General features: G+C 37.5%; 1 protein-coding gene and 1 pseudogene across 3 annotated transcripts; one reads left to right on the top strand and one right to left on the bottom strand.

Moving 5' to 3' along the window:
• Positions 1-24592: 24592 nt before the first annotated feature.
• NTN4 (netrin 4) lies at positions 24593-203007 on the top strand. Of its 3 annotated transcripts, none has more exons than XM_031939628.1 (10): positions 24593-24665; positions 68930-69459; positions 124416-124694; positions 151452-151578; positions 156434-156622; positions 185954-186167; positions 187733-187848; positions 193117-193185; positions 197472-197642; positions 201981-203007. In XM_031939628.1, exons 2-10 carry the CDS (start codon positions 68986-68988, stop codon positions 202115-202117), a joined length of 1776 nt encoding a protein of 591 aa, XP_031795488.1. In that variant the 5' UTR covers positions 24593-24665; positions 68930-68985; the 3' UTR covers positions 202118-203007. The 3 variants fall into 3 exon arrangements, with proteins under 3 accessions (XP_031795488.1, XP_031795486.1, XP_031795487.1); XM_031939626.1 differs by lacking the exon at positions 24593-24665 and adding an exon at positions 65472-65863; XM_031939627.1 differs by lacking the exon at positions 24593-24665 and adding an exon at positions 65472-65863 and having other exon boundaries at positions 187736-187848.
• Positions 91562-92766, bottom strand: LOC111721046 (annotated as a pseudogene).
• Positions 203008-288358: the final 85351 nt, after the last annotated feature.

Raw genomic sequence — 288358 nt, forward strand, 5'->3', positions numbered from 1 at the left:
ACCAATTATGATTTTAGACAAAGCAATAATAAAAATAGACCTGAAAAGAGAGATAAGCAGGAGAACTGAATCATACTTAAATGCACAAGAGATAATGAACCAATATTTTTATTTGTTATGCATGAAATGGCATAGCATCTCCATACTTAGGGGAAAAGTTAATTGAATTCCAAGTAGAAATTGACAGGAAGACTAGAGTAATGATGGGCCTCAGTGCACTCCATTCAGATCTCAACATATATTACAAAAACAAAAAAAGGAAAAACAAATCCCCAGTATAGATCTTTAGAAAAATTAGAGATCATAAACTCCTGGCAATTACTAGAATGAAAACAGAAAGGAATTTATGTTTCTTATCTGTGCATTGCAAAAATTGATCATATATTGTGGGAGCATAAAAACTTCACAAACATCTGTACCCCCAATCTGCCACTAGACCTCAACTAACCCTAAATTTAGGTACCCCAAATTTAAACCTCAACATTTGGTTCCCTGATGAAATGAACACCGGAAGCTAGATAATTTGGCAACCAAACCGAACCCCAACCTTTTCAGGGCACTCAGAAGCAATCTGGGTTTTGAGCTGTTCAGGCAGTATTCTTTCTTCCAGGAAGAATCTGCGTTCCTTCTTTGTCTCACTCTATCTCTAAGGTAGTGGGGACCACTGTTTAATAAAAAATTATATTTAATAAAAGTCCTTTGAAGAAATAAATTAAATATTAATTGGATACTAAATAATTTAATCCTAAAGATTTAATGGTTAAAAGAAAAAATTAGAGAAAATGTATTCATGGCTCCCACATAAAAAAATCATACCAAAAAAATTAAAAACTAACAAGATCAGGTAACTTTCACAATCGTGTCTAAAAGGAGAATTCCAAACTTAACAAAATTTAGAGGATATCACAAAAGACCAAGAAGGCATTTGACTGCATGAAATTAAAATGCTACTCCATGAATAAAATAATTGATGAAAGAATTAGAAGATAAATTGTAAAACAGGGAAAGCATTCGCATCAAATGTCAACTTATATAAATATTCTCAATATGCCTGTGTATTTATATGTTATCTCCTCAGAATGTTAATTGCTTAAGTGTGCACATTTAAATTTGCAGACTTGTTTCTTTAATCTTTTTATCTCCGACACCTAATGAGTACCTGGCATATAGTACATACTAAGTACTGCTTGTTTTATTGTTTATCAAAAAAAGGGGGGGGGAAACAGTCAAAGATGGGCACAGTAATTCATTGTTGGCAGAACTGTGAAATGGGCTATTCACCTAGGATATTAATTTGATGTAATACAACAAAGTGACTAAATTAAGCATACCTTTTGAATCAGTAGTTTCTACTAGTAGGGACTAGTAGTCCTTATAGCTCCTTCTAAGTGTATGCTGTAAAGGCATCAAAGGAAAACAATGGTCCAGTAAATAGCACAATATTTATAGCAGTACTCTTTGTGGGAGCAAATAACTGCAAAGTAGGTGCCTATCATTTGATGAATGGCAAAAAAAAAAATTGTTATTTAAGTGTAAGGCAACATTATTGGATAAATATAGAACTCCTATGAAGTGACGAATTTGAGGAATTCAAAGAGACATGGGAAGATTTACATGAGTTGATACAAAGAGAAGCAATATGCACCAATATGCACCACAACAATTTGAATTAAAAAAGATCATTAAAACAAAATGAATCTTAACTGAAAAAAATGAAGATTTTAGAGAATTGGAAATGAAACAATTTCCCCTTTCTCTCAGAGAGGCAGTGAGTTGTTGGGGCATAATACTGTGTATATTGTCCAATAGCATATGACTTCGAATTGTTTGTTTTTTAACAAGAGAGGATTGGATTTGGAGGTGGAAAGAGGGCCTAGAATGTTTTATATAAAAATAAAAAGTATTAAATCATCAACATTTTGAAGAAAAAAAAAAGAAAAATTGCAAGATGCATGCATCTGAGAACAGATGATATTTGTGGGCCTACATATTTGAAAACTAAATTTTGAGAATTTCCTTCAAAGTGACTTCAATAAAAAGTGATTTCTGAATTAATTAAGCAGGTGATGTATGTAATCTTAATTGCATCTACATCATAGGATCATAGTGTCATAGAAAACTGGAGTCCAATCCCTTCCTCCCTCCCATTTTATATATGAGGAAACTGATCCCAGAGTGGTGAAGTAAAAATAATAATATATATTAAATGATATAATATAATAAAATAATAAATAATAATAAAGGGTAGAGTCAGGATTTGAATTCAGCTCCTTTGTAGTTAAGTAACTCACTAAGATTCACTTAACTATTTGCTCTGTCCAAAGACAGATTTAGAGCCTTGACTCTAAGCCCAGTATTATCCATTCCACCATATATTGTTCATTCCCTTTGGAACTTCAAAGTCATTTCATGACTACAGCTTCAAATTCAACTTGCTCTAACCTTTATGACAATAGAACCAGTAACACAAAGAGCTGAGGTTACTTTTTAGAATGTTTTTCATTTTACATAACTTGAGTCTGTGCCTGGAAACCAGGGGAAAATTTCCATATTGGACAGCTCATAATGTTGGCACCAACTTCTTACTTGCAGGCATATTGGCTTCATTTCTAACAGATTTAATTAGACCCTGTTATAGAAAAGGAATCCTGTACCCATGGCCATGGCATCAAGTGAAACCCACTTGCGGTACCTTAAATCTGCACACTCTTAGACAAGTGCCTCCTAATTTCACAGCATTGCATTTAAAGTCCCAGCACAGTGGAGGAATCACCAAGTCTGATTTATCTATTCCTTTTTTAGTAACGTTCAGATCTGCCCCTTTCTTTCTGATGTTGCTGCCAACATAATACCTCATGCCTTCATTATTATAATAGCCCATTTACTGGTCTCTGGCTATACTCTGTCCCTCCTAACATACATTCTTCACACTCCCTCCAAATTAATTTTCCTAAAAACTTTTCATCATGCAATTTCCCTGTCCAAAATCTTTAATTGGCTTCGTACTTCCTACAAAATAAAGTCGAAATTCCCCAACCAAATATTCAAGACCCTCACATGTTAGGCTCCAACTCTCTTTATAACATTTTTTATACTCTTCCCTTCTATGAGCTTTCCCCTTAAGCCAAATTGGCCTTATTATTCACCATCTCCCCCCAAGTTGTCCATTTTTGCTTCCATAGCTTTGTTCATTCACTCCACTCCCCTAGATCTAACTTTTGTTCACCACTTTCACTATTCAAATCCTACATTTAAAGCCCATTTCAAGTCCCACAATCTGCATGAAACCCTCTCTGATAACTCTTCCCTATAATGATTTCCTTTTCTGAATTCATGTACAGCCTATTTACCATTTCTTCTCTCAAAAGGCAGGTTGTAAGCTCCTTAACAAGGACTGGGTCTTCTATTTTTTTTTTAATGCTCTCATGCTATAATGCATGTAAAATGTGTCAGCTAGTCAGTCAAATCAGCAAATATCAATTTTGTACTTGCTATTACCATACATGTGCTAAGTGCTGAAGATACTAAATGAAAATACTAAAAATGCTTTTAAAAAAAAAGAAGAAATGATCACTTGTCAAGGCACCTCTATTCTGCTGGGTGGCAACAGCATGTATGTAGAAATATAGGAACTAGGTATGTCCATGACAGAGAACATTCTTTTGTGAGGAAACTCTTCCAATTGTAGGAGAATATCTTCTCTGCACCTTTTGGGCTTAGAAAGTTGCTGGAACTAGGAGAAGTTCAGTGACTTTCCCAGATTCACACCACCAGGATATGTCAAAGGTGGGATTTTAATCGAGGTCTAGGAGGCCAACTTTGTATTCATCTCACCATACTATCTCTCCTATGATCAGTCTGTATATATAAGTATATACTGAATAAATAAGATCCAAATAAACAAAATGGTACTTGATTAAATACAAGGTGGATGTAGAGGGATCATGGGCCATCAGAAAAGGCTTCCTATAGAAGATGGTATTTAAGACTACTTTCTGAAGGAAGAAAAGACTGGAGATAAGTAGGGAATGACTGAACATTGAGAATATATGATGTACCACAAAGGGGTAAAGACAGTAGGAAAAGGATTAGATTTTCTGGACTTATTTACAAGGCGAAAGTACAGTAATACTTGACTTAACTGGCATGAGAGGGGACTGAGGTGTTCACATAAATGAATTTTCTTGATAACTAAAATTTCCTTTTTAAACAATAAGCTATTTTTGATTTTGGCTATTTTGATGGAAATTTTCTTAAGTTGAATAAACTGGTTAAAGTTTAAGTTTTTCTTGAGGACTTAGAAAAAAAATTTTTTTTTTTTTTGCCGTGTGGTATTATGGTGATATCTGCAAAGCTTGTTAAGATCTTAGAGCTGTCTTTCTCTGTACTAACTGGACTATGTTTTTTTTTTTAATTCTTGTATCTTTTTAAAAATAGTTTTTTGGGTTTTTCTGTCTGCTTTGATAGGCAGATAGCTGTTACTTCTTGCTGCTTTCAATTTGATTCTAACATCCTTCTCTCCTCAAAGACTAAAGAGCATTCATCTCAATACATAGATTTTTTTTTAAAGTCTGTTTTGGCTACTGAGAGGCCTTTGTTGGTTTGGGGGAGCACTTATTTTTGTGATCTTTGTCCAAATATCCATTATTACTGGTTAAATGGCCCCTGTAATGATTATATTAGATGATATATAATATATTAGATATATTAGAATTTATGTAACTTTATTCTCTGTATTAGATATATTAGAATTTATGTAACTTTATTCTCTGTATCTGAGTTTGTAGTAAGAAGTACTGCTACTATTCTTTCAGATTGAGATAATGTGTTTAAGTGTTGTTTCTTTTGAAATTTTAAGGTAATGTAACATGTCTGGTTACTAGCACATATAGAACTTCTAATATGATTAGCCCACTAATTTATATTAATTATAGTTCTGCAAGTCTTTCCTACTTTACCTATATTTCCTGTTTCACTCTTGCAAAACAAGACGTTCTTAATTCTATTTAAGGTCAAGACTGACGTTTTCTTTCACAGGCAAAGAAGTTGTATTTGGAGAATTGCTATGGCTTGGCATGTAGAGAATTCTATTCAGAATTCTATGCCTTACCTCCCTCCCACTACAACTACTAAAACTCATTGTGAAATTGTTTTCTGGAATTTTTAAAGAAAACTTCACTGGACCTAGCTAGTTATTTTTGATTCCTAGTTTCTAAAGTCTTGTCCTGAAGTGATCAGCCTTCTTGAGAATGCCATTTTCCATGTGGATTTGAATCGGATTGATTTTTGTATTTAAGTGTTTACAGAGCTTAAATTAATATCTGAATGAATTTTCCTCTTCCATATTATCAGTGAGATATGGTTGGACAAGCATTGGACTAGTATTTTAAAAATCTGGCTTTTAATCTCACTTCTCTTTATAATGTAAACTTGCCACTTACCCTTCAACCCTCAACCTCCTCTTCTGCAAATTGATAACACCTGCCCAAAGTACCTTGTAGGGATATGTGGATTATATTAGATAATGTAAATCAAAGTATTTTGAAAGTGGTAAAGTCCTATAGAAATATTAGGCATTGTTACCAAATTAGTTTGTGAAGAATGAAGTAGTCAAATATGGATCCATTAGTTTGATGGTGAGATCATGCTACTAACAAGAACAAAGTTACAATTCTAATTTTTAGTATAAATTATTTATTATCATGCAAATGGAAAAGAGAAACAACAAACCCATGTTTAGTATAAGCATATCTCTAATTACAAAGGTGTAACAGATGCTTGTCCTTCAGCTCCTTTTGCCATTGGGAGACATTATTTTCGTGGGAAATTAGTCCCATTTAAAAAAATCACTCCTTTGTCATAGACTTTTTATTTTCTTTCCTAAAGATGGTTTTTTTCCTCCAATGGTCTAAATCTCTTTATACTAATAGGCCACTCAGCTCCATTCAGGCAGAAGATTAGCAAGTCTGCTGGAATTCAGTGTGTCAGATGAGGCTTATAGACCCAGTGAATCAATTTGGAATGTGCCAGGCTGCATATTAACTAAGATGAGCTATAAAAAATTAATTCAATAGGGATGCTTAGAATTTGGAAGACAGAAAATTATGTCTATTTGCCATCTAGGCCTCTGAAATATTTTTTATCCATTCATATGAAACTACACTTAGAAACTGTAACACATTCTTAGTAAAACAATGCTTACTACTAGAAAAGAAAAAGAAAAAAATATCATCCTTTATAATCTTAAACCTTTCAAAAATTCTTTATGAAAAAAAGAAAAGACAAGCAGTAGAGTTTATTTGTGGGGAAGCACTTTTAGAGAAGAGTTGTTGAAAGTTAAATTATTCAGAAAGTTTTTGCACTTTGTTCCAAAAAGATAAATACTCCCTATAGAATTTCTTTTATTGTAATTAGCTCAGCTTTTCATTGTTATTTTTTAATATAGCTTGAAAAGCTCAAGATACTTCAGTGTTCATTTTTCTGAAGCTAGAAATGAAAAATTACAACTTTAAAAATTTGTAGAATTTTCCTTTTATATCTCCTCTCCTAAATAAACAATCATAAACCTCTTAATATTTACTGTATTTTGAATTCTCCCTTTTCAGACTTTTTGACAATAATTTACTTGAGTAGAACAATTCAGATAGTTGATAAAATTACCTTTGTGATACCTACTAATTATTGAGGATTGCAAAAATTTAATTAAATTTTACTTTTTTATTTTGTTTACCTGATAAAAGATTTTCTTTGCTAATGCTCCAAAAAGATCAAAACAACAACAACAAAAACTCTTGTGATCCTGTATGAGCTTGGACAAATTGTTTAAGCTTTCTGGACTTTAAGTCTAATCTATAAAATCAAGTGTTGGATCAGACAATTTTTTAAGGTCCCTTCTAACTCTGAATCTTTAATCCAAAGGAGGAGAATGTTCTGGTGTCACCATAGTAAAATGAATGAGTGATTGAAAAGTATTTATTTAATACTTATTATGTGCTAAGTGTTATGCTGAGTGCTAAGAGTATACAAATCTCATACAGTTCCTAGTTAAGAAAATGAAATGTGTACACATAAAAAGAGAGATAATTCCAGACAGTATTTGAGAAGCTGAACAAATTGCACAGATCTGCAAATACTATCAGAGATCCAAGGAAGGAGAGGTCACCATGGGTTGGGATCTAAGATCAAGAGCAGTTTCCCTATGGAAATTTAGCTTAGGGTGAATTTTGAAGGAGAGACAGTGTTGAACTGATGGAGAACAAGAAAGGGGAGGGCATTTCAGGCAGAGAAATAAATAGTGTGAAAAAAGGAGAGAGAGACTGTTCAAGGAGAACAGGAGATTATCTTGGAAAAGAAGGTGAAAACCACTTTGAAGATTAAGGATTTTGAACTTCAATCCCATATTCAATGATAAGCCCTTAAAGGTTTTTGAATAAGGGGGTAACATAATGAAAAGTCATTTATAAGAAGATTCATTTTGCAGCTGGGTGCTGCAGTGGATAGAGTGCCAGGCCTGGAATCAGAAAGACTGATTTTCATGAATTCAAATCAGGCCTCAGACACCTACCAGCTATGTGACCCTGGGCAAGTTACTGTTTGCCTCAATTTTCTTGTCTATAAAATGAGTCGGGGAAGAAAATGGCAAACTTCTTCAGTATCTTCGCCAAGAAAACGTCAAATGAGGTCACAAAAGAATCGGACATAACCGAAACGACTGAATAACAAAAATTAAATTTTGTGGTGAAGCATGTAGATTGGAGAGAGAGAAGGCGGAAAACACAACGGACAGAATAATATGACTATATTACTCCCTTGTCCTCAAATCCTAGAGGTCCCCTATTGTTTACGTAACACTTTTAGCCTGGTACTTAAAATACTCCATATGAGCACAGATTGCTTTTCTGGATGCACATCACATCTTTCATGTTATCGCCAGATTGGACGGTGGAAGATTGGGCAACAATCTCATCCTGCTCTTTTCCTGCTTCTGTGAAGTCCAGTGCTTCTGGGGTGGACTCAATCTACCCTGTATTTTCTTCTTAAAGGATTAGCTCAATTGCCGCTCTTCCCTAGCATTTTTCCTGGTACTTTTAGTTAAGTCTTCTTCAGAATTTCTTAGAGATCCTTGTCTGGATTTGCTCATTGCTCTTAATACATCCATCTCACGTCCTATTTGTCTATATTTTGTATACAATTGTCAGCTCTTTGAGAACAGGGACTGTGCTGGTTCTTATCTTTTTATCCCTAGTACTCGATAGGTTGCAGTTTGTTCCAAAAAGTGACTTATTTCATAAATTTGAATTGAATTGAATGGTGGAGATTGTCTTGCCCTGGGTCTTGGAAGCTCACCAGCCAGGTGGGGATTGACCAACAGATGGCGCTGTAGGGCCGCTGCTTCCTTGCTGAGATGAGGGAAAGAAGCTAGATGGTGGCTGTGGAAGGGATGCTGAGCAACATCTGGATACATGACAGAGGTGGCCTTGGCCGTGAGTTCGAATTCCCGTGGCAGTGCCGAAGGAGACCAGTCAAAGAGCTTGCAGGCTGGAGGCCGTACCAGCTCCTTTCTCTGTGAGCGGCCTGCCTGGGAAGAAGAAAGGAGGTGTCCTCAAAGCTGAATTTCTAGGCAAGATGCTAGCTTGGTCTGAATCATCACCTAGCGTCCACTCTTTGAATGTGACTCTCAAAATAATAACTAGAGGAGCCCAGTGCAGCTGACGAAGCCCGGGAAGCAACTGAGCTCAATGCTTCCCCGTGTGCTCTCCTACACGCTCCCTCCCATGCTCCCTCCCTTACTCCCTCCCTCTCTTTCTCCATCTCTTTCCCTCTCTCCCTTCCTCCATCTCTCTCTCTCTCTCCCCTTCCTGTTGTCTCTCTCTCTCTTTCCCTGTCCCCCTCCCTCTCTCTTTTGCTCCCTCCCTCGTTCCCTCCCTCTCTCCCTCCCTGCTTTTGCTTCCTCCCTCGCTCTAGCTCTATCCTTTCCTATTTCCCTCGCTCTCTTCCTCACTCCCTTCCTCTCCCTCTCCCTCTCCCTCCCTTTTTCTTTCTCTCCCTCCCTCGCTCTCTCCCTTGCTTTATCTCTTGCTCTCTCTCTCTTGCTCTTACCCTTGCTCTCTCCCTCACTCTCTTCCTCACTCCCTCCTTCGCTCCCTCCCTTGCTTACTCCCTGAGAAGCAGCTGAGCCCAGTGCAACTGACGAAGCCTGGCTGAAGAGTGTGGCTCGGAAGCCGCTGCCAGCCTGGAGAACAAGGGGGAAACTACCTGGGGCTTTTTGCTACTAGCTGGCAGATGGTAGAACACTCGGGAAATCTGACATTGTCAATAGAGAGTTAGACATGTCTTCTTGCAAATAGGGATTGTTTCACTCATGTCTCTGGCACTCATACTGTGTCTGGCACATAGTAGGTCCTATTGTTGATTGATTGAGCATAGACCCTGGTTCTAGTGAGAGAACATTAGTTCGGATCTATCTGTGCGTGATGGAAAGGATCCTATGATTACAGTCAAAGAACTGGCCCTTGAGTCTCAATGTAAAGTCTGAATTTACAAATATATGGCCTCCATTGCATCTGGATTGTTCTGCTCTCACCAACTAAAGAATTCCACTTCTCTTCCCCCCCCCCCACACACACACTATGAGAATGTACTAAGTATAATCATAGTACATACCAAGGAGTTAAGCAGTGGGTGCACAGAACTCTGGCCTTGGGGTCAGGAAGACTCGAGTTCAAATATGGTCTCAGACACTTTCTAGGTAAGTCAATTCTTGTTTCCCAGCCTGGATTTCCTCATTTGTAAAATAGGAATACGACACTAGGGTTGTTTGTGATGATCAAGTAAGATAACGTGAAACACTTCAAAAGCCTTAAAGGGCTATACAAATACTGCTCAGGAGCGGAGCTGGTAGTAGTAGCTGATTTAGGAATGAGAGGGAGAGGAGACACAAAGATTTGACAGTTATTGAAGGTGAATGGGGAGAGAGTGAGCAGAGAGCGGTAATAAGGACTGCTTGGCCACTTAGTATTTGAATAACCTTAGGAAAAACACTTTGCATTCTTGGGTCTCAGTTTCTCCATCTCTAAAGTGAGTGGTTTGGATTAGATATTCTTTGTGATTTCTTCCAGCTAAAATACTTATGACTCCATAAATTCTAGCTCAGAATCACTCCTGAAAAGAGAAATGGAATAATGCTTCAGATTGGGAAAGGCCAGGTGGAAGAGGAAAAATAAGAGTCAATGACTAAAAGCAGATGGAAATTAAGGAAAAGCCTAAGGAGGAAAGGGTATATTTGGCATTGTTGTGAGGGGAAAAAGTTGAGATGTAGGGGATCCTAAACCAGGATGTAAAATAATTCAGAAAAGTCCCCTGGTGAAGCAGAGAGAGAACTGGGCTCAGGGGCAGCAAGACCTGGGGTCAAGTCCTATTTGTGATGCATATTGACTGTGTGACTTGGAGCAACTCACTTAACCTCTCATTTCCCTTTCTTCTCTCACAAGCATGCTAAAGATGTTCCTTCTTCTTTAGGCATTCCCCATAATTAATTTCCATCTGCTTTGAGTCACAGACTTTCATTTTCCTTCTTCTACACTGCTTCCTCCAATCCAAATCTATGGCACAGAGCACATGCTTATTTTATTATTAATACAGGTCAAAAGACAATTTAAAACTGTTATATCAGAATTTGAGCTATATAAGGGACTACAGAGGACAATGTTTTAAATAGTACAATTGCTTAAGGGTACTTTTGGATCTTTTGCATAAAACATCTTTTTAATACTTTTTTTTTTCAAGAACATAAATCTTGGTGTGGCCTTATTGGCTATTCCCAAATGCACCAAGTCAACAAAAGCCATTAATTTTATTTTCCAAAAACCAGAAAGTAAAAAATTCAAGTTTCTTCCCCAAGTCTTAATATATATATTATTTATATATAATTTTTATTTAATTTTATATAATTAAATAATTTTAGCTAATTTTTGTCACCTTCCTTCTAGCTTTTGATAATCTCTGGTTTAAGGACTATCCTATCCATGAAACTGAATTTGTAAATGATTTTTCTTCATTACCATTTGAATATTATTACTAAATGACTATGTTCAGAATGGAAGTACAATGTAAGTAGTTAACCTGATTAACTTTAGTCACCTTGTGTAATTAACTCTTATACTACTGTTACAGGGACATATACTATTATACTACTGTTATAGCAGCGTATACTATTATGTGACTTATTTTGATGCTCTGACCATTTTTCTTTCCCAGCTTAACTGCTGACCCTCATTTCACCTTCTGCTTCTATTGCTATAGGCCTTGATTCTTTGCTGTCTCCATTTTCCTCATTCCTCTCTCAGGAACTGTTTCCCAAGTGCATTTTTTTTTATAAAGCTTATTTTCAAAACACCTGCATAGATAGTTTTTAACATTCATCCTTACAAAAGTTTGTGTTCCAAATTTTTTTCTCCCTCTGTTTGCCTCACCTCCTCCCTTAGACACCAAGCAATCTGTGTTAAACATGCAATTTTCTGTACATATTTCCACAACTAATCATACTGCAAAAGAAAAATCAGATCAAAAAAGAAAAAAAATGAGAAAGAAAACAAAATATAAGCAAACAATAACAACAAAGTGAAAATTCTATGTTGTGATCCATATTTAGTCCCCACAGTTCTCTCTTTGGGTACAGATGACTCTCTCCATCCATGGAACTCGCCTGAATTACCTTACTGTTGAAAAGAGCCATGTCCATCAGTATTGATTATCATGTAATCTTGTTGCTGTGTACCATGTTCTCTTGGTTCTACTCACTTCACTTAGCATTAGTTTATGTAAATTTCTCTAGGACTCTCTGAAATCATCCTGTCATTTCTTATAGAACAATAATATTCTATAGCATTTATATACCATCCAATTCAGCCATTCTCCAATTGATGGGCATCTACCCTGAGTACATTTTTTTGTACAATTTGATCCCCAAACCTGAAACCATGAAGTCTTTCCATAGAAATACTTTCTCTTTGGCATGTTTAGAATTCATTTTAATTTTTCTCACATTAACTGTGATATAAAGCATATGTCATGCTCCCAGAATATGTGCAAACCCAAGTACTTGAAATAAATCAAACTATAAATCAGCAGTGCCCAAGAAACATGCAAACTTGCTGCTCCTGGATAATTTAATATTAAAACAAATTGAATTTACTAAACAGTTCCCTGTGCCCCCATAATATTTAATAAAATATAACATATTTATTAAAAATTGTTAACAGGAGAGAAAAAAAGCAACCAGAATATAAATATATTGTCTGAACTAAAACAAAACTAATATTTCATTCAGTTCATGTCTGTATTTGGTGTATTTATTTAATGTTAATATATTATTATGACATTTTAGATATCATATTATCTGTAAAGTTGGCTACTTTTTTTCATAGTGAAAAATAATTGACTCTTGACCAAAAGTAGACTGTTACATGACATAATTCGAAATCATAGATTAGAATACTGACACTGTTTGAAATTAGATCTCCTTTCTTCCATCCCACAAAACAATGGAATTAATTGAAATAACTTCTTAAAAGCATGAAGAATTTTCTCTAGTTGAAAGTTGAAAATATTGAAAAATTGAAAAAAATTGAAAATAAAAAGTTCCATTTGGTAATATAAGTCTGTTATTTTGTTGTATCTTTGCTTGTAATGTCAGAGGAATCTTCTTTTTTTAGCACCGAAGAAGAGAAGCAATATGGTGCCTTAGAAAGAATACTGTTGATGGGAGGGTTCCAATACAGGCATATTACCTATGTGACCTTAGAGAGAGTCATTTACCTTTTGTGGGCATAGATTTCCTCACTCATCTGTGAAATGAAGGAAATAAGCTAGATGTACTTTTCCAGTTTGAAATCTAGGATCCTCTTTTTTTTTTTTTTTTTTTTTTTTTCCAGTTCCAGCTGAATTTGAGCATTCTTTGGAAATCTCTAGAGGAAAATCTGAAGGCCATATCCCTAGTCATATCAAAAATCTTGCACATGCCTTCATGAATACTGAATTTAGATTTAGAGGACTTTAGTTTGAACCCATATTCTGAGACTTGTCTTATAATTCATTTAAGTAGCACTTATATGCTAAACACAGGAAAAACAAGCACAAAATAAAAAATTATTTTTGCCCTCAAAGAGCTTATATTCAGCTTGGAGGAATAGAACATTTAACCACATCAAAAATGCAATATAATTGGAAAAATGAGGAGACTTACTAAGTAACTGTTCCAGAAAAAAAAAATTGTGATACTCTCTACATGCTTGAACCTTTTTCCTTTTTTATTATAAACTTAACAATCCACAAGAAATTCTTCATTATGCAAAGAAAAGTCAAAAGAGAATTGCAAATAAAACTGTGAATATGTAATATACAGTTTTTACATAAGGATTTTTTATTTTTTATTTTTACTTATTAAAATTTAACATAGTTATGCTAATACTGCCTTGTCTGTTGTACGTCCCTTTTGGTACTTTCCCATGCATTCTTTTTTATTTTTGCACTCATTCCCTGAAATTCCTTTTTTTCTCTTCTTCCTTTTTCTGAGACCACTATCACTGCCCATTCCAAGTCTTTTCCCTCAAAAAAAAAAAAATATAAAAGCCTTCCTTTGTAAAAGATAAGTATAGTCACACAAAAGAAATTAACACATTGTATCTGAAAGTTCATGTCTTGTACTCTACCTTACATCTCTCACTGAGATCATGTCTTCCACAAATTAATCTATACAAACAATTTTAGCTTGTTTTTATTTACATTAAGTATTTATTATAGCTTTAATTGCACAAAGCAAATTCTAAGCATAAAATAATGACAGCAATTTTGATAAAAATCCTTTGCCATTTTCACATTTATACCTTATAAGAAAATAACCAAAATAAAATCTATGTAATAGTGATGATAATTAGTGGTTTTGGCTTTCTTTTTAGTCACTAATTGACTCTGATGTTTTGGCTTTATATCAGATAACACCAGAAAGCCTTGTTTCACACAAATAAGATTTTATAACTGGTAGCAAATTCACATTCCTAGGGAAAATTCTATTCAAACTGTGCCAAAAGGCAATAATATTTTCTGGTTCAAGCGCCTATTTCTGTGTACTATCCCAAGATCAGTCTGCTTTACATGGAGTAGGACCAAATGTTTTCTATTTGTCTATTAGAATAGGATTCTATTTTCTCTTTACATTTAGAAATATCTAGGACTTTAAAATAAAAGGGAGAACAGCTTTTAAAATTGTTTGGGGGATCAACAATCAAATAATACTTTTATTTCATTTGCAAGGCAGGTATTTTTTAAATGGAAGCATTAAAATATTATTTTATAAGATTATTACCCATCACTTTTTCATATAGATAAGAAAATGAATTTTAAAATACCCAGCAAAGTTGTATATTTTATTTTATTTTTAAGCTTCTTATTTTCAGAATATATGCATAGATACTTATCAACATTCACTTTTGCAAAACCTTATGCTCTAAATTTTTTTCTCCCTCCCTTCCCCCTACCAACTCCTTTAGACAGCAAGTAATCCAATATAGGATAAACATGTGCAGTTCTTCTATGCATATTTCCACAATTATCATGCTGCACAGAAAAATCAGATCAAAAAGGAAAGAAAATGAGAAAGAAAACAAAAGGCAAGCAAACAACAACAAAAAGAGTGAAAATACTATATTATGATCTACATTCAGTCCCCAGAAAGTTCTCTTTCTGGATGCAGATGGCTCTCTCCATCACAAGTCTATTGGAATCACCTCATTGTTGAAAAGAGTCATGTCCATCAGAGTTGATCGTCATATAATCTTGCTGTTGTTATGTACAATGTTCTCTTGGTTCTGCTCACTTCATTTAGCATCAATTCATATAAGTCTCTCCAGGCCTCTCTGAAATCATCCTGCTGATTGTTTCTTATAGAACAATAATATTCCATTACATTCATATACTGTAATTTATTCAGCCATTCTCCAGCTGATCCATCTGATCATCCAATTTAAAATTTATTTACTTCTTCTTCTTCTTCTTCTTCTTTTTTTTTTTGCTGAGACAATTGGAGTTAAGTGACTTTCTCAGGGTCACAGAGCTAGGAAGTGTTAAGTGTCTGAGACCAGATTTGAACTCAGGTCCTCCTAACTTAAGGGTTGGAAAATTTATTTTGATATGGCATTGCCATCAATAGATTTAAAAAATAGCAAATCTTTATCAGAATCAATAGCATACTTATACAGTCATCTAATCCAAACCTGTCATTTTGCAGATGAGGGAACTGAGTACCAACAAGGTTATATTCAAACAAGTAGTACCAAAGATGAGATCTGAACTCTGGTCCATGGACTCTAAAGTTAGTGCCCTTTCCGTTGTGACAGTGTATATATGTAATTGAATGATTGTATGTTTAATCCAAAATGAACCATCATGATCATCTTGACCTTCCTCCTCTTGCTTCCTTCAGTTTGCATAGCCTATCTGGCCTCCATGTCTTGAGCAAACTCACTCCATGGATCTTCTTGTTGAAACTTTTCAAAGAAGTCTTCTCTGATCCTTCCCAGGTGAAAGTGAGCTCTACTTCCTTCTTTTTCTTCTAGTACTTAGTCAACACTTTTCCTTTATTCTTACTACACTTTGTATTATATTGGTATCTTTCTTTCTCTCCATTAGATTGTAAGCTTCTTGAGACCAGTGTCTTACATTTAATCCTTTTCCATCCAGGTATAGTGCCTTGAATTTAATTGAAACAGGGCAAACCTGCCTAAAGTAACTCCTAGAGTTTTCCTTTCTCCCCTCCAACTTAATGGAATTGATTTACCCCAGTATTTAATAGAAGACCATACTGAAGCACAATCTTTATAGAGGCAGAATAGCCTAATGGATAGAAAATTGACTTTGTCCTGCCTCCTCCACACAATGGCTGTGAGACCCTGGACAACCTCTGAATTGCCCCATGTAACTTTACCAGCTACCTTAGAAGAAGGGGCTTCTTCCCTGAGAATTCTCAGCACCAGTAAAACCACAAATCTGGGACTATTCCTTTTTGCCCCCACCATCCCCTTACCCTTAAGAAAGAACATTTTTGGGAGTGGCAGTTTCCTCATGACATCCCACTCTATTTGGTTTGATAGTGCAGCCATCTTTTCAGTACTTAGCATTTGTGACAAATGGAACCTGACCACACATATTTTTAGAGTTCAGGCATCAGCATCCTGATTGTGAGCGTTCCTGAGTTATGCTTGGACCTGCCAGAGAAGATTGTAGGTGGTCTGACTCTGGTTTTTTGCCTAAACTTCTCATGGGTGGCCATCCTATGTACAGAGTTCATTCTTTTTTTTTTTTTTTTTTTTTTTTTTTTAGGACCTCCAGTCTATTTGATAAGTTGCAATTTATACCACTTTTTCCTAAAAATGAACTTCTGGCTGGGAATGTGAACTCTGTGAAGAAAAGAGGAATAAGAAAGACAGAAGACACTACCTTACCCAGACCTCCCACATTTCTTGCTACCTTATAAAAAATAATCTCCTTAGCCTGACATTTAAGGCCTTCAAAAATCTTACTCTCATCACACCTTTTTTTTTTTTCATGTAACATTTCTTAACATAGTCTACATTCCAGTCAGGACAGACAACTAACTGATTCCCAAACACAATATGCCATCTCCACCTCTGGGCATTTAGGTAGACCTTCCTCTTGTGAGCACTCCCTTCTGATCTCCCTTTCAGTGTCTCTTCTTTCTAGCATCAGCTCAGGTGCCGCTCCTCAATGAAGCCTTTTCCCGATTTCCTAACTGAAAGTCTTTTCTTCTTCAGATTTTCCTAGAGTTCTTTGTGTAGCTTTCCCCTTAGTTCCTGTTATTCCTTTATCTTGTGTTTTACTAACCTGTGTAATGTCATATTCCTCTTAGGAGAAATAAAGCTCCTCGAGGGCAGAGATGGGGACATTTCTAGCTCTGTAACTCCTATGTGTCTAGCATATAGTAGGCTCTTAAATGTTTATTGAGTTAAAATGAATTACAGTGGTTCATACTTCATCGGCATATTGATTAAAACTGGTATTGTACAAAGATTAAATGTTCCCTGTGCAAAGATAAAATGAATTATACTATAGGCTCCATAGTATGCACTTCCTAATCACAGAGCCAGGCCATAGTCATTGTCTTGACTCCTTATAGCAACCTCAATCCTCCCCAGGACTAAATAAATGATGTCCACTTTAAGAAAGTACTCTTCAGAGACAATACGCATTTCCACGTGCACGGACCTGGAATGCCTTCTTCTCATCTGCCCATCTAACCATCAGCATTAACTTCCTGTAATAGATCCCTCACTAGATAATAGCAGTACAGGTCAATAAATGTAATGTGCAAAGATGGCCTAACATACTAAAATGGGTAGATATGTAGGTGTTATTAGTTTCACTTCATTATTAAGCAATCCCTGTCCATGTTTTTTTTCAGTGTTTGTCTGTGAGACGATTCAAGCATATTGCTAAAATTGTAAGAAACACTGTTACCTCTGTGTCAACATGTTTTTCTTGTTCTCTTTACTAGAAAGTGATTTGTTTGACATTAACATATGGATTATACATCAGTAGTTTGACCACACGTCATACCATGCGAGTGAAATTATTCAACTGAGTACATGGATTTTATGGAGAAAAAATGCCCTTAGGAGCTGTCATTCACTACAAAAGTACGCGTGGTTTTCAGCTAATCTGCTCCTCTATTTCAGTCAGTCTTCTGACAGTATTATTTCAGGAGAAGCTTGAACCATTGCATGGCATCAGGATATATTTTTTAAGATACAGCCTCTCACATCTCTTACAGCAAAATGGTTGTTCTAATGAAAAGAGATAAAAGAACCTGGAAACATTTCTGCCTTTTTTTTTTTTTTAAAATCAAAAGACATTTATGTATTTATTTGTTCATTCATATGCATCAAACCTTTTCTAATCCTCTCATCTGGTGATAAGCGGCATAATGTAGTGCAAAGGGCAATGGACTTAGACTCATAAGATGTATGTTCAAGTTCTGACTGTAATTTACTAGCTATGTGACTTTGTTCAATTTAATTGATATTTTTGAGTATCATTTCCTCATATGTAAAATTAAAAAACTGATATTTGAGCTGCTTCTTCACATGATTGTAGTGAGGATCAAATGAGATAATGTGTATAAAGTGTTTTGTAAATGAAAAATACAAAACAAAATGAGGGCCAAGGAAGCATAGATTAAAAATTAATTCAAAATAATAAAAATAATCTTAAAAGATGAGTGGGTCATAGAACAGATCATAGAAATGATCGATAATTTCACTGAAGTGACAAAATAAGACAACATTTAAAGCAGTACTTAGAGGAAATAGCATACCTCTATGCACATACATCAGTAAAAGAGAGAAAGAGCAGATCAATGAATTGGGCATGCAACTAAAAAAACTAGAAAAAGAACAAATTAAAAAATCCTCCATTAAAGATCAAGATTGAAAATCAAAGGAGAGATTAATAAAATTGAAAGTAAAATTAATATATAAATAAATTGAGGAATTGGTTTTATGGGGGGGAAACCCAATAAAGTAGATTAATCATTGGTTAATTTGATTTTTTTTAAAAAAGAAAGACCAAATTAGAAGTATCAAAAGTAAAAGCATGAATTCATCACAAATAAAGAGGAATATAAAGCAATTATTAGAAGTTATTTTGCCCAATTATATCTCAGTAATGGATTCTAATCCAATGGAAATGGAAATATATTTGCAAAAATGTAAACTGCTCAGATTAATGGAAAAGAAAATAGAATATTGTAAATAACCCTATATTGAAAAAAGAAATTGAACAAGACATAAATAAGCTCCCTAAGAAAAAAATCCCTAGGACCATATAGATTTACAAATGAATTCTACCAAATATTTAAGAAAGAACATTTAATCCCAATACTGTATAAACAATTTGAAAAAAAAATAAAATCCTACTAAATTCCTTTAACAAATATAGTCTTGATGCCTAAACCACAGAGAGCAAAAACAGAGAAAGAAAGCATAGACCAATTTCTGTAATGAATGTCAAAAAAAATGTAAATAAAATATTAGTGAGGAGATTATAGCAATTTATCACAAAGATTATTATACACAGTGACAAAGTGGGATTTATGCCAAGAATGCAGAGCTTCTTCAATGTGAGGAAAACTATCAGTATAATTGACTACATTGATTTCTAAAAGTAATAAAAATCATGTTATTATAACAATAGATGCAGAAAAGGCCTTTGACAAAATAATCACCCATTCCTATTATAAATATTAGAAAATATTGAAATAAATAAAACCTTTTTAAAGTGATAAGTAGTCCCAATCTAAAACCATCAGCAAATATTATCTGTAATAGGGATAAACCTGAAGGCTTCCCAGTAAGATCAGATGTGAAACATGGCTACCCTTTATTACCACTGTTACTCAATAATATATTAGAAGTGTTAGCAGTAGCAATAAGACAAGAAAAAGAAATTGAAGGAATAAAAATAGGCAATAAGGAAACAAAACTATTACTCTTTGCAGATGATATGGGGATATTCTTAGAAAACTCCAGAGAATCATACAAAAAATTAGTGAAAATAATTGACAACTTCAGCTAAGTTCTAAGAAAAATTCATGAACACTATAAAAATGCTTTTCACAGAAATAAAGATAGATTTAAATAATTAGAGAAATATTATTTGCTCATTTGCTTCTTATTTTGGCTGAGCCAATATAATAAAAATATCAATACTACCTGTTAATTTACTCATTCAGTGTTGTACCAATCAAACTACCAAAGAATTCTTATACATTTAGAAAAATAGTAACAAAAGTCATCTAGAAGAACAAAGGTCAAGAATATCAAGGGAATCAATGAAAAAATATTGTGAAGGAAGGCAACCTAGCAGTTTGGGATTTGAAATTATGTTGCAAAGCAATAATCATTAAAAAACAATGTGGTACTAGTTAAGAAAGTGAGTGTTGGATCATTGGAATCAATTAAGTACACAATATACAGTGGTAAATGATCATACTAATATAATGTTTGATAACCCTAAAGATCTAAACTTTTGGGACAAGAACTCACTTTTTAACAAAAATTGCTGGGAATACTGGGAAGCAATTTGATTACACATTAGCCAACATATCATACCATATACTAAGGTATGGTCAAAGAGAATAAATGATTTAGACATAAAGGGTATACATAAGTAAATTAGGGGAAAATGGAAAAGTGTACCTGTCAAATCTGTGGATAAAGGAAAAGTTTATGACTAAATAGGAGATAGGGACGGTCACAGGAAGTAAAATGAAAAATGTTTATTTCATGAAATTATGCACAAACAAAACAAAAGGAGCCAAAATTAAAAGGAAAAAAAAAACTGGGTGCAATGAGGGGGACGCAGGGGGATTTTACAGCAAGCTTTTCTGATAAAGTCCTCATTTCTCAAATGTAGAGGGAATAGGCAGTTTTCAGAAGAAGAAATCAAAGCATTAGTCACAGGAAAAAATACTCCAAATCACTATGATTAGAGAAATGCAATTTAAAACAACTCTGAGATACCACCCCATATTTATCAGACTGGCTAACATGGAAGCAAAAGGAAAGGACAAATGCTGAAGGGGATGTGTAAAAATTGGAATTGTTGATAGAGTTATGAACTAGCCCAATAATTCTGGAGAACAATTTGAAACTCTGCCCAAAGAGCTCTAAAACCGTGCATACCCACTGACCCAGGGCAATAGCCCTACTAGTCTATATCTCAAAGAGATAAAAGAAAAGGAAAAAAGACCTACATATATAAAAATATTTATAGCAGTTCTTTTTGTGGTGACAAAGAATTGGAAATTGGGGAATGGTTGAATGAGTTGTGGGATATGATTGTTATAGAATACTACTGTGTCATAAGAAATGACAAGGGGGATTGCTTTAGAAAAATCTGGGAAGGCTTATATGAACTGCTGCAGAATAAAGTGAGCAGAACCAAAAGAACATTCTACACAGCAATAGTAATATTATAAGGATGGTTAACTGTGAAAGAATTTTCTACTCTGATGAAGACAATAATCCAGGACCCATGATGAAAAATGCTAGCCACCTCCAGAGAGAGAACTGATGAATTCTGAATGCAAATTGAAGCATATCTGTTTATACTTTATTTTTCTTGTTTTATTGTGTGTGCATGCTCTTTTTTGCAACATGGCTAATATGGAAATATTATTGTTGATTGAAATGATTATTGTTGAAATGATTGTTAAAATTGTTTTACATATAATTGGGAAATAAATAAATTTTGGAAAAAAATTTAAAAGATAGGGATTCAACAGATAAAGACTTAGGGAAAAGCATGAACAAATATTTGGAGATGAAAAAATAAAAGATAGGCAATATAGTGGAGATATAATTCGATTTGGCAGAGATGTGCTATAAAGAAGGAAGTAATATGAGATAAGCTTAGAAAGGTAAAGCTGTGGGGAACCTTGAATATGAGATTAGTGTCATCAACCCATGACCTGTTTTACTGGTGAAGTTAAGTGCAAGATATTACATTTATGCCTATTGAATTTCAACTTCTTAGATTCAGCTCAGTCAGTGCTCTAACCTTGATTAATATTTAGTCCTTCTGGATCTTGATTCTTCCCCTGTGTTAGCTATCCCTTCCCTCCTTTGCATCATTATCTGGCGCGTCTCAGGCGGGATTATCTACCTTAAAAGTCCAGTTTGAGCACTTCCATGTCTCAGCTGGTTGCTGCTGTTCTCAGTGACTTCCAAGAGCCACACAGTGGGTGGCTTTTCCTTGTGGGAAGCTTTCTGGGCCTTTGAGTTTCTGGTGCATTTCTGATCCTTCTGGGAAGTTTCCCTCTTCTTTGCCCGTCTTCCTTCTTTGCTATTGCCTATAGACTTCTGGCTTACTTTTCACGCATTTGTGGATTAGATGAAATGACTCTAATTTCTTATTGGATTTCTTTATTATATTATTTGTTTGGTATTTGGTATTTACACACAGTAGGTGTGTAGAAGGCCTTGCCTTGCCATTATTCAAGCAGCATTCTAGCCAGAACTTCCAATTATCTCTTCTTGATTGCTAAATCTAAGGAGTTTTTTCTCAGTTTTCATCCTTGACCTCTTTGTAGATGACTTTCTTTTTATGGACACTCTCAACTTTGATTTTTTGTGATGTTGCTCTTTCTTGGTTTTCTCTTGTGTCACACCATCAGATCTCCCCAAGTTGCTAGGGCCTTCTCTGAAAAATTGTTTTGCCTCTCTTCTGCATAAAAAAATTGACTGTTTCTTGGCCAGTGCACTAAACCTAGTGGGATCTATCTTTTTTTGTGTGTAGTCCTATATTTAGAGGAGTTTCCTGTCTTCAGAACACTATTGAATCTGATGTTCGTTTTAGATCTTTGCTGAAGTATACATGTTGCAGCTGGGCTTCTCTATGATCTTTCCTAATGCCATTTTGAGCAAAAGTAAAACTAAATGTTGTTTAATAGGAAATAACTATCCAATAATGGACACTATTTCCCTATTAAGTGTTAGAAAATATTAGAGAAAAAAGCAAGCATGCAAAAAGTTTCTTCTGAGACCTTCTTAAGATCATTCATCCCAAGAGCATTTATAGATAAAAGTAGAACAATAAAGAGATAGGAAACAAAACAGAAATGTTAGCATTTTTTTTAGTGACCTGTTCATATCATCTATGGCAATGAAACTGTCACATTTGGATTCTTCCACATCAGCCTCAGTTGGATAAATGAAAAACTGTAAAATGGTACTCAAGAAGATAATATGAAGAAGAATGGCTAGATGTGGTCAAATGTATATAGAACAAAGGATCTTAACCCTTTTTGTTTCATGGACTCATTTGGCAGTCTGATAAAGCCTATGGACCCTTCTCAGAAAAATGTTTTTTAAATACATAAAATAAAATATATAGAACTACAAAGTAAATCAATTATATTGAAATAGTTACATATGTATAAACATATGCATGTGTATGTGTGTGTATAAAACAAGTTCATAGAACCCAGTTTAACAAACTCTGATACAGAAGAAATTGATGGTAGTAACATACAATTTTTAAAGGCATTTAAGGATTGATATTCAAAATACCGGAAAGAGAAGAAGATTCTAGATGAATGAAAATAACAGACAGTATTATCAAACAAGGGAAAAGGGGAAGACATTAGCAACTACTAAACCATATGCCAGAAAATTTTTATGAAAGCCATCTTACATATATATATAGGGTATCCTTGATGAAATCATGAAAAGGTAACAAAAATATTTCTACAGATTATTTTCTATAGCAGACTACATCTTAACAGTCACATAGTTGATTAGAGTGAAAACAAGAACCCACTATATTTTATTTATTGACTGCAAAAAAAAGCATTCAACTGTAAAGTCTATTTTCCAATCAGATCTCTCCCACAAATATGTTAAAATTATGATTTCTTAAAAGATATGACCACAGATGTCATTGTTTTCAGTAATAATCTGATCATCAATATCAAGTGAGGCATAAAATAGGGAGGCAGATACTAGGAGTTTACTGAGGGAGGAGGCATACCAGCATGGTGAAGAGTATCTGTTTTGACATTTCTTACAGAGCAGAAATATACCATTACATTAATATAGCAAGAGCCAGTTTCAGAAAACTTAGTATACGTTGAATTAATACATTTTCTGATCATTCTCTACTCTATGTCCCAAAGGATAATTGCATCAGAAGCTTTATCTGTTGTCTAACCTTTAATTCTACTACTGTTATTTTCACTTTCACTAAACTTATAGTGCTATCAGTATAAGGAGTTTGTGAAGTGAAATTCCCTCCAGTGGTACAAATTTGCCATTTTTGTAACTTATACCCTTAAGTAGTGGCTAGGGCACTTAGAAAGCACAGGCAGACCTCAGAGATATGGTGGATTCCAAACCACTATAATAAAGAAAATGTTGTAATAAAGCAAGTCACATGAATTTTTGGTTTCCTAGTATATGTAAAAGTTATGTTTATACTATAGTGTAGTCTACAAGTCTACAATAGTGTTATATGTTAAAATTTTAATTAATTAAATACTAGTAAATTAATTAAATTAGTTAGATAAAAACTTTAGTTTCTTGCCAGAAATTGCTATCCGAGCCTTCAGTGAATCATAATCTTTTTGCTGGTCTTGATGGCTAATGACTGATCAGGAATGGAACAGCTAAGTGTTCCAGTGGATAGAGCATCTACCCCAAAGTCAGGAGGACCTGAATTCAAATCAAATACTTCCTAGCTGTGTGATGCAGAGCAAGTCACATAACCTCAGCTGTCTTACACATACAAAAACAAACAAACAAACAAAAAAACCAAATAACTGATCTAGGAGGCTGGTTGCCAAAAACGGGGCTAGCTATGAAAAATTTTTTAAAGTAGACAACAGTGAAATTTGCTTCATTGATTGACTTTTCTTTCCACTTAAATACTTAAAGGTCATCGTAGGCCTATTAATTGACCCAATTTCACTATTGTTTTGTCACAGGGAAACTGGAGAGGCAGAGAGATTAAGGAGTGAGTGGTCCATGAGAATTGGAGAATTAATGCTGATAGATTTGCTTGATGAAGAGCAATAAAGTCAAGTTCAATAAAACAAGGTATGTCTGTAACTTGGCTCTGATTACACACCTAGTATGTGTCATATGCAAGACTTGAATGCCAATCTATTAATTCCAAAGCCAGCTGTCTGTTTCCTGTCCTCTGCTGCCTCTTAATTTGATATTTGACATTTTGATAACCATTACATTCGGTTAATGTTAACGTTTAACCTTTGTCAGTATAGTGATAATCTGTATTTATTGTGTTAATGATGATAATCATGAGCATTACAGCATTCTGGATTGCCATTTGAATCTCCAAAGAAAAACCCCATTGTATTCTGTATATTTTTCATGTTGATTGTATTATTTTCTAATTTTCTATGTTGATTAGTTAACCAGAATATTTTTGTTCACCAGGACACTTCAGTCCCTGATAACTAGTTGTTTGTGTTACCTTTACAATTTAATTTACCTTTCACTTTCTTTTGTGTTTCTTTGAAAGTTTTCCCTTGTTGTTGCAGTGGTTTAAGCTTGTCTTCAAACTATATATATCATCAGCTTTTGAGAAGGATTGTTTTAATGTTTTATATCTACTGCCCTTCTTCCTAACTGTTTAATAGAATCAGTTCAGTAGTATAGATATTCCTTTTTAAATCTGTAATTACAAGTCCTTCATGTCTTATTGGATGAGAGAAATTCAGTCAGTTTGTTACAAGGAGAAAACTGTCACCCTGGTGACTAAACTTATGTTGATCAATATCTCTCCCTTTCATTAGTCTTTTCTTAAATGAGAAACACACAATCCATTACCAGGTCTGTACTTGGAGAATGGTAGGATATGCTGCAGTTTGTGCTTCACGGGTATGTTAGACTTTAAGAACCCAGAATCACCTTTCCCCACACCGTGTTGAAATACAGGAGTAGGAAATGTACCTTGATCCTGATTAATCTTTTCCAGGATGAACCTTTTCCCTTTCTTGTTTCAGTTCAAGTGATACTTAAAGTTAACAGTCTTTTCTATTCTATGTAGATTGCCTTTTTTTTTTTAAAGTCACATTATGACTTTGTTTATTTGCCAAACTAATGGATTATAAATTCAGAGAACAGAGATTGAATTTCTTCCATCTCTGTCTCTCTTATCACCTGGCATAGGGAGGGTTTTTTTCATAGTGTAGGTTATCTTCACAAGTAAGTGTCCATCAAATTAAAGAACTCATAGGTCAGCAAATAATAAGTAGTGGAACAGTTTTAAAGTGAGATTACAACTTTACCTAAAGTTCTACGTAGAATTACTTGCACTATCGTGGTAACAGTTCACAAAAGCAAATAAACAATACTGCTTTGTTCCAGTGATATCATGCCTTTTATTATGAGGAGAGTGACATTTCTCTCTCATTCTTTGCTTAATGTCTAATGTTATTAGTTTGGTCAGTGTGAGATTACTAATTTGAAAATAAACCAATATAGTTGGCAGACAAATTATCCAGTCACATTGTCACCTTCAAAAAGATGGGGATTGACTATATAACCCAAGCCCACTTAGACATTGTTCATTAGGTTAAGCAATGTTAAGTACATCTCATTTTCTTTATGTTAACACTAGATGTCACTTTTTCTCATGAATAAGCCTGAGTTTGCCTTCCTGATAGAATAATTTAGAACTCTACATTAGACTTCCAATTCCATAGGATTGTTTATTCAGTCTATGTCTATCCCAACCACATTCTCCAGCAGAACTACAAGGTAAAAAAAAATCTGTCCCCTGCAAATTTCTCGTTCTTTAAAGACCACAAAAAGACAAAATTCAGCAGACGTTTTGTTAACCACAAAATAAAAATCCTATATGTCTCTGAAATGTGGAAAATAGAATTGATAGCACATTTCTTTCAAATGTTAAAATAAAGATTTTTGGAGCAAAAGTTAAAAATTCTTGGAAAAAAAATCTTCTTAAGAAGTAGGTCTTGGGTAGCAATGGGAAGACAATGTGGGTTCATACAGTTCACCAAAGGATTGCTAGAATAGTTAAGGCCAAATAATTCAACTTTAAAAAAGCAATATCTTCTTCAGCATCTTCAACAAATCCCAAGTGGCCTTTGCATAAAGACTTCTGGTGAGGTAAAAGCACTACATTCTAAGACTACATTCTACTTTGGAATAGCTCTCCTTCAATACTTCCCCCTTGATTTTCAGGTCTCTTTTGTGCTTTTGTTTTCCCCTATTAGAATGTTTCTTGGAACACAATTGTCTTTATTTTTTGTTTGCCTAGCATATGGTAAGTGTTTAATAAATGTTGTTGCCTGCTTGCCCACTTATCCTTGGTTTATGATAGTCAGGATGCTCTTTCAGTTAGTGAAATCTTCAAGTCCCAGGGTATATTGGAAGATAGAATTCAGAAAGTCCATGCCAGACATGGATTCCTTGCAGCCTTTTGGATGCTGTATCATACTCTTGGCTTATAATAAGCATACAGTCCAATAAAATATCTAGACCTTTTTCAGACATACTCTATCCACCCTTGTCTCTCCCATCTTGAATCAGGGAAATAGATTTTTTTCAAAAACTCTAAATATAGAACTTTACATTTATCTTTGTTAATAAATTTTATCTTAATAAGGTTTGGCCCAACATTCAAAGTTATCTAGGTCTTTGGAGATTCTGATTCTCTTTTTCAATTCTAGATTTGTGTCATTTGCAAATTTGATAAACTGACCATCTATATAACATTTTATACTGTTAGTAATTTTCTCAGAGGATACCTAGGTGGCACCATAGTTAACAAAGTACAGGATCTAGAGTTAGGACATTTCTTCTTGAGTTCAAATGTGGCCTCAGGCACCTATTATGACTGTATGACCCTGAGCAAGTCACTTAACCCTATTTGCCTCTTCCTGATCTGCAAAATGAACCAGCAAAGGAAATGGCAAACTACTCTAGTGTCTTTGCCAACAAAATTCTAAATGGAATCATGAAGAGTTAGACACAACAAAATGGATGTCTTAGAGACGCTGTAAATTCAGTGTGTTAAAAATTGAACTCTAATCTTTCTTTTAAACCCTTTCTTCTTCCTGACTTCATTCTTTCTGTCAAAAATTCCCTTTTATCCTACCCTATCCCATCTTGTCCATCAGATTTATCCCTTTGTCATTTCCACTATCATTACTCTTCAGTTTCTCACTTCTCAGCTACCCACAAATATGTCTATGTCTTCCTCATCCTTAAAAAAACAACCATCTCTTGATCTGACCATCTCTGCCAGGTATTGTTTTATATCTCTCTTCTCTTCCATGGCTAAATTTAAAAAAAAATCAGTTCTTACTGCCTCCTTTTCCTTTCCTTTCACTTGATTCCAAACCCTTGAAATTCTGGCTTTTGACCTCACCATGCATCTGAAATTATTCTCTCCAAAGTTACCATTGAACTCCCTAATCACCAAGTCTAATGGCTTTTTCTCAGGCTTCCTTTTTGATGTCTCTGAAGCCTTTGATCTTCTCAATCCCCCTGCCTATTTCTTCTCCACAGTTGGATCTTCATCCATGTCATGTATACTAATGGTGAATATTGCACAAATATTGTCCTCTTATCTTCTCTATATATACTTTCTCTCTTGTTCTTATTAACTTTCATAGGTTCAATTATATATTCCTCAGGCAGATGATTTCCCTATCTCTATATCTTCCTGTATCTGTCTGTATCTGTCTCCCTCCTCTTCCTGAGCTTCAGTGTTCATCATCAGCTGTTTCTTGAACATGTAGAACTGGATATTCTATAGATATCCCAAACTCAAGACAGCTAAAACAGAACTCATTATTTTCCCTACTCACAACCTTTTGCTTTTCTGAATTTCTTCATTACTGTTAAAGGTACCATCATCCTTCCAGTTACCCAAGGTCTCAATTTCAGGGTCCTTCTGCATTCATCACTCTCACTCATCCTAATATCCAAACTATTGCCAAGATCTGTTTCCACCTTTACAAAATCTATTTCCTGTGTCCCCTTCTATCCATTCACACAGCCACCACCCTAGTACATGCCTGGACAATTGCAGGAGCCTTCTATTTGGTCTTTCTGCCTTGAGTCTTTCCCCACCAGATCTGTTGTGGATCGGCTCTCAGTGTTAGGAAGTCCACAGAATCATAGATTTGGAGCTGAAGAATACATTGAGGGTCTGGCCAGTCTAATTGCCTTCTCCACAGAGGAGAAAACTGAGACCCAGAGGGGTAAGGGACGTTGTCAGTGTCATTCTAGGGAGAACTGACAGAGCAGGAATTTCCAACCCCATATCCAGCCTCTAGAGAGGTAAGGTACCACAGGAGAAAGGGCACTCAATAGCTTTAGAGCAAGCACTAAGGGCTCCCTGGGAGACCTTGGGTTGGGCTACATCTGTGAAATGAGGCTGATCTGGGTTTAAATCAGGATATTGTGACATTCAATCTCTTTTTCTGCCTCTGTCTCTTCTTGTTCATTTTGTTTTTGTTTTTGTTCTTATTCTTCTATTTCTCCTCTCTCTTTCTCCATATATATCCATAATATACACATATATATGTCACATCATGTATTATTTATGTTATATATAATATATATTTAACACAACTACACAATATATTTTTAAAATCTTCATTAAGTGTAAAAACCTTAATACCTTAAAACAAGACTAAGAATTTTGAGATCCCTCCATCCCCTAAAAAAGATCCATGTTCCTGGAGAGGAGACTATTAATAAAACATACCTTCTTTCTCTGAGCTGAAATGACCAGGATTAAAGGAGTGGGAAAAACTATGGGATTTAAAATATGGTCTGTATGTGTGACTGTGTATGTTTCTATTTTAAAAGCTGGGTGGTAGAGCATATGGAGTCCTGTGCTTGGAGTTATAAAGACCTGAATTCAAGTCTTGCCACAGACACATGGCAGTTCTGCTATGACTTGTCAGTATTGCAGTTTCTTTATCTGAAAATAAGGAGGACGGACTCAATAGCCTCCAAAGTCCCTTCTGGTTGACAGTGGAGTACTGAAGGAGAAGAGATCTAAGGAACTGGGTTCTAATCCCACAACAGACATACCATGCATGAGTTGTGGTCCTACACTGGTTGTGGCTTAATTGTTTTGTTGTTTTGGGATTTTTTTATTTGTCCTTAGAGAGAATTCCATCTGGAAGGGGTAAGAGGCTGATGTGACTGAAATGTAAGGTAAAAGCCATTAATCAGACATACTCTTTTAAAAAATAAATTCATTAGAGAAGCCAAAGAAAGTCTTCTGCAGAAGGTTTTTGTCGACAGGGATATCACGGAAGACTTCCTGGAGGAGGTAGCATTTTAATTGGATGACTAGAAGTGGAAAGCAGTAAAAATGGAATTGATACTCAGGACCTCAGAGTCAGAATTCTCTTTCCATTAAAACTTCTCATACAGCACCTTATAAACTTAAAAAGAGCTATGGAAATGTGAGTTCTCATTCCCTGGGCACAATAGGTCCCTGCTTTCAGCCAAGCATCAGCCTTCCAGCTTCCTTGATTGGACTCAGCTCTGACACTTCAGGCACTGGGCTTCCCGTGCACCCGTATCCTACAAAGCTCCTCCGGGTTTGATTTTGCCACTCCCCAAACTCAGGCTGGGTGCCCCACTTGCAGCCCTTCCTGAGCAGTTGCTCCTGTCTTTTTGCACATTTTTTCCGTGATCCACTCAAGCTTACTTCTCCTACCACTTTGGAGCATTTTAGTGTCTCAGGGTAATGAGGGGGAAGCAAAAAGCAGAAAGCACAGAGAGAGGGGGAAATAAAAAGGTTACAATGAAGTTCAATCTCAGGAACATAATAAAAGTAAACTTAGCTTGTCCCTCTAGTAGACTAGAGCAAAGAAAATTCATGGTACTGGTTCTTAAAACCTGTAACCTAAGTCAAAGTTTCTCCTTTTGTTCCTAATAGAATTATTCAGCAATATAAAGAATTATAAGAATTTTCAAAATAATTTAGATCATCTCCCCCATATACACAAATATGAGATTTTATTATTTATTTGGTCATGTACATCAAGGCTTCTTAAACTTTTTCTACTCATAACCATTTTTTTGCCCAAGAAATTTTTACATGACCCCATCTATATAAGTATATAAAATAGGTACAACAAATCAAACATTTACTGACAGTAAAGCATAATTTTACAACTCCCACAGTTACAAGACTGCATATAAGGTTGTAAACCATAGTTTAAGAAGCTGGGATCTAGACCAACTTAAATAGAAATGAGAAACATTAATCTGTATCGAGGTCTCCCTGTAGGACGTATATTGACTTAGTTTTTAAAAGTAAAATTATCCATGCTTTATGGTATCTCAATACAGTATTAAGTTAAATGCCATACAGTACAAATAAAATTTTTCTTAATTATATCACAGTCTGATTTGAACTTCACCAATGTTGTGAGCCACATGGGGCATGTGAGCCATGTTTTTGACCCTTCTGAAAACACATAACTTTTTATTTAAAGCAAAAAGCTAAAGAGAAAAACATTTTCCTTAGTAGAAATAATCCAAAATAATTCATGATATAAACAGAGATTGAATTGGTGGTACAGTAGATAAAGTGCCAACCCTAAAGTCGAGGGACAAGTTCAAATCTAGTCAAATGCACTTACTAGTTTGTGGTCCTGAGCTAATAATTATTTAACCTCTGCCTCAGTTTTCTCATCTGCAAAATGACAATAATAATGGAATCTACCTCTCAGGGTTGCTTTGAAAATAAAATCAAATGAGATGATAATTGTAAAGTACTTAGTACAGTGCCCGGCACATAGTAAACACTATATAAATGTTAACAATTGTCATTATTATTACTATTTCTATTAATATTTATGGAATATAATCAGACATATTTATAATATTTCTAGTCAAAATATTTAATAATATTTGGTAATTTTGGCAATTTGTATTGCTGTGTTAATTTATTGTGTCATATTAATGCTACATGCCAAATTAAAGAAGTTTCACATAGTCATTCCTGACATGCTAGTTTTGTTCCAAGTGTAGTTAGTCTTTTTTACATTACTCACATTTTTTTAGATTAAGAATTTCTTAGCTTGAGGAAAGGTTCAGTAAATTATTGCCTGGTGGATAACATTAGACATGGGTATTACTGAAAGCTGATTTTATTTCTAAGCTGTACTTTGGGAAAGCAGGGATAGCTTTCTTGTCGAGCCAAGTTTTCTTTGACAGCTATAAGCATATTTCAAGGTTTTTGAAGTCTCTTCTTGGATAGCAGGCATCTTGAACTTTTTAGTATGACAAGATATAGCCAGGCACAAAATAACGATACAGAAATTGTTTTCCACTTTCCTCCTGATTAGATGTAATACATATCTAGTGTTTGGAAATAGCAGTCAAGCTTCAATATTACATTATACTAAATATTACAGATATTATATCACTCCCATAGATCATTATAATTTACCAAGATTAGGCTTCTGAGTTTGGAGTCAAAAATCTGGATTCAAATCTTAATTAGTATCTATGTGACCTTGGACAGATTCTGCCCTATTCTTGACTTTGTCTGGATTTCCAGACCTTACACACTTATCCCACTAGCTCATCCTGGAGATTCTCTTCATGCTTAGGGCTTTCTTACTGCTCTGAGCCCTAGCCATCTCAATATTTTTCTCCACAGAGCCTTTCCCCCTTCTTCCTTTGGTGAGTTTCTCTTGGAGCTTTGATTTTGTGGAGGCCCCAGAGCAGGCCTGCCTTCTTTCCCCTCCCAGCCCCATTTCTGACTTTGTATGGACTTCAAACCATTGCTCTAAAGCTTCCTATCTTAATTTTCTCTTTCACCACAATATATTTTTGGCTCCTTTGGATGGAAAGGTTGACTTTCCCATCAGAAAATAAGTTCTTCCAGGGCAAGAACTACTATTCTTTTGCTTATATTTCTATCCCCCGTAACCCAATGCATATCACAGTTGTTGTTCATCCTTAATTTTCAAAGAAAACCAATGACACTGAATTTAAGAGAGGCGGAGCTGCACAAAGTCATCAGTCTCACTCTCTATTTCAGTCATAAAAGTCCAGTGGCCAGATAGAAGTCAGGACGACTGGCCGTGGCCCCAGCTTCAGCTGTCTTTGTGATCATTGGATCAAATTGTTCTCACCGTGCCATTTCTCCCTCCCTGACTTCCCTGGAGGATTTGAGACCTCTTGGTGAGTACCTACTAAGTGCTCACTTTCTTTCCTTCCTCTGAAACTTAATATTCTTTGATATTGTGCAACTGTCTCTCTCTCCTCCTATAAATCTGTTTCCTCATCATTGAAATGAGGACGTTGGACTACCTGGCAGAGTTCCCTTCTAGTTCCCTTCTAGCACAAACTCTATGACTAAATTATTTGATTTCTTATGAAAGCTTTAAAGCTTACAAAACACTTTCCTCACAATGACTCTGTAACATCAGAAATGTAAGTATTATTGTGCCCCTTTTATAGAGCTCAGATTTGAGATGTGGAAAAGCTAATGACTTTCAAAAGTTCCCATAGGGAGTAGCATAATTGGGGCTTGAACCCAGGTCTTCTGATGCCAAAGCCAGTGCTTTTTTCAGTAAGACATGAATAGATCTTGTCTGAAGTCTAAGCCCTATTATCTGGCCACTCTCCATTCTAGTATCAACAATTTCCTTGTTTTTTTTGTTTGTTTGTTTGTTTGTTTGTTTGTTTTTTAACACTTTTCCCTATACCTGAAAATACTCTAGCCAACCATCTTTTTAAAAAAATCAAAATCCCTATACTTCAAAAACTGACTTCATCTTCAAATTGTTAATAATCTCCAAAGGCAGAAAAAACTCTCCCTCTTAGGAAATCTCATAACACTTTTTTTGTATCATGTTAGGCCCCTAGCAAATCTAAATCATATCATATTTTTGTATATCTTTTCTTGATCTTCTTATTAGATCTCTAAAATCAGAGAGTGTGCTTTATTTCTATTTCTATTTCTCCTGGTACCTTAATATAATACCTTACTCTTAAGAAATATTTGGTAAGCAGAAGAATGGCATGTCCTCCTGATTATTTAAATCTTGCTAATCCTTTAAAGCCAAGTTTAAGTTCCATGAAGTCTTTACAGATTACTACAGTTAACAGTTTTTTCTCTGTCCTTTGCATTCCTGTGTTGCTTACTGTCTTTCTCATTTGACATCTCATTATTTTTTTTTTTCATTATTTTCCATGTCCTAGTTCAGATTCTCCAACTAGACCGTGGTTGGCATGCTATTAGTTCTAGCATAAAATACAAACTTTTCAGCCTGGTCTTTCTTTCTGACTTTATTTCACATTATTCTCCTTTGCTGATACTATGTTTCTTAGTTTAATAAACAGTATATTCAGGAAAGGGATATACTGGCATTGTCCTAGCTTCTCCTGGCTCCAAGCCTTTGTAGGTGCCATCTCCCATGCTGAAACAGATCTCCTGCCCATCTCCATTTATTAATTTCCTGTCTTTCCTTTGCAGCCCACCTTATGTGCTGCCAGACCCACAACATTCTATTTCCCATCTCTATGCATTTGGCCAAGCCATCCTGTCTAAATGCATGATGTCCTCATCTCTTTCTTTCTGAATCCCTTTCTTTAAGGTCCAGCTTTGGTGCTACCTCTTCCAAAAACCTTCATCTCCACAGATATTAGTCCTATTGCATTCTTTCTCTTCAAATTGCCTTACATGTACTTCTCTGTATATATGTTGAAAGAGGCAAGGATTTTCATTTTTGTCATAGCAAGTACTTAATACATTTTTGGTGAATTACATTGAATTTCAAGCTCCTTACATGCATACACTGTACTAAGAAGATTTTCTAATTCTTCTTATTCCTGGGTGACACTGTGGTAATTATATCAAGGCATAGAATCAGTGAGTCATAATGACTCAAAAGAGAGCAATCTAGCTTTCCATAAAAAAAATAATAAAATGGACAAGAAAAGTATATTTTCTAGATCAGGACTTCTTAAACATTTTCTACTTGTGAATCCTTTTTGCTCGAGAAATTTGTATGTGACCCTAGCTATATAGGTATATAAAATAAGCATACAAATTAAGCATTCACCAATAATAAATCATAATTTTGTGACCCCCCCATTCAGTTACAAAGACTCCATATGGGGTCACAAATCACAATTTAAGAAGCTGGGATCTAGATTGTGACTTATAGTTTTATGATAGTCTGTCAAATTAGTCCTTTTTATATGATCCAAGCCAAATTTAATAGGAAAAGGCACAGTGTCTGTCACATAGTAAGCCCTTGATAAATGCTTGTTTCCTTCCTTCCCATCACTCACCACACTGTATTTGGAAAACTATAGCTTCACTGGCTACTCTCTGCCTTAATTGTCTATCTATATAACTTCAGTTTCATTTCATTTGTCATATGTAAGTTGAAAAACATGATTTCAGAAAAATTAAAATTGTAGATGACCCAAAGGATGAAGAAAAGATGAATTAGGGGTACTTACCAATAACAATTTCTATAGGGGAAATGATATAGCAAAACATGCAAAACATGCAAGAAAATGAGCTGATGGAAAGCTCATGGAATATTAAAAGAAAGTAAAACACCTCAAACACATTGGATAGATCATCTTTGGAGGATTTATGTAAAGACATAGACAACAATCATAGAAAATGAGAAGACATAGGCAGGCTGTGACATGCCCCAGAGGGAGAATATAACTACCTATCCTGACAAGCTTTTTGGCCCATTGATTTGCTGAAGTCTCACAGAGACTTCTCTGTGGGAAGTCTCACAGAGTCATGTCCAGTATTGTTTACAAGGAGAGTTGTGATGATGGGTACTCAATGAATATTTGTTGAATAAAAGAATAATATGAAAAGAGCAAGTAGGAATCATCCTATTTTTTTCTAACTGGATAAAGCAAGCAGAAGTGAATTAGCTATGCAATTATTAGACTATCTATAAACAATTTCTATTTCTAAGAAGCGCCCTCCATCTCATTTTTTTTTTTTTGTCTAATCGACAGTATATGAAACATTTGTAGATTAGCTGGTTCCCCCTCATTCCTTTTCCTCTGAAATGTGTGGTAAAGAGAAAAATGCCTTCAGCAATAGCATGTGGATCAGAAACAGCTGCATGTGAAAAAAATAATTGATGTGGTTTTTAAAATTACTGTTAGGTGAAAAATAAAATGCCTCATCAGCCTTTGTTCTAAAAAAAAAAAATGAGGCCTAAATTCTGATACATGTTGTCAAACAGAGTCAAAGAGAGAAACAGAACATATTTAAAATGACTGATGATCCCAAATAATTGTACTTAAAATTTTTTTTGTAAACAAGATTAGAAAGCCTTCAGGTCATTGAGGAGTGCAGAAAGGGAGCATAGTTGTGTTCTTAGCTTCACTCTCAGTAGTGAGTAAGCATCGCATTTTCCATATTTATAAGAGAAGGATGATCACCTTGCTGTTTTCATGTTAGCGTTCTCCTAAATGCTTTCTGACCTTTCTGCTTGATGCTTTTAGTTCTTTCCTCTGGATGCTTTTAGAAGTCGGTCAAACTTTGAAACATTCTCCATCTTTTTTCTAGTTCCCATGGCATTAGTGCTATGATTGTTAGAATGCTGCTGTGACCTGACTTTCAAAAACATTTGGGCTGGATCTATAGAACATAAAGAAGAATAAAAGCATATTTTATAAATTAAAAACTACCACCATTTGAATGAAATTAAACATCAAAATATTTTACCAAATTTTACCCATTTTTCCTTTTTTATCTGAATGTTAGATATTACAGACAGGAAAGTGTTTTTGGTTTTATTTTTTAAACCAGCGATACATTGTTCTGGCAAATGTAGCTCTAGAAGGTCATGTTTAGTAACAAGAAGATTCCAGTTCCCTAGTTTTCTTTATTTATAGAATGTCTGAGTAATATAAAAACTAATATTTTTATTTATGTAGCAGGAAATAGACAAAGTTTTAGTCAGTATTCTTTACATTGCAATATCTCTTAGCTAATTCACACAGGAAATTTGAAAATCAGGCGACATTAAAATGTAGTGAGTCATTGAAATAGTTCTCTTTTTGATTTGGGACTTTTTTTTTAATTTCAGTAGTTGTAAACAGTACTGCCCAAATGTCTCTAGTGATGCATAAAGATTAAAAATGCATATCCACATTTTCATTTAACTATTAAGCTCTATTTCTGTTTACAAACTCCTAATGTTAACAGTAGCTATAAAACAAGATGAAAAAAATATTTGAGGAATAAATATAACATGTTTTGAACACTTTGTTTTCCAAGTTGTTTCCAGGGAATTGGCCTTGAGATCTTTAAAATACTGTAGAGTAAGCCTATTGGTGGAGAATGAGACTATTTCATGAACAAATAAGATTCTGTAGCTGTGGGATGAAAATTAGAAATGAATTAAAACAATGAATAGAATGTAATAGGATCAGACAGGTATCTACAAAGACACATCAATCATACAAGAAAAATATTTTAGGCATTCCAAATAAAAGGAAAAATTGGATGAATTCATTTTTTCCAACATTTTAAAAGGCCTACTAGTGACAAAAAACTTCTACAATTTTCCAGGCACTATGTTGGGTTTTAGGAATAAAAACACAATAAAATAAGGAGTAGATAATTCTTCGTAATTAAACTCACAAGGGATTTACAGTCTATTGGGTGTTCTATGCAAGGAGGACAGACAAGGCACAGAAGTTAGTGATGATGTTGTGTTGCATGTGAAGAATGGAGAGGACAGACTGGCTGCATCATAGGTGCGAGCAGTAGAAATATACTGGACAGCAATCCTGGAAAGATAAGTTGGGATCAGGTTCTTTGGGGCTTTAAAAGCTAAACAGAGAGTTGTATATATATACATATATATATATATATATATATATATATATATATAAAATAATCCTAGAGAAAAGAGAAAGTCACATATACATATATATATATACACATATATATATATAAAATCTTAGAGAAAAGAAAAAGTTGTATACATATAATTCTAGAGAAAAGAGAAAATTAATTATATATAAATCCTAGAGAAAAGAGAAAGTCATATATATATATATATATATATATATATATATATGTATACATATATGTATAGTCCTAGAGAAAAGAGAAAGTCATATATATATATACACACACATATATATATGTGTATATATATATATATATATACATATATATATATATATATACACACACAATCCTGAAGAAAAGAGAAAGTCCTTGGAGTAAGTTGAATAGGATAGTGCCATGGTCAGATACTCACTTGAGGAAAATCATTCTACCAGCTGTGTGAAGGATAGATGGGTAAGTAAATAGATTTCAAGCACAGAGAACAATTAGGGACTATTAAGATGGTGATAAACTAAATGATGGCTATAAGAGTAAAGAAAAAAGATCAAATTTGAGAGATGTTGTAGAGTTAGAAATGGCAATATTTTACAAAAGATTTGGTGTATGGGGAGTCAAGAATGACACCAAGGTATAAATCTGAGAGACTGGAAATTTATAAATGAATGAGTGAATAAAACACTTATAATGTGTAAAATACTGCGCTAAGCTCTGGGAATACAAATATAAAAGTCAGACAGTCCCTGCTCCCAAAGAATTCATACTCTACTAGGGACACACCCCATATGAAAGATTGCAGCTACAAGTCAGCTAAAAAAGTCATGTGGTGATTAATTTTGACAGAAATGGGGAAGTTGGGAGGGGGAAAGATTAAGATAATAAGTTCTATTTTGGACATGGTCAATTTTAGATCTCTTTGGAACATCTAGTTTGAAAGGTCCTATAAGCAGCTGGTGAAATAGAACTGGAATTCCAAGGAAAAACTGGGGCTAGATCTATTGATCTGTGAGTCATCTTCCTGGAGATGATAATACTCATGGGAGGTAACAAAGAAAAAGATTATATAGAGAAAACAGAATGAGAGAACACTCATAGTTAGGGGTGTGATGTGAATGGTGAGCCAGCAGAGAAGACAGAAGGAACAGTTAGGTTGAACGGGAATCAGGAAAGAATAATGTCATGAAAAATCCAGAGAAGAGAAAGTCTTGAGGAGAGGCTCAGTAGTATCAATTGCAGCAGGAGGATGAGATTTGAGAAAAGACATCAGATTTAGTTAAGAGATCATTGGTAACTTTAGAAAGCTGTTTCAATTGAGTGATGAGGTCAGAAATCATATTGCAAAAGTTTGAGTGAGTGAGGTAATGAGTGAGGTAATTATTAAAAATAAATAGATAGCTTTTTCTAGGAATTTGGCTAAGAGAGAGAGAGTATGCTATGGTACCCGGTGAACACAATAGGAGTTAGTAAGTAAATTATTTTTAAAATAATGATAGGAGAAACTTCTGTATAGTTGAAGGCAGGCAAAAAATAGTACCTCGGGAGAGACAGAAGAAAAAAAGAGATGCTGCATGGAAGAAGTAAATGAGTCTTCTGGAAAATTTGGGAAGGGAGGAGATGAAGACTAAATAAAAAGGAATGACCTTGGGAAGGAAAAGAACTATTTCATTATCAGAAATGGAAAAAGGAAGGAGACAGTGGAAGTTGATATGAAGAAGGTTTGAGATGAAGTGAAAGAGAAAAGAGGAGGTCATGGCAAATGGTCTTAGTTATCTCAGTAAAGATGTATGGTCCTTAGCTGCGAGAGTGAGTAGAGGGGAAAATAGAGGCGCCTAGAAGAGAGGAAAGAGAAGGAGCCTGTAGCTTTTGATTGGAATGAGATAGTGAATTATTTAGGGAAGAATAGGACTTCTTGCTTATAGGGAAGGCCTCATTGAAGGTGAATAACAAGAATTTGTGGTGTGCCCAGTTAGCTTAGCTGTGTCACTTCCTCCGTTTAGTCACTTCCTCCAACTCCATTCAGCTGCATGAATAGGAGGGGAAGAGGCGCATAGTGGAATAATCCAGGTCTGGGGTTTGTCAAAGTAGGAGTATCATTAGGACAAAAGAAATAGTGATTCCAATGATAATGACATTCTTAAATGTTTAAATTGATATTTGATCTCATAAATTTGGGAGATCATTCCATTGATTTGGGTCATAAGCCATTCATGTCTGCTGATGCTAGCCCACTCTTAACTATATTCTCCTAAAAACTGGTCACAAAGAATTCCCCCTAGGTGCTGCAAACCTTCCTACGTTTCTCAAGTTAACACAAAGGTGACAATGGAACACTGGCACTGTCCACTCAATCTTATAATTCCTTGGTGATGTTATGCATTTCTTATTATGTGCCAAACACTATGCTGAAAACTACAGATACAAATAAAGCAAAAACATTGTTTTTGTTCCTAATGAGTTGATATTCTAATCAAGAGATAGTAAGTAAGGCAAAGAAAAGGAAAAAGCACCTATTTGGACATAAATATTTATAAACAGTTCTTTCTGTTGTGACAAAGAGGGGATGCCCAACACCTGGGGAAACAAGTTGTGATATAGGATAATGGTAGAATATTATTGTGCTATAAGAAATGGCAAGCAGGATGGTTTCAGAAAAAACATGAGAAAACATAATATCTATTTATGCAAAATGAAATAAGCAGAACTAAACATTGTACACACTAACAGCAATATTGTAACGATGATCAATTGTGAAAGACGTTAGCTACTCTGATTCAATGACCCAAAACAGTTCCAAAGAACCTATGGTAAAAAAAAAATGTTCTCTATTTCCAGAGAATGAACTGATGGATTCTGAGTGCAGATTGAACCACAACTTTCTGTAGCTATCTTGCCTATTTATTTTGCAGCATGATTAATATGGAAATGTTTTGCATGACTTCACATGTATAATTGATATCATATTATTTGCTTTCACAAATGGCAAAGGAAGGTACGAGAGAGAAGGAGAGAATTTGGAGCTCAAAAAAAATTTTAATGAGTGTTTAAAAATAAATAATTTTTGAGAGACATAGCAAGTAAATAAAATTGAGGAAGATATACAATAATCTCGGAATGTAAAAACAAAAAGCACCAATAAAAGCCTCCTACTGAATGTGTGATTTGAACTGAATCTTGAAAGATTTGGAGTTGGAGTTGGAGATGAAGAGAGTGAGCATTCTAGGTATGGGGACCATCTAGTGAAAATGCCTGGAATTGGGAGATGGAACATTGTAAAGAACAGAGAAAAAGCCAATTTGGTTTGATCATGTGGTATATGTAGGGAATCATATGTAGGGAATCAGTAAGACTAGAAGGACAAGTTAAGTCTAAGTTGTGTAGAATTTTAAAAGCTAAATGGAAGAGTTGAGCTTCATTTCTAAAATACATAAAGAACTGTTTCAAATTTTCATTTGATTCTCCAGTTGTTCTCCAAGTGATTCCATTCTTCAATTGATAAACGGACAAAGGATATGAAGAGACAATTTTCAGATGATGAAATAAAAGTCTTTTATAGTCATATGAAAAAATGCTCTAAATCACTATTGATTAGAGAAATGCACATTAAAACAACAGTGATAAATGTTGGAGGGGATGTGGGAAAATTGGGGCATTAATGCATTGTTGATGGAATTGTGAAATGATCAAACCATTCTGTAGAACAATTTGGAACCATGCCCAAATGGCTATAAAACTGGGTATATCCTTTGATCCAGCAATGTTACTACTGGGTCTGTATCACAAAGAAATCATCAAGGAGGGAAAAGATCCCACATATTCAAAAAACATTTGTAGCAGTTCTTTTTGTGGTGGCAAAGAATTAGAAAGTGAGTAGATGCCAATCAATTGGGAAATGGCTGAATAAGTTATAGTATTGTTCTACAAAAATGATGAACAAGCTGATTTTAGAAAGGCCTAAAAAGATTTATACAAGCTGATGCTGAGTGAAACAAGCAGAACCAACAATACATTGTACACAATAACAGCAAGAATATGTGGTGATCAACTATGAAAGACTTGGTTCTTCTCTGTGGTTCAGCGATCCAAGGCAATCCCAATACACATTGGATAGAAAACACCATCTGCATACAGAGAGAGAATTATGGAGAATGAATGTAAGTCAATACATGTTATGTTCACTTTTTTTCCTTTTCTTTTTTTTCTTCATATGGTTTTCCCCCTTTGTTTTTATTTTTCTCTCCCCACATGATTCATAATGTGTATTTTTTAAAAATTAATGTACATGTATAACCAGAAAAAAATAAAAAAAAGAAGAGGAAGATATTTTATTCTGCTACTAACAATACTACTACAAGGGCTATAGCTCAGAAAATTAAAGAAAGAAAAAAAGAATCATTTATAGCAACTTTTATAGTGGCAAAAAACTGGAAACTATAGGGGTACCAATCAAGGGAATATCTGAACAAATTATGTTATATAAATATAATGAAATCCTATTATGCTACAAGAAATTAAGAAACAGATCCAGAGAAAGCTGGAATTAATTGCATAGACTGATGCTAAGCAATGTGAGCATAATCAGGAGGATGTTTTAAACTATAACATCTGCATTAATATGAAGTTTAGAAAGACCTAATTCTAATTTGCACTAGCAAATGATCACCAACCATGATTCTAGAGGAGTAATGGTGAAGAATGCTATCCATATCCTCATGATAGCCTAGCCTGAAGAACGGGATATACGTTTTCAGAAATGGCCAATGTGGAGCCAGTGCTAATTTGTGTGTGGGGAAGGGAAAAGACAAGAGGAAGAAAAAAATGAATATTTGATATTTGGAAAAGACAGATCTCACCTAAAAAAGATTACTTTGGCCACAGTGTTTAGGATGGCCTAGATTCTGGTGAGAAACTTGAGAAAAGGAGACCAATTAAGAGGCTGTTGCAATTTTAGCAAAAGTGATATGGGCTTAATTAAGATGATAGTGGTATGAGTAGAAAAGAATCAGAAGAATTGAGAAAATAGAAAGAGTAGGGATAAAAAACTGATTGAATATATGGGATGAGAGTGGTAAATCAAAGATGATGTCAAGATTAGAAACTTGAAAACCTGCATGGAAGGCTGGTGATGACTTCAACAGAAATAGGGAAGTTTGGAAGAACTAAGAGTTTAAAAATCAAAATAAGTAGCTCAATTTTAGATATTCTGAGATTAAGATATCCTCAGGTATTGAGATCATTGTGTTGTACTGCTTACCAGAAATGATCTATACTCGTTTGATTCTGTTGAATTCTGGTCCCAGTTTATTTTCCATCTGCCATATCTGTTCTAGTTAGCACACTGACTAGGTACATCAGAAGTATTTAGCAAAGGTTTATTGAGTATTGATTAGATATGTTGACAAATTAACTCTATGATTTTGCCTATCTAACTGAACATTATAATCTTGGCAACATGCATTTGTTTTCATCCACTTTATTTTTCAGGATCACTAGTCATATCTGTTTTAAGCGACTCTCAATCCCATTGAAGAAAGCTATAAGTGTTCTAGGGTTTGATGTCATCTGAGTAAAGGATCCCCTAGAAAATCTCTGCATCAAATATGCCCTCTCCTACTCAATGAAAATCTCCTAAGATTTTTTTTATATCCATTATCAAATTTAAAGGAAAAAATGTAAGGGGGAAATTTTTTTATTGCTGCCATATTACAGTGATACCCTTGTTAAATTTGTTTTAGTTTGAGTTTTTTTTTTTTTAGTTTTTTTTTTTGCATAATGTTAGGAACAAAAAAGTAAAATGTTTATAGATTTTAGAAACACTTTGTACTATCTCCCTCAAACATTGGAGATTAGTTTTCTCTCAGAATAATCAATGCTCTGAAATTGTATGCTAACTATAGTCATAAAAAGGACATGAAATAACTTTCTGATTAATTGTTCCCTTGTGGGCTTTTACAAAGCCCACACTTTTCTGCTCTTTGCCAAAAACAAGAAGCTAAAGTTTACACTGGGAATATGTAGCTGAGGAAAAGCCCAGGCTGAGCCCACAGAGTTCCATCCTGGGTTCTGCTTCAAACTGAGAAAACAGGGTGAAATAATAACAAATATATCAGTAGACAAAGTGAAAAATAAGAATTGATTAATTGAGCAATGAAATAGTACACAAAAAAAGATGGGAAAGGACAATAAAAGTGAAAGAGCACAGAACAGAAATGGCAATTATGTCCATAAGGAATTGGGGAGGGGGGAGATGAGTAACATTATATGCAGAGGTTCCTACTTGTAAAGAATTTAAGGAGATTGTGTGGTCCTCAAATGTCAATCAGGTCAGCCTAGGGAAGTATGAGCTTCCTTATACCAAAGCACCCCAGTCCACAGTACATTTGATGGACTCCCCATGGTAAATTTATAGAAGAACAAGATTATGAGCAAGATTCTCAGAGGATGGGCAAGCTTAGATAGGTTGTAGTCCATACCATCAAAGGGAAATCCACATTGATGAAATCACATTCCGTTTGAGTATCTGACCTCAAGATATATAATTTTTAAAAATTTATCCTGACAAACACCAGGAAAAGAGAATACACACAGAACACTTACACACACGATTCCTCATGAATCTATGAATCTCCATTTTATCATAGTTTTTAAAAATTTATATACATATAAGCAAATTTTGCATATATACATGTATGCATAGGATGATGAAATATGTTTTGCTTGTGACTATTCCCTCTCTTTTATTATCCTCCCTTCAATAACTTCCACATCCCCACCTGTTTTCCTTTTTGTGTTTGATGTACACTGTTGCTGTATATTTACTCCATCATTACTTCCAATGATGACAAAAACCAAGTATGACTCCTACTTCTTTCAGTCTGTCATCTACATTGTGTATTGTCCCTTTTACTCTCCTTTCTCTTCCCCCTTTCAAGCTTGATATCACAAGGAATAGAGTGTTGGATTTGCTATTAAGACAAACTAAATTCAATTTCCTATCTCAGACACTTCCTATTTATACAACCCTGGACAAGTTACTTAAACTCTTTCAGCCACATTTCCTACTCTGTAAAATGGAGGCAAAGCTAGAACCTACCGTACGGGGTTGTTGTGAGGATTGAAGAAGCTAACATTGTCAACAGCTAATCACAGCTTCACAAAACTTAACTAAAAACTAGATTTATTAAGGAGAAATGAACATGTATTTTAGAACACAAAGAATTCACAAAAATTTGCACTTTTATAACAAAAAGACAAAAGAAGAAGGAAATAGCAGAATCCCTGTCTAAAGGAGTGCAGAATAGAAGGGGAAAGGCTCAGTAAAGGTGGGAAAAGGACAGAACTCCCAAAGGGGAGGAGACCAAAGCACCAGCAAAAGCCATATTCTTTTCCTTTGGGAACTGCTAGACCTTGAAGATATGATGGGTCTATCTATAAGGGTCCCAGCTGTACAAGCCTAATGCAAACTATCTGACACTTGGCTAGACTCTTGTGGACATAGAGGGAGCTCAGTCTGGGATGCAAACAACACATCTTGTCAGCTTGAGTGGGAGCAAGGTTCGTCCTTGACTCATTTTGGGTCTCCTGCATGCCCTGAATCCAGTGTTTATGAAAAATATGGCAACTCAAAAGAAAGTATATAAAGCACTTTACAAGCTTTGACATGCTTTATACATGCTAGCTATTATCGTTGTTGTTATTGTTTGCTTTTGTAGATTTCTCTTGACTTTTATGTTTGTTTCAGTTTCTTATCAACTGATCTTTTTATCAAAAATATTTGAAATGTCATTGAAATTTCATTAAGAATCAATTTTTTCCTTGTAGGATTACACTCCATTTTCAGAGTAAGTTATGTATGCTTGTAAACCTATATCTTATGCCTTTCTCATTTTTGGTAGAAACTTCCAGGTTTTGTCTGATCCTGACTGTAGTTTTTTGGTATTCAAATTGCTTCTTTCTTGATGCTTGCAGGATTTTTTCTTTGATGGTAGCTATGACATACTTAGGGCATTTTCTTTGGGGCTTTCTTTCAGCATGTAATTCAAGAATCCTTTCTGTACTTACGTTACCTTTTGATTCTATTAGATCTGGGAAGTTTACAAGTCTGACTGAGACCTGCAGTATTCTTTTAACTTAGATCACCCCAGGACTTCTAAGGTTTCTTACTCTGGAGTGTTCCCTGTAGAATTCTTCTCTCTAGCTCTCTCTGAATATAGAACTTTGGAATCTCCTCAAGCTGACGTTCCCCACACTCTGCCATGGGGGAGACCTATTAAGAAGAGGATGGAAGGGAAGATGGGGGTTCTTATTATCCCTAGGCTTCTGACTGACTTTTACATGCAGTTCTAGAGTGGAATGAGTTATGTAGTTTTTCACTGGAAAATGAAAATGCTTGCAGGATTTTCCTGAAGTAGGCATGTGAGAGCTGGGTGGTCTGCCTTCATGTAATTAGCCATCTTGGCAAGAAGTTCATAGACCCCAAGTTACATTAAAAATCTTTCCAACATTATATGTTGGGGGGCAAAGATGCAGGGAGGATTATTTTGTTAATAAAATGAAAGATTAGGAAGTCAGAAAACCAAATCCATAGTTTTATTTTTATTTCAGAATAAACTGGGAAGAAGGATTGATTGAAGTGAACAGAAAGACCTTGAAATAGTTCTCCTTCCTCGGGACAGAGAAGAATCTGACATCCGTATACATTTTACATAGCCACTGGACAAGTTTAAATTTTACTTATTACAAGGAATTAATTCAGATTTGCTCTACATTGTTTTGATCCCAGTGTGAATCCAGAATCCCTGGTGAATTTTAGAAAGCTGGAATAATTGTTATTAACTCTATAGCAAAAAAATTAATAAATCCATACTTTTGAATAGATACTCATCTATACCATGCTTTGGGGGTATTTGGAGGGAGTAGAGAAGTTGTTTTAAAATCTCCTACTCTTGGGGCAGCTAGATGGTGAAGTAGATAGAGCACTGACTCTGAAGTCAGAAGGACCTGAGTTCAAATGTGGCCTCAGATACTTAATACTTAACTAGTTCTGTGATCCTGGGCAAGTCACTTAAACCCAATTGCCTTGCCAAAACAAAACAAAAAGTCCCACTCCTATACTTAACTTCAAATCTGATACTTTTTTTGTATTTGCCTCTATGTTTTTTAATTCCTTCTCACACAAAATCATCATGAAATGAAATGGGATCTGTTAATGAGATGATTCTTAAGAGCCACTTGAATGGGTAAGTTGCTCTTACCCATTCATCTTTCCAGATGTGTCTTTGTTGATTATAGCGTAACAAAGACATTGAAACAACTTGGAAACATCTTTTCTACAATCACATGCATTCAGCAGACTAGTACACTTTGAATAGCCCATGAAATTGATGAAGTTGATGATTTTTATCATTCCAATCGCCCCACTTCAAATTCTGCATGCCTCTTATTCATGTTTTCTCATATATCATGAGTATATGATCTACTTGACATGTTTGAGATCTTCCTCTTGTTATTTCACTAATTCTATTCTGCTATTGATGGAAAGATAGGAAAGATTCGAGTCACAACAAAAAATTTTGGGGTCACTTAATCGAATGTATATGAAAATCATTGACCTTGAGAGACTGAAATTTCATTCTCTCTGTCAATAAACATTTATTAAATACCTATTATGTGCCATGCACTATACTGCACTCTAGAGGTACAAAAAAAAAAAAAAAAAAAAGACAAAAGGCAGTGGCTGCCCTCAAGAAATTTACAATTTAAAGGGGTTTTCACACATACACACATACATATGTATACCTATATGTATGTGTATATATATATATTTGTGTATTATATATATGCATATGTACTATATATAGAATAAATAAGGAGTAAATATCAGAGGGAAGGCATTTTACCATAATTAAGAAGGATTAGAAAAGTCTTGTGGTAGAATGTGGGATTTTAATTGGTATTTCAAGAAAATCAGGGAAGCCAACAGACAGAGGTGAGGAGAGAGATGATTTCAGCAATGAAGGACAGTCAGAGAAGTTGTCCATGAGAGCTAAGAAAGGAAGTATCTTCCTCTTGGGACATCCAGGAGACAGGTAGTGCTGGATTGAAGACTAAGTAGCATAAGTAAGGTATAAGAAGGAGGGGGATAGGTTCTAAAGGGCTTGGAATGCTAAACAGAAGCTTTTATATTTGATCCTGGAGACTTCTGGAGTTTATTGAGTTAACATATAAAATTGAAATCCCAGTCCATAGCTGCATAGCATACAGTCCAAATGGACTCGTGTCAATCAGTCTGATTCCTGTTCACCTGTCCAAACTTGCCCCACATTAGAGCTAGTATACATAGTAGAAAGAGGTCTGGATTTAAAATCTCACTTCCGCTTTTTATTCTCTATGTGAAAAGTCAGGCATCCTCATAGGACCTCACTTTTCTCATCTGTAAAAGAGAGAATTTGGACAGGATGATCTTTGATGACCCTGCCACCTCTAATTCTCAGAGTCTTTCATTGCAGCTAAAACAGACTGTTTATTGTCCACCAGACATAACTTTTACATGCTTTTCTTCAGGTCTTTGGTCACGCTGTTCCTTCTAGCTTATATGTTACCCACTTTCCTCTGCTACAAGACCTTGAATTCCCATCTCAAGACCTACCTCCACAAAGCCTTCTTTGATCTCCTCAGTCTGTAGTGTCTTTTATATCTGTTGTCTAGACCACTAGTTGGGCATTTGTCATACACTGCCTTGTATTGATGATTATTTGATTTGTTAAAAAATGTTTATATTCTTGTCTCTCCTGATTCTTGCACCCTCTATTCAGCTGTCAAACTTATATTCCTGACCAAGTGACTTCCTTATTCAATACAATCCAAGGTTGAATATAAAATACTTTATTTGACTTTACATCCTGGACACTGCCTATTTTTCTAGTTTTCTCACATGTTACTCTGTGATTCATGTACTCTGAAATCCTATTACACTCCATCTTCCAACTCTATATTTTTGCTATTTCTTGGGCTTTGAATTCTCTCCTCCATTGTTCTTGTTTCCTTTAGGTCCCAGATAAAATTTCACCTTTTGCAAGAAACTTTTCCCAATTTCTCTTAATGCTAGTGCTTTTTTCTAAAATTATCTATTTATCTTGTAAATATCTTGTTTGTATGTTGTCTCTCAATTAGAATGTGAGTTTGTTGAGAGTAAGGGAAACTTTTTTGCCGTTCTTTGTATTCTCAGTGCATGGTGCAGTGCCTAGCACAGAATACGTTTTTAATAAGTGATTGTTGACCTAATTGACTGAGTAAAGGATGTACTGGAATGGCAAGACTTAAGTCAGGGAGACCAACCAACAGTCTATTACATTATCCAGGCACAAGATAATGTGTGATATATGCAAGAGATATTATGAAAATATAATTGATAAAATCTGGCAACAGATTGGATGAAGGTGGAGAGACAGAGACAGAGACAGGCAGGCAGACAGAGAGATAAAGACAGTATGTTGGGGTCAAGGACAAAACCTCAGTTGTGTCCCTGGACGACTGAGAGGATTGTGGTGTCCTCAGTAATCAATGAGAAGTTCAGATTGGGGGTATTTTGGGGAGGAAAGATGGCATGTTCAATTTTGGACATGTTTAAGTTTAAGATGAATATAGATCATCCACAATGCAGGACTGGAAATCAGGAAAGAGATTAAGATTGAATAAATAGGTCTGAAAATCATCTACATAGACATGATAATTTAATCCATGGAGATTGATGACATTATTAAGTGAAATAGTATAGAAAGGAGAAGAGATTGCAGGACAGAACTTTGGGGGACACTCCAAAGGTTAGAAGGTGCAATCCAGCAAAGGTAACTCGGAAGAAGCTGTTAGGAGTAGGAGAAAGACCAAAAAGAAAGAAATCTCATAATATTCAGTGTCAAAGAACAAAGAGAAGAATGAGAAGAATCAAGAAGTGGGAAAAGACTATTAAGTTGGCATTTTCATTAGGAATTCAAAAATCATTATTATAAAATATTATGAGTCAGGATTGGCTCCAAATAGCTAAATAATTAGACACAATGTGCTAATAGAAAGAGTAACAGATTTGGAGCTAGAATAGACCTGTGTTCAAATCCTGCCCCTCATTTAATAGTTGTGCTCATAAGCCAGTCATTTAACTTTGGTGAGCCTTAGTTTTCTCATTAGTAAAATGAAGGTGTTCATGAATGTGAATATAATATAATATAAAAATGAAGATAATTCCACAGATTTGTTGTATGTCTAAACTTAGATAACTATCTAAAATGCATGTAAACCTTAAAGTTTTATATAAATGTTAGCTATTATGATCAACCTGATCAAGTGTCAGGCCTGGAGTAAGGAAGACCTGAATTCAGATGTGGCTTGCCTGAGTTTCTTCATCTGTAAAAATAAACTGGAGAAGAAAATGGCTTTGCCAAGAAAACCCCAAATGGGATCTCAAAGAGTAAACACAACTGAAAGGATTGAACACCAACAACATTACTAGTAGTGATAATGAAGCTTGTATAGCTTTTATGGTTACATAGTGCTTTACATAACATAATTTCATTTGATCTTTGCAAAAACCTTTGAGGTGTGTACTGCAAATATTGTTATCTAAACAAATAGTGCCTTATCTAACTGTCTTACAGACAATAAAATAGATGTTCCAAGAGGGTAAAACCAAGGTCACAAACTTATTGGTAAGTTGCATGACTAGAACTCAAACCCCACCTACTGATCTGAAATCTTTTATGATTCTGAGTAGCATAGGAGAATTATGAGAACTTTTCTTGTATACAGTTATTCAACAAGCATTTATCAAACACCTTGTATATATCAGGAACTGTACTAGTCACTGGTTTATGAAGATGAAAATAAAAAGTTCCTTCCCTCATTTGATTGATTCTAACCAGGAAAAGTCCTTAAAAAAAAAAAAAAAAAGCTTTATTTCCAATTAACAGGTTTAATTATCCTAAGAAATTTCCCAGGACCTCCCAGGTCATGATGACCAGGATGGTTGTTGAATTCATGCCATATCAATATTGTTAAGAAAGAATTGGGAATATAAGACACGCTAACTACCCACGAGTGTCTAAAGGACTGCCATATAGAAAGAGAATTTGATTTACCCCCAGAAGGCAGAACTAAGAGCGCTGGGTTGAAATCTAAAAGAAGCAGTTTTACACTCAGTGTCAGGAAAAGCTTTTCTGAGGTGGAGTGAGTGGTTTGGCAAGCGGCATCCTCCTCATTAGATTGTTTTTTTGCCAGGTGCATTTTGTAGCACGGATTCTTAGCCTGGGATCTGTGGATTTAAAAAAAAAATACTCTAGTAAGTGTATTTCAACATTTTTCCTTTTGTCATCCTATGTATTTTATCTTATTCATTTGGAAACATGAAAGGATCTGTAAGCTTCAAAAGACTGCCTAACCAAGAGATCCAGAACACAAAAAAGAGCAAGGGTATCTGCAGTAGAGGGAACTCTTTTTTCCATTTAAGGTTGGATTCGGTCAGTTCTTTCAAACTCTATTGTCAGGACTCTCCAACTCTATTATTTTTTATTTTGATCTAATTCTGCATTTAGTATTTAGCAGGAAAAAGTCACATTGAAATGAGAATGGGAACAAAATGGAAAGGGAACTCATTCAATACAACTCAATAAACATTTATTAACTACATTGTACTGGGCACTCTACCAGGTGCTAAGAATAAATACAAAGATGAAAGACAAAAACCTACCCTTAAGGAATCTAATCAAATGGATAAGACATGTACATAATAAATATGATAGAATGTGAATAGATCAAAGGAAAGGTCTAGACCATGTAATATGAGCAACAAACTTGAGAAAAGAAAGACCACTTTTACCTGGGGGAGATCAGGAGAAGATTTGGAATGGATGTTGTCCTTGAACTGTTCCTGGAAAGGAAAAGAACAATCTCCATAGGCAGAGATGTCAAAGGAGTAGATTGCAGGCCTAGAGTACAGTTTGTACAAATGCATGAAGACAATGGCACAGTAGGATTAAGGAACAGTGAGTCGTCCCAAATTTGACTGAAGCCTAAAGTTAAAATAGTAAAATAGGGTAAAAATCAGACTCTAAAGGTTAGTTGGAGCCAGATTGTTGTATCCGTTGAAGGCATTTGTATTTCAGCATCTAGGCAATAGGGAGCACTTAGTTTTGTAGCATTGCCAGACCTGGGCATGAAGAAGACTCTTTCCATTGGTGTAAAAGAGCCTATCTAGGATGTTGCTGCAGTAGTCCAGGCAGGAAATCATGAAGGTCTGAATTGGGAGTCTGGAAGAGATAAGATCAACAAGATTCGAATGCAAGGAGAGAAAAAAAAGGAAGAATTAGAGATGATCCTGAAGTTTGAATGTGGGTTCCTAGGTTTGGGTCATGAGCAAAAGTAGCAGATTCAGAGGTACTAGTCTTTGAGGGAACTGAAGAGCCCAGTGTGGGCTGTTTTGAGTTTGAGGTACCAATGGGAAATCTAGGCCTGTACCTCTGGTGATAGGTTACAGAATTTGGGAACCATATGTATGTAGATGATAATTGAAGGCGTAGAAAGGAAATGAACTCACCATAATTTCAACATAATTGAACTAGGCCCAGGCACGATTTACTGAGCTTAGATGTAATTTCTAGGCCTTTTTAATCAGAAGGCAGCAGTAATGCTGCACAGCCCTCTTACTTATTTAGTTTAGGGGAAAAAATTATAGTTGAGGCTGCTCATTGGGGACTGAACCAAATACTGGTATTCATGGTTATATGTCTTTATTGTTACTAATACTTTGCTATTATTATCTCTTAACTAATACTTTTGGTATTATTACCAATGAGAGAATGGTAAATGATTTACTATAGTACATTTTTTTTTAGGAAGTTCTTCTCTCACTACCTACTCCCATAAATGACCATTTATTTTTACCTTTTTTTTTTTTTTTTTTTTTTTACCACTACATTGTAAAAGCACAACAAACTGAGATGGTTTCATGAGGGAAATGAGAAAGAGAAAGATTGTTCCCATGAAATTCTGATACAGAAATGTGTTTTTTTAATGGTCATCTCCCAACCCTGATCTTTTTTTTTTCCTCATTAGAGAAGAAAAATCATAAGAGATATAGTCAAACATTTGGGAATATTTAGAAAGAGCCACCTTACTGGGAATGAAATGGTGCATGGGGAAATGTGCTTATGGGAAATAACAGAGAGAAGAGGAGACAAAAGATAAGGTCAATCAGGAAGAAATCATGAGGATACAGTTGCTTGTTATGAATTTCTGATTCTTTAGGAAAGTGAAAGGGAGCTGAATGCAATTTCTGATAAAAAGAAAAAAAAATCTGTTATAAAACAGGTTGTAACTGTTTCCATGACAAGGAAATGATCACGGCTATAGTAAAGTTCTTCTTTACATGAGAACCAAGGCATTTATTATAACAATAATGAACAAATGATCTGAATCTTTAACAAAGGAATTTCAGTATCTTAGTTGCAAGATGGCCTTTTTCTTCTTTGAACTGGTGAAGGTAAAACTTTGACTCTCTGCTTGATCTCTCATATGAACATGAATTCTCTGTTTCCAAATCTAAGAAGTAGAATGTTTTAGGGAGTTCACCTTGCTGCATGCACATAAGAGCATCCAAAGCATCTGGGTGACCATACCTCACCCTAAGGCAACATGTGAAAATAGATCTGGCATACCCCATGCATCTCTAGGGGCCAGTAAGTAATCTTGGAACAGGCTTGAAGTTGAAAAGTAAAACAGATCCTTCAGTTTTTGCCTTGTTATAACCAAAATATTCATAACAACCAACTTGATGAAAGAATGTAGTTGGTTTTTGCTTCCAAGATTGGCTCAGTGTTCACACTTTAAAGGAAGAACACGTTTGTGATGAACAAGTTTTTCCAAACATCCTCATTGTTTTAGAAATAGTTTTTGAAAATATAATACTGAGTGAGGCCGGGACAGATCTAGTTGCACTCTAGTTACCTTTGTGGCTTGTCTAATTGTGTATTTATCATTTTACTATGAAAAGGCAATCACTTCAAAGAAGAAAACTATCATTCTTTGGAGTTGTTCATTTAGTTCCATGTAATTTCAGGAATACAGAGATGGATAGAATACTTAGTCGGGGAGTTTACATTCAGTCAGGCAAGACCAGGAATAAAAGCATTAAGTTAGAAGGTGGAAAAGTCGTAGACATATGACGTGACTGGTGTTTCCTTTCAACCTTTACTTCTATTTTCCCGTCTCGCCTGCCTCTCCCAGTCACCCTACTTTCCTTCCCACACATCCTTTTCATTGTTATAGAGTGGTGGTACACCAAAGACAACAACCTTCATGGAAGGCATAGATTTTGAGCCACATTCCCATGGCACACATCCCAAAGGCAGTGATGTCTTTTCCTATATTTTTCCTTCAGTTTATTTCATTTTCTCTAATGACTATTAAGTAGAAGATATATGCAAATTTATACAATATGGATGTTTGCCCTCCCTGTCTTCTAGTTTTTACCTAAGTGATCAACATTATCTGGTACCAGGATTTTCATCTGTGGTCTAAGAACATACTATCATTATAACATAATGCAAATTCTCTGTGTAGCACCAGACCAGGACTATTATGCCAATACATTTGTTAGTCTGGAACATATTGTCTCACTAGATATTCTAGCCTTTATTACCGTAGAGAGAATGAGATAGGGTCTGTTAAATCTCTGGCTTTATTCACTTACTAACTTTATACACTTCCTGTATGACTATAGTTCCCAACTTTACAAACTATTTAGATTATATGAGGTTGTTTGCTTCCTTGAAATCAAACTTACATGATGTGATGGAGGAGACTAGGGCACCCCTACAGCATGAGATTCCAGTTGATCCACTAATAAAACAAATCCTTTGTTCTTTCATAGAGGATAAGGGTGTTTCCTTTCCAACATATGTGTGTTTGCGTCTGTCTCTCTATCTCTCTGGGTCTGTACACTCTTGTACTTTAATCCTTTAAGTAAAAGATCAATCATTTCAGTGCTGTGGGAACTGTCTCCACTAATGTGAATAGCAAGCCCTTCATGATGTATTATTAGACAGTATTAGAGTATTGATTGGTACAGCCCCTAAATCCATCAATCTGTGTCCTACTTGATGATAAACTTCCCCAAATTTAAGTCACTACTAAGTAAAGTCTTTCCAGCTTGGTAGAAGCTGCCAGACCTTGCACTTAGCTAGGGTCACCTTTAAGAAACCTCAGTCACTTCCATACTACTTATGTGTATGTGTCTTTGTGTGTTCACATAAATATATGTACATACATGTATGTACATATTGTATAAAAAAGAAAGATAAGCCTGATGAGCTTAAAGAGGAATGAGTCTTTGTTTATGATTTTTTAAATTGAGTCTCCCTATAGAAAGTGCATATGTCCTTTGTTACTGCTTAAGAGAAAAAAAAAAGACATCTCCTACTTAGATCTCAGTGACTAGGACTGCCTTCAGGATACTTTGGTTGGTTTGGAGCAGTGGTTCTCAAAGTATGATCTAGAGAATCCTGGGGATCTCTGAAACCCTTTTAGAGGGCCTACAAATTCAAAAATAATTTTTATTTCCAATATGGTAAATGTTTATAAATGTAATCCAGATAAAAACTCTTTGGAGAGATCCTCAATCATTTTTAATAGGATAAAGATACTGAAAACAAAAGTTTGAGAACCACTGGTTTGGAGTTTCTCTGTGATGCCTCCCAGAGGACTGATCTCATTGGTGGCCTCCTTCTACTTGGCTTAGACTCTAGGGAGAATAGATTTTTAGCAGAGATTTCTGATCACCTTTAATGGCTTGTAAAAATTACTCCTTGCATTGGATTGGGGGAATTCTTGACTTTTCTCCTCGACTTGCTTTCCAAAGAAATCCTAAGAGAGAAGCTGTGAATGATTGTTTTAGGGTAACACATGACAAAGAAACCTAAGCATATCCATGTATCATGAGGAGTTCCTAGGCAGTCGTATCCCCCTAGCCTCCTGTTTAGAGGAGAATAGGTTTCCAAGAGTCATTAACCTGTAATTTAGCTTTTGCCTCTGAGAAGGGAGAAGTCATAGCCAGCACTAATCTTGGCAGTTGACTCATAAGTTTACCCCAAGTTCAAGCATTTTGGTATCTGACCACTAGAATGGCAGCAATGATCAAAAGCCAAAATGGAAGAGTAATGAACCTAATCTTTGTTCTCTGCTATTACAAGTTATTTCGACAGCACTAACCTGATGGAAAAGTGGTCAGTTATCTAGTAATCCCAAAATGGGTTTCATTCCTTTTTGGGGGGGGGTGAGGGTAGGAAGGGAGTGGTACTGTTCAAACCACAGGGTGGCACTCTAAGCCTAGGGGTACTTGTTGGGGGGGAAAGTTGTTTATTCATGGTTTATTTTGCATTTTTTATGTGCTTTCTGTTTTTGTTTTTGGAGTCCTGTGTACCTTTTGCATTTTGTATATTTTCGGTCAGGTAAAATAATGGCTATTCATTATTCTAAAAATATGTTTGTATTATATATTTATATCTTGTATAGATATATCTTGTATATATTTATATCCTTGTATAGGAGCTGGGTACCATTTTTATGGAAATTTATCTATGGAAATTTAGATATGAGTTATGTTAAGTGATTTCCCAGTAAAACTCAAGGAGGAAGCAATATGAGCCAAAAAGAGAGAGAATTTGGGGGTCATGTCTCAGGTCATGTCTCAAACAAATTTACATATACACACAATTTTTTTATTCTAATGACATATACTGATCTTTTTAACCCATAGGAATCTAACATTGTAGCAATAAATAATTAATTTTTTTTACTGATTCTCTTATCCTTAGCTATCCAACATTTACAAAAAAAAAATTCTGACTCATTTAAATGATAAAGAAGGGATAGAGTTGATGGCCCACTATATCAGCCTTTCTAATAGTCTTTTGTGTTTAAGTAATTTTTCACAGTGGCATAAAAATATAACAACTATATGAAAAATGTTGATCATTAATAGAAAAATGTTAATAAAAGTAATACTATAAATAATATCATTAATAGAAAAATGTTCATAAAAGTAATACTATAATAAAAGTAAATATTGTAAATGAAAGCAATTCATTCACAAGATTTACAAAGTTTCCAAAAATCAAAAATGAAAAAATGTTGAAGGCTCTGCCAAAAAAAAGCTACATTACTGTATTGTTGGTAGAGTGACAAATTGGTCTAGCCTTTCTGTATCCAAAAAGTCACTAAATTATACATACCCATTGACCAAGGCCTCCCAAAGAGATCAAAGAAAAAAGAAAAGGGACCCATATGTAAAAACAAATAAACAAACAAAAAAAAACCATATACAAAAAGTGTTTTTATACTGGCAAAGAACAGGAAATTAAGGAGTTGTTCATTTTGTTGGGGCATGGCTAAACAAATTATGGCATATGGATATAATGAAATATTTTTGTTCTAAAGAGCCATAACTGGGGCATTTTCAGAGCAACCCGAGAAGACATATATGTTCTAACGCACAGTGAAGTGAGCAGAAGCAGAAAACAATTTATACAACAATAACAACATTATAAATACAAACAACTTTGAAAGACTTTAGAATTCAAAACAATACAATGACTACCCAAGAGTTCAATGATGAAACATGCTACTCATTTCCTGATAGAGACATAATGGATTCAGGGCAGTATGAAGTGTATATTTTTTGGATATGATCAATGAAGTAATTTGTTTTGCTTGACTAAATATTTCTTACCAGAGTTTTCTTTTTCTTTTTTTCACTGATAGTGAAGTAGGAAGGAGAGAAAACAGGTTTTTGTTGGGTTTATTTATTAACAATTTGTAAAAGTTAGAAAAATAAAAATTTCAAATAAAGTTTTAATAATTCCAAGGAATCGCTTTTGATGAAGTTTGTGATCTATTGAGTGTGCAACTAAATTCATGCTTCTGGGTTCCTCAAACATAGTCATGTGAAATATATTGAATAAAACTGGATTTCATATACAATTAAAAAGAATAATTATTTTGAATATTATATCCTAAGAGAATGGAATCCCTTATTTAATAATGAATGTTGCAGTAAATGGCAGGCTTCAACTAGATTCTCTGGGTCTTGAAATGACTTTCTTTTTCAAATCTTACTCCCATTGATTTTTCCCTTTAATTTCAAACTACATCTTTGCACTGATAAAATCAACTTAAAAATTCTTTAGGTGAGGACTCTTATTTTTCATTTCTTTATTTGCACACACACACACACACACACACACACATATATACACACATACACCCATAGGACCATTTGTCTACCAGTATGTGATTAATGTTTCATGAATGTTTGTTGCTATGTGTAATGGATTTTGTTCTTCTTTTCTTCTCAATGAGTTGGGGGGGTGGGGTAAAGGGAGGAGAAAGGAGGAAAAGAATTTAGAGCTGAAAATGAAAGAAAATTGAATTTTAAAATATGAATTCTTATTGAATGAATTGTGGTATAGTGGAGAGAGTAATGGATTGATAATTAGATGATCTACTTTTTAGAATCCACTTAGCCACTAGCTAGCTGGTTAACTTTGCATAATTCATATACTCTCTCTGGCTTTTTGTGTCCTCAGCAACAAAATGAATAGGTTAAATCAAGTAATCTTTAAAGGTTCCTTAATTTCTTATTCTAATTATAAAGTGTGTGTGTGTGTGGGGGGGGTGAATTGCCACATTATTGGTAAATAGCCTTAAATAGTAGACTCTGTTTGTGATTTCATTAGAGATTCCATTTACTTCAGTGGTTTCAAAATGAATTACAAATGATAGATTACAAATGTGAATGTTTCAGATTCAGTTCCACATCAATAACTGCCTGATAGACACTTCCATTGAGAAGGCATATTATCATTTAGCATAAAACATATCTGAAATATCAACACATCATCTTATTCACCAAAATGGTTCTGTACCCCCATCTAGGAACAGAATGTAAGAGATTAAACATTCTTATTGACTCAGGGGGCAGAATCGGATAAGTAGATACAAGTTTGGCAATAATTAGAAATGTCCCAAATTGGATGGGTCGCCTTCGAAAGCAGAGTTCCTCATTACTAGAAGTCATCAAGAACATGACAACTAAAAGGACAGTGTTGTTTTTGTCAGTCATTTTCAGTGACATGGGTTGATGTCTTAATCTTGCTTGTGATTGGATTCAGGTGAGGAAGAATTGTGCAAAGTGGTCAGTCAGCCTCCCTCTCTTCCTAAGTCATCAAAGTCCAGTGGTGAGACAAAAGCTAAGATTCTGTCAATGTCCCAAGATGCAGTGGATGACACTAAGATGAGGTCATGTGTTGAATTTGGAGGCAGAAAGACCTTGATATAAATTCTGTCACTAATACTTATTAACTGTGTGACCATGGACAAGTCACTTAAACTTTCTGAACTTCAGTTCCCTCAACTATAAAATGGAGATAGTAATATACATGGTACCTGTTTTACAGACTTAATATTAAAGTGTATAATCTATATGAAATCTTTTGCAAACTTAAGCACTATACATATATATTGATGTTGATATATAGGACATATTAAAAAGGGAAATGACAATTTAGGTAAGTGTTAACAGAGGTGAACTCAAGTTTCTCCATATTCTAAAATATTACTCCCTCCAGAAGTTCAGTTCTATATTTAAAAAGGAAGAGTTTAAAATGGGTTTCAGTAATTCTGTCAGAGTAACTTTGCCTGTAATAACAGCAGAACACCTTTTATATGTTTGAACTTTTCTATGCCCCATATAATTAATTTAAATAAGAGTGTGTATCACTTCTTCTTTTTTTTTTTTTTTTTTTAAATAAGAAAAGTATTGGTTACCATCCTAGAAAAATCACGTGTCTTTTCAAAGGCTCTCACTCCCTTCCTTGGAATGAGCAGCTGTAGCCAGGAAGCACTACTATGAATACGAAAAAGTGCCAGTGGCAAGATGCTTCAGCAGAAGTTCAAGGACATTCCCAAGATGGTATTCCCAAAGAACATGTAAAGGGCATGGGCCAGGCAGAAGGAAACCTATAGAATTATTAGGAGGAAAAAGTCTCTGCCTTGTACTCTCCATTTATTTCATGAAGATTATAGAATAGTGGTCAGGGGAAATTAACTCACAGAGTGTCTGGAAACCTGGGTCTGGATAATGGTATTTATTTTTTGAGTGATTATAAATTGGCACTTACATTTATTTCTCTAACTAAAATAAAAACTGTGCCTGTCATTTCCCATCAATGGATGTGATGAGGGTGAAACCATATATGTAAAGAAGGACACCATATATCCTTAAAACACCAGTACTCTTGGTGTTCTTATTTTCCTTGGAACAACCCATTCATTCATCATTGTTTTCCACATTAGTGACTTTTTCAAATAAGTTATGGTTATCTTATTGAAGTGCTAATAGTTTGAAATGTTAGTATTTTACCATTTGGGATAGTGATAGTCCTTAAATGTATTATATACTCTCTCTACTTTATGTACTTATTAAACAATATATGTTGAACATAATTTAGCAGTTTCCTGATGACTTAAAATCACATCATTTCTGATTCCCCTTAATGTTAGTGCCCTCTCTTAATTATCTCCACTATATCCTGTATGTATATCATTCACATGGAGTTATTTGCATATTATCTAGCCTCTTAGAGTGTGAGCTCCTTGAGAGTAAATACTGTCTTTTGTCTTTCGTAGTATCAGTCTTACAGACACTAGGTACTTAATAAATGCTTATAGACTTGTTAATATTAAAAAATATATATATTGATTTTATTGGGTCAATAAACAATGATTAAAAACTTTGTATTTGATTTAACATGTATTGGTCAACCTGCCATTTGGGGAAGGTGGTAGGGGAAGGAGGGGAAAAGTTGGAACAAAAGGTTTGGCAATTGTCAATGCTGTAAAATTACCCATGCATATAACTTGTAAATAAAAAGTACAATAAAAAAGAAAAGAAAAGAAAAAAATCTTTCTATTTGTCAGGCACAGGGATAAGCACTGGGGATTTAAAAAAAAAAAAAACAACCCACAGCTCTGAATCTCAAAGAGCTTAATTTAAGCTATTGATTGGCATAAAATGGCATAAAATATGACATTCTCTCCCTTCTTCCCTGCCTTCCCCCAACAATTCCCCCCCCCAAAAACTAATGTAATCCTAAACAGTCTTTGAAGACTGTGCCATGTGATAAAAAGTTCAGGAAGGTTAGAAGACTTTTCAAGGTCACAATTCAATTCAACAAGTATTTCTTAAGTGCCCACTATGTGAATAGTAAACATGTAATAAGCACTTAAATATTTATTGGTTGATCCATCCCATTTACTGATTGAAAGTTCTTCAATAACTCTCTTATATTATTTGAAGGGCTAACATATAGAAAAGGGACTAGATTTATTCTTTATCACTTCAGGAAACAAAAGTATTACCAACCAATTGAGATTTGGGGAGGCATTTTGCCCAGATATGTAAGGGACTGCACCAGTTGCCTTATTGTTGTAAGATTCAAATGAGATAATGTATGTAAAGCCCTTTGTAAAACATAGAGCGCAGCTGTAAATGTCCAACATTATTATGAGCTACTGCTCTCCCTCTAATTGGATTTGCTCAAGCAGAGACTGGGTGACTATCTCTTAGAGATATTGTGAAGTGTACTCAAGCATGGCTAGCGGGGAGGGGAGGAGATGGTATAGAATTCAGGGGTCTTCAAACTTTTTAAATGGGGGGTCAGTTCACTGTCCCTCAGACTGTTGGAGGACCAGACTATAGTAAAAAACAAAAACTTTGTTTTGTGGGCCTTTAAATAAAGAAACTTCATAGCCCTGGGTGAGGGGGATAAACATCATCAGCTGCCGCATTTGGCCCACCGGCAGTAGTTTGAGGACCCCTCAATAATGGCCAAGATGCTTTCCAGTTTTTTCCATGATGTATGTAATTGTGTGTGTGTGTGTGTGTGTGTGTGTTTGTATGACACAATAATACCTCAAGGAGCTATTGACATATGAATCTAGACGTATAATTCTTCAGGGTGTTATCTATGTTTTCTGAGTTCTTGTGTTGTTTTTAATAGTTTTTCCATCTTCTCCCTTGCTGTCACTTCTTAATGCTGAGTTTCAATGTGCTCACATTTGCAGGCTCCTAATTTATTCTAAATTTATTGCTTCTACTGTGAGCTGGGTAACAAGATAGGCAAGTTTGTAAGAATTGTGTCTAAAATAAGAATAAACAAGACAGTTGATGCTATAATTGGAGGCTCTTCTACAATCAAAGTGCATTATTTTAGTGCAGTGCCTGTGTCCTACCGATTTTGACTTGTTGGAAGCTACTTTTTCTTCCTTTTAGGTCTTAGCCATTTCCTGATTGAAGATAAGTGAACTCTGGTTAAGTGATGAGATATTACTATGCCTGAATGTTAAGTATATTTTTCAGGGCTCTCTCATTGATTCATAATTTACATTTTTAATGATTTTAATGGTCACAAAGTGCTATAGTAGACATTATCTCATTTTGTATTTACCCTACCTCTAGATAATATCCCCTGTTTTATAAGAAGAAAATAAAGACATTAGTGACGTCACAAGGAAGTAACAGAGACAAGAGTCTTTTCACCACATCAAAGAGAAACTTTCTCTGAGTCCATCATTGATAGGAGTCCATTACTTCAAAGGATCATAGGTGTTAAATACATATTTTGGTTTTGCCTAATGTTACCTAGCTAAACTGTTCCTGCGTGACTTCTGCATTGTGAAATGACCACAAAAACCAAATAAATTTGATAAGAATATTACTAATTCGATTCAATAGTTATTAATAGTCAAATAAGACACTGGGCATACCAGCACTTGAACAAATGACTTACCCTCCATGGGTCTCAATTTACTCATTTATTAAATGGAAAGTATGGATTAAATGGCCTCTATGGTTCCTTCCAGCTCTAAACATATGATTCCATGAAAAATAATATTGCCTCTACCTTCAATTTTGTAGGAAGATGACAACAGGTATGTAAATAATTGTTGGAAAATGAGCATGAAGAAATACATAGGTAAGGTCATAGAGATATTAGAAATTATGAATGGAAAGAAAGAAAAGGGCTTATCCAGAAAGTAGCTGGGCCTTGAATGAAGGGAAGAATTTCAAAAAGTAAAATTGAAAAGGGACTCCTGAATTGCTTATCCCTGAACCTACTTGCTATCCTGCCCCAGCCAAGCTATGATGGCCAGACCAGAATACAGTGCCCCTCAAGTGATCTATCGGAAAATGTAGTGGGGTTAGTATAGTGTCTTTCTGGTTTGCAACACATCAGAAAAGCCTACTTAAGGTTACATTAAGTGGGGAAGAGAGAGAATGGAGGAGAAGCCTTGATTTAAATCTTAACTGTAATGAAGCTTATATTAATGAACTCCTTGATAGCAGGGACTAGTTTTTTTTTTTATTATTATTATTGTAGCTTTTTATTTACAAGTTATATGCATGGGTAATTTTTAAGCATTGACAACTGCAAAACCTTTTGTTCCAACTTTTCCTCTCCTTACCCCCCACTCCTTCCCCCAAATGGCAGGTTGACCAATACACGTTAAATATGTTAAAGTATAAGTTAAATATAGTATATGTATACGTGTCCAAACAGTTATTTTGCTGTACAGAAAGAATTGGACTTTGAAATAGTGTACACTTAGCCTGGGAAATCAAAGATGCAGGCGGGCAAAAATAGAGGGATTGGGAATTCTATGTAGTGATTCATAGTCATCTCCCAGAGTTCTTTCGCTGGGTGTAACTGGTTCAGTTCATTACTGCTCTATTGGAACTGATTTGGTTCATCTCATTGTTGAAGATGGCCATGTCCATCAGAATTGACCATCATATAGTATTGTTATTGAAGTATATAATGACCTCCTGGTCCTGCTCATTTCACTCAGCATTAGTTCATGTAAGTCTCTCCAGGCCTTTCTGAAATCATTCTGCTGGTCATTTCTTACAGAACAATAATATTGCAGGGACTGTTTTTTATATCCTTAGTACTTAGCTCAGTACCTGGCATTTAGTAGGTGCTTAATAAATGTTTATTAACTGTCTAAAATTCCTAAGTCCTTTCAAATAGAATCAACAAGGTAGACAATGTAAAAGAATTCTCTGATCTTGAAACCTTGACTTTTCATTATCATCTTTGACTTCTCATTCTCATTTACAAATCCACTCTAGTGCCAAATCTTATTTCTACGCTTAAAGCATCTCACATTAGATTATGAGTTCCTTGAGGACAGAGACTGGTTTTGTCCCTTTTTGTATCCCTAATAGTTTAGCACAGTGCCTAGCATATAATAATTGGTGCTTAATAAATGTTCATTGATTCTGTAGTACTAATTGTAAATGTTATTGAAATTCACAGTGGAAAAATAGATGTTTAGACATAAATAGTAGAATGGATTCTAGAAGGGTAGAAGTGAATTCATTCTTTTTTTTTTGCCTCTTCTCTTTGGCCCTTATGTCCATTTGTAATTGTTTTATAAATCAAACATGCACGATAAATAATGTTAAGAGGGCATGGATGCTTCCTTGTCAAGGAAAGAGATAATCTCTTTAAAACATCCCTGAGATTTTGTGTGTCCCAATTTTGCTTTTGACTTAAATCCCAAATGGCTTTGTTTTAAAGTTTATGATATTGTATTGCTGCCCCACATTCCCTACCACTCCCTTGTCATTTCTGACCAATAGAATCAAATAAATGCTTCTTCCCAAATGAATTGCCCTGACCTCACCCTCAATTCCCTTGGGCGATATAAAATTCCTGATATGTCACCAGCTGAGTCATAGTAAATTACCCAAATGTGCCAAAAAACATTCAAATAGACACAACAACCAAATGGCATGTTTTTTTTTTCTTTTTAATGAATTGTTTAACTTTCAAGAACATATTCAGAGGCCCTAAATCCCCCTTAATGAAATCTTGAGTCTATTGCTACTTTTCCACATTTCTTGGCATTCTCCAGTAACTTGTTCATAGAAATAACGCCACAAATACAGCTGCTATCTCAGCTCCTTTCTGTGCTTTGGTCCTGAGCCATGTACTGAGTATCTATAATTTCTGATATGGTTTGGCAGTCTGTGGCTGTCCACGAGCTGTTTCCTAAAGCTATGGTGGCCCGGCTAGTTAGTGATGAATAGCTCCCAGGGCTAGAAGGGTCCCCGAGTGATCATCTTGAACCCTCCCTCAGACCACGTTGCACGCCTTGGGACTTTCACCCGGCTCTGCCGTTTGTTAGCCCATAGATAATTCAGGGAGCGGTGGTTGGGCTAAAGTGCCCTTGACCTATCCCGGCTTGGCAGACCAAGCGACCGTTTTAGTAAAACGGAACCCCCCTGGGTCAGGCTGGGCACTGGGAAGCTGGGCAATCCAGATCGTCTTCTCTGATACTCTTCTTGCGGGGGGGGGGGGACCTTGGACTTTTCCAAGAGGGGTCCCTGCCCGGAGGAGAGGCTGGGGGGAAGTGAGGAGATGCTAGCCCGTTTCTCGTTTCACTTTTTTTTTAAAGCCCCTTTGGCGTGCCCTGACCTGACGGAGAGAGAGTCAACTGATTCTCAGGAATGTGCCGGGAGAAGGTGGAAGGCAGGTAGCTTCCCGGGGGAGGCCCGAGGGTCCCGAAGGGCAACCGGGAGGGGGTCCCGGGGGAGGAGGGACTGTCGGAAGATGGGTGCAGGAAGCCGGAGAAGGAGGCGAAGCTGAGAAGGAGGTGTGGCGGGGCCAAGGGGCAGACGGGAAGGAGGCGAGGAGGATCGGGTGTGCAGCGCGGCTCCGGGCTCCCCGCAGCCCCCTCCCCGGCGGGCCGGCCACGGCCGGGCTTCCCTGGGCTGCAGTACTGAGCTCGGCCGCGCCGTCTGCACCGCCGGCTGTCAAGCCCGGGGGGCGGGCAGGAGGAAGGGGTGGGGGTACGGCGGGCGGGCGGGAGGGGGAGGAGGGCTGGCACCGGAGCGCCGCCGCCGTGTCGGTGCAATAAAAATGCATCCCGTGAAACTGCCCATGGAGAAAGACGAGACGGAGCCTGCGGAGCAGCAGCAGCAGCAGCAGCAGCAGCGAGCCGAGGCGCGGCGAGAAGAGCGGGACGCCCGGGAGGCGGCGGCGGCGGCGGCGGCCGGGAACTGAAAGGTCTCGGAGAGTTCAGCGGCCGCGGCGGGCGACCGAGCGGGCCAGCGGGCGGGAGGCGGCTCGGCTATGCCCGGGCCCCGCCAGCCGCTCCCGCGGCGTGCCCGAGGGACCCGCGGCATCCCGGCGCCCTAGACGGAGAGGAGCCCCAGCGCCCGAGCACGCCCGCCTGCGCCCGGCCATGGGCAGCTGCGCCCGCCTCCTGCTCTTCTGGGGCTGCTCGGCCGTGGCCGCAGGTTGGTGGCGACAGCGCCCGCTCCCTCGCTCCGGCTCCCCTCCGCCCCCGGCTCCCCTCCGCCCCCGGCTCCCCTCCGCCCCCGGCTCCCCCCCGCCCCCGGCTCCCCTCCGCCCCCGGCTCTCCCGGGGACGGCTCCCGGGCCGGGGGTGTGGAGGGGCGGCTGCCCAGGAGAAGACCAGTGGCCATCTTCCGCCCCGGGGCTCCTTTCTCCGCGGCTTAGAGTAGCGCCCGTTCTTCCCCGAGAGGCGGGCTCGTCCGCGGTGACCCGGTATTCCCGGGCCGGCCAGCCCGCTCGGCAGCCTCGCTCTTCCCCTCTGGCTTCGGGCTCTGCTAAATCGCCCAGCCGCTGTGGGAGGGAACAAAGGAGCCAAGGTCGCCATCCCCAGCGGGCTGGGCAGGAGAGGTAGCCATGGAGCTACCGTGGGCTGGGCTAGTCGGCGGATCGCTCCCTCCCAGACAGCTCACGCCCCGCGCGGGAGAGCCAGGTGCGGACCCTCCCTCTCCCGGGGGCTTCGTCCTCGGGGTGGGGGGGCCGGTGCTCCGTGAGCCCCAGGCGCGGGGGTCTGTCTGATGGAGCTCTCCCCGTACGTTGCGCCGAGCTTGGGGAAGCTGAGTTGGCTGGCTGTTCCCGGAGAATTGGTACCCCGGGAGGCTCTGCGGGAGGTCGGGGGCGGTGTCCGCTCCCTGCCCCGGAGACCCGACAGCAGGCCGAGTCAGCCCCCTCACCCCTGCCCAAACTGCTCCTGGGCCACCGGCGCCCAGCTTCCTCTTAGCCGTTCCCCCGGGGGGCCTCTTTGCACGCTCTCTCCTGGCCGGGGTCTTCCTGCGTCCCCGGTTTCCAAAAAGGTGTCGGTGCAGTTTGGAGAACTAAGGAGAAATGAAAGCGATGGACGTTTCAGCCCTTGGCACTTAATTGCCACACCTCTGTTTCTTGTATGCACAACTGCTTAGCAAGAGTAGGGAGAGAGATTTAAGCTAGAGGGACGGGCCATTTCCCTTACTGTCATTTCTCCAGATTAAAGGGATTTTTCACTTTTGTAATGCTTTATAGATAAGAATAGCTCTTGTACTGGGGGAAACTGGTGTTTTTTGGTTTTGTTGTTGGGTTTTTGTTTTCCAGCAAACCTCCCCCCTCAGTCTTGATCCAATCCATTTCGTAATTCAAATACTTAGGTTATCTCTTAATCAAGAATCTCTATGTATTGTCAGTATTTTTGTTGTTGTTTTGGGGTCGTTTCAGTCATATCTGACTCTTGACTTTATTTAGGATTATCTTGACAGATATGGAAATGGCTTGCCATTTCCTTTTCCAGCTCATTTTACAGATAAGGAAACTGAGGCAAACAAGGTGAAGTGATTTGCCTGGAGTTACATAGATAGTTGTCTGATATCACATTCCGAACTCAGGTCCCCTTGACTCCAGGCCTTAGCTCTATCCAGTATCCTGCCTCCTATTTGCCCCTCCTGTCAATTGACTACAGCAGTTTGGTGCCTCTTGTTCATATGGGCTACTTGTTAATTAAGGGGCATTACAATTCAGTATTTTTCCATGGTTTAAGATTTGTTCTTTTTTCTGCTTCCAAAACTAGTGTGCCTTTGTATATACATACACAATCACAAAATGAACTGCAATAAACTTCTCCTTTTTTCAGGCCATTTTGTGGCCAAGCAATCACAAGATTGCAAATAAATCCCAGGAGGCAAGGGTTTCAAGTCAGAAATACTTGTACAGGCAGTATATGGTTTTCCCCAAGTTGATGTACAGGTGAGTCATAGTACACTGTATATTTGTTCACTCCTGTCCATAAGTAACTGTAGCCACTGGGAATCAGAGTACTGGTAGAGTTCAGGGCTAGAACCAGATTTCACAAGACACTTAAAAATGGGTACAGGGGAGCTTCTTCTTTGGGGGCAGAGATGCCTGAAAAAGTTTGTGGTGGTCCTAGTGAGTCAGAAGTCTTGCAGCATTAGTGTATGGTGTCATTTGACTGCCTTGTGTGACATGATAATAATAGACTAGAGAGGCTATCTCTCAGAAGCACAAAAATTTAATTAGTTAGAATTTAGGCTTTGGGTTACTTTTTCTATTTCAAACTGTTTACAGTTTACAGTCAGCCTAATATTTCAAAAATAGATCTTTTTGTTTATAGTACTTCGATATAGTATTTGCTTAGAGTATAGTATATTCAAGATAACAAACTAAATAGTTAAAAGTGAATTGTGACATGAGTTTCATTTTAGTTTTGTCATTTTCAGACATTAAAGTGTATTGAACAATTAAGTGGAGTTGTATTTCTTTAAAAAAAGTGTTTAGATTTAGAGATAATATTTAAAGATGATAGTAGAAGCTGCCAAACTATAAACATTTTTCTGTAAAGCAAACAGACATCAAAGATGTTGAAGGACAAGATAAGATGTAAAATAAGATTTCCTACCATTTGGCATCTTTACCACCTTTTTCCTCAGAAATCTAAATTATATCTTTTTCTTTGCATCCATGAAAGAGGTCCCTTTGCCTGTTCTATTTTTTAAGCATCCAGATAGTGTTTCTGGTTAGAAATTTATCACTTTATTGGATAAAATTGTGGAAAAGGTTCCATAATTTCTTTGAGTTATTTACCTAGATTTGCTTGACAGTGTTTTGTTCTGATGTATGCATCACTATTTTTGAGTGATTAAATTACTTTTGTGAGATTTTGTGAAATGGTATAATTTTTCTCATAGCAACTAATTTACAAGAACTTTGAAGATGAATAATAATAGGTCAAATATAAAGGGGGAAGGGGTCAGAATAAGGCCAATAACTTATCCTTTTTCTTCCTTCTTTTTCCCATTCTCATCCCCTCATTCCCATCCCCACCCAGGAGCTGGTTTTAGATCTGAAGATCAAAACAAAACATATAGAGGAAATGTAGGGCACTCTGCCAGCTCCTGTTGGATGCTATTTTCCTTTGACTCACGTATCAGGCCAGCTGATATTGCTCCCTATAAGTTTACTGGGTTAGTAGAGCAGCTTTCCAGATGGGTTGGTTTCAAATAACACATGCCCTATTCCTCTTCTTAGGACTGAGTGGTGTAACTGGAGTAGGTTCCCACTGTGAAAAGGCATGTAACCCTCGGATGGGAAATTTGGCTCTTGGGAGGAGACTCTGGGCAGACACCACCTGTGGCCGGAACTCCACAGAGCTGTACTGTTCTTACAGCGAGAATACTGACCTGACTTGCAAGCCTCCCAAGTGTGACAAGTGCAATGCTGCACACCCTCACCTGGCTCACCTGCCCTCCTCCATGGCAGACTCATCCTTCCGGTTTCCCCGTACTTGGTGGCAGTCAGCTGAAGATGCTCACAGGGAGAAGATCCAACTGGACCTCGAGACTGCATTCTACTTCACTCACCTGATTATGGTGTTTAAGTCACCTAGACCAGCAGTCATGGTTCTAGAGCGATCACAAGATTTTGGGAAAACTTGGAAACCTTACAAGTATTTTGCCGCCAATTGCTCTGCTACCTTTGGCCTAGAGGATGATGTTTTTGAGAAAGGAGCCATTTGTACTTCCAGATACTCCAGTCCCTTTCCCTGTACTCGAGGAGAGGTAAGAACACTTGATTAATCCTACCTTGTAAAGAAAGTTTAAAATGTTATCACGTGCGTACATGTGTGCACATACACATACACACAGAAGTGTTACTACTTTTGAAATATGAATGTATTTATATCCAGGGATTGTAATAGCACAAATGAAACCAGTATTTATTTTTCCCACTTAGTTTCCATAAATTTTTCCCCTACATTTAGATGTGATCATTGCCAATGCACATGGCCCATTAGGTTAGATTCTTCAATCAGAGAAAGAGATTTAAAGTATTTTATTAAAAAAAAAACACAAGCTCTCTATCTAAATGATTTTAAGACAGTGGTTACTAATTATTACATCAACAGAATGACCTACTGTGTTTCTAAAAGGGGCATGAATTTACTGAGACAATCTGTTCCTGAACTTTTGCAAACATTTTCCTTATGCTGGTAACATAAATAGGAAGTAAATAAAAACAAAGCTAACCAGGGGAAGAAGGCTCATGTTTGTTAGAAGAATAACATTGTATGACAATAGACTCTTACTGTTACGATTGCAAGGCTCTTGCAAATAATAGAACCGAACAACAACAACAAAAAGCCCACTCTTTAGTTTTAAAATATTTTCATTTTCAGAAGCTTCTTTTAAAACACAAACTTCCTATTCTTGCATATAGCTTAATTTCAAGTCAATAACATTGACCTAGTTTTGGCCAAAAATTGCTTGGAAGAAAATTTAGTACAGTGGAAAGATTGTTAGATCTTGAGGTTCTGGGTTCAAATCTAAGCTCTGTACTCAATTAGCACCCATTCAGTTAGTTATCATCCTTAAATACAGACTAAATTTCTGTAGAGGTTGGGTTTTTTTTCCCCCTTTATACTTCAGTGCCTGGTCTGTGTTTTCTTGAAAAGTGGATGAGAATCAATCTGTTTCACTCAATGAGCTGTCCTAGGGAAATATTTCATATCCATCTGTGCAATATGTAAGAACCCTAAGGGAAAAAAGGCATTCTAAAAATAAGAACACCAAGAAAAGAAAATGGAAATGAATTATCAGAATGATCAGTGGCAACATACTTCATGTATGATATGTACTTAAAATTTGGTTCTATAAGAGAAAAGAAAGGGAAGGACAATCATTGTTCTAGCTGGGAAAGAAGTTAATTTTCATTAGTAATTCATTTTTTAGTGACCATTTACTAGATATTCATTCTCAGAAAAAAAAAAAATCTTCAAGGATCCATGATAGTTTTAGTGTGTAACTGGCACTGGTTAATAAATTATCTTCCAGCATTTCTGTGTTGAAAAAGGGTTTCATCATGTGGCCAAACTGGTGATGAGCTTTTAGAATTTTGCAAGCCTGATCCTCAGGCAGCGGACAGATAGTCCATCACCAAGTATGAATTGAAAGCCTCTTTAAATTAGTAGGACTTGCCTTAGCTTGTGTTCTACACAGCAGCAGGAGCAGCAATGCAAGGTCACTTCTGTGCCAGCAGGAGGCATTAGAGTAGTCAGCCTTTACTATTTTAAGCCAAACAATAATTATTCTAACCTGTGTTTTATGCTTAATTAATGTAATTTTGATTGAAATGGTAATTTCAACACACTGATACCTTATACCACAAGGTTTCTTAAACTTTTCCCACTTGTGACCTGTTATCACTGAGAAAATTTTAGGTTAGCATTGATATGTTAAATAGGCATATAAATCAAACTTAACTAATAATAAATCATAATTTCGCAACCCCACATTCAGTTACGAGACCCCTAAATGGGGTCACAATCCACAGTTTAAGACTCTGGGCTTTATAGGATACAATTAAATTTTTGAATTTAATTGTAAAAGGATAGGTTTTAAATTTGAGTTGCAAACATTAAGTATTCTAGGCCATTATTCCTAATCATATACAAGCCATTATAAAGTTTCTGTACCAAGGTGCAATCCAAAATAGCATAAACAAGGATCACTGGGATTATCTCTAGTATTCATTATTATTTGCATCCCCTCTCTGGTTTTGGAATATAAAGTTATATCATGTTAGCATATAGGTTTATAGTAGAGCCTTGTAGCATTGTTCTGTTGTTGTTGTTGTTTTGGGGGCGATGCTTACCTGAGTATATAAAGTGAACAGTATCTCAATAAATCTTATTATATAAAGGGAAATGCATATTTTAGTCATTGGTATTATAATTAAATCAGTAACCTGGAAGCAGACGTGAAAAACATACACTACAAATTTGCAGACACAAAAATGGAAGGGATAGTAGATATGGTGGGAGATAAAATCACAAATCTAAAAGATCTTAATAGAGTAGAACATTGGGTTCAAATTAAAATGACATGTTAAATTAAAAACCCTAAAACTTGTAGGCATGAAAGAATCCTTCTTTATTAAAAGGGGAAACATGTATCTAAACCCAATAGTTAGCATTATTTAGAGTAAATATAAAAACAAAGCAGTGATGTTCTCTTTCTCCATAGTCATTAGACATGATCCTAGAAGTGCTGGCTCAAGCTATATGAAAAGTAACAGGAATTATAGATATAGCCATTTTAAAATGGAGATAAAAGAATCCCTATTTGTCAAGTACATGATGATTTATTTTCAATAGCCTAGAGAAACAATAAAGAACTAATTGAGCCCTAAAGATAAAAAGATACAAAGTAAATCCACAAAAATAACAAAAATCAGGACAGATTGTTAGAGAGAGGCAGGCTCTGGAGGCAAAGGACTTGGAGATTCAAATCTGGAAATTCAGAATCAGAAAGGCTAGAGTTCAAAAGTGGCTTCAGATACTAGCTATCAAATCACTTAATTTCTGTTTGCCTCAGTTTCCTCAACTGTAAAATAGAGTAGGAATTGCATCCAATTCCCAGAGTCATCATGAGGATTAAATAAGATCATGTTTGTCAAGCTCTCAGCATAGTGCCTAAAATGCAATAAGCTTTACAAATGTTATGTTAATATAACATTTATATACATATTATATCATATATATTGTTAGCCATTTTATTATTATTAACATGTAGTTATATATAATATATAAATGTTACCTATTTTATTATTATTATTAAAATCCTGCTTCTGATACTTACCACCTGTATAACCTGACAGACCATATCACCCTTGGGTTTTTTTCTGTCATATGAGAGAGCTGGATTTGTTGTCCTCTGGTTATGGGAAGCCAGTGATGGTTTTTGATTAGAAGAGGGACATGATCAGAGCAGAGTATTAGAAGAGTTGTTTAAGTAGCAATGGGGAGAAATAAAGGAAAAGTTTAGAATCTGGAAGATATATAGGAGTGTGTGTGTGTGTGTGTGTGTTGTGTGTGTGTGTGTGTGTATGTATGTGTGTGTGTGTGTGTGTGATGTTTAAGTAGCCCAGATAAGAAGAGATGAGAGCCAGAGGGCTAAGATAAAAGAGACAGGCGATATTGTGGAATATTGGCAACTAGTTACATGGGATATGAGAGTGAGACAGATTGTGACATTCGTTTTTCTTGATTCTCCTATCAGGCTAAGTATTCCTAAGTCTCTTTTACTGACTTATCCTCCGTATCCCAGCCCCTAATTATTCTCCAAGGTTCCACTCTGAATCATCTTTTCTTTGTCCTCTACCATTTCTCTTGGTAACCTCATCAGTTTCCATGAATTCCAGGCAGTTGACTGAGAAACAGAGAGACAGACAGGCAGGCAGATAGATAGGTAGATGGATGGATGGATGGCAGGCAGATGGATGGATGGATAGGTAGATAGATAAACAGATATAGACAGACAGACAGATAGATATGATAGATAGATAGATAGACAGACAAGACATACAGAGAGACAGGTAGATAGGTAGAAAGATAGATAGATAGATAGATAGATAGATAGATAGATAGATAGATGTACCTAAGTAGATAATGGATAGGTAGATAAAGATATTGACAAATAGACAAAAAGGCAGACAGATATACATGGATGGCAGACAGATGGACAAACATACAGAGAGACAGATATAGATAGGTAGATAGATAGATGGATGGACAGACATACATACATACAGAGAGACAGACAGGCAGGCAGAGAGATAGCTAGATATACATAAATAGATGAATGGATAGGTAGATAAAGAGATAGAAAAACAAAAAATTAGACAGGCAGGCAGGAAGATAAATAGAAATACGTAGATAGATGAAGGGATAGGTAGATAAATAAAGAGATAGACAGACAGATAGATTGACAGACAGACATAGATTTCTAGCTTCTCTTTCCTAAGCTCCAATCCCTCAATTCCAATTGACTACTGGAGGTTTTGAACTTGAAGTTCCAAAGACATGTTTAACTCACTATGTTTGAAACTAAGCTTATTATATTTCCAATTAATCCCTACCAAGCTTACCTATTTCTTTTATTTTCTTTTTTGGTGAGTCAATCGGGGTTAAATGACTTGCTCAGAGTCACAGAGCAGTAAGTCCATGTCGCTGCCCCAATTGCTCATTTCTTTTAAAGACATCCTCAGCCTTCCCATCTCAAAGTTTAAAACTTTGTCATCTTCCTTAGCTCATCTTTCTTTCTCATCCCACAAATCCAATCCCTTGCAAAATCCTGCTTTTTCTACTTTTACAACATTTCTTACATCTGACCTCTTCTCTCTACCCACACTGATGCCACATTATTTCAAAACTTCATTGTCTCTTGCCTCAAGTCTCTCACTACTCTAGTACATCCTACAGAGTTCTATCAGTTTGCTTAAGCAGAGATCTGACTATTTGATTCCCCTACTCAATCATCTTAAGTGGCCTCCTATTGCTTCTAAAATGAAAACATAAACTCCTCTATTTATTTAGCCTTATAACAACCTATTCACAACCTGTCTGTCCAGTCTCATTGGACATTACTGCTCTTCCCACACTCTGTGGTCCAACCAAACTGTCTTCTCTCTGTTCCACATATAGGATCCTACCTTAGGATCCTACATTAGCTGTTCCCTATGCCTAATGCACTGCCTTCTTAGACATACCTAGATGTAGCTAACTCACCATCTTTTGCATGAAGCCTTTCCTAATACTCCTAAATTGATGTTTTTTCCCCTCCTAAATTATGTTGTATTTAAGTACTTTGTATATATTTGTGCTGTATTTATTGTGTATATATTTATGCTATAAATATTTTTGTATGTCCCTGTTTTTCTCCCATTAGAGTGCAAGTTTCTTCTGAATAATTGTTTCATTCTTTATATTGTAATCTGAGTTCCTAGCACATAGGTGGTACTGAGTAAATATCTATTGATTGGTTGATTATATATTTATTATTTGTTCTATTTGTGACTGGGAGGATCAAAAGAAATGTAGAAATTATGGGCAGTACCAGATTTTGAAGATAAAATAATGAACATAAAGCATAAAAAAGGAGAAAATAGGTTGTTAGGTTGGAGGAAAGAGATGTGACCTTCAGCCTCAAAAAACACAAACATTTGAATTGATGGTACATCTGTATGATGAGTAGTAGTAATCAGAAGTGATAATATACAACTAATGTCCAGGATGTGAATTTTGAACTGTGATTCCAATTCAATATGTTTTTCTCTTGTTAACAAGTATTATTAAGGAAAGCTAGATGGTACAGTGGATAGATCACTGGCCTTGGAGTTGGGAGGACTGTCTCAGACTCTTGACAGTAGCTGTGTGACCTTGGACATGTCATTTAACTCTGCCTCTCTCCTTCCCCCCCCCAAAAAAAAAAGTATCATTAAATACTCAAGCATCAAAGTGCATTGTTTTAAAGGAATTTTTCTAAACAGTAAATGTTATAATTCTATGGGTTAAAGATTTTTGTAGTCCAGCCCTCTATTATTAGAACATCTAAATTATGCACTGCCTTCTAAGTGCATAAGCTGCTAAGCAAACTATTAAATGTCTCCAAGGAAAGATATGTCTTAAAAACCTTAATAGATTTTTTTTATTGGCCATTATCATTAAGAGCACAATATCTGTCAGCAGTAGATCCAAAGAACTTTATTTTGGATAATTTAACTACTTTTCTAGAAAAATTATCTAAATTGAAAAGATAATGAATATTAAATCATACCAATCCTGTTCAGTACAGTGAATGATTTTTGTCATGTTGAAAATTAAATCCTATCATCTGCTGTAATTAACCAAAGACTACTTCTTAGTCATATGAAAGGTCATTTATTATTGCAATCTCTTACATAAGAGAAACCAGTATAATTTTCTTCAGTTGTTTTCACAAGATTTGAAAGCTTTTTTGATTTTTTTTTCCTTTAGGGAAGAAAAATGAGATCATCCAAAGATGATTCCCTTCCCTCTATTCATATATACAAGCATTTTAAGGGTCTGATTAGAGTTCTCATGGTTAAATTTTTTATTTTTTGCATTGGATTAGAAAGTAAGGCATCCAGAACATAATTTCAGTAATACCTGACTTTCTTTGTGTTAGTTTAGAGCGGGTAACATAACCACATTCATTGCCTTAGTTTTCTAACTTATAAAATGGTCATTTCATCTACTTACTCCATCAGATTAACTGTAAGTAATTGTGAAACATTACATACTTTTCTATAAATGCTAACAATGACATTGTACTTAATTTTAATAATCTGGCCAAAATCACACTTTCATTGGCATTTGGAAAACCACAAGTCTAATTCTATGATATAAGGCTAAGTCCTACAGTCAGATAAAACAATATTAATTCATCTATAGTTCCCCAGTTTGATAATTCAGTTTGGAATTAGAATGATAATTAGCATAGCCAGGGGTCTGCACTGGTATTCTGGTGGCTCTGTTGAAATGACCTTTGTCTTTCATATAGCAGTAAAACATTTTAAAAGGACTTATGGACACGTGAAAGTATTTTAGTTTTTAAACTTTTTACTGTCATTGTCACTCAGGGTTTACATTATTGATTCTATCACTTCTGAATGATACTTGATAAGAGACCCTGCCAAATGCTCTCTACGGTATTTGATGCTATTGATCACTTCCTTGGGCTTTCATGACTCTGCTTTTTGGGTTCCCCTTTTATCTGAATAATCAATCCTCCTTCATCTCCTTTGCTGGTTCTTTGTTCTTTTCTTGTCCACTCACCATCACAGTTACCAAAGGCTCGGGACCTGGACCCTCTTCTCTTTTTCCACAGTCTCATTTGATGATCTCATCAGCTCTCCTGATTCGCTGATTATCTCCATGCCCATTGCTGTTGGCAGGTCTGCACAGTTAGCTCTGGTTTCATCACACTTTCTAATGAGCATCAATTCTTCTATTCAAGTGGCCCTTGATAGGCGCCTCAAACTCAGCAAGTCCAGAATAGAGCTCATGACCCATCCCACCAAATCCTCCCCCCTTCCAGACCTCAGGATTGCTGTCAAGGGCACCAAGACCTTTCTGGTCTCCAGCTCCTCCCTCTTGCCACATCCCCTGTCCAGTCAGCTAACTTTACATCTCTCCGTTCCCACAACTGCCATCTCAGCATTGTCTCTCACCTGGAGAAGTGCAGCAGCCTCTGAATGGCCTCCATTCCACTGCCCCCTCCGATCCATCCCCTGCTAAGTCACCTCTTCCCTCAGCCCCTTCCCTCCAGCACCCAACAGAGACTCCTTGGCAGCCCTCCATAACCTCGCCTCTTTTTCCCTTGTTGGTCCGGTGCACGTCCCTTCCCCCACTCCAGGATCCACCTGCGGTGGCTGCTTGCCGTTCCTCACACACACGTGCATCTCCGGGCCTTTTCATGGCACTTCACCTTGGCCTCTTAGCTCCCTGGCTCTCTTCAGAAGCCAGCTCAAATCCTACCTCTCTCTCGGGGTCCTTTTCAAGTATATAGAGATTCTTGATTAACAACTCGCATTTATGTCCATATATACATTTCTGCACATATGTGTTTGGTTTTGTCTTCATGTCAATGAAAATAAGGCCTTTCATATTCTAGGCCTATCATTCAAATCTGTAAATGGGAGAACAAGATCTATGAAAATCATCATTATACATTTTAAGCAAATGAAATTGGAACAATGTATTGTTTGAAAAAAATATAAAGAACGTACATGTCATAAAATAGAAAAGCATATTTAGAAATTACAAGTCCAGTTCCAATATGTCAAAGAAATCCTTTTTGTTTTCTGATGGTTACTTACTCTGGGCTCTTGTACAAAATGAAAACAAAAAACTGAAAACCATTATTATTTTGTAACCTCTTCCACTTGTAAAAACCACAAAAGTCACATTTGCAAGATCCCGGAATACTCACTGTCATCAAGCTAGTGAAAGAAATATCACCATCTTATAAAAATCAGTTCTATTATGAAATGATTGTATATTGTAAGTTAAGTTTTAAGTTTCTCTTTTTAGGAATAGTGATGTGAATGGCTTTATTCCAGAAAAAGACAAAACTGTTAACTTTCACAAGTCCTGGCTTGCCAATATGACTTTTGATATTTCAGTAAATCCTGGTGAAGATTAAACAGAGGGATCTGCTGTCTTTAAACATGACATTAGAGGACATAGCAATGTATGGGATCTGCTAATGAGAATTCATAGGATAGAAGCAATGGATGTGTAAGGGAAAAGAGAGGCTCCTACAAAGGTATTGGGAATGAAAACCTGGTAGATTTCAGTTCACAAATTCCTGGTCATCTTCCATTATCTTTTTTTCTTTTTTCTTTAATTTGCCTTATTTTCTTCTTATTAAGATTGTCTCCTTTGATTCTCATTCTAGACTATTACAGTTATTTACTCATTCTTTTTGAAACATATCTAAGGTATTCCTCCCCCACTCCACTAAACTACTAGTATCAAGGCTGTATGGTGTACTATTTATATTTACTAAGGCAGATTTAAAAATCCATAATATTTAGTCCTTTCTTATGAATAGCAGAAACAGAAATAGTTCCCAATCTCTGATGACTCATGTTCTGATAAAGTTAACAAATATCCATGATGGAGTCCTGAGTAAATATGAAGGAAGCTAGCTATTAGAAAACAGAATAGAAAATGAAGAGTTTAAAAATACTTGCATAAGCAGGATTCTAGGGCCAGAAACCATAAAAATATTTTATTTATTATTATATCTTTTAGCCATTTGGAGTCTAACATGACTTCTATTGTACTTTCTAACTTTATGTCTCGATCAGGTTATGATTTTGTGGGGAAAATACTTTGTAAACTGAAGCACTATGAATGAGCTAGTGTTGTTATTAACAATTTAGGTTTCTTGGTCATAACTCACTAAATAAAATAATGTGTAATTGGTCATTTCTGTATGCTACTACTGAGCAACTAATTTCTAAATTTTGCTAATAATATTTATTCTGTTACTCAGAAGATCATGTAGGTTATAACCTCTTTTTATATCCCTTAGAAATGAAAGGAGATCTAAGATAAAGTCAGTTTTGCCAAGATTGCATAGAGCACATTATTGTTAAGTTATTACCTATATTTTATGATTTACCTGATTTCTATTGCATATTTTACACAGATTTTGTATAATGTTAGGACTCTACCTTCAGGTAAGAAAACTTATCAAAACTGAGAAGTTTTTTAATACCCTTTTCAAAATTACCAGGAATCATTTATTATAAAGAAACGAAGATCACATAAAGACCTATACTTTGTTCTTCATCATTCTTCAATACATTGGAGCCTTTTCCTTGAATGCTTACCTTGGGGGGAAAAAGATATTTTTTTAAAAAATCTTTTTTAGATGAGAAAGAAGTAGCATATTTTAGCCCTCCATTTCATTGAGTAAGTCATTGTTTCCTGGGCTTATTTTTAAGGGCAATTTCAGCTATTTTGCTGAATTTAATTGTGAAGGATATAACTTCTATATATTTTAAAGGACTCAAATATATTTACTGTCCACATTCTTTCTTTAAAGCAATGGTCTACAAGCTTTTTTATCATATCTTACAATAGTAAAAAAAAAAATGTTTGAGACAAATATTTACATTTTTTATAAAGTATGTTATATAGACACCAAAACTAGAAATTTTTAAAAGATAATCTTAATAATTAAATAATATTTGATCCTACAGTCAATTGGGAGGTACTGGTATTTATTAAGGGAAGAATATGGTTAGGCCTGTGCTTTAAGAAAATTACTTGGCTATCTTTGTAGAAGATAGGATGACTAGGGGATAAGCTTGAATCAGGGAGACCAATTAGGATGTTTTTGCAATAATTCATCTGAGAGGTGATGAAGACAGAACTGGGATACTGGCCATATGAGAGGAGACAGATTTGGAAGAGATACAGAGGTTGAAACAACAAGATTTAGCAAATCTTTTGGATGTGTGGAATAAGAAAGTAAGGAGATCAAAATAATATATTGATATTGTGAACATGGGTGACTGAAAGGATGGTAGAGAAGTTCAGAAAAAGAGTAGGTTCTGAGGCAAAAGATGATGAAATAAGATCTGCACTGCAGATCCCTTTCCATCCTGCTCATACTCTTAGACAAGGGAGAGTTCTTACTCACTTAATCACTGCCCCACATCACAGAACTTCCCTCCAGTAGCCTGCCTCTACCATGAAATGGTCTGGGGGATGCAGGAACTAGGTATTCTGGTGGTGGTAGTATTTGTATTTTCCCAATAGCAACTGGGCAGCTGCTATTCTGGGTACCCAGCTAATAGTTAGGTTCTAACTATCTATGGATTATTTATGGTTTATACCCAACTCAGAGTGAGGAAAACTGGAAGCTTGAACATTGGACAGAGGGAGCAGATTGAAAGATTCTTGGGGAAGATAAGAATTTTGAGCAGTTGTGTTGAAGATAAACCCATAACTGGTTAGCCTGGGAAAGGTGAGATATAACCCATCTTTCTAACTTTCGATTGATTCTGATTGATGACACTCATTCCTAGCGATAAGGCCTTGGATACTACTGCTTTATAAGAAAAATGACATCTGACTACAGCAGGTCATTTTTAAAAGTCCTTTAGGTAAAAAATGGCCTATTGGCATTTGTCAATGAAAATCATCCAGAGAAACTACATGTCCCAGAGAGCAAACACTGATTAAATAAACCTGAGAATAGGATTTCTTTCCTCAATTAAAAATCTCTTTTCTGAATGTAAAGAAATTAGTTTTGTTTGTCTAACCTATATTGGTAGTGTTTGGTTATTTAACTTATTTAATCTATGTTTGGTTTTGTTGCAATAGGATTATTTATGGTCCTTTTCCGAAGTTGATTTGCCCAATGCTGAGTCAAGATTGCTTATTCACAAGGAAAGACTTAGAGATAATTGGTAATAGCTTAGCTTGAGATCAGTCACTAAGTAAAGAGAATTCTATCCTTGTAACTCTGCTTACTTCCCTTATGGGGATCCTGTGCCCCAAATTTCTGGGAGAACTCTGCCAAGGAAGTGTCTGGAGGGTTGTGTGTCTGAAGTATCTTGGATTCTCATGTTAATACCACTGGGCCTTTTATTCGGGCCTCAGGGGATATGCATTTTTAAAACATTCCCAGACTGCAGATCTTGAAAGGAGTGAGCCATAGTTCTGGCCTTTTTGATTTTTGTCCAAGCCAACACCTCTCTGATTGAGTAATTTGCTCTTAAAGGCTTTTCCCTGGTCTGAATGAATCCTAGCTTGGAAACAATACACAGAGAAATATTTCTCCTTCAGCATATTAATAATGGTAGAAGGCTTGTTCTGGTGATCCTAAACCCTATATGCTAAAGAGCTAACCTTCTGGGGCTCCCCATCCTCAGCTCTCTGTCTCCTAGTTATGATCTTCTTTAACCTTGCTCCCTACCATGCCCCTCCCAGATCTGTCCACTGTGCCCTCTGGAAGTCCACTCCATGATCAGGGAACTCATTTTCTTCTAAACCCTCTCCCTTTAGCACTCCTTCCATCTCTTGGTATGCACTAAGACCTGTCTGCCTTCTGATGACAAAACTTGTGATGATCGTGTTAGCACCCTGGATATCTTAGAATCAGCCGGAGTCAGGTTAAGCAAAAGTCCTTAGTCTTTATTCTCAGTCTTTAGAGGTAGGATTGAATTGGATGGAAGCAGAATCTCCGAGACCTCATTCTTCCTCGTCTAACTGCCAAAGTGACCCTTGCTAGTCTTACTCCACCCCTAGTTCCTCTTACAATTCTCTGCATACCAATTATCGAGCCTGCACAGGATAGTGGGAAGGCCCATTCCCCAAGCACATGCCCATAGAGTATTGTCCAATCAGTAATTAGCCTTAAGTGCTGGAACTGACCTCAGTGCATTGACTCAAGAGTTTCAGCCCTCTACATCTCCAGCTTTCTTTTGTTTTAGAACACAGGTGTTCACATTATCCCTGACTTCTCAGGGAGGTGAGAGCCCCCAAAAGGAGGTGATCACACCCTCCCTGATTTCTCAGGAAAGGAGGTAAAAACACTGAAAAGGAAGTGATCACGCCCCGCCCCCCCCCCCAACTTCTCAGGAAGGGAGATGAAAAGCACCAAAGGGAAGTGGGGATTGCTAGTGGGTTTCTGGGCTGAAGGGTCTTATTATGCACAAACCCATTATGCATGGGAGGCATTACATAAGCACATAGCAATAACGCACAGGCTATTAGTGATGACTCTCCCCACACCCAGTATAGGCGCACTGTGGTGCAACAAACATGAATTATACATGCAAGTAGTGATATAACAAAGAATATGAATCAACATGGTGTTGTAAAAGATTTCCAGAAGTCATAGAAGGAGGGTATGTAAGCAACAGTCACACATATGCCTTCTTCAGCAGCCAAGAGATAGTCCAAAACCGATCTATCGTCCATTGCCTCATGTGTCAGGGAATGCAATGATCCCCACAAGTTTTTGAAGTCCTGCAACACTCTTTTTATGTGTTAGGGAATCCAGTGATTCCAGCAGATTTTGAAGTCCAACAATTTTTGATGTCCATGAATCAAATGCCATAACTGCCATGCTCATTCAGTGGTGGGCAGTCAGTAAGGGAACCACCCAATGTTTCTTGAGTCTTCTCCTTTGTTTCAAGGGTCTGCTCCGTCTCTCTCCGATGGACCAGGCAAATACGTTTCGTTGACACCCATCTGATTCCTTCTCCATCTGTAGAGATACAAGCAAACCCTCTTCCCCAAGCAGTTAGCCTATCTGGTCCCTTCCATTCACCACTTTCTGGGTCTCTCCACATCACGTGGCAATTATCTAAAGACAGTGGAGCTGCTCGCACTGAATACTGCCCTTCTAGTGGGTTATAAAACCTGTCTGCCAGAGCCAGTGCATCTTTGTCAAAAATCAAGAAGTCAATAGTATAAAGAGCTAGATTTAGAAGTTCTCTAGGGTTACCTGTGGCTCCCCCTTTCTTTTGTTTTTGGAGGAGCATCTTAATGTCACTTTTTCTCCTCTCTACTATTGCCTGTCCTTGAGGATTAAAGGGTATGCCAGTGATGTGTGAAATCTTATATTATGCACAAAAGTGTGCAAAATGTGTAGAAGGATATGCAGGTCCATTGTCTGTTTTTATTGCTTGTGGCACACCCATAATTGCAAATGCTTGTATAAGGAATTCAGTGAAAACTTGGGCTGTCTCTTTTGCTGCTGGTATTGCAAAAGTGAATCTTGAAAAGATTCTACTACCACATGGATAAAAGACAGATGACCAAAAGATTTATAATGGGTCACATCCACTTGCCAAATTTCATTGGGTCTCAAACCATGAGAGTTCTTCCCTGGAGGCAGTGTAGGAGCATGGAAAGGAAGGCAAGCTGTACAGGCTTTTACTATGCTCCCAGCTTCCTCTCTTGTTATTCTAAATTGTAAATGTAAAGCTCGAACAGCCTGATGATATTTAAAATGAGATTCTTGGGCTTCTTGAAATAAAGGAGTATTGGCCAGCATAGTTAGAAGGCTATCTGCCTTTGAATTACCATCAAAAATAGGACCTGGAAGTCCACTATGAGAGTGGACATGTAAGATATAAATCTTACCTGGATGCTTTCTCACTTGCTCTTGAAGTTTCTTAAAGAGCTGATATACATTAGAGGTTATAAATTTTATTTGGGCTGTGGCAGTTCTTTGTACCACATCTACTGAATAGGCTGAATCAGATATTATATTTATATCTCCTGGATAATAAGTAAGAGCTAGAATGATTGCATACAATCCATTCTGTTGAGTGGACTGAAAAGGAGTTCTGACTATTCTCTTTATAGTTAAGTCACGAGAGTATACAGCACAAATATTATGTTTGGATGCATCTGTAAAGATAGTTGGTCCTTTAAGAGGAACTTTAGAAACCTTTTCCTCAAGAATCCATCGCCAATTATATAATAGTCTAGTTATCTTTAATGGAGACCCATGTGTAAAATTGGGAGCCATGGCTAATAAAATTTGCCACTCTGGGATGGTTTCACAGCATACATTAATTTGTGTATTAGTATAAAAGGTGTATATCTTGTCAGGTCTTATACCAGATAATTGTACTGCTTGCTTAATGGTCTTTAATAAAATTCTAGCCACAAGCACTGGGTAAGGAGTAAGGCTTTGTTCTGGTTGTACTGGGAGATTCACCCTCTCTATCACACTGTCTCCTTGATGTCCTTGAAGTCCTTGAAGGACTGCTGTGGGTGCCTCTTGTGTAGCAAAAACTGATATTTCCAAGGGTTTTTGAGTGACTCTTTCAACCACATTGGATAAAGCCAGTTCAACTTTTCTCAAAGCCTCTTGAGCTTCTTTTGTAAGCTGGTGTGGTGAGTTTAAAACACTTGTCTCCTCTTAAAATATCATATAATGGTTGTAATTGATAAGTAGTCAAGCCTAACACTGGACGCATCCATTAGATATCTCCTATCAATTTCTGAAAGTCATTTAAGGTGTTTAGCTTCTCTGTTCTTAAGGAAAGTTTTTGTACTGTAAGTACCTTAAGGTATACTTCATATCCTAAATATTGAAAAGGAGCATATCTTTGAATTTTTTTCTGGAGCTATATGCAATTTGTAGTTCCTTAGTGTTTCTATGGTCTTTTGTAGACATGCTTCTAACATTTGCTCCTCAGGTGCACATCCCAATATATCATCCATATAATGTAGTAACATAACTTTTGGAAATGCTTTTCTTACTGGAGCAAGAGTAGCAGCAACATACATTTGACACACAGTAGGGCTGTTTTTCATTCCCTGTGGCAAAACTGTCCATTCATATCTTTTATAAGGCTCAGCTAAGTTAACTCTGGGCACTAAAAAGGCAAACATTTTCATATCCTCCTTATCTAGAGGGATAGAATAGAAACAATCCTTATTGTCTATAACCCAAAGAGGCCATTCTCTAGGCAATTGAGTAGGAGATGGAAGCCCAGGCTGAAGAGTTCCCATAGTTTCCATCTATTCATTTACCTTTCTTAAATCAGTCAACATCCTCCATTTTCCAGATTTCTTTCTTACAACAAATACTGGGGAATTTCAAGGACTTAGAGAAGGTTGTAAGTGTCTTTGGTCAAGTTGCTCCTGTACTATATCTAATAAGGCCTGAATTTTATTGCTACCTAAGGGCCACTGTTCTGTCCACACTGATGTATTGCTTTTCCATTGGATAGGAACAGTTGAAAGTGTTGGCAGGCCTTCAACAGCAGCCCTGCCTAAAAAACCAAGGTACTCATTTTTAATCCTAATTGTTGTAAAATGTCTCTTCCCCACAGAGTGATGGGGATTTTTCAACTATAAAAGGAGTAAAAACTCCTATTTCACCTTCAAAAATCCATCTCAAAGGGATAGCACTAACTTCAGCTGCTATTGATCCTCCTCTGCCAGACATGTAGGTGTCTGCCTTAATCTTTGGTCAGTGACTAGGCCAATTGGCACCTCTAATGACTGTATGATCTGCACCTGTGTCTACCCATCCTTCTAATTGTATGCCATTAATATAAATAGTGAGCATAGGTCGGTCAACTGTCACAGCTGCTGTCCAGTATATTCCAGGATTTTGTTGCTTGGAGTCAGAATCTGAGCAACTGTCACCAGATTGCTTATTAGGAGTCTGTATCAGTAAACCTGGTGCTTCTACTTCTCCTGGGTGATAAGTCACACATTGTCTCAAGAGTTTCAGCCCTTTACAAAAACTTCCCTCATATCTCATTCTAGTACTGTTTATACTTTCACTCATACCTCATTGACTTTGGGGTTTTGACCATAAAATCAGAACTCTCCACTGCTACGAAAGTAGCATTTTTTACCTTTTGCTGTTATCACTTAACGACTTTTCCTTCTTTGAGACAAATACAAATTTTTCACTCAATCTAGATTCTGATCGCTGTTCCCTACCAAATCTCAGACATTCTTCTTCCTTTCTTAGTAGATTTTGTGTTTGGCTTAGTCTTCCTTTTCACCTCCTTTCTATGCAACTCCTTCCCTCACTCTAGAAGATTTTATATATATGTTAATATTTGCTCAAATGCCCTAAATTCTTAGTTCCCTCGTCTACTTAACTCCAATAACCTGCAAATCTGCTCTACTTGAATTACCTACTGGGATATCCCTACCCTTGATCTTGCCATTTCCCACTAATCTTCTACTTTGGTGTTCAAGAGCTTTGAAAACTTTATGATGATGATCTGTTTGTTATCTTTCCATCTTTATATTTGCTTCATTTAATCTAAACTTACTCTTGGCCCCACCATGACCTATATCCTTCAGTACCATCCCAAGCCATTAATTTTGCTCTGGCTAACCTTTCTTGCCTTTCAGATGCTGACCCTTTATAGAGCCAATTCAACTTTACATTATACTCTTGAATCCCTTGCTCTTGTATGATTGTTAATCACTCCTTGCCAAATCACAATCGTAAGATCACTTCCCTGTTACTCTCCTTCCCTTTTACTCACATACTGCTAAATGAAACTGAAAAGAAATCACAAAACTATTCTAATTGTGTCTAGTACTGATTTATGTTAGGAAATCTCAAATGGACCTTCATATCAACAGGACAACACTTAACATGCCTTCCAAATTGATACCCCATCCTAGTCAGCATGGCAACTATTATAAATCTTTTCTTCTTTCCTCAAACCTCCTATCTCTTTTTTTCCTTTACCTACTCTTGCCTTTTTCTTTACTGAAAAAAAGTTGAGGCCATTTGGCCTCAGGAGAATTCCTTCTATCCCCCTCTCTGGATTGGTCTCCTGCTACTTCCTTCTTCATCCCCTTCTCGTTTTGTAGCCCTCTGGATTGGTCTCCTGTTATTTCCTTCTTCATCCCCTTCTCACTTTACATCTCTCTGGATTGATCTCCTGCTACTTCCTTCTTAATTCTAATGACAGAGGGGCCTTTCTGCCTGCCACAATTAATTCCTTTACATGCACCTTTACATGCACCTAGATAGATAGTTAGTCTATCACTACCTCTTTTATCCTGTTTTCCCAATCTACTTGCCCATTCCCTGACATGGGTAAATATAGTCAGATCCTCCTTCATTCTCTAAAATGGATCCTGCCATGTTCTCTAGCTGTCATCCTCTCTCTCTTTCTTCCCCTTCATTGCTAAACTCCCAAGGAAAGTCTTAGTGCTTCCACTTACTCTTTTTTCCTCTCTTCTAAACTCTTTCCAATCTGACTTCTCATCTTATAATTCTGACTTTATAATTCAACTGAAACTTTTTTCTACAAAGCTCATGGCTTTGTAGAGAAATTAATTGTCAAATTGTCAAAGCTCATGGCTTCTCAGGCCTCATCCATCTAGTCCTCTCCACCACTTTTGATGCTCTTAGCTGTCATGGATGCTCTCTTCTGGATTTTTGACAGTAATAACGCAGGGAGGCATCCCCCAGACCCTGTCTTTCTTTTCCTTCTATGGTATCTCATTTAGTGATCTCATCAGCCTCTTGGGTTCAGTTATCAACTCTGTCATCAATTGCCTAATGAACATTTTTGAACTGAATATCCCACAGGCATCTCAAGGGCAATATCTAAAGTAGCATTTCTTGACCTTTTCCAAACTGTTTGTATTTTTGTGGAGTGTCCCACCATTTTCCCAGTTAGCCAGGCTTACCTCTCCATCATCCTTGGCCCTCTCCTCACATAGCAAATCACTTGCCAAAACTTGTCATTTCTTTCTCAACATTTTTTTTTTTTGCATGTGATTGCTTCTCACATGTGATTCACAACACGAGGTAACAACTTCCCGGGTCAGATATCATTCCTCTGACTTTTCATACTCTTCACAACCTGGTCCTTTCCTACTCTTCCAGTCCTCTTACACCTTATTCTCCCTCACAAACCGTGCTTTCATTAAAACTGGCCTCCTTGCTATTCCTCAAACAAGACACTTTATCTAGAACTCTGAGCTTTTTCTCTGGCTGCCCCCAATGCTTGGTACACTCGTACACTCTATCTCTTCATCTCTACCTCCTGGCCTCCCTAGCTTCATTCAAGTCCTAGCTAAAGCTCCACCTTCTACAAAAACCCTCGACTATTCCTTAATCCAGTGCCTTCCCTCTGAAATGACCTCCCACTTATTCTGCATAGGTTTTGTCTGTACTTGATTGTCCATGGGTTGCCTCCCTCATTAGGCTGCGATTTCTGGAGAACCAGGACTGTCTTTTGCATTTCTCTGTCTCCTTACCTCTTACCATGATCCTTGACAAACATTACATACTTAATAAATGCTTTTTGACTAACTCTCCCATTAGGAAGATGACATGCAAAAAATCATAAAGGGACTGGAAGGTAATTACTACCCCCATCCCACACATCAGGACACTCCATCAGCCCCCACTGTCCCTAATGCATACAGCATTACGAATTCAGGTAGCCTGAGCCCAGGAAAGATTGTTGGTTGGTTAGGCTAGGCTAGGTTTGTTTTGCTTTGGTGTTTGAGGTCTGTGTGGCCCTGAGAGCCATCTTGTTTTGCCTCTGTGGAACATACATAAGAAGATGTGTTGAAATTAATTGGAAAAAGATTTCTTCATTACGGAGCTCTCTTTGTCTTTTGACTTGAACTAGAAGAATTTAATTTTCTTTTACAAATAATCATATCCATCTGGGTCTCTGGTAGTTCCCAATTATGGCTCCCAAGTATGGCCAGGTGAATCCCTCATGCATGCTAATGCCATTTCTCTTGCTTTTTCACTCATCATTTGACTACCAGCCTCTGGAATAGCCTATCACCATGCAAATATAAACTCAGAAGGCTTCTCTCCCTCCTGCTAAACTGGACATAGGCTTGCTACACAAACACTTCCACCAATTTTTTTCTAATATTAGCAAGCATACACATGCACACATAAGGGTGTGTGTGTTTACCTCAGGCTTTTGCATTTTGAGAACCATATGAGATCCTGTGTAGATACCTTGAGATTTTCTGCAATTCTCCCTTATTACTCCATATCAATGTCTTGTCCCTTACCAGAGCTCAAATGATTTCCTCCAGAAGGGAAGAGGATGCTCCCCTGACGAATTCTTTGGTTGGTTTGCAGTGTGATTTACATGTCCCACTCAATACTACTAAGCCAGATACTGCTTTCAATTTAACAGCTGCCTCTGTCCATCTTGAATCCAGCCATCTCTCTCTGGGATGGGCCATTCATCCTCTTCAGTCTGACATTAAGAACTAATTTGTAAACAACCTCTTCAGTTTTTTATCCCTTCAAAATTGCTAGAATGTACTATTGATTCATGCAGTTTATATAACAAAAACAATATCTTGTCTTTTTCCTTATATGCTTTAGAAAGTACTTCATATCTCCCAAAGTTTTAATGGTTACATAACCAGTGGCTTAAAGGTGTCTCTAAAAGGTGTTCCCAATGATGATCCCAAATTTGCACCATGACACAGTTGCAGTATTAGATTCCTTATTGTAATCATGATGCAGTTATGTAATAACTATTACTTCACTGCAGACCAACAATACTATGTGATCATATTAAAGGTATTATGAAATAACATTTTTCATGTTCAAAAAAAAAGGTCCCAGGAGAAAATTATGAACTGTGAGCTAGACTGTGAGGTTATGCTTGCCCCTCACTTAGCACCCCAGAAAGTGCTAGGTCTTTTCTACCTAAATATGTTATTATGGGATCCATCAGTATATCCTGTGGCAAGATACTGTGCTCATGAATTCTATTTCTTTCAAATTAAAAATCTATTTTTCTAGAGTAGCAAAGGTATTGACAGAAATGAAACAATGTCATGGAGGTTTAAATATTGTGCCATACTGTGTCCTGAGAGCCAGATATGGTGCCCTGTAGGTTGACAGTCATACAGCAATTCAGAAAGATTCAGAAGACAATTTAATACTTTTAAAGAGTTAAAATTTCATTGGTTTGTGTATTCTTTTTCCGGTAAAGATTTATATTCCCTTCCTCTATACCTTTTCCTATGGTACACTTCTTCTCTCTGTCTTTCCATATACTCTACAGAGCAGCCACCTAACATGTTGGACCTGGTTATTTTAATACCATCTAGGTGCCATCTTTAATACCAAAATGTATAGACTTTCATGTTTCATTTTTGCTTTATGACTGAACCACTTTCATTATATATTTTTGACTGTCTTTTGTACTCCTTTTCAAGTGCAAGTCATTCTTGATAATATATTAAAACTAATTTATTTTCCCACCATTGCATCTTTCTATTACCTTTAATTTTCTTTGATTCTGTCCTAGTGCATGGTACATGCATTTTTACTCCATGATCAATCTCTAACAACCTACCTATGTCTTCGACCAGAAATTATGCCTGGAGGACTTAGAACTTTTATCTCTGGTACTCCCATGCTGAAGCACCACTGTCTTTATTTTTGTGTGCCTTTTGTGGCCCACTGTATTTTTAGGGGTCCCAATAATGTCTCACTTTGCTTTCTAACCACCTTCTGCCACCCTCTCCTCTTTCCAGTTTTAGAGCCATAACCAAATTAGGAACTGCTATTTTTACTGGAATTTATCCATTCCCTGCCTTTGTAACGTGTCCTTTTCTGACCATCATTTCCTTTGATTTTCTTGTCCAACAAGATAAATATATACATATATTGTATTTAACATATACTTTAACATGTTTAATATGTATGGGACTACCTGCCATCTAGGGAAGGGGGTGGGAGGAAAGAAGGGAAAAGTTGGAACAGAAATTTTTGCAAGGATCAATGTTGAAAAATTACCCATGCATATGTTTTGTCAATAAAAAACTATAATAATAATAATAATAATAAAAAAAGAAGTATGGGTTCAAAGTCTACCTAGGACACATTTGTGTGACAGTGGACCAGTTAGCTAACTTTTCTGTGAACACAAGGCTTGGCACATAGGAAGTGCTTAATAAATGCTTGTTGCCTAAATAAATAAATTGACCAAATGTTATAAAAAATTTTTTTTAAAAGAGTTAGTGATAAAGTAAGTGAGGATTACTCTTTCTAGGAACTTGGTAGTAAAGTTGGTAGAGGGAATAGAATAGTAGCTTGAGAGATTCCACTGTAAAGAGAAGCTTTTTTTAAAGGATAATAGGGGAAACCTGAGCATATTTTTAGGTTGAAGGGAAATAAACAGTAGAGAAGGAAAAATAGAAGTTCTATGAGAGAGAGGGAATAACAGAAACATAGAATTATTTTGAGAATTATATTGAGGATGCAGGTAGAGACATTAGCTCTATCAAGGAACAGCCCATTTCTTTCTCTGAGACTAACAGGAAGGATAAAAGGCTGACCTTAATAGTCTCAGGCAATACAACTGATAAAATATGTAGTAGTTCTCCAAATAAAGCTTTAAAATCACAGCTATTTAGTTTTTGACTCAATAAACAAAAATTTTAACTATTAAGTTATTTGTTATATGATCCCCTCTAAATCTGTTTATTTTTAAAGTATTTGTTACCCTTGTTTTTAAAAGTTTTATATATAATACATAGTTCTTCTGCTGAACTTACTTTGCATCATTTCATCTACATCTTATTTCCTCATTTTTTTGAAGCTACAAGCTTTTTTTTTTAATTATGACCATTCAAGTGGGAAAAGTCTCATAAAAAAATAGAAAATTGTGTCTCTTTTCCAAGTTAACCTCAAGTCAAAACAACCAATGTGCAGAACCAGGTCTTTGATTTTGTTTTGTGACTGTTCAACATAGTAATTGTTATGGTTTTCTTGATATATATTGTAAAATGTTGAATAATTGTTGAAGATGTAGAACTTCACTCAGTCAAACAAGCAAGACAGTAAGTATGCATCTATCGTGTTTCAGATTTCTGGTAACCTTGGCATATTTTCCCCAGATAACTTTGGTTCCTTATGTCACAATGCCCAGCTCACTCACATTCACTTCCAACGACAGTCCCCTTGGTAATGACACTCAGATTTGTATACAATGTAGAGGAGGAATTCTTCATTCTAAGAATGGGTAGGCAAAAAAAGTGACTTTAAATTCATAATGAGTTATATAAGTCTTCCTAAAACACAAACTCATTGACCTAATAAATCATATTTCAGTGGTTTTTGACTAAAACTGTCCTTGACAAAGCAGACTTTAGTAACCATTCTCTTCCAAACCTTCTTTCTCTTTCCTGTATGAATAACCTTTAACACTTCTTTTATAACTTAGTCCATGTTAGAAGGATCTTTGGCGCAGGATTGTCCCTCTCTGTCCAGTAGATATGCAGGCGCTGCTCCTTTGGGAATTTTTTCATCATTCTTTCTTTTTTCATGCATCTTGATAGTCTTTTTCATCAGAATCTTCTCAGCATGATGCTGTTTATGGTAGAGTTTGACCTTTAGACCAATCTTTTTCTTTATTCACTTTGAACGTTCATGAGCCTCTCAGCTTTCCTTCTTTTTTTCTTTTGGTAATTTAAGTGATAGCCATGCTGTTTTCAGTGTAGTTTTATGTGTTTGTTCTGTGGCATGTTGATGGCTGGGCGCCTGTTGAAAAGCCACCAAAATTAATGCTTCCAAACTTCCAGTCCTTCTGCCATGAATAACCAATTCTCCATGAGCGAGAAAAAGGCTTCATTTTTTTATAATGTATTCTTATATAATAGAATGTCATTGTATTTATATGCCAAAAAGTATTCAGTTATTCCTCAAGCATTGGACATACTCTTTATGCAGTAGTACCCATTTTACTACAACTTTGACAGTAAGAGATTTTTAAAAATTATTTTTGGCTAATTTTGACAGTTTTATGAGTATGAGACGGCATGTTAACATTGCTTAAAGTAGAATTTGTTTGATTATTAGATCTTATAAATACCTTTTCAAAAACCCATTAATTTGCATTTTCTCCTTCAAAAAATTATTTATATTCTTTGATCACTTCTCCTTTGACTACTAAATATTACTTTTATAATTATATATCAGTTCCTACAGATTCTGTATATTTATCAGGTACATTTTGCTGCAAATATTTTTTCAAATCACTTTCTTTATATTAGAGATAATTTTTGTCTTTAAAAATCATGCAATCAAGCTATTAATTTTTATTTCTAATAATTTCTACAAAGGACAGTTTTTAATGGAGACTGTCTCTAATGTTTCAATGTGTGTATATATAATTTACAGCAATCTATCTTTTTATTATTACAGCTACATTTTGGTTTATCACAAAATTAAATAGCCCTTGATCTGTTCTCATAATATATTCCTCAATATATAACAAAAAATTTGAAACAATATACTAATGCATTAGGATACATTATATGCAATCACAAATATATGATTAGAATCTAAATTGAAATAATGAGCTAATATTCTAATCATTATTTTCTAGAATAAAAAAGTGATCATATCCTTTTATTTGTCTAAATTCTCTGGAAAATCATCATATGTGGAGCTATCTTTTAGGTTTTTCACTTTTCCATATCATTTTATAGATTAATTATTTTCTGAAAAAGATTTTCCACTTTTTTCACTGCATTGTTTATGATTTTGTCTTCATCTGTTTTCTTCTTTTGCCTCTTCCTTTTTTTTTCAGATTTTCTATTTTAGATGCTACATTACTCATTTCTCCCATTTTTCTCTTGATTGTATCATTTAATTCCAGTTTCAGTTCTTCTTAGATTTTTTTTTAACTGTTCCTAGTTCTTTTTTATTTCTTATAAAAATTTTCTTGCTTGGATTCTTTAAATATATGAAGGGTATAGGAAATTGAATATAGGTAATTTCAGAGTTTAACAGTAATGGAAAGTAAGAAATCAACCACTGGCTAATTGTGGTAGGTGGTCAAGGGAAGGATTTTTGTTTTCTTTTTGCAAGATTGGGGAAAACTGAGAATGTTCTCATCACCAGATGGACCTTCTAGAAGCCAAGAGGAAGGAAGAAATTGAAGATAAATGACAGAGAAGAGATGACATCTAGAGGAAGATCCTGTGAGAAGTAGTTGAGAATATAGGATAAAAGGCAAGGATTTTCAGGGCATAAGATTTTAGGTTTGCATCTAGCTCTTGCTGCCAGAACAGCTGTAGGACATTAACAAAAGTACTGGCTTTTCTCAGGGATATCTGCACATGGTCTGCAGGCCCCAGTTTCATGAGCAAATGCCACAGACTCGCTTTCCTGTCCAACTTCATATCCTGCTTCCCTTTGTGACCTGAATCTCAGATATTATTTTCTTGTGACGAGCTCTGGCTGTCTCTGATCAGAAAACCTTTCTTGACTTCCCTTCTCTGAATCTAGAGCTCCCTTGACTCAGTTCTCTCAGAAATCCACGACTATAGCCATATCATAGTCCTTCCTTGCCAATCAGACTATGGTAACCTACAGCCTCACTCCCTAACCGGTCCAAGATGAAGGGCACAAGCAGCAGTGAGTCAAAGGCTTCAGACAGGACTAGAACATTTCCTAATTTAAACTACCAGCCTCCAAGCTCAGGTTGTCCCAGCTAAGGATACACACAGAGCACTGGCTCTGGACATAGCTGCAGTGGGCTTCACAGCCTTTGGTGATTTCGGAAGCCCCTGAAAACATTTTCTGACCAATTTGAAGAGCTATTCCAATTCAAACTCACATTAAACTCAAACAAGCAAAGGTCTATCTATCTCTCACCCATATTTACTATAACAATGAATAATGCTGTTTACAGCAAAAGAGAGCCCCTGCTTAAAAACAACAACAAAAAAAAAAAAAAAAAAAAAAAAAAAAAAAAAAAAAAAAAAAAAAAAAAAAACAAAGCTACTTTAGTTAAAACTGGTTACTAAATCAGGGAAAATGATCCATTCAGTAGAACTGAAAAAGGGAATTCTTTTGTCCTCTTTCTCTTCTTCCTTTTTTGTCTCTCCCTTCCTCTTTTTTACTCTCCTCCCCCTCTCCTTTCTCTTTACTTCATTCCCCCAAAATGCATACATACATATATATGTATATACACACACAAACACACACACACACACATATGGAGGAGAATTTGACCATTTGATATCTCCTCTCAGCTCAGGTGATTTAATCACAGATATTACGAGGCAGATAATAAAGGTGATGTATTAAATGAGCTGCAAAGATACATCTCTATCTGATTATCTCTTTGTGAAGTATGAAGAAGTTTCCCTGATGAAATTGGGACGATAACTACCATTGTCTGGCAACAGATTGGCTACAGATGATCATTAAAAAGCTCAGGCTCATCTACACCCAGAGAGAGGACAGTGGGAACTGAATGTGACCACAACATAGTAGTTTCACTTTTTTGTTGTTGTTTGCTTGCATTTTGCTTTCTTTCTCATTTTTTTTCCCTTTTGGATCTGATTTTTCTTGTGCAGCATGATAAGTGTGGAAATGTGTATAGAAGAATTGCACATGTTTAACATATATTGGATTACTTGCCATCCAGGGGAGGGGGTAGAGGGAAGGGAGGGGAAAATTTAGAACACAAGATTTTGTAAGGGTGAATATTGAAAATTATCATGTATATATTTTGAAAATAAAAAGCTTTAATTTAAAAAAACCTTAAAAGCAATTGAGGCACATAGGAGGCAGGAAGCAGCTATGTGAAGTCTGACTCCTATCCCCCTACCAAAGGACAATGGAATGGGATAGAGTTCTCTCTCTCTCTCTCTTCCTTATTGCACTGGCCATGGCACTATCTTGAAGCAGAGCCATCCTTCCACTTTGGGTGGTTTGCTGCACCCAGAAAGAAATATGCAGAAACACAGAAAGTTGGGGATTCCTCTACAAGGAAGTACTTGACCCAAATCTTAAAAGAAAGTCCAGGGAGCCAAGAGGCAAAGTAAGGGGCAGAATATTCCAAGCATTGGGACACCCAGGGAAAATGCCCAGTCCAGAGATAGGAAAGCTGTGTTTGAGAAACATCAAGGAGGCCATTGTCATTGGGTCCCAGAGGACACAAGCACATGGAAGGTGTAAGAAGGTTCAGATTGTGGAGAGAGGTTTGTGCTTAATTCCGGAGTCATAGCAAGTCTCTGGAACCCCATTCTTCAGCATGTGAGAAGAACAGGAATGGTATATGTGTGAGTAATCCAGGATTGACATTTGGGAAGGCATGAGTTAGGTCAAGAGAGCCAAGACTGAGTCCTGGAGAGTCCAGATTGGAAAGGGAAGAAGGGAGGCTAAAATAAAGGTCTTTTCCTGGGAGAACACCAAGGGACAGAGGAGTAGAAGTCATAGGAAGGAACAAAGGATAGATTTGGAAGAAAAGAGACATAGAAAGAGATAGAATGATAGGTTATCATAGAGAGTGGAGTGAGTAGGGACAGCTTAGGGGAGAAATGAGGACAGTAGCGTCATAAAAACCTTGAGAGGAGAGCATATCAGGAAGGAGAGGGTGATCATCTCATGAAAAAATACTGGATTTGTAGTCAGAGGATCTAGGTTCAAATCTTAACTTTTCCTCCTCAATGTTTGTCTGTCCATGGGCATATGGAAACCCTCAAAGCCTACAGTGTTTTCATTTGAAAATAAAGAATGAGCTCAAAATTTCCTTTCAATTCTAAAGTTATTTATTCTAAATCTTACTGCATATTGTTGCATTTTGGATAGAAGAGTTATTTGGAAGACAATTATAAATCATAAATTGAAGCAGTGTAAGAATCACTGAAGTATTAAATATATATGTTATATATATTTATTTATATGTATATACATATACATAATAGTTCAATATGACTTAAAATATTTCTAGAATTTGCAAGAATTCCTTTTACTTGCAGCTATCTCTTGTTATTCATGTGAGATGAAAACAGTCATTATTACCATCTTTGTCCCTTATCTTTTACCAGAGCTACTAACAAGTAGTCAAAAGGACTGATAGAAATATAATTTCTTTTCCCTGACCTAGTGTAGTCTAATGGAATGATAATGAACATCCAAGACAGATTGAAAAAAGATAAATAAGTAGCAACAAGGTATCTGAATAATCCACAAATTGAGAATCATCCACTAAACAATTGAGAGTGGGATAAATATGTAGAACTTTAGGATTAGGAAGGACTTTAAAGATCACTTTCTTCAATTTTTAATTATTCTTGTACAAAAAGGGGGACAGTGATGTTGTCAATAGAAAGCTATTACAAAATAGAAAATATGATACTTTAAAATTTGATTAATTTATTAGAAACTGAGTTTCCCTATCTTGCCCAAGATGGATGTAGCCACCGTTCATGGGCTCAATCCTATTGTTGGTTGACATGGAAGTTTGACCAGTCCACTTCTGATATATACAGGTTTACTCCTGTTTAGGCCACCTGGTAGCCCCCTGCTATTGGGGGCTCACCTATTTGTACTGAATTTAGTTTGAACACTTAATTGGCCAGATTGTGTGGGGAAAAAAGTCAAATTCAGTATAACCATCAATTAATATCACACTGTGCTCTCTCATATTCTGATTATATATAGGAAGTATCCAATCCACTTGCAAATCATGGTATCGCCTTCCTGATGTCATGGTCTTCAAGAACGAAGGACAAACAGAAGGACTGCCCCATTGTGGCTCCTTCCTTTCTCCTTCCCTTTCTCTCTCCTCCTTCCAACTCTGGGAGGTAGATGCAAGAAGGATCAAATGAGATTAAATCTATAAAGCTCTTAGCACAGTTCTAACACGTAATAGTCTCTATGTAAATGTTAGTTATGAAAATGATGCTAGAGAAGTTTCTTGTTCTAGACATACTTATATAATACTGGCAGCAGTGGGGACCCTTTGGGGCGTTCTTGGGGCTTTTCAGCTACTATTCAGCTAATATTTAGCTGTTGCTAAATATTGTTTGCAAATGACTTTAGGGGAAAGTGAATTTCAAGTTACTCACAGTTGACTTGCAAATATAGTTTTCAAACACAAACCATTAAGAATGGAGCAGGTCTTGTGTTAAACAAAGCTATTGAAATAGCGTATGTTCATACCTAAAGTCTTCTATAGAAGTTCTGATGGAACATGCAATCAAGTTTTATCACAATAGTAGTCAGAATGTCAATAATGATGTGCTTTTATTAAAACAGTGTCACTGATATCTATTTATAAAGATGGTATACCTAGAAAATTCATTGATAAGAACAATGTTATTCAGGAGTTGGACTGTGATTCTTGTTTCCTAATTTTAAATTAATGCTTAGCTACTGTCTTAAAAATATTATTCATTAGATGTTATATTTTTGGAAAATAGTGTGAAAATCAATTAATTTAGTAAAAGTAGAATTTCTTGTCATTTGTAATTTATTTATCCTTTATCAACATAATGGTATTTCTAATGTAGAGAAGAGAGATGTCAAGTAATTCTAACAAAGAATTGGTGCTGTCATGGAGGAAACTCTACAATATACTAAAACTTATCAAGCATGGATTAGATCCCTGGCTTTTTCCCTGATTCATAATCTGAAGTAATATTTGCCCTATTTCAGTGCTTAGGCTATAAATATTTTTATCCTTTTATGTAATAGGGGCATTATAAGGATTAATAAATTTTTTTAAATCTTTGGAACAATGAGGCTTTGTTATATAGTTATACCAAGTTGAAAAATTTGCTTAACATTTTTAAGTGTGTTAGAGAGAATTTATACATGTTTTTGAGAATTTATTTTTAAAAACAAAGAAAAAATTGGCCAGAAATCCAGTATTAGAGAATATCTACTAGAGTATATGGGAAAATATCTCAGAATTTGAAGGGACTTCAGTGATCACCTAAGCTTGAACAGGAATCTTATCAACAACATCCTGAACAAGTGGTCACTTATAATTTATTCATTTATGTATTCCATAAATATTTACTAAGTACCTGCAGGATGAAGAACATTATACTAGGTTTAGAGGGAAGATATAAAAGTCAGATTAAACATAGTCCCTATCCTCATAAAGTGGCATTCTATTAAGGGAATAATATATAAACACAGATAGTACAGTACAGCAATCAGAATATACTTGAAAGCCATGTAATCAACTCAAACTTGTAGATCTTTTTAATATATGCTGTTATCTAAACAAATTACTCTATACTATATTTCTGAAATTTATTTTTAGAGCCAAATGTGGGGTTTTACATTTTTCCCTTTAAAATTCCTTCTTAATAAATTTGGCCTATCATTCTGACCTAGTAAGATGTATTATCCTACTCTTCTATTTAGTTCTCATTCTCACATATAAAATACCATTTATTAGAATACCTAAATACCTAAAATTGGGAAACAAGGAAGGAAAAACGTTGCTATAACACCTACTGTGTGTCCAAGCACTGTGCTAAGAATTTTACAGATATCATTATATTTGATCATCAAACAACTTTGTGAAGCAAATAATGTTTTTATCCCCCTTTATAGATGAGGAAGCTGAGGCAAAGAGCAGGTAAGCCACTTGCTCAAGGTCCCACAGCTAATGAGTGTCAGATCTTCTTGGTTCCAGATCCAGAGCTCTATTTCCTGTGCCACCTGCATCCAGCTAGACCTTACAGAGTAGGGCATAAGGATTTGGTCCCTCCCTGCTCTCCCCCTATGGCTCCCAGTGACCTTGCTTTCCCACACCTTTTCTGAGTAGGCAACAGAGGGATTGAATTGGTGGCCGTGGATACAGCATTGGCCTTAGTCGTGAAGCTCTGGACTCAAGTATCAATTTGGTTCCTCATTAGCACAATGAGCTTGGACAAATTACCTAACCTCTCTAGCCCCTCAGTTTCCCCATGTGTTAAATTTAAAAGGCTGGTCCTTTTCAACTTTAGAATCCTAGAGTTTATAATTGATTGGGTGTCTGTTATAAGCAGGGTCTTGTTAGTGTTTGCTGCTACCCCATTTTTTTTAATTTAATTCAGCTCTAACTGCACAAAAAGCCTCTGACCCTGAACTGAGTATTATAGTGACCAGAAGCCTATAAATGCATGGATGTGTAGTCCACATGGAGAACAGCCTAGAACAATTGGATGCTAATGACAAGATGACAACTTTGACTGCCTTGCTTGTTCTGCTGCTTTTGCTGCATTCTCAAGGAGCTACATAAGCTATAACCAACGAGGCTCACATTTTTTCCACTTCTGCATCCCAGTTGGTCTCAACGCCACCTTTGCCCATTCCTAAAATAGCTGAGTTGGAAATATATCATTATTTCATAGCCTGCAGATTGATTGGCTTATGGAAAATCTTTAAACTGAAGTTTGGGTTTAAAAAAAAAGTTGGAAAAGGAGTATTTGCTGCCAGAAGTTAGAATGGCATCAGACCATATGGACATTGGCAATCTAGAGATACAAATAAAGTGGAATCCATTTTCTGCAAAGCCCAAAATAGGGAAGGATCTGGAAATCATGTTATAAGATATGGTTGCAGGAACTTGGAATTTTTAGCTGGAAAAAAAGGTTTAATGAGGTTGCAACATGTCTTTTAAATATTAAGGAGGCTTTCATGTAGACAAAGGATTAGCCTTTTTCAGTAGCACTCTAAAAAAATATGAATAAAAGCAATGAATGGAAATTATAGGCTATTAGCAGTGAACTCAAGGAGACAGGCTTCGAATCCCATCCTTATCTAATAGGAAAGGAACAAATATTTAAGGTAAGTTTGCTTTCACTGTAGTACCCTCATCAAACCATACCATCCTTTTGAAATTTAGAATGCAGTATTAGGAAAATGGAAAGTGGGGAGGTGTAAGGCTCAGAGAAGCATGTGAAGAGTTTATTCTGGTAATTCCAGCTCCCTTTGTGGTGTTGGTGTGTGTGGTGCTGACAGTTGTCATTCAGGGTTTGGGAGGTGAGAAGGTGGGCTACTAAAAGATCCTATGGTATCTGTAAGGTCAGATATTATCTACATATTTTATATGGCCTGTGGTGCTCAGTCCATATCCTGTTTGAGAGCTAGATCACAGAATATATCTAAGAAGACATTGAGTAATGATAAAGTGCTCTCCAGGTCTAACTTTCAGGCACCAGTCATATATACTTCAGTCAGTTGAGCAACAAGCATTTTTTAAGCACCAGCTATATGCCAGAAACTGTGTTGGAAATATAACAACAAAAATGAAGCAATTCCACCAGTATGGACCTTACATTCTATTTATGGAATGGAAGAGGAACAACAAGATGTACATGTGTAAGTTTATTCCACCCTTGCTAGATGTATAAAATAAAAATAAATACAAGGTAGTTGAGGGGACAACTTGGGGATCAAGAAAAATCTCATGAGGTATTTGAGCTGTCGTTTGAAGGAAAACTAGGAATTCTAAGAGATAGGTATGAGGAAGCAGAGCATTCTAGGCATGGGAGAAAGTCTATGCAAAAGAGATGAGAAATGGGATATCATGTAGGAAGAGCAGCAGAATGATTAATGTGCCTCAATCGTGGAAATAGAAGAATGCATAATAGACTGGAAAAGTAGGTTGGAACCTTGTTGTGAAGGGCTTTAAACGCCAACAAGAGTAGTTTATATTTGATCCTAGAGATAACTGAGAACCACTTAAGTTTATTAAGTAGAGCCAATAACATGAAAATTACTGTACAAACAAGACATATACAAGATAAATTTTGAAATAATAAACACTGAGAAGGCACCAGAATTAAGGGAGATCAGGAAAGGCTTCCTGTAAAAGGTAAAGTCAAGGAGGAAGAAAGAACATTCCACCCATGTGAAAATCCCTAGGGCTCAGAGATGGAATATCTTGTTCCAGGAATAGCAAGGATGACAGTGTCTATGGAGCCAGACTGTTTGAAGTTGCACAAGATGTAAAAAGATGGGAAAAAGTCAGGGGGAGGTTGTGAAGGGCTTTAAAAATCAAATAGAGGATTTTCTATTTTATCTGGAAGGTGATAGGAAGCCACTGGAGTTTGTTAAGTGACCAGGCCAGCCAATATGATCAAACTTAGACTCTAGGAAGATCACTTTGATGGGCTGCAGTGGGGGAGAGACTTGTATCAAGACCACCAACCAGGAGGACTGCAGTAGTCCAGGGGCTTGCACCAGAATAGAGACAGTGCCAGAATATAAAAGGAAGCATGTCCAAAAGATAAAAGGAAGGTAGAATTGATACATCTTAGCTACAGATTGAAGAATTGGAGAAAGTGTTCATCTGGGCAATTTATAATTTTGTAAAATATTCATCCATTTTTGGATAGTGATCACCATGGGACAACCAAGGGAAACAATATCAAGGGATAAGAAAATGGGGTCCAAGACAGAGCTCTGTGGTATGATTCCAGCAAAGGAGACTAGAAGGAATAAGGAGTACTGAGTAACGAGTACTCCTGAGAAGGAGTAATCAAATAGGAGGAGAACAAAGAGAGTACTACAACCTAGAGAGAAAAGAGTATCAAGGAGAAAAGAGTGAACAGTAGTGTTAGTAATTGCGTTGAGGTCTAGAAGAATGAGGATGGAAAAAAAACCATCAGAATTTAGAGATCACTAACAGTTTTGGAGAGAGCAGTTTCAGTTGAATGATAGTGTCAAAAGCCAAACTGTAGAGAGTTTAAAAAGAGAGTGAGAAGAAATAGAGGCAGCTATTATAAATGGCCTTTTCAAGGAATTTAGCCACAAAAAGGCAGGAAAAATACAGAATAATAGCTAATGGGGACAGAGGTTCAAGTGAGAGTTTTTTGAAGATGGAAAAGACATGGGTATGTTTATGGGCAGTAGGGAATCAATCAATAGACAAGGAGAGATTGAAAACATTTATCTGGATTTATTTTATACCTACACCTTTGCTGAAGTTATTTATTGTCTCATAAGGGTACACTCTCTGATTGTCTTTCTATGGTTTGCTATCATTGTCTTTCTAATGTTTGCTATTATCAAAATGTAATAATTTTGTTTTCTCTTTGCCTGTGTTTATTCTCTCAATTCATTTTTTACCTTATTGTTTTATTGCTAGAATTTCTAGCTCTATATCAAAAAGTGATAGAAATAGACATTCTTGCTTTACTCCTGATCTTTTTGGAAAGACTTCCACTATATCCCCCTGGCACATAATGATGGCTCATGATTTTTGATAGACACTGTTTATATTAAGGAAAGGTGCATTTATTCACTGTTTTTTGGTGTTTTAAATGGGAATGTGGTTCGTATCTTGTCGAAACTTTTTCTGCATCTGTTAGTATTATCCACTTTTTTGTGGCTCTGGTACCAGTATTGAATGCCTACTCCATTCCTGCCCCCTTCATTTTACAGACAGAAATATTAAGGCTCAGGAAGAATTAAGGGATTTTCCTAAGCAGCTTATTGAAATCTTAGTTCCAAGAGTTGAAATGAGGGCCAGTAGTCATCACTCTGATGACTCTCTAAACCTAGAGCTTTCCTTACCTCGCCATTCTTTGCATGATAGATGATGTATTTACACATCCTGTAGCCTAAGCAACCTAACTGATAAACTGTGTGGGTCAGTCATCCCACTGCATATCTACCTACGTTGCTTCTTGGATGACAAGGAATTCATAGGGCTTGGGGTTGGCCGTTTCTGGTTTTCCTGAGAAGTCTGAATTAAATATACTCATAATATACAGACTGATTCTGCCACGGTGATATCTAGGCAACCTCCGCTAAATGCAGCTCAGTAGCAGAAATCTAGGAAGTACAAGACCAGTGATGAGCCTTTTTAGGCCAGTCATTCATCCCAGTTATCCTGAGTTAGACTCAGAACCATGGAATGTCTGAGCTGGCAGGGACTGCCTAGTGTAGCCTGGTTATTATCCAGAAAGGAATCTGGGACCTAGGGAGTTTTTGTCAGCATAGATCTAGGGCTGGAAGGGACCCTGGCAGCTCTGAGTCCAAATCCCACTTTTTATCGCTGAGAAAAGCAAGACCAGTGCCAAGGTGAGTGTCCCAGCTGGGCTTTGAATCTCAGTCCTCTGGCTGCATAACTTGGGGTCTCCTGCTCTTGATTGTAAAGGGCCTTTAGGGATGAACTTCTGGTGATATGCATGGGAAACTGAGGCCTCCAGGGCCTACCCAGCTTACCTCACATTAGGGGGCAGACCTGAGGCCCCCTGCCCAGCTTTTCTTCCTCCCAGCCTTCCGTGCTTGCTGCTGCCCTAGCATCTCTCTGACCCACTGTGGTGGGAAGGACACTGTGCTGGAAGCCAGGAGCCCTGGTCACACAACCAGCCCCGCTCCATTTCTTCTTCTGAAAAACTAGAAGCTAGATCAGATGGATCTCCAAGGCATTCTCAACTCTCAACTTCTGTGAATGGGATTTAGAAGAAATCCTGTTTTCTCCAACAGGAACCTGTTTGTCCAAAGCAGGTTTTGGGGTTGTCTGTTTCTTTAGGGTGGGGGCCTGTGTTTGATGAGGAAGGTATACTGATCTACAAGCACTTCCCAGAAAGAATGATGACGTGGCTTTGGGCCAGTTAGTGCCAAGCTGATGGCAAAGGTTTAGCTGTCATTTGAATCAAGCTGGGAGGTCCCTTTGAAGTCTATCACTCTAGTAGCTAGGATCTCCTTACCATAGGAGCTGTTTAAAGTCTGATTTTGTATTTTAAAAGCTTAACCAGGACATTTTTGTTGCTCCTGTTTAACCCTCTTGAGGGAAATGTTGAAAGCAGATGCTGGTGCAGATTTGCATTATGGAAATCCCCTAGTAGGCACACATATGTTCAACAAGAAGCAGGGCTTTAAAAGTCAAACTCATTGCCATCTGTGGTTTTCTATAGCACCCACTAAGGGAAAATGACTTTTCAGACATAATCATTTTAGTTGTGTGTATGTCTGTATTTACAATATATATATATATATATATATATATATACGTGTATATGTGTGTATATAATATACAAACTCATATATACATGCATGGGTATACACACATACATATGCATCTATGCAGTCATTCGGGGGAGCAGAAAAACAGCATTTTTTCTTAAGTGATACTGTTACTGAATATGAAAAACACTAACCTTTCTCTGGGGGAAGGGGGTGTGAGTTTGTCTCTGTACTGAGAAGACTGCAGTAGATTATGCATGGGAACCGTATATAGTAGTCTTCAATTCAGCATATCTGTTTCTTTATTCTATTATCCTGCCATGGACAGTTTCCCTGGGACTTGTAAAAGTTGTTTTAGGATTGTAAAAGCAAGAAGTTGATTCCATTAGTTGAGGTTGATGTGATTCTTCTGGGTTCCATAGTTATCTGATTTTTACCTTTTTTCCAGGGAGATTCAGCCTTTTAATAAAATATAATAGAAAAAATGGGTCTTCCAGAATGTAGTGAATTTAGAGGAATTCTTCCTTTACTGCTGTTTATCTACTTTTTCAACTCTGAAATCAGTAGACACTACATTCTGTTCTATTTAAAAGCACTTTTCTCTTGATTTTACGCTTGAATGGTAAGACATAAAATTAATAGTGGTCCCTATGAGATTTTGTGACAGCTAGGTAGCAAAATAGATAGAGCGTCAGGACTGTGGTCAGGAAGAGTTTAGAAGTTCAAATTCAGCCTCAGACATTTAATAGCTGTATGACGCATGACCCAAACAAGTCACTTCAACTCTGCCTCTGTATTCTCATCTGTTCAACAGTACCTACCTCCCAGGCTTGTTTTGAGAATCAAATGATGTAATATTTGTAAAAATTAGCTTAGGACAGTACCTGACACATAATAGGCACTTCATAAATATTTGTTTCCTTCATCTTTATATGATTGGGGCTAGTCACTTCATTTTGAGTTTAATAAATATTGGAATTGAATTTAAAATTTCTCTTAAGTCACATTGAATGAGCTGCAGGTTTAAAATTTGGCTTCAAAGACTTTTCCCTAATTAAGAGAAATTTCCAGAAATAGAAATATAATTATTTGTAAATATTTGGGGGAAATGGACATTTAATTCACTCTAGCTTTTTATATTTGAATACTGACTTTGCTTTCAAACATAACAGAGGAGATATAGATTACATTATCTACAGTGCATCAGTTCTCTATTGCTCCTAAGCATTGTTGAAGGGAAACATGCAGAACTATCTAGACTTGACTCAGTCCAAATTTATTTCAATGAGTAGTGTTCTCAAGTCTTTTAAGGTTGTTTGTCTTTATAATGTTATCATAAAAATTTTTTCCTACTTCTGCTCATGTTACTCTGCATCAGTGTAGACAATTCATAGGTTTCTCAGAAATCATTCCTTTCATCATTTGTTATAACACCAATAGTATTCTGTTACATTCATGTAACATTTCATGGAATACTGAATAAGTAAATTCATTTAAGTAGCATTATAATCTATTGTTTTATTCTTATGCATTTCTGCATCAAAACTCTGTTTTGACCTTCCTTTTCAAATCTTCAGTATAATAACCTTTCCACCTACCTCTGCAGGGAGGGAGGGTGTAATTTGTCTCTTTATTGAGAAGACTTGAGTAGATTGTGTATGGGAACCCTATATAAGTCTTCAATTCAGCATATCTGTTTCTGTATCTGCTTTTTTCTCCTTTAAGTATCCCAAAAAGCAGCTTTTTCAGCCAAGTTGCTCCCTCCCATCTGTGACCATGATTCCACTCTCCTGCCACATCTAAATGACCTCATTTCCATATCTCTTACTTACTGTTGCCTCTCTTCTCTCAGTTGATTCCTTCTCTTCTGCTTTCAAAAGTGATCTCTTTGTTTTTTTAATTTTCTTTTTAATTTTTTTAATATTATGCTAGTTGAATTTAAAACAATTGTTTATATTTGTTTTTTAAAACGTTTACTTCCAGAAAACCACATGTGAAGTTATGCAAAACATTTCCATAAAAGTCATGTTGTGGAAAAAAAAAAACAGCTCTCCCAATTCAATTTTAAAAAACCATCAAGAAAATAAAGTTATGAAAAGAGAGAGAGAAAAAAAATGATTCAGTCTATATTCAGACACAATCAGTTTCTTCTCTGGGTATGAATAGGATTTTTCATCATAATTCCTTCAGAGTAGTTGTAGATTATCGGATTGTGGAGAATAGCAAAGTCATTTGCACCTGGTCATCCCAGAATATTGCTATTATTTTGTATACGTTACACTTCACTTTGCTTGAGTTCAAGGAGGACTTTCCAGGTTTGTTTCTGAGAACATCCTGCTTACCCAAATGCTTACCAAAAAAAGAGATCACTCTTTAAAAACAAACAGACAAACTCTTAGAAGTTTCTCTTATTATGTTATTTCTCCTTTTCTTCACTGCCTAACTTCTGGTTTCTATTCCATTACTCAAGTAAAACTATAGAACCACATCTTTTCTTGTACTCAACTCAACCTTTTTTTAACCTTTTATTGGCAGGGAAGGCATTGTTAACTATCTTCTTCCTGAAATTCCCCCTTCTCTTGGCTTCCACAACACTACATTATCAGATTTCTCCTCTTCCATGTGTTACTGATTCTTTTTTTGTCTCATTTATTGGACCTTTTTCCTGCTCTAACCACTCCAACTTAGTGTAATTCAGTGTTTATTCCTTACGCACTTTCTCTTCTTTCTTGACATTCACTTCCTTAGAGAGATCATGCTCAGCTATTGTTTCAGCTGTCATTGAGGAAGGAATGTAGTATTTGGGAAGAAGCATATGGCCTTGGATTTAAAATCAATCTCCTAGCTTTATCATTTTTCAGGTCCAGTCCAAAAATCTTGTCACCCTGAACAAATGATTTCATCACTTCTGGTCTCAAAAGACTCATTATTTTAACATGAAGGGATTAGATTAAATGAACTCTAAAAAGGGTTTCTCTCAGTGTCTCTCTCTTTCTTTCTCACGTGTGTGTGTGTGTGTGTGTGTGTGTGTGTGTGTGTGTGTGTGATCTTATGATTTCTATGGGAATGACCCTCAAATCTCAGATCCAAACTCCAGTCTCATGTATCCAACTGCCTACAAGTTGATGTCCCATTACCATCTCAAATTCCTCAACATTTTAAAAATTAAGCTCATTTCCTTCTGTCTCAAACTGGTTGCCTTTGCAGCTTCCCCACTTCTTTAATATGACTACTATTCTTATAGTCAGTCCCTCAATTTGATAAACTTTTAGGTCATCCTAGAATCCTTCCTCCTGATCAGATGTGAAGGGATGTGTGTCCCTCAAGTTCAACCCATGAATTCTTCCGACACAGTGATTCTGGGTCATTCCTGACCTCTCTCCACATCAATAGCCAGCATCCAGGTCCATGGCATTTCTTCTTTTATCCAATACTTCAGCTGCCTGCCAGTGGCCCTTAATGCCCAGGATCTTTCTCTTTATCTGTACATCAAAGTAAGATATTTCATATTCCTTAAGTATCACTCCAATAAATTGTGCCTTCTGAGGAACTGATATAATAGCTGCCTATTAATACCACATAAAATCCAAATTCTCCAACTTGTCTAAGTTTTCCATAACTGAGTCCCACCCTACATTTCTTACCTCCTACATACCTCCCTTGAATGTTATGTCTCTGTTCCCATTGGTTATAATACTATTCATACAATAACATTACCACATTTTAGTATTCATTCTTTTACCTACCTTTGCTTCCATTTTTAAAAATAAAGTTCTTTGATGAGTTCTCTAGTTTCCATACTGCTCATCAGAATTGTTTTTCTTTATATAGCAAGAATTTCATTTTTTGAGAACTTCTCGTCCCTCTGTAGGCTGACTTATCCTGTAGAAGTATTCCATAAATCCTTGCCTATTCTTCTGGATCATTTGACATTTGCTCTCTCAAAATGTTGCTTGCATATCAAACTATTCCCAACTTTTGTTTTCTCTGTCACAAATTTTAAGATAGAGTGAATGATCATTTTCTTCCCAAGTTTCCCATTCTTTCCATTCCAGCAGCCAATTCCTTTTGGCTAGAATCAGATCCAAATGAGAATTTCTTCTCTCATCTCCTGTCTTTCTTTAGAATTCTTCCACACAACTTTCAAAAGACTCCTCTTAGATCACAATTCCAACCACATGATTTCCCCTCAAGCTAAGAACCTTTGTTGTCTGTCTGATAAACTTCCAGGATAAAAGCCACTTCCTTAGCTTGGCATTTAAAGCCATTTTACAGTTTGGCCATGACTTACCTTTCCAGACTTAGTGGGCATTGCTCCTTTCCCAATATTCCAATACTCCTGCTTATCAAGCTTTCTTATTGTTCTCTAAATTCTACATCCCATCTCCCAATTTCTGTGCCTTTGTAATCTCTCCCCCAAACTTGGAATGTAATTTCCTTACTTCTTCTCTTAGAATCTTAACATGCTTCAGGCTCAGCTCTTGGGCCACCTTATTCAATGACTCAATCAGCAAGCATTTAATAAGCATCTGCTATGTATTGTGCACTGGATTGAAATGTTGCAGATACAAGTTTTTAAAAATGAAGAAAGTGTCTGTCCTCAAGGAGTTTATGTTCATTTGGGGAATATATTTGTTCTACATATATATGTACACATACATACACACACATATATATACATATATACACACATGCGTACATACACACACTACTAACCATATATAGAGTGACTCCACATATATACACACCACACATATATATCTGAATATCTACATATACACACACATACACTATTAACTGAGACAATCAACAAGATTTCTCGAAGGAGGTAACGTTCTAGTCCCTTCCTACATCTAGCCAATATCAGTTTCAAATTCTTCTTTGTTACTTTTGTAATGGCAAAAGTTTTACATTGACCAATATAAAATTGGTTTCAAAATATTTCTTTTATTGCATAGTATTACTGGCTCCCTTTCTTGACTCCATTTCATCTAATTCTGTGGCTTTCTTAACTCCTATAAACAAGCCGAAAAAGGGACATCTGTACCTGCCATCACATAAACACCCTCCTTTGTATCATTAATAGGGAGTAGAAGTCCTCCTTCATGGTCTACAGCCAACAGGATGTTGGGGAGTGGAAGTCCTCTTCCATGATCTAGAGCAGACATGGTGTTGGGGAGTGGAAGTCCTCCTCCATGGTCTAGAGCCGACAGGATGTCAGGGAGTAGAAGTCCTTCATGATCTAGAGCAGACATGGTATTGGGGAGTGCAAGTCCTCCATGGTCTAGAGTCGATGTGATGTTTTTGACATTCAGATCCCCTGGTTGCCACAGATTTTTTTTCCCCTATCCAAGAAAACCATCAAGAAACTTACCGGAACTTCTTCTACATTCTTACCTTTATGAAGAATTCATATGGTAATGATATGGTAATAGAGAATCTGTTAGAATTATATTAATGATCAGCTTATGCGTTGGGGCCTTGAAATTACAGCTATCAGGCAGGCCGCTAGTTGTAATTGTTCAGTTCTTCTTCCTCCCATTATCATGGATATTCTTACCAGTTTGATATGTTATATCCCCACTTCACTTGCCCAGTAGAATATTAGCTTACTGCAAGCAGGAACTGTTTTTCTTTTTATCCTTGTCTATGCAGTGTCTTGTATAAGCTGTTGTGCATAGTACGCATTTAATAAATGTTTGTGAAATTAGATTATATTCATTGATTCCTTGACCTTTTGAAGGGCAAAAAACAAGTCAAGAAGTTAATAGTCTCCAGCTCTTAATAGAGAATAGAGTGCTCCCGCTTCCAACTGCTTGGTCATTTCCCTTCCCCTTCTCCTCCCCACCAAGATACTTCCCAAATGGCTTTCTCATCACTTTAAAACTGTAAATATGTTTTAAAACATGCAAAGAGGCTTTCAAGCACTTATAAGCTGAGGTTATTATCGTACAAGCAAGTTACTTGAGTGCATAGCATTCCTCGGCATTACTCTCCCGAGAACTCCAGGCAGCTCTATTGTCCTGTCTGTGAAAGGACCAGTACAGTAGATAAGGCTGCCCGATTTCTTTAAAAGGTGAAATAACCTGATGGGGCAGGAGACGGACGCTACAGGGGTGGAGCAGAAGGCTTTCTGTGCTTTCTAAAAGACAAACACACTTCTCCCAGACGAGTAGGTGCTTTCCTTAAAGTGGATCCATCAAGGACAAAAGTACTAAAATTAAACTAACCAGCTGTTCTGCTTTGCTGTAGACACCCACACGCAGATTAGACTATCTTTTCCTAGGCCAGCCTTCCCTTTCCTTGGGACCAGGACTCCCACACAGCCGACCCTTAAAAGCCAGAATTTCGAGACAGTCGCCAGTGTACCACCCACTCATGAAAATGCTCCATGAACCTCAAGACCCAACAGCCTGGGGTACTTACCCATGTGCTCTGGACCACACAGAAGTCAGGTCACGCCCTGAAGGCTTTTGGCCACGATTACCTGGGAAAGGGGAGGGATTTGAATGATGCCAGTGGTTGTTGCAACTAAAGCAAAATCCCTAAGCTGCATGACAATTTGGCTTTCTCTCTTCTGCCAGTGTTCCTCTAAATGTTAAGTGTAAATCATGGCATCTTTTTGTTTGGACTCACACAATTACTCCAGTGTGAGAACTCTTAGCTAGCTAAAAAGATACGAGAGTTTTCAATTCTTTTTGAGATAGCAAAGTTAGCTGTGTTCCACCTTCCCCAGCTGGAGACCAAAGAACACACGGGCTCCTGTTTGGGGGATTCAGGTATATCTTCAGGGTAACGGATCGAATCCATTCACAAGATTTATTAATAAGCTATGAGGGATGGAAGTGGGTAGCCAGGTGGCCCAGTGGATAGAGCATCAGCCTGGGAGTCAGGAGGATCAATGACCCCGTACACTGGATACTTACTAGCTGTGTGAGCCTGGGCAAGCCGTTTCATCAAAAGAAAAAGGAAAAAGACATAGGAATTTAGCAAATGCTGTTTGCTAGTGAGCAACTGAATAAAACAGGTGATGGCTTTACAATTGCCCTGAACATTGTCAGCTGAGACTGAACTATTCTTGATAAGTGTGTTGCTCCAAGTCTACTTTTATAAAAGAGATAAGATCGTTTTTGTTTGTTTTGTAAAAGCGATTTGTTCCTTTGTTAAGTAAAGCTACAAAATTGTTTGGCTTTTCAAAAATTCCCTTCTCCAGGTGGTTTAAATAGAATGCTCTATTGATAGGATATATTAAAAATCAATGGGCAGTTTATGTAGCACTTTTTTGAGAGGCTAAAAGTACTTTTGAAAACATGGAGTGTAGAAGGGGGACTGAAAGATTAAGAGACAAGGCCAAGCTCATACAGCTCTGTGTAGGAAGGAGAGCTTGAGCCTGTTTTTCTGACATTGCTTCTTATTTTATAATAATTACTAAATTAATTCTCTCTATAAATTGATGGAAATCTTAACTATACAAATTTTATAGATTATCACATATATAAGTTGCTATTTACATTTTATGGTTTCTGGATGTATTAAAGGGATATATAAAAGAAAAAGCATGTTTTAAGTACTTATCTTGCATCAAGTAGAGAAGCTAGGTGGCACAGTAAATAAAGTCCCTGGTCCTGGAATTGGGAAGGCCTGAGTTCAAATGTGGCCTCGGACACTTACTAGCTGTATGACCCTGGGCAAATCACTTAGTCCTGTCTGCCTCAATTTCCTCATGTGTAAAATGAGCAGGAGAAAGAAATGGCAAATCTCTTCAGTATCTTTGCCAAGTAAATCCCAAATGGGATCATAGAATCAGCACAACTAAAAAAATCGCTCAACAATAAAAATATATCAAGTAGTATGCTCCTAAGCATCGGGAGGATGCAATCCAAAAAGTGAGACAGTCACTGACCTTAAGGAACTTGCATTCCAATGCCACAAAGCACCCCATTTAGGAAAGTGGTATCCAGAGAAGGGCATTTTGGTCTAGAGAGTCACAGAGGTGGAGAAGAGTGGATATACAAAACTGCCAGTTGATGTGCCCTTTCCAAACACAGTGATTAAGAGGTGGAAGAAGAAAAGATGGCAGTGGGAGAGAATTTAGAGTCATGGAACGGATATTCATATAGTGGCAAGATGACTTGGAGAGATATCTGGATGACTAGATGAGATGCAAAGGGTGGTCAGGGGTAGTTAGTGTCAGAACCATGATTTATAATCACATTAGTATAATTGAGTTCCAGAACATTACAACAGAAAGTTGGTTTTATCATGATCATTCTATTTGTTCTATTGGTTATGTATATACATATTTATATATGTATGTATATATACACACATGTATGTTTGTATTTAAATGTATATGTAAAACATAATGTACTCACATTTTAGCAGAAAACATGTCAAGGTAAAAATTATAAAAACTTATTATTGCTCAGCAATCATTAAACATAATTGCTTATATAATGTATTATTTCTTTTGTTCCTCCTATCTACAAAGATGAGATATAAAAAAAAATCTTTTTCTATCCCATCCCTACTCAGTTTCTTTTTACCCTTCCTCTTCCAAGTGTCTCATATCCAATCAGTTTCCCTGTTCAGTCTAGCCCTTACATCCATCTTTTCTCTCTATTACCACTTAGTTCAAGGCCTCTGAAAAGTTTTTCCCTCCTCCAATCTCCGTTCCTTCCCATTAATTCTTCACTTTGTTGCTAAAGTTGTTTTCCTTATGCACACATCTAGCCATTTCTATACTCAGATGCCATAGCTTACAAAGTCAAATTTAAATTCTTTAATTTTGCATTCAAGCACCATCATGGTCTCGAATCATTCTAACTTTCCAGCTTTTTTGTCTTTTTCCCTTTCACATAGTCTGTATTCCATCAAATTGGACTATTTAATTAAAAACAATCCAACAAGCATTTAGGAAGCACCTGATATCTTCACAGCACTGTACTAGGTACAGAGTATTTTAATAAAAAAGGAAATTATTTCTGTTCCCAATGATTTTATATTCTGTTCATAGAAATTACAGACTAGATAGATATAAGACAGCTTCAAGAGAGAGAGAGAGCAGAGATCTGACTTGAAAAGCACTTTTTAACAACAGAATAGGAGTTCCCAGAGTTTAAGATGAAAAGATAGAATAGAGTGAAACTGGGACTGACATGGATGGGTGTGAGAAGTCAGGGAGTGGTGGCCAGAGAAGGAAACTTCAGTCTAGACATGCTGGAACTCAGTCTCATTGGGACTGAGCTAAGTAAGCTATCCAAGGAAATGGGTGGTCAGTCTTAGTAGCAATGCAAATGTTGATTGGTTTCATTATCAATCCCTAAGCAACAGACAAAGAAAGTGGTATATGCACAAGAAAGCAAGACAGATGGCAAAATGTCTTCAGTGGCTAAGCCCTGGTGTATTAATAGCATGAAGTTTTAGTTACTAATTCCATCCTTTCCTGCTGCCTTTTCTTTCCTTGTAATTTTCTCCATCCTTGTAATGCCCTCCCTTCTTTCACTCCACTCTATCCTACCCCACCCCATCCCACTTATTGAATTTGAACCCATCCTTTAAAGGCCAAACCAAATAGAGACTATCTTACTCATTAAATCTTTTCTAATTTGAGCCTTATAAAATAACACTTCGTTTTCGGTCAGAGATTTTTGTACTTCTTTGAATTATAGTTATTTGTGATTGTCTTGGTCTTGTACTTAAATATAAGCACTATGTAAGGAAGATCTATGTCATAGCTAATCTAGTATATTTTCCAGCATCTAGTACAGAACTTTCAGATAGTTTTTCCCCCCAGAATCTCTCCTGCCTACTCTCCCTATCCATTGAGAAGGCAAAAATACAAACTCATTGCAAATATGAAATCACAAAAAAATTTCTGCATTTAATAATTTAATTACATTTAATAATAAATAATAATAATAATTTAATAATAAATAATAAAATAAAAAGAGGAAAAATTATGCTTCAGTCTATACTCTGAGTTCATTAATTCTCTCTCCGGAGTGGGTTGTACATTTCATCATGAATCTTTTAGAATTGTGGCCAGTCATTGTATTGATCGGTTACTAAGTTTTTCATAGCTGATTTTTTTTGGCAATATTGCTATTATTTTGTAAATTGTTTTTCTGTTTTTGTTCATTTCATTATGCTTCAGTTTATATAAGTCTTCTCAGATTTTTGTGAAACCATTTCTTTTCTCATTTCTTACAGCACAATAGTATTCCATAAAAACCATGTAACACATCTTGTTCAGTTATTCCCCAGTTGAAGGGCATCCCCTCAATTTCCAATTCCTTGCCACCACAAAAAGAGCTGTTATCAATATTTTTGTAAATATAGGATCTTTCCTTTTTTATTTCTTTGGAATGGAAATCGAGTAGTAGTATTGCTAGATATATATAGATTAATTACTTTGGGGGCATATATCCAAATTGCTTTCCAGAGTGACTGGACTTGTTTACAAGTCTATTAACAGTGAATTAGTATACTTATATTCTTACATCCACTCCAGCATTTGCCATTTTCTTTTTCTGTCATCTTAGCTAGTATGAGTATGAAGTAGTACCTTTTTAAAATTTGCACTTCTCTAATTATTAGTGATTTAAAGCATTGTTCTATATGACAATTGATTGGTTTGACTACTTCCTCTGAAAACTGCCTGTTTTTATCAATTGGGAATGACCCTTATTCTTGTAAATATGGTTCAGTTTTCTATATTTTTGAGAAATTTTATCAGAGAAACTTGCTGCAAAGATTTTTTCCACTTTCCTGCTTTTCTTCTCATTTTAGCTGCATTGGTTCCATTTATGCAAAAACTTTTCAACTTTATGTAACCAAAATTATTCATTTTATTTCTGATGAACCTCTCTATCTTATATTTGGTTATGAACTCTTCTTCTAACTATAGGTCTCTGACAAGTAATTTCTTTTATAAACATACATTTATTTTCTTATATCAATCATCCTTTATATCTAAGTTATACCCATTTTGAGCTTATCTTGATATATGGTATGAGATTTTATTCTGTGCTTCATTTCTGCTGTACTACTTTACTGTATTCCTTGCAGTTTTTGTCACAGTGACAAATAGCTGGGATCTTTGTTTACAGTAAGTGCTTAATTAATATGTGTTGAGGTATGTTTAATATTCTGAATGCAATTAAACTCCTGATTTACCTAGAAACCTACCATATGCAAATGTTGCCAACTTTTATTGTAAAAGAAAACTTTTCCCCATGTCATTTTATTTTTCATTTCACATCTTAAAGTATTCTGAATTTATAAAACCTTTGAATTACACTTGTGGTCTGGATTCTTAACTTTCATTTTTGACAAATAAAAAGCTCTTGGGGTTATGTGGGGGACTTGATACAGGGATATGTTTGGATTCATGCTCACACCTGCCTGATCCTTTTTTCTCTGAACACAAAAGACTTTGCATGCTGCTAAAGAAGAGGAAACCACAACAAACTTTAGAAATGTGTTACTAAAGATGTGTACATACACACACACACACACACACATACACACACACACACACACACACACATATCCTTATCACAAATACAGGACTTTCAGTTCTAGTCAGGACATCTTGTCCTTTTCTTCTCAATGAGTATTTAAATCCTTGATTTTGATTTATCAAAGGAATATTGTGGACAACAGTTCAGAGAGGATCAAAGGACCATAGAATGGAGCAATTAAAATATTTATCAAGATGACAATTAAATATATTGAATTACTTGCCACCTAGGGGAGGGGGTAAGAGGAAGGGAGGGAAAAATTTGGAACACAAGGTTTTGCAACGGTCAATATTGAAAAATTATCCATGTGTATGTTTTGAAAATAAAAAGCTGTAATAAAAATAAGTTTTAAAAGATGACTGTTAAAATATTTTTTTGAAGCACGACAAGGCTTCTTCAATATATATATGGCTATAGTACAGACAGGAATTATAATTCCAGGGAGGTTGTATGTATATGGCACAGGCTCAGCAGATATCTAATTTCTTGTCTTTCCTTCCATTAGTGACCAGTATATCCTATTCTCTTCATGTTGCCTTCACTTCCAACTCACACTCTGCTCAGACTTTCATCTCATTCATATAGAAATAGTGTAAAATGTAGGGCGTAATTGTCACCAATTCTCAATGTGACAGTCTCAGCTAGGATTTTCAGTTGACATCTAAGCTACTGTTAAGCTATGAAAAGATCTCCTTGATCCCAAAAATCAAGACAAGCCAAGATTCTTATCCAGGGCAGGCACTTGGTGGAGGTGTCATTAGCAAGGAGAATACCTTGGTCAGGTCCAGGCCTCCTGGATGTGCCCCATCCAAGGCCTGGGCCTGCAGATGTGCCTCCAGAGGAAGAGCGGTCCCCACAGATGTGCCTTTCTTCTGTCTGACGCAGGGGCAGAAGGGCTAGGGTTACAGGAGGCCCCTTCACCTTTTCTAGCTCTCTTCTTTAGTGAGTGCCACATTGGCATCTGCAGGGGAATTTTGAGAAGAAACTGGGAGGGAACCAGAGGGCGGTCTGCCAGAAGCTTGGAGCATCTGGATGGGCGCACTCTTTGTTTCCTGGTGCAGGGGAGATCCATTTCCCAGGGTATCAGATAGAAGCATCTCCTTTCTGAAGAAAAGATTTCAAGGTTTAAATTCCTCTTCGCTTTTGTGCCTACAGAAGTTTGCTGTCTCCTTTCCAGAATGCAACTTTAGGGGCCGTGATGTCTCATCCCTCCTGATAGGAGCACGCCAACTGCCATGTCATACACACCAAACACAGAGCTGCCATTCAGTCTTCACAGTCTGTATTCAGCAAGGCTAGAAAAAATCCCTAAGCTCCTTCTAACATGGACAGATCTTCCTTTGACCTTCGTGTATGAAGAGCCAATTCCAGGAAAGAATCAGGGTAAACATCAGGACAGTAGCAGAGAGCCTCCGGTGCTCAGGAAAAGGAAGGGACAGCCCAAAGGAGAATATTCACGGAGAAAGTTTGCCTACTATCTCACACTGATGCAACAGGCTTTGGAAGATGGGAGGCCACAAAGCTGTGAGGGAATGTTGGAAAGAACAAAAGGATCAAAAGAACTGCATAAATATATATACATATATTGTATTTAACATATACTTTAACATGTTTAACATGTATGGGACTACCTGTCATCTAGGGGAGGGATGGAGGAAAGAAGGGAAAAGTTAGAACAGAAGTTTTTACAAGGGTCAGTATGGAAAAATTACCCATGCATATGTTTTGTCAATAAAAAACTATAATAATAATTATAATTATAAAAGAGAAGGGCCGTATCTGGAGCTTTTCAAGAATAGAGGGGCCAACATATATTGAATTTTAACATACATTGGATTGCGTAATATCTATGGGAGGGGGTGGGGGAAAAGGGGGAATACAAGGCTTTACAAGGGTTAATGTCAAAAAATTATCCATGCATATATTTGGAAAATAAAAAGCTTTAATTAAAAAAAGAAAGAAAGAATAGAGGGACAAAAAAAAAAGAATAGAGAGACAGTTTTTACCTTCCCCTGTGCCTCTTTTCCTCTGACAGTAAGAATAAATAGCTTTATGCCCCAATGAAATAGGTGAACTTAAAACCAGAAGAGCTGAAGGCATGGAAGATAAGGCTGAAGGGGAGGAATCAAGTATGGATCTGGAGTGTAGGGGCTATCTTTTTTTATTAAAACTTCTTACTTTCAAAACATGCATGGATAATTTTTCAACACTGACCCTTGCAAAACCTCGTGTTCCAAATTTCCCCCCTTTCTCTCCATCCACTTTCCTAAATGGCAAGTAATCCAATATATGTTAAACATGTTAAATATATATATATATATATACATATACATACATATATGCTAAATCCAATATATGTATACATATTTGTATAATTATCATGATGCACAAGAAAAATCCAATCAAAAAGGAAAAAAGTTGAGACAGAAAACAAAATGCAAACAAACGTCAACAAAAAAGAGTGAAAATGCTATGTTGTGATCCACACTCAGTTCCCATACTCCTCTCTTTGGATGTAGATGGCTCTCTTCATCACAAGATCATTGGAACTGGCCTGACTTGTCTCATTGTTGAAGAGAGCTACGTCCATCAGAATTGATCACTGTATGATATTGTTGTTGTATATAATGCTCTCCTGGTTCTGTTCATTTCACTTAGCATCAGTTCGTGTAAGTCTCTCCAGGCCTTTCTGAAATCATCCTGCTGATCATTTATAGAACAATAATATCCATGACATTCATATACCATAACTTATTCAGCCATTCTCCAATTGATGGGCATCTATTCAGTTTCCAGTTCCAGCAAGGAACTGGAAAAGGGCTGCCACAAACAGTTTTGCACGTGTGGGTCCCTTTCTCTTCTTTATGGTCTCTTTGGGATATAAGTAGGGGCTATCTTTAAGGATGAGTCAAAGACCCCTCGGATTCTCATGGCCTTTAGTTCCCCAACTAAGTGGACAGTGGCTTTCTGGAAGACTTGGTCATGAGTGAAATAGCAAAGGATGCCTTCTCTCTCCCTGTTGGAGTGGCTGAGGGGGAAGATGCAAAACTAAGTTTACAAACTATATCTTTTTAAACTTCTGGGTTTGGAGTCATCCATACAGACTGATTTAGTGTTACCTGGTTATGGGAAGATGTCTATGAGCCACGGTGGTTGTTTTAGCCATATTTGGTTTTTATTCTGTTTTCTCCTGTGCTTATGATGAGAGAGCTATGTGACTCCTCTCTAGGAATTTAGAAGTGAAGGGGAAGAAAGTAGAGCTTCCCAGTAAGTGGGCTCACCATGATCCATAAGAGTCTAATTGCATAAATCTGCACATATTACACACAAGACAATAAGACTAGTCCTATTACCCATAAAATGGGTGGAGTTGAGAACAGAAGTCATGAGTCTTCTGAGAACTATTCCTGACATTTCCCTGACATGACCTGTAGTGTACGGTAGTGTAAAACCCCAGGACCGAGCATGGAACTATCAGTCCATTGCCCTTATCAATCAATCAATAGCCAGCACCAGTTGCTGTAATTCAAGGGCAGGTAGCAACATAATTCATTGCTTGAAGAATGACTTGTTTACACAAGTTCTACTCTCTTCATCCCTAAGGAGTTTGCCCTTAGGTTGTAGATTTTAAACGTGTATTACATTCTATCAGAAATACAGTTGGGTGAGATGCTTTGAAATCAAAGATATACAAGCTATTTTCTTTCCGAAGGCCGAGAAAGGTGGGTTGTTGGTAGGTTTGTGTGTGTGTGTGTGTGTGTGTGTGTGTGTATGTGTGTGTGTGTGTGTGTGTAGTCTTTTTGGGGGGCTTGTTTGTTATTTAATGACAAGAACCTTAAGATTTAGTTAGGCAGAAATTTAAATGGCTCTATTTGACAATTCTTTCCAGCAAAACAAATCATATCCTGTCAGTCCAATCAAATCAAGTCACGTCTCTGTGTCTTCTATGATTCTTCTCCATGTATTCCCAAAAGTTCATCATAAAAGGAGCAAGAAATGAGACCAAAGGCAGAACCATCATAAAATTAATGAGTAGAAGGTTGCTGATAGGCAAATTTTTGTCTGATATCCAGAAAAACTTCTTAACAGCTACCCTAGGACATAGAATAGATTCCCTTCTTATTGGAGACCTTCAAACAGAGGTTATATGACTACTTGTTAGGGAAGTTGTAGAGGGAATTTTTTTCAGGTTTGGGGGTTGTGCATTGTTTTCTCTTCCAACTCCAAGATTCCGTGAAAGTTTTAAGAGACAACATTGCAGTGGAGGGAAACTAAGAAAAGCATGAATTATGCTGATATTAGCTATAATATAATCAGTCAGCATATTTATTAAGCACCTACTCCATGCCAGGCACTGTGTGCTAGGGATTGAATCTACGAAGACAAAAATGAAATAGTCTCTGTGCTCAGGGAGCTGATATTCCATCAGAAGAGACAAATTAAATACAAGGCAGTTCATGGAGAGAAGGATGGCCCTGGCAATTGAAGGATTCAGCAAAGGTAATGAGGGCCTGAATCACCGTAGAGCTATATGAGTAAAGAGAAGGAGTTGGATGCAAGATTTATAAAGCTAGAAACAATACTTATTGATACTATGTTTTGTTTTGCCATTTCTATTAGAATTCCTAGAATTAGAATTATAAGTCCAGTGGTAGGATGGAAGGAAAGTTGTTCCCCTCCCCCCTTTTTTTAAAATAGTATTTTATTTTTTCCCATTACTTATAACAATAATTTTTAACCTTCATTTTTCAATAAAAAGTTTAGTTCCAACTTTTCTCCTTCTCTCTTTCTGCTCACCATTCTTAATATAGTAAGGAATTTTATATTGGTTATATATGGGTAATTATGTAAATCACTTCCATATTAATCATGTTGTGAAAGAAGAAACAGAAGAAAAGGAAAAATCACACACACAAAAAGTAAAAATAGTGCACTTCAATGTACATTCAGATTCTATCAATTCTTTCTTTGGATGTGGATAGAATTTTCTATCATGAGTCTTTTGGATCATTGTATTACTGAGAAGAGCCAAGTTGATCATCACACAATGTTCCTGTTTACTGTGTATGATGTTTTCCTATTTCTGCACATTTTATTTTGCATCAGTTCATATAAGTTTTTCCAGGGTTTTTTTTCTGAAATCAGCTTGCCTGTCATTTCTTATAGCATAATGGTTGCATTAATATACCACAACTGGCTTAACCATTACCCAGTACTCTTTGGGCACAGTTCTAAATTGCTCTCCAGTATGGTTGAACCAGTTTACAACTCTACCAATAGTGCATTAATTTTCCCACATCCTCTCCAACATTTATCATTTTCCTTTTCTGTCATATTAGCCAATCTGATACGGTTGAAGTGGAACCTCAAGTTGTTTTAATTTTCATTTCTCTTATCAATAGTGATTCAGAACATTTTTCTCATATGGCTATAGATGACTTTGATTTCTTCATCTAAAACTGCCTGTTCTTATCTTTTGACCATTCATCATCTGTGGGATGGCTTGTATTCTTATAAATTTGACTCGGTTCTCTATATATTTGAGAAATAAAGCTTTTATTAGAGGTATTTGCTGCAAAAAATGCTCAAAAAAGGGTTTCTTCAAAATTATTATCTTTGGATTCTATAAATTTACTCTGATGATGCATCATTGCTCAAAATATATTCAGAGCATCTCTCTTGACAATGGCTTCAGAGCCAGTTTTAATAGTGGGGGTAATCTGCTGGAGAAAAAATAATAGGATGGGATCAAGGGAGCATGTAAAAGCAAGGAAAAGAATCATCTCTTCTGGTAAGATAGAAGTGATGTAGTTCTCAATGAGTGCCCTCAGTTTTTTGTTTTTTTTTCCCAGAGAAACATTCAATTCAATAAACATTTTTAAGCGCCTAGTATTTGCCAGAGATTATGTAAGAGAACTGGAAATACAAATTTAAAAAAAGTCCATGTTCTCAAAGAGTTTATAATCTAAGAATTCTTGAAGGGATTGGGAGAATACTAGGGGATACCAGGCCCCAGGAGAAGCTTGTTGTGTAGAGTTCAAATCAAGCTAACCTACTGATGAGAAGGTTTGAAAAACTGGTGAATGTGTGATGCAGTGAATCAATTCAAGTGTAAATGAGTTGCTTGCTGGAATGAGGACCCAGTTGGGATGTATGTAGATTAAATTTGTGGTGGCCCCAGTCAGGGCGGTTTCATTTTTCCCAGCTTAGCTGAACAGCATGTGAACAGGCAACAGAAAGTCAGAATAATCCATAATGGAGATTTGGCAAGGAATGACCCTTTGATAAGATATTTCCCAAGCCCAACTCATTGTCCCTCTGAGGTACTTGTCTTAGGTATAAATATTTAGTGGTCATCCACATGCATAATATAGTCCAAAAAAAAATAAGCATTTCCCTCCTCGTTTTTTCCCTTTCCAGTTTATTAAACTGATCATTTTTAAGTAATTCTGAATCTCATTAAGGAAGCACTATAAAATTATGAATATTGATAAGCAAAACATTGCCATCTGAAAACAGAAGCATGTGAAAGACCCTTCCATTTATCAAGAGTCCCTTTCCATTTAGGCCTTTCCTAGGACATATCTCAGATAATAATAAACACTTTTATTGGCAGGCATATGTCTCCCAATTTTGTGTTTCACATTATAATAATCAGAGAATTGTTTAACGAGTTAACTCTTTAGACATATTTATTAGTGAATCTTTTATTATTGAGAGATTCATTATCGAAAGTAATTTGATTCTACTAATACAAGTTATTTTGTGTGAAGGTGAAAGCTGCCTGATTTAGTTCTCCAGATAAGCTTATTACACACCCTCTGCAGTGATGAGCCCTTTAAGTCTTTGTCCTCTCACCTTGTGACAGTTTTTGCTGTGTTATGTGACTTTGAGAATTCCCCAAAATGTATTTTTTATGGGAGAAGAGAAAGGAAATTTGCCAAATAAGTTCTGAAGACTATTATCTGTCAATTTATACCTTTTAGTGAGTAAATGAATTCTGGTTTTTTTTACTGAACTGGTAGTTGTACTGAAAAGATTGGTTTAAATTTTTTTTTAAAAAAAATATCTTTCCACTGATGCTGAGTGAAACGAGCAGGGCCAAGAGATCATTATATACTTCAACAACAATACTAGATGATGACCAGTTCTGATGGACCTGGCCACCCTCAGCAATGAGATCAACCAAATCATTTCCAATGGAGCAGTAATGAACTGAACCAGTTACGCCCAGAGAAAGAACTCTGGGAGATGACTAAAAACCATTACATTGAATTCCCAATCCCTATATTTTTGTTCACCTGCATTTTTGATTTCCTTCACAAGCTAATTGTACAATATTTCAGAGTCTGTTTCTATTTGTACAGCAAAATAACGGTTTGGTCATGTATACTTATTGTGTATCTAATTTATTTTAATATATTTAACATCTAGTGGTCATCCTGCCATCTGGGGGAGAGGGTGGGGGGTAAGAGAGGAAAAATTGGAACAAGAGGTTTGGCAATTGTCAATGCTGTAAAGTTACCCATACATATAACCTGTAAATAAAAGGCTATTAAATAAAAAAAAATCTTTCCATGGATTTCATATATGGAATCAGAATAAATAGGCAAATTTACAACCAGATTCATGACAGGGAGAACTTTCAAATACTCAAATGGATTGGTAATCCCATCAAATCTGGGGTTCCCTTCAAGTAATACAGGTCACTGATCATCTATCCCAGCCAATTCTGAGTGACTCTTATCCCTGCCCTCCCAAAATTTGTACCTAGGACATGGGGCAGGAGAGAAGTAGCTGCCCAGTGTGCAGGAAGCCTCTGTGCTTTCTCCTCAGGAGAAAGTGGTACCCACCTATCAACCTGTCATTCCTTGTGACCATACAATGCTGCAAAGAACACTTATGGTATGAGACCAGGTAGACTGGGTTCAGCTTCCAGCTCTCATCTTCAGTGTCTAGTGATTTGGGACAGATCAGTTACCTTTTCTGATCCTCAGAGAAGCACAAGTATGTATTAAGTATTAATTAATTTATTAATTATTAACCTCCTAGATTCCTGACACTGCTGGGCATTGGGAACACAAATATAATGAATGAAATCATCCTTATTTGCAAAGAGTTGATATTCTAACATGGGAGACAACAGTCTCGGTGTTCTTAGCTATAAAACGAGTATGTTACACTAGATGAATGTGCCCCAAAGGCACTACGAGCTCTGAATCTTAAAATCTCATTATAAGTATGGTCTGTGTGGTTACTCTCTCCACAAATGTACTTGTTGATCCCTGCATCTCCCCATTTTATAGATGCCACTGGAAACCTACAATTCAAACCAGAATCTGGCCAGACAAGGTGGTGTTTTTTCAGGTTCATAAACATTCCCCATCCTTTTTTTTCCCCTTTCTTTGCTCAGTTGCCACATCTTTCTCTTAACAGGTCATCTATAGAGCCCTGTCCCCACCCTATTCTGCTGAGGACCCGTACAGCGCCAGCGCCCAGGACCAGTTAAAGATCACTAACCTCCGTGTGCAGCTTCTGAAGCGCCAGCCTTGTCCCTGCCAGGGCAACGACCTAAACGCGAAGCCCCAGCATTTCACACACTATGCCATTTATGATTTCATCGTCAAGGGCAGCTGCTTCTGTAACGGCCACGCGGATCACTGTGGGCCCACCGACGGCTTTCGGCCCGTCAAGGTAGCGGGAGCATTCCAAGTGGTAGGTATGCTGCGGCCTCCCGTGTCACCTCGCATCTCTTACTGATCTGTGGCTCACTCGGAGGTTGTCGTCTCTGACTCCCTCCACCCACTACCCAAACCTTCACTGCCAGGGGCTGTTAAACAAATAAAAGAAAGATGCTCTCGATCCCACATTTAGGACTTTCAACCCTCACCATCAGACTCTTGTTTTCTTTTCAGAATGCCTACAAAAGTGGAATGCTTCAAAGGGTCAAATTTAGGAGTCATAATCTACACAAAAAAAGGAAAAGGGTGACTGATAACATGGAGGAATATTCTTTGTTAGGTAGATCTTAAAAGTCATTAATGAGAGATGCTACTTTAACTACATTTTCAGCACAGTGTGTGCCAGTGCAGATGAACATAACCAATAAGCTTATTAATAATACTGCTTCCTTTAAAAATCATTTATAAGTTCAAGAAGCAGCAAAAAGCATGTTGGATTTGAAGTCAAGGAGCTCAACTCCCAATTTCGTTTTTTAATATTTGTGTGACACTAGAGAAGTCATCAATCTCTCTTAACCTCAGTCCCTCATCTTTAGGATCTCTTCTAGCTCTAAATCTATGACTATGACTTTCACAACACATTTGATCCTCTCAGAAACTTCTGAGATAGATAAATCAGGTAGCATCTTCCATATTTTGTCCAAGAAAAGTCTAGCTTTGAAAGATGATATGATTTGGCCAAAGCTATATAGCTAGTAAAGAAATGGTAGATCCCAGATTCACACTCAAATCTAATGTACTTTTCACCATCCTCTGCTACTGTTTTTGAATTATATGTTCAGAATAAGAACAAGGAAGCTGGACAGGTCAACTCAAGGAAGCTTTTATTAAATGCCTGTTATGTGCATTAAGCATCTGCCTAGCCTGTGCCTTGCTTGGTATGGATGGTATAATGAAAGAGTCTATTTATCCACTTTAGCAATCCTTTTTTCTGTAGTAGAAGCTATATTGGTTGATGATGGAAATGTGAGGGTATTTCCTTCTAAGTCTCTTCCAGTCAGAGCTGCTGATGCCTGACATGTCCTATACATAGTAAGCACTTAATAAAAGCTTAGTGACTGACTGACATGCTTATAAGACTAGTTGGTTTGTAATAAGGAAATTTAATACTGTGAATTCCATCCTTTTGGGTCACAGAAATTGTGTGAGGTCTGAGATCTTGAATATATCTTACTGAAGCCATGGTGAGTTGATTCTAGTTTCTTTCCCTTTTCCAACAACTGTAAAATATACCAGCTGTTGAATAATGGATGTTAATAAGAAGGAATATGGAATGTTTCATTAAAGCACCAACAGCTGGCCAGTGGCAGGCACAAAGAAGTAAAGTGTTGAGCTACTATACCAAATAAGGATGTTCATTGTGACTATGAGTTGATAATGAGAGAATATTGATATTTTGAATGATGCAAATCCAAGAGTAAACTAAGAATTAGGGAGCCATGTCATGAGACTGAAAGAAAATATTGCTGCAGCTGTCCAGCTGTGTGATGACTGGTATCAAAATCTCTCATACAGACTGAGAACAGAAATCTGCCCCAACTAGCCCACTGACTAAAACAGAATTTTTCTATTATTTTTACTTAAATAATGTTATTATTTATATAAACTGAAAAAAGGTTTTAATTGTATATTTGTTAGTTCCATTTTTCATTTCTTTAATGAATTATCATTAATGATAATCAAATAAACAAATAAAAATGATTGTTTTAATACATATTGTACCAAAATATGGTACAAAAGTTAAAGTAGGATATTAAAAGTATTAGTAAAAAAAAAACTTTGGTAAAAGAGGCAGAAATTTTGAAAGCCTATAAATAATGTATACATATCAGAATATATAGTCAAGAATTTAAAGTTTCCCTTTTATAATAGTTAAATTGTACACACTATAAATGTGGAAACAAACATGGACAAATTGTTGCTTTTCACCATATAAACACCACTCTCTGAAATTATTAGACAGTAGACAAATATCTGAAAGAAAAGATTCTTCTTCTTGCTCCCAAGTTGTCTAGAAAAACATTCAGGTACTTCATACTGTGATGTGACTAATGTAAGCATTGGGATTAACACTCAGAAGTTGGTGAACATGCTTTTTCATTCCTTTCCTATTTTCCAGTTCTAGCTCTAATAAAACAGCCAAAAGACATATAAAAGTACAAATGAGAAGAAAAGTAAAATTCATATTTCACAAAGTCAGTCATTGGTAATTGAGCATTTTTTTCTATGCCCATCATCCATGGTGGATGTCCCCTGTTGTGTTTTATACTAAAACAACCAAAGGGATTTCCAAGGCCATTGGTATAGCCTCAAGATTTTAATTTGGGATGAAAGATTTCTACAAACCCCAGTCGTTCCATTTGCTACTCAATGATCTGGGACATGTCACCACACTGTGTCAGTGGAAAGAGCACTAGGCAGAGGAAGGAGTCAAGACATAGGAGTTCTTGTACCATTTCTTCCCTGTGGAATCTTGAACAAATCACTTTACCTATAAATGAGATAGCTGGAGTAGATGATCCCTAAGCATCTCCTAAAGTTTTTTTATCTTAATGGTACATAGAGAACATCCTAGAATTTATTTAAGGATAGTCATTCCTATTCTTCAATTGGGTCAGAGCTGAAATCTTACTCTACAAATATCTTCTACTATTTGACCACCAAAGAGTTAACCAAGCCCATTAAATGGTAAAGACTGTTGGTTCTATTTATTTTACAATTTTTGTCCCATCCAGTGTAAGAGAAACTTAATAAAATAAGTTAGTGGCCTTCTGTTTTGTATTTTATCGCCATATTTCCTTAGGGATCTGCTGTGTTTTCTAGCATGTGCTTTTGTCATGATAAAAAATGTCTGAAATTACACTTCTTTGAAGATCTGCAGAATAGAGTTACAGAATTTGAATTGTGATTTCCCAGATTACACATGAATTCACAGCACAGTTGTTTTCAAAAAGTGACTGTGGTATATTGTTTGTTTAGAGGCCTTTAACTGCTTAATCAAGAGACTAAGAAATAAATTATCTGGAAGCCAAACCACTAAAGGCATTAGTAGTTTGTGAGAGCTCTTTCAAGGTAAAATGGAAATCTGTACTAGGACAATCATTTAATAAGTAATAGTATAAGTTGGCATTCAGACAAATTGTAGGTAAAGTCCCCAAATTCCTGTTCTTACAAAATTGGGAAGGGACAACAGAAATATCTTATTTTCTTGGGTCTCTTAAAAATAAGTTTTCCTCTTTAACATGGAGGATGCATCTTAAAGGTATTTAGATCTCCGTGTATTTCTTTCTCTCTCTCTCTCTCTCTCTCTCTCTCTCTCTCTCTCTCTCTCTCTCTCTCTCTCTCTCTCTCTCTCTCCCTCCTTCCCTTCTTCCCTCCTTCCCTCCCTCCCTTCCTCCTTCTCTTTCTTTCTCTCTCTGTTTCTCCCTCTTTCTCTATGTCCCTGTCTCTCTGTGTATTTTCTCTCTGTCCCTCCCTCCCTCCTTTTCTCTCTCTATCTCACTCTCTCAAAAAACCTCCAAATGTGAATCAGTAAAAGAAAAAAGAACAATTTCTACCTTAATTTAAGCCCTGACAACTACCAACCTGCATATTTTAAGTTTCCTACCCAGCTGTCTTCTTGTCTCTCTTCCACTTCTCTCTAATGCATCTTTGCAGCAGCTGCCAAAGCAACCTCAGGTACAAATCTGACTTTGCCATTCCTCTGCTAAAAAGCAAAGCAAATAAAAACAAAACTTTAGAGTCACTCAGTCCTTGTTGCCTACAGTGCATGATACAAGTTTTAAAGATCTTTCATACATGATTCTATCTTCTCCAGACATATTTCTAATAACTCCCCCTCCCCATATACTCTACAGTCTAACCACTGAACTATTAGCTTCAACAATTTATTTCCCATTTCTTTGTTTTGCATAGGCTGTTTCTCATGCATAGAGTGCTTGTCCTTCTCAGTTCCATGAACCCTTTCATGATTCAGCTCAGGTATCACATCTTTAGACAGTCTTCCCTCTTTGTCCCCTGCAAGTGTTCTCTTCTCAAATATTAATATAGCACTTTGGATCTTTTCTTTGACCCCACCTTTCCCTGCCTTAAATTACATGTACACAGGGCGAATTTCCCTTGGTACAATATAAACATCTTGAACACAGGAATTATTTCATCCATAGGTCCAAGAATAATGCTTTTTACTAGTAAACACTTAGTGTTAATCAACTTTTAAATAGAATTGGAGACCTGATTTGTAATTCACAATCCAGGTGCCATCCCAATATAGTATTTCATTTGTCTCGTGTTGCATTTGCAAAAACAGAAGCTCTTTTTTTGTTTATAGTCTCAACTTCAGTTTGTTCAAATGACAATTATACTATAACTAATAAACATTTAGGAGAAGAGGATGCTGTAAATTGGACCTGTATTCCTCTTGTTAGATTTCCATTAGAAATGCAGACTACTGACCATTATATAATAACCTTCCTTTAAACTAAGGCTGGGGCAGTTAGACAGTGCAGTGGATAGAGCCATGGAGCCAGGACTTGAGTTCAAATCCGGCAGGTCTCTAATACACGGGAGCGGAAACACTCTCCATATCACTGAAAGGCATATTTTTTCCCTAGAAAAGTCAATCTTTAAATCTGAGGAGATAGCATTAGAGGTCCCAGTTGATCTCCATGATTTTATGGAATCAGTGTCTTGTTTAACCCCCTTCCTTGGTTAAGGCTGAGAACTTAGAACTGAAGAATCTTCTGCGGTGCTAGCCAAGGTGTCTCGCTTCAAGACTAGTGGACTAACTACAGATCTGTGGAGGGGCAGGAACTAAAGCTTTTCCATAATGAGTACCATTGGGTCAGGCATAAAAATCCAAAAATATCATAGGACTCAAGATGAAAAAGAACTTAGAGGTCACCTAGTCTGACTCCCCCTCATTTTACCATGTGGAAACAATTTACAGATCAGGAAACCTAAGCTAAAAGAGGTTAAATAACTCCTTCAAGGTCACACAAGTAGTATAACACTAAAGAACTTGGGGGCTCAAGGGCTAATTTTTTCCTCTACTTTCAAGGGATAATGGTGACTTTTGGAGAAAAGGAAAATATGCAGAATGAACAGCTGGCTACACAGAAGGTGTCAAAGAACAGGATTTGGCTTTCTTGATTATAGCTTAGTGTATCAGAGTGATGGACTGACATTCTAAATATCTGACACAAAATAACTCTTAGCTGAAACAAAGCGAATCTTATGAGCCCTGAGGGAAAAGTCAGTTTGGCTTGAGTCTTAGCCATCTAGACAAATAGATTTTAAACTATAAGTGAAGGGAAGAGAAACACACACACACCCTCCCCCCAATGCAACTGTAAAACCAAGCATTTTGGAGGATGTCAGCATGATCAAGGGAGAAAAAAAAAAAACTAACAGTGGAAAAGATGCCCCGTAACACAGGAGGACATAATTTTGAAGAAGGTAAGAAATGCCTACATCTTTGAGTAAAACTGAAGTGCTAAGTATGGGTAATATAAAAAATCTGAAACTTTAATTAAAAGAGGTAAATAATGTTGCATGGATGTCACTGAGATTTGTTGTGATGGAACGCATTACTGGGCTGTGACAATGGGTATAATCTTCTCCTTGTTCAAAAGAGACATCTACTACTAATTCAGTTCAATTATTCAAGTCTCTTTGGAAATAAGAGACTTAAAAACGTAATGTGCAAACAAAGGCTAAAAGTTGAGAAAGGAAAGCATATGGCTGAGCAGTAGTTCATGTTAAAAAAAAAAAATTAGTGGTGTTTAGTTGACTGCAAATTTAGTATGATATGGCTGCCCAAAGACCCAGGGCAGTACTCATCTGCCTTAATAGAAGTAAAACATTCTAATTCTGTCCTTGGCCCTGCTCAGACCACATCTAAAATATTGCGTTCAGTTCCGGACATCAGATAAGAGGAGCATTGATAAACTCAAGTGTATGCAGAGAAGGGTGGCCAAGATTACAAGGGAACTCAAAACGATGTCATGTCATGGCAGGAATAATTGAATGAAATAGAGATAATTAGCCTGGAGGAGAAAAAATTTAAACCAGACATAATAGCAGTCATCAAGTATTTGAAGGACTGTCATGTGGCAGAGAGAATAGACATTCTACATGGATCCAGAGGGCAGAATTGTGAAACAATGAATGGAAGTTACAGGAAGCTTAATTTTGACAGCATAAAAAAGAACTTTCTTACTATTAGAACTATTTAAAAATGAATTGAGCTACCTTGTTTAAATAATGACTTCTCCATTACTAAAAACATTGGAGCAGGAGCTAGATGACCCACTTATTGTGGAATGGATTCTATGATTCGATTGGAGATTGAATAAACAACCTTAAGGGACTCTTAAGATTCTGTGATTCCCCTTATAACAATTTTAAATAATAAACATACTTTACAAAGTAATAATTCCTGCTCTAATGGCATGATCAAAACTAAATGACCCAATGACTATTAAAGTATAAAAGTATCATCTAATAGTTTGTCCATAGCAAGGCTTTCTTTTACATGGAAAACAAATGTTTAAAAAGTAAGATTAATAAAGTTATATTAATGTTTAAAAGTAAAACTGTCTTAAATCCATTCCACATCACTATCTACCTAGATATTTTGATTATTCAATTAATGGTTGGTACAACACAAAACACTTTACAGATGCAAAGTAGAGACTTATGATTAATCAAATAATTCAGGCAAAGATAAACTTGTTACTAATGGGAGAATGGAATTTCCTTTGTTAGTCTGTTACTAATTATTTTTCAACATAACCTGAATTCAGTGGCTGTCCTCTCATCTCTAGAGACTCCCATGCAGTCAGTCCATATTTCATTTTCTCATGCATAATAAGGCTATTTAATGTTTACCAGCATTGAAATCAGACTCTGTGACTTTTTTATGAAAAATTCACTTATCATCATCATTAGTTATCAATAAGCATTATTAAACATCTTTTGTGTGCTTTTCAATTCCCTAATGTAAGTCCCTTCAAGACCACTATGCTAACTGCTACAGACACAAAGAAAGGCAAAAACAGTCCCTTCCCTCAAGGAGCTTATATTCTAATGAAGAAACCAACATGCAAATAATTATGGATACAGAAAATAGCATATACATATATACACACAAATATATATATATGATATATAACATGTTGATCACATGGTTAGAGCACTCTGGTGAGCTAGTGCATAAAACAGTGAGCACGTTAGCTTCATTTCATATTCCTTATAAGGAGGGCTAGAAGACATATAGATAGGTACCCGTTTTCAGCTACACTTCCTCATAAGCATTTATTTTAAATATCCATCTAACAAAAATGGTTTTCACAAATATGAAGGATTTTTTGCTATAATATTCTTTAATATTCTAAGTAACTTTTGATTATATTTCAGATGATAAATCATTTCTTATCCTTTTGTTTATTATAAGTATTAATAATGAGGTAATTAACAGCTTTTTTATTAGCATCTACAGTGTGCTAGGTTCTAGAAATAGAAATAAAATTTTAAATGTGTGTATATATATTCATATATATGTGCATATATATAAAGAGAGAGAAATTAAAGAGAATAAATACAGAGTAGTTAAATACAAGGTGTTTTGAGAGAAAAAACAAAAAGTTGAAGGGATCAGGAAATGCTTCATATAGAAGATGACATATGACCACTTTATGACTTAAGATTACAGAAAAGATAATGATAAATGTTGAAAGGGATGTAGGAAAATTGGGATACTAATGCATTGTTGGTGGAGTTGTGAACTGATCCAATCATTCTGGAGAATAATTTGGAACTATGTCCAAAGGGCTGAAAAACTGCATACCCTTTGATCCAGCAGTCAATCTCACTACTGGCTCTGTATCCCAAAGAGATCACAAAAAAGAAAAAGAACCCATCCATATGTGCAAAAATGTTTGTAGTAGCCCTTTTTGTAGTGGCAAGGAACTGTGTGGATGCCCATCGGTCAGGGAATGGCTGAATAAGTTATAAAATATAAGTGGTAGTGGAAATTATTGTTCTATTAGAAATGATGAGAAAGCTGATTTCAAAAAAGCTTGGAAAGACTTACATGACATGATGCTTAGTGAAATGAGCAGTATCAAGAGAACACTGAAAATAGTAACAAGATTACATAATGAACGGTGATGGACTTGGCAGAATATGGCAGGGAGTGTACAATGAAACTAGAAAGAGAGGTTGGGACCAAGTTGTTAGGCACTTGAAAAGTTGGAACACAAGTATTTGCATTTTATTCTAGAGGCAACAGGAAGCCATCAGAGTTCATTTAATTAGGGGGGAAATGAAATGGTCAGATCTTTGCTAAAGAAATATTATTTGGTAGCACAAGGATCATGGCCTAAAGTGATGAGAGATTTGAGGCACAGAGACCAAATTAAGAGTATGTGGCAATAAGATAAGGTCCTGAACCAAGGTTTTTGCAGTGTTAGTGTAGGGAAGAGCATGTATGCAAAAGTTATCACAGAGATAGAAATGATAAGAGTTGGCAACTGTTTAGATATATGAGGTGAGAGAGAGTGAGGAATCGAAGATAATAGTAAAATTATAAACCTGGGAACTGAGAAAGAAGAGTTATTCCTTTGACAAAAATAGTAAATTTTGAAAGGAGAGTGGGGAAATTGTGAAGAAAGTTTATCTGTTTATGACATGATAAGTTTGAAACATCTCTAGGGCAAAAGATAAATATTTGGAAGAAAGAATTGGAAGAAGAAGAAATAGCTTAAAAGAGAAAGTACCAATTGAATCAAAGAAATGAATAGAAACTACAATAAACCAAACAAATGATTTTGAGACAATAAAAAAATATTAGAACAAAGTCAAAAGATGGCAAAAAGAGGTGGGGGGACAAGTAAGATATCCATCAAAAGGCCAGAGAGAGGTAGATTACTAATCACCTTGAAAACCATGAGTTTAAAAGATCTGAATACTCTATTTCAAGAAATTGTAAATAAAACATTGCCTAGCTCTATTAGAACCAAAGGGCAATCTGAAAATAGAAATCATTAATTCCCTCTTGAGAAACAAACTAAAATTGATAGCTCTTAGAACGCAATATTCCAGAAAAAAAATAACTTATTTGCCCCGCCAAGGTGAATATGACCTTCAAAAGGAAAAAAATGATAGTTTCTTTTATTTATAAAAAAAATTTGGATTTTCAGTGACATATTTTGATGTAAGAGAATACTTTCTTTTTTACATTAGTTTTTTCTAGTAAATTTATTTATTTTTAATTTACATTGCTTTATGAATTATATTGGGAGAGAAAAATCATAGCAAAAGGGAAAAACCATGGGAGAGATTAAAAAGCAGGGAAAAAAAAGAAAGCGTAGCATGTATTGACTTACATTCAGTCTCCTTAGTTCCTTTTATGGATGCAGATGGCTTTTTTGTCCAAAGTCTATTAGGATTGCTTCGGATCACTGAACCACTGAGGAGAACCAAGACTTTCATAGTTGATCCCCACACAATCTTGCTGTTATCATATACAATGTATTCCTGGTGCTGCTTGTTTCGTACAGTATTAGTTCATGTAAATTTTTCCAGGCCTTTCTAAAATCAACTGTTCATCATTTTTTAAATAGAACAATAATATCCTATTATCTTTATAAACTACAATTCATTCAGCTATTCCACATTTGATGGACATCTACTCATTTTTCGATTCTTTGCTACCACAAAAAGAGCTACATTTTTGCACATGTGGATCCTTTTCCTTCTTTTATGATTTTCTTGAGATACTGACCTAGTAGTGACTCTGCTGAGTGAAAGGGTATACACAGTTTTATAGCCTTTTGGGCATAGTTCCCAATTGCTCTTTGGTTGGATCATTTCACAACTTCACCAGCAATGCATTAGTATCCCAGTTTTCCTATATCACCTCTAACAGTTATCATTATCTTTTCCTGTCATTTTATGCAATCTGAGAGGTGTGAGGTGTTTTTTTTTATTTTAATTTTCATTTCTCTAATCAAGAGTGATTTAGAGAATTTTTCATATAACTATAGATAGGTTTAATTTTATCATCTGAAAATTGTCTGATCATATCCTTTGACCAATTTTCAATTCTTATAAATTTGACCCAATTCTTTATATATTTTAGAATCAGAAACACTGATTTATCAGTGTTTATCAGAAACACTGATTGTAAAGAATTTTCCCCAGCTTTATACTAATCTTTTAATCTTGTTTGTATTGGTTTTGTTTGTGCAAAAACTTTTTTTAATTTAATGTAATCAAAGTTGTCCATTTTACCTTTCATAATATTCTCTAATTCTTTTTTGGTCATAAATTCCTCCAAAAAGCTGATAGGTAAATTATCCCTTCTTCTCCTAATTTGTTTATGGTACCTTTAGGCCCAAATCATGTACCCATTTTGACCTTCTTTTGATATGGTGTGTGAGATGTAGGTCTATGCTTTTCCCAGAAAATTTTGTCAGATAATGGGTTCTTATTCCAGAAGCAAGATTTTGGGGGTATATCAAATATTATATTACTATAGGCCTTAATTATCATGTATCTAATCTATTCCACTGATCCACCACTCTCTGTTTCTTAGCAAATTATATTATATTTCACAAATTATATGATGATGTAGTGCTAATATTATAATGGGAAAAAAGAAACAAATATTTCTTCAGGTGTCCTCTAAGGATAATGAATTAAATAAGAACAGAAGGAAATACTGAAGAAAGCACAGACAAATGGGAAAGTTTTGAAAGTAATATGTAGAATTTATTGTATATCTCTAAAAATTAAATGAATGAAATAGAGAATTGTGATTTCATATACAATCCTCTTTTAATATAAAATGAAAATGACCAATAATATCAGTTGCAAGAGCTATGCCAAGGAGAATGAAGACTGAAAAAAATTACAGATGGCATTTCAGGCAATTAAGAGATGAAGTGGGAAAGTTTGAAAAGAGCAGCTTCAATTGAGTCATGAAGTTGGATATCTTATTGGGATCATAAAGGGTTGAGGAATGAATGAAAAGAAAATAAGTGAAGGCAATAAATTTAGACAACTTTTTCTAGGAATTTGTGTGAGAAAGGAAGTTATAGACTAGAACTCAAGGGAATATTAGGGCTTAATGAAGGTTTTTTAAGGACAGGGGAGATTTTGGAATGTTTGAAGGAAAAAATCAGTATACCTCCAAGTTTCTTAATAAGAAAAAAAGGTATGATACATACAAAACATATAAAATGTGAGTGCATACATATATAATTATGTGTTTATATTGTACATGTTTGTCTGAGTATGTGTTTATGTGGTATGCCTTCTGGAATTTTATGTGTCTGTCTTATGACATAAATACTGAAAAAGTTTGATTCCTTTAGAAGTCCAAAGTGTAAGATTATATGATATATAACTCTTGGAAACACATAGACATTGTTGATGTATTGCTCATTATGACAAATCTTTGTGACATACCCAAAACTTAACTGCCCTCATGTGAACCTTGAGAATAAAAGCTCAAAACTGAATTGATTAGTCATATTCCTAAAAATCTGTTTAAAACAGAATAATGAATCATGTCGCAACAGATGAATATCTTGCATCTTATTTGTCAGTCTAAAACCATCCTAAAAGCTGGCTAGCAACTAACAGTTTTCCAGAATAAGTATCTTATTTTCAAAGTCCAGTGACTGAATTTACTATATAAAAATAAATACTATGGAGACTGTAAAAGATTTTTTAAATGATTTTTTGAAAAAGGAATCTAAAATGCATCCATTCCCAGAGCTTCACATATGTCTTTATGGTAATTTAAACGAGGCAAGTAATTTGTAACCATAAAACATTATATAAATCTAAACTATCATTCCAATCTCAAAAATCTAAATTACCTTTTTATAAGTCAACATTTTAATATTGTTTCTTACTCTCTACATAAGCATATTTAGTTATCAAGAATGTGTTTTACAAGACTCACCAAGAAATAAGCAAATTTACAATATAAAAAGAAGCATCTGAATGAATGAATTCAGTGACAAAAGACTGCAGAAGAAAACATGCCCTAGCAACTGGCTTCTTGTATAATACTCAGTGTCTCATTTATCTTAAACAAGTCAACTTTTGTAACAGCCTTTGCATAGTATAGAATATCTAGTGACAGCCAAACAGAGCTGTCAAAGAAAAAAAAGGAAAAGAGTGGAAAATGTGAGCTGGAAAGGAAAAGAAAAACATTGTGAGAGAATACAAAATAGTTTGTGACAACGAATTTTTCTTTAAGACAACCCAAAGCTATGTGAACCTAGTGAAAAAATGAAGGTTTCCATGTTAGTGGAGAAAATATACTTAGGAATGCCCCCACAGTAATTTTATCAGCTTCCACCTTACCACCCAGATCATTACAAAATGCCTTTTATTTTTCAAGATATTGAGAATAAAAATATAAAACTTTTCCCCAATCTCTTATCAAATATTACTTGTCAGATGTCAGTGGTTGCTTACAAAATGAGTTGTAGCAGACTCTCTTTACTTTCCTAAATTCTTTCTTGATAACTGGCTAGGTTGATGACCATAGAATATGATACCATAGGTCATTTATTATTGTTTTTGCTTTTTTATCATTTCTACAAACTTATTCCATATAAATAAGCTACATAGAAATAGAAGTTGTCGTGGAACTAAGGAACGTATACCCTAAAAGGTCCTTAACATGCCTTGTAGGTGGTAGTGGGAGACAAAAATCTTCCTGCTGACATCACTACTCTGAGATGGAGGCTTCTGGTATTTTGGGAGTCTCTTGGGAGTTCTATTCTCAGCCTTGCCACTGAATTGCTTTGTGACCTTGAAAAAGGCAAAGAAGTGTGGAAAGATAAGCATAAGGGAGAGCCTGAAAAGAACTCTTAATTGAGATTAAATAAAAGGAGCAGAGCCATGAATTTTAATGGTCATTGTAGTAACTGTCCTAGTAACTTGTCATAGGTAGTGAGGCATTTGATTTGGGGGAAAAAAAACAAACATCAAACTCCTAGCCAAGTTTAGAGCAAGTTCTATACACTGCTCTGGTGAGTCTGTATAAATCACAGTGAATAGTGGTGAGCAAATCTGCAGCAAATATGGTCAGACCTACTCATCCCCTGACATTGGCCCTACTTTGCACCAAAGTTGATCTTTAGGCAAGGTGGAGGGTGGAGGCTAAATAACTTCCCAAAATATTTTTAAAATTCAAAAATTCAGAGACTGAAAGCTGAAAAAGGATCCTAGAAGCAACTAAGACCAACCCTTCATTTTGTAGTTGAGAATACTGAGACACAGGGAAACCTAGAAATTTGCCCAAAGTCACATAGCTAGCAAGTGTCCAACATAAAGTTTAAGCCCAGATCTTCTAAATCCAAGTCCAGGACCCCTTCAACCTCATCACCCACTAAGTACATATTGATCTTCCCTACTCTGTGGCAGAATCTGACTATAAATACAGTCCCCTCCCTAGATGATTAGTACCAGCATCCTGGAACTACACAGATTTGCACCCAAAAGAATAGCCCTACAAGGTGTCAGAGACATAGTTATCAATTAAATTCTAAAATGTGCAAGGAATAATGCTGTGCACTGGAGATAAAGAGCAGTAAAGGTTTTTTGAACAGTATCTGCCCTCAAAAAGCTTACATTCTATTAAGGTGATATATGTATCTTGTATATAAATTATATATGCATATATATTATTATCTTGTATATAAATAGAAATACTTCAGAGATCCAAAGAGACAAAGATGAAGTTAGAGAATATTCCAAGCATAGGGTAGGAGATTCAGCAACCAAGAATACGAAAGCATTAGACAATTAGGCAATACCTTCAACTGGTTTTAATGGCATCTAGGTAGATAGAAGACAGGTCTAGGAAGGCTCCTCTTCCTGAGTTCAAATATGTCCTCAGATTCTTCCTGTCTGTGTGACTCTGGGCAAGTCACTTAACTCTGTTTTCTCATCTGTAAAATGACCTGGAGAGAGAAATGGCAAACCATACCAGTATCTCCGCCAACAAAACCCAAAAAGGATCACAAAGTCTGACACAGCTGAAAAAATGATTAAACAACAAACAGTCCTTAGCTCAGAAAAACCCTGGCATTTTAGTTCTATGCTCAGAGGCGGCCAAAATTTCCAATACATTCTACGTCATCTGAAATCTACACATGGGGGTTATATAATTGAAATACAGAGACTCCTGCCAGCTGCCATTCACTGGCTTCTTAATTCATGAGGGCCACTTGCTAATTAAGTTTAAAAAATTGGATGTTGGCAGAGGTGCCAAAAATCTCAGTCAAATTCCAGTGTCCAATGAGCCAGAGACCTAGTGATTCCAGATGAGCACTTTGATTATTTACTAAACACGTCACACCCACATGCACAAAAAAGTTCTTATACTGTAGGCTCATGTCTTTAGATATGTATGTGTCTTTGATAGCTGCACGTGTATAGGTATTTTTTTTAATCTGGTAAGACAGAAAAATTACTTGTGATACTCATCTTGTGACAAATGCATCATTATCAAATCTTTCAATATTCTTTATGCCCAAGACCTGAGACAGTTCGTGCCACAGGCTGATGCACAAGACTTATCTCAGGGGCAGCCACTAGGAAAAATATGGATTTCTAAAGCCACATCATAAAGAGGTGTCAGCTCACTGTTTAGCTCTTCCCTTCCTGTATTTTTTTTTATTTTTCTCAGTCGTATTTTACTTTTGTAAATGCATGTAAAAATAGTGTTCACCTTTCATTCTTTATAAGATTGTCTTCCAAATTTTTTATTCCTTCCCTTACATCCTCCCCCCAAAAAACAGCAAGCACTCCTCTATAGATTATACATATATAATCCTTCCTTCTTCCTGAGAGAATCATCTCTGCACCAGTGGTGGATTGTGCTGGTTTTATAAACACATTAGTTCTGAAGGGCTGCTTCTCTGTGTTGCCTGCAAGAAGCCCTGGACTTAATTGGGGTAAGAGGTGGGTTAGTGCAGTTCTTGGGGCTCTTCCCAGCTGTTACTGCCCTATGTATTCTACAGCTCTATTTCCTTAGTGCTTCAACAGCAAAGATAACAAATGCAACATGCTCACCTAGTAACATAATACACAAAGAACAAATAAGGAACAGGTCTATGCAGTGAAGTAATAACAGAAAAATCTCCCAACTAAGCAATAGTGTGATCTTATCTAAATGTAATCTTCATAACGCTTCTGGGCATTACAATTTCTAGTCCAATGCTATTTGCATTTTTATGGCAGAAATATTTATTACAGCACCCAGAGGGAAGATAAAATGCCTCATGATCCTGAAAAAGAGGAAGCTACTGGAATTAAGTTCTTGAAAATGTGGGGTATTCAAATCTGCTTAGTTACAATCATGGACTTTGAAATGGCATTCTTCAAAGCAAATCCTCAAGTAAACGTGATAGAAAGCCTCATTAGCTCACTTTATGTGGTAAGATAAGGCATGGCAGAAATACGATTTGTTAATTAACAAAACATGCATGGAAAAGACAATCTGACAGCTGTGTTTTCCAAAAGAAGTAATATTTCTGTTTATGAATTTCTGGTCATAAAAACAAGGTCGGTCCTCAGCCCAGAAAAGGTCGGCCCCTTCTTTGTTTTCTTAAAGGTGAGCAAAGGATGAGGAATCCCTTCCCACGATTTTCTCCTAGGAACCCAGAATTCAAACTATGTCCTACTCTAACACTTTTATTGACATAGATATAAATTTAAAAACAGTGCACTATTTTAAATCTTCTTTTATCTATTAATTTTAAAGTGATGCTGTTATTAAATTGTTTTTAAGCCCAAAAAGGGAATGGCTTTTAATTGATGTTTTTTAAGTCATACACATTGAGCAAAATTTTCTCTGTCCCTGAACAACTTCTGGCTTTTTTCTTTCTGTAGGTAATAGAGCTTTAAAATGAGCAAACTTCTTTATATATATGTTATTTGTCCCTCACAACATCCCTGTGAAGTAGATACTTTAAGAATTATTATTCCCATGTATAGATGATGAGAGACATTTTATAGATTAGGAAATCAAAATTGAAAAAAGTTAGACTTTTTCATGGTCACACTACTAATCGTCACAAATAGGATTTGAACCCAGGCCTTCCTCACTCCAAGCCCAGCCATTAATCAGGGATTCTTAACCTTTTCTTTATGTCATAAACCCATCTGACAAACTAAAACCTATTAACTCGCCCAGATAATGTTTTCAAATGCATAAAATAAAATGCATATGATAACAGAGGAAGCCCAGTATATTAAAATAGAAAAAAAATTTAAGTACCTAGAATTCAGATTAAGAACTCTGGCATTAAATAAACCATTTTACTCCTCGTGTGTGGACTCCTTGTGATACATGTTGAATTATATACACTGCAAATCTTGATTTCTGCTTCCTTATTCTAATCATTATATAACAACCAAACAACAATTTCAAGCACTCTGAATTTGTAGCAGTTAATTTGGGTTGTATAAAGTTGGGAGTTTTTGTTTTGGAATTTTTGTTTTTGTTCTTTTGGTAGAAAGGAAAAGATTGTACTATTTCTAAACACCCTTAGAAATTCTGGTTCCTATGCCAGTAGTATTCACATATCAGATGAACTGATGTGTGGACATTCAAATGAAAGCTTTAGGGCATAGAGACATTTGTTTATACATGAAAAAATGGAAATAAACCAGTAACCTTAATCTGAAAAGGGCTTGTTTCAAATATTAGAGTATTCATGATATTATCATTTGTCATCTTCATAACCTAAACAAAAAGGGACTACAAAAGCCATCTAGCTGTTACATGAAACAAGTTCCTAAAATGTTGCCAATCTTATCTGATATGGATAATAATAGCTTACAAAGATGTGATGGGTTAATGGCCACAATAGAGAAGAAAGGCTTGTTAATTCATTAGGGTTTTGTTAACATTTAAAAATCAATTTCATGTCTGTTGAATTGGGGCTTATAAATACTTTCAAAAGACCCAAAGTGCCCCTGAGAAACGCTGAAATGTGTTTCCTAAATCCAGAAGATCCATTCCTTAGGAAGATCGTGGAATCTCCCAGTGATTTGGACAGGGGCTGACCTGAATTTATAATGGACCTCAACTATCAACCTGAGATTAATGTTATTCAAGCCTTCCTTACCCAAATGTATGGACTAGGGCAACCCTCTTTAGAAGATGTACTGAAAAGTGAAATCTTTAAACATTCAGATATACATTACCAAGCAACCCAAGAAGAGAGTCTGCTGAAGATACTCTAATACAATATCCCATTAGGTGTTCATAATTCTGGCAAAGTGAAAAAAGTGATATCAGATTCAGTAAGTCAGGTTCTAGATAGAATTAATCATATGAATTGTTGTGAAGATTTTCTGATCCTCATTCTGAAATTTTTCTCCTTATAGGTAAAATTTTCTTAAATTCACCTGATCCACGTTTTTCTATGTCATTTAACCAACGGCCTGTCCTAGCTAAAATTTCAAGCTAAGGAGAGTTTTTCATTGGACATGCTTTCATTTTGCTTTTTAATCATCTTTTCCCCCTCCAACTTTCCTCTCTTCTGACAAATCCTATTTATTCAGAAAGTGCTTCCTGATGTGTAGAAAAATTTGATTCTTTAAAATTTCTGCCCATTGGTCTTAGTTCTGCCCTCTGGAGCTATAGAGACTTATGTCTAATCCTTCCTCCCCTTGACAACCCTTAAAATATTTAGAGATAACTATCAACTCCCTGCCCCCCAAGTCTCTCAACCTCGAATCCGTCCCCCCAGATTTTTTTCCCTTGAGGCTAAATATCACCATTTATTTCCACTAACCCTCATATGATATAGTTTCCAGTCCCCTGCTCATTTTCTTTTGGAATATTTCAATTTATCCATGTCCTTACCAAAATTGAGAGCCAATCACTAAACACAACAATAGTTAACTGTTGCAATAAGTTCTCATTACTTCTAGTCAGATTAGTCTAATTGCTGTCCATGTCTTTGTATATGGAGCCTTCATGTCTGGAATACCTCCTTTCCTCCTTCACCTTTACTTTAGGAAAACTCCTAATTTGCTTCAAAGCACAGCCTTACTATCATCCCTTCCTAGCAAAAATGAAGCTCTTTGAGGGCAAGGTCTCTCTCTGGTCTTTGTGTATCCATCACATTGCCCATCACAGTTCTTCATCCACATGTACTTACCCAAGGCTTGTTGAATTGACCAGAACAGATTACTATGGGACTCTTACCTCTCTTGCATGGGATACCAGTCTACTGGATTTGGGCAGTTTGACATCAGCTGAGAAGAAGAAGGAAGAACTCACACTCTAAAAGAGGGCTTAAAGAATTCACAGAATTTAAAAGAATGTTCATGACCAAAGGGATTTGCCATCTAGCCATTAAAGTAGATCTGAAATTTTGAAACTCTATAGTAGGCACAGTTCTTCAGTAATTAGGGTAACCCCATTTGCCTGAACCTATACTCAAGGTTTCTTACTAAAGTGTATTTTTTTCAATGAAGACCTAGTTTTACTTGCACATTCTTCACGAGCATCAAATAGTAGGTGATCTCTCAAGCTTGAACAGCAAGAGTTGTATCGCTGAGGAAGGATTTCTTGTTTTAAATACTCTAAGTAATGATTTACAGCTATTTTTGGTACCTTGTCAAAATGACAGCTCCCTGAATTTTTCTCTATGCAAAAAAATTTGCTGGGCAGACATTATTCAGACCCTGGGAGATTTCTACAAACCTCAGCATGTGGGAGCAAGGGAATTTTCTGAGGTCCTCCCTGGGGGGTGGGAGTGGGGGAAGAGAGAGGGAAATGACCCATCTTCAGCATCTCGTGATACATGTGAATGTTTGATGAGGTGACCCTCAGTGTCTGGGATATCTATGGCCTCCCAAGCCTGGAATTCATAGCCTAAGAAACCCTTAAGCAGAAAGAGACTAGATAAATCCAAAGTAAAAAAAAATAGTACAAAATGAAGTTGATAAAAAGAGTTGGGGATTTTTTAAACCCTGATTACCGTTTTTATTCCTTTGGAGCCCGTCCTAAGAGATAGATTGGAGAAAATAAACAAAAAGAGAGCAATATAAAAAAGACCAAAGAAAGCTAAAAAATGATGTGTGTCACTCCCACATTCAAAAACTTTCAATGGCTCTTCATAGCAAAGCCCCAAATCCTTAGTTTGGTATTCTGAGCCCTCCAATATCTAAGATGAAGTCCTTCTTTTTAACTTCTTCAATTGCTCATCATAAATTCTCAGCACTTGACAAGCACCTTTTTTAATTCAATCTTCATGCCTTTGCTTTCATCATTTCTAACAAGAAGAATGAACTCTCCCTTACCCCATTTTTTCTTTTCTGATGGAACCTATCCTTCAAAGTCTAATTCAAAATTCTATCTCCTCCACCAAGTTCTCCCTTTTCTGAACTATTCTACTATTCTTTTCTTCATTTATTTGGACTTTAATCACTTACTTTGTGTTGTTAATAAATTTTTTTCATGAATACATATCTATTTTCCCCAAAATGATTATAAGAATGTGGGCAGAGTTTTGTATTCCCCACAGCATAAACCCACAGTACTTTGTACTTAGTTGTTAATCAATAAGTATTGACTGATTGGTTTTAGTCAGCTTGTGGGGGCAGGGGGAAATGCTACTAACAGTTATTTGAGGTGCTATTCCATGGCACTTATTCAATAAGTTACCTAAAAAGAAATTGAGCTAGATATCTGTAAGTTCCCTGACAACAATAAGTCCTATAACCTCCATTACCATACAAGAGCTTAACAAAAATTCAGTTAATATTTATTATGTGAGAAGTACAGGCAATGTCTATAGTGGAATCAGGAGATACCAAGATTCAAATTCTATCCTGGACACTTACCAGATCCATAAACAGGGGCAAGTCACCAGCCCTCCCTCAGCCTAGATTTGAACATCTATAAAATTGGGCTGTTAAGTATCTGGAAGGGTTGCAGTGAAGATCCAATGAGTAATGTATGTAAAGTTCTCTAAACCTTAAAGAATCATAAATGTCAACTAGTATTATTTTTCCCTTCATAAATAAGTCTTTTTAACTCAATTCCATGGCAGATTCTATAACAGAATACAAAGTCCTCCAGTTTATTTTCTTGCACTTAGATTTTGTTTATTAAAGATTTCTTGAAATATATGTAAGGATGTATTGATGAGGAAGAAGGAGATACCTTAGAGGTACACTTGAGACGAAAAGCAAATCAGCCTAGTTTGGGGCCACTTTTCCTCATGATCATGATTTCCCACCCTACAAAAAATAAGCCCAGTTCCTCTTGAGTACCAACTAAACAAAGAAGGACCTGACTCAAAACTTCTGCTCTCTCCAGAAATGCAAAAATAGACGCTGTTCCCAGAACCCTGACCCAAATAGACCCTTCAGTTGGTGTAACACTGATGTATACAAGTGGACCAAAAGGGGAACAACCCCAGCATGATGGGAATGGGGGGGTCCCTGATTTTCCTTTTTTTTTTTTTTGAATGCTCTGCTAAGCTAAAACTAACTTGTGCCACCCCATAGAAACAAGTTTTTATGTCAGCCAATTAGTCGCATGCCCTTCCTATGTTCCTAAATGGAGGCGAGAAGGAAGTCACACTAGATTAGACTTATTTCAGCGTATGTTGCTTTTGTTCCTGGTCCCCCCCTCCACATCTCTCTTATTTTCAAAATTAGCCATCCCTGTGCATGGGGGCTTTCCCCCACCTCCTACTCAGTAACAGGTCCTATAAAAGACGGGAACTCTTAGAGCCTTTTTATTCTAGGCAGCCAGCTGCATTGTGGGTCATTCCCATTGCAGATTCAGGCTATCCTACACTTCCACAGCTACACCGCGCAACATAGCAGCTGTGTGTAACTAACACTATGAAGCAGTGTGGGTGGCGAGGAAATATTTTTGTTATATAAATATTGTAGTTGTAATGAAATTTTAAGCAGAAAGCTTTGACTCATTTCTCTAGTGATAGAGGAACTCCGTCAAGATGCTTGAAATACATAACATTTTCTGTTGGTAATTCAGGTAATCTTAACCCTCTCAAACCTTCCCAGCTTCCTCCTGTTCCCCTCCCTAGCACCTGGCTCACCAGAAGAAGGGTGAGAAGCTCAGTACCCAATTGTACCCATACAGTACAGGGGCATAGCCAAGCCCAAGCACATTGGGGAAGAGGGATTCTCTCCCTGTGATTACCTTCATTATATACTTTTTATCTTATTTTCTGACCCCTATTAACATGTCCTCCAGTGCCCTCCTTAGGCAGTTTATTAGGCCTTCTTATTTCTTTATTTGTTTATTTTTGGTGAGACAGTTGGGATTAAGTGACTTTCCCAGGGTCACACAGCTGGTATGTGTTAAGTGTTTGAGACTGCATTTGAACTCAGGTCCTCTTGATTTCAAGATCTATTCTCTTTCCTATGTTGCTCCTGATCTTATTCATTTTTTAAAAAAATTTTTGGCAATACCCTTTTTTTAAACATTATGGAATAGATATGGTTTATTCTAGGAATCCTGACTAATTCTAACCAGCCATTTCAACAGATTTCACAGAAGAGACTTATTTTTTTAAACATTTATTAAGCCCTTACTATGTGCCAGGTACTATAAGATCAAGGTGTAAAAACTGTATTTGCAACATCCCTCTTTCCCCCATCCTTTCTGCCTTTCTTCTCCAGATACATAATTACATCTTCAGTCTACCCAAGTCTTCAGGCTTAAAGAAGAATTTCTAGTCCTTCCCTTTCTCCAGGATTCCTTTTTGCTGGAAGAGGACATTGAATAATCAAGCCCAACACAAAAACATAAGGCATTTATTGAACTAACTCCTATGGTCTTTATTAAACTAATTCTATTTAACTAGCTCCTAACTTTATTGAACTACTGAAGTTCTCTGATTAAATAGGTTTAATTCTCATTTCTAATAAGAGAAAAAGTGGAATAAAAACAGATCTAATAGCAAACATAGGTCTAAAAAATTTGGCAAAAATTGAAGAAGGAACTATATAGACTTAACTTTCACTCTTCAGAAGGACTGCAAATTTCCCCCATGTTCAAGCTTGATGAAGCACTTTAGTTGTTGAAAAACATGGAAATAAATGGTCTGGACTTGGCTGGACCATATGGATTATGTTCACAAACCCATTGGAAAGATGGCAAATGAGAAGAGCTAGATCCTCACTGGGGAACTAGGTTTGGAGGACCTGAGTCCAAAGAGGGCTGGTGACCACCAACATTTTTGCAAGGCTTGAAGGAGGGGAGGAGTTCTGAACTATGATTTTGTCTGGGGAACTTCCAGTGAGATCAACCAAGCAAGAGCACACCTGCTCTGCAAATTTTAGTTGTAGAAAAGTTACCTGGGACACTGAGGGCTTAGATGAATGGCCCAGCCTCCAAAACCAACTCTCTATTCACTGTATCTTGAGACTTTTCATATATCAGAGAACTTTGACATGGATTATCTCATTCAACCTTCACAACCCAACTAGTGCTTATCAAAAGAGGCTTTAAAGCTTAATCTGGAAGTCAGGCAACAAGCATTTATTAAGCACTAACTATACAAATAAAGGTATAGGATAATCAATATAAGCAAGGCACTAGCATAACGGAGAATCAGAAAAGATTTCTTTTGGAAAGTGGGATTTTAGATGGGGTTTAAAAGCGACCAAGGAAGCCAGAAGGCAGCGATGAGGAGGAAGAGCATCCCAAGCAAGTGAAAATATCTGGAGCACATTTGGACGGTCTGGTGCAAAGAATAGCAGTGTCACTGGATGACAGACTGGGTATGTGGTGGACAGAAGGGAAGAGAACCCAGGACAGAGCTCTGGGGGACACCTAGCATTAGGGAATGGGCCTGGAGGGCTTAGATTTGGGGTTAGTTTTTTTTAATATCTTATACTGCCACCTACTTGGTGGCCAGACATGGCCATAGTGGGAACTACACATCTCTAAAATAGACTCAAGACTTTTGCAGCATCATAACCTTGTGGAGTGTTGAACTTCAGTCCACATTTCTCCCATTTTATCAAAACAAAACAAAAACAACCTTTTTCTATCTCGAGAAGTAAGGGGACTTGTTCATTCAAATTTTTTTTAAATGCTTTGAACTTCAGTCCACTTTTCTCCCATTTTAGCAAAACAAAACAAAAACAACCTTTTTTCTATCTCGAGAAATAAGGGGACTGTTCATTCAACAAATTAATTTGTTTAATTCTTTCTTCATACAGAACAGTATTTTAATTAAAACCCACCAGACAAGCCTGCATCACACAATACAATTACATCAACAGAAACTAAATTTAGAGGGTGATGTAATTAATATTTACAGAGCACTTTGGCAAAAGTACTTTCTTCTTGACAACCTGGGCAGGGGTAAGTGTTGCAAGCACTGTTCACATTTTTCATACAGAGAGAGCTGCCTAGGATCAGACTACTAGTGTCTGCTGGTCTGAGGATCAGAATGCAGGTACTTCGACTTTAAGTCCAGTCCATTTCATTCTGCCATACTTTCTCCCCAGACTGATACCTTATTTCCTCTTATTCTAAAACTTCCAGGGAAAAAAAACTATCTTACATTCTATGTACATATCAATCAGTGATCAAGGTAATTCTTAGAACCCAGTAGGTTTTTTTCACATGCAATTTGTAAGATCTTAAATTTCAATATTACAATATTTTTAACCCTACAGATCATATTGTAAATATCTGGTTCTTTGGGATAATGGTGATTTCAAATGTAAATTAGCATTTTAGCTGTAAGGATCACTTATTTCATGGAAGTGGTGCCAGACGTTGATCCATACTTAACACCGTACACCAAGATAAGGTCAAAATGGGTTCATGACCTAGGCATAAAGAATGAAATTATTAATAAATTAAAGGAACACAGGATAGTTTACCTCTCAGACCTGTGGAAGGGGAAGGTCTTTATGACCAAAGAAGAACTAGAGATCATTACTGATCACAAAATAGAAAATTTCGATTATACCAAACTGAAAAGTTTTTGTACAAACAAAACTAATGCAGACAAGATTAGAAGGGAAGCAATAAACTGGGAAAAAATTTTTACAGTCAAAGGTTCTGATAAAGGCCTCATTTCCAAAATATATAGAGAATTAACTCTAATTTATAAAAAATCAAGCCATTCTCCAATTGAAAAATGGTCAAAGGATATGAACAGACAATTCTCAGATGAAGAAATTGAAACTATTTCTAGTCATATGAAAAGATGCTCCAAGTCATTATTAATCAGAGAAATGCAAATTAAGACAACTCTAAGATACCACTACACACCTGTCAGATTGGCTAAGATGACAGGAAAAAATAATGATGATTGTTGGAGGGGATGTGGGAAAACTGGGACATTGATGCATTGTTGGTGGAGTTGTGAACGAATCCAACCATTTTGGAGAGTAGTTTGGAACTATGCTCAAAAAGTTATCAAACTGTGCATACCCTTTGATCCAGCAGTGTTACTACTGGGATTATATCCCAAAGAGATTATAAAGAAGGGAAAGGGACCTGTATGTGCACGAATGTTTGTGGCAGCCCTTTTTGTAGTGGCTAGAAACTGGAAACTGAATGGATGTCCATCAGTTGGAGAATGGCTGAATAAATTGTGGTATATGAAAATTATGGAATATTACTGTTCTGTAAGAAATGACCAACAGGATGATTTCAGAAAGGCCTGGAGAGACTTACACGAACTGATGCTGAGTGAAATGAGCAGGACCAGGAGATCATTATATACTTCAACAACAATACTATATGATGACCAGTTCTGATGGACCTGGCCATCCTCAGCAACGAGATCAACCAAATCATTTCTAATGGAGCAGTAATGAACTGAACTAGCTATACCCAGAAAAAGAACTCTGGGAGATGACTAAAAACCATTACATTGAATTCCCAATCCCTATATTTATGCCCACCTGCATTTTTGATTTCCTTCACAAGCTAATTGTACAATATTTCAGAGTCTGATTCTTTTTGTACAGCAAAATAACGTTTTGGTCATGTATACTTATTGTGTATCTAATTTATATTTTAATGTATTTAACATCTACTGGTCATCCTGCCATCTAGGGGAGGGGTGGGGGGGTAAGAGGTAAAAAATTGGAACAAGAGGTTTGGCAATTGTTAATGCTGTAAAGTTACCCATGCATATATCCTGTAAATAAAAGGCTATTAAATTAAAAAAAAAAAGAAAGAAAAAAAAAAAAAAAAAAGGAAGTGGTGCCAGAAGAAAGGAAACTCTTTTTTAATAGCTTTTTATTTTTCCAAATACATACAAAGATAGTTTTCATACATTTATCTTTACAAAACTTGCGTTCCAAATTTTTTCCATCCTTCTCCCCACCTCCTCTCATAAATAGCAAGCAAGTTAAACGCGTAATTCTTCTAAATATAATTCCATATTCATCTTGCTACACAAGAAACATCAGATCAAAAAATGAAAGAAAAAATATGTGAGAAATAAGAAGCAAAAAAACAAAAACAAAAAAAGTGAAAATTCTATGGCTTGGTCCACATTCAGTCTCTGCAGTTCTCTCTCTGGATGTAGATGGCATTTTTTATCATGAGTCTATTGGATTGGCTTGGGTCACCTCATTGTAGAAAAGAGCCAAGTTCATCAGAGTTGATCATCACTAATCTTATTGTTGCTGTGTTCAATATTCTCTTGGTTCTGCTCACTTCACTCAGCATTAGTTCATGCAAGTAAGAAAGGAAACTCAAGAAAAAACCAGTCCTCGGTTCATGATCAGTGAGAACTGTATATCATTTTTTGGGGAGAGCAATTTCCAGATTAAACTCCAAGGTCCCTGACTCACTTTAAGACTCTTTCGTCTGGTTTTGAATTTTAGGCCAGCAAGGTGGGTCAGAGATAGAGTGTGTTCTTAGACTTAGGGTCAGGAAGAGCTGACAGTTGCTAGGTGTGTGACCCTGGACAAAGCAGTACCCTTTTCTAACCTTAGTTTCCTCTTCTGTAAAATGGGGATAATAATAGTCCCTGCTTCCCAGTGCTTTGCAAATCTTAAAGCCATATATAGATTTTTGTTTTGTTTTGTTTTTTGTCTCTCTCTTCAGTGTTTGGTCTTAAGGGAATATTCCTGTGTCCATTCAAAGTATTTCAGATATGCTAAAAAATGACTGCTCTCCATAAAAATTTCTGCTTCCTCGTGCTCACACTTTTCTTTCTGAAATTCCCTCCCGGATGATTCCTCCCCTTCCCTTCTCTACCTCTGAAATTCTATTTTTTCAAGTCCATTTCTACTAATTATCTTTGGCTACCCCAGCTTCCTCAGAACCCCCCTAAAACTTCTGGAACGATAACCAAAATGTGTACTTCTTTGTATCATCCATAGTAGACATTAAGTAAATATTTTTGGTTGGTTTCATTACAGTTTTCTAGGTTAATTTGCCTTGGGATCCTTTCAATATAAGGAATGACTGAAAAATGACTGTATTTGTGACCTGCAAGTTAGGACCACACATCCAACGATCAGGGGAAAAAATGTGTTATTCAATCTTCAAAAATCCCCAAATGCACTGAACACAGGATCTGCTGGGATTGCAATTAATCCTTCAAAGCAAATAAACATCAAGAGGGGAGAGCCAGACACCGTGGCCTGGATTGTAGGAAGCCCCCTCTTCCCTGGCACCCCCTGCAGTCACGGCTCTGGTTTATTTTTGTTGTAGGTGCATGGAAAGTGTACGTGTAAGCACAACACCGCAGGCTCCCACTGCCAGCACTGTGCCCCCCTCTACAATGACCGGCCCTGGCAGGCTGCAAATGGAAAGACGGGGGCCCCGAACGAATGCAGAAGTAAGTAAGTGACAAATCCAGACACGCAGAAGCCTTCTTGGTACCCCAAGCTTCCTGGGGATACTTGTCCCCTGAGCCTTCAGAGGCACAGGCAACTCTGACTCCTTCCAGCATAGCCCACGGCACCCCTCACCAAAGCACCGGCACACTTGCCCATTCTGGCAGAAATGGGCGACCTAGCTGCTTAGGCCCTTTGCGGAAGCCCATCCCGTGCCCTGCTCCTCCACTCCACCTCAGCCACACAGAGGAATGACCGTACCCTGTACACCTTCATTAGCCCACCTCTGACATATGTGACCATAACTCCTATCTCTCTCTATGTCTCATCCCTCCTAAACCTGTTTTACGTGCTCATCAAAACCTCCACCCTTTTATTCCTCTCTACTTTCTTATGCAGTGATCCTAATTTTTCACTTAACATTTCCTCTTCCAAATCTCAACCCTCTAGTTAACCTCTACCCTGTTCTCTTGCATCCCGTAACATCCTTCTGCTCTCTCTCCTCCTTCCCCACACTCTCTGACAAGGAGCTCCTCTCCTTGGTAATATGAGCCCCAGTGATCTCATCTCCTCTCTTCTCCAGCCAGTTGCAACCTCAGTCATCCCTCTTTCTCTAATTTCCAAGCTTGTTCCTTCTCCATTGTCTCCATTCCCCACCAAGAGTCTGTCCTGGGCTCTCCCATTCTTTCTCTCTTGGTGACCTCTTCAGTTCCCTTGGGCTAAATTCTCTAGGTCAGTGACTTGAGATTTATGTATCTGGAGAGTCTATCTCTCCCCGAGCTTCAATTCCACATCAGCAATTACCCCTTGGACTTATCAAGCTGATGTCTAGAAGCAAACTCAAACTCAAAACAGAATGGATTCTCCTTCTCCCAAGCCCCTCTCTTCCAAACATTCCTATTTCTTACAAGGACACCACCATTTTCCTAGCATTCCAGGTGCAGAACCTCGGCATTATCCTTGACTCTTCAGTCCCCCCCTCCACAGATCTCATCAGCTGCCACATCTTGCCATTTCTGTTTTCATACCTCTAGCATCTGATCCTTCTCTTCATACACACAGGCTCTCGTCACTTGTCATCTAAATTTTTGTTAATTTATCCTAATTGGTCTCCGTGTGTCAATTGTTATCCCCAGTCCATTCTCCACCCTGTTGCTAAAAATGATTTTCCTTAAGCATAGATCTGATGTAATGACACCTCTTATTAAGTAAATTTCATTATTGCTTCAGAGATACATAATAAACTCCTTTATTTGGATTTTAAAACCCTTTATTATCTGGCTCCCACCTGTTTCCAGCCCCATTGTACATCACTTCTCATCTATCACACTTCAGTCCAGCCAAACTGGTCCTCTCTCTGTCCTCCCAAGAGCCATTCCATTTCCCTTCTCTATCCTTTTGTACTGACTTCCTTCCATGCTTGTACATGCTCACTTCTGCTCCATAGAACCCCTCTTTTTCTTCAATTAGCAATTGAAGTTGCTACTTCTCCCCCTATTTTATATTTAAGAATACAGATAGAGATGTGACCCATAATTTCAGTGGTTTAGGGAACTCACTCCTTGGTGATGAAATTATCTCAAGCAAGGCAGATTTGCCGGGTGGTATAGCATGCTAGATCAAAGTCAGGAAACTCCAAGTTAAACCCAGTCCCAGACACTTATTAACTGTGTAGTTTTTGGACTTATCAAGCTGCCTCAGTTTCCTTATATGTAAAATGGGGTTAATAATAGCACCTACTTCCCAGGGTTCTTTTGAGGATAAATTGAGATATTATTTAAAAAGAAGGTGCAATATAATGCTAGTTCCCATTATTATTATTGCTTTACAATTTATAGTTTATAGAATTTCCTAGGACACTGAGATATTACATGAATAATCCAAGATCAGGCAGTCAGTATGTCTTAGAGGGAGGTCTTCCTGACTTTGAGGAGAGTTCTCTATCCTTTGCCTCTGTCATTGATTTCTATTTATTTGTGTGTTCTTTTTGAATTTATTCTTGGATATACTTATCTGGTACTTATTTTCCCCATCTAAAGATAAACTCCTAAAAATGTAGATTGCACTAATAGTCTAAGGCCTAGCACAGTGTATAACACTTAAAGGGCTCTTATTTAATACTTTCTGAGTTAATTGATTGGCTTTGGAAAGCAGGCTGGCTAGATAGATGAAGTGACTAGTAGTATTGAGTGACTAGTGATATATGATCAAAGCTGCTGTAGCATCCCAGACAAAGAAAAAAATTTCATCAAGAGGACTTTAGATAATAAACTAGATTCTAAATAATAAACTGTGTTACTCTCTCCCTAGCAGCCTAGAGTGAGAGGAACATCCCTGAAAAGGTAGTCATGGAAGGGAACTAGAGAGAGGGTGAACCATTTGTTTTCTCCACTTCTGCAACTTCACCTCCAGTTCTTCCAGCTTAATCAAAACTACTATTTTTTAATATCCTACAAATTTCATAATGCCTAGAAAAATATTTTTTTAAATTTTTGTTAAGGGAACTCCTGATGGAGGTCATAGATGAACAGTCTTTCACACTGGTGAATAGCACATGGAGCCCAAACAAGATAATTACAGAGACCTGGGCGGTTTGCCAGCTTGCCGGTGTGGGACGAAATTTCAAACTAAAGCATTCATTCTAGGCCATGACCATGAGCTTGATGACCAGGATTATGATTCCTTAATTCTTCCTTTATAGTCCATGCTAATTTCTCTCTAGGGAATTGAATTAACATCAAAAATCAGACATATTCCTGTAAGCAGCCTGACCTTCATGTATTTATCCTGTTTATTCTCCTACAGAGGAGAAAAATCCAGGATTCATTCATCAAGCATTTATTTATTAAGTGCCTGTTATGTGCCAAGCACAGTAGTGGGCATGTGAGACAGAGACAAAAATCCAACAGTCCCTGCTGGTTCTGCTCTTGCTCATTTTGTACCCCAGCTCTCACAGTGTTTCGCTGTGACTGAGTTCCCCCACCTTGTTAGCCCAGAACTACTAACAGAGATCTGTCTTATTCAACTACTCTTATTTTTCTCTCTATCTTGTGCCACAACTCTCAGGCCTTATTCTTAGGAGGTACTAAAGCCCAGTCCCCTGAGCTAGTTCCTCGTTAGGAAACTAGGTCTCCTGCTTGCTCCTTAATACTCACTGCCTTCCGCCTGGACATACTATCCTCATCCTGTTTGCAGGGATTCTCTCCTCTCACCCAGTGTTGTTCTCCCCTTGCCATTTATATGTCTACTTTGATTAGCGCCTACTGCTTATTGTTCTGTTCCCCAACCATCTGCTTAGACTCCCTCCTAGTGTTCACTGCCAGGATCACTCACCTTATTTTAGCAGATCCATCTATTTTCAGTCCCAGCCTCAACCTGTCCCAACCACTGGCCACCAAATCCTGTTATTGACAGAAACTCAGTTTTTCCTTGTATCTCTAGGATTTAAAGCTAGATATTGTGAGCCCCTTCTTTCTAGGCATCCATTAGGGATATAGCTCTCCTGTTTGTTTATAAGAAATGTTTATGATTGCCCTTAAGTACATATCTGAAGTCATTATGGTCTCTATAAATGTTCCTTATTGTGTTTTTAAGATGTTTTTAAAGTAAGAATCTGAGTACCATCACATATTAAGAGAACACTGAAGAAGTAATGCAAGAATATCTTAAAAGTGGCATTGCAATCTCTGAGGATGTTTATATTTTTATTCTAAATCACTTAAAATAATTTACCGAATTTCCCCCAGTTTCCTAGAATGCTCTTCTGGCCCCTTCCATAGAAACTACTTATTCATTTCAGTTCATTAAGGAAAAGAAAAGGGAACGTGCTTCTTGAATCTGTTGAAAGATTATGAAGTATTTCTAGTGAAATTAGTACTTCAGAGATACGATAGCTGGAGTATAGTGAAAACTTGTGGTTTCTGAAGGAACTTGATTTCTCTATCCTAACTTCATACTCCATAGTTCAGCTGCACCTCAAAAAGATCCTTCCAAGAACAATCAGTTTTTGTGTTTGCTGCAGTTTGACCAGAATTTTTGGAAGTAACACCTGTTAGCTTAGGCCAATCCAAAATCAGTAAGCACTGATTAAGCCCCTATATTCAATGCATTGAATGGCATTGGAGATATGGGAATGAAACAGATAGGGCTCCTGCCCACAGGGAATCTCTAATCTAATCTGGGGGTAGGACATGCTACATATGTGTGTAATAGAAGGTAGCTTATGTAGGCAAAGGTGGGATCCTGAGAAAGGGCCAAATGAAAATCTGAGGGGGACCACTCAGTAGATCAGTATCTCTTTCATAAGTGATCATGTCATACTAGTGTTCGAGATATCAAGTGATTACTCATGAAAATAATCAGAATCATATGAATAGAATTGAGGAATGCCCGGAGACAGACCATGCTCACTGTAGGCTTTTGGCAGCTTCACACTCATTGCAGAGAAGTGAGACATTTTGGTCTACAGTAACTTCTCCACCCTGGAGATGAGTAATATTCCGCAGTTACTTTGCTTAACAAGCAAGACTTAACTATGTCAGGTTTTCTTAGAACATAAAAAGATCTTGAAATTTTGGTGTTTTAAAAACAGACACCAGGGGCAGCTAGGTGGCTCAGTGGATAGCGCACCAGCCCTGAAGTCAGGAGGGCCTGAGTTCAAATCTGGTCTCAAACCCAAATACTTCCTAGCTGTGTGACCCTGGGCAAGTCACTTAACCCCAGTTGCCTCGGGGGAAAAAACAGATACCCACTTTCCCCCAACTACCCCTAAATGCTCTGGGTCTCAAAAAGCCCTAACCCAGTTGGCATTTTTATCTCATTTTTAACCATGTGCTTTCCTTCTCTTCTTTTTCTCAGCCTGCAAGTGCAATGGCCATGCTGACACATGTCACTTTGACAAGGATGTGTGGCGAGCATCAGGAAATCGGAGTGGTGGAGTGTGTGACAATTGTCAGCACAACACAGAAGGCCAGCATTGCCAGCGGTGCAAGCCAGGCTTCTACCGGGATCTTCGAAGGCCCTTCTCTGCCCCAGATGCCTGCAAGTGTGAGTGACAGGGAAGGAAGGAAGGAAGGAAGAAAAATGAAGGAAGGAAGAAAAATGAAGGAAGGAAGGAAGGAAGGAAGGAAGGAAGGAAGGAAGGAAGGAAGGAAGGAAGGGAGGGAGGAAGGGAGGGAGGAAGGTAGAGAAGGAGGGAGGAAGGAAAGAGGGAAGGAAAGAGGGAAGGAAGGAAGGAAAAATATAGAAAGAGGAGGGAGGAGGAAAGGAAAGAAGGAAAGAAGGAAGGAAGGAAGTACAGAAAGAGGAGGGAGGGAAGAAGGAAGGAAGCAAGCAAGCTGGAGATACAAATAAAAAGTCAGACAGTCCCCATGGAAAATTTCACACAAGTCAAATCAAAATGTCCCATGGTTCTTGGGACTCAGTGGCAAAACAGATGGGGATGCCTCCTCTATAATGTGATTTCCTATGATGGAATCCTTTCAGGTTTTGCTATTACACTGTCAGACAGTGAAAAAGACCTCAGTGGCAAGGGCTTTCCTTTCTTGGTCTTGGGGGCAGAGACTGTCACCCCTACAGGTGTGATTGGCAGGCTTCCCAAGGATTCTTCCCCAGGATGAGAGCTTAGGGCTGTTCCCAAGGCTCTGGGGTTCAAGGTTCTAGAATGTCTCCTTCCAGGTCTGCAGGGAGGTGGTGGTCAAGATGGCAGTGGGGGTCTGACTTGCCCAAGCCATTCTCCCTCCTGTTTCTCCCTCCGGGTCTTGCTGTCCCAGCTCTCTGGCTTGGCTGCACTGCCCATCGTGCTGGGGATCGTGAACAATAGAGCCTCTAACTTTACTTCTGTAGGAAATTGCCTCTTACCCATGCAGGTTGGCTCCTTCTCTGGAGGCGACCTCAACTCCCGGAGAGCTGCCAAAGGCTTGGAGAGGTTTCCTTGGACCATCAGGTTAATATGGATCAAGGGCAGAATTTGAATTCAGATCTTCCTGCTCCAAGCCATAATGCCATTCTCCCTCTTAATAATGTTATCAGATGAGAGTACACTATGTAAAATCACACCAGAAAACAAGGTTAAAATAAGAAGACAAAAAAAGAGCTAAAGAGGGATATTGAGGGAAGAGCTATTTCGACCACTTAGGACAGGGGTAAGCCGAGTCTGGTCATAAGTGAGGGAGAGAACTAGGAGTGGCTTTTATATTTTAAAATAAAGCTTAATTGTATTTTAAAATGTAAAAACCATTCTTAGCTCACTAACCACACAAAAACAGGCTCCAGATGTGGCCCTGACCAGAGTTTGCTGACCCCTGACTTAATAAGATTAATTTTTAATTAATAAGAAGACTACAAACTGAATCAAAATATAAACAGAATTAAGTTAATGAAAAAAAAAAAAAGGTTGCTTGCAAACTGCCATTGTATCATTCTATTGTGGATCACTTAAAGAACAGAAAAGATTTAGCTTTCCCCAGGACTTGACATGGCTAATGATGCACTGTGGGTCATAACTTATGTGGGATGTACTAGTCATTACTTTGTCTCCTAATATGGAAAAAGTTTTAAAGAGCAGTTGTAGTTTCTTCCAAGTTGTTGGCTGAAACCCCAAAAAGATAGTTTTGCAAAGAGATGTGTGTAATTTATGTGACATGACTTACGTCAGGTAGGTATAAGGGTACATTTGAAGATGAAGTAAGTCCCTGTGTGTGTGTATGGGGGGACAGAGATGCCACAGGGCCAGGTCTGGAAGGGAGCCAGTGAGAGGCGGAGCGGGGCTGGACAGCTGCCCTCCTTGCCAGGGATATCGGCCCGGGCTCTCCTTGTTTCTCCCAGTCTTGTCAAATGGTCAGCAGCAAACCTCCACTGTTGCAGAACAAGGACCGGTTCATTTTGTTTTTGTAGCCACACTACTTCATACATTATGGGAACTTCATAAATGTTTATGAATTGACTAGAATCACATTATGATTCAATGAAAATTACCATCCTCTATCATAGGGTTCTGTTCCCTGCTCCCCAGTGCCTCTGAGAACAGAAGGCAAAATGACTCTTTTACATTAGGCCAGATCGAATGGCCTTTAGAAGTGCCTTATTTTTAAGACAAAAGTTCATTTAAGTTTTAAAGACAAATGTCCCATTAGCAACAGAAAGTATCATTCTCAATGGCTACTGTCTTTTCCAGGTCTTAATAGTATTGAAAGAAGATAAGCATTATCATATCTATAGATCATATCATATCATATCTAAAAAGAAGTTAATGTAGTATCCATTGATAACTACAATGTTACAAGCTTTTTATTTCACAAGAGACATGGAAAGAACTAATTTTTTTAAAGGTTTGTTTGTAAAAGCGTGCTACACAAAAGAAGGAAAATTGAAGAACTCTTCAAGGGATCTAATAGAGACAAACTTTATAAAAACAAAAGAAAAAAATGCCCGAGCCTTAAAATAAAATGTTTTAAGTGGGAATTTTGCCCAAGTAATCCGGGCCAAAAGAAATATCTCCTTCTGTGGGGTTATTGTTGTTTTTAAATTAGAGTTCTATTTTCGAGTTATGCCCCACAATCCTAGTTAATGTAACACGATTGCCAACCCTAAGTCTATAAATTAAAAGATTCTTCAATTTTAGTACAGTTTTGAGAAGGGAGAGAACTGGGATAATAAGAATTGCCTTGTCCTGTACATAGTCAAAATGAACATTTATTTAACCAACTCTCTTAAAAGACTTGTGATACTGGTCAACAAACCAGTATTTAGCATAGTATCTGATACCAAGGGCTTAACAAATGTTTTTTCATTCATTCATCCATCCAGTCGAGCTCTTTTATTTTATAAATGTGGAAACCAAGGCTTAGAAAAGTTAAATGCTTGTTTAAGGTCACACAGATAGGAAGTGGAAGAGTATTACACTGGTATGTTTCTGATTTTGTGTGACCCTTAACAAGTCACTTTCTTTTCTCTGAGCCTCACTTCCCAAATCTGTAAAATCAGGAAAAAAATATTTGTTATTTACTTCAAGGAGTTATTATAAGGAAAGTGCCCAGAAAATATTAAAGTAAAAAAATTTGATTATTATTAGAAATGTCTAATAATAGTCATGTTTGAACAGGTTATCATTTCCTTATCATCATCAGTTGATATGGGACTCATTTCTCTGGGCTCTATGAAAGACATGGAGAAGACACCGACTTCTCCTCTAGATTTTCCATCTCTAGACTATATAGTTATAACAAATAAATAAGTAACAAATATTTAATCAGCTTCCACTGTGTGCAAAGTTTACTGATACCCTAAAAATTCAGCCCTGCCTTGATAAAAGTGACATGTGTAACTGATGTAGAATTTTATACTGGACTAAGTAAAAACCATGCTCCAGGGGATAGTAGAGTTCCTAGTATTTTTAGCTCCATATTCAATAAAGGTGGGATTTGAGAACTTCTTGTCCTGTCAGGGAGTTCACATGAAGGCATCTACTTGTGTGCCTGGCCATAAGTGTCAGCTGTTATTTTTAACATTGAAGAAGAATAAAGAGTTGGTGCCATCCTCAGGAAACCTAGAAGGTGACAAGTTGTACTCAGTGTATTACACCATCATTGCTTAATAAATCCTCATTTGAAGAGAGGTAGATTGGAGGTACACAAACTTTGTGAATCTAGCATCAAATCTAAGAGGGTCATGTGTATATACTGCATCATTGGTCGATACCTCTATGACTAATATATATATATATATGTGCATATATAGTTACTTATCCATGGGTGTGTGTGAGTGTGAAATTATAATAAACCAGAATTCCCACAGACAGATAAAGCACAATTAACAATTCAGAATAAAGTCTTTTTGTAATGAGATTAAACACTTAAAAAACTTTTATAATGCAAGCCAAGCTATATTTTAAAAAAATATTTATATAATGCTTTAAGGTTTGAAAAGTTCTGTACATTATATTTCATTTGATGAGCCTTTAAAGCCATATGTGCAAGAATGCTTCCTCACAACATTTCTCTTTATTCTTGCTCATAAAAGACAAATGGCGTTAATCTCTGGTGAAATTATTAAGTCTAAAAATTTTGTCTTCTATTACTATTCACTCCTTTGGTCTCCTAATTCCCCCTTACCTATCATTATAAGAAAACATCTGATAGTAATCATTTGTATTAGTTTATTGATTCTTCAATTAGCTTGTTGTTTGGGCAACAGTGAATGGCACATGAATAGAGAGTGGGAGTCAGGAAGACAAATTCAAATCTGGCCTCAGACACTGACTGAGCCTGGACAGGTCACAAGCCCTACTTGCTTCAGTTTCTGAGCTGGAAAAAGAAATGGGAAACCACTCTAATGTCTTTGCTAAGAAAACCCTAAATGGGATCATGAAAATGACTGAACAACAACAAACATTAGTTTATTGATCGTTGACTGGAAGTAATACAATGTAATGGAACGAACACTGGATTTGTGGCCTAAAGACCCTAGTTCAAACCTAATTTCTATTATTTGCTACCTATGTGATATTGGACAGGTCACTTCATCTTCTTGACCATCTCCTCACCATGCTGTCAGCTCTCCAGCCATCATCCTTACCCTCCTATCCCTTCCCCTGAGATCTCAGACTCCCTCTCAGCCTCCTGGCTCTGAGGGATGAGCGTGACTTTCCCTTCCTAGAGCCCAGCCCTCTAAGCCACATCCTGACTGCCTCACTATGCCCCATGTGAGTTCCATCCACTCCTTTCTCATATCCCTCAGTGGTTGTCCTTTGTTCTCAGAGGACCCAAGTGACATCCCTAGGTTCGAGTTGAATTGCAGTGTGTCAAACTGGCTGATCACAGCAAAATGCGCTTGGAAGGTTGGCCACAGATTAGGCACAAATGGTCCATGTGACCATCCGGAGTCCATACATGGTCTTTCTTTAAGAGTGTAGGGTCCCTGAGGGCAGGACTATCTTGCTTGCTTGTGTATGTATCCTGGGCCTGACACATAATTAGCATTTAATCTTCTCTTCTTCAGGAGATTGTCACTGGACAGATAACAATTACAAATGCTTATTCCTGTACTTTTTTTTTTTACTTTTTTTTTTTAACATCTTATTCTTTCTGTCCCTTTCCTACTCAATGAGATTTTTTTTAAGTCAAATCAAATCAACAAGCATTTATTAAGCACTTAGCATGTTCCAGTCATGGGGGCAACACCTGAGGATGAAAAGGTAGGCAAATAGTCCCTGCCCTCAAGGAATTTGTGTTCTAATGAAGGAAATCAACTTTCACCAACTATATGTGTGCATGTGTGTTTATTTGTATTTACATATAGATTTGTGTATATGCCCATGTATATTTCTATGTACATATATACATTTATGTATGTCTTTATATATTTGTGTATATATAAATATGCATATATATACACACATACATATACACACACAAACCACTTGAAAATAATCAATAAAGGGAATGGAAAAGACTTATTGCAGAAGGCAGAAACAAAGAGAATGTTGTGGACCTGGGAGATAGGCAGTGAAATTCATGGACTTTGGAGATGGAGTGTCTTGTGTATTTAAAAAAAAAAAAAAAACAGTGATAGAGTTCATGGATGGGAGAATAAAGTAGAAGACTGAAAAGTAGAAGGGATGAGGTCATGAGAGGGCTTTAAAAGACAAACAGGGCTTTTTATTTGCTCTTACAGGAATAGGAAGCTAACCACTAGAGGTGATTGAGTAGCAGAGTGATACAATCACACCTGTAATTTAGGAGGATCACTTTGACAGCACAGTGAAGGACGGACTGAGGGAGCTACTGCAATAGTGCAAGTGTGAATTAAGGAGAGCCTGCACTAAAGGGGTAGCAATGTCAGAGGAGAGAGGGGCCATATAGGAGAGAATCAATACAAGAGTAAAAAATTGAATAGGGGGGCTCAGAGAAAATGAGTGGGAGGATAGGGGTAACCTCAGTAATAATAGAGAAATTAAGAAGACAGATAAAGAATTCCATTTTGGATATGTTGAGTTTAAGACGTCTACAAGACATCCAGTTTAAGATGTTTACTAGGCATTTGGATCTGTAAATCTGAAGGTCATGAGAGGAATTGGGCTGGATCAGTAGATTTAAGATACAGAAATGATAATTAATCTATGGAAAATGATGAGATCACTAACTAAAATATGAAATAGTATAGCCAGTGAAGAAAATAGATCCTGGAGGACCAAGACTAATCATGTTTATCAGGCCCTACCTGAATGAAAATCCAGCAAAGGAGACTAAGAAGAAGCCATCAGACAGGTAGGAAGAGAACCAGGAGAGAGCAATGTCAAAGTAACTTAGAGAGAAGAGAGTGTCAAGGGGAAAAGGGTGATCATAGTGTCCAAGATCACAAAGAAGTCAAGAAATGAGGCTTGAGAAAGGTCGTGAGATTTGCACCTGAGGGATGATTAAGTATTTGGAAGAGCATTGTCAGTTGAATGAGCCCAGAAGCCAGGCCGCAAAGTTAAGAAATGGAGAGTAAAAGAAGAGGCACCCATTATAGAGAGACTTCATAAAGTTTAGCCACTAAGGGGGAGGGAGATAGAAGATGATAGCTGGGAAGAATAGGCGTCTAAACCAGAGTTGTTTTGAGAATGGAGCAAAGAGGGGCACATTTGTTTTTAGGGAACAGAGAAAGCAGCTAATAGGAAGAGACCGAAAAGTAGTTAGAGAATGGACATGATCGGGGAATAATCTTCTGGTAAAGACAGGATTGGATGGAATCACTTGGGCATGTAAAAGAGTTTGCTTTGGCAAGAACTACTACTTATTCCTGTGAGACAGGGGTGGAGGAAATAGTGGGAGGAAGCCTCTGAGGGGTGAAATGAGGAAGGGAGAAGATGAAGCTCTCAGAAAATAGCTTCAATTTTTTCAGTGAAATAAAGGCAGAGTCCTCAGCTAAGAAATTGGAGAGGAAGGAGAGAGAACCATGGAGGTTTGAGAAGAATGAAGAGGTAACAAAGATTAAAGAATAAAAGAAAGTTCAGCAAAACCAACTTATTGCACCTGATAACATAAGTAGCATTTCACCCTGTATTCCTTCACCTCTCTAGTAAAAGGAGGGAAATGCATTTTCTCAACTGTTCTTTAGGACCAGCATTGGTCTTTATAAATATGCAGCATTCTGTTCTAGTTTAATTATTCTTTTGCTTCTATGTTGCAATAATTATGTTTATTGTCTTCTTGATTCTGCTTCCCTCATTTTATGTCAATTCATATAATATTCCCTTTGAATTCTCCAGATTTACTCCCCTGCCTCCAGTTCAGTGACAGGCCATTATTTTCATGTGTCACTATTTGTTTAGCTACTCTTCAAACTTTCCATTTTTCAGCTGAAGAAACTGAAACCCAGGGGCTAAAAAAAGGTGACTTGGTGAAACCCCCACAGATATTGATCAGCAAAGCTAGATTTCACTGGTTAATACTGAATTCCCTGCATAGACACATGGCTCAATAGATCCCACCAACACTGTGACCAGGTCCCCTTGGGGACACTTGTATGGGATGTCTTTAGGACAGAGATACCTGACATATTGCCGCAATACTCCCTAGTGTAACCCAAACCAGATTGAAATGAAATTGTTAATTAAATAAAAATATAATAAAACATAGACAATATGGTATTTAAAAACCCAGCCAGCATGCTGCCTGTTAGGATCCTTATGTAGGGATACCTCTGTTTCTGCTTGAGTCTGATACTACATCCTTAGGAAACTGGCTGAAGCATCTTGGTCTCTTACTCCCCAGCATGGGCATCCCAAGTGTCCCTCAGTGAAGTTCAATATCCTCTTCAAGAAAATGACAATCTCTAAAGTGACTTTGGTTTCTAGAAGTCTGTGTCTAATAAATCATAAGCAAATTCCTATTTTCACATAGGGGACTGCATCATATACATAATAACTAGTAGACATGGGCTGAATACCAACTGTTAGAAAGCCAGATTCATAAATAGATGGGAAGCTCCACCCTTACCCCACCCCTAAAGTTCTTTCTTCCTGGCACGTATTGGCCCACCAAGAGCCACTCTTCCAAACAACCTTGGTTAGATTTATTTATGTGGTTGCAGTAGGGAGGAGACATAGCATCAAACTATGCTCATTCATACTTAGTTTCAAAGTTATTATAAACAAAGGATTAAGACTATCTCAGAAATGTTCGGGAGTTTTTTTTTTTCTTTTTTTTTCCCCTGAGAGTGAGTTTAGAGCAGTAGCATAAAAGGATTACGATCTAGTCTTCCTTCTGGACCGAGCCACCATTAGTGAAGGATGTTAGAAAATGAAATAAAATTTGACTAATTAAGTCAATAGATGTGTTGAGATCATGTGGAAGGTTAACTAACCTACCCCCAGATAGAGAAAGAAACCCCATCTTTCCAGGGCCCTTTTTTTCTTTTCCATTCTCCCACTAAGTACTTTATGTTGTGGTCAAAAAATGTGTACTCTCAGTTACTGGTCAAAGATTGTGTTGATAATGAGACTGGACCAGAATAAACAGAGTTCTGAACCGGATCTAACCAATAGATTTATCCCTGAGGCAATTAAATCATCCTTGTTTATTCTCACTTCCTCTTTATTCAATCTTAAACTGAGTGGACTGTTGGGAAGCAGCTGATCAACTACTGGTTTCCATAGCCAAGAAGCCACTCCTGTGGATTCCAGAGAAGCTGTTTGTTTTTTTTAGGGCCAGTAAGAACATTACTCAATTTACTTCTTTAGTTCTGAAATAAATGTCAGCACATTTAGGGTCTTTAGTAATGTGGGAGAATGTTAGTTAGCCTCGTTATCTCAACTTAGGACTGAGAAGAGAAATGGACTTACACAGACGACCCATTTCCCATTAATTCATGGAGAAAAAAACATCATTTTATCCTATTTACTATGAGGAATACTGTGGCTAGCAAGAAATGAAGGTCGAATAGTATCTGAGCAGGATCAGTATTAGGAAAGCAACTTATATTTAGACCCTTGAATTTCTGTTAATAATGTTTTCCAAAAGCCTAAACAGCTTTTAAACATGAAATATTTAACATGAAAATCATGAAAACATGAACATGAAATCATATTAAACAAATTCAAGTCAATAAAGAAGTCAGATAGGACTTGGATATTTAAAAGAAGATTTGGAAGATTTCTTCAAGCAAGAAAGTTTTGTCCCCACTTTCCCCAGGCCTCTTCACTAATCATTTTGATCTATTTCTTAACATCACTGAGAAATATAAAGAGAAGAGTTTTGAGCTCCCAGCTCCTGATTGTTTTTTAGACACTTCTACTAATCTTAAAGACAGCTAGTGGATACAAGAAGTGGAGTCAGGGATACCTGAATTCCAATCTGACCTAAGCCACTTACTAGCTGTGTGATCTTGGGCAAGTCACTTAATCCTGTTTACCTCAGTTTCTCATCTGTTAAATAAGTGGGAGAAGGAAGGGACAAACCATTCCAGAATGTCTTCCAGGAAAAAGCTTTAGGCTGTTCAATATTTCTCCACTACCCTCCTTAATACTCTATCAAGTATACCAGCATATTGGGAACTAACTTTTTAGAGTTATTCTTTTCAAGGGAAGTCATAAAATACAATGGTGATATAAATCCCTCCACCACTGATCTGGCTTCATAGCCAAGAATCAGGTACTTGCACTTAGCATTCCTAAAGTGGGGCTATGAAGTAGAAACATAGACACCCCAAGACTATCTAACTTTATCTTAGTTTGCCAACTTTATTCCCAGATCTCTACACCAGCATCTCTGGAGGATTAAACTGAATTGATAGAAATTTTTTTAGAGAAAATATCAGCATCATTTTTAAAAGATTACATATTAATGATCATACATAGTTTAGTCCTGTCCCGGAATTCACTATAGAGTTACAGTAAATCCTAGGAGTTGCTAAAAATCTGGCTAGCTATCTGAGGAGTCTTGGCAGAAGGTAGATTTATGCAGATAATATGATTAATGGATATTTTTTTCTGACACTCTGGTAGATATAAACATTAAGAAACAGTTATATCAATTCTTTTCTTCCTCTTCAAAATTCCTGACTCTTGCTCTCTGTTTTTCTCCAGGAAACAAAAATTGTATTCTTACTAGAAATTCTAAAATGTAGGATTCAAATATAACCCAAAATACATAGCTAAATATTTCAGTGTGGGGGAACTCCCTCTCATTTACAACATGTGGATTTGTGACATATAAATAACTTACAGTGTAAATTGTTATGAGACAAGAATTGCCTCATCCAAATAAAACATAAGATACCACGTGCATTGACAAATGTCTCTATTAGTCATTTTAGTACCATCTAGTTACCACAGTTACTTACTTGCATAACATAAAATTAAACTGATGTATGTAAGTCAGTGTGTCATTGTTTTTAAAATCATTTAGCTACTCTTTTCCCTCTGTGCAGAAGTGTGTGTGAGGTAGGTAAGGTATACTGCCAAGTATCATTGAGTAATCAACAAGCATCTAAGCACCTACTTGTGACACATGATGAAGATGCAAATATAAATATTGAATGTTGATTGGTTTTGCTGAACTTTTTTTCCTTTTCCCTTTTTAAAAATCTTTGTTAAAATAAAGATGAGAAGAGAGAGGATTTTATTTGGAAACAAAAGACATGGACTGATTTCTCCCTTTGACTTCCCCATCACTTAGTACAATCCCTGGCAAAGAATATATGCTTGATGAGTATTTGTTAACTTAAGTGATATTCTTTTCAGGTAGGTTGAAGAAGCTTATTTAACACTTAAGGGTTAGTGTATATTTGATATATTCTTTTCAGGTAAGTTGAAGAAACTTATTTAACACTTAAGAGTTGGTGTATAGTCGATTTATTATTAAACAAGGAGAAAATATTAAATAGCTATATTTTTTCTTTAAAAGAAAGGTATCATTGCCTTAAAGGATTTATAAACTGGCATTGCTATTGGATTTCTATAGCAGAGCATATGATTCCCTTAAAGAGAATTTGACCACGGCAATACATTTTCCAAATTGTAAAGGTTTTAGAATAAAGAAAAAAAATTTTTTAATATTTAGGCCGTATGTTTGTATAATAAAGAATCCTACAGTGCAGGGTAGTACATAGGCTAATCTGTTATTTCTATGATGACAGCATGATGGGACTTCTAGTATGACGTCCTGAAGTCATCATTGCAGAGATAAATGTCAACTGGTTAAATCAACGTCATAAAGTCTTACCAGACCATATTGATATTATTGAGGAGAATAAGCATGTGGCCAAGAAAGGCTTAATTTATCTAGATTTCTAAAAAAGAAACTTTTTAGAAGGTTATACTCTATAGGCTATTTGGTTTTTTTTTTTTTAATATCAGATGGGGGAAATATTTTGCCATGAGTAGGAAACGTTTGTTTAATGATAGAAAACAAAACATGTATATAAATGGGCACTTACTCTAGGTGAAAATATATTATTTTTTCATAAAATCTTAAAACTGGAAGGACCTTAGAGGTCATCTAATTCAAGTTTCCCAGTAGGAGGTAAGCTTCACATTTTTCTATTTTGCAAGTACATCAAATATTTGTTGACTACAATGCTTTTTAGGTTTCTTCCTCTTTCTTATGGCAATTGATTTATGTCAGTTAGCCATCTATATATAATTAGTATTGATGGCATGTCTGCTATCCATCATCCATTTTTCATTATCAATTACTTATTTGATTCAGGATTGATTCACTTGAATTGTGTGCAATATTCTTTTCTCATTTTTCAAGCTTTTTACAAATTCTGATTTTTGTGTGACAAGTCAGTGGGCACAGAGTGATCTGAAATAAGGTGGAGAATGAGGATATTGATAGCTAGTATTTATATAGCATTTGCTTTGTACCAGGCACTATGCTAAGCACTTTACAAATACTATCTCATTTGATCTTTAGAACAACCCTTTAAGACAGTTGCTATTATCATATCCGTTTTTCAGTTGAGGAAACTGAGGCAGAGATTAAGTGACTTACCCAAAATCAAACAGCTAGTAAGTATCTGAAGCACTTTTGAATTTGTCTTCCTGATTCCAGGCCCAGTATTCTACTCACTATGCCAAATAAGCTACCTCTGTTGATATGAGTTTACTCTGTAATGACATCATCTGATCATGTCTTTTAGAATACAATATTTCATTTTTGTGGCATTCTATCAATTCTTTTCTTGAAGAAAATGTTCATGATATAAAGTTCTGAGGCTTCTTTCTGACTGATTTATATTTTCCAATATAATTCTTATCAGATTTCCCTTTTCCTACCTTTGCACTGAAGTCACTGCACTTGAAAAGTGTATGCTAATTTTACTTAGAGTATTTCATTTGTTTTATTTTTTATTGTATACCCTGCAGCTATTACCATACTGGTCTTCTTGCAAAATACTTTCTATGAGAACTATAAGATAACTAAATATTCCATAAAACAATGTTTCTTATTACCTTTGGGCATACAACAAAATCAAGTAGACTAGCTTCTTTATTTGCTTCTCCAATGAGTACCTTTTGAGCCACCTATTCATTTTGCTACAGCTTCCTTCTTTTATGAGAATATCATGATTATTGCAATGATTTAGCTCCTCCAACAAGATGACCAGTTGTGAATCTTTATCTCTAACATTTAGAATATTAGCAGCCAAATTTATAGACAAACTAAAAACTATACGATTCATGGCATTTTTGCCTCCATGCATGCTACACTACTACCATCTGCAGAAAAGGAAATCATTCCCACAGGACTCAGGGTCCTTTTGTAGGTTTCTTCATTTCACAAGTTGCTCTAGCTAGAGAATTCATAACCAAATAGTCAGAGGTAATGAGCCCTTCCATGCTGAACTAGGCTGGTCCTCAGAAAAGAGATTGATCTAACTTCTTATCTGAATCCCACTTCCCTTACATTAAACTGAAATCTCCTTTTTGCACTTTTAATCCATTGCTCTTCATTCTGTTCTCTAAGACTAAGAACAAGTTGAATCTGTCTTAAATATGACCATCCTTCAAATATTTGAAGATCACATTATGTCCTCTCAAATCTTCTTTTCTCCAAGCTAAATATTCCTATTTCAGAAAGCAGATCTCAAGATTTTCAGTCATTGTGATTGTCCCACTCTGGATACTTATCATCTTATTAATTCCTTACCTAAAACATGGAGCCCAAAGCCAAACATAATACTGCAGAGATGATCTAGCTGAATAGAGCAGAATCTCCACATTCCTAATCTCTTAATGCAACCCAAGATTGCATTCATATTTTTAGATCTTCTAAAGATAAACTAATGTCTTACTATGCTATTTTCATCTTGTCCTTGTGAAATTGATTTTTTGAAATTAAAATCCATCCCTTTTAAATTTTCTTTTCTTTCTTTTTTTTTTTTTTTAAGCTTAACCTTCCAGTCTAGTGAGGTAACAATCCTTCTACTTCAGATCATATGCAAATTTGGCAAGCATTCTAAGTCTTTGATAAAATGTTTAACAGCATAGGAACAAATACCAGAGACCTCCTTCAAAACTAGTATGAAACCATTAATGGCAGCTGTTGGATTATAGCTCTTCAACCAGTTTAGAATCTATCTATTGTCAGTCAATCAATAGATATATATTAAACACTTGTTTGAATGCCAGGTACTGTGTTCAGCAGGAATCCCAGACAATCCCAGGCAATCCCAGCTCTTAGAGAGCTCATAGTCTAGTGAGGAAGACGGCAGGCAAACAATTATGAACAAACAAGCTACATGCAGGATCCATGGGAAAGAATTTCCAAATTTTCTTCAAAAACAATTTTATCTTTTAATATATAATCAGAAGATAGGAATCTCTAAGAGAGGTACAGAGATAAATACATGATTTCATAAAATTCATAAGATTTAGAGCTGGGGAAAAACCCAATATTTAAAAATTTAGTCCAAAGAAAGTATATTCGTGAACTTTTTTTTTTCTGAAACAATTGGAGTGAAGTGACTTGCCCAGGATCACACAGCTAGGAAGTGTCTGAGTGTCTGAGGCTGAATTTGAACTCAGGTCCTCCTAACTTCAGGGCCAGTGCTTTATCCACGGTGATCTTTCTTTAAAATACATAAAAGAGCGAAAAGAATTTCTGGAGAGGACACAGACCATCAGGGAACAATTGGTACTATGAGATGAAATTTAATATACGTTTTTAAAATCTATAATAAATTCACCATTTTATATATAAATCTCATTTTCTGGCTTTTTGTATATAGAAATATTCATGTTTGTTGATGCTTTTCTAGATCAAATTTTGAAATTTTCTAAAAATTAAAAAGTTAGATCTCCAAATCTTTTTCCACTCCAATCCATTCTCCACTCTGCAGTCAAATTTATCATCCTAATGTGTAGATTTGATCCGTTCAGTAGACTGCAAGTGCCTTCCTTTATATCCTATCACCTCCAGGATCAAATATAAAATCCTTTTTGGCTTTCAGACTTTTCATGACCTAGCCCTCTCTTGCCTTTCCAGTCTTCCACACCTCACTTCCTACAATATACTTTACAGTCCAGTGACGTTGGCCCACTGCTATTCTTTGCATTAGACACTTCATCTCCCGACCCCAAGAATTTTCCCTAACTATTCCATATCCCTGGAATGTTTTACCGCCTCAGCTCTGCTTCCCGGTTTTCCTAATTTCCTTCAAGTCTCAGCTAAAATCTCATTTCCTTCAAGAAGTTTTTCCTGATCCCCTTGAAGGCTAGTACCTTCCCTTCTTCAATCAGCTCCAGTTTATTCTGTCTAAACCTTATTTGCATATTGTCTCCCCCATTAGATTATGAGCTCTTTAGGGATAAAGACTCTCTTTGTATTCCCAGCCATGTTTTCTGGCACATAAGAAGTGCTTAGTATGGGAACATATTCTAGACATAGCATAAGTAAGTCAGATGGTAAAGAGCAAGGAGAAAATGAACAAAAGGAAAATGTTTTCCATAAATTATTGTTTTCCTGTGATGCTCCTTTACAACTCTTAGAGTTACACGATCACCACCACTCCCATTTCCTAAGGGAAATTATTTTCTCATCAAATTTCTCATGACTTTTTGGTTTTGTATTCTTCATTCTTCCTGATATCATAATGTAATGGGTATGCCCAGGAAGAACTGAGGAAGGCCCTCCTGGATATTTCTTCTATTTCCTTAATGACATATGAGATTACTTTGTCAAGGTTAACCTTTGTTGATCTTAGTTCGTTTTTAACTACCCTTGGGTTGAGTTCCTTCTGTCAACAAAAAGCACTCAGGTTTTCAAGAGAATAAAACAAATCTCTTCTGTGATGAACCCTGAATTTCCAAGATTCTATTCAACTGAAGAAAGCATTTGAAATTAGGCTCAAGTCAATTTCCTAGATTTTCTCAGACCAAGTGAAGGGCAAGTTTTGGTTTGATCTTCCACATAATAGCTCTGCCCCTTACTATTTGTTGAACTCAGGACATAATAAGTCTAAGGATCCCTTAGTTTTAGAAATTTTATTAAGGAACTCTCCCATTTAAAAAAAAATTTTTACTTTTCCAAATACATGCAAAAATAGTTTTCAACATTCACTTTTCCAAAACCTTGTATTTAATTTTTTTTTCTTTCTCTTCCCCCATGATAGCAAGTAATCCAATACAGATTAAACATGTGCAGTTCTTCTAAATATAATTCCATATTCATCATGCTGCACAAGAAAAATCAGATCAAAAGAGAAAAAAATATGAGAAAGAAAAAAAGCAAGCAAATAAACAACAGCAAGGTGAAAATACTATGCTTTGATCTACATTCAGTCTTCGTAGTTCTCTCTCTGGATGCCCTCTCCATCTCAAGTCTACTGGAATTGGCCATAATTACTTCATTGCTGAAAAGAGCCAAATCTATCACAGCTGATCATCATATAATCTTTTTGTAGAGGTATACAATGTTCTCTTGGTTCTGCTCACTTCAATCATCATCAGTTCATTTAAGTCTTTTCAGGACTCTCAAATCAATCTGCTCTTCATTTCTTATAGGACAATAATATTCCATAACTTATTCAGCCATTTCCAAACTGAGGGGCATCTACTCAGTTTCTGATTCCTTGCCACTACAAAAAGGTCTGCTACAAACATTTTTGTCCATGTGGGTCCTTTTCTCTCTTTTATGATTTTTTTTTTTTTTTTTTTTGGAATAGAAACCCTACAGTAGAGCCACTGCTGGATCAAAGGATGTGCTCAGTTTTTTACAGGAACTCCTCCATTTTTCCCACCACTTCTGATCCATTGCTGCCAGTTTGCATTTATGTATTTTCCCAGATTGGCTCAGTAACTCCTAGCTCCTCCACCATTGCTTTTACCCACTGTCTCTGGGGCCATTTTGTTCCCTAGAAAGGCCTCACAGATGTTCGGGCTTCCACTGCCAGGGAACTGATTCTGTGTCTCTCTTATTTCTGATTTAGGATGTTTCTCTTGACCTGTTTTTTTCCAGCCATTTCTTGCCTTTCTTTTAATTGCCAAGTCTAAGTCTATAGACTAGTTGTATCAACTAGTGCTGAAACCCAAGATAAGAGAAGTCCACTCTACAAACAGAAATAATCAAGGCCACAGCAAAGTTCCTATCCATGTTAAACTTTTGAACTATGACAAGAGGATCATAAATCCTTCAGGGGACAAAAGAGGGATCCGGTTGTCCCCACAAGACTCCCTCAAGAAACATCCTTCACTTTCTCCTCCTACAAATTACACTGGGATGTCATTTTTAGTGGTCGTATGTACCCCCAACACAATTGTACAGTGCTTCTCTGGACTCACCCTTCCAAGGAGCAGTCTCGACACTGCCACTGACCTACAGCAAAGCATCAGTGATTCCCCTGGGCCTTCACAAATCACAGCTCATGCAGTACAGTTTTAAAGTGTATACTAGTTTTCATATCAAAAAAGCATCAAAAATTATCAAAAAAAAGCATCCCAGACAAACCCCTTTCCCTCATAAATGTAACCTGGGATCCAGAACTGCCAGAAAACAGTCCTTTTCCCTATCCATCTTTCCTTCTCTCTGTGCTCTCTCTTAAAATACAAATTTAAGGGTATAATACATATAAACTGACTATGAATCAATCAGTCATCCTTTATGTGCTATTCAAGGGCCAAAGGAAACTGCCCCTAGGCCCTCCTAAGTTTACCTCTTATCAAGGAGATAATTTTATCAAGGAATTAGCCCTGGATGGAAACTTAAGAACAAATAAGTCTCCTTCTTGACCCACCCATTAAAACAGGTCTTTAAGTAGAAAATATAGAGTATCCCCCATCTCTATTGTATTTTAATGTTCCTCATGAGCAGAGGTTGTCTCTGATCTATTTTTGTTTTGCCAACACCTATGAGAGTATCTTACACACAGTAGGGATTTGGTCAGTGTTTATCTAATTAAATTTAAATCATAGTTTTGTGAAATCCAAAATAGTTTCACTTCCTACAGAGCACAGAGGAAGCTTTGTTATGTATTAGTAGCAACTGTGAATGATTACAATACAGAATTAACATGAAGTAACTGTTTATAAAAGTCAGTTTTTAAAACGAATAAGTGACTTGGCAGAGTTGGTTAGGGACGTTTGACCTTAATTTGAGGGGGAAAAAACTCTAGAAAATCAAAGTTGGAGAAGGAAAAAAATAAAGAGACAGAAAGAATGTAAAAACCAGAAGGACCAAGCCTATCAATTGACATGGTACATCTGTAAAGCAAAGAAGATAAAGACAGAGTGAAAATGTTTCTTTCAAAGTAAAATTATAATAAAATGTTTCATCACATGACATAACATACTTCTGGTGTGAAAATGTCCTCCATCCTCACCTTCACTTTTCAACATCCCTGGTTTTCTTCAAAGAGTAACTAAGTTCCACCTCATATGGAAAATTTTCTAATTTCCTCCAGATTCTAATACTCTCCAACTTAAAAACAAACAAACAAAGAAAACCCATTTTGTATGAGTTGAATGTATATTTATACACGGATGTTCTATCTCTCCTTGTCTAATCCGTATAATCCCTTGAAGACAGAGACTGTTTAATTTTTGTCTTTATATCCCAAAACCTATCAGAGAACCTAGCATATGGCAGATTTTTCATAAATAAGTTTGATTGTTCGATAAAGTTAAATTCCTGTTAATAAGAATTAAGTTAATATGAAAAAGCGAAATTAATCAGAAGAAATACCTGAGGAATAAGATCTTCAAAAAAAAAGTCAAGGGAAAAAACTTTTTAGCAGCATTACATACTATCAGTTAAACAGTAAATCAATTATGATTTTGGAATGAAACAATCTGATTGTTAAAATGTCCTTGAGTGGGACAGGATTCTTTCCTGTAATCCCTGTTAAAAGGGAGACTGAGGCTGGTGGATTGATTAAGCTCAGGAGTTTTGAGCTCCAGCAGCCTAAGTGATCAGGGGTCCTAACTAAGTATACCTCCAAGACGATGAGCCCCCAGGAGCAGAGGGGTAAGCAAACCCCTGTCAAATCTGTCAGAAATGAAGCAAATCAGAGTAGCTGTCCTGCTCAGTTAGCAGGATCAGTCCACTAGTAACCACTGCACTTTAAGTCTTGGTGAGATACAGAGACCTAGTTTCAAGAAAACAAAACAAAAAAACTCTTGACGACAAAGAGAAAAACACTATTAAATTAGAAAACACATTCCTTTAAGTCCAGTTTTTTTTTAATTTAGTATCAGGGAATGCTTGCACTTGGATAGAAAAAATACATCTTTATTTTATCTTAATTTTTTATTTCCTTCATAACTCTATATATTTGATTTTCTACATTTAAAACATTATTTGGAGAAGATTCTATGACACTCACACATAATGATTAAGAATCTCTACATTAGAACCTGAAGAAAGGAGTTCATCTTGAGGAATCACAAGGAGATATAGTAAACTAGAGAGAGATCACAATAGAGCAACAAAAATATTAGAGTATGGTGAAACAGCTACCATACAATAAGGTAACTACACATATCAGAAAATATAAGCGTGGAGGCATAGAAAAGACTAATTTACTTAGTGTAGACAAAGGGTTATTTAAATATAGTATAATTTGATGAAAATAAAATTTAAGCAGAATTTTAAGTGAAGATTTAATGCTAGGAAAATATGTTTATAGCTAGGAACTCATTCAAAGTTCTAAAGGTGATCTTTACTCCTAAGACTAATAAAATCAGACTCTGTAAAGCTGTTGTGAGAAACAATCTTACACTAGGGAAAAATAGTGCTGGAGGATATCCTTTCTTTTGACTAGTTCAAGACTGTTGCTATATAAATTTAGTTTATAGAATGTATATGTCAAAACATAATATATGTGATTCCTCAGTCAGTCTGACCTTTTGAAAGACTAGAGAGCAGGAGAACTTGACTTTGAGTCACAGCAATTAAAAATAACATGAAAAGGATAGCAAATGAACATTTTGGAATAGAAGTCATGATACCAGAGTCAGCATGACTTCCTCAAGAACAGGTTATATGTGCCTAACTTTACTTTGGGGTTTTGGGTTGTTTGTTTTTGTTTTTTACCAGGTTACTAAACTGTTAGACTTAGGGATACTATAGATAAGCCTAGGTTAAAAGAAAGTATTTGATAAAGTCTGCCAAGCTATTCTTATGAAAAATTTTAAGTGACACAATTACATGGACTCGGAGCCTATTGAATGACTGAACTCAGAGTCTCCTGACTCTAGTCAAAATGCTCTTTCCATTCCACTAAGTCACCTACTAAATCACCTCTTCAGAAGGAAGAACGGCAGAATCCAGCGAAAGATCTCAAAGACCCAGAAATGTTACAAAAACATTTTATAGACCTAGACCTGAAAAAATAAAATCCAAACTGGCATACTATTTCCTGATGCATGAGCTGTGATGGGCCACGTTACCAAACTCATAAAAAATGAAATGAAGGGACAGATTTTGTCAAGAAACTTTCTAATATCAGGAGTCAGTCTATAGTATGCATCCAGAAGGCTCACATTGTTTTTGTATTGGTTTTTTAAATGGACATTTACAGTAGTAAACTGTGAACATAAAGCTGTATTTGCACTGCCTAAGAGTCTATTAAATGAATTCAGGAAAGAACTGTATTGGCTCAGTTTCAAATAAATAAGCAAGAGAAACATGAATGTCTAAGTAGAATTTTCATTTCAGAATAAAGGGGGTGAATTTTTGTGTTTGTTTACCTGATTAGCAGAAATATAAACATTTAGATATCTGTTCAAATCTTTTGTATTAAGACCCAGGTGAAAGGACCCATATCTTGCAAATGAATAAGTTAACATCTCTATGAGTCACTCTGAGAAGTTAGTATATAACTCTTTTTAAGATTTTTGTTTCTGTTCCAAATTTTCTCCTTTCATTTCTCTCACTCATTGAAAGAAATGTGATATCTATTATATGCATATGAAATCATACTGAGCATATTTCTACATTGGTCATATTGCCATCCCCCACCCCAAGAAAAAGTGTGTTTGAATCTGCATTCAGAGTTCTCAGATCTCTATCAGAGGTGGATAGCATTTTCCATCATGAGACTTTAGGAATTGTTGTGGATCATTGTATTGATTAGGATTGATGCAGATCATTATCTTTAAAATATTGTTGCTACTATGTACATTCTTCTGATTCTGTACACTTCACTTTGCATCGGTTAATTTAAGTCTTTCCAGGTTTTTTTCTAAAATCATCCCCCTCATCATTTCTTATAGCACAATAGTATTCCACCACAATTGTATACCACAATTTGTTCAGCCATTCTCCAATTAATAAGCATCCAGTTTTTTGCCACCACAAAAAATAAGTCCTTTTCCTTTTTTCCTTTGATCTCTTAATGGTAATAAACCTAGTAGTATTGCTATGTCAAAAATTTTGCACAGTTTTTTAGTCTTTTGGGCACAGATCCAAATTTTTCATAATAGTTCACAGATCTACCAGCAATGCATTAATATCCCAATTTTTCCACATCCTCTCCAATATTTGTCATCTTTCTTTTCTGTCTTCTTAGTATCCACAGACCTTCTCTTTCTATTCTCCTACACTGCCCTTAGATAGAAAAATTATTCACTGTGACTTTTTCTTAGCTTTCCTGCTCAGGATTCTGTTTGGAGTTTTCTGTAGCCATTTTATAGGAATGATTTTGAGGGAAGATTGGCAGTGGTGACCTTGGACTCTACCATTTTGACTCTTTAAGGATGTTACTATATCTTTCAACAAGTAAAAGCATTAAAACTAGCTCATATTGAACTTATTGACCTGTGAGATTTTATTCAGCATACTTTAATAATTCCATATCGCTCATTTCTAGTATTATTAAAAATCCATCATCTTTAAAAAGAATATACAAATAATATTATCAAAGCACTCACAAAATGGTTCTCCTTAAAGATTTTTAAATGTCTGTATTTGATGGAATGAGATTTATTTTTCAATTTTTTTTCTTATTTTGTTTAGTGGTTCTTTCACTTTGGAAAATAGTTGATAGTAGAAAGGAGACAACAGAACCAAAAAAGGTAGTGAACTTTATTTTCTTTTCCAAATATTTAGTTTCACACCTACTATTATAATAACATTTCATGTTATCCTCTTTTGGCTACATTTCTCAAACCCTTTCCTTCATCTTCCATTCCCCTCCAGTGACCTGGGCAGACAGCTGAATATCTTTCAAAATGCATTTGCTATTAGAAATTCTCCAACATTGTAGGGCCTTGGCCTTTTCAGGAGAAAACAATGTTGGGAGTCTGGGAGGCGGCTCTGCTAAAAGAGAAGCTATTGGGCAGTGGTGAAAGAACTTGAAAAGCAGTTTCTTTCCCAGCTGAAGTCCTTGAACTTTTAGTTCCATATTTAGAAAAGCTAAATCAGGAGTGTTTCTCTGTTTGGGGGTTGGGTTTTTTGTTGGTTTCTTTTCACTACTAACTTTTGCTAAAAGAACAATCAGATGTGAAGGAGCCATGAAGGAAGTTCTGGAGATCCAGGCAAGTTTCAGGGATAAGATCCCAAGGCCACCAAGTCATATAGTCCTCCATCCTTCTCTCTGGGGCCTCATAAATTACACTCAAGGCATAGAGACTCCTGAGTTCTAATGAAGATTCTCTCTTTATAACAAGGGGCTTTAGAACCCTATTGACATGACATTGTCTATTAACTTTTCCATTGTGGGTTTTAGAGGGTCATTGGGAGAGTGGATGGTACCATTTTTTGGCCTCTTCCTTATAACTTTGAATCATCATAGAATCTTACTCTGGTGTCTCATCCTGCCATGGAGGTGACCCTGGATCCTCAAAGGCTATGGGACTGGTGTAGTCTCATTTAAGTAGTTTCTATCACTGAGACATCAAACATGGACTTAGCCACAGAATGTCTACTTTCTGAGGACTAGCCTAGCTTAATATGGTAGGCTGGCTACTTGCCGTAACTTGCAAAACAAAGAAAAATACAAATACACTTTTAGCCCTCTATGGCTCCCTTATGTTCATAGAAGAGGAGCAAAGAGTACTAAAAATCATACATTTCTTAATCATTCTACAAATATTAGCTTGGATACTGGTATTCTAAATCTTAAATCCTATGTCCAGTAGTAAGTGGGCTTAGGAGTACTGGAGAAACTAAAAGGGATCAATGTTGGCATTTTCACTAAAAATAAAGCCACTTTGGAGAGGCAAATCACAGAGTTGGCTTTATGATGTGTCCAAAGGCAACAATAAATATCATCATTAGCTAGTCATTTAATATTTTTGTGCTCGTAATATAAAAAGACTATCATGAAGCCAAATGTTGATTATGGTGCCGAGATTGAGGAGGTAGAGAAATACTGTGAAAAACTCAATTAGACTCTCCAATTTAAATCAACGTGTTTTGCTATGGTGTCTTCAAAGAAAAGTTGTACATAGAAAATAATGTAAAAAAACTTTTGGAAAACATGCTTCAGGACTAAGAAATGAAAGAGGCTAAAAGCTTGTTAGAATGTACAAAAGCTTGTGGCCATATATGATATACACTTTTTTCAAAAAGTCGGGAAACACTAGATGTGGTAAATGACAAATAAAATCACACAAAAAAATGAAATTAGTGACCACTAACTTACCAATGCGAGATGGCTTTATGATTATAGTCAGACTATCAAGTATTTAGAACAAGAATTAAAATTAATACCAGTTAGGAAACATCATGATGCAGGGAAAGAATATTAGAATTACCCAGTACTGTCACTTCCTACTAGTGTGACCTTGATCTAGCTAGTCATTTAATCTCTCATTCAACTTCCTTATTTGTAAAATGAAGATGCCAAATGAGACAATCAGCAAAGTTCCTTCCCACTCTAAAGCTATGATCTTGTAATCCTAGAAGAAAGACTAAAAAAGAAAAGAAAACATGGTCTTTAATTGAGGTAATCACAACTTGACCTATTGCTACTGATGCCAAAAATACTAAATCAATTTTAAAAACATGTCAAAACAGACTATCATTTCCTAAGGAAGTTTAATCAAAATAAATTAAAAACAAGGAGTTTAAAAAAAAATAAACAAACCTAGAAACCACTTTGGCCAACAAACACATTACCTTCTTGCTGGTCAGAAAAATATGATAACAAAGTACAATATCTATTTAGAATACAATCTTATTTGCAAAATCTTAGAGAAGAATATTGTGAAAAATTATGAATAATTTCAACTCATAAGAGAGTGAGGAAGCAAGGAAGGGGAAAAAAACAAACCATAAGAAGAACTTGGCAAAAAATAGAAAAAAGCCATTTCATTCTAGGTGTTAGGTATATTTCAGGATGAAACTGGAAAGAGAATAACACAAAAGAGAAACATGGGAAAGACCTGGAAAGATTTTTTTAATTGCTCCTTTTACAACAGAATTATCACACTTGGGCTTTGAACATTCTAGCTTTAAATGAGCTTCTGTAGGAAGTCAAAAGTGATTCTGAAGTAAACAAGAGTGGGCAGAGCCACTGAACTTGACCTAAGTTCAGTTTTTAATTCACTAAATTAAAGAAATTTACAAATTCTTTAGTAATATAAAAATTCCTTTGAAAAGAGTCTCATGGGAATTTAGCTATTATGTAAGTAAATTTGAACTATGTTGTATTAAATTTTCTTAAAATGAGAAAACTATGTAGTTTAAAAAAAAAAAAAAACCTTACAAAATATACTTGGGCAGTTAAGATGGTATAAACATTTTCTTTTTAAAAATGTGGTTGCAGTTTGGACAACCCAGGGAAAATGTTTTGGAAAAAATGTGCACATTCCTTTTATGAGCAATTTGCCATTGTAGACATGGCCACACAGCTTTCTTTTCAATATGTCAGGCTGCCACTTGAGACACCATGCTGTTTTTTAAGGACATCTCACCACAGCTGTGTAAACGAAAAAAAATAAAATAAAATAAAATGAACAAGAGCTTCGATGTTTAAAAGCTAATTCTGGCTTCTCTACTGGTTTTTAATGTCAAACAACGATAAAGTCAAAACTGCCGTCAGAGATTTATGTTATTTGAATTGGACTTTTTCTAGTAAGGTTCACGAGTTGTATTTGTCCTTTTAGTATTTTTGGCAGTTAGTGGAAAACGAATTGCCGTACCACAGCTCTAGGTTAATAGACAGTGGGAAATAAAGATCGGAAAAGTGTCACTGAGAGTCAGCTACTATCCCAACACTGAGCCCGAAGAAAATAAGACATTTAGTTGTATGTGTGTCAGATGTGAACTGCTTTGCAAACTTCAGAGTTAAGGTATGCAAGGCAAGCCTCAGTGTGCTGTGCTGGGAAAGTATGCCCTGAAAGATATTGGAGCCTTCTGCCTCCAGCTAGCTTTGCATAGTTTCTGGCTGGTATTTTTATTTTGTAATTATGCAAAAAGTCATATTGATTTGGAGGACTGAGAGGTCTGTTGGCATAGATGATGGAATCACATTCCCTTCTGAATTAAGTGGTTATTCCTAAAATGAGTAATAGACCTTTAAAAAAAGACACAGTCCATGAGGTCAAATATTATAAATGCTCCCAGCATTCAATCAGTCCTCAAGATAGAAAAAGATGATGCACTCAATATGTTCTTATACTTAGAGAGCTTGAGATTTCTACCTTCAAGTTAAGCCTTGTATCTGTGGCCCTCCCTCTAAAATAGTCCCACATTTCAGAGCTTTTATGGTAGTCAAATCACCTGAATCCTGATTCTTTTTTTTTTTTTTGATGACTTCTAAATTATGGTGATTTCATTATTTGAATCAGAATATTTCATTTAATGTCATCTTCTATGCTAATCGGATCATTTGCTGATAAATTCCTGTTATAGAGTCCAATCTTCCTTCATTTCATTGTGAAAAAATTAGGAGAAACTGATAGTGCTGGCATAACATGATCAAAGATTATATAATAAAACCCAATTCTAGAAAATCCTGTAAGGAACCAAATTCTAAAAATAACAAATGGCTATAAACAGAATATATGTTTGGAAAATGAAGGTGATGTAAAAACAAAAGGTATCTGCATTTCTTCAAGATCTTTCCATTGAGATGTTCCAACTACTCAAAAGGCAAAGTTCAACAACCAGTGAGTGAATCAGTGATCATTTATTAAGCACCTTCTATGTGCCTAGTGATACAAAAAGAAGAAAAATCCCTACCCTAAAACCTTAATACATCTAATTCATCTTAAAAGAGTACTAATAGATTAAAGATTAAACCTTTTTTTTTTCCGGCTGATATGTTATAGATTTAAAACACCTTCTTGTCTTTGAGAAACATGTAACAGCCTGAAGCATTCTACTACTTTTTACAATTGTTCAGGTTAAATGGAATTCATTACCTTTCAAAAAGAATATATTCATTTAGAATCAGTGATTCATTTAGATGCTGTATGGACTATCAGTCAACAATTATGTATTCAATTTGAATAAATCATAAGACCAAGCTACTTTGATTAATCATGGCAAAAAAACAATTAGATTATCATTTCTATGGTACATACTTAGGTTCAGATTCCTGTGCTAAATCATAAACCTTCAAAATTGTCAGTATCATTATCTGTATAAATCACCAAGCATTAATTAAGTGCTTCTTATGTGACAGTCACTGTCCTGTTCAGGCTTTGGGAATACAATACACTGAAAGACAGACAAAATAACGTACCTGCCCTCGGGGATTTCATATCCTAATTTAGGAGAAAACATGTAAACAACTATATATTCCACTACATTGCTTTCTGTACTCCAAGTATATATATTCAAGATATATTATGAGTAAATTGGAGGTGATTTCAAAGGGAACTCACTAGCATTAAGTGGGACTAAAAAAGGCTTCATGCATGCAGGTGAGGCTTTAAAAAAAGATTTAAATAATTGTATAAATATGTATGCCGATATTGGATTTAACATATATTTTTACCATGTTTAACATATATTGGATTACAAGCCATCTAGGGGAAGGGATAGGCAGAAGGGGGGAAAATTGGAACATGAGGATTTTCAGGAATCAATGTTGAAAAAATTATCCTTATACATATTTTGAAAATTAAAAAAAACTTTAATAAAAAATAATAATAGCAAAAAAAGACTTTAAAAGCCAATTTGGGGAGAATGGAAATAGAGCATTTCAGACATAGGAGACTGACCGGGAAAATAGCCTGAGTTAGGAAGATGGAGTATCTTGTGCAAAGGCAGGAAGGAGGGCAGAGTTGCTGAATTGTATAGAATGTGGTGTAAAGTGAAAAGAAACTGGAAGGGCAGGAAGGGATCAGGAAGGCAAGGGCTTTAAAAGCCAAATAGTCTTGAAAGAAGAGAGAGAAGGCATTCTCTTTGAATTGAAAGAAGAGAGAGAAGTGAAGCCCACGAGTGCTGCACACTGTGAGAGTTTCCGACTTTTTTAGTGTATTGATTAGTCATACTGATTTTTTTCTTCTTTTTCTTTTTTTTTTTGTAAATAATTATCTTTCTTTTGTAAATAATATTTGTTATATGGAACATATAACTCTTTGGGAAGGGGAAGAACACTTGGGGGAAACTAGTGTAAAAAATACATCAATGAAAACTTACTTTAAAATGGAAACAAAAGCAAACAGAATTTTATGTTTGATCCTGGAGGTAATAGGGAGGAGCTACCATAGTTTCATTATTGGGGAAAGGTGGAGGAGGCGAAGGTGGGGTGACATGTTCAAAACTGCACTTTAGGAAGATCACTTTGGCAGCTGATTTCTTGCCTTAGTGCCTACAAGTACTGCTGGCATTGTCACTGGATTCCATTTAAGTTACCTCTGAGCACATTCTGAAGGAGGGAGGTGAATCTGAGCAAATGGAAGAATTAGAAATCTCAGTTTAAATGGCCCAGTATGACCCCTTCATTGGAACGTCTATTCTTGCGTTCCATTAATTCTGTCAGGTTAATGTCAACATAACAACCATTTCTTTTTCCTCCCTCTGGAAGGTGAGAGGGTGAAGAAATGTAGCCATGACTCCGAGGCTCTCTCCTTTTCACCTCTTCATGGGTCTTCTCCTTAGATGGAACTTCCATATATGGAAGAACACAAGAACCTTATCCATCCCTGACATGGAAGAGTCTAAGACAGAAATGGCCCTTAGCATGTATGGAGGGAGAACAAGTCTGCTCAATCTGGGAGCATGTCCAAGGAACACACCTGCCAGAAAGGGCACAGACCTGGGGTTGCTTTATATTATGGTTTTGTTGCAGTGCAAAGGTCCAGACTATTAGATAAAACCTAGAATTTAAAAAGCAAAATGCTGTTGACATAAGACTGGAGCGAGAAGCCCCTGGCCTGAAACTGGAAATTCTCAGGATAAATTAGGGAGCCTCTCAACCTTCCCCTCTCAGAGTCAGACCAATCTAACCACAAAATAAAGAAAGAAACTAGAGAGGCTCATAGGATCCTAAAAAACCTAGTTGTGATAGACCTCTGGAGAAAATTGAATAGGGAAAGAAAGGAATACACCTTTTCCTCAGCAGTACGTGGCACCTACACAAAAACTGACCATAAATTAGAGCATAAAAACCTCACAATCAAATGCTGAAAAAATTCAGAAATGGTAAATGCGTCCTTTTCAGACCACAATGCAATAAGAATTATATTCAGTAAAGAGCCAGGGAAAGATAGACTAAAATCCAATTGGAAATTAAATAATCTAATTCTAAAGAACAAGTGGGTCAAACAACAAGTCACTGAAGCAATCCATAATTTCATCCAATAAAATGACAATAATGAGACAAAGTAGTTCTTAGGGGAAATTTTGTATCTCAATTTAGGGAGCCTCTCACTACCCTCAGTAGGGCACTTTGAGTCTAAGGCAAGTTCTAGGCCAATGAACCCCTGAACAGGAATGTGAGCTTTGAAGTTCATCCAGAGATCCAAAATATTTTGGTGAAGGACATTCTGGGTTACCAGTGAGGTCTGTGTCCGTAATGGCACTTGTTTATGAGCTAGAAGCCCCTTGAAATTCACAGAACTGACAATCCCCTTGATTCCTTTGACCCCTAAGATAGCCCAAACCCAAAAATCATCCTGGTTTCTCTTTCCGAAATCAGTCCAGGGATTTTGAAAAGATTCAAAGGTAAATGGTCACCTAATCTTATGCAATGGCTGGGATGTTCTTGTCATAAAATATACCAATCTTTGACAAAGAGACCGAATTCAGTTTCAATTGATCAATGATGGACAGAAGCAGCTACACCCAAAGAAAAAACACTGGGAAATGAATGTAAACTGTTTGCATTTTTGTTTTTCTTCCCAGGTTATTTCTATCTTATGAATCCAATTCTCCCTGTGCAACAAGAAAACTGTTTGGTTCTGCACACATACATTGTATCTAGGACATACTACAACATATTCAACATATATAGGATTGCTCGCCATCTGGGGGAGGGGGTGGAAGGTGGGAGGGAAAAATCGGAACAGAAGTGAGTGCAAGGGATAATGTTGTAAAAAATTACCCTGGCATGGGTTCTGTCAATAAAAAGTTATTATAATAATAAAAAAGTAGGATCTAAAAAAAATAAAAATAAAAAAATATATACCAAAGATATAAGATGATACTCAGGTTGGCAATTACCCTAAAAAATGACAAAGCTATTTCTGCTAAGACACTGAAATATTCAGTTCTTCATTTCTATGAATATGAAGAGCATTCAAAAAATTAGATAATGCAATGACCCATTCTATTTTGTTGGTTTTATTGATTAGAGTTTGGCTTGGTTTGGGGGTTTGGGTGAGTTTCTTGGTGCTGGTGGTTTTATAGCTACAACAGAAGTCAATTCGCCTTTCCTGGGCACATCTTAGCCACCGTGAGACTTTGTGGGTGTGCTGACTGACGATGGGAATGTTGGTTTACATCCATAGCAGCTAATTTAAGGCTGAAGGTATTTTGTGTATTGGTTCTCTTGCAGTGTGCTCCTGTCACCCCACCGGGTCAGCTGTCCTTCCCTTCGGCTCAGCACCCTTCTGTGACCCCAGCAATGGGGACTGCCCCTGCAAACCTGGCGTGGCAGGCCCACATTGCGACAAGTGCATGGTAGGATACTGGGGTTTTGGAGAGTACGGCTGCCGACCGTGTGACTGCGCCGGAAGCTGTGACCCCCTCACAGGGGACTGCATCAGCAGGTGAGCAGACAGCATCCTGTCTCCTCTTATTTCTTTTGGATATCTAGAAAGTACTAATAATTTAGAAGCTGCTCCATGAGTGGAAGTGACTTAGAAGGGGTCACTTATAGCTTATAGCTAGGTTTCCTATAAAAGAATTCTTGCAGATCTTCAGGAAAGTTCAAGACTCTGGGAATCACATTCTCCCCATTTTGTTGTAAGGTGAATGATTTCTCTTATCAACAGCTCCTGAAGTCTTAAGAGAAGAGGTTCTCTGTGAAGTTTCTAAAATGTGGAAATCATGGTGTCAGCTTTGGGTCTTGGGAAACATGGGATGCTTTCTCCCAAGGGCTGAGGGAATGCTTTCTCCCAAGGGCTGAGGGGATGCTTTCTCCCAAGGGCTGAGGGGATGCTTTCAGAAATGTTTCACATTCAGAACAGAACAAGAGAGCTGTAGGTAGGACCCAGACACCTGGGCTATAATCCGTCTTTCTCCATCCCCATTCCCCGCCCTACCATAACTTTAACAGCTCAGAACCTCCAGAGTTGTTACAAGGATCAAGGTGAGCTCTGAATGTTACAGTGGATTCATTTAATTTTAATACAGCTCACCCTGGCCCTCAATGCCTGCCTCAAGGCCAGATGAGTTAGTGTTTATGGAGTCCCTTCTCCCTTCCTAGCACCTTAAAGGGGAATTTGGGATGTCTCAGCTCTCTGCAGATGACTTCAGTCTCCACTTAGGATGTTCCCTCAATTTTAGGAGATAATCTGCTCCCTAGTTCCATTTAGCCACTAACCCTGAGATTAGCTTTAATATAGAAGTATCTACTTCAGAAGATATAATCGCAAATATACAAACTTACTCACCCCCCAACACCTGGGAGACATCGTCCTCATCCCTTTGCAACACCTTCACTTCTACCGGAAAGGGAAGAGGATTAGCTCAGTTCCCAGAGAGCCCAGGCCCACTTCTAAGTTCTGGATCCCATAGGGCTCAAGCTCCACATATCCTGACTTCTCCATACTTCAGGACAGAGTTGGCTGACTGACTGAACTCCTGGTCCCTGGGGAGTCACCCCCAGCACGGAAACTCCAGGGAACAGAAACAAACAGAATCTCCAGGCCCATGAGCCTCTCCCCACTTCAGTTCATGGCCTCCTTCTCACTCTGGACACAGGAGTTACAAATTGTCAAAAAGAGAGTAGCAGAAAGCACGTGGTGGAAAACAGACCCCTGGTGAGACAGTTTTAGAGACCAAGGCAGTCATCTCACTCACCCGGTGTAATAACTTCCTTAGGTTAGCCACCTGGATCAAGGGATAAAAACAGTATCTTAAGTCACTTTGGGGTCGGATACAGATTTCCAAAGTGCTTAGACCTATTCACAGTGGCTTGATAAGCTCCACAGCTCCCCACAGCTTTGAATTTTTCCATCTTTTCCAATATGGTAGCATTTCTCTGATTCCTGATTCTAAACACTTTTTTCAGATAATTGTCCATCATTTGTGCTGCTTGTTTCAAAAACTACCTGTTGGTGTTCTTTGACCAATGTGACATATTCTTATTCATAGTTTGACTTTATTATAGCAGCGCAGACATTGACTGGTACCATGAACTTCCAGACTTCCATCCCGTGTTTAACCAGAGTGAACCAGCCTGGGAATGGGAAGATGAACAAGGATTCTCAGCTCTTCGACATTCAGGTAAGAGGAAAGACAATCGGTTCTCTTCTTTCCTGGTTCAGTCCTAAGCAAGAGTAATCTTTAATACCCAAGAGTAAAAACTTTGTTTGCAAGGGATGAGAAAACAGCATAATGGATGGTACTATTTAGTTCTGACGTGAGACAAAACATACAAATGTGTAGCTCTTGGGGGACATGAATTTGAACAAAAAAGGCTTATGTAGCAAGAATTTTTAGTACACAAAAGGAAGAATAATGGAAGAAAAAATGTTAAATTATATCAAAGTTCAGAAGAGAAAAAATATCAGTGATTACTACCAAAACTTTTCCCCTGAATGCTAATTTGATTTCTGTAATTGCAATTATTTACTGCTCACTTAATGAGCACTTGAAGCATTCTTGCATAATTTTAATATCGTGCCATTCACAATTCTCTGACTCTGCTACAGTCTGGTCGGGAAGATCTCTGAGGATCAGACTTGTAAGCTTATGTGCCATTCAGTTAGCCAATTATGCATGTTACTAGGGAGCTGGCATCCGACCAATTAGGTATGTAACAAAGTGCTGGCACCAGAGCCACTCCAGACCCCGCTATCCACATTAACAGCTGTGCTGTCTGTGATGTCCCCGAAGACTATCTGGAATTCATCTGGGTGAGCTCCAGCTCAGAGCAGTTATTGTTCGGTTTCCTGCTAAACAGCCGTCTTCCTCTGAAGGAGAAGAGCTCCCATGGGCATCCCTTCCAGCAAGGAGCTCCGAGTCCCGAGCACGCAGGCGTTGCCGGCACAGTGAGATCTGGGTTCAAACAGCTGTGCGTATCTGCCCCCCATATTCATGGAGTCACTGTCCCAGGAACTTGGGGCCTATACCAACAGGACAGCCTTACTTCCCACAACTTCTTGTGTGGTACAGAGCATCAGCTGAAATGTTTCATTTCCTGAACAACAAAATTGGCTTGGACTAATATTACAGTAGTGTAAACAGTCCTAATTCTTTAACTTTCTAATAACCCAGTATAGGAGAGCTGCAGGTTTTTTCCCCCTTCCAGATTTTGAAAATATACAGCTAAGTGAAGACCTCACCAGCAAAGCTTTATCCTAGTTTTTAGGATTTTAATTTTAATTATTATATATATATGTATATGTATATATATAATTAATTGAATTTTAATATTCGGCCACCATAATTTCTGAAATTCTTATTCCAAAGCCTCTGCATGGCATGGGGGTGACCCCGGGTTCCCAAAGGCTCTGCCAAGAGTGAAGCTGGGCCTAGAGGCTCATTACCGGATAGACCACAAGAAAAAGAAAAAAAATGTTTAGATAAGACAATTCTTAAGCCATCTAACCAATCAAGGGAAAGGAGGTTACAAATCTCATAGGTGGTGAAATCCTCTTGGTACAATGGATAGAACAGTCACAACTGGGTGACTCTGAACAAGTCACTTTAGCTCAGTTTTCTTATCTGTAAAATGAGATAATAATAATAATAGCACTTCTGAACAAATCACTTCACCTCCATTTTCTTATCTGTAAAATGAGATAATACTAGCCCTTATCTCACTGGGTTGGTTTGAGGATCAAATGAAATCATTTAGGTAGAGTGCTCCATAAACCTTAAGTTGCTTTGTAAACATTAGCTATTATTGGGAGATATGAGACCTGGCTTCTGGGCTCCACCACAGACTAATCATAAATTTCATCATCTCAAATAGGAGCTGGGCCTGCAAATTCAGACCTCCTCACACTCCAGAATGCTAACAGTTCTAGTGCTGTTATTCAGGGCTTCTGAAAAAGGCGCAGGAGGAAGCAGCCAAAGGGGTGCCAGGGTGTTTATAGACCTGGACCTAAAGAGAAGAGCATCTCCTCTGGAGTGCCTTACAGGGGCCTGCCGGGGTCTCTGGCAGACTTTGTGAAGGCCTCCGAAGGCCCCCTCGGAATACCTGGCTCGCTCTCCCACTGTTTGGTCCCATCACTTGAGTCAGCTTTGATTTCCCTACTGAGCTCTTTTAGGAGGAGAACGTGAAGGTGCCCCCTGTTGGGATGCCTGTGGATCCTGTTGACACTGAGCTACAGTTGCAATAAAATTCATAATAATTGCCCATCTTTACCACATGCTTTTAAGATTTACAGGGTGCTTTGTGTACATTGTCTCATTTGGTTCACACCGCCCTGGGAAGCAGACAGCTCCGTTATCCCCATTTCATAGATGACAACAAATGAGGCAAGTAGAAGTTAAGTCACTTCCCCTGGTCCCATAGCTGGGAAGCATCTTGCTCTTTCCATGACATTCTTGGGCCTCTCCCTGCTCAAGCTAATTATCAAAGAACTATTAGGATGTTAGAGTCAGAGGAGACTTGGAATTCCTGGTCCAGACACCTATTATTTCAGACAATAAAACTCAGGAACGTCGCAGAACTTACCCACTAGCCTATGGGGGAGCTTAGAAGCCCAGACTCCTGTCCTGCATCCTATCATTATCTCATGGCTTCTCTGTCTTGCTCAGGAAGTGGGGGGGATACATAGGGAATAAACCTTTGATTCCATTGGTGTGGAGAACCGATGCCGATTAGCCACAGGGCTTCAGTTTATAGTCTTAGAAAGGGGAGAAAGTGGGACTCACTCAGAATTTTTGTGGTTTTTCGGCCTTATCAGCCCCTACCAAAACAACCATTTTCTGTAAAGTTGTATGGTCATGGTTACAAGTTGATGCTTTTAAGCTGGATAGAAAATTTGAGTTCTCCCTGTCCTGAGCATTAAGACAAGTGTGTTTTTAGACTTTATATCAGATTCTCTGAACTCTTGGTAGGGCCTTTGCTATTCTGAAATAACCCCATCAGCCATTGTTTAAAAGGATTTCCCAGCCAACATGGTTTTAAAAATACATGGGTTAAATATTACTGGTAAGTTTTCTCTCAAAAAAGACAAAAAATTTCCCTCATCACAAGTGCCACAGAAAAGCTAGGAAAGCTGTATAAATCAAATAATGTGTGTAAATTATGAAACGCAGTCTTTAGCATTTTCTATCCAATTTCTCACACTTATCATATTTCCCCCTCTATGATTTTATAAATCTCCAAACTAAATTATTTTTCTGCTAGTATGTTAATATAGTTAATTCTTACTTCATTATTCTTCCTGTTATCAATGCCCTTCATTCCTCTACAATCCAGTTGACTTCCTGCCTGAAAAAGGAGGAGGTTAGGACTGGATAAAATATGCAAACATGTGAAAAGTTAAATAACATCAAAGAGGTTCAGACCTTAATTGCTCTCAAATCATTTTTAGCTTGGCACTGAGAAAATGATAACCCATTGTATTGTAAATACCAAGCCAATTCCATTCATAATAAAATGTCCTTTTCTCTCCTTACAATCTCCAGCTCTTCCCAGTCTATCAGCTTATTTCTGGATTCATCTCTCCCTTGCTCCTTCAACCTAGAATCCATAATTCCAGCCAACCATCTTCTATCCAAGACCCTAGATTTCCTTTTCTCCCTTAAACTTGTGATTTCCCCGCCTTACCAACTCCAGTAATAGATAAATCCCACCGCTTTCTTTGCTTCTGTTTCTAGAATAACTAAGGAAAGTCACAGAACCTAAGCAGATTGGCTGCACTCCAAATTCATGCTATTTAACCTCAAATTAGGACATCAGTGCTCACTGGAAATTCTTCTTTTTGTAATTGGTCTCCCTATTACATTCTCTGCAGTAATTGTTGCCTATCTTTGCCACTCTTCTCAAGGCCACAGCCCAACACCAACTTCCTTCATTCTCATGTAGATGACCTACCCTCCAACTTAGAAGAAGCAGGCTCTTAAGTTCTCTCTTCTCCATCTCACAATTTATCTTTTGCCTTTATCTTCTCTTTTGGAGAAAGCATCCCCCTCTTCCCAAGATAAACTTATCCAATGCATCCCTTTCAGGCTCTTGGTATACCACCTATTATCCTGCCTTTCCCTCATTGTTGCCTTCTTCTCCTTTGCCTACTATGTGGTCATATCTGTCCAGTCCTAAAAATTAAACTAAAAATAAAACTTCTCTCAATCTTAAAGACTTTGGTGAGGGACAGAGAGAGAAAAAAAAGGAAATGAGGACTAAGTCTACTAGTTCCACCCACCAACCTTTTAGAAAAATGGTCAGGCAAGAAACTGGAAACGGAGTAGATGCCCATCAGTTGGAGAATGCTGAATAAGTTATGGTATATGAATGTTATGGAATATTATTGTTATTTTTATTTAAGCTTATTTTTATTGAAGTTTTTTATTTTCAAAACATCTACAAGGATAATTTTTCAACATTGATCTTTTGAAAAACCTTGTATTCCCATTTTTCCTCCTTTCCCTACACCCCCTCCCCTAGATGGCATGTAATCCAATATACATTAAACATGGTAAAAAAAAAATATGTTGAATCTAATACAGGCTTACATATTTATACAATTATCTTGCTGCAGAAGAAAAATCAGATCAAAAAGGAAAAAAATGAGGAAGAAAATAAAATTCAAGCAAACCAAAACAAAAAGAATGAAAATGCTATGTTGTGTTCCACACTCAGTCCCCATAGTCCTCTCTCTGAGGGCAGATGGCTCTCTTCATCACAAGATCATTGGAACAAGCTTGAATCATCTCATTGTTAAAGAGAGCCACGTCCATCAGAACTGATCGTCATATAGTCTTGTTGTTGCCGTGTACAATGATCTGTTCTATAAGAAATGATTGGCAGGATGATTTCAGAAGGGCCTGGAGAGACTTACATGAACTACTACTAAGTGAAGTGAGTAGAACCAGGAGATCGCTTTATCTGTCTTCAGATATTTGAAGGACTTTAATGAGGAAGAAGGGTTAAACTGGCTCTGCCTGACTTCAGAGAACAGAATCAGGAGCTTGGGTAGGAGTTAACAGAGAAGCCTTAACAATTAGGGTTGCCTGAGAGTGTGCAGAGGTCCCCATCACTAATGGTCTTAAAAGCCACTGAATGACCATGTGTGGGTAATATTACAGAGGGAATTTCTGCTATTGGTGAGAAATCTGAAATTCTGTGACACTACCCACACCTTCTCTCTTCACCCCTCCATTGTCAAATTAATTTAGCTCATTTAAATGGTTCTGCAACTCCATTGTTCTCCTATGTGTCTAAATAATTATCATTTGTGTTTGTGGCTATTGATCTCTTAAGCACTCCAAGGGAATAACTTAAGAGGACACAGTTATGTTCCTTGAATTTACTTGTCACTTATTTCCATCTTTACACTGCTAATAAAGATGAATCTTTGTTTACTTTTTTTTTAGGTAAATGTGAATGTAAAGAACAATCGTTAGGAAACCCCAAAATCTTCTGTGGGATGAAGTATTCATATGGTGAGTTACAAGAAAAAAAATTGCTTTCTTTGCTCCTGAGAACCATCAATATTCTAGATGAATCTAGAATGAATGAACTCTAAAGAGGCCTTAGAAATGTATCCTATGTATCCTGATGTAGCCTATCTCAGGCCCTAATAAATATTTGTCTTGTGTGGTACTACCAAAGACCCTGCTACAGGCTAACCCAGTATTGGACCAATGTAGTCTCTGGCAGCACCAAACTTTTATGAGAATGAGACGAAACATAAATGAAGAGGGTGGAAAATGTGAAATGAAAATAAATGCTTCTGACATTCAAGCTCAAACACAATTATCAAATACAAATAGTAGGGGGATGTTTAAAACTGTATTACCTGGACATGGAATAAATGTGACCAAGCAGATATTTTTTCCATATCCAATGCTTTTATCCTTGATGCTGTTTATAACTATTCCCCAAAGAACTTAATAGTTACAAATTATTTGCTATGAAATATGAGAGCCTAAAAATCAGTTCAACCAGTAAAACTCTTGATCTCCTTGCAAAGTAGAACTATATGGTGGCCTGTTCAACATGTATTGGATTACTTGCCATCTAGGAGAGAGTGTGAGGGGAAGAGGGGGAACTTGGAACACGAGGTTTTGCAGGGGTCAGTGGCAAAAAATTATCCTTGCAATATGTTTCGAAAATAAAAAGCTTCAAAAAAATTTTAAATTACAATTAAAAATAAAAAAGAAATATATGGTGGCCAAAGGAACGAGTTTAGAACATAAAACTCCTTTGTAAAATCTTTTGGGGGAAGATTATGAGCAGCTACATTTCATAAAACAGTGAAATGTACTTGTGGAAAATACCATTTTAAAGAAAGCTTGTCAAGAGACCCACCTAAGAATCATCATCTTTAGGGCATTTAAGGACTTAACTAGAAGGATAGCACCCAGATAAAAAGTGGAAAAAAAGACATTTAAAAACGTTCTTTTTACTATTTAGATTAGGGCTATCATAACTTCAATTCCTAACATCACAGTCTCAGATGTCTCATATGAGACTAAGCCACATATATATAAGGGGAAAAATAATGTAATTTTGAGGCCCTGAAGAACTGATTCTGAAGCTTTCTGAAAGAGGAGAAGATACCAAAGGAATAAAAAAACTTTAAAAAAAATACTCATCCATCTCTGCTATATTCTCAAATCTGTCTTCCTGTATTTATTTCTCGAGAAGGTCTTGGTGCCTTTACTTGTCCTCTCACTGAGTTGATTGTAAGCCCCCTGCTATCTAGTTTCTGACCTCATCATTCACCTAAAACTTCTCAGTCCACAGTTCCCAGTCAGCTCTTCATTGCCAAATTTAATGACATTTTATCAGTCTGCATCCCTCTAAATCTCCCTGCTGCCTTTGATAATGCTGATCACCATCTTCTCCTAGATACTCTCTTTTTCCTAGGTTTTCCTGACATCTGTCTGACAGTTCCTTCGTTATACCTTCATCCTGGGCCTGTCCACTAATTAAAGGGATTCCTCAAGGCTCTCCCTGGGCCCTCGCTCTTTAGTCATCTCGTCACTTTACATGCATGTAGATGATTCCCAAGTCAGCCCTGACCTCTCTTCTGAGAATTACAACACCAACTGTCTCTTAATACATCTCAAACATGAGATGTCCAAAATGAAAGACATTATCTTTCCTCCCCAGCCCTCTCTCTTCTTCCAGACTTCCCTGTTATTGATAAGAGCACCCCCATTCTTCCAGGCAGCTCAAAACCTCAGTGTCATCCTCCAGTCCTCTCACTCACCCTGTCTTTCCAGTCCACTGCTAAATCTTATTTTATCTTCTACCTTGGCAGGATTTCTCCTGTATAATACTTCCTCTCCACTCATATAAGCACAGACCTACAGTGATTTGGTGGAATAAAATTCTAAAAGCTCTCTTCTGACAAGGTTTCTTCTTCATATATCAGAATGATATAAAATTTTATGAAAATTATAATAATGAAGATGACCCTATAGGACAATCCTGTGAGTTTTATCAAGCAAAGCACAAAATAGGAAGGTAAATACTCACCCAGAGGCGGATGAGGTCCAGAACAGAGCAGAAATTGAAAAGGGTTTTCTCATAATGAATTCCTTCAGATGTTTCTCTTTGTAGATTTCATTTTGCTGATTGTCTCCAGTCCCACAGCATTATAAAGTTTTCTCAGTTTGAGCCATAAGAGTTCAAAAAAGTTTGGATTAATCATCTACACAGGGAAGCTAAGTGGATGAACAATCCCCACTTTGTCCAGACTGTGATACGCAGTTAATGGACAAACTATAAAGCTCATTTACCAGTATATACCTCTTCTACAAACACTACCAATTCATGAGTTGGATCCAGAAATGAACAGGAGGACGCGAGTAGCCTGGAGTGTTCTGGGGACACTAGGCTTCTAGCATCTTCACAGCAGTGTTTCATGGCTGCAAGTCATAGAATATCGCAGTCTTTAAGGAGTCAAAGTTGAGCTTAGCCCAGAAAGCGAAAGAATTGGAGGTATAGGGTTGGGAGTACAGTCAGCAGGTTGTCACACATCACGATGAGGAGTTGGGCAGGAAAAGAGGTATCAAGAGAGTCAGAACTGGAAGGGTGTAAGATCAGGGTTTAACTTGATGAGCTTTAAGTTCCCATCTGGCTCCATCACCCTCCCCTTCTCAGGTCACTCCAAGTACCCAAAGCTCTCACTGCTAAGGAAAAAAACTGGCAAAAGCTCAGAGCAGAAGCTGACCTTAGAGCAGGGACTTTTAACCTCTTCTGGATCATGAACCCCTCACACAATGTGGGGAAGCCCAAGGGCCCCTTCTCAGAGTTATGATTTTAAATGCACAAATAAAGTACATAGGAAGACAAAGGAAATTCTGTTATATTGAAATACAGTTATCAACATATTAAAAAAAATTTCATGAACTCCAGATTTAGAATCACCTGCCTTCGAGGCTTTCATTCTAGTTCCCATCTTGCTCTTGTACACTAGTGATTTGTTCAAATGGAGGATCACAAAGAAGGGAGCACAATATTGACATTTACAAGTGCCCTGTACTTAGTGCTTTACCAGTATAGCCTCATTTGATCCTCACAGCCTCTCTGGGAGCCTGTCATTGCCTTAATCCCAAATACATTCCTTTTGATATTCAGCAGCCGTGGGACTCCTGAGCTCTGGGTGTACTCAGTCTCTCCTGCAGCCACTTTAAATCACCCTCCCAAGGACCTCGCATCCCAACCCCACTCCCTGCAGCATACAGCCAGAACCATTCTTTCACTGCAGTTCCCTGCCCTGCCATGCTGCGAGGTCTCTCAGCTCTCTAAATCAGCCATCATCTAACCTGCAGGTCACCTGGAATGTCCTCAGGATTGTCTGCTTCACCTTTGTACCCTCCCCTCACCTACAGAATCCCACAGTCCTGGCTTAGGAACCCTCAGGAGCCACATCTTGATTACATGTAGCAGCAGTTAGGACAGAGGTCTCTGTCCCACGCACAGTAAAAAGCTTCTGTGGGAACCCTGGAGAGATAGAAAGGACCTCTCCAGAGAACACTTCCTCGCATCTCCCTCCCCTTTCCCCCAATCACAGACCCTTCCAGACTGCGGTGCCCAGGGAAGTCATAAAGAATGCCGTCACCTTGAAGAACCGACCGAGGGGGACATTTCTGCATCCATCCTCCCAACATAAGCTGCTCTCCCAACCTTACCGAGGGGACTAGGAGTTGGGCTCGTCACTTTCCCTGAGTGACAATATCCTTGATCTCCCCCATCTACTCAGACACATTGTGTGTGTACAGAGTGTTCTTATGTCATCTCCCCCATTAGAAAGTGTGCTGCTTGAAGGCTTGCTTTTTGTTCTTTTTGTGCCCCCAGCCACTTAGCACAGTGCTTGGCTTATGGCAAGCTCTTAATAGATACCTGTTAACTAAATCCAACATTTAGAGCCTATTGATTCATTCAGTCAGTCAACCTTTGTTAATTGCCTGCTAGGTGCCAGACACCATACTGGGAACTGGAATACAAAAAGAGGCAAAAGAGAGCCCCTGTCCTCAATGAGCTTATAGCCAATCATGAAAGTAAATACACGACTAGATCCCAAAAAAGAAATGTATATATCCTTGTGGTTGTCTTTTTTTTTTTTTTTTTTTTTTTTTTTGATTCTCTGGGGAACATTGATATTTATCCTTTATACTCCTCCGTAGTTAATATTTTCATTGCTCCACAAATTTGAACTGTGTATATAATGGGTTTTTTTTTTTGCTTTTCTCCTTTTGGAATTGGGTCAATACAGTGCTAAAAATAAAGATTTTATCAGCTCATGATAAAGGCTCCCATGCTGAAGTCAATGTGAAGATCAAAAAAGTGTTGAAATCCAACAAATTAAAGATTCTACGGGGAAAGAGAACACTCTACCCAGAGTCTTGGACCAACAGAGGATGCACTTGCCCAATCCTTAATCCTGGTGAGTATCTGGTTTTATTAAAGAAAAAAAATTAGAATACATACTCAGTCTCTACAGATGTGCTCCTCTTAATATAGATGGAAAAAACCCACGGGATTTGAGGTTAATGGATTTAGGATCCGACTGACAATTGCATGCTGTGACCTTGTGGCAGTGGTTTTCTCCTCTATAAAATAGAAATAATGATACTTATAGAGATATAATGAGGAAAACAGTTTGTAAACATTGAAGTGTAATTGTGAGATGTCATAATGACTATTATTCTCCAAACCACAACTCTGAATAAGCATCCATCTTGTCTTTGAAATTCTGGGAACAATTCAGTTAGTTCACCTTGAATTAATGTTTTAAAAAATGCTTGTTTCCACCTTTGTGCTCCATAAACTAATACAACATTTTCAAATTTACCAAGTTAGAGCCCTCTGTCATGGAAGGGAGCTCTTCATGTGAAAACTAGGTCTTATGACAGTCCCATGGTTAAAGTCTTTTCTTAAAGGAAATCCAAATGTGACATTCCATCCACAAACTTATATTGAATTAATTTATTTTCAAGCAAAAAGCATCCTTTTCTTCGGGAGTGGGGAGGAAAATGGGGGACAACCTTCATTCCTTATCTTGTCTTTCATTAAATAATAATTTCAATTTCAAATAAAAAACAGCAGATGGTAAAAAAAAAAAAAAAGCAGAGGATATTGGTAGAGGAAAATCTGGAGATGTTTCAGTTTCCTTATTACTCAGAAAATAAAATTGTACCTAAAAGATGAGGGAGAGCAGGGCATGGAATATTTCCAGGAAAATTCTCTTCATTCCCTTGTTCATGTGAATATCATCTGTTTGGATGCCATTGCTGGGACCAGTTGTTTCCTTTATGTTCCAGTATTGCCAGGTCTTCGAGTTATATTAAACTTCTTCAGACCTCTAGCTTTAAAGGAACAAACCAATATCAAATTATAATAATAATTTTAAAAGAATTTTCCTCAGAAATATTGAAATGAAGAAAATAACTTATGAAATTCCTTTTGAGTTTGTTAGTGTTGTCCCTATCTCGAAATTTCATCTAAATTCTATGTATTTCTGCTGATGGAAAGCATCAATTATACTTTTAAAAATATTATTTAAAATATCTAAAATAATAGTTTAAGTGGGAACAAATTTAAATGGATCAGAAAGTAGGATATTAAATATTTAATTCCGGAACCTAAAGATCATTAATTACATTTGTATTTGCTCAATGATTTCAGTTTTTGAGGCTCCTGCCAGCAATAATTCTGTTACAATGCCAGGATTTTTTTTAAATGCCCAGATTCTTAGGAAGGCATTAAAAACAAAAGTTCTAAATATCTGAGCCACCCTCCAGGAAGTAGACTGCACTTCCTAATCAGGTTTCTGCCAAACTGACTCAAAAGAATCAACCCAGTTCATCACAATTGGAAACCTAAGAGCAGTTATTCAAAGAATTCTGGAAAACATGTTTACTCGCTTTGAAGAAAAGATTGGAACTGGCCAAAGTAAAGCCAGACAGTCTTTTATTTTACTGTGTTTTCCATTTTTACAACTCAAAAAACTGGAGCCAAAAAAAGAGTGATAAGGAAATTCTGAAACCTTCTGTGCCTACATGTCTCCTGAAGTCACCTTGGTCACCATTAACAGGAGTTAATGTAAGTAAATGAACAGACTTACACATTCATTCAGTAAGCATTGACTGTGTATCTGTTGTGTCCAAAACACGCCAAGATGGGAACGGGTACTGATTGCTGGTGAATGAAAATTAGATATCAAATTATTTCAAGAAAGCTTAGAGACAGGTCATTTGATTAATGGAAATGGAACTGGGAACCAATCTCTTGTCTTCTTACCTATCAAAAGAAATTAATCTCTTCAACTTTCTCATAACCGGTGGTAAATAAGAACTCCCAGGAGCTCTCCTGACCTAAGTAAGAAGAACAGAATGATTTAGTTTGCTTTCACAGAAAAAAAATAAAGAGCTTCTGCTCTGTATAGATCTACTACATTGTTGTTTCCCTTAATAAAATTAAATGATAGTCAGAGTGGAAGTCCGGATCATTTTCATAAAATACTTATAGATCTGTGATTTCATCACAGTTTGGTATTTATTCAACCAGCACAGACTGCAAAGAGTCATCACCTGGCTGTTCCCCCATGCCTAGAATGCTGTCCCTCTTCATCTCCGCCTCAGGCTTCTTCTAAGTCTCAGTCCAAGTTCCACTTTCTGCAAAAAGCCTTTCCCAGTTCTCCTTAGTGCCTTCCCTCCGAGACCACTGCCCTGTCCATATCCTGCTTGTATAGGATTGTTGCATGTTAGATTGTGTGTGAGCTTCTAGGCAAGAAGGGCTATTTTTGGCTTCTTTTTTTTCTTTTTTGGTGGTCTCAGTACTTAGCATAATCCCTGGCTTATGTAGGTGCTAATAAACTAAAGTCCAGAGCCTTGTAGAGCCGCTCTAGACTCGGCCAGCATGGTTCTCAGGTAGAAGACACCACATCTAACTTTCCATCAAAGTAGGGCTTAAGAGGAGGCAGCTAGATGGCTCAGTGGGCAGAGCGCTGATTCCAGAATCAGGAAGACCCGAGTTCTAATGCAGCCTCAGACCTTTACTAACTGTTTGGTCCTGGGAAAGTCACTTAGCTCTGCTTGCTTCAGTCCACTGAAGAAGGAAATGGCAAACCACGCCAACATCTTTGCCAAGAAAACCCTATTAGCAGGCTGTGAAAGAGTCCCACATGACTGAGTGACTGAGCATTAGGACCTAAGAACCCAAGCTGGAGCACTAGTCCCATGCAAAGAGCCCTAGGTCAGAAGGCCTTCGATGGCAGATATAAACAAGAAGCTATTATCCCCTACCTCCATCGGTAATTGGTTCCAGGGATAAAAAAAGATGGCAGCTAGAAGGAGTTGCCAGAGCTCTTGTGGCCCAAGTAAATGTCCCACTATCCAGAGCCAAAACATCCTGGAACATCTGAAGAGCTTGGGGGTCAAGCGGAGATGAGGCTTCTTTGCAGCTGTAAAGGGAAGAGCCAGAGCCAGCAGGCAGATGTGGCTTGCCATTGCTGGGAGGGGTGACTCCCCCTCACCTGAAGTCTTTAATCTGAGCCTGGGCGATCATGCCGAGGATGGGTTTGTGAGGATTCCTTTTAACACACGGGTTTGAGGGTGCAGATGGCAGCGAGAGCTCTTCCCCCTCTGAAAAATGCTGTTATCCTGAGATGAAAGCTGGGAGCACTAAAGGGGGAAACTTCCCCTGACTTTTGAAAAAACATCAAGAACAAAAAGTTTTCCCTCCTTTCATGATGGAGGTGGGGAGACTATATGTGTGGAATGTCGCGTATATCATCGTCAGAGGCTTTTGATGTATTGGTCGGTTTTATTAAGCCAGTTTTTTTATTCCTTTTTTAATCTTTGTTCAGGAGAAGGCTTGCTGGGTGGCTGAGGGGTGGGGAAAGATATATTTGAAAATGAATAAGATGTAAAAACTAAAGGCATTAGACTTTTTAATGTAAATACAAAGAAAAATGGTTTAACTTTTGTTTTGACTTCCCTCCAGGAAGTGGACTACTTCCTAACCAGGCTTCTGCCAAGCTAAGTTAGAGTCAACCGAGTTCATCACAGTTGGAAATATAGCAATTATTCAAAAAAAATTTATTCAAAAGGCCTTTGTCATGTTTTTGTTTTTCCTCTTTGGCAGATTCATGTATGTATATTTTGTCTGCCCAATTAGATCTTAAACTTCTTGCAATAGAAACCGTATCAGCTCCCTTCTTATCCCTCACAGCACCCAGTGCCAAGCACCCAGTAAATGCTCTTTGAATCAGCAGTGAATGAATGACTAGATCTGTAACAGCAATAAGAAAAACAAAAGAGCTTTTTGGTGTTCTGCTATTTCCACATTCAGAGGCTCTCAAAGGTCCAGACATGTTCTAGCCAATTTATTTCTGAGGTATCCAAATCCCTAGCCATAATTGTTGTAAACTTCATAGCTCTGTGTGTGTGTGTGTGTATGTGTACATAAAGTACAAAATACAGGAAAACAAACTAGGGCCCCAAAAATGGCACACCTTTTAAAATTTCAGTAAATATTTCTAAGCTATTTTTCTCTGCAAATTCAATAATTATTTAGGAAAAATCACGCTTTCATATACTATTCAAATGCTCTGGTCTATTAATTGAATGGTGAGTTCTGTATCTGCTAAATACGTGGTCCGGATCAGTGGTCTTCCTGATGGGCCTTGCTCCCACTGAGGAGAATGGAGTCATTGGTCTGGCTTTCTCTTTGAAATAAGGCTTCATGTTGCATACTTCTTTATATGGTTCTCCACCTTTAGGTTTGGAGTACCTTATCGCAGGACATGAAGATGTAAGAACCGGAAGACTAGTTGTAAATATGAAAAGTTTCGTTCAGCACTGGAAACCAGCTCTTGGAAGAAGAGTCATGGAGATTCTCAAAAGAGATTGCAAGTAACGGCAAAGGTGTGTGGTCCCCAATAGCATTTTTTTCTATGCACAAAATGCAAACTTAATGGAGAGGACACCTCAAAAATGAAACTGGAATGTAAAAAAAAAAGTGCCAAAATGCATAGAGAAGTATTGTAATAGGTTTCATCTGATCCCTTCTTTGACAAATGTTTAAGTTATATATGATAACTTCTCTGGGAAAAGTTGATGATTATTTGCATAAAGAGATAGAAAATTAAACAAGGTGTTGATAACTGGCCTCTATGGGACTGATTCTGAAATTTATATATGATGGGGAAGCACTATAATAGCATCATAATATTTTGCAGTTATCCATTAAGACTATGTGTCTAAGACCTACCAGCATCTAAGATGTTGCTTGCATTTCATGCTATTTAAAGGCATTAGCAGGATTCTAGCTAAGCACCCCAAGGACCCCGTGTCAACAAAGGTATTTCTTAAAAGAGCCTTATTTTGTTCACTATGTATGAACTCTGGTCTGTAAGATGTTAAATGGATCCTCTCCACATGTAAATAATCTTTCCTTGTATAAAGCACTTTACTGCCTACCACTTTGTTTATGGAAGTTTGGAGTTTTTACTGAGAGAAGGGAAAGAAGATAATGGGGGTGGTGGGGAGGGGGAAACTCCAGGAACTGAAGCGCCCACCCACACCCTCTAAGTATGGAATGAAATTTGACAGTAAAAGAGGCTGTCCACCGACCGCTTGGAGAAATTTTCTGAAGATGCAATCTTTAAAAAGTAAATGTGTTTGCACTGAAGTCCCAACTTCAGACCAGTGTTTAGATCCTGCAGATATATGCTGTGATGAAACATTTTTAAAAAATAAATTAAACAAGAAAAGACTTTAAAATAAGATGATATAATCATCAGTAAAGAAGAACTCTGCCTGGATAAAATGAAACAGAGAAGCCCACTTATTCAACTGCACAAGCCAGCAATTCAAAAATGATTGTGGAAATAGAATTTATTTTATTTCTGTGGTTGATGTTTGTCTCAATGTTAAACTGGTTTTCCTCCATGTCTTTATTGGCAGCATATATGATCATTATTTCTCTCCATTATTATCACCAATGTATGTGACAGTTCACCAAATAATTACCAATTTTGTCATTATTCATCTTCTGTAATCCTTTTAAACACTACCTACAGCCTCTTCTGTACTTGAGTCTACAAAAATGAACTTCAATGCTGTAAGAATCGCATTATATCACTTCTATACAGAACATATTTTTCTAAGGTCCTGTGGACCTTGCAAAAATATATATACATATATATATATATTGTGTGTGATTAATTTGTTTTTATATTTCATATATGTAATAAAAGAATATGATTTCCTGATCTTCATTTTAAAGTGCTTTAGTTTCACAAGAAATTAGCTCAATCCATTTCCTTCATTGAGAAAACAAAGAAAATCCACTACTTAGATTTAAAACTGGATGGGTCTTAGAGATCACCTCTTCCAATCTATTCATTTTCATGATGGGGAAACTGAGGTAAATCCCAGAGGTTAAATGACTGACATATAGTCATACATAGTAAGTTTCTGTGTTGTTGTTTTCCTGAGATTTATAGTGGAGGCTGGTTCCAGTGGATTGTATTTCTACAAACATCATCTTTCTTCATCAGCCCCCAAGCTTTTGACTTAACCTTACATGGAAAAGCTCTCTGCTGACTTTATCTCATTCATCTTGACAGTGCTGATTCATATTTAACTACATATATATGCATATATATGTACTACATATAGGTTTAGTTCTTAAACTCCTGGATTACATAATTTATGTTTCACATAATTAAAAATCTATTTTCAGTTCATAGCTCTTAGACTTAAAAATAATTAGCTCTAGACTTAAAATGTACTGGATCTTAATTTTCTTATCATTTCCAAAAGTTTTCACCCTATACAGTCTTTTTTTAGGTTCATTTTATTTATTTTTAACATTTTTAAAATTTTTGAGTTCTAAATTCTCTTCTCCCCACTTGATCCTCTTCTGTCCACTGAGAACTCAAGCAATATAATATCAATTATACATGTGAAATCATGCAAAACATATTTCCATATCATCCATATTTGTAGACCAAAAGAGGAGACTCAGAAGGAACATTATAACTGTCTTCAAGTACTTGGAGGGCGATCATATTTGTTCTGCCTAGTCCCAAAGGGCAGAAATCAGAATTTCGGGTGAAAGCTGCAGAAGTAGACTTTGGTGCTGTGGGAGGGAAAACTTCCTAATGACGAGAGTTGTCCAGAGCCTTCAAACATTAAAAGGTGCTCCATCACTTGAGGTCTTCAGAAAGGGCCTGGGTGGCCCTCTGTTGAGTAGGTATCCTTCACCGAGACAGAAAACTAAATGAAGCTTTTATTTGTGACTTCACATACATGTGAGAACTTTTCATTCCTAATTATTCTGATGGCCTTTCCCACCCCAATATCACCCCTTCCCCAAAACTCTCCACCATCTGCTTCTCTGCTTTATTAGTCAGCAGATTGTATGAGTAATGTCCAAATACATCAGGCAAGCTTTGCCAGAGGAATGTTGCTAATATTTAATATCTGATGCAATGGAAAGTCCCAGAATAGGATAACCTTTTCAGAATTACACTAATGAGGTCAAATCTATGGGGAAATGACCGTTAAGTTCTAAAATCCATGTACATCTGTACTCAACAGAAAGATACAGTGTAGATAAACAGAACTCTTTAGGGGAAAAATAAATGCATTTTTTTTTTACAAAACAAATCCATCCCTCAATGATCAGTAGAGTTAGAAGAAAGGAATTTCAAAAATTCTCCATCCTTTCCTCGCTCTCTTAGGACATGGAAGAACAAGGACTGTGACCACCACGCCTGACAAGCTCTGTCCACGGTCCCCAGGGTTTACTTGCTTTTGTGTTCATTGTTTCAGTGACAGGCTGTCCCCAGACCTAACCTTATCAAAGAGTCAAAGCTACTCACAACTTCTTTCCCACAGTTCAGAAGGAAAATAGTTATGAATAACTATAATATTGCATGGGAGATTTTCACAGAGGAATGAAAGGGAAGCAAATGGGTGTCTTTTGAGATACCAGCAAGGAAATTTTTTTTAAGTGAAGTCCCTGTCAACTCACACCCACACTGAGTCCAAAGAATTTGATTAAAATCATTTTTTTTCCCTACAGCAACACTATGATCACATTTGATACTGCCTAAAATGTCATTGAAATTCCCAGGCGTATTTTTCGAATGACTAAAAAGGAAATAAGTTAGACATGAAAAAAGTGAAGTGAATAGATATGATATACATTTGCAAATTATGAGGTATAAGTTTAAAAACGCAAGAAGGAATCTACAGACAGACCCTGTCTAATCTCATCATTTGGTTCCACCAAAATTAAATAAACGAACAGATAGATGGATGGATATATATATCTGTTCATTTATTTAATTATATATATATATATATATATATATAGAGAGAGAGAGAGAGAGAGAGAGAGAGAGAGAGAGAGATGGCAGAACAACACCTTTATAGGACAGTTGCATAGCATTTCTCAAGAGAAGTGTACAGATCTATGATTTCATTAGTATAGGGAACTCTGAGGAAATTCTCTCTATCATTGTAGATTTGTAACATCTTTAAGTAGTGGTTACTGCATTCATGAATTTTTTAAAATGTTATTATATTAAAATAGATTTGGCTTTTTGGTAATTCTGTTAATTTTGTGCATTTAAAAATATTATTCTGAGGAGTCCATAGACTTTACAAGATTGTTAAAGGGGTGCAGGACTCAGAAAAGGTTAAGAAACTCTGTCAAAGAGAGTTCTCTGGGTCACTGAGAGGTAATGTTACTTGCCCAATGTCACATAGCCAATATGTTTCAAGAATGGGGTTTAAACACCCCTTCTTCCACCAAGACTGCCTGTATATGCACTATATGATGCTGCCTCTCTTCCATCGAAGACTTATCATTGAAGCACCATTTCTTCCACAGATAGTGAGCGCCACATAGTTAATAATTTTATTATATAGATTGGTTGAATGCCATCTTCCCAGTTCTCCATACTCTCATCCTATTATAGCCTTTCTATTACACAGTTTTTCTTCTGCCCTCTTCACTGTTATAATTCTCATCACAGAGGTAAAGGTGATTATCACTTACATTTAAGATGAACCAAAAAGGATTTTTTTCACTTTTTACCTTTATCCTGAACTCTGGAGTTTAATTATGTGTCAGGTATATTAGCTTACTATTTTATTGCTGATATTCTTGAACCAATAACCTGTGGATTTCAAAAGTATTTTTTAATTCTTTCAATCCTGTGATACATGAGCTATAGAAGTAAGAAAGAATAAAATGCAGTATGCAGAAACTTTTAAAGTTGAGAGAGAACAGTTAACAGAGAAGAGCACCCATAGAAAAATGTAAGAAAGCAGTGGACAGAAAAGGAAGCATTTTTTTTCCAAGTAAGTATGTGTAAATTCTTTTATCTTGATAATATAAAAAAAAGTGAAAATCACACATATTTAATAGATGATTTCTTTCTAAACTAAAGCAAAGTCTTTATGACATGCCATGAAAAAATGCCCCAGATCACTAAAATTAAAAGAAATGCAAATTAAAACAGCATTTTATACCTAGAAAATTGACAAAGATGATAAAATTTGCAAATTGTCAATGCTGAAGGGGCTGTGGAAAGATAATTGCATTAAGTGTTATTGGTCAGATCCTGAGTTGGTCCATCCATTCTGAGGAACGGTTTGGAATTATCAAGAAATATAATTAAAGTGTTCATGATTTCACCCATAACCCCATTACTGAGCATATATTCAGAGAGATCACAAAAAGTTCCTATATATACCAAAATATTAACTTTTATAGTCTAGAAAATAAATGAGTGTCCATCATTTGGGAGATTGAGTTAAGAAATTATGGCATAAGAACCAGGAAATCATTGTACACAGCAACAAGAAGGTTATATGATGATCAATTCTGATGGACGTGGCTCTCTTTAACAATGAGATGATTCAGACCACTTTCAATGATCTTGTGATGAAGAGAGCCATCTATACCCAGAGAGAGGATTGTGGGACCTGAGTGTGGACCACAACATAGCATTTTCACTTTCTGTTGTTGTTTGCTTGCATTTTGTTTTCTTTCTCATTTTTATCCTTTTTGATCTAATTTTTCTTGTGCAGAAAGATAATTGTACAAATATGTATTCCTGTATTGGAGTTAGCGTATGTTTTTACCATGTTTAACATATATTGGATTACTTGCCATCTAGGAGAGAGGGTGGGAAGAAGGAGAGAATTGGAACAGAAGGTTTTGCAAGAGTCAGTGGTGAAAAATTATCTTTGCATATGTTTTGAAAATAAAAAGCTTCAATTAAAATAAAAATTTTAAAAAGAAATTATGGCATATAAAAATGATGGAATACTATAAGTAATAACAAATAGGAGGCATTCAGAAAAGCATGGAAAGATATACGACTAATGCAAAATAGGGTGAGCAGAAATCAGCAATATATTCTGCCATAACTACAGAAATATCAGCAATACTCAGAGACATCCCAACTCAGATTAATTGCAATGACCAGGCTTGATCCCAGATAAGAGATGATAAAACACACTTCCTGTACCTCAGTAGAAAGTTGGAGGACAAGAGATACAGAATGTCCCATATATTGTCACCACAACCATTTTCATTTCAGTTTAGTTTCACTGTTCATTGTTGCAAGAATTGGGTTCAATGGGTGGCAATATCAGGAAATGTTGTGGGTAAAAATAAAAGCTAAGAGTATTGATAAAACTTGAGGGGAAAAAAGGAAAAAAAAGAGAAAGATTTTAAAAGTTCAAAGACAAAATGTTCTTTTCATAGCTACTCTGTATTAGTCATCTTTCAATAGTTACAGTTTTTGAAAGTGCTAAAGAAATCCAAGTTTTTTGAATCAGGACTCTGAATTTGGATAGTTAACTGAAAGGACTCCTTAATAACTCTTCTGAAACTTCTTGTCAATAAAATATCTCCCAAGTGGAAAAAAATTATCACTTTGGTTACATTCTGAAATCAAATGTTAACTATATCTTAAAGACATACAAAACCAATAAACTCAAAATTTTTTTCAGGGACTTAACATCACAACTACCTGAGAGTATTTATTACTACTATTTAGGCAAAATTCACTTGATACTTTAAAAATAATGGTTGACAAAACTCTGGACTTTTTCATTAGCTCTATGATAAAATCCTTCTTACTATAAATGTGTCTCTACATCATCACAAATCGGTTTTGTCCTTCCTTTAAGGCTCCACAGCATCATGGAAAGATCAGTGACCTTAGAGACAAAAGTCCTGAGTCTGGATTTGGTTTCTGATACTTAAGAAGCTGAGATGGTAGTGGCTTTCCCCCTCATCCTTCCCCCAGCCTAATTGATGTAATCCCAGAAAGTAAGAGACAGTTAAGTAAGGCATTGAAAAGTACAAAATAAAAATGTTTTGCCTTATTTTATGAATTTTATGAAGTGTGAAAGAGTTAACTTGATGAAACGGAGAGCAGTTTTCCATTGGCTGTACAAAGAATACTTCTTAAATGATAAACCTGCCATCTGTGGAATCGGTGGAGGAACAATTGCAGCAGAAGATCCTTTTGTGCAGTGGGACCCTGCAGCTCTACCAGAGGGCAAGGAGAGGGCTTTGTTGTCTTGCAATGGAGTTTACTTGCCTATCAAGAGACATGATGGCCAACAAGTCCATCAAAAAGCCCAGCTGGGCGGCCGAGTGGGAGCCCTGTGCCAAGGACGTGGGACCGGTGGACTGGATGCTTGAATTATCTTGGTCTTCCTATGATTACCACCACTGCAGCGCCAGCTCACTTCCCACCTATACTCAGAGTATGGGGAAATGTGCCTCTGGTTTTTGGGGGGAATGTTTTGTAGCTGCAGCTGATACTACACCAATTGTTTTGAGCATTTGTGTCTATTGGTCTTCTTGTATCTATAACACATTGGTGGGCACCCCTGAGGCTTGAGGACAGAAAAATCAGTGTTTGCTCCTTAAGACTCATGAATTTTAAAAGAGCAGACCCATAAAGCACCCTGGAACTTCAGTCAGTCACCCACTCTGGGATAAAGCCTGCTATTGCAAGTGTGAAATGGGGTGGGGGTGAGGGTACCTTTACTAAAACTGACCTTGGTTTTCTCATCTGAAAAAGAGGTATTTGCCCTACCACACAGCTTTGTTCTGAGAAAAGTGCTTTAAAAATCTTAAAATCTTATATAAATGTGAATTTTATTTATTTTTTTGTTGAAGGTTTTTATTTTCAAAACATATGCAAGGAAAATTTTTCACCATTGACCCTTGCAAATCCTTGTTCCAATTTCCTTCCCCCTTTCCTCCACCCCCTCTGCTAGATGACAAGTAATCCAATATATGTTAAACATGGCAAAAATATATATTAAATTCAATATATGCATACATATTTATGCAATTATCACTGCACAAGAACAATCAGATCAAACAGGAAAAGAAATGAGAAAGAAAATAAAAATACAAGCAAACAACAACAAAAAGAGTTGAAAATGCTATGTTGTGGTCCACCCTCGGTTCCCACAGCCCTCTCTCTGGATGTAGATGGCTCTCTTCATCACAAGACCATTGGAACTGGTCTGAAATCATCTCATTGTTGAGAAGTGAGACACTTCTCAACAATGAGATGATTTCAGATCAGTTCTCCGATTAAAATTCACATTTATTGAGCAGAATCAGGAAATCATACTACATGCCATGTAGCACGATCTCCTGATTCTGCTCAATAAATGTGAATTTTAATAAGGGACTAATGGATTCATTAGATAAAAGTCATCTATTCTAATAAGTTAGTTGGCTAATGTGTTATCCATGCAAGAGCACATCATGTCTTATTGACCCAATTAAAATCACACACCTTCAGGCCTTTTTAAAGAATGATTTTAACTACAGGTGGCAAGTCATTTGAGCCTCTCAGTGCTGAACAAATCACACTGAGTTTCCTTCTTTGCCTGTTTATTTGACCAGTGCTCTTCCCCGCCCAATATAGGAAAATATATCTGTTTTCCAGCAGGAGTCTGAGGTTACATAGAAGGAAAAGAGAGAAGAAAGGGAAAAAATTATGAATTTATGGAAAGAAGGAAGCATTGTTGAATTATAAGAAGGTCTCAGCGATTTGTGTGCAGGGAGTTGAACTGGCATTGTTGACAAAAGGGTCAAGAATTTTTTCTGACCTAAAAAACCTTCTTCTCTCACTGCACACACACACACACACACACACACACACACACACACACACACATACACCATCCCCTATCTTTATGTCGCCCTGCCTAGTAACCTTCAGCAGCCAGAAGAACTTTTGAGAAGGCTTGAGGACAGACAGACAAGTGGATATTTTAATCAGTGTTTTCTTTTTTCTTTGATAAATATTATATGAAGTAGCTTGCAGCAAAAATTCAGAGTATACAGCTGGGCTTTTTTTTAATCACACCAAATCTTTTTTTAATGTTATCTAAAAAAGAAACTCTTGAGTTTTTAGATCCACTCATTTTTATTAAGTCAAAGAGGATCCAGGGGAGGAAAGGGGAAGCAGAGGAAATCACTAAAAGAATGGGTGTGTAAAGGAGAAAAAAGAGGGCCAGGTAAAGAATTATAAAAAACAACTTTATTTAAAGGCAAGAGGAAGATGAAGATGAAGAAATGGAGAAAGAGGAAGGAGTGGAAAAAGAAGGATTATTTGGTTTGTAGAGACTCCATCATGTAGAATCACTTGATAGACTGTAAATGTCCTTAAGCCATGTGATCTCATCCCAGTAGGAAGGCAGAAATCCAAGATGTTTTCCTCCATCATGGGATAAATAGTCCTCAACAAATGACTTGTTTCCTACCTCCATTTCTTTATATAAAGAAAAAAAATTAATCCCTTTTCATGTTCTGGGGATCTTAGAAAAAAATAAGATGAGGTAGTTTATCTGGTTTGGGTTTGATTATTTGGGTGTTGGAGGGGTTTTTGTCTCGTTTTTATATTTAATATCTTAAAGTAATCCAAGTTAAGAGGTTTTCTCCCAAAGAATTTGTTTCCAAAAAAGAAACTCGGCAGCGTCACCCTAGCTGCACCAGCAGCCACTGTTTCCCCTGGATGAATTGAAAGCAATAAACGACTAAATTCTTCGGAGCAAAAAGCAGTTATAATTGGATAATGACCACAAAGCATCAGTTTCTGAGGTGCCCTTAATGCCCAGAGGGAAGCAACAGAATTCTTCCTCCCACAGCCCTATTATGGAGCTGACAGGGTCCTGCTCTGTGCCGTGCTCATTAATTTTCCTGTTGGGCTTCAAGATTTACGACAGCTTTGTCTGACACGCATGTGTTAGACAGGTATTGTTGCATGCTTGCCTAAGCCACGGAGGGGGCTCCCCCCCATTGCCTGCTGCGGGCTCATCACGTCACAGCAGCTTGGGAAGATTCACTCGAATCCATGAGGAGAAATCACAATAATAGAAGACATTCTAGTCATTCTTTCAACCCTTTGGGAAGTCCCACTGCATCCCAGCCACAAAAGAATTCAAGTCCCCGAGCTCAGTGTCAATGGCCCAGTCCTAGCCATGTGGGCTTTCTCCATGTAATAAACCCATCTTCATCATTAACTCCATAAATTCCCTGCCAGCCTTCCTAACCATGAACCACGGCCTGTTTCTATGGGAAGGTCAAACTTTTGTTTTGTAAATTATTTTCAGCCCCAAACCCCGACAGACTGGCCCAGCATCCTTAATTCGAGACTCCCGAGACCCTCAAGGCTGGGCACAGAGACACACTGGTTAGTGTGGACTATTTCCAGCTGGGGGTTGCTGTGATTGTTTTCTTTGTTTGTTATTCTTTTATAAAATATCCCACTTTCAAGAGGGATCATCATAATCATGAAAAAAAATCATCCCCCCTTTTCAGGGAAAATAGCCAACTATCCCACCATACCCTATTGGGGATAACTGACTGGATCAAATCAAATCTTGATGGAAAACTTTTTCCCACAAATACTCTGCTCTAGTTCCAATTTTATTTTTCTTTTCTAAGAAGGCCGGCCTTCCTATTCATGCTCTCCTCAGTCCTTCCTCTCTACAGAAAAGTGGTTGTTAATGAGGCTGGTACAATTAAATAAAAACAAGACTCTAGAAAATTTCTCCTACTTTTTAATGCAAAGGAAACTGTGTGCCCCAGAGCAATTTCAACTAATTCAGCTCAAATTTATCCAACTGTTACCAGGAGACCAACTCACTGACCTTGGCAGTCCGACAGGGTTAATCTTTATATTATATGAAGATAAATAATATCTTCAGTGTGCCCTAGACCCTGAACAAATTTCTTTCATCACCAGCAATTTATGCGTCTTTGTTCCCATGCGTTCTTTTAGATTGAACATGAGTGGGGGGAGGGAGGAGGAGGAAAAAACTACTCCCTGTCCAGCTTTTGAGTGTTACTTGGAAGATGGATAGCTCTTTGGTGTCTGTAACTCCAGGATCCCCTCCTGCCTGAATGTAGATGGACGGCCGGTTCTCTGTTCCATTACTTTCACGGATCTGTATCCTCATGAAGTACTGAGCAGCCTGGCGGATGGAGTTAGTGTGAGAGGCAGGTGACTGAAAGCCTAAGACAAGAGAAGGGGCGGGGGAGGATGAGGAGAGCTGATTTCCATTTTGTTCTCTCTCCAGGCCTGATTAATAATTATTCATCTAGTTCTCCTTCAAAAACTGCAGTTTTACTGGAAACTGAGTGGATGCCCATCAGTTGGAGAATGGCTGAACAAGTAATGATATGTGAATGTAATGGAATATTATTGTTCTTTCTGTAAGAAACGACCAGCAACATGATTTTAGAGAGACCCGGAGAGATTTATATGAACTGATGCTGAGAGAAATGAACAGAACTAGGAGATCATTATATACTTCAACAACAAGATTATACAATGATCAGTTCTGATGGACGTGGCTCTTTTCAACAACGAGGTGATTCAGACCAGTTCCAATGATCTTGTGGGAACCAAGTGTGGATCACAACCTAGCATTTTCACTCTCTTTGTTGTTGTTTGCTTGCATTTTATTTTCATTCTCATTTTTTCCTTTTTGATCTGATTCTTCTTATTCAACAAGATAACTGTATAAATATGTATGCATATTTTACACATATTTTACCATGTTTAACATATATTGGATTACTTGCCATCTGAGAGCGAGGTTGGGGGGAAGAGTGGGAAAAAGTGGAACGCAAGATTTTGTAAGGGTCAGTGTTGAAAAATTGTCCATGCATATGTTTTGAAAATAAAAAGCTTTTATAAAATAAATAAATGAATAAAACTCCAGTTTTAGATGCAGAGGTAGAAGGAACATCAGAGATCACACCAGTCCAGCATCAGTATTTCACAGATGAAAAAACTGAAGCCGAAAGAGTAATTGTGACTTGCCTACAGCCACAAACTCTCCTAAATCTACATCTAGAGCTTTTTCCTCTCCAACTAATTTTCTTCCTCTTCCCAATCCTGTTATCTTTCCATGGGTACCTTCTGGTGCCCCAGACTGTGAGCTTTTTTTAGCATTAGGACATGGTTTGCTTCTCTGTATTTTTCAGTCATTTCAATCAGGCCTGACTCTTTGACCTCATTTGGGATTTTCTTGGTAGAGAAACTGGAGTAGTTTCCCATTTCCGTCTCCAACTCATTTTACAGATGAAGAAACTGAGGCAAACAGGTCATATGACTTGTCCAGGGTCACAAACTTGTAAGTGTCTGAGGGTGGATCTGAATTCAGGAAAAATGTATTTTCCTGACTTTAGTCTCTGCACCACCTAACAGACATTTACTTACTCATTGTGATGGTTTTATTGTCGACCTATCCATCAAAATCACAGTCTATTACTTTTATAATTAGATCACAAGATATTTTAAATAGAAAAAAAATATGTAGGAATATCTACAATATATGTAACTATAGAGAAATAGAATAAAGCCATAATATGTATATATTATGTATGAGGAAAAACATAGATGATTCATCTGATTTGTATTTTGTAGGGATCTTATAATCTAAAAGTACTATTTTATAAATGAGGAAATTGAGACCCAGGAAGGGTATCTTAGCTTAGGAAATATTACGTAGTTAAAGGCTCATTACCCAAGAACATAACACGTCCACATGGGTAGGGTCAGGATGCCTGAGAACAAAGGGGAGTATGAGTTATGTATAGATATCCACCACTTCTCATCCTCAAAACTACTTTTGGAGAAAGGGTCACTGGACTTGCAAATGGTTGCATTGTCCAAGACATTAGTTAATGTATTCAATAAAATCTTAATACAGTTGAATAAAGGCTCTTCAGTGATTACATGTAGGTATATAAAATCCATATGAAATGGCAGTCAGGTGCTTTCTTATGAATGCAGTAATGCTGAAATTGGTATGTTTTGATTAATAATAATAGCAATAGCTAGCATTTATAGAACACTTTGAGATTTACAAAGTGCCTTGCAAATATCTCATCTTACATTCATAACAATCTAAAATAAGTAGTATTTTTATATGATTTCCCCAGGGTAACAAAGATGACAGGATTCAAACTCAGGGCTTCCTAACTTCAGGTCCAGTACTTTCTACTAGGTTACTTAACTGCCTAAGACCTCTCAGGGCTTTAGAATGAATTATAAGGGATTGAGGGATATCTTTCTATTGTTCTGACTCATGATTCCCCATCAGGGAGCTTCTCTGATGATTATCATTTAATATCAATTAGTTAGCCAGACACAATTAGAGCTTTTATAAAGATTTACTTCCTAAGGATTTCTATAGTAAGAGCAATTTACAACATATTCTTACCCAAAAAAAGTCTGTGACATGCTCTTTCACCGGCATATAGAGTCCAGGAGAAAATGAACTCAAGTTTAGAGAGCATGTGTAACAAAAGATAACAAAGAGCTCCTATAAATCCTTTCTTTCATTTGCCCACATAAAAGCATAGAATGAATCAACTGAGAAAGCTCCAAAGAGAAAACTCATGTGAACAAGTGTATCATCTACCTTTGATCATCCTTCTAAAATTAATCCTTATTATGTTTGAAGTTTCTTAAGGACAGGAACTCGTTTTTTTATCTTGATATCCCAATGTAGTACATGATCTAGAGACACTTTCCCAATTCAGGAATCAGGTCTCTAGGACATGGCTACTACATCCTCTCAGGGCTTTAGAATTAGTTATAAGAGATTGAGGGGATATCTTTCTGTTGCTGTAACTCATGTAACGGGGAGAAGAGACTGAGATGCTCTCTTTGCCCCTAAGGGATTCATTCTCAGGAGGTTTAATTGAAATACTCTCTCCTAGCTCCTGCACATGTAATTCCAAAAAGCATGATGGCATTATACAGCCACAGAGGGTGTGATCAAGTGTATGAGCCAATCCAAACAGACTTCATCTTGCACCTAAGGAGATATCCAAGTCCAGGATCGTTTGATGTATTCAATTATCCTCAAATTTTTCCTTCTGTTCTAGTTGAATGACGTGTTCCCAGTAAAATAATTTCATTAAAAGAGAATGAGTATGTTGAATCAGAGTTCAGTTATTATTCTTTCTGCAGAAACAGGGGACCAAATGATTGCCCACTCCCTATAAATTCTCTTAGAAATGGGCTCCTAGCAACTCAGGTTCTGGCTCTAAGAGTGAGAAAACGTGCCTGAACCAGCCTCCCATTGTTGCCTGTAGGTTGTAGGATCATTTATATATAATAGTCTATTTGGGGGAGGCTTTTCATCTTTTCCCTTACACTACATCTCCCAGAAGGCTTTGAGGAAGGAAAGCTCTGCAGATTTTTCCCAAAGGGCCACGATTAATGTATGGCCATCTCTGGATAATTTTTGAAGGTGAAAGTCAGAAACAGGAACGTGTGGTCATGGATTTTCTCTCTACCTAATGAAGAAAATCCCCATCTCAGTAAGCAAGTGGGGTCCCATTCAGAGGAGGCAACAGTCGGTGGGTAGAGACAATCGGGCAGGACCAAATTTCTCAAAGTTAGTCAATGAGTTATGTGAGCATTTCAAATCCACCCACTCTGCACCAGCGGGAGTTGGGATTGTTCCCTAAACACCTGGACAGTCTTTTTATTCCAGTTCTGAAATGGGAGCCAGTTCCAGTGGGGTGGGGTGAAAAGAGCCTACATGGTTGCCATTTCTGGAATACCTGTGTCTGCTGGCTATGTTTTTATTACGTTTTTGCCTAATCCAATTAAACTATTTACTAAGATCATAAGGCTTTGCCAGAGGCCTTTGATTGAGGACTGTGAAGGGAAGGGGGAAAGGGGCTAAGCAGGTGAGAGGTGACTCGAGAGATTTTGATTAGGGAATACAGACCTATCCCAGACCCCAAGTTTGTTTTCCACAGGGGAAGAATGAAAAGGTAAAAAATAACCAGCTTCCTAAATGAGAGACCAAGCAACATGGCAAAAGCAATTACTCCCTTCCCCCAGTTAATTTTTTAGATGGATAGGAAATAATCACATATGTGGATATCTGGATAATCTGTATGATGTAGAAAAATAATCATGGCATCCTCCTCTCCCTCCAATTCCCAATCTCCAAACTGTGAATAATTAAGAGACAAATGAGGCTCTAGGGATGAGATTAGCATAAGGAAGGGTTGTTGAATATTGTCTCTGATTGAAGATAATTTTGGCAACAGAGGGTATGATAATCTGAAAGGAAGCCATTTCCTAGGTGACAGGCCCAAAGTGTAGAGCACCCCTCACCACATTAATTTCTTCTTTTATAATTAATGTGAAATTATATATAAAGGGCTGGCCTTGGGGTTGAATACACCTACTAATTACATGAGACTGGACTGGCACAGTATGTGTGTGTGTGTACATACATACATACATATATACACACACACATTTCAGAACAGTTTTTTTTCAAGGAGAGGTAAAATAACAGGTCCAACACTCATCCATCCCCACACTCTGGTAAAAAGCCACCATGAAAGGAGCCAGCAGTCTCCATCACATCCCTATCCCCAGTTCGCCATATTAGAGACTTTGGGGAACTACCCCTTCCCCAAAGGGGTGAGATCTAGGATGCTCTCTTCTTGCTTCAGCTAAGTTACTCTCTTCCAATGAGAGAGATTCCCTAAATAAATAAATTCTCTTATATGTATTTTCTCTGATTTCTGTTAAGAGAAATGGGTTTCTTGACTATTTTCTATATATGTTCATTGTGGAACTATGTTTTTATTACGTTTTAGCCTAATCCAATTAAACTATTTACTAAGATCATAAGGCTTTGCCTAGAGGCCTTTGATTGAGGACTGTGAAGGGAAGGGGGAAAGGGGCTAAGCAGATGAGAGGTGACTCGAGAGATTTTGATTAGGGGATACAGACCTATCCCAGATCCCAGGTTTGTTTTCCACAGGGGAAGAATGAAAAGGTAAAAAATAACCAGCTTCCTAAATGAGAGACCAAGCAATATGGCAAAAGCAATTACTCCCTTCCCCCAGTTAATTTTTGTAGGAAAGGAGTCGAGCCTTGCATATAAAGCTTGGGTCCCCGTTTTCCCATTAATGAATAGCAATCAGTAGTTTAGCTTAAACTAGGAAATTACATTTCCTAGACTAACAACAATTAAAGAAGCAAATAAATATAATTGTAGTTTGCTATTCCTTTTCTCTGAGCAGACCAGAATGGTTAACTTCTGCCCTCCATTTCCTGCTTCCCCTCCTGGCAAGAATTAAAGTCTTCTTTGACTTCAAACCACATTATGATACCCCAATATCGTATGTGAGCACAGCCCCACTATAGAAGTAATGAGTCTTACAAGGAATTTCTAAACCCCTAAAGATATTTGTCTGGGACCACAGATCGAGGAAAGAAGAATACACAATCTTAGCATAGGACCTTTTAGAGTAGCGCTTCTTAAATGTGTTTTTTTTCCCCTCACAACCCCTTTAAACCTGAAAAATTTTAAGTGACCCCATCTTGAATCTGAGCTGGAGTGTTTCTGGCAGCATTCGTGTAAGCATGAATGTTATATATTATATATATGTTATATATTCAGGATACAACTCCATGATGTCATTGGTTTTCTTCAAAAAATGAAAGATGAACAATATCAAGATAGGAGTAGATGGTCCTGAAAAACAGAAGCCAGCACATGGTAGCAAAGTGCAGCTCACCTACCTGAGCAGGAACAACACAATCCCGATGAATAAAGAGATCCACAGAGAAAGTCTCATTCTATGAGAATTTGAACAACTTCCTTTATCTCTCTGGATATTTCCTCTTTTGTAAAATTAGGGGGTTGGACTAGCTTCTTCCAGATCCAGATATCTGAGTTTTTGAGGAGCAAAATGGCACCATTAGGGGACAAGGGAGAGCTGCCCCCATCATATACAATATTCCTGGGTCCCTGTATGTGTCCCTTCATGGATGTGCTTCATGGATGGCTACCTGTGTTCCTAATATTTGTTCTGGCCAAACTCATCCTTTATAGATCCCTTCCATTCAGGTGCCCTGGCCCCCTAGCATGCATTCCTGCATACATATTCCCTGCTTGTGCATGCTTTTCCATATGTGTCCCTTTCCCTACTTGTGACAGAGAAGAGAGTACACTTTATATGTGCTTGCTCTGGGAATCCTTCCTTGTCACTTTCTTGGCTACGACATTAGCCATGTCATTTTGTTTTGTTTTATAATAACTTTTTATTTTCAAAATATATGCAAGCATAGTTTTCAACATTCATTTTTGCAAGTGAGTGTTGAAAATTATCTATGCTTATGTTTTGAAAATAGTACAAAAGAAATTTCATAAAATAATAAAGCATAAGGGAAAAAAGCATTCACTCTTGCAAAACCTTGTGTTCCAAATTTTTCTCCCTCCCTTCCCTCCCCACCCCTCCCCAAGACAGCAAGCATTCCAATATAGGTTAAATACATGCAATTTCCACATTTATCATTCTGCACAGGAAAAATCAGATCAAAAAAGAAAAAAAATGAGAAAGCAAACAGCAAGCAAATAACAACAAAAAAGGTGAAATACTATGTTGTGATCCACATTCAGTCCCCGTAATTCTCTTTCTGGATGCAGATGGCTCTCTCCATCACGAGTCTATTGGAATTGACTTGAATCACCTTATTGTTAAGAAGAGCCACGTCCATCAGAGTTGATCATCTTATAATCTTCTTGTTGCCATGTACAATGATCTCCTGGTCCTGCTTATTTCACTCAGCATCAGTTCATGTAAGTCTCTCCAGGCCTCTCTGAAATCATCCTGCTGGTCATTTCTTACAAAACAATAATATTCCACAACATTCATATACCATAACTTATTCAGCCCTTTTCCAGCTGATGGGTATCCACTCAGTTTCCAGTTTCTTGCCACTACACAAAGGACTGCTACAAACATTTTTGCACATTTGGGTCATTTTACCTCTTTTAAGATATCTTTAGCATATAAACCCAGTAGAAACACTGCTGGATCAAAGCATTACAGTTTGATAACCCTTTGGGCATAGTTCCAAACTGTTCCCCACTAACAATCTATGTGTTCTAATCTTCCCACATCCCCTCCAACTTCTATCTTAATTTTTCCCTGTCCTCTTAGCCACTCTGAGAAGTATGTTTTATATCAGAGTTGTTTTAATTTGCATTTTCCTAGTCAATAGTGATTCAGAGCATTTTTTCATATGACTGGAGAAGCCATATAGTTTTTGCTGTTGTTTTGAACTAATATGATCTCTGACTGCCTGATTAAAGTAAACATCTTGGGGAAGGCACATAAACTATAATATTGATTGAGTTTTGACCCAATCTGGGAAAGTTTTTCTGGGGTTACCCAGGTGTTATACCAGATAAAGGAACCGAAACCCAGAGAAATAAAGGGACTTTCCCAGTATGACATGATAAAAGGAAGAACTGATTGCATGTCTTCTGACTTCATGTTCAAGTATTAGAGACAGCAAAGTGGGGCCATGGATGGAGCATCACACTTAGCTCAGGAATAACTGCATTCAAATCCAGACTCAGACACTTACTAACCTCCCAGGGCTGTTATCAGGATAAAATGAGATAATATTTGTAAAGTGCTTTACAGACCTTAAATGGTAGCTCTTCTGGAAGCAGCTAGGTGGTACAATGGATAAAACACTGGACCTGGAATCAAGATTGCAGGTTCAAATCCCACCTAGGATACTTACTAGCTATGTGCCTTTACTTCTATCTGCCTCAGTTTCCACATCTGTAATATGAAAATAATCATAGCACCTTCCTACCAGGACTATTGTGAGAAATGAGATGATATCTATAAATGCTTTGCAAACCTTAAAATATTATGTGATATTATTGTTGTTGGTCACTTATGCAGAGAAATCTCTCCATTTTTCATGGCTCCGCTAAGTCTTCTATCCAATTCTCCCAGAAGATAATTTCTTCTAAATGGCAGGACGGGGAATTGGGGGACAGAGAGGGGCAATGGAGAAAACCAGACAGTTTCACCCTTAGTAGCCTATGGAAGATCAGGAAGCACACGGCCCGTTCCATCTGCTGCTCATGATCCGGCCCGTCATTCCGTGGTGTATCGGACAACTGGTAGGATTGTGTTGTTTTTGGCCAAAGTCCATTACAACATGAACTCCTGAATAGTGTACACCCTGCAGGGACTGTGGACACTACCTCCTCCCTTTCCAAATATCAGAGTGAGTGAGTCAGTGACCAGATCCACCCAATTCAAAATGGAATCATTGGTTCCAAGAAGGAGAAGGAAGGTTCCCTACATGAAGTCTTTCCAGGTAGAAAGCTAGATGGCACGCGGGATAGAATGCTGGATGTGGAGCCAGGAAGACCTGATTTCAAATGCAGCCGAAGCACTTAATAGTTGTGTGACTTAACCACTTTCCTCATCTGTAAAATGGGAATAATAATGGCAATTACCTCCCAGGGTTGTTGTGAGGATCAAATGAGATAATACTTAGAAAGGGCTTTGCAAACCTAAAAGTGCAATATAATTACGAGTATAAGTCTTATTAATGTTAGTCAGAACAGCAATTAGGAACCTTGTAGGTATCTGTTATTAGAAACAAGACAAACGTCTAGAAGCCAGGAAATCAAACAAGATAAGGCAGGGCAACCATGTAAAGGCAGGCAGGGGTCCAGATAACAAGGGTTAGTTGGATCCAAATAACAGCATGAATGATCATGTTTTTAAAAAAAAAAAAAAAAAAAAAAAAAGTGAATCTTATCCTGAGGCAGAAACTGAGAAAAAAGCTATTTATCCTTCTTGTTTAGGCAGGAACTGGTAACCAAAAGTGGAAAGCTCTGGATCGATCGATGTACACAGGGAAGTAATTTGCATTGGACTCAAGAGAGGCTCTTGGGATGCTCAGACTCTGGCTGGAGCAGGAGCTGGGAAGCTGAGATCACAAGAGGAGTTTTACCAAAAGCCATCAGGTGATCATCCCTCTACATGGTCAGTCTCCCCGTTCTACTTCTCATGTTATATGACTTTCTGTTAATGTGATAATTTGGGTCCCTGATGATAAACTTTTTAAAAAAATAGAATGCAAAGAGTTCTGCATTTAGTGACTTTGAAACAAAGTAAATTTCACATTTCCAGTCAGATTATGTCCCTGAGGATTAAATATTGATTGGTTGTTCTTAGCTTATATGAATGTAGAGCAATGTGGATTCTCTCAGCCTCAGGGTCTTAAAGGGATGAGACCAGACCTCATAAAAACTCAGGAGCAGTATAAAGATTGGGGGAAAGGTTGCCATCCATTCAGATCTCACCCAAACAGGAGAGGGGAAGGCAGGCAGGACTTCGGGGACCCTGCTACAATCTTTACTCCAAAAGATGTCACATCCGATCAATCAATCAATCAAGTATTCCTAAGCTTCTCCCATGTGCCAGGCACTGTGCTAGGGGCTGGGGATACAAGTACAAAGAATGAAGTGATCCCTACTCTAAGTTAGCTTCTGTTCAGAGGGTACACACACTGGGGAAAACACAAGGATGCAGCTAACAGTTTGGGGGGTGTCCATAGCTACCCAAATGAGATGTGGCAGCCTTAAGCCACATGGAATAAACTTCCTCTCCCTCCTCCTACCATTCCATTTGGTTTTGATGGGAACTTCCTCTATGAGGGTGGAATATTTATATATATAAATTAAAAAATATATTTTATATATAAATATATATTTAATTTATTTATATATTATTATATTAATTGTATATAATATATGTTATTAATTATATTTAATTTAAATATTAATTTAATTAATTAAATGAACCGTATTTTAGAAATATAATTAATTATATATAATAATTTAATAATAAATAATATAAATATATAAATAAAAATATATATGTACATTTGTAGATGGTCTCTTATCCTAGTGAAGGGAAAACAGCAGAACAGGTCTCAACTTGAAGGAAAGAGTGACAAGGTGGACGTTTCAAACCTCCCAAAGAAACCCACATTTCAGCCATATGAATAGTCCTTCCACCAGCGCAGATCTTTGTCTTAATAGAAAGACTTTGAGAATCATCACAGGCTAACCTGGAATTAGCATCTCTAGACAAAATCGGGCTGGTCCGCGGACAACAGACATCATCAGTCCTGTTCTAACTTAGTAGGAAGCAACATGATGGAGTGGGTCAAGCGTCGGAAGTCCCGAGTTCAACTCCTGACTCGGATGTTCATTTTCCTGCTTTTAACCTCAGTTTCCTCTTCTGTAAAATAGGAATGAAAAGGATAGCATAAACCTCACAGGACTATAGTAAGGATCAAATGAGATAGCTTGCAGAAAGCACTTTGCAAACTTTAAAGTTTGCTATTTAATATTTGATATTTGAAATTAATTAATCAATAATTTAATTAATAATTAAAGTACTATATAGATGCTAGCTTCTATTACTATTACTATCTACTTTTAAAAGCTTATGCTCCATGACCAAAACCTCTAAGGACCCAGGATCACTTCCCTAGCACAAGGGAAGGCTCAAAGAAGGCTATTAAGGAACAGTAGGAGATTGTACCAGTGCAACCTTTTAAAACTAAAGCTGAAAGTTTTGCTTGTTGTAAAACAGAGTTTTCAACTTATTTTTGTGTCCTGGATCTGTTTAGCAATGTGATAAAGCCAAAGAACCTCTTCTCACAATCATATTTTTTTAAATTCTTAATTGAAGGACATTCTCAATTTCAGTTAAATCTGAGTGAAAATAAAGATGTAATCTTTTTTTTTTTTTCACATCCAAGTTCATGGACTCCCTAAGATCTGCCTAAGATCCTAGCAGGGATCTATAGATTTCAGGTTAAGAACCCTGCTACTGATGGTCATCCAGTGGCCTTAACAATAAGGTACATTTTAAAGTCCCCAATTTAAAAATACAAACTACCCCCCAGGAACCCAGCATCAAGTTAGTAACTCAAGAACTCTCCTCCCTTCCCAGGTATTCAGCTAGGGATTTCCTTCACTTCCTTTGCTTTCCCCTCTCCACCAAAGTTTCCTTGCTGCTTCTAGGACCCCTCAACCCAATCATGAGAAACCAACCAACCCGGCTGTCTCTCTAGGACAGGGTTTGTGGTGGCCACCAGGATTTATAATGGGGAGGATGGGAAGAAAGGGGAGAAGGGAAGACAAATCCCTATAACTTCTGATCTTCCCTCAATTCACTCACCATTACTTTTGTTCCCCAGGCCTTTGCTACCAATCACAGGTATTATTATTATTTTTACTAGAATCTGTCCCATCTCTTCACCATTCCTGAAAAATATAACTAAATGAATAAATAAATAAACAAATAAATAAATGTATAGATAGATGGATGGATAAATAAATAATTTTTTAATGAAGGACAGAGGGAAAAGGCTTACTGAGAAAAGTCCCTTTTCACCCCCTGACTCTACAGCCCTTCCCCAGCACCGCCCTCCATTTACCTCCTCCAGACCAGGAGAGCCACCATCCTCAGCCTGAAAATAGCCAAGTCCTCACGGACACTCCTGGGTTGCATGAAGAATGACATCGCTGGTTGGAACACTGAAATCATAGAAATGTTTTTCTGGTGGCCAGATCATATGGTGCTCCCCTACAGGCTTAAATACACTTTCATGCTTTTTTTGTGTGAAAATAGACTTTTATTGGATGAAATCACCTTTCTCGGCCCGCCTGAAAGGTTCATCACCATTGTTTTTATGGGAAAATGTGATATGAGTTCCAAGCACCCAACTTCCAAATGGATTTTTGGAGCACAAATTGTCCCCAAAAATCTCATTCTGTGACCCCACGAGGAGTGACACAGGCAAAAGGGATGGCAGAAAAAGGGATCAGCAAGGCTGGAGACTGCCTTCTCTCCCCGTCTGTAAGTTCAGGCTTGCCCCTAGGACAAGGCCAGTTCTAGCCCAGATCAGAGGCGGCAGAGCACTTCATCCCTCGCCTGCCTGGGGTTTTATGGTACCTGTCAACTACCCCGCCAGAGACAGGCTCAGACCCTTTCAACTACATTCCTGCTGCTTACCCATCAGTATCATCGACAACCAGGCAATGGCCCAGATGCCAGAGATACCAAGAGGAGAAAACATAGTTCCTGCCCTCAAGGGGGGAAAAGCACCCAGACCCAAGAAAGGCTCCATAGCCATGTGCATGTAAATGTGAAATGAGGGAAAGAAATGAGGGGAAGAATTCAGAATAGGGGAGAATCACAAAACGGTTGGGAGAACAAGCCGGGAACCCCTGGGAAAGGATGACTCAGAAATACAGAAAAAAAAGGCATCCCCAAAGGGGAAGGCTATAGGGCCTGTGAAATTGTTTGCTAAAGCAACCTTAGGAGATAATAAGCTAAAAGCTAGGTACAACTACCTCCCACTGCTTGAGTTTTTAAGCTGATAATTTTATATGGCCCGTGAAATATCCAAATGACCCTTGGTAAAGAAAAGGTTCTTCATCCTTCTTGTAGGACAATGGTGGGAGATGTCAGAGAGTCCAGGACTGAGACAAAGCAGAGATCACAAAGTTAAAATAAGGCAGGTGGAAGAGAGATGACATCTGGGTCAGATCATTTCATCCGACTTTCCTCAATCTGGGGTCATTTTTTTTAAATGATTTTTTATTGCAGATATATTAGGACTTCATGTAAGACGTCAAAAGCTTGAGAGCCTATTAGCAACTATGCTAATTTCACAGATAAAAGAGAAATTCAGAGACTTGATAACATAGAAATATAACTGAAATGTGTGGTATTTTAGACTTTAGTGGACAAACCTCAAGGCTCTAGAGAAGTATCATTCTTATTATACCCCCTGCAAAATCACCTAACTCCAAGCCTTTTCCTGACATTCATTCTCCGACTGAAGGAAGCCATGGGCCCAAGTGGAAAAAAACAAGCCCATTATTGGAGACATACTAATATTGGCAGTGTTGATTTTAGGGGGAAATGTACTCTAATAAAGTACACATCGTGACACTTTCCCATAACAGATACGTGGCTAACGCTTGACATGAGGCTCGTCCCGTCCGGTGTCTACCCACAGCACATTCTTTCACTGACTTGTTCCGTAGGAAAATGAGAAAACACACCCAAAAAAACCCAGAGAGCAGGATATGATGATCTCATCACTAAAAGGATAGAAAACAATGTGGAAAAACACACATTGCAAAATGCGGTGCTAGGTGCTCGTATTTACTTTGGTTTTCAGTGGTAGGGAAAGATTAAGTTAGGCAGCGGTTGAAATCAGCCCTTAGCTCTTCCAAGCCACCAAGTTACCCTGTAGGAAATATTGGTTTCCCTGAACTGAATGGGACTTTCATCTGCACTGGAAAATGCTTCTCTGAGGTTTAGGCAAGCCTGCACAGACCGCCGCTGCTTCCTGGGTTCCATTGCATCTCTTATCTCCACTTGCACTGAAGGAGTGGAAGAAGGGATTATGTTTTCATTTCATACCCAGCAAAAAATAATTTGCAAAGAGCAAAAATGGTGACCCGGCCGGAGAGATTGTTCGGTTGGTCCTAGTCAAGCGTTTAAAGTTGTCTCCTGGGTATACCTCTGGCAGCTTTGGAAGCTGGGACGAAAAACAGGAAGGTCCCGTTTCCCTAAACCTCAAAACTGACAGCATTTGCTAATTTATTATAGCATATATGATAATCTCAGTAAAGAGAGGAAGCTAAAACCACAGATTGTGCCCGTGTAGGAGAGATCCAAATCAATTGTCATAAAAAACAATGAGCATGCAGAAGTCAGGGGAACATGAAAAGACTAATAACTCTACCCCCAAGAAGATGATTGATAAGAAGGAAGTTCTCATGTACTCCAAAGTAACGAGAGCAGCCCTTTTTGGGGTAGCAGAGAACCCAAACACAGAATAGATTTAGAGAATTGTGGTACACGAATGTAATGGAATATTCCTGTTATTATAAAGAAATGATAAATGATGAATAGAGAGAAGCATGGAAGGACTTAAATGGATCAGCAGAACGATATACACAATGATTGCAAGGAAGGGAAAGGACAACCATGATAAAATAAATATAAGTGACTATTTCAGAATTAAAAAGTATAAATTTGACCCCAAAGAAGTCTCCCCCTCCCCTACTTCTTTGCAGAGGTGGGAGATAAGTGGATGTGGAATGCTGTATACAATAAAGAGCTCGGATCCCAAAAAACAGCACGCTAACTTGGCTTTGTGACCATAGACAATATTAAATGGTAAATGCAATGAACTTCCAGCACTATTTGTCTACAACCCCTCTTTAATGGCATTTCACCAACTATTGAGGGATAAGAGCAGGCGAGGATATCCTTGGTTGGTATGTTCTTTGTGTGGCGTCAAAACAAAATTTGTCAATCAAATAAATTCAGCACAATTCAGTGAGTACCCCCTGAGAGCCTTCTCCAAGCCTAGCATGTATATGGCAGTTCTCTGGCTCCCGGTTCCTACCACTAGCCCTGACATGTTTCTCCCAAAAGGCTATTACAGCCCATTCAGTTCATCATCCCTATTACTCTCCACCAGAGGCTGTGATTTTGGATAACTCAGAGACAACTCCCAGACAAGGTGATCCAGAGAAGGTCCCAGCATCCTCCAGACCAACCAAAGACATACTTTGTCAACTGGTTTCCTCCCTCCCTTCTTCTCCTTGTCTCTCTCCCTCACTCCCACTTTCTCTTCCTCTTTCCTCCTTTCTCTCCCTTTTCCCCTCCCTCCCTTATTCTCTGTCTCTCTGTTTCCATCCGTCCTTCTCTCTCTGTCTCTCTCTATCTCTGTCTCTCTCTTTCCCTCCCTTCTTCCCTCCCTCTCTCTCTTTCCCTCCCTTCTTCCCTATTCTCTCTCTCTCTCTCTCTCTCTCTCTCTCTCTCTCTCTCCCTCCCCCCTCTCATATTAAACCCCAGACACTACAGACAAGGCTGAGCTTCCTTAGCCCCGGCTGTCGGACTGCAGCGCTGACCGCCAACTGACTTCCGAGCCCGGCAGCCACCCCAGCGCTTCTCTCCCTCACGAGAGCCTCTAAATCACCCCACAGCAGCAGAAGAAGGAAGGATGCCAATCTGAAGAGAATTCTGCTTTTGATTGTGCTCAAAGTGAGGACTTAGTCAATTATTTCAAGTTGCTCACCATTTATAAGCAGAGATTCCTGTCAAAACCATCCACCCTTAAAAACTCTTGGCAATCACAAGACATGACCTTCAAACATTAATAGTCAGACAATACAACATTTGTGCGTTATTTAATTAGCTTATTGCTTTTGTTAGTATACATTCCTGTGGCTAAACCACTTTCCACTTGGATTAGAAAAATGTACATGAGCCTTAGTGTTTTTGTTGGTTTGGCTTCGGGTTTTTTCTGGCTGATGAGTTTAACCTTTCTTTCTCTTCAACAACAACCTCCCCCAAATTCATTTTTTTTAAAGCTCGAGATCTTTTAATGCCATTGTTCCTTGAGTTATCTCTCAATGATACCTATTATTAAGTCCTGGAAGATGATCCCCACAAAGCTTCGTGCTCAGTTTGGGCAAAGGCAAGCGACTTTTGCTTAAAGGAAAAGGATGGGAGGGATCACAGCAAATGACCTTTGCCACCTTATCCCATCAAATCCCCATTGTAAAGTGATTTGTCCAATTGAGAAGCCATTGCCCCATCAAGATGATTCAATAAATCAGAGCTGCTGTTCATTCTATTGAAGCTCCCTGCCTGTTTGTAAGAGACAGACAGACAGACCAGTGCACATGAGAACTCTGCTCTTAATGACCATTCCTAGGCAGGGACATCCTGGCCAGACAGACAACCATCGTGTCCCTACTACATACCAGACACCGTATTAGGGGGTCTATAAAGACAAAAAATGAAATAGTCTCTGCCCTCAGAGGACTTGCATTTTCTAGGGAACAGCAGGATGAAGGAAGGAAGGAAGGAAGGAACAGCATTTCTTAAGATTTTCTGGATAGAAAGCCAATTAAAGTGAGATTTTTAAAAAGAAACAAAAAACAAAAACAAAACAAGACCGATCCTGCTCTCAAGCAGTCCGTCCTCTGATTGAAGGAGACAACACATATAAGGGTTTGGCTGCAAGGCAGATGGTAAGACCCAGCCGTCGGAGCACAATGCCCACAGGGCAGATGGCAAAGCCTAGAGAACTTGAGGACCCAGCCTTAAGACATATGGATGTCTCGGGTGGATGACTTGCTGCGTTCCCCACTTGTTTAAGTGTTGGGAAAAACCACGTTGGCCCCCCTGCTGGCTGCCCATAGGGTCTGGGGGCAATGGGGTGGGAGAGCAGGAAAGGGAAGGCAAAGAAGGGCATCCCTGCTGGCCATTCTTCCTGCCTGGTTATCCATGGCATCTAGACGGCCATCCCCTTTCTCCTCACTCGGCCGAGTATTTGGGGAGCAGGGGAAAGACTTGATCCAGGGGTTAGCACTCAAAGGGATTACAAAAGGTGGAGGTGAGGTGGGAGACCCTGAGGGTCCTGGGGGTCCTGGGTGGGAAGGGCAGCCTGTACAAAGATCATCTACAAGGGACAAGAAGGGGAGCATGTATGAGACCCACACAGTGTCCGCCCCCCTAAAAAAAGAGAAGGAAGGAGGGAGAAGAAAGAAAGGGAAGGCTACCCATGGGTCCAGGGGCTTCTCCCCCTCATCTGTGCCTCCTCCTCCGACAGGGTTTTACAGACAATGAGCTATTTATTTAGCAGCAGCTGCTAACCCACTCCAGAGCTGGTGCTTCTGGTAAAAGCAATAGAAAGGCAAGACAGCTAGAAGCTGGGGAGTGAGCAGCATTGCCAATGAGAGCCAATTGTAGGGACCCACCAATGCCGTGGTCATCTGGGATGTGGGTGAGGGAGTCCCCCAGGAGTATGGTTACTACTACCGCCTTCAGTGACTGACTACCTTGGGTGACAAAGGCAGAAGGGTTACCCTGGAAGAGGCAAAAGGTCCTCTCCCATTATACAGAAGGTACAAGAGGGTTCTGGAGGGACTGCATTCAAAATCTGGATACAGAGTCCTGGAGCGGGGTAACTATACTATGCCCCTGTTGTTCGCCAGACATTGTGACAGACGTGGACAAATATAAAGACTAAAAATGAAATATTTTTTTCATTTCAATAAATTATCCTTCAGAAAATGCCATCTGCAACCAGAGAAAGAACTAAGGAGACTGAATGTAAATCAACACATGCTACGTTCATTTCTTTTTCCTGTTTTTTTTTTATATCTCTCATAATTTTTTCCATTTGCTCTGATTTTTCTCTCCCAACATCATGCATAAAACAATGTGTATTAAAAATAAACTGAAAAAAAGAAAAATAAATAAAAATAAAAATAAATAAATAGATGAATGAATAAATAAATAAATGTATTACTGCCATGTAATTCTGGTAAGCATCATGAGAGCAAATTGATAGACAAGATTCAGACAGAAAATGTGGGTTCTTTAGCAATATATTTGAGGACCCAATATAAGTCTGGAGAACTTGAATGTTAATTTTAGGGACATTATATAGATTAAGTCTAGATTTAACCATTTGTTTGAACCAAGTGACTGAGAAATAATGAAGAATCTCTCTCCCTATGAAGACAAGCATCTTAGCCCCTTGCCAGCCCTCTGACATCCTGATAGAATTTCTTCTGTCCTTTTTCCCTTCAGGGATGTGGTGGGGACTGACATTAGCTACTAGCCTGGGCACAGAGTTTGGAAAGTAAACAACACACAGAAAAAAGAGAGATGGGGATGGGGAGAACAAGAGAAGTTCAGATGATCTTCTGCAGTTCCTCCCAGCCCAGAGCTGTACAAGACTGTGAGATTTTTCCCCTTCCTCTCTGGCAGCCACCCTGAGACCAAGGACAGTTCAAGCTGGAGCAAGCATTTTGTGTATCCCTGTCTAGCCTGAGTGATTCTCAGGGGAACCGAGAGCCCTAGAAGTAGCCATCCTTATCTTCTGTTATCTGGGAAAGCAACAGTGATCTCAGGAAAGGGAAGGTCCCTCGTCCAGCTCGGGACTCATTCATGGCCAGGCAACCAGGAACCTCCCCCGAACAGCAGATTTCAAGGGCGAAATGAGGTAAATTTTAAGACATGACTTCTGGGTTGGCTCTTTCCCAACCACTGCTATATTTAGGAGGCTGAAGAAGAAGGAACCAAACTCCAACCTGAAAGGGAGATTTGACAGTCAGTAAGCATTTATTAAGAGTTTGTTATATGCCGGACATATGTTGAGGATATAAAGAAAGGCAAAAAGCGGTCTCTACCCTCAAAGTGCTCACAGTCTAATGGGGATTCAGTTGGTAAACATATGTGGAAACAAATGATGTATAAAATAAGAAAGAAATAATCAACAGGAAAGGCATTAAAATTAAGAGGGATTAGGAAGGGCTTCCTGTAGAAGGTGAGAAAAGTAAATGAAATATTCTATTTAGTTCTTCTATGCTTTTGACATGAATCCTGAAATCAGCTTATTCCCTCCCTTTTTCAGGAAATACTAAAATGCTCATCTTAGGAACTTTGTTTTCCAGACTGTCTTATTACCATAGTTACCATGATGTGCCCAGATTGTCTTCACTAGCATCTTTAAGCTACCTATGATGGGAAGCCAGACTTTCCCAGACACCTCAATATACAGTCCCCTCCTCTCCTGAGATACTCCCAAGGTTGTATTTCCCCTATAAAAGATGTGCTCATGATAAAAATCTTTGTTAAATTCTTTTCAGGACTGAAACAGCTATAAGGTTCTACTCTTTATGTCTCTTTCTCTCCTTCCCTTTCTCCTCTCTCTCTCTCTCTCTCTCTCTCTCTCTCTCTCTCTCTCTCTCTCTCTCTCTCTCTCCTATCTTTCTCCCTCTATCAATGTCTCTTTCTCCCCCCTCTCTCTTTCTTTTTCTCTCTCTGCCTCTCTCTTTCTCTCTGTCTGTCTGTCTCTCTACTTTTTTTCTTTCTGTATGTCCGTCTGTCTCTCTCCTCTGTCTCTTTCTCCCTCTGTCTCTGTCTTTGTTTCTTTCTTTTTCTCTCTCTTTCTCTCTGCCTCTCTCTCTCTCCCTGTCTGCTGTCTGTCTGTCTGTCTCTCTGCTTCTTTCTGTCTGTCTGTCTCTGCCTCTGTCTCTGTCTGTCTCTGTCTCTGTCTGTCTCTCTCCCTCTGTCTGTCTCTCTCTGTCTCTCTCTCTCTCTGTCTCTCTGTCTCTCTCTCTCTTTCTCTCTCTCTCTCTCTCTCTCTATATATATATATATATATGACATTAGCTGCTAGCCTGGGCACAGAGTTTGGAAAGTAAGCAACATACAGAAAAAAGAGAGATGGGGATGGGGAGAACAAAAGAAGTTCAGATGATCTTCTGCAGTTCTTCCCAGCCCAGAGCTGTACAAGAATGAGAGATTTTTCCCCTTCCTCTCTGGCAGCCACCATGAGACCAAGGACAGTTCAAGCTGGAGCAAGCATTTTGTGTATCCTTGCCTAGCTTAGAAAGATATATATATAATATATAATATATATATATATATATATATATATATATATATATATATATATCTACCTTTCTCTCTGTCTCTCTTGCTTTCTCTCTCTCTCCCTATCCCTCTCTTCCTGGCTCTTTCTCCTCTCTATCCCTCCGCCCCCTCAGATCATCTTTCCTTTAATGACATCTTTCTTCTTTAATGGCTTCTTCCAAATCCCTTTCCTTGCTAACCCTATTGCTCTCCCAACTCTATTTCATATTTACCACCCCTGGTGCCTATTTTGCCTTTTCATTTTATCTGTAACTCCTTCTCCTAAATAAATGTACCTTTTGGCTAAGAGAAAGCCCTTGTGAATTTGTCACGTGCATTTTGAACTAAGAATTGCTACTCTGACCTCATCACTTTTATCTAATCTCACTCACTTGCAGCTCAATTTGACCTTGAGTAGGGATGAGGAGGAAAAACAGAATGCTGAGTCTGGACATTTGGAATCATGGCCAGTAGATGGGGAAAGAACTGTATGAGTAATGTCTCACGGACGACCTATGCCTAGAAAAAGATATGGGGGGCGTGGGTGTAGGGAAGGACTGGGAGATTGGCAGCTACCAGATCAGTGACCACCACAGGACAGAGTCATAACACTGTGACACTCGGATAATTCGAAGAACAGGACGTAAAGATGAATGTTTTGGGTGTGCCCGGGATGCGTTGTGAAGACAGAGAGATAGATGATGATCTTAAGGATTCCTTTCTGCAGTAAAAATTTCTGATATTGTGATTACTGGATACTTACTCAAATGATAAGTACTATGTGAAATTGTTTCCTATCAAAAGTAGCTCTTCCCCATTAAGAATAAGCAAGAAAATTGTCCATTTTTATAAGCACTGCCCTCCAGAAAATAGGAAAAGTATTCCCCATCCCCTTATAAAAAAGTGAGAAAGATTTTATCTATGTTTAGAATAACCAAAGAGGACCTAGAAATTGGTGTTATAATTCTAAGGATTTAGCTCAATATGTCTCAGGAGTCTCCTTACACCATAAACTGGAGGTAATTGGCATTTGCCAACTGTCTGAAAGAGGAAGTCTTAAAGGAAAGGGTCAGTCCCTCTCATCCAATCCACTTAAGGCCCCTCAGTTGAAAATGAGAAAAGTCTCAAGAAAAAGGAGCTGACAAAGCAAAGTGTGAGTCGTTGTCCCCCTAAAATTAGTTACACTGGAAGAGGGAAGATGTGAACTTCAAGCATCTTGTCCAGGAAGCTTCTCACCAGAACCTGAGCTGGGTATTCTCACTGCTTCTACTTCATTGATTTCTGTTTCATTTCATTTCTACTCACCACCCATGCAGCCTGATCTGCAAGAAAAGATTTGTCTTCTTCACCAAGAAATAAAGAAATTTTGCACTATGGATCCTTTTGAAATGCCCTCGGTGAGTCAGTGGGAGGCAGGGAGAAAAGAAAACCCATCCCCCAATTCCTAGCAAAGTCTGGCCCTGGTAATCAGGGAAACCCAGGAAGCAGCCAAGTATGGACGGGCTGCTCCATCTCACTTGTGTTGGGCCTCCCCCTCACTCAACAGTTGGCTCTCCTTTGGCCTTCATTAGAATGTGACCTCGCGCCAGGCTCACTCTGCTCTGGATGTAATAATTCTTCATCAAAACATGAAACCAGGAGCCTGCTGTAGCTCTGATTTATCCATCTTAATTAAAAGTGAACATCAGAAAGCCCACACTGTTGGCAAACAAGTCACAGAACCAGGCCAATAGGGTAAAGAGGGCCAGAAATGACTGGTAGGCAGGAGAAGGGAAAAAGGGAGTGATGGAAGGAAAAGAAAGGAAGAAAGAGGTTAAAAAAAAAAAGATCCAAGCTATTAGAATAGGAGGGAATGTGGCAAAAAAGGGATTACTGTGATACTTTGATCAACGAAGGCTTTAGCAATAAAACTTCTTTTTTTTTCTTTTTATTTTTAAACAAAGTTGGCTTTGGTACCAAAGGAAATTTGTCTCCCCAGGGCTTAGTCGGTAGCAATGAGAAATGAGGTATTCAACTCATTTTGACTTTAAAAAGTAAACTTTTGAAAGAAGCATTTATTAAGCCCCTGTCGTTTGAAACATCCTGAAATAGCTGAATTGGACAATATCAAACCAGAAGGGAAACAAATAGTTCTTGGTCTCTGGTGGAAAGAAGCCATGGTGCTGGTGTCCAGGTCTGTTTCCAGAGCAGGTCGGTACTCCTGGGATTTTAAAGACCAGGGCACCCAGAAGTGAGCACATGTAGCCACAAGAAAGGAAGGAACATCTAGAGAGGCTCCTGCCTCAGCTGCAAGGATGGCTCATGTCCCTCTGGGAATCACAGACAATTCTGTGAGGTTGGCAATACAATATATCCATTTTTGCAATGAGAAAATTGAGTTCCACATGTGCAAAAATGTTTGTGGCGGCCCCTTTTTGTAGTGGCAAGAAACTGGAAACTGAATGGATGTTAATTAGTTGGGGAATGGCTGAAGAAGTTCATATATATATATAATGTAATATTATTGTTCTATAAGAAATGATCAACAGGATGATTTCAGAAGAGCTTGGAAAAACTTATATGAACTGATGCTGAAGGAAATGAGCAGAACCAGGAGATCATTATACACGACAACTGCAAGATTATATGATGATCAATTCTGTTGGCTTTTTCCAATAATGAGATGATTCAAACCAGTTTCAATGGTTTTTGTGATGGAAAAAACCCATTTACACCCAGAGAGAGGATTGTGGGAACTGCTATTTTCACTCTCTTTGTTGGTGTTTGCTTGCTTTTTTTCCTTTCTCTTTTTTTCCCCTTTTGATCTTATTTTTCTTGTGCAGCACAATGTTTGTGGAAATATGTGTAGAAGAATTACACATGTTGAACATGTATTGGGTTACTTGCCATCTAAGGGAGAGGGTGGGGGAAAGGAGGGAAACAATTAGAACACAAGGTTTGCAAGGGTGAATGTTGCAAATTATCTATGTATATATTTTGAAAATAAAAAGCTTTGGGGGCAGCTAGATGGCACAGTGGATAGAGCACCAGCCCTGAATTCAGGAGGACCTGAGCTCAAATCTGGCTAGGAAAGCTGTGTGACCCTTGGCACTTAACCCCAATTACCTCAACAAAAGAAGAAGAAGAAGAAAGAAGAAGAAGAAGAAGAAAGAAGAAGAAGAAGAAGAAGAAGAAGAAGAAGAAGAAGGAAAGAAAGAATGAAGGAAAAAAAGGAAAAGAAAAAGCTTTAATTAAATAAAAATTGAGGTTCAGAGTGGTTAAATGGTCTACCCATTGTGACACAGTCAGTCAATATGCACTGATGGAATACTTAGTACAGTATGTGCCCAGCAGTGGGTGGGTGGGGTCTGAGGATAGGAAAATGGAGCCATCTTTCCCCTGAAATGCCATAACCCAAGCCCATAGAAGTTGAGGCTTCTTGCTCCAAGGCCTGCAGCCCAATATTCCCTGGACAGATAATCCAGATGAAAAAGAATTATACAGATAATTTTCCAAACCAGTGCTAATTTGGAGAGAAGCAACAAATCTTATTGTGGAGACCATTCCTGCTCCCAAATGACATGACTGACTATATGATTTTGTTAAAAAAAAAATAGGAAGATGTCTTTTTTGCATTAGGTATTCCATCGGTGCATACTGACCAACGGTGTCACAATGGGTAGGCCATTGAACCATTTTAAACCTCAATTTTCTTTTTTTTTTTAATTAAAGCTTTTTATTTACAAAATATCTCCATGGATAATTTTCAATAAAACCTTGCCTTCTCATTTTCCCCCATGTTTACACATATAAACTCTTGAGCTGGGGATTTTGCATGAGGGCAAATCCCTATTTCATAAGGGCCGGTCCGGGAGGGAATCTGGACTCAGAGTGTACACAGCTAAATTAAAAGAATTGTTTTCTATTGTGTCCCATATTTTTCGTGAGGAAATGGAGCAGATGGTTAACGATTCACCTAAGATCTCCGGTCCCTGCCAAGCTACCTGCTCAAGTTATTCTGTTCGAAAATCTCTCCTGCATGGGGGGCCTCGGCGGACTTCTCGGCTCTGGGGCAGCTGGTAATTCACATTCCGGAGTCTGCCCAAGGTGAGCTTTTCTCCCTTTTTTTCCTCCCTCTCACATGCCCAGACCCACAGAGGAAGGCTTCCTGGCACACAAGGGCTCCCTCCGTGAGTCATACTTTCCTACCTGGAACGCCGCAGGGGGTATGACAGGTAGAGACATTGCTGGACCTTTGCATTTAAAGAATTAATAAAAATTCCTCATCGGTTTGAGAGCTCTATGAAGTGTGTAACCTTGACGTTTTCTCACCCCCTGCTCTGTTTTCTCTCCTTGTGTAGCCAAACAGGCCCCACGCAAATCAGTCTTTGAAAGCATGCAATTAGTCCTTTACTGCTGGAACTATGCAGTTTGCTGGCCACAGGATTTCACAACAGGGAAATAAACAATACAGGACAATGAAAAGCATTCCTCTGGACCCATATTAGCCTTCGGGTCACTCATATTAATGACTGACCATTTTAACTCCAGGCAGCAAGTCTGGAGAGGACAAAAAGGTCGAACCTGACTTTCTTGGGATTGACACAATCGTCAAATCTTGTTCTCCCATCCCTGTCCGCGTTATATTCTCAGTTCCAAAACTGCCGTGAAAATGTGTAATTGTTAACTATTTGCTCCGTTTCCTCACAAAAAGTATGTTATACAATAGAGAAATTTTTATTTATTTTAGTTTTGCACAGCCTGAATTCAGATTCCCTTCTGGACTGTCCCTTATGAAACAGGGATCTATCTGTCCTCATACAAAATCCCCAGCTCAGAGTTTTATATGGGAAAACATGGGAGAATGTCTAGTCTGCTTGGTCTTAAAAGGAATAAATAAGAGCAATGCGTAGAATTTATAAGGAGACTGACCCTGAACAGCCAATTAGTCAACAAGTATTTATTAAGCATTTACTGTGTGCCAGATCTTGTGGCAAAAACAAAGGCCCAAAACAAAACAAAACAAAAACCCTAACCATGGTTCCTGCTCTCAAGTACAGTACATTCTAATGGGGAACACGATATGCAAATATTGGGTCTATAGAGAATATCAAGATCAGTGCAGAGAATATGGGGGTAATCTGAAAAAGGAAGACTAAGGTCAGCTTAATTTCAGGTAGAAATTGCTAATAATTAGAGCTGTTTCAAAGTAGAATGAGTGCTTTATGAGTTACTGAGTTCTTCCTTCTCTAGAAATGAAAGGGAGGAAGGAAGGAAGGAGGGAGAAAAGAAGGGAGGAAGGGAAGGAAGGAAGGAGGGAGGGAGAAAAGAAGGGAGGAAGGGAAGGAAGGAAGGGAAGGAGGGAGAAAAGAAGGAGAGAAGGAAGGAAGGAAGGAAGGAAGGAAGGAAAGGAGGAAGGAGGAAGGAAGGAAGGAAGGAAGGAAGGAAGGAAGGAAAGGAAGAAGGGAGAAAGAAGGGAGGAAGGAAGGAAGGAAGGAGGGAGAAAAGAAAGGAAGGAAGGAAGGAAGGAAGGAAGGAAGGAAGGAAGGAAGAAGAAGGAAGGAAGGAAGGAAAGGAGAAGAAGGGAGAAAAAGAGGGAGGAAGAGGAAGGAAGGAAGGAAGGAAGGAAGGAAGGAAGGAAGGAAGGAAGGAAGGAAAGGAAGGAAGAAAGGAAAGGAAAGGAAGAAAGAAGGAAAGGAAGGAAGGAAAGGAAGGAAGGAAGGAAAGGAAGAAAAGAGAAAAGAAGGGAGGAAGGGAAGGAAGGAAGGAAGGAGGGAGAAAAGAAGGGAAGGATAGGAGGAGAGGAAAGAAAGAAGAATTTATTAAGTATTTATTATATGTAAAAGCACTGTGTTAAGTGCTGGGAATAGAAACAGAAAATTTATGCTGTGATTGTTCTCAAGAAACTCTATTAGAAGTTCTCCTAATTGGGGGAAAACAACATCTGTAGGAGAATTAGTTTTCAGGACAGATGGAAAATAGTACCAAGGCTCTCCCCCATTCAAATTCCTCTAAAAACACATTGATCCCTTGGATAGAGCAGCAGCCCTGCAGTCAGAAGGACCTGAGTTCAAATCTGGCCTCGGACACTTAACACTTCCTGGCTGTGTGACCCTGGCAAGTCGCTTAACCCCAATTGCCTCAGCAAAAAAATAAAAATAAAAAAATACATTGACTCTGTAACAAGGAGACTGGATTGAATAAAGAGAGAGAAAAGAAGGGAAATGTGTCAAAGCAATGGATTCTTCTACCTTAAAAAAAAACATTTATTTGACTGCAGTGCATTTTTAAAATCTTTCTATAATAAGCTATGTTATAATAGGCTTTTTTATTAATTCCCGGTTTTCCAGGAGTCTCCTGGAATTTTGAGAGGCTCCTGGCTCCCTGGCTGAGTTAGTTTGGTAGCACAAATTAACATGTAGTCACTGTGCCACCTGGTGGTCATGACACTGTATGCTCCCCATTTTCTAGCGTTGGGCACAAAATGCCCCCACCCCTGCTCCACAGCCAAGCTGTCACCCTGCTGCTCCACACGAAGTGCCACACAGTGCCAGACACGCATCACAGCAAAATGTGCATTTCAAAGCTGTGGTTATTAAATGTGAAAGAGCCGTGTTTTTCTTCTAAGTGTCATCACCTACTTGGATGCCTAAGTGTGTTGTGTTGGAAAGAGTGATGGGCTTCAGGTCTAGTTCTGGCGCCGTGGTGGCCCTTTTCTCTCTGAAATTCATTTTCCTCATCTGTTAAATAGCATATTAATGCCTGTGGTACTTGGATTATACAGTTGTTTGGAGGAACTGAAGAATGAATGTATGAAAAGTGCTTTGGGAACTTTAAAGTAATAGATAATGGAGCACTGGGTTGCACCTCCTCACCACAGAAACTGCCCTCTCGGAGCCAGGAGGACCTGACTTCAAATCTGACCTCAGCCACTTACTGACTCTGTGATCCTGAGCCAGTCACAAGCCAGATTGTCTTCCCCCCAAAAAACAAAATAAAACAAACAAGCCCTACTCTCTCCAAAGTTGCCAGAGATTCCTTACTTGGGATGTGTCCCCTTCCCAGTCCTCATCCTTCTCAAACTATCTATTCATTGTTGACCATCCTATGTTCCTGAATTCTGCATCCTCTCAAAGGTATCTCAGTAACACTGATCTCTCTTGATTCTCCTACAGCCTTAGGTCTAACCGCTCCAAAGCCTTCTTTCAAAGGACCATTATCCATATCCCACCCGCTCCGTAGGTGTCCCTCAAGGTTCTGTTCTGAATCCTCTTCTTTCTTCTCCTCTCTCTCCCTGCATCCCTTCCCCCCCCCCAGTCTCTTTTTGTTTCTGTCTCTCTCCTCCTTCTCCTCCTCTTTCTCTTTCTCCTCCTCTTTTCTTTCTCCTCCTCCTCCTCCTTTTCCTCTTTCTCCTCCTCCTCCTCCTCTTCTTCTTCTCTTTGTCTCTCTCTGTTTATCTCTGCCTTTCTGTCTCTGTCTCTCTCCTCCTCCTCTTCCTCCTCCTCCTCCTCCTCCTCCTTCTCCTCTTCCTGCTCCTCCTCCTCTTCTTCCTCCTCCTCCTCCTCTTCTTCCTCCTCCTCCTCCTCCTCCTCCTCCTTCTTCTTCTTTCTCCTCCTCCTCCTCCTCCTTCTTCTTCTCTCTCCTCCTCCTCCTCCCCTTCCTCCTCCTCCTCCTCCTCCTCCTCCTCCTCCTTCTTCTTCTTCTCTCTCTCTCTCTCTCTCTTCCCCAGCTTCTCCCATTGGTTACATTATCATCATTATACCACCAGTGTGTTCCAAAAGTCTAAATCTCAAAGTCATCTTCAGCTTCTCCCTCTCCCTAACCCCACATAACTAAGCAATTTTCAGTCCTTGTACCTCAGTACCCCACAACATCTCACCCACCTTTCCTCTTCTCTCTAAGGCATACAGTTCCAACCTCACCCACCTTTTGCCTGAATTTTAGCCTCCCCTGCCAGCCTCCATATACAACTACCAAAGTGACATTTCCTGAAGTTCAGGTCTGCCATTTCACAAAAATCTCTAGCTCCCTAGTATCTTTATGACAAAATACCAACTGTTTTGGTGACATTAAATCCCTTTACAAAGTGACTCAAACTTTTCCAGGAGCATTGCAACTACCTCCCCTGCATGAACTATTGGGTCCAATTAAACTTTTCTTGCTATGACTATTCCATTTCAGGAAAGAGAGAGAGAGAGAGAGAAAGAGAGAGAGAGAGAGAGAGAGAGAGAGAGAGAGAGAGAGAGAGAGGAAGAAGAACAAGAAGAAAGGAAGAGGAGGAAGAAGAGGAAGAGGAGGAGGAGGAGCAAGAGAAGAAGGAGGAAGAGGGGGAGGAAGAGGAAGATGAGAGACAGAGATTCAGAGATATAGAGACAGAGAGACAGAACCCATTTGGGCTTATTATCACTCATACATTCCCTTTTCACTTCCTACCTCTCAATCCGTGATTTCCTCACCTGTCGCCTTCTGTGTGAAGCCTTTTCATATTCCTACAGCTGCTGGAGTCCCACCCCTGAAGTTACCTGGTATTCATTTCCCATATATTTCCATGAGAGCCTGTTACCTTTCTCTAATGCAAAGTAAACTCCCTGAGGAAAGAAACTACTTCATTTTTCTCTGTGCAGCCCCAGCACTCCACACAGTGGCATTTGATAAATGTTGATTGGTTGGTTGATTCATAATCAGGAAGCCTCAGTTTGAAGCTCAAACTTTTGTGACTTTTGTGACCGTGGCCATGTAACTTCATCAGTTCTGTGCCTCGGTTTCTACATCTGTCCAATGACAGGCGTTGAAATAGAAGACCTCTAATAGAAGACCTCTTCTAGCTCTAAGTCTATCATCCTATGTTTTATGATGCTATAATTTCCACCAAAAGTCAAACCAAAAATGGTAGCAGCAGAGTTAGGAAATAATCCCTCAGCAAGTGGGATTCTTCTTTCCAATAATTGACTTGGAGACTTGATCTCTGTGGATTGGTTGCCTCTGAAAGTCAAGACTAAATTGGCAAGTCTAAGTCTTACTGTAGGCTCCAGACCACATTTTGGGGAGGAAGGAGGCTCATAAGAGCAAATAAATTATTAAATTATAAAATGGCAGCTCGCCAAAAGTTGGGAGTCATGTATTTGTGTGATAAGTCCATAAAAGCCTCTCTGGTGTTCTGGGTCCTGCCTTTCTTGTGGCAGGATTCCTCTACTTTGCCCCATAGTCTTTCCCTATTAGATTAAAAGCTCCTTAAGGAACTCCCTTTTTATTTGTATTTACATCTGTAGTGCTTAGCACGGTGCCTAAAACATTGTCAGCATTTAATAAGTATTTATTGACTGATTAATTGACTCTGACTCTTTTCTGAAATCTTCAGTACCTGTGTGATAAAAAAAAAAAATTGTCATTGATTATGTATTGTCACCAACCATACAAGCAAAGGGGCAAAAATAAGGGTTACTATTTATTAGGTTCAGGGCATAGGTTGCCCAAGTATTAGTTTTAAACTAACATTATATAGGTTTTGGTTACATAAGCAAACAACAAATAAGGGAAGATAATGATTTACAGGTCAAAGAACAAGTGGCAGAAAGGGGAGGAAACTAGCTAGTTCACAACTGAACTGTAGCTAATATCTCAAACTTGACTTTGCAAGCTCTGACAAGTTCCTGACAACCTCATCTTAAGTAAATAGCACTCAGAAAATTAAGCCAAAAATTCTCTTATCACACTTTGAAATTTCCATGGCCCATGGCTGTACATCTAGGGCTTTGCCAACCAATCTCCAATATCTCCCTGATTTTGTCATTAGAAATGGGAAAACAATGAGATGCACCTGATCTAGGGCCCTTCTCCCATTCTAAGCCACACGTTTATAAACAGCGGTCCTCCCCTGTACCAGAGAAAGAAGTGAGATGGGAAAGTGCAGTGATTTGCTCATCGTCACAAAGGTAGTAAATATCCAAAGTGAGATCATGAACAGGTTCTTTGACCTCACAGTCAGCCCTCCTTCCCATGTATATTTTGGTTTTTGTTTTGTTTTTTTTTAATGTGAAGCTGTCAGCTAGCACCATGGATAGAGCCCTGGTGCTGTAATCAGGGACACCTGCCTGGGTTTAGATATGTCGTCAGACAAGTCCTCAGTTGCCTGAGCAAGTCATTTATCCTCAATTTCATCATCTATTTAAAAAAATGTAGATAATAATAGCATCTACCTCCTAAGGCTATTGTGAAGATAATTGTTGTGAGATAATTTTTGTAAAACACTTAACAAATCTTAAAGAGCTATATAAACATTATTCTATAAAATGCCACATTATTGTTCTCGCCTCTGGCCTTCTGGATTTGATTCTACCTGGCCCACTGGATACTCCCTGGATATTTTCCTGAATTTAGAACCCTGGTTAGGGTAAAGCTTCCTCTGTGAGAATCAAAGCTTCTCACTCCACAGTCTGAGCCATATCCCTGTAGCTGAAATACTCCAATCTAGTTATTAAACAGCCACCATCTGGTTTTATTGTCACCAGCTCATTTGGCTGTTAGTCAGGCCTTTAGGATAAACATTTTTCAAAGGGAAATGCCATATTTGCTCCTAGCCCATCCCAGCAAATGTGCAGCCCTTGGTGACGTGGGACCTTTTGTAGTGGTTATTTCTTGAGTTTCCTGAAGCAATTGTTGTTCTTTATGCCACAGATCTTCCCTAGGGTGTGAAATTATTGCAATATCTTCAGTGAGTTTGTTTTCTCGATCGCCATGGTTTCTCAGCATTGTTAAGGAAATACCAAAAGCACATGGTAGAGAAGGAATGTTGGTTGCAGTTGGCCAAGAAAGCTCCTCCTATCATTTAATGATGCAAAATAACCAGAATCACATGTCAAACTAGCCGATTATTTCCTTAGTTTATTTTTTCTAATTTATTTTATTTTATGTCTTTTCATTGTGCTAATCTCTTCCAACTGCTTTTTATTATCTTGGTATAGAGAGTGGTTTGGGGAATGGGAACAACCAGTAGAATTGGAGAAAGTTGATAACAGATGTTGACATTTATGGACAAAGATCAACACCCCAAAGTGTATAAGTATTAGATCACAAAAAGTCTGAGCTATTGCAATTTCAAACAAAAAACACCCAGTCCTGCAGGGACTATACATTTTATATATATTGGAATCAATTAGCAAATATCTATTAAGGGCAATTATGTGCCATTATGCTAAATGCTAGGGATACAAAACAAAAATGAAATGATTCCCTGCCCTCAAAGAACTTGTGTTCTATCCGAGAAGACTCTATGTGTATATGTATATGGGTGGATGATTATATATTTACATACATAATTACACACATATACAAATATAGGTAGATGTACAACTAATCCATATTGTTCTCCATCTCATACATTTTATATGGGCATGAGGACACTGACTCACTGTGCTTCCTCTTGTCAGCCCTTTCCACAATGGCAGATTTAAATTCCCACAGAAAAACAACCACCATGCAGTTACACTCAAATTCTCTAAGAGGTAACCTTAAGTTGTGAGGAAATATACTCCCCCCTCCCAGTTTTAATAAGCCCCTACTGATGTATTTCCATTTACACAAACTAGCCTTCACAATATTACTTTTAGAACTTAAATAAAATAATTTACTTAGCAATAAAGCAAATGAAATAACAGCGACATCATGGACGCTCACATAATAAAGCATAAGTCCTAATATTAAATACATTACAATCCACAGAAAAACCCAGGTCATACTCTTCCACAAATTCAATCAGTCTCTGTAATGAAGAGTAGGAACACATTCTCCATGGATACCTGAAACCTGTAGCACTCTGTTCCTAGGAAGCATTAAAACCACATGACTAGAATAGAAAAGCTGCAGATACAGTAGGAGCCACCAGTTCCTTGACTTATATGCCTTGAAGGGGAAAAGGAGAGGAGAAGGAATGGGGAAGAAATTTCCCAGAAATGTGATATGCCACAGAGAACTTAGAAAACCATAGTGCTCTGGTAGAAAGGAAGTGAATATTAGCCCCAAAACCAAATATCCAGTCAGAAATTGATGCTGGAGATGTGATTAAATCGAAGAAGATGCTTAAACCCTCGGAAGAGTCATCATAGGTCTATACATTTCCAAGAAATAAAGTCAAAAGAAAAGAATAATTTTATAATATAAAATGTATTACAAAGCTTCAAAGAGGGGGAAAATTGCTTGCCCATACAAACTAAAAGAATGTTGGGGGAGTGGGAAGAGGGGAAAATATAAATGAAATAACTCAGGAGGAAAGATTTAAAAGTGGAAAAAATAGCTTAGATCAAAAGGCCGAAAACTTTTTTCAAGTAATGGCCTTCCTGAAAATTAGAATGGAGTAAATAAAACTCAGTAACTTCACAAGATAATAAAAATATTAGAATAAAATTTTTAAAATGAAAAGTAGAAGGAAATATAAGGTATTTACTATAACAAAAGTTATTTGGGAAACAGATTCTTGTTGTTTTACAATCATTTCAGTTGTATATGCTTTTTCATGATCCCATTTGAGGTTTTCTTGGCAAAGATACTGGAATGATTTGCCTTTTCTTTCTCCAATACATTTTACAGATGAGGAAACTGATGGCAAACAAGATTAACTGACTTGTCCAGGGTCACACAGCTAATAAAGTGTCCAAGGTCAGCTTTGAATTAACTTCTGACTACAGACCCTGCATTCTATCCGCTGTACTGCCCCATCTGGGAATAGAAAAATAATTCAAGAATCATCAGACTCCTTGTGAAACCATGACCAAAAAACAAAACAAAATAAAATGACTATATACTATATTCCAATAAACCATAAAAGAAAACTTTCAGGATCTATCAGAAGCAGAAGGCAAAGTGAGAATAAAAGGAATCTATTTGTCATCCTTTGAGCAAAACCCCAAAATGAAATGTTCAGGAATGACATAGCTAAAATCCAGGGTTTCCAAATCAAAGAAAAAATACTACATTAGGCCAGAAAGAAAGAAGGAAATACAGAAGTAGCCAGCTACAATTAGGATAACAATATTATGTTGTAACTGAAATAAAGGCAAGAAAATCTTGGAATTCAACATTCCAAAAAAAGCAAATAATCAAGGTTTATACTTTTTGCAGTGAGAAACAAGGAAGAAATGGCATTTAATGAAATAGACCGTTAGCATTCAGTTGATGAATAAGTCAGTTCTGAACTGAAACTTTTAAATATAAACATAAGTGTCAGGAGAAAACTAGAAAAGTAAATAAAATTTATCAGTTGAAAACAGTTAAACAATGATGAAGTACTTACACACTAAAGAGAAGGAGAAAAGAGAAGTGTTCCTTCAAAATCCAGATGTCTTTAAGGGTCACAGAGGTAGTTAACTAAGACAAAAGGGCTAATGTTTTGGCTCTCCTTTAATGTTCTTAAGCAAACAAATACAAAACAATACAATTAAGAGAAAATGAATAGGAGGGGGGGAAATGGGAAATGAGGATGCAACTTACTATTTCTCATAATCAGGCTGGGTGCTCATATGTAATCATGGAGAAAAGGGTGAGAGGATAAGGCATTACATAAACTTTGTTGTGAACCAAATAAAGAAAGGTTAAACACATACATATGTACAGAGTTTTGTGTAAATATATACAATATTACACCAAATAGGGAAACAGGTAAGGACAGAAAGGTCAGAGGTGAGGAGGGAGCTTTAAGTAAAAGTGTAGAGTAAGGGGAGAAAGAGTCACAAGCAAAACAAATTTCAGCTCTAGAAATCAACCAAAAAACTAAAAAACAAAACAAAACAAACTTCTTAACAGCTAAAGACCAAAACAAATTCTGAAAAACAATGAAGAGATTTAAAAAACTGACATTAAAGTATTCCAATGACTTGATAAATAAAAATCAAAGCTGATTTTTAAAACTAATAAAAATAGATAAATAGCTATTCTAATTGAAAAAGACAAAGAAAATCAATTAAAAAATGAAAAAGGATAAAAAACAAATGAGAAGGAAATTTTCAGACATCATTTTGCCTAATTATATATGACAAAATGAAATGAAATTAATAAATATTAATAAAAACATAATCATTCAGATTAACAGAACAAAAAATAGAATAAAATGAATAGAAACAGAATAACTTATAGAGCACCTGCAACACTAACTATAAACACAACTTTGAAAGATTTAAGAACTTTGTTTAATGTGGTGACTAACCATGATTCAAAAGGACCAATGATAAAGAATGTGATCCACCTTCTGAAAGAAAATTGATGGATTGTAAGTATGGAGGAATCATTCATTTTTGTATACATGGTCAAGAAATGTTTTGGTTTTGCTTGACTATACTTACTTGGTCCAAGGGAGTTGTTTTTAAGGGAGAAGAAAGAGAAATTGGTATCACTGACATCAGCTTTTTTAAATTCTCAGAAAAGCAGGATGTTCAGAGAGAGACACAGGAACAGGATTATTTTGAAATTCAAGATGAGTTGTACATATGCATGGACATATACACATGTGTACATGTCCATGTATATGTACATATATGCATGTATGTGTGTATACACTTCCAAACTTCCTAATAAGGATTCACTGTTATATGTAGATATATTGATATCTATATAGATGGATGGATGGATATATATAGAGAGAGAGAAGGAAAGAGAAAGAAAGTGTCCTCTTTTTTATTCTTTTTCTCTCTAGAAATGTGCATTTTTCTCCATGTTTGTCAAGTTAAGGGAACAAAATGTATTTTTAAGTTACCAAAACAAAAGGTATCAATAACTTTTTAAGTAGTATTTTATTTTTTCCAATTCCATGTAAATACAATTTTTAATATTCTTTTTTTTTAAAGACTTTAAGTGCCAAATGTTTCTCCCTCCCTCCTTTCCCTCATTTCTCCCTAAGACAGTAAGCAATTTTAAATAGCTTATATATGGGCAATCATGTAAAACATATTTTCTTATTGGTTATGCTGTGAAAGATGAAACAGAACAAAAGGAAAAAAACTTTGAAAAAAAAAAAGTGGAAATAGTCTGCTTTAATCTGCATTCAGACTCCATTGGGCTTTTCTCTGGATGTGGATGACATTTTCCTTCATAAGTCTTGTAGTGTTGTCTAAAATCATTGTTCACTAAATTAAAAAAAAAAAGAATCAGTCTCACTCTTTCTGTAGTTTGCATTTTGTTTTATTTCTCAGATTTTTTCCTTCTTGATCCGATTTTTATTGCGCAGCAAGATAACTGTATAAATATGTATACATATATTGGATTTAACATGTACTTTAAGATATTTAACATGTATTGGACTACCTGCCATCTAAGGGAGGGTGTGGGAGGAAATAAGGGATAATTTGGAATAGAAAACTTTGCAAAGGTCAATGTTGAAAAATTACCCATGCATATGTTTTGAAAATAAAAAGCTTTAATAAAAATTTTTTTAAAAGAATCAGGGGACCTGGTTTCAGAGCCTGGCTATGCCGTTTACTGCCCTTTTAAGTCTGTTCTAGCTTGTAACATATAATTTCTGAGCCTCTAAGTGATCTCCTGTGCTCCATGTCTTACAACTTGTGTTGGAAAAGTAAATTTACTTCCTGGGGCCTCAGTTTCTCGCTCTAGGTGTACTAGATCACATCTTCAGTTCCTTCCAGTTTTAAATCCACAAAACTATGTCTCTCTATACTGGATATATGCTCTTGATGCATAGATGAGGACATTGTTTTAGCAAAGGTAATTGCTCCTTAATGAGGCAGAAAATTCCCTTGACCAGATTAACTCCTCCCTGAGAGGAGAGACATTGAGATTGATTGATCATCAATGCTATGTTACCTAGGCTATGTTATCCCTTTCATTTTTCCCTTTTTTAAAGGGGAGAATAGAGACGCAAGAGTAACATAAACCAAAATGTGATATTTCCAAGAGAAACCTGGCATGAACACGTGATCCATTTAGGGATTTTAATCAGAAACCTCCAAGGTTGAGTTTAATCAGTGGCTCCAAAGTTTTGGTTCTGGATCTTCGATTACACTATTAAATTAAAGCAAGCGTCAAAGGGGGCCTGATGATAGCAATGTTCTATTTCTTCCTGCTGAAAAGATTAAAATGTAGATTGCTCATAATCAGAATTGTAAATGAACTTTGCTAAGCATTGAAAGAATTCATGATTTCTGCTCTCCTCTATCTCAAGTCCTCATCTTAAACAGCCTCATTATGTCTAATTCCAGACTGTACAATAATCACTAGTCCTGATTAGTGGTCAAAAGGAGGGCCTCCCCTCACTGGAGGGAATACAGCAGGGGTGTTAATCTCTCAGAAAACATGAAGAACTAGAACGTGTTCAGAGTAATTTCAAAATGTTGGCTGTGGGAATTCTGTCTCGTGTATCTCTTCATAGGATTTTTGCCATTGAATACACAAATAAATCACAAAAGAAAAGCCCGATCCATCTAATTATGTCAACTGGTGAAGGGGGGGGGGGGGGCGGGGAATGGGGGGGGGGGGGGCAGGGAACAACCTACATAGTCCATCAGCTTTAATTCTCCCTCCTTCCTGTCTGGGAAAGAGCCCACTGTTGTTAGGACATATCAGCAAGTTGAGTTTTAACACGCCCACAAAATACTGTTTCTTTGGCCACTTATTTATAGAGTTAGTGCCAAATGATTTAAGGAGAAGAAAGTGATAGGATGTGAGTGTGAAAGCATTGTCTGGTTGGTTTAGCCAGGATCTTTAAATGAAGGCACCACAAAAAAATATATATATAAATAATCAGGGCTTTTCTTCATTTATCTGTGCAACCACAGGGCAGAAAGGGCAGAGGAGCTTCAAAGACCTATTCATGCGAACAGAGTTGGTGCATTGAGTCAACTATTTACACACTGCAAATGTATTTCATTCTCACAATGGCAGCAGCACTACCTCTGATGGTGGGTAGGACTGGTACAAATGAACTGCCTGCCCCTTTAAGAAAAAATGGAGTATTTTTTTTCCTCTGTATTATTTTTCTTTTTTTTTCCCCCTAGAGCTCCCAAAATATCCCATTTTTCCAGGTTAAAAAAAAAAAAAAGGATGCAACAGTTTTCAAAAAACCATTCATGAAAATCTGATTGCACTTGAAACCCCCTGGACCAGGAACCTTGATTGTTATTGATATACTGAAGGTGTCTTAACTGGAAAGTATTTCCCAGATTAAAAAAAAAAAAAAAAAAAAGCAAACGTAGTTCAAGGTTGAGACCTTATTAGCATTTGCAAGGATTCATGAAAAGCTTCCATTCTCCCTTCCCTGCCAAGTAAATTTTGTTTTACCCAGCCTTTGGTGCTGCTCTTCTGTGTGTTTAGAGCTGTTGTCATGGCGGGCTATTATTGTCGCAGCTGTCTTGTGGGGGAGCATGGCCTCAAACATGGTGAGAAAATAATTCGCAAAGAAATGGAGCGCCATGAGCTATGAACCAAGAGAGGTTTCAAAGGTCTGCGGTCATTTTCATAAGACAACCACCCACATCCCTCTGCAAATGAGGCCATTTTCTAACAGATTTCTGGCAAGGCTAAAACAGCTCCCACTCTCACTTGGCTAAAATTACCTTGGATCAATCTGGTCAAATATCAGCTTATATTTTTTCAGTTGCAGGGGGACGGGGGTCCAATCCATCCAGAATGGCAAATTGTCATATCATAAATAGAAATTCATTTTAGTTGTAAGTATATACTTAATTAATATTGTTGCCTAAAGTTAAATATATACATGCATCCAAAGATGTCTGTCCATAATTATGTGACTCCTATCTGTATGTTCCTATAAATCTTCCACAAGAGATCTACCTTGGCAGGAGTCTTCCTCAAGAGCCAGGATTTTTAATCTTTTAAGCATTATGAACCTCTAAGGCAAACTGGAGAAACCTCAGGACTGTTTCTCAGAATCATGTTTCTAAATGCACAAAATAAAACATAAATGATTACAAAGGAAACCAATTATATTGAAATAAAGGTGTATTTTCCTCATTCAAGTACATATACCCTCAGAAATATCTTTATGGACTCCTGGTTTAGAACTCCAGCTCTTGTTCTCATGATATTGGGAAGATCCCACTGGAACATGGAAACTGTCCCTTGATTAATCTTCACTCTCACTATGTGATTAATTCATTTTTTTCTTTTTCATTTTCATTCATTCATTTTTTTTCCATTCATACATTTCATATTCCCACATTTATCCTATACAATCCCTCATTTTAAACATGTTGCAGCCTGCTTGGGCTTTTCCTTTTCCTTTCAGATATTAGTGTGGAACAACTGTGGATAACTTTTTGTTAGCTTTGTAGGATGGATATGACCAAGCCCGACCTTTTCAGGGGGCAATTCTTCTTTTCCTTTTTGGTTAATCCTCAACCTCAGTTCTATGAAGATAAAATTGACATATATATATGCATATGTGTATTGTAATATATATAAATATATACATATACACATAATTTTCATGTGATTTATATTTATAATAATTTAAATAGTTACATATTATAATATCTAAATATTATATATTATATTATAATAATTTATATATTTATGAATGACATTTTATAAATATAATTTAAATGTATAGTACCTTGGGCACTCTACGTCTCATACACAGAATTACCAAGTTCTCTCAGGTCTACATCCATATAATATACTACTCCCCACCAATATGTTCACTTTGTCAGTGACTAGCCAGAGGGCTCAATTATTGGTTCAAAACAAAGGCATTTAATAAAATGGCTTATTAAGAATATTTTAATGGATCATTTCCACTACAAAAGTAGCTCACATCTCTGACAGATATCCATGCCATCAGTACTGAGGATGAGAATACAAAAAGGCCCTGTGGAAGGGCAGCTCATGTCTCTGCAAGGTACCCAGTGATGTTATGAAATTCTCATTAGGCCTCTTGCTGGCTGAGAACAGCATTTCTGTGTAGGGACACTGGACTAGACTTGGTGATGCTTCTGGGTGCACACTGGTCCATGAGAGAGTCTCCCCAAGTAGTCTCTGCCGCTCACTTGGTGACTTCACTGCATACAGTCAGTCTGCTGGTGCATTATTCTGCTGATCTCAACATCCTTTGTTCCAAAGCTGGTCCCTGCTGGGCTGCCCTAGCTGAGTAATGTTCTTGTGACTTCTGGTCAAGTAATAGGAACTGCCCCCTGAAAGGGCAGGCTGACAACTCTCGGTCATATCCATTACACCCAGCTAACAAAAAGTTATTCAGAGTTGTTCCCATGCTAACACTTGAAATCTTGTTCTTTTGCTATTGCTGACACACCTGGAAATCAAAGCCTTCCCGTATAGATAACTATCTAATTTAAGATTAGATGTTTTTAGATCATAAAAAGTGAAAGGGACCTATGTGTGCAAAAAAATGTTTGTGGCAGCCCTTTTCGTTTTGGCAAGAAACTGGGAACTGAGTGGATGCCCATCAGTTAGAGAATGGCTGAATAAGTTATATGAAATGCTATGGAATATTATTGTTCTGTAAGAAATGACCAACTGGTCATTTCAGGATGATTTCAGAAAGACCTGGAGAAACTTACATGAACTGATGCTAAGTGAAATAAGCAGGACCAGGAGATCATTGTACACAGAAAGAGCAAAATTATATGATGGTTAATTCTAAGGGACTTAGACCTTTTCAACAGCGAGGTGATTCAGGCTGGTTCCAATGGTCTTGTGATGAAGAGTCATCCAGAGAGAAGACTATGGGGACTGAGTATGAATCACAACATAGCATTTTCACTTTTTTATTGTTATTTGCTTACATTTTGGTTTTTCTCATTTGATTTTTCTTATGCACCATGATAATTGTGGAAATATATATAGAAGAATCGCACATGTTCAACATATTGGATTACTTCCCATCTAGGAGAGGGAGTAGGAGGAAAGGAAGGAAAAAAATTTGCAACACAAGATTTTGCAAAGGTAAATGTTGAAAATTTATCTATGTATATATTTTGAAAATAAATAGCTTTAATCAAAAAAAAAAAAAGAAAAAAAGATTAGCTGCTCTTAGATATTCCCAAGATCCTCTCTGATTTAGCTGCAAATGAGTTTGAACCAAAAATAAAACAAAGAAAACAAAAAGGCAGGCTAAAGAGGTAAGGTCTGGATTCACCCTCTTAGGAGACCCCATTTCTGTCTTTATTATGCATTTCTGTCAGCTGCAAAGTCTGAATGGCTTGGTATCTTATTTTGGTCTGCAAAAAAAAAACCTCATTCTCTCTACGAATGTATAGTTATTGCTCCCATACTTTAACTAAGCCCAGGTTAGCTCATTTAAACCACCCTAAAATATGGGTATATGTGGTTCCACTGAAAATTTTAAAAAAGAAAATATCAAGAAACATATTTCCTATATGCATTTCTTATTGTTGTTATTCAGTCATTGATCATGGACTATACTGTCCATGGGGTTTTCTTGGCAAAGATACTGAAGAAACTTGCCATTTCCTTCTCCAATGGATTAAAGCAGACAGAGGTTGTCACTTGCACAGGATAACACAGCTGCTAAGTGTTTGAGGCTAACATCAAACTCAGGTCTTCTTGACTCCAAGCCCAAAGCTCTATCCACTGATCCATCTCACTGCCTCCTAGGTGAAGTTCTAAACATTGACAAATAATGTCAACTTTTCCCCAGAACAATTCATCTGCTTAATTGAGAAGAGAGAAAACCACTTTTGATATTTTCTGTATTCTATTTACTTTCAGTAAATGGTAAATGTCTGGGGAAGTGAAATATTCAAGCTTTGCTCAGTTTCTTTTTGATCATGGATCAAAAAACAAGATAGCAGAGACCTTGTTTATAGGACATCAGATACTTTGAATAGAAGCTAATCGTGTTGGTATGAGACTGATCATTAACATCACAAGTCTTGTGTCCTTGCTATGTGATTTTGGAGGAGGTGTTTCATCTCTGTGAATATAATTCTTCCTCTTCAAAATGGGAATAATGATCCTTCAGTCAGAAAATTAAAAATATAATTTAATTAAGGTTCTTTGTGACCATTGAGTGTCAAGTAAAATGTCTACTAAATTTACCAATAAATCATCACAATGATTTGGAAATTACATGGATATTGGAATATATTTGGAAATTACAAAGTATGGGTTGTCTCAACAATACCTAATCAATAAAGTGTAGGAAACAAGATCATATCTGTAAAAGGACTACATTCAGAGTATTATATAAATGATGGTGATGATAGTGGTGATGATGATGATGATGATGATTCTACTCTGGGGATAGATTTTTTTTAATGACACAATCCCTGCCCTCAGAGAGCTAACAATCTATTAGTAATGGATGTGATATGTACACAAGTATATGTAATATAAGGAGGGTTAATGAATTACAAAGAAGAGATCCAGCTAAAGTGTTCTAAGAAAATTTGAGACAGTTGAAGAAGTCCCTAGCTCAAGTTCAAGTCAGTCAACAAGCATTTATTAAGTGCTTGTTGTATGCCAGACATTATACTAAGCACTAGAAAAACAAATGCAAGCCCAAAAAAACAGTTCTTACCTTTAATGAAGTAAATTAATTGATTATATATAAATATATAAATTAATGTATATTCTGATGCAGAAGATTATATAGAAAAGAGGCAAAGTTCTAATGATCATGTGATGAAGAGAGCCATCTTTACCCAGACAGAGGAGTGTGAATCACAACATAGTACTTTCACTCTTTGTTGTTATTTGCTTGATTTTTTTTTCTTTCTCAATTTTTTTTCCTTTTTGATCTGATTTTTCTTGTGCAGCATGATATTTGCAGTAATATGTATAGAAGAATTGCATATGTTTAATATATATTGTTGCCATCTAGGGGAGGGATGGGGGAAGGAGGGAAAAAATTTGAAATACAAGGTTTTGCAAGGGTGAATATAGAAAATTATCAATGTATATGTTTTGAAAATAAAAAGCTTTACTTTAAAAAAAAAAAAAAGAGGCAAATCACTCAATCTCTGGACATGATGAAGAAGTCCAGAAAGCTATATCCTGGTAGGAAATGAAGAAGTTCTGGGAGGAGCCCTCCATTCTCCAGTCATAGGGATGGGTCCCAAGGGTAGAGACTCCTGAGGGGAACTTCCCAAGTGGTGGAGAAAGTCTGAGGTGAAAGTCACACACATTGTCTGTGTGCTCCCATGTATCCCTCTGCCTGGGAGGTAATTTACTCAGAATTACTGGGGGGAGTTTCCTCCTCATCCCAAAAAAAAAACCCAGAAAATAGGAAAACAGAGTTCATTTTCCAAAACTTTCCCAGACTTTCAATGTGTGTGACCTTGGAGAATTTTTATTTCTCACCTCCTACCTCAACTCCTCCAGCTATAGATAAGTGATTAAAAAATAATAATAATAAAGAACACTTGAAAGTAGATCAAGTTCATAAAGCACTTGACTGAATCTTCCCAGGCAAAGTACAGCTTAAACCCGTCAGCCTTGTAACACAAGGACTGCAGATCTTATCTGGGAGGTCAAGAGGAAGAAACCTGAGATGGAACAGTGACAGACGTCATTAAAACAAATCAAAAAAGCCAAGTCCTGAGTCCCCAAGTGCCCTGAGTGTGGCTGGACAGAGTCTGTGGCTCTGTGATCTCCAAAAATAGTCAATGAAAAGGGAGGAATTCAATGAATCACAGCCTTGTTCTGACCATATGATACCAAACCACAAGTACCATAGACTTTGTCTTGTGTGGAAGCCCCCAGAAATCCCTATAGTTTTGTAGAGCCGTTCTCCAGTCTCAGTAGCTCCCAGACAACAGCAAGGGGAAACACCACAGCATTTATCCATCAGGTATGAGTGGGACAACAAGGCAATTAGGCAAATAAGTATGCTTATATCAGTTGCCTGAATATTTTGAAAAAATACCTCCCTACTATGCTCAAAAAGTTATCAAACTGTGTATACCCTTTGATCCAGCAGTGTTACTACTGGGATTATATCCCAAAGAGATTATAAAGAAGGGAAAGGGACCTGTATGTGCACGAATGTTTGTGGGCAGCCCTTTTTGTAGTGGCTAGAAACTGGAAACTGAATGGATGTCCATCAGTTGGAGAATGGCTGAATAAATTGTGGTATATGAAAATTATGGAATATTACTGTTCTGTAAGAAATGACCAACAGGATGATTTCAGAAAAGCCTGGAGAGACTTACACGAACTGATGCTGAGTGAAATGAGCAGGACCAGGAGATCATTATATACTTCAACAACAATACTATATGATGACCAGTTCTGATGGACCAGGCCATCCTCAGCAACGAGATCAACCAAATCATTTCTAATGGAGCAGTAATGAACTGAACTAGCTATACCCAGAAAAAGAACTCTGGGAGATGACTAAAAACCATTACATTGAATTCCCAATCCCTATATTTATGCACACCCATTTTTGATTTCCTTCACAAGCTAATTGTACAATAATTCAGAGTCTGATTCTTTTTGTACAGCAAAATAATGTTTTGGTCATGTATACTTATTGTGTATCTAAGTTATATTTTAATATATTTAACATCTACTGGTCATCCTGCCATTTAGGGGAGGGGGTGGGGGGGTAAGAGGTGAAAAATTGGAACAAGAGGTTTGGCAATTGTTAATGCTGTAAAGTTACCCATGTATATATCCTGTAAATAAAAGGCTATTAAATAAAAAAAAAAAAGAAAAAATACCTCCCTCTTCATCTTCTCACTATAAAAATTAAAATCAGTCTTTATAACTTAAAGTTTGTGAAACACTTTACAAATATTATCTTATTTGACCCTAACAACTATAACCTCCATTTTAGAAGTGAGGAAACTGAGGCAAGCAGAAAGTAAATGATTTGACCATCTTCAGAAGTGTCTGAGGCAAAATTCAAACTCCTAACTCCATCTGCTGCACCACAGCAGTAAAAGTTTTCATTTTTTAGTTTATTTATTTTTAATATGCATTGTTTTATGAATTATGTTGGGAGAGAAAAATCAGAGCAAAAGGGGAAAAAAACATGGGAGAGAGAAAAATTACAGAAAAAAGAATACACATAACATGTGTTGATTTACCTTCAGTTTCCTTAGTTCTTTTACTGGATACAGATGGCGTTTTCTGTTTAAAATCTATTGGGATTGCTTTGGATCACTGAATCACTGAGAAGAACCAAGTCTTTCATAATTGGTCATCGCACGTTCTTGCTGTTACTGTGTAGAATATATACCTGGTTGTATTTGTTTCATTCAGCATCATTTCATGTAAATCTCTCCAGGCCTTTCTATAATCAGCCTGTTCATCATTTTTTATGGAACAATAATACTCCATTACCTTCCTGTACCACAACTTGTTCAACCAACCATTCCCCAATTGATGGGCATTCACTCCTTTTCCAGTTCTGTACTACCATAGTAAAGTTTTTCTTTAAGGACATAATATAAACCTCAAAATGAAAGAAATGATCAAATGAATCTACACTATGGTTGGTCAAGGGTTCTTATTTTTTATCACTGATCTCCCAAAACAGTCCGATGAATCCATTGATGAATCCATGAATGTACCCATTCTCAGAATAATATTTTTAAGTGTATAGGATAAAATACATTGGATTACAAAGGAAATCAATTATATGGAAATAACCAAATATTTTAAATTGTGATATAGAAATATGATATATGTGATATAGAAATATGAGTCTAATAGCTACAATAATTTCAAAGTGATACATATAAACATTTTGAGGTATCTGTAGCAACTATAATATTATATAATAGTATTTGAGATTTCTGTTTTTGAGAAAGTCATAGTTACCACTAAATGCTATTATGGTTTGTTACCTACATTCAAAATTGAAGAAAATGTTTAATTTAATTAGAAGTGAGAGAAAATAAAGAAGTCATTTTTCCTCTTCTGAATTCACAGACTTCCTTTAGACTCCTCATAAATCATAAACTACAGATCATTAGTCTAAACTTTTCACTTTACAAATATGGGAACTAAGACCCAGACACAGGGAGTAAGTAGCACAACCAGAATTTGGCCCTTGGTTCCCTATCTAGCCTCAGTCCTGGGTGGTACCTTTCTTAGATACCTCCAGGAGCATTTGTGTCTTGATTGACATCACCATCTCAGGTCATCAAATCAAATTGTTAGCTCTTCCCAACTACACAACATACAAACTGAATCTGGCTTTATAGTGACAGAGTTGGGTCACCAGGGCCTCTGACTGCAGGTTCTGGGTTCTTCCCTCCCAAAATGAAGCAAAGAATGACCTTCCTGATCTCCTGCTTCTAAAGCTTTTGTTGATAGAAATAAATGAAATGCATTTGGTCTCCTAGAAATAAATGAAGTGTGTGCCTTTGGTCTCCTGCCAATTTGACTTGTGTAATCTTTATATTCCTTTTCTACTTAGCAACAGGTAACATGAAAGTCCTTGGTCCATTTCTACCCCATGTGCTTGTCATCTCCATCCCAAACACACACACACACACACACACACACACACACAGAGAGAGAGAGAGAGAGAGAGAGAGAGAGAGAGAGAGAGAGAGAGAGCTGTGTCACTTTTACTTAGCAATTTACTCTCTAAGGTATTCTCTAGTGGTGGGTTCTATGGCCTGCAGAAGAGTTGAGTGAGCCCTAAGGATGATTTCCATCATTTTTTTCTACCTTTCCTCTCCACAATGTAGATCTCCTCTCCTAAAGATAAAAAAGGCTCAGCCCCAGAGTTGGGGTTCATGATGGGACTCCAAATGACAGCCACAGAACTCTGAAAGGGGTGTGCAAGTATTCCTTAAAGAGAGGACAAATGGAGACCACAGATCACCGAATGGGAGTTGTCTCTGCCCAACTGAGACTAGTTGAAGACCTGAAAAAGGCTAAGGTCTCCCACTGCATCCGGGTCATCTCTAGTCATCCTGATCTATATCTGGCCGCTGGACCCCGATGATTCCAGAGGAGAAAGTGACTCTGGTGACTTAGCAAAGACATCCCTCACTTAAATCCAACTCACTTGCATATATCGTGGTCCTCTTTAAGAATAAAGAACAAGCGCAATACTGGAGATCATAGTCAACCGGGTCTCAGGGCCTCTGGAAAGCCACTGTTTGGGGAGAATTTGGTTAGATTGAATGTGGCCAGGTTCTCCATGATAATGAATGGCCTTCTCCACCAAATATGGGCAAAAAATTAAGCCAAACCATGTCATTCTGCTGGTAAGTTATAGACAACTGATTGGGTAATGACCAATTGTGGGCTGACAGGAATCTCTTGGCCCTCTCCAGACACATAGAGAACTCTATAGGTACAGAATAAGGGACACATTTTTTAATTTGATTGACTATATCAATTTATTTTGCTTGAATGTACGTTTTTGTTACATAGAAGGTTATATTGGAATGGGTTGTCATTGGAAAGTTAGGATGAGATATAAAAATAATAATAATAAATTAAAAAGCACCCAGAAAACATTTGGAGTTTTTGTTTATTTTGAAGATAGGTGACTTGGTCCCATAGCTAGGGTAAGAATTTGTATACAAATTTCTGAAATTTAAGTCCAGCTCTCCATCCACTATGTCATATTTTCTCTTTAAAGTGTGTCTGGAGTGACTGTGTAAACCAATGCTGGAATTAATTTCTAAAACCCTTTCACATCCTGGGAAGAAAAGGGTCCTCACCCTACTCTGAGGAGCCTGTCCCGATTACTCATGATGACTCCACCCCATGCTTGGAACTCCGCCTGAACAGCATAAACAGATGTCCTGTAATGGCTAAGGAAGGCTAAAAATTGTTTGAAAGAGATGCTGAAAAATTAATCACTTTAATGGTCTCCAAGCTTGAAGGTTCTCTTGGACAAGTCATCAGAAAGACTGGTCGGCATTTATCAGGATCCATCTTTCCTTCTGGAATTAACTGCAGATGTGCTCAGGAAACAGGGTTATAGCCGCGGGCCTGAGCTGATGGGAAGGACCACTGGTTTGGGGTTTTCTAGATCACAGGGGAATAACAGCATGACTAATTAGCCACATGATTAATTAACTTTTGGGCATGATGAATAGAGGACCTTCTTTGGAACCCTGATGGATTAGGTCTGTCCCTGTGAATCTCGCCAAATCACAAAACCACCAAATGTCCACCTGCCTCAGTGGAGGGAATTTTCCTGCCTGGGAAATCTCAAGCCCTATTCTAACTGCTTTAGAAATGCTCTCATCATAGGTCTTGCCAAAGACCAGGGACCATTACCATGGTGTTCACAGTAGGGAATTCTACAGGATGCTTGGGGCAGGGATTTTCCAGTGGTCTTCTACCATAATCTGCTCTTTCCTATGACTATGCCCTGTCTTCCCAGCAATAGAATCATAATTGGTATTTACAAAGCACTTCCAAATTGATGCATGTATTACTTCATCTGAGCTTCATAGTTTTAACCCCGTGACATAAATATCACTATCCCCATTTTACAGATGGAGAACCTGAAGATTCTTCATTTGCCAGAATCACAACACAGATGTTAGAATTAAGATTTAAACCCACAGTTTCCTGTTTCCCTATCTCTGTTTCCAGAGGAAGACTCCAAAAGAGTGATTCATTTGTTTCTGGGGGGAAAGGGTAACAATTTCATCAGTTTAAGGAACTGCCAGTGAGGAAACTCCCACCAATGTAGATCAACAACAAGTCCTCAATATACATCCTTAGGGGAGGGTTCCTAATTTGGGGTCAGTGAACTTGTAATATTTTGATAACTAAATCATAATACAATTGACTTCCTTTATATACTTTTTAATTTTACTTTGCATATTTAAAAACATTATTCTGAGAAGGCTTCACTGACTTCCAGAGGGGTCCATAACACAAAAAATGGCTTCCTCTTGGAGAATTGACAGATAATGTAGTGAGAAACATGACTCCAGGGAATAGAGGCAGGAAGACTCAAGTTCAAATTCAGTCTCACACACTTCCTAGCTGTGTGAACGTGGGCAAATCCCTTAACCTCTGTGTCTCTGTTTCCTTAACTATAAAATGAGGATGATAATAGAACTTCACAGGGTTGTTGTAAGGATAAAGTGAGATAATATTTGTAAAGCCCTTAGCACAACGCCTGATACATAGTAGGTGCTCAATAAATGCTTGTTTCCTTCCATTCCCCCTTTTTCTCATCCCCAACATCAAGGGCCCAGCCAACATGTCAAAGGCAGAACTTAAATCTGGGGTTTCCTGTCTCTAAGCTTGGCTCTTACCTACCATGCCATGCTGTTTCTCATATCCCATTTACAGAAATATAAGTATAGCATTGATCCATACTTAACGCCATACACCAAGATAAAGTCAAAATGGGTTCATGACCTAGGCATAAAGAATGAAACTATTAATAAATTAGAGGAACACAGGATAGTTTACCTCTCAGACCTGTGGAAGGGGAAGGTCTTTATGACCAAAGCAGAACTAGAGATCATTACTGATCACAAAATAGAAAATTTCGATTATACCAAACTGAAAAGTTTTTGTACAAACAAAACTAATGCAGACAAGATTAGAAGGGAAAATATTTTTACAGTCAAAGGTTCTGATAAAGGCCTCATTTCCAAAATATATAGAGAATTAACTCTAATTTATAAAAAATCAAGCCATTCTCCAATTGAAAAATGGTCAAAGGATATGAACAAACAATTCTCAGATGAAGAAATTGAAACTATTTCTAGTCATATGAAAAGATGCTCCAAGTCATTATTAATCAGAGAAATGCAAATTAAGACAACTCTAAGATACTCACTACACACCTGTCAGATTGGCTAAGATGACAGGAAAAATAATGATGATTGTTGGAGGGATGCGGAAATCTGGGACATTGATGCATTGTCGGTGGAGTTGTGAACGAATCCAACCATTTTGGAGAGTAGTTTGGAACTATGCTCAAAAAGTTATCAAATTGTGCATACCCTTTGATCCAGCAGTGTTACTACTGGGATTATATCCCAAAGAGATTATAAAGAAGGAAAGGGACCTGTATGTGCATGAATGTTTGTGGCAGCCCTTTTGTAGTGGCTAGAAACTGGAAACTGAATGGATGTCCATCAGTTGGAGAATGGCTGAATAAATTGTGGTATATGAATATTATGGAATATTACTGTTCTGTAAGAAATGACCAACAGGATGATTTCAGAAAGGCCTGGAGAGATTTACACGAACTGATGCTGAGTGAAATGAGCAGGACCAGGAGATCATTATATACTTCAACAACAATACTATATGATGACCAGTTCTGATGGACCTGGGCATCCTCAGCAACGAGATCAACCAAATCATTTCCAATGGAGCAGTAATGAACTGAACCAGCCATGCCCAGAAAAAGAACTCTGGGAGATGACTAAAAACCATTACATTGAATCCCCAGTCCCTATATTTATGCACACCTGCATTTTTGATTTCCTTCACAAGCTAATTGTACAATATTTCAGAGTCTGATTCTTTTTGTACAGCAAAATAACGTTTTGGTCATGTATACTTATTGTGTATCTAATTTATATTTTAATATATTTAACATCTACTGGTCATCCTGCCATCTAGGGGAGGGGGTGGTGGGGTAAGAGGTGAAAAATTGGAACAAGAGGTTTGGCAATTGTTAATGCTGTAAAGTTACCCATGCATATATCCTGTAAATAAAAGGCTATTAAATAAAAAAAAAATTAAGAAAAAAAGAAAGAAATATAAGTATATGTGTAGTTATATATATGTATGTGATTTTATATATATATATTTATAAAAATATATGTAATTATATATATAGAGAGAGAAAAATATATATGTGGTTTTATATATATATATATATATAGGGAGAGAGAAATATATATGTGGTTTCATTTATACACATATAGATAGAAATATACATATATGTATATATATGTGTATTTTATATATATATATATACACACAGAGAGAGAAAAGTATATAAGGTGTGTCTCCAGCACAGATCTCTGAGTTTTGCCCACTTTTGTTCGTCTTGTCTGGCTCTCTTTGGCCCATTTGGGGATTTCTCCACAGAGATACAGGAGGGATTTGCCTTTCCTTCTCAGCAAACGGGGTGAAGGGACCTGCCCAGAGTCCCCCAGCCAGCTCGTGTCCAAGGTCAGCCCTGAACTCGGCCTTTGCCAGCACTCTCCCCACTGCCCCTCTGGCCACCCCTTTGTCTCAGATAACAGTATTACTGACGATCCACATTTCTCCTGTAGCTCATCCCTCAGATGGGCCTGAGAGAGAAGCCGGGTGGGTATTATTATGATCCCATTTTAGAGATGAGAAAGCCGGGGGCCCAGATGCAGGCATTTCCCATGGCCACGCGGCTAACAGGCCCCGAGGCTAACAGGCCCCGAGCCCGGCTGTGCTCCAGGCTTCCGGGGCTGCTGGCACTGCATCACGCTGCTCTTTCTAGGGGACGGGCAGGAGAGCGGGCAGTCAGGGTGCCCAGGGCAGCTCCGGAGTCAGAACCAGAACTGGGCCCGAGACCCGGAACAGGGTCAGGCAGTTTTCAGGGCCCTGAACCCCCCAGACCAAGGCAAGCCAGATTTGTTCCGAGCAGCCAAAAAAGCCGGTGGGTGAATCACCAGTAACTGTGGGAATGCAGCTGCGAGACTGTTGTCAGGGATGATGAAATGGGAGGCCAGCTCATGGAGTTTGCAGATGACACTAATGGGGGTGGGGTGCTTGGAGGACACGATTGGCACTTGCCACGGGTCACCCGTGGTCACATCACTCTTCCCCTGGTCACCAGCCTCTCTGCCGATGAGCTCGGGGCCGAGCCAGGCCGGGTTCAAACAGCGGGCCGGGCTTCTCATGGGAATGAGCCTGGAGGCCTTCCTAGTTTGGAAGGAACTGCCAGCAGTCACAAGGCTGTGCTGACAGAGCAGAGATCTCAGGGCCTTCCCCGCCCCACCAGCGTCCACCCCCAGGCCGTCCTTCATCCCTCATCCAGTGGGGCTCTTTCTGCTCCTCTCTGTCTGACCCAGCCTTTGGAACCCCATCATGGTCTCCATGTTACGCCACTCAATCACAGCTCAGTCATCTGGATTCAGCCTTGGGTGAATATAAACTCATTTAGTTTATATTCCAGACGGGGCCTTGTGTACCCCATCCAGCCATCCCTCTGCCAGGTGGGCCCCAATTTCCATCTATATGTGCTACCCTACGTGTATTATCTTTCCCTATTAGAATGAGGGAGAGAGAACAAAATAGTGGATGCATTACATGGCGTCACATACACTACCTTATATGTGTTAGGTAGCACAAAAAATCCCTGGCTCATTTTTTTGTATTTATATCCCCTTCCCCTTTTAGCACAATATCTAACATCTAATTAATGAAAGCTTTTTCATTCACTTATTCCACTTCACTTATTTATTCATTCACCTTCATCTCATAATGAGAGAATAAAGTAGCATCTAACACACTCCAGAAAAATAAAAGAAGTGTTCCAAAAAAGAAAAGGGTCAAAGTCACCAAAGTCCAGGGTTCGTACAACTTTCCCTCTTGATTAATGTCTAAGGTCACGATGGAGCTTTGAGTGTTTAAATAAGACTGTCTATATCAATTAATCCATTTACAAGGCACAAGCCTCTTGTGGTAAGCTAACCAAACAGGCTCACTCTTTTTCTGAGGGTAGGGGGGAGATGGAGATCCTTATTTAGCCTAAGGACCCCTGAGCTTGGGAGCATTGTAAATACAGCAGCAGAGCCTGGGGGAAAAGGGGATTAATGTCAGAGTAAGTCTAAGAGTGCCAGACTTTTCCTCCCCCATCCATATAATTGACTATGATATTGGAGAGATTGGACCAATGAGCAACAGAGAACATCCCATACACCATTGGACAACAGTTCATATAACCCAGAGTAGGAAACGAGATACAAACACAAAAAGATACAGAAAACAGCAATTTGAGGGAAGAAGCAGCTTTGGGGAAAGAGACATCCTAGAGCAGAGGGAATGCTAACTAGGAACCCTAGAAGTCACTGATCCTTAAAGCCCAACAGACGGCTCTTTCTGAGGGAAACTCCATGAGGGCTTCCCAGAGAAGGAGAAGGATTCCCAGGAGAAGGACTTAGCCCCTTGCCACATATGTTCCCTATAAGTGTGCCTTGGACTTTCAAGTTGAACCCACTCTCCCCAGGAATCTTGTGTATTAAGGGGAAGGAATTAAATATTCAGCTTGGGTGACTGTGTACCAATTTTTTTTTCACTACCATCTTAGTAAACATCCTTTTTAAAAGGCTGAGGAAGTCTGGTTGGCACATTGGGCACTACATTGATGGGGATTTATGAGCTAAAAACCCTAGTCCTTCAGGATTACCCAGTCAGACCCTGAGAAATAGGAGTCAGCTGCCTGCTGGGAACTCAGCCTGTCCCTTGGCATGGGAATTGGCAAAGGAGTCCTAGGGGAGGTGCTACACATGGCACAAGAGTCCACAGGAATAGCCAATGGGCACGGGAAATACTACGTGTGAGCCCAGGACAACGAATGTCAGGGCAATTGTTAATTTTAAAAAAGAGTGTGTAGAAACAATTAAGTTGTTTGACTTCACAACCCAGGAAGCAAAGGAAGATATTAGAAAGAATTCAGAGAACAACAGGGGAAAAGCAAATCCACCACCTCCTGATGCTCTTCATTCTAAATCTGGACATTTCTAACAGTTAATATTGTTTCTTTTTTCTGAAGAAGGTGCATAAATATGGGTAAATTTTTAACAAGTAGCTTAAGCTTAACCTTCATTGTTAACATTTTCCATCACTTTTCTTAAGTCTAGAAAATCAACAAAATAATAAATTAGAGTCTTGATTTGCAGCAAAAAAAAGGTATACAAACAATAGAGAGATAGATTAGTAATGGGAAGAGCTAAGTTCAAATTCTAATTCTTTGACTTCCTAGTTGTATGACCATTATTAAAACTAATACAAGGTCATATATCAAACACTTCTGTTCCTCAGTTTCTCAAACTTAAAATGGGAATAACCAAAGTACCTTATAGAATTAACATAGGGAAATCATTTTGTAAACTAAACCAAACTCTCCAGCTTACCAATGACCCTCCTAAAACAAGGCACCCAGAACTGAGTATAGTATTCCAGAGAAGTAATGTCATCCACCAAGAGACTATACCCTCCACCCCCACTCCCTCTGGATCTGATCCCTCTGGTGCTATCTTAGCTTTCTGGACCACCATGGCACAATGTTGATGGCTTTTAGTCCACTTAAAGTGTTTTTCAGATAAATGGTTTTCCTTCCTTCATTTTGTATTTATGAAATTAATTTTTGAACCTAAGGGAAAACCTTTACAATTATTTTTTATTAAGTTTCATGTTACTGTTATTGTAGAGTCATTTTTCAGTCATATCCAACTCTCTGTGACCCCATTTGGGATTTTTTGGCAAAGATACTAGTTTGTCCTTTCCTTCTCCAGCTCATTTTATAGATAGGAAAACTAAGGCAAAAAGGATGAGATGACTTACCTAGGGGCATACAGCTAATAAGTGTACTAAATTCAGTCTCTAAGCTTTTAAACTATCAGGATCTTCTTAAATTCTTAGGTTTTGTATTAACTATTCCCCCCTACTCTGATCAACTTGTCATATAAATCTTGATGCAACTGTGTAGGCCCTAATACAGATTCCTGTGGCATTCCACTGGAGATCTCCTTCTTGTTTTTTGAATCAAATCTGAATCTATCTGATTATTGTGCAATTCTTATCTCTCCATCTTTCATACAAGAATAAGATAAGAGAATTTATTAAATTCTGTGTCAAAATCTAGGAATAGCTTTAAGTTTCCTAAGACTCAGTTTTTTCCTCTTAAAATGGGAATATTAATATGTAGGCTATCTACCACACAAAGTTGCAGTCAGGAAAATAGTTTACAGACCTACAATGTGAACTTTCGAAATTTGAGCTATACAAATGCAAGCCACTGTCCTTTTCCCCAAATTAACTGACTGATAAACGGTGTAGGAAGTTAATTGTTGCTTTGTATTCCATTAAAAAATACACCACAAAGAAACATTCGGTATGGTAACCTATTTCAGTGCCCAAGAAAAGGAATCATAGAAAAGAGCTTCACTTGATCTGGTTACAACAAATGAATGAACACTCCTGTACAACAGATGTTTTCTCTGGCTCCTGTCCATGTAAAAGGCACTCACTTTAAGAAAAGTGTGTGATTGTGTTCTGTTGACATTGTGAAGAGTAAGGGGAGGAGGAAGAGGAGAAGGAAGAGGTAGAGGAGGAGGAAGAGGAGAAGGAAGAGGAAGAGGAGGAGGAGGAGGAGGAGGAGGAGGAGGAGGAGGAAGACAAAGAGAAAGAGACAGAGATAGATAAGCAGACAGAGAGATACGGAAGGAGGGGAAGATAGACAGAGACAGAGAGGGAGAGAGAGAGATGGAAAGACAGAAATAGAGACAGAGACAGAGAGATAGAGACAGAATGAGAGACAGAGATAGAGACAGACAGAAACAGAGACACAGAGAGACAGAAAGAGATGGAGAGAGACAGAAACAGAGATAAAGACAGAGAGAAAGAGAGAGACAGACAGACAGAGACAGAGACAAAGAAATAGAGACAGAGAGATGGAGAGGTACAGAGAGATAAAGAGACAAGGGACAGAGACAGAGGGGGACAAGAAGAGGCAGACTGAAAGAGATGTGGGGTCCAGAGCTAGAGAGTGAAAGAGAACAAGAGGGGAAGGGAGGAAAGGTTTAATTGTCACCCGGTAGCAACTCTCCTCCAACTCCCTTCAGCTCTCTCCAGCTCTCCACTTCCCAAGCACCTTCAGAGAAAACCCCAAAGAAGCTCCCAAATCACTCTCTAAAACCCACCCCACATGTGTAAGCATATGCCCACAGATCCGGAACCTAAGAGGAGGAAGGGAGCATTGGAGGAGTTTGCACCCCACATCTTCCTTTTCCCTGCTATGCTCAAAGATTTGCAAATCCAACTGCAGAGCCCTCAGTGGGCTGGGAAGCCTATTCAAGCCGTACAAATGCGAAATAATTTCTCTCAGGGTTTCTCCACTGAATTATGTCATTAGAGCCAAATGTGTTGGCGTTCAGGAAACTTTTTTCCATGGGTTTCTGCATTTACTGTGTAATGACATATGTAACATTTATTACCTAGTGTTGACTTTAAATGTCTGAATATTGTATGATGCAGTTTACTACAGACAAAAATGACTAATTTTTTATATCATTTTCTGTATGAACCCCTCCCTCTCCAGCCTGTGAGCCATCCCTTATGAAAAATATTTTAAAAGAGAAAAAAAAATTCAGCAGAACTAATCAACACACTGAGTTTAACAATATATGCAATATTCCACACCCACAGTCCCCCACCTCCCCATTAAAGGAATGAGAGGGGCTAATCATTGTTTATCTAAAATCTAAAAATATTTATATACACCCACATAGAAAAGTATATTTATATCTCTGTTTATGTATATATAGTTAGATATTTTTAGATTCCCCCAAAATGGACATTTTAAAGGCTGCTTTAAAAGAGCATATCACCCTTTGAGTCAGAATCCCACTTAAAAGCATATTTATTTATATTTCTATAAATACACGTTCATATACACACATATTTGATACATGAATAAGTAAAAAAAAAAACTCTGTCAGGAAGAAATTATTGATAAGCATCTGACTTATTTAACATCCATAAATTCAAATGTTCAAGTATAAAGTGATATGAGTCATTTAACAGAGTGAATCACCTGCACGAATCTGCCTCCTGTTTTCATGGATGTACACCCATCTCTACACTTATTTCCTGCCAGTTGTTTATAAAGCATCACGTACTAGACCACATATGGGTTACAAATCAGTACCAGCCACAGTCCCTGCTTCCCAGCACATCCCCACTGGTACTGGGAATTTCTCCAATGCATCTTACCTGGAACCCACTCCTTCCTCATTTCTAATTCTCTGGATCTGTGTCTTCCTTAATAGGACAACTCCTGTGTAAGCTTGCCCTGATCTCCATCTCACAGTCGCTAATATTCTCTCCATTCTCAATATTCTGCACCAGGGGGCCCGAGCCACACTGGATGGAAGCAGCAGTGGGAGTCAGCAGCCTTTTAAGGACTGCATTACTTACCTTCTGGTGTGAGGAAGGGGCTAGAGAAGCTGTTTCACTTAAGTCTGTACTACTGGTCTCTACAGGTGAGATCCCAGCATGAGGAACACTGATGAGGTCAAAGAAAAATTCTATAAGACCTGGGGACCCTTATCATCAGTGTGCCCAAGGCAGACAAGCTGATAATTCTGGGTGACTTTAAGGCCAGAGTAGGCTCAGATTCCCCTCTCCAGGGAAGAGGGTTAGGGGCTCCATTGTCCATAAAATGGACAATTACCTCGGTGGTATGACTTGAGAGGGAATAAGGGGGTTGCCAAGACATCATATCACCTGTCCCTGACAAATTCAGGGCACCCATCCTGGTGATAAAAGCCTGAATTTACCTCATCAAAGATTCTTGCCTTAGGGAATCATCAGCTGACACCTTAGCAGGGTGACAACTGGCTGAGAATATAACGCTTCCCTAAGAGAGGATATGGGGGCAAGTGAGAGGAGATGAGCCCATTGCAGACTTTATCTTTTTTATTTTTGCTTAGTCTTAGCTTCCAATGGGAAGGAGGGAAATAGGCATTTATTTATTTAGTGGCAGGCATTGTGTTAAACACTTTTTTTTTTTAAATATTGCTTCTTTTGTCTTTCACAACAGCCCTGAAAAGCTAGCGCTATTTTGGTCCTTATTTTACAATTGAGGAAACTGAGGCAGACAGAGGGTGAGTGACATGCCCAGAGTCATGCAGCAGTAAGTGCTTAAGGGCATATTTGAATTCAGGTCTTTCTCCCTCCAGGTCTAAGACTCTATCCTCTGTGGCCTCTGGCTGCCTCCTAATTAATGATAATAACTTACACTCATATAATACCTTTTTGCATTAATTGCACTTTGCAAATATCAGATTCAAAGTCTGGTTCTTTTCCTTTTGCTCTTTTTTTAAGAAACTCGTTGGTGCTTGCTGATTTTAGAATATTATTTCTTCCATTTTACAGTCACAGAATTATATATTTACAGCTCAGAGGTCAACTAATCCAGCCTTCTCCCCAATTTCCCTGATGGGGAAACTGAGTCCTAGAGAAGGTATATGACCTACCTAAAGTCACACAGGAAGTAACTGACAGAGGTGGGATTCCAGCACACATCCTCAGATTCAAAATACAGCGTTTGTAGTTGTTCTTTCTTTAGTAGACAAGATGAAGAAACTCTGGCCTTGTTTTAATATTTTTTCCTTCTGATCCTTAGCTTCCTTCTTTCTGATAACAAGAAGTGATGCCATTGGTGTCTGAAATTGCAGAACCAGGATAGGAATTTCCGTCATTTGCTGTAATATTATAGAAGGTCACAAAATAAGATTATTATTCTAGACCTTTATCTGTAAATTGGGATAATAGGAGCAACTACTCCCAGAGTTGTAATAAGGATAAAAATGAATTCATATTTGAAAAAACACTTTGCAAACTTTAAATAGTCATGTGTTTGTAAGCTATTATAATAATAACTATGATTATGGATAAAATGAAATACAAAATACTCATCTTTCTAAAGCAAGAAATGAGGTTTTTTCTCTTTTGAACAAGGAAAATTGTAGAATAAAACTTTTTACAATACTAAATTTTCATTGGTAATTAAAACATTTTCATTTTTAAAATAGGTAATGCTCATCTGTTACTTATTAGTTATTATTTGAAAGAGTAACATGAATGAATGAATTAGGTGGTTACTTTTCAGGACCCTAATAGAATGAAAGGAATTTTTGGCCAACAGTAACTTCTCCCTCAACTTCCTCGTTCTATCTCAACTACAGAACTAGGCACAACATAGAGCTGAAGAGTAATTCTTTTAACTCATTGTATGTATTGAGTAGAATATCAAATACAATATTGAAATATTGGATAATATATTCAATCTATTAAATAGAATAATTGGCTACAACATAGAACTAAAATGTGTTTATTTGAAGTATAAATCGAATAGAGTTCTATATTTCTAACATAAAAAAATGTTCTTTTTTATATATAGGGAAGGTTTGCCCCTTCCCCCTCCTAAAATGTATACAAGTGCTAATACTGAGAGCATCTTTCAAAAGAACTCATTTTGACCCATCGCAATTCCTTTTAGGGGGTTCTCCCAGAAAAATTTCTGAGTAATTCACATAAACCAGCCCATTTGCCTCACAGGAAAATAAAGAGAAGGAAGAATCAAGGGAAGGAGAGCAGGAGGCTGATCAAAATCCCATAGCTCACTGGGTGAGGCTGAAATAAAAAGGAGGGATATGGGGAGACCAGGAAGAGCAGGAGAAGAGAAGGAAGGAAGTTCTGAACTAATTAGGAGCAGTTCAGGAAAGAAACATTTCCATTGCCATGAGGAGAGACCCTTTTTGTGAAAGAATGGGATCCAGGAGTAAACAACACAAAGTTTAATTAGGTTGGAGGTATTCCATACCCTGGAGCCGGGAAAGACCTATAAAACTGTCCATTGAGGCTCCGGGATAATCCCTCTACTGTCCAGCAACTCAGTACTTGGAATGGTCCTTTGGAGAGCTGCCAGGCATTTGGAAACAGGCTAGCCTGAAGGAGTAGGAGCAGCAAAATGGATGCACGATGCCTGTCAGGAGCAGAGCCCAGGAGCTCTGGATATGCCAAGAGGACAGCTGACAGGGTGAGAGCAACAAGGTCCAGCCTTCTCCTTTGCTGGGGTCCAGTCCAGAATGTGACTAAATCACCAAGACCAAAAGAGTCCCTGGAGGGGGAGCTGATTAGAGTGGGGAGGAAGGGTATCTTTCCCTTTTGTGGACTTGAAGGTAAATCCTTTCCTTACTCTAGAAATAGTTCTTTGGTGTTTTAAAACTTAGGGACTTCCACTTCCTTCTCTGCTCTCTCTCCCTCCATGGCTTCATCAGCTCCCATGGGCTCCATTACCAGTCTCTGGGCAGATGTTCCCAGATGTGTGTCAAGCCCAAATCCATCCCCAGAACTCCAGTCCAGCATCATCAGCTGCCTTTTAGACACTTATAAAGTGGATGTCCCATGCACATGTCTAAAATACACTTCCTTGTCTTTTGTCCTCTTCCAATTTCCAGATTTTTATTGAAGGTACCAGCATCTTTCTCATCACTCATCAATTCCCATGGGTTCCATTACCCAGCTCTGGGCAGATGTTCCCAGATATGTCAAGCCCAAATCCATCTCCAGAGCTCCAGTCCAGCATCATCAGATGCCTTTTAGACACTCATAACGTGGATGTCCCATGCACATGTCTAAAATACACTTCCTTGTCTTTTGTCCTCTTCCAATTTCCAGATTTTTATTGAAGGTACTGATGCGGGAAAGATTCCAATCTTTGATTCCCAACCCCCCTAGCTAATGTAAATTACCCTTTGACTCACAAATCCTGGTCCCTTTGAATTCCAATAGAAGGTCTGGACCTGTCCCAGCCCCACCCGGATCTGAGCCAACTCTAGGGCTACACCCCAAAGCCCCTCGAGCTAAGTCTCCGACTTAAAAGGACCACACTGGGAACCCCTCTTTGCAGAGATTCCAAACATGGTCGCCATGTGAGGACCCTCTGTCCACTGGACCCTCTGTCCAGTGCCCTCTTTATCTCTACCTTCACCTATCTCCTACTTCTAAACTCAATAATAAACCTCTTTTATTAATCTAGCTCTCTGGGCCAATAAATGCTTTTATTGGGAATCCGCGCCGCTTCTAGACCTCATATACCACCGTATCCTTGCGCCGAATCTAAGGGGGTTGCAGGGGAACTCAGTTTGACTCCCTGTACCCCAAACCTGCCACTAGACCTTAACTAAACCCTAATTTCATTTAGGTACCCCAAATGTAGACCTCAACATGTGGTCTACACCTCAACATTCGGTTCGAGACCTCAACAGTACCAGCATCTTTCTCATCACTCATCAATTCCCATGGGTTCCATTACCCAGCTCTGGGCAGATGTTCCCAGATGTGTGTCAAGCCCAAATCCATCTCCAGAGCTCCAGTCCAGCATCATCAGTTGCCTTTTAGAACTCATAACATGGATGTCCCATGCACATGTCTAAAATACACTTCCTTGTCTTTTGCCCTCTTCTAATTTCCAGATTTTTGTTGAAGGCACCAGCATCTTTCTCATCACTTAGGTACCATCTTTGAATCTTCACTCTTATTTACCTTTTATTTAATCAGCTACCGATTTTTTTTTTCTTTCTACCTCCATAATATCTGTCTCATCTGGTAAACTACATAGCATTTCTCTAAGCTCGGTTGATCATCTCCAATCCATCTTTTATATGTTTTGGTTGTACGTAACTATTTGATATGTTTTCTTCTCCATTAGACAATCTTTTGCCACTCTTTATATCCCCAGCACCTAGCCCAGTAAATGCTTACTAATTGCTTATGATTGACAGCTCCCACCTGGGACTACTGCAATAGCCCCTCAACTCATCTCCCTGCCTCAAGTCTCATTCTATTTCAACTCATCTTCTACTCAGTTACCAGAATGATGTTATCTAAAACTGAGGTCCTACTATGCCCTCCCCTACTCAGTGAACTCCAGTGGCTATTACATTCAGGAGCACAATATAAAAACTCTGGCGTTGAAAGCACTTTCCCATTAGAATTTAAGCTGAGGGCCGGGACTGTTTCCCAAATTTTGTTAATTCATCATTTTAATAAATGTTTGTTGCTTGATTTACTGCTCATAAGGGAAGGTGATAGCAGCCCTTGGGAAAGGCCCAGATATTTTGAGCTTCCAGCTTTCACCTCAGAATGGGGGAAGGAATGAGTTAGGTAAATGGGAGATATCCAAAGCATGCCCAGGCCCTTTGTGTGAGAAAGGAGCCTCTGATTCAAGGATTACTTATATTCCCCTTTCTATTGAAGTTAATCCAATCCAACAAAGCTGTATTAGGTCCCTAGGATGTATGAAGCATCATATCATGTTAAGTAAGCTCTAGGGATCCAAATATGAAATAAGTTCCTTCCCTAAAATCAAATCATTCATACTCAAATGGGAGAGGTGGAAGAAGAGAAGACATGAACACAAATCTACATTGCAATAGAAATGCAAAGGAAACATACAGACAAATTGCTAGGAGATATTTAGAGATGAAGGGATTACTCTTGGCTGAGTTCATGAAAAGAGCTGCCAGTATCAAACCTCGAAGGGAAGGAAACATTCTGCAAACTGGACACGAGAAAGGAGACCAGGGAAGTTTGTTCCAGGCTTGGGAGGACTGTAGAAGGGCAGAAAGAAGATGAATCAAGAAGGGAAGGATCCAAATTAAATATGAGGCATCTGATGACTTTCTTTTTTTTTTTTATTAAAGCTTTTTACTTTTCAAAACATTTACTTTTCAAAACTTTTCAAAAATGTCAACATTAACCCTTGCAAAACCCTGTGTTCTAATTTCCCCCCCCCCTTCTCCCACGTGCTCCCTTAGATGGCAAGTAATCCAATATATGTTAAATATGGTAGAAATGTGTTAAATCCAATATATGCATACATATTTATACAATTAATTTGACGACTTTCTAAAAACATGCAAATAGCCTCCAGTAGATGAAAAGACTTAACCCTCTTATTTTTCATGACTTGTTTCTAAAGAATATTTTACACAGGGCTCTTTACTGTATAGATGTAGTCAGAGGTCAACAGATTACTTTCCTCACCTGAGTTTTCTTCGTTATTTATTACACCAGTCAATGAAACAAGGAAAATTCCATGTTTTCATTCTGCGTCTTTATGTTTCCTCTCAGATCTCTCTGGTAAAGTTAGATATGTTTGTTCAGTTCTTCCCTGCTGTCTCTACTGAAAGGATCAGGTTCTCCAAACAGCCAGTCACAATTTCAGACTCTCCATTTTCAGTTCTGTGGGATTTTTTTTTTCTCTTGTAGAAACATGACTGTCCTCAATTATGCCTGCAAGATCCCATTATCTCACTTCCCAGGGGAACTGTGTTAGCCTAGCCCCACCAGCAGAGGATACAAAGGAATACTTTTTATTTTCTTTTTTATGTCAGTTCCACATTTCTCACAAATGTGAATTTTTCTGCATGTTTCCCCCCATTGCTGGGAGTCCACACTTTGGAGGGAAAAACATGAGGGCTCAATGTGCATTTTTCATTAAAGCGAATGCACTTTCCCATGCTTGAATCTGAAATCCGTATTTGGGTAAACCTTTAGCCAACAGCACACCCACATATTTTGGACATTTTTCTGGTCAAAAAAAAAAAAAGCTCTGCACCCAAAGCATCTGTTCTATGTGAAAGATTAATGGAGAAAAAATGTGCAAGTCAGAAACCAAATAATGATCAAATAGGTCTCCTCCTACCCTTGCCTTTCTTCATCCATGCAAGAAGGTATGATGAAGCTAATGCACATTAAGAAAAATGGGCAGCTTTTTCTTGACTATTTTAAACATATAGAAAATAAGGTAGGAAAAAAATATCAATTTCCATGCCTTTGTCCTGTATCCTCAGCATAGACAGAACCGCTATGAAGTTTATTATTATTCTCAAAAATCTAATATTTCATTTTGGATATGATTTTGCTTTCAAGACTTTAATTCTTTAATAGATCATTTTTCTTATAAATGTTGGTATTCAGCAATGTAGGCTGCATCCCATTTATGCCTCCCATTACTATGTCCTTCCATACATCCCCACAGGGAGCCCAATCCAACTGTTGATGGACTTTGCCATGGTTGATCTCTGCTTATCCCTTACTCCACCAAGGGAGCATCCCACCATCTTTTCCAGGTACAGATCTCTCTGATGACATCCTTCATGTTTCTTCTCCTCAGCATTTCTCCTTCACTGGTCATTTGTTCTAAATTCTTCAGCGGTGATGGTTTTCCCATGCCCTCAGCATGACTAGATAGACTATAACTCTCTGAGGATTAGAGTTTTTTTAATTTTTTTGCCTCAGTATCCCCAGTTGCTAGTACTTAGAGAGTTTCAGGTAATGAAGGGTTAAGTGACTTGCTCAATACATCATACCCCTAGTATGGGGGGAAGCTTAAATCCACGCTTTCTTGATTGAGGCAAGTTCACTACACTGCCTCTCTCAAGACTAGTACTTCATAAATAGTTATTACTTGGTTGGTTATGATTTTTTTGAGGGAGAACCTTAAGGTTATTAAAAGCATTGTATACATATACTCCAAAAAGATTAAAGAGGTAAAACCCATATGAACAAAATATATTTATAGTTGTACTTACTATTGTAGCTAATACTAAGGTGGTACCCAAAAATTGGGGACTGGCTGAACAAATTATGTAATATTATTGTGCTAGAAGAAATGACAAGAGGGACGATTTCAGAGAAACCTAAGAAGACTTGTATGAACTGATAGGAAATGAAGTTGACAAAATGAGTAGAACCATTTATATGATACTTACAACATGATAAAGACAAGCATCTTTGAAGGCTTGAGGATTCTGATCAATCATTTCTGAGGGAAGAAGGCCCTCCAAAAGGGAGAGCCCTTCTAACCCAAGTGTTTTTGTATGTAGTTATTTACATGTCACTTCACCTCCCTCCTCCATTAAACTGTAATCTCCTTGAAGGCAGGATCTGTCTTTTGCCTTCCTATAGACACCCAGCACTTACTGCAGTGGCTGGCACACAGTAGGGGCTTAATAAACACATGCTGACTTAAGGGAAATGCATTTTTAAAACGTGGGTTAGCCAAGATAGAACTGATAACATATGTGTGTGTGTGTGTGTGTGTGTGTGTGTGTATTATATATATATATATATATTATACATATATATATAATGTGTATATAATATATAAATTTACTAGGTCCATTAATATCTCCAAATTTTGTATAAACATTGAGCCTAATTTTCATCCCATGTATTGAAGAGAGCAAATGACCAAAAAGACATACAAGGGGATCTTTCCTGATTGTACCTGAGCCAGTCAGGGTAGGGCAAAAAGAGTTAGGAACAGAAAATCCCCTATGAAGATCATCTACTCTATCATGCTTTGGTATTATAGTGGAAAGAGGGCTGAACGTGGGATCTGGTAAACCTGAGTTCAAATTCAGACACTTTGTAGCTGTGTTACACTGGGCAGCTCACTCTTCATCTGACTCAGTTTCCTCATCTATAAAATGGGGGCAAAGTTAACCCCAACATTCCAAGAATTGTTGTGAATTTAAAATGAAGTATTTTTAAGCCCTTGAATTGCTATATTTCTTTGTTATTTGTATTATTTATTTATTATAAAATGAAGTATTTGTAAAGCCCTTTGCAAATCTTAAAGTACTTTTTAATTTATTATTTGTATTATTATTTTGTATTTGTATTATTTATCAAATGAAATATTTGTAAGGCCCTTTGCAAATCTTACAACTATTTTTATTTGTATTATTATTATGTATTTGTGTTATTTGTTTGTTATGAAATGAAGTATTTGTAAAGCCCTTTGCAGATCTTAAAGTGCTTTTTTATTTATTATTTATATTATTATTTTGTATTTGTACTATTTATTTATTATAACGTGAAATATTTGTAAAGCCCTTTGCAAATCTTAAAAGCATTTTTTATTTGTATTATTCGTTTGTTAGCAAATGAAATATTTGTAAAGCCCTTTGCAGATCTTAAAGTGCTTTTGTATTTATTATTTATATCATTATCTTGTATTTGTATTATTTATTTATTATAACATGAAATACTTGCAAAGCCCTTTGCAAATGTTAAAATGTTTTATTTCCGTGTTATTGTGCATTATTTATTTATTTCAGCCGTGAGAAGCCGGTCCGGCCAGGGAATGGAGCCCGCACGCGCCTGCACCAGAGGGGGGCTGGAGCCCCGGATGCACCTGTGACATAATCTGGTCTGTGAGTCGGTCCCTAGTCCCGGACGCAAGAAGTGACGTTATTAAGGGACCCCTCCCCTCCCCCATCCACATGACCTTTGTCTTGGCCAAGTTCACAGGCAACCCCATGGAACTGTGGGAAGCCACCGGGCCTGGCTTACAGATGAGCAAACTGAGGCCCGGCGAAGCAGGCGCGCGGCCTTCCGCGAGGCCGCCTCCAGGAGCTTCCCGAGCAGGCCCTTGTCCCCCGGCAGAACCCCCGGGCCGGGACTGCCGCTGTGTGACCTCGGGAGAGCCGCCGCGCCTCTCTGGGCCGCCTGGGCCGCGCGGGAATCCGGCCGGGAAGGCGCTCGCCTGCTTTGGGCCCGCGAGGTTCAGCCCTTACTTTGGATCGGGGCCGCGCCCTCCCGACGGGAGAAGAGCAAGGAGGGCCCCGGCCGCAACGGAGCGGGGAGGCCCTGCTGGTCTCTCCTGGGGAAGCCCCGCCCCCTTTCTGTGCCCTCGCCTCCCTTTAAACCCCCTCGGAGACCGGGAGGTCCCCCGGCTGCCTTTGTCTCCCGCCAGCCCGCGCGGCCCGGGGCCCAGCACTGGCGGGGAGCGCCCCCTTCTGGCGAGGCGCGCCTGGGGAGCGAGCGCGCCTGGGGAGCGAGCGCGCCTGGGGAGCGAGCGCGCCTGGGGAGCGAGCGCGCCTGGGGAGCGAGCGCGCCTGGGGAGCGAGCGCGCCTGGGGAGCGAGCGCGCCTGGGATGCTTTTAGATGGATGGGAAAATCAGTTTTTCCCGGGCACCAGGAGCCGCTATGAGTGAGCTCTCACACCCAGCGTGGCGGGGCTCGGTGAGCTGTCCTGCTTTTTGTTTTCTAGTGCAATAACACACATTATATATATACAGAGAGAGAGATGTCTATTGATTTTATTTCTTTTCAATACGGGACTTTTCCACCACATCTGCCCTTTTTTAAAATCATAGCTTTTTATTGACAAACATGCGCGGGGGTGATTTCCCGCACTGACGCTCGCAGACCTTCGAAGTTCCCACTTTTCCCCTCCTCCCCACCCCCTCCCCGAGACGCCCCATCCGCCCTTGAAGGGGCTCTTAGGACCTGGGACCAAAAGGAGCCCCGAGGGCCACCCCCCACCCGTGTTATGGAGAAGGAAACAGGGACCCCCGGGGGCGACGTGAACGCCCGAGAATTCTAACGCGGGGCCGCTGCTCCCACATTCAGCGCTTTCCGCCCTGTGTATGGCAGGTTCGCATGGTTGTGAGATTTTGTGCTTTCCTTAAGTATGGCGTCTAAGAGGGATGGAGGTAGATAATAGGGGGACCTGGGGGGGGGGGTATCCACAGGTATTTCCGGGTCTTCTGGTTTCAGAGCCGCGACCATTTCTGCTTGTAACGCCGTAATTCACCCCTTTTGAAGTTGTGTTCCTAGGCAGCAAGCCCCATGGATGCTCCCTCTGAAAAACTGTGCCTAAGAGTATTTTGGCTTTTAGCCCCAAAATCTAGCCAGGCAGCCCTGTTCGTAGTGGCCAGAAACTGGAAACTGAGGGGATGCCCATCAGTTGGAGAATGGCTGAATAAATTGTGGTATATGAATGTTATGGAATATTACTGTTCTGTAAGAAATGACCAACAGGATGATTTCAGAAAGGCCTGGAGAGACTTACACGAACTGATGCTGAGTGAAACGAGCAGGACCAGGAGATCATTATATACTTCAACAACAATACTAGATGATGACCAGTTCTGATGGACCTGGCCATCCTCAGCAACGAGATCAACCAAATCATTTCTAATGGAGCAGTAATGAACTGAACCAGCTACGCCCAGAGAAAGACCTCTGAGTGATGACTAAAAAGCTTTACATTGAATTCCCAATCCCTATATTTATGCCCACCTGCGTTTTTGATTTCCTTCACAGGCTAATTGTACAATATTTCAGAGTCTGATTCTTTTTGTACAGCAAAATAATGTTTTGGTCATGTATACTTATTGTGTATCTAAGTTATATTTTAATATATTTAACATCTACTGGTCATCCTGCCATCTAGGGGAGGGGGTGGGGGAGTAAGAGGTGAAAAATTGGAACAAGAGGTTTGGCAATTGTTAGTGTTGTAAAGTTACCCATGCATATATCCTGTAAATAAAAGGCTATTAAATTAAAAAAATAAAAAATAAAAAAAAGAAACCAAAACTAAAAAAAAAAAAATCTAGCCAGTGTGGTACCTGGAACACAGTAGGCGCTTAATACTGACTTGTGAATTGATTAATTTATCTCTTATTCCTATCTTAAAATAGTGCATTCTAGCGAATTGGATTTAACCTGCAGATTGTTTTCCCTCACAAAAAAATTATCTATATACATTTTGATCACTGAAATCTCCCAAAATATTACAGACTAGATTTCTCTCTTAAAATCCATCCCTTAAATCAAAATCACACTGGCTCTCATTAATTGACTAATAAGAAGTCCAGGACATTTAGTCATTGTTTAGGTCCTGATTGGCTCAGAGTGAACGGAAATAGCAGTTGTTTCTATTTTGGCCAGAATCTCTCAGTATTGATTTTTTTTAAACTAGATTAAAGAAAAAGACCATCCTCTGCCTCAATTCTTTTTTTTTTTTATTTTTTTTTTTATTTAATAGCCTTTTATTTACAGGATATATGCATGGGTAACTTTACAGCATTAACAATTGCCAAACCTCTTGTTCCAATTTTTTACCTCTTACCCCCCCACCCCCTCCCCTAGATTCTCTGCCTCAATTCTTACCTAGCCTTATCGCTGAATGGGTGCTTGTCTCAGTGGAACAAAGACTTGTAAAAGATCTTAGCTTTAAAAGGCCAAGGTCACCAGGAACATGCATCCAAGTCATTCTTACCTATATCTTGGACCCAGATGGCTCTGGAGGAGAAAGTGAGACTGATGAGCTTGCAAATCCCACTCACCTGCATTTCATGGCATCCCTTTCCTGATGTCCGCAGCATTCTAGCACAGGCTGCCATTACCTACTACTTCTCTAAGACCATACCTTGCAGAAAAGGTGCTGGCCTGAACTGGTGAAATGGAGGTCCCCACCTAGGAGTTCCTAATATACATCAGTGAAATCAAAGATCTGGACCCAAAAACTGTTTATTAAGAAACCAAAAACAGCTTCTGTTCACCTCCTATCTAGTACTCCTAGTTTTGCCCTCCTGGGCTAAACAGAGCAACTCTAATCAAAAGGCAGCTTAGTAAGAGAATTGGGCACTGGACTTGGAAGCTGAGGATCTGATTTCAAATCTTACTTTAAATATATGCTTAATACATACATTTAAATATATGCTTGAGGACTGGGGATATTTCTAGAGACTTCTGGGGTCTTCTTACATCATTCCTCACTCTTAATTGCTGAACTTAAGTTCTCTGTGCCTTAATTTCTTCATTTGTAAAATGAGGGAGCAAGATTTCTAGCTACAAATCTATGTTGCTGTGATCCTTTCATATATACCCTTCAAATAAGGGCAGCTAGGTGGCTCAGTGGATAGAATACCAGACCTGCCCTCAGAAAGACCCGAATTCAAATCCAGCTTCCCTGGGCAAGTCACTTAACTCCAACTGCCTCAGGAAAGACAGAAAGACAGACAGAAAGAAAGAAAATCAGAAAGACTAGAAAGAAAGAAAGAAAAGGAAAGAAAGAGAAAAAAAGAAAGAAAAGAAACATAAGAAAGAAAAGAAAGAAAGGAAGAAAGAAAAAGAAATTCCAGCTCTAACAATTCAGACCAATTCCAATGATCCCAATGATCTTAAGATGAAGAGAGCCATCTACACCCAGAGAAAGGACTGTGGGAACTGAGGGTGGATCACAACATAGCATTTTCACTTCTTTTGTTGTTGTTTGCTTGGATTTTATTTTCTTTCTCATTTTTTCCCTTTTTGATCTGATTCTTTTTGTGCAGCAAGATAATTGTATATATATGTATGCACATATTGGATTTAACATATATTTTTACCATGTTTAACATATTGGATTACTTGCCATCTAGGAGAGAGGATGGGAGGGAGGAAATTGGAACACAAAGTTTTGCAAGGGTCACTGGTAAAAAATTATCCTTGCATATGTTTTGAAAATAAAAAGCTTCAATAAAAAAATTTTTTTTAAAAAGAAAGAAATTCCAGCTCTATATCTCACCGAAAATGCCTGATAGCTGGAGCACTGATTCCTTTTGTTTTGGGTCTGAATAGCCACAGCTGTAAATCTGATTCTCTGGTGGATTTTGCTGCAGCTGGAGAGGGCAGAAATGAAGCCATGATTTGTAGCCAAGGGAACAAGTGTTTATGATAATTTAGGCATGGAAGGAAATCACTTACAAACTTCTTTCAACTTGCTTTGCCCACATTGTGGATTGTCCATGTGTTGTTTATATGTTGAGTAGAAAGCCGTGTGTTCTTTTATTATGCATAAAATTTTAAAAAAGAGTCCAGCATTCACATTTGAACATGTTTAAACAGGGACTGATGAGAGGACATGGTTTTGCAATATCTTTCAATACAAGCCAAAGAAATAACCTTAGATACTGAGTTCCTCTTTGTCTGCTTCGGGCAGGCTCTTGTTGCTAATCTGTCTCCGCCATGTCCTGGAGGGATAGACAAACTATCATAACCAAGGATCCAGATGGAACAGGAGGGAGTCAGCCCATGAGAGGCCAGGAGCAGATGTCCAGAAGGAAGTGGGGTAAGGCCAGGTGTCTATCAGCCTATGGGAGTAGCACCTAAGGACAGCCACAGACAGACAAACGGAGAAAGTCTAGACCGGTGTGCACATAGGGACCACATATGCAAGACTTGTTTAGCCCAAGTTCCAGCAAATCTTACAAGATTCTATAGCCAGGCTGGGGGAGGCAAGTGACTAAGTGGCAGACAAAGCCTAGCAGTAGGTATTGGGGATTTGGATTCAAAGACTTCTGTGATTCAGAGAAAGAGAACCTGGGGTTCCAAGGTTAGGACAAGATTGACTCATGTTAAACCACTAAGCTATGTATGAGCTTGGGTTCCTTCTGTTCCCGTGTTTAAGGCTAATGTTAATCCTAGATTTTGGAGAGGTCTTTCATGTATATCCATTGAGAAGAGGGATCATTTAATTCTTTGTTCTTGTAGCCCTAGTGCCTGGTACAGCCTGGCACAGAGGTGCTTAATGAGTACTTGTGGGAACATTTTACTATACATCTTCCACAGGAAATGTATTAAAAATAAATACCTATTATGTGCAGGGTACTGTGCTCCTGACCCAGGTGGTTTACAATCCACTAGAGAGCACATTTATATAAACATAAATATGATGTGCTTGCAGTCAAAAAAGAGATTCCAAATGCTCTAAGAACATTTGGATGGAAAAATATGTTCTTTAGAAGGGAAGATTGGGCATGAAATCAGAAAATTTCGTGGGTGAATGCATCTCTTTAATACTAATATTCTCCTGATCATCCTATATGATAAAAAAAAGATTATATCAGAAAAAAATTTTCAAATTAATTGATTTATTCAAATTTATACAACTAATAAGTAGCAGAGTTGAGAATCAAAAACTCCAGTTAGAGTACAGCCTCTCTAGATATCTACTCAAGGCTAACACTCACTTCCTAGCAGAGATCCTGGAGTCATCTACTGCTCTGGTAATATCAATAGGTTACAATCTGATTTTTTTTCAGCCTTACATCATCTTTTTATTTTTTAAATTATCTGGGTTAGTACACAAATAGATTAGTACTATTTTTATACAGATAACATGCTTTCTATAGGCAGATTATTCTTGTATTTCAGTGAAACTTTTCACAAAGCTGGTAATAATAACTATATTAGTCTATCATTCATTTTTTAATTATAGCTTTTCATTTTCTAAATATATACATAGATAAATTTCAATATTCACCTCCTATGAAACCCTGTGTTCTAATTTTTCCCTCCCTTTCTCCCATCCCCCATCAGCTAGTGATCCAATATATGTTAAACATGTGCAATTCCTCTATCCATGTTTCCATAAATATCTTGCTGCACAAGAAAAATCAGATCAAAAAGGAAACAAATGAGAAAGAAAACAAAATGCAAACAAACAACAACAAAAAGAGTGAAAATACTATGTTGTGATCCACATTCAGTTTCCACAGTCCTCTCTCTGGGTATAGATGGGTCTCTTCATCACAAGATCATTGGAACTGGTCTGAATCACTTTTTTGTTGAAAGAGCCATGTCCATCAGAATTGATCATCATATAATCTTGCTCTTGCCATGTATAATGATCTTCTGGTTCTATTCATTTCACTTAGCATTAGTTCATGTAAGTCTCTCCAGGTCTCTCAGAAATCATCCTAGGGATCATGTCTTATAGAACAATAATATTCTATAACATTCATATACCATAATTGGTTCAGCCATTTTCCAGCTGATGGGCATCCACTCAGTTTCCAGTTTCTTGCCACCACACAAAGGGCTGCCACAAATATTTTTGCATATGTGTGTCCCTTTCCCTCCTTAATGATCTCTTTAGGATATAAACCCAGTAGAGACACTGCTGGATTAAAAGGTATGTACAGTTTGATAGCCTTTTGGGCATAGTTCCAAATTGCTCTCCAGAATAGTTGAATCAGTTCACAACTCCACCAACAATATATTAATGTCCCAGTTTTCCCACATCCCCTCCAACATTTGTCTCTCAGATGGCTAAGAGGTGTGTAATGGTATCTCAGAGTTGTCTTTATTTGCATTTCTCTGATCAGTGATGATTTAGAGCACCTTTTCATATGACTAGACATGGTTTTAATTTCTTCATCTGAAAATTGTCTGTTCATATCCTTTGACCAAATTTCAATTGGAGAATGGCTTGAATTCTTATAAACTTGAGTCAATTCTCTATATATTTTAGAAATAATAGAAATAAGGCCTTTATTGGAACTCTTGAATGTAAATTTTTCCCCAGTTTATTACTTCCCTTCTGATTTTGTCTGCATTGGTTTGTTTATACAAAACCTTTTTAACTTTATATAATCAAAATTAAATATGTACTCAAGTTCTTCTTTAGCCACACATTTCTTCCTTCTTCACAGATCTGAGAGGTAAACTATCCTTTGTTCTTCTAATTTGCATTTATCATTCTTTATGTCTAAATCATGAAGCCATTTCAATCTTATTTTGGTATAGGGTGTTAGATGTGGGTCAGTGTCTAGTTTTTCCCATATTAATTTCCAATTTTCCCAGCAGATTTTGTCAAATAGTGAATTCTTTTCCAAAAAGCTGGGGTCTTTGGGTTTGTCAAACACTAGATTACTATAGTCATTGACTATTTTGTCCTGTGAGCCTAATCGATTCCACTGATCGACTACTCTATTTCTTATCCAATACCAAATGGTTTTGAGGACTATTGCTTTAAAATATAGTTTTAGATCTGGTACATCTAGGCTACCTTCATTTGCATTTTGTTTCACTAGTTCTCTTGAAATTCTTGATCTTTTGTTCTTCCAGATGATTTTTGTTATTTTTTCTAACTCTATGAAGTAATTTCTTGGCAGTTTGGTTGGTATGGCATTGAATAAGTAGATTTATTTAGGTAGTATAGTGAAATAGCTCAGCCTACCCATGAGCACTTGATTTTTTCCAAGAGATTAGATCTGATTTGTGTGGAAAGTGTTTTATAATTGTGTTCATATAGTTCTTGACTTTACCTTGGCAGATAGACTCCCAAATATTTTATATTATCTACAATTATTTTAAATAGAATTTCTCTTTGTATCTTTTGCTGTTGGACTTTGTTGGTAATATATAAAAATACTAATGATTTATGAGGATTTATTTTGTATCCTGCAACTTTGCTAAAGCTTTGAATTGTTTCTAGTAGCTTTTTAGTTGATTCTCTAAGTATACTATAATTTAGTTTCCTCCTCACCTATTCTAATACCTTTAATCTCTTTTTCTTCTCTTATTGCCAAAGCTAACATTTCTAATACAATATTGAATAGTAATGGTGATAGTGGGTGATCTTGTTTCACTCCTGATCTTATTGGGAATGGTTCTAGTTTATCCCCATTAAATCTGATGCTTGTTAATGGCTTTAAGTAGATACTATTGATCATTTTAAGGAAAACTTCATTTATTCCTATATTTTCTAGTGTTTTTAATGGGAATGGGTATTGGATTTTGTCAAATGCTTTTTCTGCATCTATTGAGATAATCATATGATTTTATTAGTTTGGTTATTGGTATAGTCAATTGTGCTAGTAGTTTTCCTAATATTGAACCAGCCCTGCATTCCTGGTATAAATCCTACTTGGTCATGGTGTATTATTCTGGGGATAACTTGCTGTAATTTCTTTGCTAATATTTTATTTAAGATTTTTGCATCAATATTCATTAGAGAAATTGGTCTATAATTTTCTTTCTCCATTTTGCTCCTACCTGGCTTAGGTATCAGCATCATGTCTGTGTCATAAAAAGAATTTGGCAGGATTCCTTCTTTCCCTATTTTTCCAAAGAGTTTGCATAATATTGGAATTAATTGTTCTTTAAATGTTTGGTAGAATTCACATGTAAATCCATCTAGCCCTGGAGATGATTTTCTTAGGGAATTGATTAATAGCTTGTTAAGTTTCTCTTTCTAAAATGGGATTATTAGGGGCAGCTAAGTGGTGCAGTGGATAGAGTACCATCCTGAAGTCAGAAAGATCTGAGTTCAAATCTGGCCTCAGACACTTAATACTTCCTAGTTGCGTGAGTCTGGGCAAGTCACTTAACCTCAATTGCATCAGCAAAAAAAAAAAAAAAAAAAAATTGGGACTATTTAAGTAATTTGTTTCCTCCTCTGTTAATCTGGACAATCTATATTTTTGTCAATATTCATTCATTTCACTTAGATTGTCATATTTATTAACATACAGTTGGGCAAAATAGTTCCTAATTATTGCTCCAATTTCCTCTTCATTGGTGGAAAGTTCATCCTTTTCATTTTTGACACTAACAATTTGATTTTCTTCTTTCCTTTTTCTGATCAAATTAATTAAAGGTTTATCTATTTTGATGCTTTTTTCACAAAACCAGCTCTTAGTTTTGTTTATTAATTCAAAATTTTTTTACTTTTAGTTTTATTAATCTCCCTTTTTATTACAATCTGATTTCTTAATTCATAAGTCATCTGCTGGTCTCTCTTCTCACCAGTGTACTGCCACCTGCTGGTACCTGCTGGTTTTCCACTGGCTTGTAGTTGCTGCATGCTCTTTCCCCACATAAAGCAGAATATGTCAGCTCTTTTAGTCCAGAGCCTCAGGGTCTGTCTCAGCTCCTTTTGATTCAAATCTCCTCCAGCCAATCAGCTAGAAGCCCTTATGTATTAAATCTTTCAAACTATTTTTCTTTCTTTCTACTTAAGATGCTCTTTGAGCTAGAATGAGAAAATGCCTTGGTCTATAAAAATCCTGAAATCTGCTCCAGCAACATCAAAACTGACTCTGTGAGGGTCTGATGACCATTGTCCTATTCTGTCTCCATTAACAAAGTAATACTTTCTGTAAATAGAATAAAGGGATAAGAGAGAAAGGACAGATGGACAGAGAGAAGAGAGTGAGAAAAATAGTGAGACAGAGAGACAGAGACAGATTGAGAAGGAATCAAAAAAGAGACAGAAGTTGAGAGAAATTTTTAGTCATTTGGACTACAATGAGGATGCCTGTGTTCACATTAACACACAAACATTGCCTAGCTGGGGAAAAGAGCATTCAACACATGAATATATTGAAAAGAGAAAAAGAAAAACCTACTTACACATTATCACTAAATACAAGATAATCTAGGGAAATAGTGACTAAGGAAATTGGATTCAAATATGGATAAGAAATGTGACTCATTGAGAGGAAGACAGAGAACACATTAGCTTTTCTAGGTGGAAGGAATGATGAATGAAAGCTGGAATGACTGATGTGTGAGTGTGTTGTGGGGCAGAGTGGGAGGAAGGGACTGGTGAGGAGGTTGACTTGGCTCCAGTCACTTTAATGGCGCAACCCAAGCTTATGAGACCAGAGGGCTTTGTATAGCCAACTGAGAGTAAAGTCAGGCAGTCATACAGTTATTATAACAATAGCTTAGATTTATAAAGCTTGTTCTGAGTTCAAAGAGCTTTGACAAACATAATCTCATTGGCACCTTCACTATATCCAAGTCAGGCAAGGTGGATGATATTGTCCCCCTTTCATAAATAATAATGACAGCCATGGTACTAAGGTAGGCTAGATACAACACTGGCTTTGGAGTCCTAGGTCCTGGGCCCAATTCCAAGCTCTCATATTTACTCCTGGCAGATCAATGAATTTCTCTGATTCCATTTGAAAACAAAGGAGTTGAAGAAGATGGCCTCTGAGGTCCCTTGCTCCAGAGCAATGAGCTTTATTAACTTATCCACGGCCACATAACTAGTTAATGATACAAGATCCTAACGATAACCCAGCTGTCTCTCCTCAAAGTCACTCTTACAAACAGCAGGTTTATCACTGAATCATAGAACAGTGGTGACATGGATAGATGACGCATTTATTGCTTGCCAGGCGCCAAGCACTGTGGGATCCGAATATAAGCAAGCAAAACAGTCCCAGCCCTGTAAAGGCTTACATTCTTTCTGGAGAAGAGCACACTTAAAGCAGAGCTGGATAGGGAAATATCCCCAGAGTGGAAAGGAATTTTAAAATGACATAAAATTTTAATTTAATTCTCCAGTTAATTAGTGGTCAGACCAGAATGTTCAGAACTTGTTCCTTTTCCTAGGGAAAGGATGGAACTATGAAGTCATCAGGAAGAAATCTGCCTGGTCAGCAGACAAAGACCACAGGGAGCATTTCTAACTTACCTCTCCTTTGGGGAGGAGAAACCAAATCACTAAGTAATTGTTTACTCCTCTTCTTTATAAACTTCCATCACTGAGTAGTTACTCCTCTCTCTATAAACTTCCATCACTAAGTAGTTACTCCTCTTCTCTATAAATTTCCATCACTAAGGAGTTACTCCTCTTCTCTATAAACTTCCATAGCTCTTTGCTTCTTCTGGGAACAAATAGGAACATTTAACATTTGCTTTCATACCTTGTTCTACCTGTCCAGCCTGCTTACACCTTTTTTTTTTTTTTTTTTTTTTTTTTTTTTTGCTTCATGCTCCCTACTCCCAGGGAAGCTAAGCTTCTTGCTGTTATTCCTCAGACATCTCCCACTTCTGGGACTTGCTTTCTCCTGTGATTAGAATGCCCTCCCTCCTCACCTCCACCCCCAAGTAGCCCTTCAACTATAGACAGAAATGTAGATGTAAATATGGATATGGATATAGACACACATATACATGTATACACACATATGTGTATGCATATATTTATCC

The sequence above is a fragment of the Sarcophilus harrisii genome, chromosome 5 (genome assembly GCF_902635505.1).
Source record: "Sarcophilus harrisii chromosome 5, mSarHar1.11, whole genome shotgun sequence".
In the NCBI taxonomy this organism is placed as follows: Eukaryota; Metazoa; Chordata; class Mammalia; order Dasyuromorphia; family Dasyuridae; genus Sarcophilus; species Sarcophilus harrisii.

Excerpts from the sequence above, each read along its gene's own strand:
- NTN4 (XM_031939626.1), top strand. The coding sequence starts at position 65,809 with ATGGGCAGCTGCGCCCGCCTCCTGCTCTTCTGGGGCTGCTCGGCCGTG. Across the intron at positions 69,460-124,415 it reads TTCCCTGTACTCGAGGAGAG|GTCATCTATAGAGCCCTGTC; the intron begins GTAAGAACACTT and ends TTCTCTTAACAG. Across the intron at positions 187,849-193,116 it reads CTCAGCTCTTCGACATTCAG|GTAAATGTGAATGTAAAGAA; the intron begins GTAAGAGGAAAG and ends CTTTTTTTTTAG.